Source organism: Leopardus geoffroyi, chromosome B1 (genome assembly GCF_018350155.1).
Source record: "Leopardus geoffroyi isolate Oge1 chromosome B1, O.geoffroyi_Oge1_pat1.0, whole genome shotgun sequence".
NCBI classification, from domain to species: domain Eukaryota; kingdom Metazoa; phylum Chordata; class Mammalia; order Carnivora; family Felidae; genus Leopardus; species Leopardus geoffroyi.
Genome location: NC_059327.1, coordinates 194,107,134 through 194,395,491, shown reverse-complemented (window position 1 = coordinate 194,395,491; position 288,358 = coordinate 194,107,134). Strand labels below are relative to the sequence as shown.

The following is a 288,358-nucleotide window of genomic DNA, read 5'->3' as shown; positions in this document are numbered from 1 at the left end:
ATAAGGAAGAGAACGCAAACACAGAATCCGTGACTCTTCAGATTCCATCTGGTCATTGCACCCAGCTCAAAGTACAGACTTTCGAGTTATGCGAGGCGCTTGTCAAAAGTCCGGATCTGCCATTTCTCAATCCAGTGGTCTATAAATTAAAAGGAGAGGGATCTCTATCACCCAAAAAGACAGGTCTCCTCCATCATGCTCGCCCTCTCTCTCTCTCTCTGTCTCTCACACACACACACACACACACACACGTGCACACACACACACACACTCTACAAATGGAGTAACAGTGATGATAGAACTACAACAAAAAATGTCCCTTCAGAGAGATACCCAACAGCCATTGATGCCACATCTCGCCAGACAGACATAGGAAAAGGTTCAGGCTATGGGCCTAGCTCTGTTTTCTGGGGAGAGCTCCCTTGTCCGTTTTTCTCTGTGGCCATCAGTTCCTCCCTCTGGGAGTCTCCCCTTGCTACCCCCGAGCTGTGTATTGGGGAGCCAGCCCTCAGTACAGCCAACAGTTCACCTGCTGGAGGGAGCGGTTGTTTTTTCAGTCTTGAAAGATACTCTGAGTACCGGCTTATAGTTATTTCAGCGACAGAAAGTCCTCAAAAAAAATTCGTAGGTTCCTAAAAACCATGAAGTTTAGGTACTGTCTCTCTATTCCCTTTTATTTCTGTGTAGAGTTTAGCCATTTCCTTCCGGGGCTCATCTCATTCTCGAAATACCTTGCAAAATGCAGTCAATAGCAGCCAACACACACGGCGGGATGTTTTCCCCCCAGCCTCGCGTCCTAGAGCTGCGGGGTGACTCGCACAGATGGCTGTGCGCGTTATCCAGATGTCCGTTTCACCACATGTGTCTGTTGGGGCAAAACCTGGCACTTTACTCGTCCAGCCTCCGGTATCCATTTCCTTGCCACTCAGCTCCTGACGACCCGGCCAGTGACACCGAGCGTAGGTTTTTATTACGACAGCATCCTATGTCCATTACCAATTTTGGTATTGATCACAGAGACAACACTAGCCGCTGTGGTCAATCGCAGTGACTCACAATAGGTCCTGCCGAGTGACCCATACGTAGTGAGGTGCTTAGTTAACGGTCGTTGAGTAAATGCAGCATTATGTGTCTCTATACAATTAGGTTATTTAGCATATTTGTATTTAATCTTTCACAATTAAGCAAACAAATTCCTAAGGAAATTAAGTGCATATTCAAGGTCACAAAACTGGGAAATCATAGATCAAGGAACGGGACACTACTTGTACTCGTGCCTATAGACGTCTCTTCAGTAGTAGCCAGAGCGAAAATAGACTCGACATTTTTCTCTGCTTTCATAGGAAAGAAAATCTGAAACCTGACCGCTTCCCTGCAGTTGTAGGTCCTTTCTGTCTTTGCGCTCTTTCAGTCAGAGGTATTATCCTCTGTCTATGGCATAACAGTTCCTTTAGGTGAGTCAAAAAACACAGTGGAAAATAATCTATAGTTTTAAAATAATGAATGAGGTTTTTGTCCTGTAATTTGTTCATGTAAGTTTACACACTTAATAGCATACTTAATAGACTGCACCTGTGTCCGTATCTCTATTCTCCACCAAATGGTTTACTTATTTAACTAATGTTTGCTATATTCATCGAGGAGATTTTACTATACCATAACCATTCATTAAGTCTGGCAAGGGCACACATTGTCCTGTTTACCTGCATAAGCTTTGACATATCCCTCCCCAGTGCAAACCCAAATTGTCAAAACTGTTGAATGATCTGAACCCAAATGATACTTTATTCATGCAGCATGTATTTATGGAGGACTTATTATCTCTCGGGAACTGAGCGAGGCCTGCTTTAAGATATACTATAAATATTTTTTAAATCATCATTTTCAGCTGGCCACACTTTAAGTTGGCTATAATTTGAAATCACAAATGCTCAGGGTGTGTGTGTGTGTGTGTGTGTGTGTGTGTGCGTGCGCACGGGCGCGTGGGTGTTTCATGGCAGGTGGGGAAGGGTGGTGGCACTAGTAAAATCAGTCACACTGTATGTCACAAGACTTATATCCCCCTGCATGGACACACTCTGCAAAGTAAATATCCCTCCTGGAGTTTATGATTCACATTCAGGATGCAGGTTAAAATAAGCCCAATGCGAATGACATCATTTTAGGTATGTTCTCCCTTTTATGAAAACATCACATACACTAATTTTACATTTTCAAGCAGACAAATTAGGGAAGAATTGCGTGGAAATAATTGTGTTAGCAAACGTGACGTCTAAGCCTAATTTCACCAGGAGTAACCATTCTATAAGTTGAGACAGAAACTTCCTTATGTGCTTTTATGCATCCAGTGAAGCGATGCCATTTGGTCTCAAGGCACCGCTTGAAAAGGCAAAGCAGCTTCAAGCGCCACAGCGAGAAGAGCTATGGATAAAAGAGAGAAACAGAATTGCTCAGATACCTGAAACCTTTGCCTCTCGCTTGCCTCAGTCTGGAGTTTGCGGAAGAAATTCACCCACTCCCACTCCTGCCTAACGAGCGTATATATTAAGCTCTTTGAAATGTGAGTATTATGGGAAGGATCGCAGTTGCTTTAAATTATAGACGTTGGCAAGTGGCGGGGAGGAGCAGGAGGTTGTTTAAACTGAGAAAGACAGTTGCAAAACTTCATGCAACAGCATGAGCTCCAAGCTTCAAACACATTCTCGTGCTCAGAAGAGCACTTTATTTTTCACCGAGTTACTTTTTGTATTGTTTCAAAGCGGCTTCGAATAATATACACATATTCCTGCTTTCAATTTTTTAATGGTTTCTAAATTCATGGGACAACCAAAACAAGAAAGCCTCATGTCTTGGGGGAAATGTTGATAGCGGCAACGCCTAGAAAAGGTAAGCTCCTATTTTCATTGCACTTTTTCCCTTTTCCCCTCCTGTTTGGCCTTCGTCAAAAATATATACTGGAAGAACTTAAGACAGCTACTTGTAAAGAAGTGGGGAACTTGTAGAAAGTACGTCAACAAATGATAAATCAGAGGTTGGAAAACCTCAGCGATCATGCCTTCTCCTGCCTTCTATTCCGCTTGACCCAAACCTCTGTGAAATAGCTTTGACTATTTGAAAAAATGTCATTTCTCTCAGAAAATGTGCGCAGGTCCTCCGAATTTCCAGCCTGATGCACCCCACATTCACTAGTGGGGTGATGGGCTCATTTATTGCCCGGGTCAGAGGATCTGTGTTTTTTTGTCCGGTTGTATATAAGTCAACTTCCGGAACTGTGATCTTTCTATTAACTCAGAAACCATTCCCAGGGAAGATTTTAATATCTTTCCAAAAATTCTCTTAAGTGTGGTTACTATGACTTCTTATAAACTTGTTTTGCAGAATATGGTTTTAAAAGTTAAATAAATCACTTGGCTTTTCCTTTGTAACGACGCGAGAGGATGTTACAGCTATTATGTCCTGGGAGAAAAAAAGTCCAATTCCAAGTTTGTGCATTCCGGTTGTCGTTGACTGACAATGCTAGTGTCTGGGTAGGGTGGCTGTGCCTTTTTGACTGTGCCTCAGATACAGGTAGGGAGCAGAGAGACTCAGATATTCCTCGGTTTTCTATTGCATTGGTCCTACGGGAAGTATGCTGTGGTTTGAGGTAGAAAGGTGCAAAAATATGTGGTGTGTTATTCCTATTTCCCTGGGAAAGTCTCTGTTATCAGATGTCCCATCTTTCTGAGGCAGAATTCCAGGTGCAAAGAACTAGCTATCCACAGAGATCTAAGTCCAAATTCTTCCAGCAGGCTGCGATTTGAACAGAGCTGTGTGTTCGTTCCTCCACACATACATATGTACTCACAGGCGGAGGTTACAGAGCCCCGTGGGTTGGACCGAGCTGGAGGGGTCTGGGGCCTCTAGGCAAGCTCGGTCTACGCAACCCACTGGTACAGAAGCAGGACGGACATCCCCTCGGGCCTGGGTGAGAAGGCGAGGCTCTGCCCCGGGAAGCGTGCTTGGGTTGGGAAGGGTTCTACCTGCTTTGCTGGACCAGCTGCTGCCCTGTTTCTGGGATATTTTTTTTTTACTTCTGTGTCAAATTCTGATTATGTAAAGTGGATTATGGTGGCCTCCCCTACCTTTTGTGGTCTCAGTGAAAAGAAAGAGGTTAAGATCAAAAGAAAGACGTTGTGAGCAGAGAGACGGCAGCTAGATCATTGCAAGGTGGTCAAGGGAAACTGCCAGCTCCTTTCTCCATCCCCAGCTGTTAGTGGAGGGAGGGATCCGTGCCTGCCACCCTGCTGTCCTTCTCCCCGTGTCTTCCCGGCTCTCTCTTCCTCCTTCCATTTCTGTCCACACCGGCCATGCAATCTCAAGAGAGGGAGCAGCGGGTTGGACAAACAAGATTATTACCATCTCCTCCTCTCCACCAGTCCCAGGCCAGTTGGGGAAGCCCCCACCCTATTTGGAGGGGGGGGGTCTCCAGGACCCCACCCCATGACCTCATCACAGGCAGCCGGGGAGCTGGGATGGCCAGCAGTTGCATGGCGCCTGAGTGCACCCTGGGGAAGGGTGCGGCCCAGAAATGCGCAGTGTGGCATGACGTGGCTGCTGGGGAGTGGGGCGCGGACTTCCTATCATGGGCTCTCGTGGAGGCTGGCGGCATTTCTGGAAGCCAGGCCCGCCAGGCCCCACCTCTGGGCCTGAGAAGGCCCAAAGAAGACAAAAACAAAAAGGCAATTAGCGTTGCTAATGAAGCCCCAGGCCAGCTGACTCATCTGAGGCACAGCCACTGGGGGGCTTTGTAATGAAACCTGGACAACACCCTGGAAAGGACAGGTCAGGGTTGTCCCCAGAAGGACACTGATGAGAGGCCGAGGTGACCTAATCGTGCTCCTCACCTCGGAGACGCTGGGGAGAGGCAACATCTGCGAGGCACAGAGGGAGGACGCTGTTAACTAGTGAACTGCCAAGCAGCTCAGGAACCATGCTGTCCGAACCTGGGAAGGTTCGGAGCCAGACTCAGCCCAGGTTGGCAGCTACAATCACACCCCCAAGTCTGAAGAGCCCCAGGCTGAGGAATCAACCCCCCAGAGCAGCTGGGAAGATCATGATTCACTAAGCTCTGAGTGTCCACTCTGTGCCAGAAACTTTACCAAGGCTCTTTGAACATGGCCCTAGACAGACAGACCACACTTGGAGAACACAGAAGGGCTTTGCACATCAACCTGCTGACATCAAAGAAAGCTCCTCATAGAGTTGCATTTGAACTAGACCTTGGAGGAGGAGTAAAAGTTCAGGAGACAAGGGGGGCAAGCATGCAGGCAGAGGTCAGTGAGCAAAGCTGCAGAAGTGGAAAGTTCATGGCTCCTCCCGTGAACCAAGTAGCTTGGGAAGGCGAGGCTCTGTTTCCCAAAGTTCATCCCAAGGAACGACACGTTGATGGGCTGTTCATAAGAGGATAACCAAAAGCATTTCGTGGTCAGGCAAATCCAAGGATGTGGAAAGCCGTGCACCACAGTGGACCAGAACTCAGGTGCTGGGGTGACAAAGGTCTGATTCAAATCCCAGCCCTAACTCTTAACTGCCGTGAGAACTTGGACCATTCGAGCATCAGTTTCTTCATCTGTTAAGTGAGGATTATAATTACATCCATTCTCAAAGGGGCTAAGGCATTTGGAAGATTAAGTTAAAGAATTCAAAGGGATTCTCCTCATATAGGAGCTCAGTGAACGTTAGCTACTCTTGTTAGCTGTTAAGACCTGGTTTCTTTACTGCAGGACTTCACATACATTTCAGTTTCCTACTGCCCCCTCTGTCTTTCCTTGAGCAGGTCATTAGAATCTAATGTTTTCCATAAGAGACTCTTAAGGACTGAGAATAAACTGAGGGTTGATGGGGGGTGGGAGGGAGGGAGGGGAAAGTGGGTGATGGGCATGGGGGAGGGCACCTGTTGGGATGAGCACTGGGTGTTGTATGGAAACCAATTTGACAATAAATTTCATATTAACAAAAATAAAAAATAAAAAAATCAAGTTAAAAAAAAAGAATCTAATGTTTTCATTAGAACTTAAAACCATGTCCCCCCACCCCCACCCCGCAAGGCGTATTGCACAAAACATGGAATACGGAATGCCTGCTGGAAAATGGCGAGGCTGAGTTGATCCAGTTGGTTGAGGCCACCGGGCCTTCAAGAGCATGCATTCCCCGAGATTACTCTACCGGCCTCTTCACACACTGTCTTCCATGTTTGTGTGAAACAAAAGCCCCACAACTGGGATTCTCCTATCTAAAGAAATCGACTTTTTTTTTTTTAATATGGTCACCTTTTAGAGGGAAGAGAAAAGGGACATCCAAGAAAATTGTTGTCATACCCAAATGTTACACCTAAAAGGTCAGCTTTTGCCTGTGGTTTGAGGGTGTACCTCACAGGGGGCAACGCACAGGACACAAGCTAACCAAAACATGATCCCACCTTCAAGGAGTTACCGATCTCATGGGGACAATAACACGTGGGTTCCAATATCTAAAATGCAAAAGTATGGGGCGCCTGGGTGGCTCAGTCAGTTAAGCAGCTGACTTTGGCTCCGGTCATGATCTCACAGTTTGTGAGTTTGAGTCCCGAGTCAGGCTCTCTGCTGACAGCTCAAAGCCTGGAGCCAGCTTCGGATTCTGTGTGTGTGTCTCTCTCTGCCCCTCTCCCACTCACCTCTGTCGCTCTCTCTCTCTCGAAAATAAATAAACAAAAAATTTTGTAAACACAAAACTAGATTTACAAGAAGGACTATGGGAGCTCAAAGGGAGTGGGAGCTCACAGCAAAGGAGCCTTCAGCTCCCTGGAATAATCAAAGTAATGTGTAACATTCTTTGATGTTTACCATGTACAAGTGACTAGGCCTAGTACTCCACAGTATGACCGGCCCATGTGCCCTTCGTAAGGCTTCACGGTGGGTGTGGGCTTGTGGATCTCACAGATGAGAAAACGGAACCATAGAGAAATTCGGTAGCCTGCCTGAGATGTCCTAGGAAGTAAGGGGCAGAATACACTCTCAAACTCAGCCCCATCGAGGGCTCTGTATCCCTCACCCAGGGAAGACTCCTCAGAGGAGCTACTATGTAATTTGGCCTTGAAGGATGCATAGGGATTGGTGGGAGGGGTATTCCAGGCAGCAAGAATATTAGTAAAAGCATGAAAGAAGAAAGCATAGGGAACAGCAGGAAAGCCACCCTAGCAGAATAAAGTGTATGAATAGAGAGCTGGGGGGGATGAGCTCAAAAAAAGAAAAAAAGAAAAGAAAAGAAAGGGCAAGACTTTGTTGGAACGAGATCATAGAAAGCCTCGAACGCCAAACCACAAAGTTTAGATTTTTTTAATGGAGTAATCATTAGAAGTTTGTAAACAAGAAAGTAACTCCCTGGCAGTTCATTCGGATGATGATTTAAAACGATTAATCAGGGTCCAGAAGGGGCAGAGACTAAATCTCCAGTTAGGAAGCGGATATTTGTCCAGACAAGAGATAAGAGCAGCAGGGGGGTCACACGGCAGTTAAAGGGTGGAGATGCTCCTTGGGCCCAGTCCCCTTAAACTGTTTACACCACGGCCTTGACCATCCTAGTGGACTTTCTGAATAGCAGCCTCAAGGACTTGTTAAATCCGGATTCAAGCCCGTAAAATGTGAGGGAGTGGAGGATGGAAGGGACAGGAGGAGCTGATTGACCTCCGAGGGCCTTCTGATACCTCAAACTCGATGGAGGTAGCCTGCCAAGCACTTTTATGAAAACCACTAACTGTATAGTTCCCTATTCAATCACCTTTCCGGACTGTTCTTTCATATCCAGCAGGCACATTTCCAAGAGAACTTGAGGGTGTGCAAAAGTTTGGCGAGTTCACAGCCGTGGCAATTACATAGTAGTGGTGTTGGCACGCAGTGATTGGGGGAGGGTGTATTTCAACGTATCCCTTTGGGAGGAACATTTATCCATCATCCTGGCCGTGTGCCTTCTGCAACATTCAGCTGTTTACCTCCGGTGACCGCGAAGTCCTGCATTTCATACGACGTCAGGACCTTGCGGGGCTCCAAATGGTAGTTACTCCTATAGGTGTCATGTGACCTCCTCCAGCTCCCAAAGAGGTGGTCAGCTTCCAGACAGTAGGAATTAATTCATCTTTGACTATCTGTTGCCTTACGGCCATGGCAGGTCTGACTCAGTTTACAAATGCATGTCTCCAAGAAGTGTCACATTTCCTTATTTTCTGATTTTCTTATTTTTAACTTATTATTTCAACTTATTATTTCAACTTATTTTCAACTTATTTTCTTATTTTCAACTTGAACCTGATCCTGAGTCCATGCCAGCAGGAACTTCAGTTTCTGAAGTTATCTGGCTCCTGTCCCCACAACCTCCAATACCAGGGTGGGCTTCCTTCACAGCAGTCATGCCCACTCTTATAAACTGCCTGTCTCTTAGATGTCTGTGGATTCTGCTTTCCAAATGGAGATCACCATCCAGTCCAGGGACCTGGTGTCTGAGCAATCCTGGGCCACCCAGAGCGAGCGTTTCTGCTTCTCACAGATGTACCCATCCCCGGGCTCCCAGTCTCCAGGTCAGGGTGAGGATCCCGTCTCAAAGGTGCCCCAACTCCCCCTCTCCCAGCATATTCTCTTGGATTTGGACTTTCAGAAAATAAAGGAGCAGGCATTGTTGTCAAGAAATTTCCACCTCCTGCTCTGCACAATCTTGAAACAAGGACACACAAAGGACCAGACCACGTTCTTGGAGTAAGCTGGGGGTGGAGAACACAAATAAAGTTATTTTGTCACTCACCCTATAGGTGTTTAACAATCATCAGTGAAATGCACGCCCCAGTAACCAACGAAGTGGTTCCTTCAAAGTTTGTCACCAGAGGAGGTATTATTATGATCCGCTTAAGAGAGCCTTTTTGTGAAGCACCTACCATGCACCAATGCTTTACATATACTGTGTCCATATCCCCATTTTTCAGATGAGGAGAAGTGAGCAGCTTACCTAAGATCCCACAAGCACACGGAGGTAGAGCAGGTATTTAAACTCAATTTGTGCCCATCTCCAAAACCCATACCCTGTCCACTCAGCCACATGGACTCCTGGAAAGGATTCCTATTTTCTGTCTGGCAGTCTAGAGGCCTGCTCTGGACAGGTGCTTTTTCTCACTAAAATTTGTTTTAAATGAAGATTATTTTTTCACCATGAACATAGTATGACTCCGCTCACTATAGTAATAATCCCATAGAACGATTTACTGCCCCAGCTCGTCATACACCTGTAGGCAGCGTGGAGTCAGACGTACTCCTGTCGGAAAGACGAGACCAGGGTAAGGTGGCTCGTCCAAGACCACAGAGGCAGAAGAGGGGTTAAACCCATGCTCGTCCGTCTCTACCTCCAAGTCAAGGAGAGGGAATTAGTCCTAATTAATGAAAGGCTAATTATAAAATAGCATTAAATATTTGCAGTTTAACAGACTTTTCATCTGCCAATAGCCATAGTTTATGCAGCCTCAGAACACATCCTACAGATGTAACCTAATGATATTTGAGAGCCATCAGTAAGACACCAGTTGGTGGCCTTGCCAATTGCTAACATCCTCAAAGCAGCTCATCCTCTGAGGTGGTAAATAATTTTTTTCAGTTCTTTTTTTTGCACCATTAATTTTTTTTTTTAGTAAAGACTCTTGATGAAGTGATTTTTATCCCATTTCACTCTAAAATCTAATTGGACATCACTGGAATCTTTGTCAAGGGATCCCTTGAACTTACTACCATCCTTTTATGTCAGGTGAATTTCTATCAATTTCTCGGATCATTAGCATCTCCTCTTTTCCTTCACAACAGAGACCATATCCGTCGGGATGGTCTTGGAGAGCCTTTGAAAATTTGTCTTTGGACCACCCTCCTTGTGCACATTCATCCCACCTGCCCCCCATATACCCAGGTTTACCAAATACTACAGACTGGTGGCTTAAACAGCAGGAATTTTTGTCTCACAGAGGCTGGAAGTCTGAGATCAAGGTATCAGTAGGTTTGGTTTTTTTCTGAGACCCCTCTGCTTGACTTGCAGAGGGCTGCTTTCTCCCTGTGTCCTCACCTGGTCTTTGTGCGGCCCTGGTATCTCTTTGTGTGCCTAAATTTGCTCCTCTTAGGAGGATACCAGTCGAATTAGATTAGGACCCCCTTCCCGGGCCTCCTTTTACCCTTATCACAGCCTTCATGGCCTTACCTCCAAACACAGTCACATTCTGATGTACTTCAACATGGAATTTCGGGGAGCCTCCGGTGAACCCAGAACAACCCAATGCCTGCACAGTGAAGTCCACAGTTTATCGGGCACCCCTTTTCTCTATGTGTCATATAGGTCTAAAGAATCTAGTCCAGGGGCACCTGGGTGGCTCAGTCGGTTAAGCATCTGACTTCGGCTCAGGTCATGGTCTAGCAGTCTGTGAGTTCGAGTCCCATGTAGGGCTCTGTGCTGACAGCTCAGAGCCTGGAGCCTGCTTCAGATTCTGTGTCTCCCTCGCTTTCTGCCCCTCCCCTACTCACACTCTGTCTGTGTCTCTCTCACAAATAAATAAACAAACGAAGAATCTAGTCCATTCCCTTGCCTTTGTGTGAATTACGCTGAATCCTATAAAATTGCTGACCTTCAACCCTTGCATACCTACCAACGTGGCACTTTTATATGATTCCAATATAATCTGGAAACTTAACAAAAACTTTCATTTCTTGATGATGGTTTTATGTGCCAGGCCCTTAAAATATCACACCAACTGTTGCTCGTGCCCCTGTTTGTCCCTGAGGCTGAGACAGAATGATATTCAGACTTTGAGAATGTATCCACAATACAGATCTCACCTCCAGCTTCAATGCCACCGGTAACAAAAAGCTCACACTTAATAAGGTCGCCCCTTCCAGCAAAACACCATTGGTCAGCAGGAAGTTCTTCTTTATTCTGCCTCAAATCTGGCCCTTATTAACGTCTCTCCATTAGTCCTTGTTCTGCCTTTTAGCAGTAGCAGGGAAATGTCCAGCTCTTTCTCTAGCATTTTAAATACTCGGAGGTGTCCCTCTGTGCCTTCCCACCCTCTCCCGGGTCTCCCTGCACTTACAGGGAGGGCTTTCCCCCTGGACACCATGGGGTTCACAGAGGATACCCGTGACCCTCTTGAAACAGACCTCCAGACCTGAACACCAGATTCCAGATAAGTTTCACATCTTGGGCTGACTCCATGTCAACTTCCTGGGATGGAAGGTGACTACTTGCAGTCCTGCACTGAGAAAGGATCTGAACTCACTCTAGGGTTAGCAGGAAAGACTGTAGAATGAAATCAATGAATTCTAAGGGAGAATCAGGGGCTTTCTAGAGTTGGTCCAACTACTACTCTGCATATTGCCTGACGGCCCCAATTGCAGGGAGACGAATTTACGCTCTCTGATTTAAACACTCTGTTTTCCTCAATGCTAAATTTTGCACCAGCTTTGCTAGTGAACCCATCTCATAAAAAGACCATCTAAAACGCTCAGATTCGTTTTTACACTTACTTGTCGCAAGGGCTATTTTGACCCGTGTTATGGTCTTGCTTCTCTTCACGGTTAACTAGAAAAAAAAAAAATGAAGAATCAGGAACTATGATCTCTGTGTGCCATTTTTAGCCCTAACCCTTCCTGGTTGCGCAAGTTATTTGAACTCTGAGCCTCTGTTTGTTCATCGTGGAAGATGGGAATAATATATTCCCATCCCACTGGACTCACTGGAAATATTCTAGTGAGATGTTAGAAAAGGTACGCACGCTGGAAGGCAATGCAAATTTTTGTTACTGTTAGGCGCCTGGTATTTCTGGCCAGCCAGTCAATCTTTCCCTCATCCTTCTTATCTTCTGGAACTTCTTCTCACCGGACAAACTGACAACTAATAGGGAATTAAAACAAAAGTGCAAGCAAGAGAAACTAATGCACACCCCCAACTCAGTAAATAGACTTGTATGTGAATGAAAGGAGTCAAGGGAAAGGACTTCAGCCGAGACGAAAGCGTTGCCATGATGCTGTCAAAACAGAGTGACAAATAAAATCCAGATTGGCTCTCTTGGGCTTGATGTGACCGGTCGAGGCCTCGGGTGTGTGGCTTGTGATGGTTTGTGCTCACCATTGGCTCACCTGGTTCGACATTGTGGTTCTAACACTTTTGCCTCCGAAAGAAATTACACCCACTTCTCAGTGTTCTCAGCAATACCTAGCAGAGCTCGACTCAATACATTAAGCCAAGGGCTACAGCTACCTATTGGACCTCACGGAAAGTGTGCATGAGTGAATACGCATGTGGCAGAGACCCTGGCGGCCTAGGACATCATGCTCCCCCTGAAGTGGGCAGACACCCCCCACTCTAGTGGGCTGTGTCCATGGGACAATGTGGCCTCACAGTGTCAGATCTTCAGATTTTTCAAGAAAATCCATACATTTGGATTTATATGTGAGATGTTCCTTTTTGAGAAACACTTGCCGGGGGTGCCTGGGTGGCTTGGTCGGTTAAGCATCAGACTTCAGCTCAGATCGTGATCTCACAGTTCGTGAGTTCGAGCCCTGCGTTCGGCTCTGAGCTGACAGCTCAGAGCCTGGAGCCTGCCTCGGATTCTGTGTCTGCCTCTCTCTCTGCCCTCCCCTGATCACACTCTCTCTCTCACTCTCTTTCTCTCAAAAATAAACATTTAAAAAACAAACAAACCCACACTTGCTAGGTTTTTGACCCTTAGAAATGGCAATTTCATATGGTGCAATTCACTATAATCTAGAGACAGAAACAAAGTTCCCATTTTCTTGTTGTGTGGGAAATCTCAAGAGCCTTCGCTCTTCCAAGAAATTTCCTAAATAAACATGTACACAGACATGCGCAACACTCATGGCAATACTTAAACGAGGGCACTTCCTGCCCAGAAGGTGCTCGTGTGGTAGGGCTTTCTGGAATCCTTTCCGCATCCTTAATAAGGCTGATACTGCTTACCATTTCTTACAAATGAGACCAAAGCCTCCCCATCGGTTAGCGGTGACACATCCGTACGTGAGCATATAATCCCCTGGCCAACAAAGCTTGGACCCTTGTGTCTTTTGGATCAGAGGAGGAAGTGTAAAACACAGGTCACCCCAGAAGTGGGCAGGTTGAGGTGAATGCTAATTCTCCTGGACTCTTGTGGTAACCGCCAATCTCCTACCCCTTGTATTCGTGCACTTGGGCCACTGTAACAGAATGATGCCACAGGCTGGGGACTTGGACAACAGAAATCTCTCTTCTCATAGTTCTGGAGGCTGGAAGTCCAAGAGCCAGGTCCCAGCAGGGCTGGTTTCTAGCAAAAACCCTCTTTTGCCTCACAGACACCAGCTTTCTTGCTGCGTCCTCACATGACAGAGAGAGAGAGATCTGTGTCTCCCCCTCTTATAAGGACACCAGTCCTATTGGATTAGGCGCCCACCTCCATAACCTTCTTTACCTTAATTACCTCCCTAAAGGTCTTGTCTCCAGGTACAGTCACATTGAAGGTTAGGGCTTCAACATACGAATGGCGGCAGACATCATTAAGGCCCTAACACCCCAAACCCTTTCCATGGACACTGCACCTTTTCTGCCATTTTGTTCATTGCCAGCCCGCACCCTCTGACCCCCACCTGCCTGCCTGCCTCACCCGGCCAGCTCCCTTTCCATCGCACACTTCTTTCAGACCACACTGTCTCTCTTTTCTCCCTTTCCCAACCTCCTTCCCCTTCCCTGTTCTCTGCCTATCTCTCCCTTCTTCTGCTTTTCTTGCCATCTTTCGCTGCCTTCTTGCCTTCTCTTTCTGCTTTTCTTGCCTTCTCTTTCACTGCGGCCGTCACCTTCTCCAAAATCCCATTCTCACCCCATTTTCTCCTCGCCCTCTTCTTCACACATCCCCTTCAAGCCTACGTTCCATGTTTGTGTGTGCACCCTCCATAACAGGGTGCCTAGCCCAGTACCTGCTAAACAACAGAAACCCCATAAATGTCAGTGTACCCCCCCCCCCAACACACACACAGGATTTGAGGCACGTTCAAAGAGAAGAGCGAATGAAGCGGTTTACGTGGAAATAGAAAATCAAAGCCATGAGAGGAAGGAGGGACAAAATGTGTGAACCACAAGGACCGATCTGGAGACTGTGATTGAGCGTGAAATTTCACTTCCTGGCAGCCGAACCCAATCTTTCCAGACTTCGAGCGACTCGTGCGTTCTCTGGTGTGCTCAGGGTGCGGACTGCAGAAACGGGGCCACCTCCCTTTCCATTGCCCTGAGCCCGTCGGGCCTTGGAACAACTGTCTTTCCCCACATGTCAGCTCACTTCTCAGGACTGGCTCTCCACAGCTGTGTTGTGTTAAAATCTCACTCACATCTTATTTAAATGTTGTTTTGTGGGGCGCCTGGGTGGCGCAGTCGGTTAAGCGTCCGACTTCAGCCAGGTCACGATCTCGCGGTCCGGGAGTTCGAGCCCCGCGTCAGGCTCTGGGCTGATGGCTCAGAGCCTGGAGCCTGTTTCCGATTCTGTGTCTCCCTCTCTCTCTGCCCCTCCCCCGTTCATGCTCTGTCTCTCTGTGTCCCAAAAATAAATAAACGTTAAAAAAAAAAAAGTTTAAAAAAAAATGTTGTTTTGTGCTGTAACACGTGAAAATCTTATCCTTAAGGCGATGGGTAGTTGAGGTTGCGGCTATGGTGTTGCTGGAGGGAATGTGCAATCTGTGGTGAATCAGAAAGCTTGCCAAGTGCAGGTTCAAAGGACACCTGGGTGGTTTGGGGAGAAAAAGATCAGAGAAAGCAGGGAGGGGAGAAAGGAGGAGGAAGAAAGAGAAAGGTTTCTCTGAGTCCTTCCAACATTCCCCTGAAAAACACTCATTTTCCTCATCTTTCTGATCCTGTGCTCTTTCCTCTCACCGTTACCTTCCCTCTGAGATCCGCAGAGAGACCCTGTCTCCACCTCAGGCCGCTCCCTCCCACCGAAAACCTAGTCCTTCATTTCCAACATGTTCTGCGGAACATAGAAAACGAACCATCAGGGGAGCCTGGGTGGCTCAGTCGGTTGAGCGTCCGACTTCGGCTCAGGTCCTGATCTCACATTTTGTGAGTTCGAGCCCCGCGTCGGGCTCTGTGCTGACAGCTCAGAGCCTGGAGCCTGCTTTGGATTCTGTGTGTCTCTCTCTCTGCCCCTCCCCCACTCATGCTCTCTCTCTCTCTCTCTCTCTCTGTCAAAAATAAATAAACATTAGAAAGAAAGAAGAAAGAAAGAAAGAAAGAAAGAAAGAAAGAAAGAAAGAAAGAAAGAAGACGAACCATCATCAATGAACTTTCTGCGTTGTTAGCGGCCCGGCCATTCTCCCAAACGGATCAGTGTCTGAGACTATCACTGCTCTATTAGATTCTGGACACACGTGTCAACAGGGCCATTGCCAAGCTGAAGACAGGTGGCTTGGGTGACCGGAAGAGGAGTGTGAAAAACAAAGAACACAGAGAAGGATTGTGGGGTCCCACCCTGCAGAAGGGCAAACCGGCAGGAGACACAAGACTGATTTCAGGTATTTGAATATCTCCCTCAGGAAGGATGTCTGAAGCAGTTCTTCAAGACTGGGCATCAATTACTTAGGATTCTTAATCCATAGAGGATTTGATCTGAGTTAAAAATAGCAGCTCTATCATTTTCTAGGCTTGTGTTCTGGGGCAACTAACTCTTCCCATGGCCATTTCCCTGCTGTAAAAAATGAGGAAAATAGTATCTTTCTCATCAAGGTTTCTGTGAGGATATAATATGGTACTCAATCGATCAGAGCTAAGATTAATATTCCTGATATCTCTGTTGAAATGCAATAGAAGAGAATGCATTAGATATACAGGGTTATTAAGTTGTTTGGATCATAAAGTATAAGATTTTCCCTTCCTTCCTTCCTTCCTTCCTTCCTTCCTTCCTCCCTCCCTCCTTCCCTCCCTCCTTTCCTCCTGCCCTCCCTCCCTTTCCTTCCTTCCTTCCTTCCTTCCTTCCTTCCTTCCTTCTTTCCTTCCTTCTTTCCTTCCTTCCTTCCTTCCTTCCTTCCTTTCTTCCTTCCTTCCTTCCTTCCTTCCTTCCTTCCTTCCTTCCTTCCCTATCTCTTTCAGAGATAGCTTTCTGACTAACCAGGAATTGCAGGTTTCCTTTAGCAACACTATAGCAACAATTCCAGCTATAAATTGCCTTACTCAAAAGACTGCATTGTAAACAGGATTCGAAAGAGACCCTGAAAGAGACTCAGAGGAAGTGTCTGGCAAGCAGGGGGGAAAGAGAGCTTTGCAATATTATATAAATAAAGGAGATGGAGAGTCTTAGCTGTGGTTCTCAACCTTACCTGCACCTTAATCATCGACAAGGGGGCTTTGAAAGATCCCGGCGCCCGGGCTGGACCCCAGACCATTACATAAGAACCTCTGGGGCTGAGATCCAGACGTAAATAATTTTTAAAGCCCCCCCCCCACCCCAGGGTGATTCTAATGTGCAGCCAAGATTCAGAACCGCTGTGTTAGAGGAAGCGGTGTCCAACAGACGGGGAAGCTGCAGAGTTGACAAGGTTATATGCTGTCCGTGCAGTGTCAGCACACTGGGAACTTTCTAAACTCTGGAGAGACTTTTCGGGAGAACTGCAGAAACAGAAAGCCTGCTGTACACGCAAGGAGAAAGAGCCTATTACAGGGGAGGCTCGGTCCTTCAACAAATGTGCTGGAACAGAGAAGGGAAGTGTGAGGACCAGAGCTTGAGGAGTTAGCAAAAGCAGAATACTTCCTTTTCGGCACATGGGAGACCCGAACATACTTGAGCCAGAGATGAGCCTACCATATCGTGTATGCTTGCAATTTAAATTTTGGAACGTAGCGAAAAAATATGTGCACCGATCCGGTCAATTTCATCTGGAAGATTTCAGGTTCATCGCAGACCAAGTGTGCCCCGCAGCTTTACACCTCACGACTTGTTTTGTTTTAACTGTCACTTGTTACATTTTCCGTTGTGGGTCAAACATGTCACTGGAGGCTCACAGCCTCCCTGAAGCCTCACAACCCTGTAGAGTGCTGCCATTTTACCGATGAGGAAATGCCTCAGGTGAGGAAATGAGACCCAGAGAGGGTCGGTGGTTTGCCCAGAGTCGGTGGGTGGCAAAACCAGGCTTCAAACCTGGATCTGTAGGACCCCCCAAGTCCCCTGGGTCTTCTCGCCCTGCCGTGGCACCACCGGATAAAACACAGGTTCAATCCTTGGAGAGCTAGCTGCGTGCTTCCATCGAAATCCACACAATGGCAACGACGACCTGAAAGGTAACGTCCCAGCACCGGGGCCTCTGAAAGAAAATAATTTTTTAAGAGTGAAAAATGTACCAGAGGCTGCAGCACCTACTCTATAGATTGCGGAGGGCCTGGGCAAGAGAGGGGCGGGCACGAGGTCAGTGGCATCATTGACGTGGGTGTCCAGGGAGGTAGTGGGGGAGCAGTCAGAACGGGGATCGCCCACAACTGACACTGATCTGCAAATGCAGCGTCTTGAGCTCAGGTGCGATGGCATTCAGACAAAAATGGCCACGCTCAACACTGCTCCTCTCTGCCATCTGCCTAGTTCCCTGGACGTGCAGTGCTTGCTGGCCTCTGCCTGCCGGAGCACGCGACACATGTCGGCTCACTTGGCTGCCTTCGCTTGCGGAAACTAAATCTCCGCATCCCTCGATTACCCCTGAAAACTGACTAGTGTTTATTTGCAAGCAGTACTTTCCTTCAGTTCGTCCAGGTGTATGTGGTCCAGAGGGCTGCTTTGATTTCCGGAATATTCGCTTAGAGGAGAATGAAATCTAATAACATATATAATATTAGCTCCAAATAGCCACGTGATCTGTGTCAAAGAGATGATTTCCACTTGGGCCAGCATCTGTACATATTATTATTACCTATCCCTTGCGCCCCGACGGAGGACCGAGCAAGACATTGCTTTCCCTTCCAATCAAAAAGCCTGGAAACTGCTGATGCAGTGTCTGCATGAAAGAGCCAGTGACATTTTGTGTTGCCTTTTTAAAAAATGTTTTAATATAACCGTATTTTAAGAGAAACTGGCCAGCAAGTTCACTCCAGGACAAGTTTTGGATTCTTTGCGAATCAAGTTGGGTAAGACCATAACAGAGACTGTTTGGTTTGGACAGAAAAACTGCCAACATGCCCATAAAAGGGAGAACTGGCTGGGCATTTTTCTTTCGGCTCTCATTTTCAGATTTTCTTCAAAAGTGAGTCTAAGAAAAATTTGGGAGAAGCCGTGCGATATACCCATAAAACACAAAACACCTCAAATAGAGCTTGTGTCTCAGACCGAACCAGTTTAGGGATTTTGTGGTGATTGAGAACAACATTCCTGTCTCCAATATCCCTAACTGATTATAGAAGTCATCAGAATAAAGGAAAGATGGGCATTGGCTGAGCGTCCACCGTGCGTCTGATATGTGCCCTATGTCCTAACTGTTAGACAAGCATGATCTCATTCAGTCTTTCCGGTCACCCCCTCAGTTAGTATTATTCCCATTTACCAAGAAGAAAAAGAAGCTGAGTTATGAGCTCCAGAATGAAACTATTTGTCCAAAATGTGTTTGAACCAACGAATGTATGAATCTTAGAAGATGAATATATGAGTATATATATACACATATATATTCATCTTCTAAGATTCATACATTCGTTGGTATATGAATCTCTTAGAAGATTCATATATATATATATATATATATATAGTGAATATATATGGTGTATATACGTATATATGGTGACTTTATATATATGTGTGTGTGTGTGTGTATATATGTAGAGAGAGAGAGAGAGTGAATACACACACATATTATATAATGAATCTATAGGTCCTGTATCAATTCTAATCCTTGGAAATCAGAAGCTCATGTTTTGTGTGTCCAAAGCTTCAGTCGAGGTACATCCCAGTATTTGTGGATCTCCTTGAAGAAGCACCACGAGCCCCTCCTCCTCCACAGCTGTTTTCTGGAAGGCTGGTTGTGTGCACTTAACCCTCATCAAAACCCACCTTCCAACTGGGGAAAATGAGGCTCAGAAGTCCCAAACTGCAAAGGAGAGGAGGCTGGACAGGGTCTTGAAGGAATGATGGGACCCACGTGTCCAGTGGAAAAACGGCAGAAAAGGCTTGCATATGGAATCCATGGGGAAGGCCAAGGAGCCCTACACAGATCAGAGAAAAAATGTTCTGGAAGGAAAGTAGTGAGATAAAAGTTGGATAAGATTTGGATGGGGTCAAACCAGGAAAAACTCAATACAGGAGAGTTAATGCTGACTTTGTTCTCAACGAACTGGGGAACCCATCAGAGGCTTTTGAGTGAGGGGGGCATGTGGGATGCAGAATTTTAGGATTAGCCTGGCCCTGGTGTGAAGAGGGATGGAAAGTGGAGAGGCCAGAGGGAGAACTTTCCTCAGAAGGATTCCATGACACTCTCAAGGCCAAGGCTCTGCATGGCATTTGGGCTCTGCTGTGTCCTATTCTGGATGAAGAAGACATCCTTATGGACTCCTGTCGAATGGGCTCAACCCTGTGGCCTTTGATATGGCCATGCCGTCCTGACAGTGCAGGAATTCCAGGAACTCTTCCAGCCCCACCCGCTAATGGAGGAGGCCCCATATACTCATGTTGACCTTAGAAAGCAGGAAGACAAGATAAGCTTGTCTCCTAAAGAATTTGGGGGGGAAAAATGTGGTTGTCTCCTAAAGAATTTTTCCCAACGCTCTAGGACCCAAATTTAAAGTACGGGCCCCAAAGCAAAAAATGTCAGAATGCGAAGAGCTCACTTGAACTTTGTTAATACTTAGAGGACCGTGTCCCAGAGAGACACTGCTTCCTCACTCCACCCCAGCTCACGTATGCAGGCACAACACCGCTAGATTTTTGCTTTTGTCGGAGCAACGTCCAGAGACTGATGCATTAGGAATATCCAGGTGAGGCCTCGCTTTGGGGCAGGTGATGGGTCCGTGCTGTTTACAGGTTGTAAAAATTCAGGAAGACTGAGTGGGGAAAGGGGCTGGAAAGCTAGGATTGAATATCTAAGTCCGCTTTGCCAGAAGACCTTGGGCAAATTCATTCAGCTGCAGAATAGCAATAAACACATGAGGATGAGATTAAGGAATGTAAGTGACGGCATCATAGCAGAAGGAAGGAGCTAACACAGCAGTGAGCCGGGTCCTAAATAAATACCTGTGGGGTCAGGCAGATCGAATGAATGTTGCAACCCTGTGAATACCTGAGAAACTAGAATCTACTGCCCCATCCAAAGAAGGCAGCCCTGGGGACCACTCGATTTACTTTCTGATTTTGAAATAATAGCAGCTGATTCACATCATCAGTTAAACCTAAGACAAAACAGCAGATTGGGGAGCCTGGGTGGCTTAGTCGGTTGAGCATCTTACTTAGGCTCAAGTCATGATCTCCCAGTTCATGAGTTCAAGCCCCGCATTGGGCTCTCACTGCTGTCAGCCCAGAGCCTGCTTAGGATCCTCTGTCCCTCTCTCTCTGCCTCTTGCACCCCCCCTCAAAATAAATAAAGAAACACTTAAAAAAATAATCCATCAGTCTTTTAAAACACATACAGTCAAGGGGTGCCTGGATGGCTCAGTCAGTTAAGCATCCAACTCTTGGTTTCAGTTCAGGTCATGACCTTACGGTTTGTGGGTTCAAGCCCCACATTGGGCTCTTCATGGTCAGTGCAGAGCCTGCTTGGGATTCTCTCTCTCTCCCTCTCTCTGCCCCTCCCTCATTCACGCTGTCTCTGTGTCTCTCAAAATAAATATAAACTTTTAAAAAAAGTCAGAATAAAACACATACAGTTAATTCTTGCAATTTACAGTAGTTACATTCTATGCAAAGTCATTCCAAAGACTGAATTAGCAAGTCCTGAACCCCTGCTCCTGGGGAAAACACAGGGGTAGGGTCTTGCCAGCTTCTAGTCACAGTGTTTTCAGCAGTAGATCAATATACAACTTTGTTTTACATGTGTTTCTGTTTAAAGGTACTTTATTTAATGTGTATTGTTGGTTCATTAATGTTGAACCCATGGCCAGAAGCACCGTAACTCATGACTGAATGAAGCTTATCTTACTTTCTCCATAAGGCATCTCACAGCCCTCTTGTGCTTAGGAACGTGAGAAGGAACTTTTATGTTTGGGGCCCATTTGAACAGCAAAATCACCACCAAAAAAAAAGAAACCAAAAACCAGAAAAACCTAAAAGTGTCCAAAATGTGGCACTAAACAGACAGCTGAAAGGATACTTGTTTATAGCATGAGGGACTAAAAGAGGAAGGTAATACATCGCCTTGTTTGACCCCAGCTGGAAACACGCCCACCAAGGCACTCAAATCTTTGCTGCTCTGTGCATATCTGCAAATGACCATGAAAGCATCGTTGAGTATTGATTTGCAGTCACCAATAAATTTCAGCAAGTAGGCGAATTTACCAACACAAAGCCTGAGACCGTATCTAAAACTCCATTCACACACTTATATACGAGATGTAACATTTACCCTTCAAGTTAGCCTATCAGAGCTCTGGTCAATTCCTACCAACTCAGTGTATATCTAAGACCCGCAAGAATGTAGCCCAGAGGACACGATGGTTGTCCAAAAACAAAAACAAAAGTTTCATTGTGAAGTCAGATTTTTTTTTTCTAGAAAGGGCAGAGGCCCAAAATGGAGTTATGCCTGAGACAGCTTTCCAAGATACTACAACAGCCTCTTGCACATTTTAGCATTAAATGATAGAAAATCTTCTTCCTATTGAATCAGACTCTCTTTCTGGAATTTTTCTGAATTGATCCTACTTCTGTCATTGGGAACTGCTCAGAATAAGGCCAGCCCTCCTTCCACGCGGTGGTCTCTCAAATATTTGAAGACTCTACCAGTTCCGTCTTCCAAGACAGCGATTTCCCATGTTAGACACCCTCATCCTTCATAATTTCCTCATTTCTGCTGTCTTTGTGATTTTCTTGCAACATGCTCTAATCTGTCAGCAATAAACTGCTATCACCCACTTACTTAGGCGCTAGAATAAAATGAGTAGCCTCGAATTCTGCCTAAAGGACAGTTAACTTAAACAACCTTACTGGGGGGTAATTTGGCAATGTATACCGAATTCCTTAAAATAAGCATATCCTTCTATGTCTTAAAATTCATTCTAAGGAAATACTGAGATTTACTCATGAGGATGTTTATTACAGGTGATTTACAATCCCACCATGTGGAAACAATCTAAACACCCAAGAATAAAACAACATTAAAGAAATTAGGGTACATCCATATAGCCACTAAATACTACGTAGCCATGAAGGAGACACTGAGCAAATCTACATAGACTCACACAGGTATTTATATAATCGTAATAGTAAAGAAGATTATAAAAGAGTGGGCACAGTTTGATTACATTTTTATTAAAGCATTCATCTACATTCCCAGGGGTAAAGAAAAACACTCCCTAGAGGTTAACACAGGCTCTTGAAGGTTTAATTTCAAGTGTTTCCCTCCTTCCTTATCTATTTTTTCTACAATAAGCTACGGCATTCATAATAAAGGAAAGCAGCTCTGATTAGTGTATAAAAAGATTAAAATTAAAACAACTCTGGGGTTCCCTATTGCTTTCAGGAAAAAGTCCGACCACCCTGGCTTGCGACATGGGGCCTTTTATGATCTCAACTCTTGGGGTTCATCCCCTAACAAGCCGCACACACAACATATTCCACTTTGGCCAATATGAACCATCTAAAATTCACCCCATTTGTTAAGTCTCTTTTCCACCTTACACCTTCTGTTTGAGACATCCTCTAGGTTTCAAAACTGGTTTGGGGAGATTGTCTAAAATTATACTACTCATGAATGGCAAAACCAGTCCAGGCTGCCTGCCTCTGGAACCCATGGTGTCTCCCCATGATCCAAATGAAAAACTGGGACAAGTCAAGGTGATATTTTTCTAACTATCTCTGCACCATATTTAATGTCAGCATAGGCAAACACTTAGACTGTTTATGACCTTATCTGAGGGAGAGAAAAAGCCATGAAATCTAGTTCTTTCCATTGTCATATAGACAGAAAGTCAAAATGATTCCAGAAATGTGTTTTTACCTTCTGAGAAGAATGATCCAGGGTATTTGGAGCAATATTTTAGCCAGACATTAAAGCCCAGTTTGCAAACATATGCCCTATGTAGTCAGATTTCACTAATATGGTCTACTTTGACTTCTTTGTCTGTTTCATTATAAGAATTTAATATTGAGTTTCAAAATCCAAATGGCATAAATACATTCCAGATGTCTTCCCAAATCCCTAAATCTCGCACTAGAATGAGGAGAGACACAGCTACATATGAGTAGGTGGCTCCATTTTAATTCACTGAAAAAATGAAGAGAGCAGTTGGTCAGAGTTTCTTTCATGAAAAAACACATGAGGGGCGCCTGGGTGGCGCAGTCGGTTGAGCGTCCGACTTCAGCCAGGTCACGATCTCGCGGTCCGTGAGTTCGAGCCCCGCGTCGGGCTCTGGGCTGATGGCTCAGAGACTGGAGCCTGTTTCCGATTCTGTGTCTCCCTCTCTCTCTGCCCCTCCCCCGTTCATGCTCTGTCTCTCTCTGTCCCAAAAATAAATAAACGTTGAAAACAAAAATTAAAAAAAAAAAAAAAAAAACAAAACAAAAAACAAAAACACATGAACTCTTTTGAGTTTCTTGAGGACCTGAGCCTTCAAGATTTACAGCCCAGCTGTTTGACATATGTTCTGCCTTATTTCTCCCCCTCGACGGGTGAAACAGCATCATCGCAACCTAGGGCTCCAGGACAGAGCTGTCTCAATTCCAATTCAACTGGGTGACTTTGAGCGAGTCATTTAACCACTGTATTCCTAAGTTTACTCGTCTGCAAAATGGGGATAACCACGGTACCTACCTTGTAGGCTTGTTGTGAAGACGAGTGAGTTTATAATCGGGCATGTTTAGCACAGTGCAAGCCATACAGCTAAACGTTTGCACTCACTGTCCCCTAACAGGTGTGTGTATGAGAAGCTGAGTGATGTCTTCAGTGGCTAGAAAATTCCTTTCTCTTCTTCCCGTCTTGACAAATAGGGCTAAGTCTCCTGAACCTTGGATTAGGAAGACTCCCATCTTTTCCTCTGTGAGTGACCACCAACCAAACTTCAGATCCCAGACCCCTCCCTGAAGCCTGGCCCCGGGCCCACACGTGCACTACCTGAGTCCACATTCCTGATCTCAGTGCCCAGGTCATACCATCCCACCGATTTTGCATCCGGGCAACTCACTCACAAAAACGTAAAAGCTCTGTCCTCAGAGGATTTGTGGAGGGAAATTCACTCACGTCTCCAGTGAATTAAAGGTCATATGTGTAAAACACCGAAGGATCATAATTAGTGCTCCAAAATGCTAGTTTTCTTCCCTCATTTTCCTTCCGCCATTAAGGATTGGTACTGATGTTTGCAAGAAACACTTAATCACACCCATAAAAAACCTTCACCGCTAACCTTCAAGAGACCGTTTACAGTCCGTATATCCCTCGGCATCTCCGTTTCCACACTTGCCATATCTTTTCACCTGTCAATAGCGATGAAAGCCTGTGTGACATTTTGATGTTTACAGGTCCCATACGTACGTCACCTTATTTAACTCCTCCTATCAACTCTCTAAGTGGGTTGTATTATTACTGTTGTTGCTATTGCTGCTGCTGCTGTTGTCATAATTCTGCATGCTGGGGAATGAAAGCCTCAACAAACGGAAAGACTTGCCCCAAATTATGCAACTGATCAGCGACTCCATAAGGATTTGAACCTGGATTCTCTGCCCTACCATTCTGTGCTTTTTTCCTACCAAACTCCACTGCTAGAGTTACAGGATTCAAGAGTGAAAACCTCATTAATTCTGTGCTGTATCTCTTCCACTGGATGTCCTTTATTTAGGTGATGCTTTTGATTTTTCTGTTTCCTCTGATGTTGCTACGGCTTGGCAAGCTCGAGCTCGGCAGTCTCGTGGCTAGGTCGGAGTTGTTTCTGCAGGCTATCATGGCTGTGTGCTAGATGGTTGGTTTAAAAAAACAAAAAGACATGTTTAATTGGTGTTTTCTTTCGGGCAGCATTGTGTTATACTGTGGCCAAACAATGCCTCATCTAGAAAGAAAAAAATGAACGATTCCAGAAAGTTTGTTCAGAAAGAAGCCAAATCTTTTGCAACAATGAGGCATTATACACAAATCTGAAAGTACTTCAGATTGAGAAGATGATGGAAATGTGGTGTAGAGCTGTATCAGTTAGGGAATGTGCTTGACTTCATGCAACAGAAACCCAGCTTCTGTGACCCGGCCCAACGGGGGTTATGTCTCTCATCTACAATGAAGTTAGTTTGGAGCTACGCAGTCAAGGGTTCGTATGATGGCTTCAATGTCATCAGACCCAGGTTCCTTTCTGCTCTTATGTTCTGATATGTGACTGTGTTTGCCATGATCACAAGATGTCTATATTAATGTCATGACTGCATTCTTGGTGAATGGCAAAATACAAAGAACAAGAACTGAACAGGTGACACCAGCTGTCTTTCTCCTTCAAGAGGCTTTCCCAGCAACCTCTTCCATCAATCTCTGCTCACATATTCTGGCCCCGACTGGGGGTGCCACATGGCTTTCCCTAGCCACAGAGAGTCTGGGAAGGGGGGCATTACGTGGTCACATTGCCTCCTCAAACAAAAAATCTGTTAGTACAAACAAAGGGCAAGATCGACATTGGGAAGCAACTAACAGAGACTTTCAAGACAACTACCATTCACTGAGGGCCTGCAGTGTGTCAGGCACAAACTAAGACAAAGCTAAGAAAGAAATAACCCTAGGCGAGCCTGGGTGGCTCAGCCGGTTAAGCGTCCGACCTCAGGTCAGGTCATGATCTCACAGTTCGTGAGTTCGAGCCCCATTTCAGGCTCTGTGCTGACAGCTCAGAGCCTGGAGCCTGCTTTGGATTCTGTGCCTCCCTCTCTCTGCCCTTCCCCTGCTCACACTCTCTATCTCTCTCTCAAAAATAAAGAAACATTAAAAAATTTTAAAAAGAAAGAAAGAAAGAACACTATCCTTGGGGTACCTGGATGGCTCAGTCGGTTAAGCATCCAACTTCGACTCACATCATGACCTCATGGTTCGTGGATTCTAGCCCCACATCGCTGGAGCCTGCTTCAGGTTCTGTGTCTCCCTCTCTCTCTACCCCTCCCCCACTCGCTCTCTCTCTCTCTCTCTCTCTCTCTCTTTCTCAAAAATGAATAAACATTAAAATTTTTTTTAAAAACATATAACACTATCCTTGCCTTAGACATACAGAAAATGATATCCACAGAGATATAAAGTGTGAAATGAGAGGCACTGTTCTCAGAAGATTGCTATGTGAATTTTTCCCATGTAACAATGCCTGGCACTGAGTAGACACTCAAAAATGGTTTCAAATGTTTCGCTTCTCTCTGTCCTCTCTCTCCGTTGAAATTAGAGATGCAGTGCCAGCTTTCACTTGGAATGCCTTTATATTTGCATTGTCTAATTAATCTTATTATGATCTAACTATGGCTACTGTTCTGGCCTGTGCACCCATATACCCCAACCTTTGGCAAACATAGCATTGCTGACTCTATTAGATCACGTCAAATCTTTCCTACTTGATATGTTCTCTCTTTTTGATTGACTCTCCAGAACTGTGATGACACTGTTTTACTTTTCATTTCATCAGCTAAGGCATAAACAGTCTTTGGCTTGGTGCCTTATCAGTCTCTTCGTGTAGGGACTCAGTGATATCCATTGAATGTATGAATCTAGGCTTCATCAATTACCAGTTGCATGGTCTTGGGCGTGTTTCATAACCTGCCATGAGCGAGAAAAAAAAATCAATGTTTTTTGTTGTTACAAACCACTGAGATTTGGGAGTAGTATTATAGCTGCAATAACTGATTATTAGATTCCTCTACAGGGGGAAGGGAATTCGTGGGAAAGAAATGATCAGTAGATAATACCAACGGGATTTACTACAGAATAGTATCCACACGATAAGAAGACACATTGTTTTTCTAGCATTCATTACAATCAATGGGCAGTCTTGAATTATAATAATTTCACACATAATAAAGGCTAAAAAAAAATGACACACAAACTTCCCCAAATCATACTGAGGTTTTTAGAGCATATATAGATTATCAACGGGGAAAAGAAATGTTTTCTGGGCAAGCACCATTCTGCTGCATCACTGGGCAAGCACATGAGATGCCAGAGATTAAGAAAACACTCTGAATGCTTATCTCGCTGACACAGCCGCGTTTTCAGGGTGTTAGGTTTAAGTTACGGGAAACAAATTAAACAATCTCTCTGTACAGAGTAGAACGGGTAAAGGATTTCTCTTTCGTAGAGGCAAAAATTGCATCTTTTGATTGTCAGTGAAAACCAAAGCTGGAGTAAATTTAGAAATCTGACATATGATCGCCTGGAACTTTATCCTTGCTAAAATGTAAATACACACCAGGGTACAATGGGGTTTTCCATCTCGTTTGGCATTCTCGTGTATTTGACTTCTTTTCATGAAACAGCCAGTGACACAGGGATTTGGGGAGCAATAAGCAGGTGTTTGGCACCATATGTAAGTTTATACGTAGGGTGTGAGTCACAATTTAGTACTTTTCAAGGCATTTGTCAAATAGCAAAGGATAGCTCTCAAGAGATTGCTTTTTATTTTTCAAGAAGCATGAAGAACTGGAAATGTATTTGTGTACCTTGGAATCAAACCGACCCGGATCTGATTTCCAGGTCTCTTATCTAATAAATGTACAACATTAGGCACACTACTTATCACCACTGAGGTGTTTTTTTTTCCTCATCTGTAAAATGGGGGAAATAATACTTAGTTGAACCAAGTGATCCTGCCATATTTTCAGTCAACAGAAGTGGAATGTTAGCAGTTTCATACGGTTCTACTGTCTCGCGGAACTGAGTTCAGAAAAGACCAAGCCCATATATGTCTGCTAGTCACAACGCCTTTGTTTCATGTGACAGACACCCTACTCAAGATAGCTTGAGAAAAAAGGGAATACATTAGCTTATGTATTTGGTCAGTTTAGAAACAAGGTTGGCTTCATGCATGGCACAATCCAGGGGTTCAGATGATGCTTTGGATCCCCTTCTCTCTCTCTCATTCTCTCTCTCTCTCTCTCTCTCTCTCTCTCTCTCCCCCTTCTCTCCCTCTCTCTCCCTCTTTCCCTCTTCTTCTCTCTCTCCTTCTCTCTCTCCTTCTCTTCCTCTCTCCTTCTTTCTCTCCCATCCCACTTTCTTCTGTGTCTGTTGACTTTGTTATACACGGTGGACAGGATCGCCAATGATAGTCTTTAGGAGAAGCAAAAGGGACTTCTCTCTCCCAAGGGCTGTCTCTCTTCAGTTACACTCTCACCTCTACCAGTCATTGTTTTCGGATGTTTCAGGTGGCTTGCCATGCTTGACCCAGCCTAGTTAACTTTTTCACTCCAAGGGAGGTAGTGCTAGCCCAATTAGAACCACATAAGATAAGGAAGGAGTTAACCAAAGAATATTGGGGCACCAGGTAGGCAGGGAAAAAGAGATATCCATTACATTGTGTGCAACACTTAACAGATGCACCGAAATTAGCTAAAGCATTTTCTATACAATATCCAAAGGACATGAGAGGTAATATTTACCCAAAGATAAGGTTTCACCCAAAGACACAGTGACCAACTTTTTTCAATTTGCCCAGGACTTTTCTGGTTTAACACTGTAAGCCTCATGCCCTGGAAAACTCCTTAGCCCCAAGCAAACCATCTTAGTTTGTCTGGACGATCAGGTTTTACACTGAAAGTCCCACATCTGGGGAACCCCCTAAGTCCCAGGCAAACCAAGATAGCTGGTCACCCTGTCCAAACATGGCACTTGTAAGTGTAAATGTTAGCTGCATTTGAACTCTTAGTAAGTGAGCTTATAAGGTGCTGCATCTGTAGAAGAATGATGTAGTATGGTACATCCAAAACAGCAGCTGGTCTTATGGGAAAAATGCTTATCATGCCTGTTTGATCTAGAGTTGTAGGATCTGCCCCTTTGCTTTTCTTCCCCCTCTGCCTTCTTTGTTTTCCTTTCATTGTGTCTTTCTTTCTCCTTTTTTTTCTACCCCTCACCCCCCTGCCTTTCTTTCCTTCCTTCTTGCCTTCCTACTAACCTTCCTTCCTTCCCTCTCTTATTTTCCTCTTTCTCTTTTACTTTCTTTTCTGGTGACATGTTGACCTTTCAAATTGCATATGGCTTAGATTATGTTTCAAATCTTCAAAGGAGCTCTTATGCATTGTTTGACTGAGATAAACTGGCCACCGTACATTCATTTATCCCAGATAATGCCCCAAATAAGTGGAAAGATCATTGCTGATTAAGACGAGCAACATATGGGTGATTACTAGGAGTTTGCTGAGAAAGCACATTCACGATGTTGAGCATGAAAAATGAAATAATTAGGATGGGGAGCAGAAAAGACAGTGATGGTTGTGAAATGAGGAATCGGGAGACTGGAAGAATTTGAGATTGAGTTCCTTCAAGGGACATTTTGGTTTAAGTGTTTACATAGAGGTCACATCTCCTACCAATGGAAATTGCTAAGATTTGGAAGCTCTTTCTTCCTTTGAATCAATATTATCATTAATTAAGCAATGTAAACCAGGAAATCCTTCCTGGTTACAAACTATGCTTTGAAGCCAGGCTTGCATTTGAGTGTTTTCAATCAAAATCTTAGAATAAAATTGGAAAGAAAGCAATTTCTCATCTTCAAAGGAGAGCTATCCGTGGGGAAAACAGTCCTCTGAATTATACTTCAGAGAATGATGAGAATTTTGTTGCCCTTATTGAAGTGCTGCAGTTTTAAAGAAATAACTACACTTTGGAGACAAATCCAAATGCTCCCTTATAGCAAGGTTCCACCCACAATTCAAGGTCATTGACTTAGGACTTCCACGAAATGTGGGTTTTTCACATATTAGTACTCACATTATTGTCATAATTTTTGTCATTGCATGGTACCACCTGTGCCATTTATTTACCTAACATCTTGCTGCAAATTTACTTTTTAATTAGATAGACTAAGCCAATGCACCCAATGCAGCCAATGCAGCTTATTAGGGCTCATGAATACCCTTTGTGGGAAGAATAGTATTGTCACTCAGAAGAAAAGCACTATACTATGGATGCGTTGAGTAAAGCCTGGGAGACTCACCACCTGGTTCTCAGCTTGGTTCTACCTTCTGGTGGCCTTGAAATTTGGGATTAATTTCAATTTTCTACTCATATAGTTGTAAGGATTAATTGGTTGTAAAAATTGAGGAACAATGTTAGCACATAACAAATGTTAGCTAAGATTCTTTTCTTAGTCCATTAGTGAAGAGAGAGATTTGCATAGTCCTGTAGTGCAGAAGAGACACTTTTGGGAGGAAATGTGTCATAGCTAGGAAGGGACAAAGGACACATCATCATCTTTGTTTCTAAACTGATTTCCCCCAGACCAGGTTTTTATCACTTGTGGCTTGAATAATCAAGAAGGGAAAACAAGATTTTGTGAATCTGTCCACACAAGTTGAGCCTATTAAGGGCCCAAGTGAGAAAAAAAGCCCAGAGTTAGGGAGAGGATAGGATGCCCTTCCTCTAAAGAAAAACCAACATCATTTTGCTGTTAACAAGGATTTTAGCTGATTTTTTTTAACATTCTAGCCTCTGATTATTTTTAGTGTTTAGGTTATTTTTCATGTGTTTATGTTTTGTCTGGCAACCATATTGAATGTATATTCTTTCTAATAGGCTTTTAAAATTTGCATGCATTGTTTGGGTGTGCAACTGTGGTATCTTTCAATAATGATACATTTGCTTCTTCTAATCCAATTCCTGTACCTCTTATTTTTTGTTTCTTGTCTTATCACATATAAATTATTTTACCACTATTTAGGAATGATTAAACTAGTATTGCATTCTTGGATACACTATGGTAAGGATGATCTTGAGAATGTAGCAACTGAAGCCCAAGAAATAGCTAAAAATATGTTGCAATAATTTGAATGTATTGTGACAATGCCATGGACAAAGACAATGGGTAAAAGAGCATACAGAAAAAAAAATCACTGAGTCATATGTTAATTGAATAAATGAAGGAACATAATGGAATGTAAGAATCAAAGCCTGACTGTAAGGCTTCAAGTGTGTAATGACACCAGAAGATTAGCATTCATATCAGTCAGGAATCAGAAAAATAAAAATCACTCTAGGTAGGGATTGAACATGAGAAATCAAAGCCTTAAACAACCATCAAAAGAACTATAGAGAATCTACGCATAAGATTAAATTGCACTGAACTTTACAACATACAAATGAACCCATGCAAAACTAGTGAAATCTAAATATGTTCTACAATCTACTTAATAGTATTGTACTTATGCCAACTTCTAGTTTTGATATATTACAGTGATAAAAGATGTCATTATTGAGGGGAGCTAGTTTTTGTTTTATTTGGTTTTTATGCAACTTTTTTTTTGCAACCTCCTAGGAGTATGCCATTGTTTCTAAATTAAAAAAAAAAAGGCTGTGGAACCAATATTTGGAGAAGAGACCATGATGTTTTTCTGGAAACTCAGAAGTGCAGGGTTGCTGGAAAACCACACTAGACTATGTGATTCCAGGATCTCACTCAGAAGCTCCTACAAACTTTGCATCATTTGAGTGTCCTCACTCTGACTGCGACTGCCACCAGAGGGTGTCCCCTCATTCATTTCTGCCTTTGACATCCCTGTGATGCCCTCATTGGCTGTTTCTAAGCAGGGAAACTGACCGAAAAAGTTTTGAGGAAATTTAGTTTCAGGTGTCGAGTCCCTGAAATATAAGAGAGAGTAGAAAGATCCAGGGATAATGCTGAGTTAAAAACCTGTATCCCAGCTCACTGACGTTTAATAAATACTAGAAATTTATAATCTAGTCTTTGAAAAGGGGATTTGAAGAAGGAAATTAGTCAAATCTTTCAGTTTATGAATGAAGAAAATTCATAAATAATTTCATTTCCCAGCATAGAGTCTCGGTCTCTCTGCCAAGCTATCTTCATCCAAAAGAATTTCTAATAAGCAAATTTTTATAACATTTTTACAGTTTATAAAACAATTTCACATGGACTCTGTCATTGGCCCACCAAACACAGATGAGAAACAGATAATAATGAAAACACTTAATACCTATCTGGAACTTTCACTAATGTTATCACATTTCCTTGCAACACACTGACAAAACCGTCTTCCTTGTAATTCTCTAACATAGCACGTTGTCTTTCCATATCTTTGCACATGTGGCTTCTATTGCTGAGAATGTCTTTCCTGGTACAAATTCCTGCTTGGCAAGTCCTATACCGCCTCATGCCTTGTTGCATCGGGATCTCTCTTTCGTCTCTTTCCTGAAAGAGACCGAGGCTAGAGCAGTGTGAATAGGCAGCCCCCACCGTGCAGAGGGCCAGACTGTGCTGCCCTTACAGGAATCCGAGGGTTGACCAGAAGGCTGGCAGGTGTGACCCAAGGTTCGTTCCTCAGCTATTGTTTCTTATTCCAAGAACCTCACTCTTGATGAGCCAAATCTAGTTTCCTTGTGCAAAACAGCAAGGAGAAAAATGAATTTGGTGATAACAGAGGGCTTAACACTAGTGGTCTAATGGTTGGAGATATTTCAGTGAACCAGACATCCCTGCCCACAGTGAAACCTACAAACCAGTGAGGAAGACAAGCATTATGCAATTATCTTAAAAATATACAACTCCTCAACTACTATAGCTATGAAGTAACATTTGTAAAGGTGTACAAAAAGGAAACAATAATGAAGGGGAAAGATAGGAGAGTATAAGGGAGAGCTAGAGCAGGTACAGGGCAAGTCAAAGAAAGCTTCCCTGAGGTAAGGACACCAGTTGAGTTCAAACTGATGAGAAGGATTTATCAACACAGAGGAGTCTGGGAGGAAAGCAGGAAGAGAAAAAGAACGTTCTGGGCAGACTCCCGACAGCTGTCAGCCTAAATTCAGTGGGGAGTCCCTAAAGAAAACCACAGAGTTCCCCTTCACCCCCTCCCCTTCTCACCGGGTAACACCTCCCTGACGTGAGGCAGCTGAGCTCAGTGTTAGCAGGAAGGAAACATAGAGCTTTGTGGCTCAGAGCCCAGGAGAAAAGAGGGGATGGAGGCAGATTGTGTCATGAAAAGAACATGGTGCTGGTCATCACAATTTACATGTGGACACTGCCACTTACTAGATTTGTGACCTTGGAAAAGTCACTACCAGCCTCTGAAAATTGTTACGAGGATTCAATGAGAAAAGAAACAAGTGGGGCCTTATACCCAGTGAGTGCTCCGTAATGTTAGCTTAATGTTCTCACTTTCTCCAGGTCTGCTCTGGACTCAACTGTGTCCCTTCAAAGTTCGTAGGTTGAAGCCCTGACATGTAGGGCAATGAGACTGTATCTGCAGATAAGAGTCTTTAGGAGGTAATTAAGGTTAAATGAGCTATAGGGGTGGGGCCCTGCTCCACATGGACCGTGGCCTTATAAGAAGAGGGAGAGAGGGAGAGAGGGAGAGATGGAGGGAGGGAGGGAGGGAGGGAGAGTCCTCCCACTCTCCATCATGTGGGGATACAGTGAGAGGCAGCTGTACACAAGCTAGGGAAAGGGCTCTCACCAGAACCTGACCATGCTGACACCCCATCTCAGACTTCCAGCCTCCAGAACCATGAGAAAGTTCATTTCTGTTGCTTAAGCTCCCTGTCTATGGCGGTTCGTTATGGCGGCCCAAAAACTGCTCTTAGAGATGACGGAGTGCAAATCTTAACTGCAATGACATTCGCAGAATGAATTTATGAAAGGGCAAAGGAAGGGAATGGGATAACTAAACAGGACTGGGGGTTTGAGCATTTTCATCAGTGAGGCTGGTCTCGATCCATTTGCTGTCTGGCCGTGAATACTTGGATGTACAAGTACATCCTGTGTCCAGGATGCACGCAGCCTCACATGTGTCAAAACTCTACAGATGGTTTCCTGTGTGGTTGAGGAAAACGTTTTCTCCTTCTTTTCATTCTTACTGTTGCATGAGAGATGGAAGGACACATAAACTCTAAGAAAGAAAGAAGATCAGTAGTGGCCAGACCGGGGATACAAGCGCCAAGAGATGGCATAATAAGGAAAGAAAGGCAAAGTATGCTCCTTAAAAGGAGAAGGAAACAAGTCCAAGAACCCAGGATAGAGGACGTGGCATCATCCTATCAACAGAGCTTTCTGTGCGAAATGCTATTCGGGATGCTGGAAAATACTTCCTCACAATTTCAAAGCCTGCAAGTGTTGATAAGCACGACCTCCATGCAGAATGCATTTGATCTTCCCACCGCAAAATGAGGCAAGCCCGGCAGGACAGGGATTATGTCTCCAGGGAGGAAATTGTGGTTTGTAATGCTTCAATGAAGTTCCCTTGGCTGATGAGTGTTAGAGGCAGTAGCCAAGCCTTGATTTTCTGATTCCAGACCCAGTGTCCTTTCTGTGGCAAATGTCCAAACATGCTCTACCTTTGCATCTGATCTTGACCTGGTTTTCCAAGGTCAAAAGTTTTCTCCGTGTCCTGTCTTCTTCCTTGACCCAAGGAAATTCTCTGCCCCAACAAGTCAGATGGCTTGTTGGATGACTTCTTCCAGAACAGAAAATAACCCTGAATGGACTATGAGAACAGAAAGGGACAAGAGAAGCACGTAGATTGGGCCCTACTGACAAAATCCCATCGTGGGGTGTAATTGGTCTCCGCCTTGATGAAGTTCTCCCTCAGTGATCCCGATACTGCGAGGCCACACAAACACAACCATTATTCTGACTCCCACTTTGCAGCCCTGAGAACTGAGATTCATGACACGCCTTCTAAAGATCAAGAGCCAGATGCCAAATTTTTGTCTGTCTCGACCTCCCTATAGGGGACAGAGCTCTGGTGTGACAGTCAGGAGGCTCTTGGGGTCCAGTCCTCCCACTCATACCCCGTGCACTCCTGGTCAAGGCTTGTAAACCCTGGGTTTCATTTCCTTCCACTGTGAAATGAAGGGACTGGAGGGCACGGTCTCTGAGAACGTTCTCTGAAGTGGCTGGTAAGAAAGCAATCACAAATATTGAAACAAAATATGGTCCAGATTCTACATGCTGGTTCCCAGATATGATTCAGGGAGGGAGCCAACAGATAGAGGAGGCTTATTTTTGCTGGTGAGGTCGACAGATACTTCTTTCGAGCTCGATCAAACAGGAGGTCTGTGCAGGCCACAGCGTCATTGCACGTCATGGGGCTTGCGTGCTCCCTCTCTCCCAGCCACTGCTCGAAGCCCAGGAGAACGTTTTTGAAACCAATCAGGAAATTACTTATCAATCTGCAGCCCCGCAGAGCTATCAGGCTCCTCGCTGCCAAAGGGAAGGGGATTTCGAGTTAAAGCTCCACATCTGCGTGCACTAGAATTCAAAGACTCCAGCTGTTGGAAGGTCTTGCGAGCAACGTAAGTAAACAGCCCTCTCTCCCGATCGAAGTGAACTTCTTCAGGCTTTTCTTCTCCCACAGATGAGTCTTTTGGCTAGCGCTGGTGTTGAGCTGTTCTCTCTCTGTCCATCTATGAGGTTTGGGGGTGTTTACTGACTGGGGCTTACTCAATGAACCGTCTCCTCTGGGGGTTGCTTCTGCTGAACAGGAGAGAGAAAGCGAAAGTCGTCAGAATCGGCTTGGCTTGGGAAGGGTTAGTTCTGAAAAGAGCCTTTGACTTGGCAGTTACTCTCCTTAGTGGCTATAGATCCATAGTCAAGAGGAGCAAGAGGCTGACACTTGCGGGATCCTCACCCGGAAACACGGAATTGTCATCGAGTGCCTACATCTGTCATCCGTGCCTACATAATTCAAATTGAAGGGCTTTCCTTCATTCTGATACACCGCAGGAGTTTGCTCGAGGAAAGGGAAACATACAAGCTAATAGTGTCTGGTGGAGATTTCCCTGTAGTAGTATAAACCTTGTGCTCGATGTCGTTTGGGTTGAGGGTGCTGATTTATTTACTGTTTATTTTATTAAACAAATGTGCTCGACATTTTACATTGCTGTGGGGAGGATAAGGCGTTCATTGCAATACACGAGCGCGAACTGTGTTGGTAAAACTATGGGCTTGTGTTAAGAGTAATTATGAGACGGGATTGCCTAGTTTCGTACATAACACATTGTACTAGAGCATATTTCTTTCAAAGCTTTTTTGAAATGTTTATTTTTGAGAGAGAGAGAGAGAGCGCTGGGGAGGGGCAGAGAGAGAGGAGGACAGAGGATCCAAAGTGGGCTCTGCATCGACAGCAGAAAGCCTGATGCAGGGCTCAAACTCATGAACCATGAGATCGTGAGATCACTATTAGGAGATCATGACCTGAGCCGAAGTCAGACGCTTAACCGACTGAGCCACCCAGGCGCCCCACTTTTAAAGATTTTTTTAAATCAAATTGTGGTTAAGGACTGGGAAGTAATTGCTAGAGGACAGCTCATGTAAAGGAAATAGCTCTGTTTTGATCAACATTCGCTCTCTGACACCCTGCAGCTTCCCCAGGACCTTGTCCTTTTCCAGGGTCTCTCATCAAGAACCCTACGGCTGCAGGGAACTCGCGTCCCAAGGTCTCAGACTCTGTCCCCCCATCAGACTACGCATCTGTCAATATGTCTTGATTCCTACTTTGCATAATAAAGCCTGGCATCTGCATCTTGGTTCTCCTACTCCCTGGAAAGCTCTCCTAAGCACAAGAACAACTGGCCTTAACTCTCCTGGATATCTGACTCCCTTTCTTTCCCTTTGAATACCTTTGCTTCACAGTTTGATGTCCTGTGAGGACGAGACCGCTTGTTCCTCATATGCTAATTAACTCCTCTGTGCCTTGATGGCAGTGCATGCGTAAGGCATGTCAGAGGGCCAGGAGGCTCCGGATGGAAAGGGATGTATAACAGCCTATTTCCTGTGTAGACACCCCCTGGAGCAACTTTTAGTCTGAGGTGATCTCTAACCTTTCACTTTTACTTAGTACATATTACGTGCTTGATGTGCTAAAAGCAATAAAAACAAAAGCTGAGACGATGCTCCCCTTCTAGAACTAATGTGTTTGTAGTCTGTGGAGCCCAAGCCAGCTTTTGTTTTCATGGCAATAATTAAATAAATCTGGGCACTAGCTGTTGGACATGTGGGGTGCAATGGATCATAAAATGGAGGGATACGTGTTTGGAATGTGAAAGGAAATTATCCACATATTGGGAAACATTTACTGGGCATTCGCCATGCATTTGGCCCTCTGCTCACCGTGTCGCGTGATGTCTTTGGAGCAGGCAACTCGCTGGTTAGGAGTAGCGGCTCTGCAACCACAGCACCCGGGGACACGTCCCAGAGTGGCCTCTGCATGGTCACTTCACTCCTCTGTGCCTCAGTTTCCTGAGTATGAAATATGGGTAAAAACCTTGGGGGCTCATGGGAGGGTTGAGAGTTAATGTAAGCAAAGTGCTATTTGGGTTTCTCTGTAGGAGAAACTGAGGCTAAGGCTAGCTAAGTAACTCGCCCATGGCGGTGATGGCCGGCAGGGTTGGGATTTGGAGGTAAATGATCTGGCTGCATCGTAGTGGAGAAAGTCCACGTTTAGAACCAGCATCTGCTTTCCTTGCTTCCCTCGTGCTGTTGGGTTCTTTGGGGTGTCTCCTTGCCAGGCCCTCACAATGCCTCCTGGGGGCATGTGACTGACCACCGCCCGCGAAGATTTCAGACCAGGAAACAAGCTCAAGACGCGAGACAACTCGCCCCTAGGTCACACACTGAGAAATTACCAGAGCTAGGAGCTAAGCACGGTCTTTCAAATCCCCACTCCCACTTTCAAATCCCCTCTCCCACTCTTTTCAGGACCCCACGCTCTTGATGAGGCCAAGTCCATACTGCCCCCTGCAGGGGAGAGTGAGCTAGTGGAAGAAGCCAGTGCTGCATATCAGTGAAGGCCTCGTGGGTAACTGGCCCGCGGACCTCATTAATTAAGGGCCCCTTGGTCAGTAACTCTCCAGAGGATTTGGATGTGCATCAGAGTCAGACAATCACATTCCTCAGCCTGTTTTGTAATCTGGGAAAGAATGAATATTGCCATATCCACCTGAAGAAGGTGAAAACTTGTGCTAAGTACAAGAGATTGGGCCTTTTCCCCATTCAAATTTTTTGGATTACCCTGTGCTCAGAATCAACCTTATTCCAGAGTTAGTTACGGTCTTGTTTATATCCCGATGCTTTCTTCAACTTCTGGCATGCGTCACCTGCTTCCAAGCCCTGTGACCACCTGAACTTGTTGTCATCAACACTTTTGGCTGCATCAGCAGAGGGGCAGTTTTCCTTCCTTTGTAGGCCTTTTATTATAAATCAGTACAGCTCCGTGGAATTCATCACCACCTTAGAACAAAGTGAGCTGCTGTCTGTATAGCATGAGAAATTTGCTCAATAAACTTAACACAGAGAAATCAGCGACTTGAAGCATTTACTGTGCTGAATAAAATACAATGAGATCGATTTCTCTGAAGACTACTTCAGCACAGATAAATGCAAGCCAAACGTTCTCAAAACATGTTCTCAAAACATGTGCTAGGATCTTTAGCTGCCTCGGAAAGAGGTCACAGAGGGCGTGGTGGAACAGGAACCACTGATGCTGGGAATAATTTCCGGTGGTGGCAAATGTCAGAATTAGAAGGGAAACGGCCGTGGTTGTGAACTCTGGCTTGATCACTTTCTAACTGCAAGACTCCAAGTATGTCACTTACCTCTCAGGTTTATGTAACAGACATAACCAAGCCCGCATGGCACCTAGCATAATAGGAGCCCGGCCAACAGGGGTATTCCTTTTCTCCTTAGCTCTGGTCCATTCAGTCTCCAGATATTTACTGAGCACCTACAATGTGCTATGCACTATTCTAGATAGACCTGTGAAGCGAGAGCCAAAGTCTCTACCTTCATACCTCTAGAGGGGGCAAAAATAGAATCATAAACCAGAATGTAACTTCAGAGACCGGAAAATGCTATGGAGAGAAAATAAAGTATAGTAATGAGATAGTGTGACTAGCAGTAAATCCATGGAGCTTCTTTTAGGCCTGAAAATCTGTTTTGTCATTTCCTTTCCTCATCGTAACATCATATGACATGAGTAATTGCATGAAAAGAAGGAGAGAAAAATCTCTGAACCAAACTATACTACATTCATTCTTTCATTCCATCTTCTGCACTTTTTTTCAAACTGTTCTTTGTCATCAATGATAAATGAGTAGGTCTTAAGTGAATGAAGATTAATTAATTATTCTTCTTAAAAAGTTCAAATCATCACAATTCCTAGGGATTACATTGTTGGAGAGGAGAAGAACCACCGCATGGCAGATTTTAGGGATGATTTGTGCCGCTTCACAATGACTTCATGTGTGGCTGCAAGTCTGAAATTGTACATATGTTAGTGCAGCCAACATGCAAAGCTGCCAGACGTCGGCCGATCCAACGTTCTATTAGCCAAGAGTCATGTGTATGGCTTTGAAAAACAATCCACGGTCTGAAATGTTTCCTTTCTTAAAATGGTGCAGCAAACCTCACTTGGGTCTGAGACAGCGTCTCTCCGTAGCGAAGGTCACAGTGTAGATAACTTGTACCGGAGGAGTCTTTGTCTTTCAATCAGCCAACTATTTGTGGCCAGAGTATACTTGGCCGTAACAATCTGGATGATTGTCTCATTACTCCATTATGCCTTTATCACCATCGTGTAAACCCCAATTAAGGGTCCACAACTTAGAACGAAAATCTTGTGTTCATGGCAACACAAACCGTGCAGGCCAATGTTTCCGATTTTCAAATATAGCACTGATATTTTTTTTTTGCTTAATTTATAGAAATGTGATCTCTCCAAATTGCAAACACATTTTTAGAAACTGTTTTGGGAAAACCAGGTCCAAAGTTAAAATCCAAGGACTGAAAACTAAGAGCGAAGAAGAAGGGACTAGGACATTGACAAGTTAATTAACCGGTCATGGAGAGTGTTGTGGGGCAATTCTCCGGTCATGGGGAGTGTTGTGGGGATGCTTCTCAGGACTCCAAAGCAATCTCACCCAGAGAATGGTGGTGAGCTGCTGTCCAGAGGCAAGAGTAGGAGAAAGAGGCTACTGTTATACATGCACTTTTATGACAGATACCATTCTCAGCATTTTATGTATATTAGCTCCTCATCAAGACCCTAGTGTGGCTACTATTTGCTTATTCTACAGATGGGGGGCTGAAGCTTGGTGCAGTTAAGTAACAAGAAAGTTCAGCACCAGCTAGGAAATGGCAGGACAACCTTAATCCAGGACTGCCCAGCCGCACACCCCACTCTACTGCCCTGCTGGAGAGAGATAAAGTGTTCTCCCATCCCACGCGATACACATTCTATGTAAGTAAAGGAAGGATGTACTGCACGTTTTTAAATGTTGGAATGGCCTTCTGAGGGAAGAGGCTGAGGAATCGTCTCTTCTTTGGAGGTCTATTAGACCCAGATTGCTTATCATACACGTCTGGTATGACTTCAGTGTGGTCCTTTCCCAAGGTGAAAAGAAAGACAAAATGATTGCTCAAGGTTCTTTCTAGTTTTCCTGACCAAAGGCCAACTCTACACCCATGCAAGGCAAAATGGTGGTGACATGTCAAGCCTGGTCACCCCGCTCTCCCTGCCCAACTCCATGCCGAGTGCTTTGGCTGAAGTGATGTCCAGGCTTCCTGGAAAAAACACAGTCAGTCAGATCACAGGCTCTGCTGGCCATTTTCCCACAACCAGGGAGGAGACCCAACTCTGTTCCAGTTCGTGCCCAACCAAAGGAACACCATTCCAGGGAATCTATTATCTAATTTGGTGGTTGTACTTCCAGTGTTTCAGAAATGCAAATTGGGACCAAACCAGCATAAAAATGGAACACAGTTAGAAAATAGGAATGTCTTCTAAAATTCTGGTTACCAAGTGCATCAGTTTGGATTGCATTTATCTGTGAGCATCAGAAAATCTGGGTCCTTTCACATGTAAGGGGTTTATTTTTCTCACATAACAAGAAGCTGAAAGGTAGATAATCCAAGGACGATGTGGCTATTTAAAGGTGCCATCAGGAAGCCACATTCCTTCTGTCTCCCTGCTTCACTAGTGTTGGTTAGCAAATGGTTTTCATCCTCATGGTGGCAAGACAGCTGCTGTACCGCTAGGTATTGAGTTCATATTCTGGGCAGGAAGGGAAAAACCTTCTTGTCAAACTTTGCCCCTTTAATTGGAAAAGGAAACCCTCTTCCAGGACTTCCCATGTACTTGTGCACCCCTCACAGCAAGACGATCTGGAAATTTGTGTATTGTTTGTGTATTCTGTCTTTCATGTAGAAAAAGTCGGGGGGGAACGGATTGGGGTGGGTTTTGCGAGAGTCAAACCTACAGTATTTGTCAAAATATTCCACAAATTCCTGTTTATGAAAGCAATGAATTTGGAATTTGATACATAAATAAGAACTATATTACATAAACATTTGTTAGTTGCACCTATTTTGATACTTAATTGTGAACATAAAAGTATTTTTAAAACAAGTGATAAGGGGCAGGTAGGGACAGGATTCTATCCAAAGTACCACAGAGGAGGAGGAAGAAATGGGTGTGGGTGTCAGATCAAGGTCTGCATTCTGCCTCATACCTAACTAGGTGTGGGATATCTGCAGGCCGTCATTTATTTATATTTAAACTAGGGGTAATAGTAACTACCCACAGAATTACTTTAGAATTTAATAAGATATATAAGTTTATAAAGAATATACCTTATAAAGAGCCTGGCACATAATAAGCATTCAAGAAATGATAGTTCTAAGGGTGCCTGGGTGGCTCAGTTGGTTAAGCGTCCGACTTTGACTCAGGTCATGATCTCACAGTTCCTGAGTTCAAGTGCCACATCAGGCTCTGTGCTGACAGCTCAGAGCCTGGAGCCTGCTTCAGGTTCTATGACTCCCTCTCTCTCTGCCCCTCCCCCGCTCATGTTCTGTCTCTCTCTCTGTGTCTCTCAAAAGTTAAAAAAAAAAGATAAAACGTCAAGAAATGATAGTTTTCTCTTGCTTTGCACCTTTTATTCAGCAAGTGCGTAAACCTTCATGAGCTGACAGTTGAAAAATCAACTCTTTGATTGCAAGAAATGAGGACAAATCCACCGAATGGTGTGTAGCCTTGTTCTATCTGAACACGCCAAGATTCTTTCATTTTGGGTTTCATCACATTATCTTAGCAAACCAGACAAAAATGTCCAAGTGATTGTGTTTTCTAAACTGCATCATACACTTCAAAGTGCCATCTGCTTGTAACTTGTTACAAAACAGAGTCAACAGAGCCATTTGTTGACATCTGAAAAAGTGACCAGTGTTTGTTATCAAGGGACATCATTCCTAGAATTTGTGCAATTTGTTCTGTGGTGTTGGGATATGAAGGAAAGCCTGCACAGAAACTCTCAGCTGTTTCAATACATTTTCCTCATTTTAATCCACGGACCCAGGTCTTAAATCGTGTTGCTTTCCGTTTTAATTATCTCTCCATGTCCCTCCAAACTTTGCAGTCAAAGGTGGAGATTTAAGGCTTATCACCTCACAGTCGTCATTGCAAAATTAAAAAGAGGAAATGAAACAAACCAAAAAATGTCCACAGCTTTGCCAAGTCTAAATCTATCCATCAGCCAAAATCTCATTTCTGCACTACGATCAGGTTAAAAAAAAAAAAAAAAATGATGGGGCGCCTGGGTGGCGCAGTCGGTTAAGCGTCCGACTTCAGCCAGGTCACGATCTCGCGGTCCGTGAGTTCGAGTCCCGCGTCCGGCTCTGGGCTGATGGCTCAGAGCCTGGAGCCTGTTTCCGATTCTGTGTCTCCCTCTCTCTCTGCCCCTCCCCCGTTCATGCTCTGTCTCTCTCTGTCCCAAAAATAAATAAAACGTTGAAAAAAAATTAAAAAAAAAAAAAAATGATAGAAAGCAATTCAAAGTCATCGGCTCCTGTTCACACATGAGCGGACCATTTAAAGTGACCTTTAGCAAGCCATTTATTGTCTCTGTCCTTACCCAGAAAAGTTAATGAACATACCCGTCCCTCCCATCCCACTCATTTGATATGAAGACCACTGAGCTAATGCATTAGAAGTGGCATTCAAAATAAAATGATGCACTCAATCCCGTTTTGGTGTTTCCTGTCTCTTGCAGCACCGTTTGTAGCACACTGTCGTGCAAGAATTGCATGACCTTCTCGGGCTCTCCTCTAATTTCTCACCATATTTTTGCAGCCACGCTTTCTTAACAAAAGGCCACTGCTCCTCTGTCATTCTCTCTTCCATACCTAAGTCTGAATTTAGCCAGTTCAACCACCTTTTTCCTGACCCGAACGAAGCCAAATTCATTTCATGCTCCTTGAATGTACACTTATTTATTGGACCGAAAGTGATCCAAACAGGCAAAAATCCCTGCCCTCCTTGAGATTGCATTTCCATCCTCTGGCCTCACCAGCCTAGATATACTGATAAGGACACCTCAGAGTCACCCATCCAATGTCATGCTCTCTCCTCTCGCTGAGATCCCTCCCCAAGTTGTTTCTACGCTGTGCTCACATGTGTTCATGAATTTCTGTGCAGCAGTCACCATAAATCATGGTCCAAATCATAGTCTTTAATGGGGTCCATCTTGAGAATGGCAACATTCAAATGATAGATGCAATCTCTTGTTTTCCCGAAGTTGATGATCCTCATGCAGCCAGAGTGTTGCTAAGTTCTGGGCAGAGATGGAGAGAAAGCCTCTTTCCCATGGTGAGTCACCTGGCTCCAAAATAGTTTTGCTTGTACCCAAAGACTCAAATTTTTACTGGAAATGTCTTCCTGAAAAGTTTCCCTGGAAACATTTCTTTCAACATCTGACATTAACAACTCTCTCCATAAAGCCTTAAAACTAGTCACTGGGCAGGGAAGAGAAACAATTTATACTCTCTACTGTCTGTATCTATCCCCCACCATTCAGATACGCGTGCATACACATCCCCACACCTCTCACCCTTAATGGCCAATATCTAACTTCTAGTTGGCCTTAGGTAGAATACTTTAAAAACCAATGAAATCTAGGCAGTCTAACTAAACAGCTGCCCCTTCAAATGAGTATAGTTTGGAAATAGTTATTCCCAACTGCTATGAAGCACAGAATGGCCAGGCACGCCTGAATGCCTTCAGATAGTGGCTTGTGAAGCACCCTTGGAAAAAGCTGATTTGCTTTCTTCACTCTTTATTGGTCCTGTAAGTTGCCTTTAACCTACCAGATCTACTTTCCTTGGAAGAACAGAGAAGTAGAGTGGTTAGAAATAGTTAGAGCTAAGTTCAAATTATTTCAGGGTGAGAAAGACGAACGTTTGTACAGACTGAGAGCAGTCGGCCAGTGGTGAAGTCGAAGATACCGGAAAATGACAGAAGGTTACTGAGCCAGGTAATCTAGGAGAGAAAAGAGGTAGGTTGAAACAGTCCCCAGGGGGAGGGCTTGGTTTTGAATAAGCATGGGTCCTGCCTCACACCAGTGTCCATTAAGACCGGCAGGAAGCTGGGTGGCTCAGTCAGGTAAGCGTCCGACTTCAGCCCAAGCCATGATCTCGCGGTTTGTGAGTTCGAGCCCCACGTTGGTCTCTGTGCTGACAGCTCAGAGCCTGGAGCCTGCTTCAGATTCTGCGTCTCCCTCTTTCTCTGCCCCTCCCCCACTTGCACTCTGTCTCTCTCTCTCTCTCTCACAAATAAATACACATGAAAAAAAAAAAAAAAAAAAAAGACCAGCGGGAAGCAAATGAGAATGGATGGGAATGTGGATAAATTAGGTATGGTAGAAACATTGAGAGGATCCAGGTCATGCTCTCTGTTTTTCGCTAGGATGTTGGAAATAAGATCATTGCTTAAGATAAAGACAGCAAACTGATTAAATGTGTACTGCAAGTACCCAGCCCAGTTCTTGTCATAGGGAAGCACTAGAAACAAATTATATTTACTTCTTTCCCCCTTGACAGATTGAAATCTATAGCAAATGTTTATCTCCAAAAGACATCATATAAAAATAGCCACCATGACACCAGTCATATATTTTGCATTTTAACTGAAACACATGAGCCTTCCTGAAACTTTTATTTTAAACTCTGAACTATAATGACCTCTCTAAACTCATCTCAGCTTTGAAAATAACTTGGCTCAAGTGCAGACTGTCAGAGAAGGCCTCTGACCACACATATTCTCTTTCTGTGACCCATGAGCCTGGAGAATGTTCTGGAACCTTGCCAGCAAAGAGGTGTGTGGAGGAAGAAAGCTGAACTCTTGGAGCTTTTGATTCCAGTGCTGTAAAAATGGTTCCAGACATGACAAATGAGAGGGAGATAATCTAAAACATGGACCATTTTCATGTTTGCCCTTTGAAGATTTTAATAAGCATCAGCTTTCTTGGGGCAAATCGGGTTCTCAGCTTCCAAATGTTTCAGATTTAGACTGTCTTCCTTTGATTACTTGAAATCCTACGGGTCATTTTGGGGAGGTTTCATGCTCAGACTCGAGGGCAGCTGGCAGACAGACATGCAGGTAGTGGCCTCTCAGAGGAGAAGATGTTCTTCTTCCCCTCGATACCACCCTCGCCGGCAATGGGGTGGGGAGGAGCATGGATGTGGATGGACCAGGTCCAGATTTAGCCAGGTTTCAAGGTTCCCAAGGGAAGAACTCTCTTATGGGAACAAGGGCTAGGAGTTTGAGATTTCTAGAACACTGGTTTTCTCAATCTCTCTCTCTCTCTCTTTCTCTCCTCTCTTGTAAGTAAGTACTGGTCTCTTTGGCTTGTCCATTAAGAATCCTTGTTACCTACAAGACTGGTAGAGTCATAGGGAGCCAGGATTAAGTATCCACAGAGTGTCTGAAACTATTCTAGACACTCAGGGCAGGGCTGCGATCAAAACAAATGAACTCTCTCCTCTAGGTCTTACAGGCCACTTGAGGAGTATACAGACAAAGACAACAAAATATGTGAAAACAATGAAGAGGGAAGTGGGTAAGAGAGAGATGTGCTGCTTTAGAAAGGTGGGTCAGGCAATAGCCAAAGTAGGAAAAGAGCCCAAATGTCCATTGACAGATGAATGGATAAAAAAGATGTGGTGTGTGTGTGTGTGTGTGTATGTAATGGAATATTACTCAGTGATCAAGAATGAAATCTTGCCATTTGCAACAATGTGCATGGAAGTAGAAGGTACCATGCTAAGCGAAATTAGTCAGAGAAAGACAAATATCATACGACTTCACTCATGTAGAATTTAAGATACAAAACAGATGAATATAAGGGAAGAGAAGCAAAAAAAAAATGGAGGGGGGACATAAGAGACTCTTAAATATAGAGACAAACTGAGGGTTGCTGGAGGCATTGTAGGTAGGAGAATGCGCTAAATTGGAGAGGTTCATTAAGGAAGACACTTGTTGGGATGAACACTGGGGGTTAGGTGTCAGGGTTGAATCACTGGAATCTACTCCTGAAATCATTATTGCACTATATGCTAATGGATTGGATGTAAATTAAAAATAAATAATAAATAAATAAATAAAATGAACCTGCAGGAAGAAAGAAAGGAAGAAAGAAAGAAAGAAAGAAAGAAAGAAGAAAGAAAGAAAGGTGGGTCGGGAAAGGCTGGGGCCACAGAAAGCCAACATTTGAGCAGAGACTGGAAGGTAGCAGAATGAGTCACGCCAGCATCTGGGTGAAGATCATTATGGGCTGAGGAGTAACAAGTTGGAGGGAAGGTATGATTGATGGTGCTTGGTTCCTTCCAGACATAGGAGGATGCCAGGTAGCTGGAATGAAGTGCATGAGGAGGGATGTGAGGTCAGAAGGGAATGAGGATCGAGCCCATCTAAGACCTCGCAAGAGCCTTGAGATTTACCTCCAGGGATGCAGGAAGCTATGGCAGGGCTTTGAGCACGAGAGTGACTGACAGGCTTTGATTTAAGTTCTAAGACCAATCTAAGGCTGCTGCTTGGAAAATGGACCGTTGGGTAGATTGTAGCATCCCTGCTCCAGCTCTCAGCAACCTCGCCAGACTTATTGTTATTTCAACAATAGCAGGCTCACTTGATAAAGAATTCACAGACCAAAATAAAAAGGACGTGCATGAAAAGCCTGACAACGGTCCACCTCACAGCTTCTATTTTACGTTGCCTTGTTCTGTTTGAGGGTAGACCAACCCCATCAAAGCATGGTAAAACAATGCAATTAATTTGATTAAGGACATTTCTATTTGTGACATTTTACTTTACCAGCCAGAAAGCTCAAATGCCAGACTGCTTTGTTCAAAACTAGACCCAAAAGCCAAATAAAAACTGTCTGTTGCCTTTGTTTTCCCTGGACCTGTCTTCCCTGGCAATCAGAGTGATATCTCCCAGAATGCAAGAAGGATGTTTGCATCCCAGCCCCGCTCACCAGGGTCCTGGGGTCCTACTTGAGCACGTGTGACCAAAGCTCTAGCTGTAACCAGATGTTCCTTTGATGGGCCTTATCTCTTGTGCACAGGACTTTTTAGGGGGCTGGGAGTGGGGGACCGGGCTGATACAGAAACTAGCTAACTGAAGACTTAGATATGAGGAGACATGGATCCCAATCAAATACTGTTTATCATCATTCGTGGCCTTTATTTCATTGTCTCATCAATAAATTCATGTCCCTAATATGCAGCAGCTGCTGTTCCAGATGCTCAGGGCTCAGCGACAAAAGGACAAACAAGAATACCTGCCTTCGTGGAGCTTACATTTCATGGGGGAAGATAGATGATACCGAAATAAATCAAAAGCATAGTATGTTCTAGAATAATACATGCAATGGGCTTTAAAAAGAACACACAAAGAAGAGGGTATGGAATGGCTGGATTTGTAGTTTTGAGAAGAGCGGTCGGAGAGGCCTCAGTGGGAAAATGAAATGTGAGTATAGCCCTGAAGTGGTGATACAGCAAGATGATGACAGATACAGATACAGATACAGGTGTAGTTATAGGTATAAATAGACGCAGGTGTAGGTGTAGATATACATACATGTGTACACACACACATACACAAACACATGTAGATGTACATTACCTACACATATACAGACACCTAGGTGTTGAGGATATAGAAACAGGTATAGATATGGACAAACCTCTGAGGGAAAGTTTTCTGGGTGGGAAGAACAGTGCGTGCAAATATTTTACCTTGCGTTGTTCTGTCTGGGGGCAGACTCACCCCGTCAATGCACAGTGGCAGGAATATGTTGAGGAGCAGCTCAGAGACAGTGTGGCTGGAGCAAAGGAAAGAAAGGTAGACTATAAGGTCACACGGTGGGGAGGGGCAGGGCATCAAAGGCTTGTGACTTATTCTAAGCCTTTACTTTTTAGTCTGACTAAGAAGGAAAGCCATGAGAGGGGTTGCACGGGAGTGCTCTGCCTGTTGAGCGCCTTCTCCAAGGGCGGGAGCAAAAGACCAGGTGGAAATGGTTGCAATGACTCAGGCAGGAGATAATGGTGAAAAAGGGACAAGAGTGACAGCAGTGGAGACGGTGAGGAAGGGTGAGATGCTTGAGACAGCGCTCAAGGAGAAGCACAATGAGTTGTCTCTAATGTCGGATTCATGGAAAAGAGGAGCATCAAGGGGAATCCAAGGTATTTGGTCCGAGTATCAAAAAAAAGAAAAAAATTGTTACTGATTGGAGCTCGAGGCTGGCGATATTGGGTTCATGTTTCCCTGAGACACCCATATGTAGATGTCTAGTCGGTGAGTCTGGAGTTCGGGAGGAAGGTCTAAGCTGCAAGTAGATGTTTCAAGCCATGTGATTAGATGGGATAACTAAGGGGAAGAGGATCAGTACAGATAAAGAAGGGATCTGAGGATTGAGCCTGGGCTTCCAACATTTACAGATTAGGAAGAGGATAGGAATCCAGGAAAGGAGGCAGTGAAAAGGAAAAGGAATAAGAGGAGAACCAAGAGACAGTGGTTTCTTGTGGACACGCGAAGGGAAGAAGTAGGAGTGATAGTTCAGGTACTGAGAGGACTAGGAAGTGACCGCTGCGGTAGACTCATGGGAGTGGTTGATGGCTTTGAACAGGTTGCTTGTACTGGAGCAGTGGGAAGGAAGATGGAAGCCAGGTGGGGCAGGTCTGAGAGACAGTGTTAGGGGCTGGGGATGAAACTCCAGGGAGGGAGTAGAGAGACTTCATTCAAGGACTTTGCTATAAAAGGGAGCAGCAAGGTGCATAGGGGCACTTGTACCCCAATGTCTATAGCAGCACTCTCAACAATAGCCAAATTATGGAAAGAGCCTAAATGTCCATCAACTGATGAATGGATACAGAAACTGTGGTTTATATACGCAATGGAATACTACGCGGCAATGAGAAAGAATGAAATGTGGCCCTTTGTAGCAACGTGGATGGAACTGGAGAGTGTTATGCTAAGTGAAATAAGTCATACAGAGAAAGACAGATACCATATGTTTTCACTCTTATGTGGATCCTGAGAAACTTAACAGAAGTCCATGGGGAAGTGGAAGAAAAAAAAAAAAGAGGTTAGAGAGGGAGAGAGCCAAAGCATAAGAGACTCTTAAAAACTGAGAATAAGCTGAGGGTCGATGGGGGGTGGGAGGGAGGGGAGGGTGGGTGAGGGGTATTGAGGAGGGCACCCTTTGGGATGAGCACTGGGTGTTGTATGGAAACCAATGTGACAATAAATTTCATATTAAAAAATAAATAAATAAATAAATAAATAAATAATAAAAGGGAGCAGCGAAATGAGGCACTGTCTTGAGAGAGAAGCCTTTGGAAAAGGTAACATATTAGTGCTGTATATAGTATATGTAGCAATACAGATCAGTACCCAAACATAATTTACTTTATATGCATTGTTTCTACACATTATTTCATTACTATATATGTATATGCAGCTACATATATAACTTCCACATTTACATATATAATATGTATATATGTAATCTCTAGATATACATTATTACACAACTAGAGAGAGAGAGAGTGAGTGATAGATAGAAGTGAAGAAATGACCTTCAGAGTGTGCAGGACACAGAAGAGACTTGCTGGGGTGATGTCATTGAGAAGACAAGAGGGGGAAGGGAGAGTGGATGAGATCCAGGGCACAGGAGGTAGGTTGACCTGGGATAGAGGCACAAACAACAATAAGAGAGTGGCAGAGCATACCCACTTGATACAATACAAAAGGGGGTATCAGTGTGGTGGTGGGAACTTCTAGGTCTTCTCCTCTATTTTCTGAATAAAATGGGAAATAAGGTCATTCATTGAGGATAACCACAGAGGAGGAGGTGTCAAAGATTTAAAAAGAGAAGACAGGTATGCAATAATTATAAAGGAGAGTGGGATGGTTAATCAAATGAGAAAATTGAGTATCACTGATGGGCAGCATTAATCAAGGACGCTTCTGAGGTGAGCAATCACATTTGGAGACACAGGGCAGTCAGCCTGGTGGTGCGTTTTTCTCTAGTGCTTCTAGCCAAAGTGGTGGTTTAGCTAAATAAGGTTCAATAAAGCAAAAGAGAGGCCAAGGAGTCAAAGGTTTATTGCTGAGGGTAATTGTCATAGAATCTAAACAGGGTAAGGAAGGAGGTGAGGACTTGGATAGGGTAAAGAATAAAAATGGCAGCATCCAAGTCAAATTAAGCAGTGGTTGAATTTGGGATACTGACTGGAGTCCCAGAAAAGAAGCATCAGTAGGACAATGGGAAGCATGAAGCTTGGTTTATGAAGATCCCGCAGTTATAGGTAGTTACAAGCTCTCCGTACCAGCATGTGAGTAAGAGGCTGAGATTGGGTGGGAGATGAGACCACTGGAAGGAAAGAAGTCAAGGAACTGTGAGCCAGAGTATGTGACAGGTTTTCTAAGGAAACACTGAAATCACCTAGAATCAGGACAATAGTGTTGAAGAGAGTGACGGACAGAGGCCAGGAGCTGAGACCTCCAAGATATGATGGCAGTGAAGTGAATTAGGAGATGATGTCAACCCGGAAGACCGGTGAACGTCATGGACTGATGACGTGAGACTCAACCCTGGAGGGATAGAAGGATGCAGGGAGATGAACCATCTAGAAATGGCAAGGAGGAACAGGTAGGTCCTATGCACATCAAGATCCAGCAGAATGACAACCGAAGGGTAAAGAACAGCCACTGCCTGAGTGTGCTACAGGGACAGAGATGTCTCTCAGGGGACAGCCAAGCTGCAGTCAGAACAAGAAGATGCGATAACATTCAGAAAGGAGGGTGAGGATACAGAGCACTTCACTGATGAGCAACCTTGAGTTCTGAGAGGCACCAGGGAAGGAAGGGGTGGGAGATGGGTCAGGAAGGGGTATATGGTGATGAGAACCCACAAGATGAGTGATGTCCTGGGGGTCCAGAAGGACATGAACTGGGATAAAGGGGGTGATAAGACTCCCCTGTGTCTCAAGGTAGAGAGTGGTGATCAGTCTGTAAGTGGCAGGGAGGACCAAGGTGGGGTCTACAGGAACCATGACAGGTTTATGGAACTTTGAAGATGGGAGAGTGAGGAGCCTTGTCTGAAGCACCCAGAAAGCTCTGGGGTGTTTTCCTTGCTCCCCGTAGAGATTTTCATGAACTCTCTTGTGGAGCCTGGGTGCATTGTTAATCCCGGATTCTAAAAAGTGAGAAGGTGGGAGGCCAGAAATGAGGTTGAGGTGGTCAGCGGGGACAGGTTATGGAGCACTGTGCACCATTTTAAAGACTTGGGCCTTCATCCAGCAGACCAGGGTTCTTAATCTTTGTGATGTGAAAGGAGCTCCTTGGAACTCTAAAGACTGTGGTCTTACCTCCACTCCTACATAGCCCTGCACACCCACTCTGCCTACCATTTCAGGGAGTTAAAGATTTGTCACTTGTGTTTGTCAGTGTTCAACCAGAGAACCAGAACCAGGAGGAGATAATATATAAAAATCAATGTATGGGAAGCAACTGGATTATGCAATTGTGAAGATTATCTGGAGAGTCTGAAATCTGTAGGGGAGACCTCTAGTTAGGACACAGTAGGACTTTTAGGCACGAGCAGATGCTGTAGTGTGTAGGTAGAATGCCTTCTTTATCAGGGAGGCCTCAAAGACCTTTTAATTAACTAAAGCATGCCCACCAGATTACTTAGAAAAATCTCCTTTACTTAAAGTCAACTGGTAATGGATTTTAATCACTTCTACAAGATACTTTCACACCAAAACCCAGATGAATGTTTAATGAAGAACTGGGGACTCAAGCCTAGCCAAGTTGATGCATAGAACTGACCATGACTTTAGTGTATTCCCTAAAATCTACAGATCCATGGCTGGGGGCTCCTTTTGTGAGCAATCAGGAATCTGTGAAGCAAGAGGAGGAAGGTGGTCCACCTTGCAGTTCAGAAAGATCAGATCTCTGTGGTTAAGTGGTAAAAATTCTTAGTAAAGAATTTGAGTAAACAGTACTAAAAATAAAATATGACTTTCTCCAGTGCAAATCCATGTGAACTATAGTTGGTCTCAGCGGGAAATCAAGCAAGTTGGAAACAACCCCAAAGAAAAGTTATTTCAAATTTCCCTGGATATCTCAAGAAAGGGAGTAAATGAGTCCAGTATGCAAGGATTTTTAAGTAATCGTTCAAAATTCTTAATAACTACCCCATCCTCCACTGAATTCGTGCTTAATGAATCAATAAATATTTATGGGAACCTAATCAGTGCTCAGCATTCCAATGAAAAAGGAAAAAAATAATTAGCCACAGTCCCCCTTTCCCTCTGCCAAGAAGCGGTCTACTTGGGTGGGGGGGGGGGTCTGTCAGTTAATACCCTTTCAACTGAAACTGACAGAACACCCAACTCAAGACACCTCAAAGCAAGAAATAGGGAGGGGATTTCTTAATGCATAGAACTAAAATCTGGAGTAGATTTTCTGGTTTCAGGTTCTGTTAGATCCAGTTACTCTAAGGAGATGCCCTGAACTCTGTCTGCCCACACTCTCTTGGTTCTGCTTTTCCCCAAGTTGACGTCATGGTTGATCAAGTCTCTCCTTGCCATGGTAGATGGGGTCACCAACAGCTACAGGCCTCTATCCTTGTAGCTCAGCAATCCCAGCAGAACAGTCCCAACATTGAATGGATGGATGAATGGTTGTGACCAGACTAACATCACACCCTGGAAAAGCTGGAGCATTGGGTAGGAAGACTTCATGTGAGCCACAAGTTCTGAGATGAGGAGTGGAAAAAAAAAAAAAAGTCCTCAGAGGAAAATCAAGAGTGTATTCCAGAAGATGTAACAGATGTTAGATAAACAACCAAGTCAAGGGCCTCTACAGGAACATCATCACAACTCAAGATCCAGAAACCAGTGCAAGTCAGAACAGAGCTGAGAATTCCGACAGGCTCGCTGTCCTAACCGCGAGGCTGTTTCCTTATCTCTAAAAGGCAGCTAATAACAATGCACGTACTATGTGAGACAAATACAAGCGTCATTAAAAGCCAAATGAGATATGTGCAAATACGCCTCATAAATAATAAACATCATATATTTAAAAAGACGTGATGAGAACTCGACTGCTGAGGTGAGGCTTGGTTTGTGCTGAAAAGGGGAAGCGGGAAGAAAGAGGACAAGCAGAAAGAAGTAGCACTCTTGGGGCAAAGTTACTCACAGGTAAAGAGATTTGTTCTGTTTTGCTGACGTATCGTTAGTCGACGTAGTTAACATAGTCTTAGTTTGTATTCAGAAGTCCCATCTGCGAGAATGATGTAAAATAATAGTAGTGAGAGATACGGACTCGTTCCTTACCGGCTGTGTGACTTTGGAAAAGTTTTTTAACCTCTCACTGTTTCCTCATTTGTAAAATGGCATAGTAACAGTACCCACCTCCTAGGATAATTGTGAGGATTACATGTGTTAATACTGGTAAAGTGTTGGGTGTAGACTAAGTGTTCTACAAATATTAACTCTTGTTACTGGTCCTCAGAACCACCTGGATTGCTAGGGTATTCGTATCCCCATTTTTCTACGTTAAAAAACTGATGCATAAGGGGCGCCTGGGCGGCTCAGTCAGTTGAGTGACCGACTTCGGCTCAGGTCATGATCTCACAGTTTGTGAGGTCGAACCCTGCTTCGGGCTCTGTGCTGACAGCTCAGAGCCTGGAGCCTGCTTCGGATTCTGTGTCTCCCTCTCTCTCTGCCCCTCCCCTGCTCATGCTCTGTTTCTCTCTCTGTCAAAAATAAATAAACATTTTAAAAAATTTTTTAAAAACCTGATGCATGAAACAATTTAGTAGATAAGGTAAGATCTGAACCCAGGTCTGACTGACTCTGAATTTCGTGCTCTTCCTGTTGCAACAAAGACTTCATAAATCTAGGCAGGCAGAGAGGGAGGTAAGGAGACAGAGGAGGGAAGGAGAGAAAAGCATTCATGAGCATCCAGATCCTTAACCTGAATTTACTCTAACAACAGTTAACCAAATATTCTAGAATATTCCTTTAGCTTTGGATTGAGTAATATTAATTTTTTTAATTTTTTTAACATGTATTTATTATTGAGAGACAGAGAGAGACAAAGCATGAGCAGGGGAGGGGCAGAGAGAGAGGTGGAGACACAGAATCCGAAGCAGGCACCAGGCTCTGAGCTGTCAGCACAGAGTCCGAAGCGGGGCTCGAACCCACGGACCGTGAGATCATGACCTGAACCGAAGTCGGACGCTCAACCGACTGAGCCACCCAGGCACCCCAGGATTGGGTGATATCAATTTAAACGGTTCTGTTAGAGAAAGTTTTGGCCAGCGCAAAAAGTGACAATTTGAGGAATGTGCCTCAGACACCAAGCTGAATGTAAGTGCACCTCTATCGAAATTCCCCAGCTCTCCATTCCTCCGGACTTGGAGAAACCCGACTCCATTTCCTGCCAGGGGGCTGAGATGGCACGTTCATCCACCTCGTGGTCCACACCTGTGCCCATCTACAACGCTCTCCCACACAGCGGCAGAGTGGACACAGCCATCATCACAGCCCCGCCGTACAGACAAGGAGAGACTGGCAGAGACATTTGCGAAGCAAACCTCAATCCAAGCGCTCTGCTCCTTCAGCTCCGTGCCTGGCATCTTTCCAGGGAGAGCGGCCCCAGCCCCAAGGCCTTGGCCCTGCTCCCCCTGCACAGCCCTGAGGCACAGCCTGGTCCATCCACGGCCTCTCCGGGAAACCCAGTCTCAGCCCTTCCTCAGCCCTTCCTCAGTGTTGAGTGATGCCAGAAGGTTCCCAGGAGCCTTCAGGCAGACCACAGTGTTTACAGAAAGAGGCTTTAGAGCCAGAAATTCCTTGGGGGTCCTCTTTGCTCTCCGTGGGCTTATTTCCTTCCCCCATCACCTAACAGTAAACAGCATAATTACCAACTAAAAAGAGCACCAACAGGTTTTGCAAGAGGGATTTGAGTGATAGGTAAGTGTAGGAGCAGTATAATCAGGAAAAGAGGTGCATGCCTAAACCTGGGAGTTTGCTATCCTACCCCCCCCCCACCCCCAAGAAGGAAGTAATCCTGACAATTGCAATAGAAGCCCAGAGAGAGACTGTGAGTCTGCCTGGAAAACAGTCCCCTAACTGAAAAACATCCGACAGTCATCCCTCAGGGCGGTCTGCACAACCCTTCCTTGCGGTCAGGACCTACGGTGCCTGGGCTGCAGGAGCTTAGAGAGCGGGCAGGAGCAGACCCTCCAGGGAGGCAAAAACACATTCTAGGACAGTGGTTCCCAGCCCTGGTCTTTCTCAGAACTGCCTAAGAGCAGGTTAAGAGGCAAACTCCTAGTCCTTAAACCTAAAGATCCTGATTCTGAGTGTGTGGGGTGGTGCCTGGACACGTGTGGTTCAAGACGATTCCCTGGAAATTTTGGGTTTCAAAGCCACCACTCCAGGGGCACCTGGGTGGCTCAGCCACTTAAGCATCCGACTTTGGCTTAGGTCATGACCTCGCGGTCTGTGAGTTCAAGTCCCGAGTCGGGCCCTATGCTGACAGCTCAGAGCCAGGAGCCTGCTTCAGAATCTGTGATTCCCTCTCGCTCTGCCCCTCCCCTCCCCTGCTCATTCTCTGTCTCTCTCTGTCTCTTAAAATATAAATAAATGTTTTTAAAAAATTTAAAAAAAACAAAAGCCACCACTCCAGTTAACTTCCTTGCTGTGTGATTTGGGCCAAGAGAGTTTACCTCCTGGAGGCTGTTTCCCTCCTCTTCCAGATGGTGGCTGTGAACAGCCAGGCAATGTGAGAGCACTGGCAACCCTCAGGGCTGTTCACAGTAAACACGCACCTGTTGAGGACCTGCTCCATCCTAAACATGGGGGACACAGTGAATGAACAAAACAGATACTCAGTATGCACTTGGACCTTCCAAACAATAAACGAAAACCACTCACTATCTCAAAGAATGACACAGCACTCAGGGAGAAAATAGAGCAGGGGTGGGGGCACAGGGCCACAGTGGGGAGAGTTATATAGTGGGTAAGAAAAGGTCAGAGGTGTGATGTTTGAGCAGGGCCCTGAAGGAGGTGAGGGCACAAGCCTAAGAAAGTCTAAACTATAAGCATTCCAGGCAGACAAACAGTCCTGTGCAAAGGCCCCGGAGTCAGAATATGTTTGGAATATTTGAGGAACAGTGAGGTATGTAAGACAGTGTGGCTGAGGAAGAGGTAATGACAGGAACTGAGATCAGAGAGAAACCCAAGGATAGAGAGCAGAGGGCCTCACCAGTGGCTGTAGTGAGCTCTCTAGAAATAGCAGTTAAGTCGGCACAAAATTGAAGACAGCCTAGATGTACATCAAGAGAAAAAGGCCTAAGTAAGTCATAGTCTATTCATACTACAGAACTCTGGCCGGAGGTGGGCACTCACCAAATATTGTTGAGTGAGCAAGCATGTTGCAGAAAAGAGATCTATTTGCAACTCATTTTTGAAAGAAATTTACCTCGATATGTGTTCCCGTCCACGCAGAATAAAGCAAGTGTGGAAAATGTGCACACAAATCGTTAGTAGGCATCTTTGAGGGTCGGGATTGAAAGGAGATTTATGGAGAGGGACCCTCACATTTACCTTCATCTCCTTCCATATCATGTTCATTTTTTTGCAACAAATATATTTATTTTATAATTTTCAAAAAATACGCAATATGTATCTGATCCAAATGGAATTGGCATCGACCCTTCATATTTCAGGGCTCACAGGTGAGACAGTGAGGAGTCTTATAGGTCGTGAGCCAAAAGCCTTGGCTCTGGCACTCTCTTACCCCAGGAACCAGACATCTGTCTCCAAGGGGATTCTAATGACTAACAACAATTTGAACACTTCGTTTGTTTCCCAAAAGGATTTGAGCAGGACTACCTCAAAATGCACCTGTGGAATTTTAACCCAGGGAGGTGACTGATAACACGGAGAGGCTGAGACAGTGCAAGATCTTTATTACGTCCATTTCCTGAGAGGAGAGATGTACCAGACCACAGGGGGAATCACCTAGCTTGGTTATAAGACAGAGCGAGAGAAAGAAAACCTTACACCCGAATCTAGGTTGTGTTTTCTACAAGAAAAGTAAGGCAGGTCAGGGTACACGAGATTGGCTAGTTTGAATAATTCCGGCAGGCTCTGGGGCATAGGAACTCTCCCCAGCTGTCAGAAAGCTAGCCCTGGGGTGATTTAGGGCAAGAGAAATATAGGCTTGGTATGTGAGAGTTTGATAAAAGGATTTGTTTTGGGGGTCTGGGCTCTGGATTGGATTTTGCTTTGGACTGTTATGTCACGCCCCCCAAGTGAGCCTTTTGCCATCTCTAAAAATTGGCTAGCCCTAGAAGGAAGCAGTCTCTCCCCGGGCAGTGAGGCCATAAGTGTCAGAGCATCGTGAATATCGAATTTAAGACAGCTAGTGAGTTTATTACTTGGTCCTGTTATGAATTAATGTCAAATAGATTCACAATCTAAGAAAACACAGAACAATGACCCACTGAAAAGAGGCCAGTGTCCTGGAACATAACTCAAGACATTCTCTGCCAGGAGGCATAGCCGGCTGTGGGTTGAGGGGGCCAAGGTAGGGGGAGGCAGGGCCAAGATTGGAGTATCAAGAGCAGGGCTAATAATTTAAATGACACTGAAAAGAGCAGCAGAAAATCCTAGAGCCTCCAATGTGCCGAGCAAATACACAGCATTCTTAATATATTACCTCTCATAACCCTTTGAAACAGGTGTGACCATCACATTTCACAGACAAGAAAACCAAGGCTCAGAGAGGCTAAGCGTCTCCCCCAAAGTCATCTGGCCAGTAAGTGGTGGAGGTGGGGTTTCCTCCTCAGTCCATATGATTCCAGATTTAAAGCCTGATTCCTCATGAATTTGGGCTTAAACCTGGGTAGATGCTGACCTTTAAGGAGATGAACTCTGGTGAGTCAGGAGGAAGGAGGAAGCAATGGGGGCTGTCAACACTAGTGTTCCCCAGTCAGGGCGCGGCCGCAGGACAATTCCAAGAAGAGCTGCCAAGCAAGAAATTTAGCATAACCGAAACTTTCACAAGGATCCCAGGGCAGATGTCATTCCGAGCGCAGCCAGGCGGCAGGAAAGGGTGCGGACGACTGCTTGAGGGCACCTGGCTGTGAAGACGCGGCCACCTGTCCCGCATCCTGGGCCGCCTTAGTCCAGATCCCCGCAGAGGTGGCCTGAGCCAGTGCCAGTCGGGTTTGACAATAAGACTGGGCCGAGGGGCCGACTGTGGATGGGAGGGGAGCAGTGCCTCTAAGTGGGAGGGCCAGGGGGCAGACAGTGACTGGCACAGAGGACCATGCATGCAGCAAGGCAGGAGAGGTCCCATCCAAGGTCAAGTGAATCAACACAGGTGCAACTGACGCTTCTGCGAGCTTCCCATGTTGTGATCTGGGAAGAGTTGAGCACATCTCTCTGTTTTTTTTTAATGTGTGTTAATTTTATTTTTGAGAGAGAGAGAGAGAGAGAGAGATAGCACAGGCCAAAATGGGGGAAGGGCAGAAAGAGAGGGGCACAGAAGTAGGTTCCAGGCTCCAAGCTGTCAGCACAGAGCCCTGTGCAGGGCTGGAACTCACAAACCGTGAGATCATGACCCAAGCTGAAGTCAGACGCTTAATCTACTGAGCCACCCGGGCACCCCTGAGCAGATCTCTCATACTGGATCTGTATTCACGGAGCGCCAACCATGTGTGTGACACGGGGAATCATACTTGGTTTTCCCAAAAGTGAACCCTAAGACAAAGACTTGGGGGCAGGTTGGTTTTTTTTTTTGTGCATAAAGCAAAAAAGTGGGAGAAGGAAGAAAAGCGAGAGTAAAGCAAAAAGGAGGGGTATTATCGAAAGGATCAGCGCTGGAGGCAGCTGCAATTCCGTCCCTCTGGGGATCCCGAGGAGCTGTGTAAAACACACTTCACCATCATCTCATCAAAGATAGGGAAGCTGAGCTTTTATCCACCAACCCACGTCCCTCACGGGTTGAGGGTCACCCCTGGGGCTTTCCATCTCCAGCACTTCCTGGCAGGTCACAGGCTCCAGTAACTCCAGAGAAATCCCCCAGACTGGGAAGCAAAGGGCCAGGGGAGGCGGCTGTCCGCGTGGATGGGGACTTCCCACCGCAGATGCACGCAAGCAGGCTCAGAGGTGAGTCGAGGCCACGGAGCAGGATCACAACGGTTTCTGACCCCGCAGAGCCCTCACGGACTCTGTACTTCCATCCCGAACTGGGTGCCGTAACAGCCACCCCAGCTCGGCAACCATCCAGGCCTATGCTCAGGAATCCTCCATCTGGTTGGGAACCCCCGAACCAAGCTCCCCAGCTGAAGGCAGACATTCCTTTCCCCAAACGTCCTCTGTGAGCCTCCCTCCCTAGGCGACGGTCGGCTTCTTCTGGCAGCCGAGTATCACGAGCAGATCCATAGACAGTGGTTAAGCTCACGCGCTCCGACTCACACTGGGCTTGAAGACAGTAAGTCATGGCCCTTATCTTCAAGGGGCTCGCGGTTCGAAGCCCAAGAACATCGCAAAATCTTCTAGGCTGTAAACGCTCCCGAGTCTTTAAGGCTTAGAAACGCGCTTTCTGAGAAATGAAAACAAGCAATGTTCTTTGGGATCAACTTCACTCTAGCTCCTAAATTAAACAGACGACACCTAATATCCCACCTAAGACTGCCCCGCCCACAGCCAGGGAAATCCCCCTCCTGGTGCTGATAACTACTGAGTTCTACTTCCAAGAATCCCCAAACCATCCAAACGCTTTTGAAGGTGCCAGACACACAGTGGGGTAGCCACCCCACCCCAGCTCCTACCCCCATGCAGAGCACATCCTAAACCAACACAGGAGCTCTTCTACAAATCTGGTCTTTATTGCTTTTTCCTCCACCTTGGCTACTGTCGGTGATCTACGTATTCATTCATTAATTCACCCACTCAGCCAACAATTTCTTGGGTACCAGTCATGGGTCAGATGCTATATTCTGTTCCAGCAATGCCAATAAAAATGAGGCATGGCCATAGGTAACAAGGAGCTTAATAGACCATAAAGAGGATAACTATTTTACACTTCCATACCCAGCTGAAAACTTAGAGCACTTGGGGTACCCAAGAGTTCTAATGAACCTCAGCTAGAATCTGTTTCCCAAAACCTACCAGCAAAGCCAGTGATTTTAGACTCGTTCTCAACATCCAGTACTGGTCTGCCATCAGGGGCCCAGCTCTTTCATTTGACATCTAAATATCTTGATCAGATCCAAGCCTGTCCTCCGATACTGACCCTCACAGCTCTGGGCTTCTAACACTTGCCCAGGCTCAGGTTTCCTCTGAGCGGTCACCCCCTACTCAGACTTCAGGGCTGAGCTGAGGCACCCTTTTCTCCAAAGGCCTTCCATGACCATCCACCCTGAGGTAGCTGTCTGCTTCCAGTGCCCATCTCCTGAGGCGCTGGAGGTGATGGTTAAACACGTGCACCTGAGGTCACACTGCCTTCAGTGTCTGCTCAAACTCTGCTGCTCGGTGACGTGGGCCTATTCCTTCGTACCTCTGTGCCTCAGTTTCCTTGTCTCTAGAGTGGGGATAGTGATGCGGCTATATGTAGAGCTGATGCACAGATTTCATGAGACGGCCCATGTACAGTTGCACATGGTAAGCACTCAGTGCTAGCTACTGTAATCTCAGAATACACGCAACATCTGATTTTAATTGTTACCTTAATTTGACGGTCACCTCCTGATGTATGTCTCGCATAACAGTAAGCAACTGTATATGCGTTAAGTACATGAATAAACGCATCGATAGGCCACTTGCAAAATTAGCAAAGTACTTTCAAGTAAGAGGTACTGAGTGCCCACTGGGGACCAGGCACTGCTCCAGGGGTTTTCCCGCATATGAGCTCATCAGCTCTCCCAATATTCCTGTGGGATTAAAAAATCCACTGCTATTATAGCATTTTTGCCGATGAGAAAATAAGCTCAGAAATTGGATGCCATTTCTCTGGGGCCATGCCATTAAAGAATGACCAGGCCGGGATGTAAGCCTGGATGGTCTGGTTCTGGAGAAGAGATGTCACTATAGAACTAATGTGCAGGCAACAGACAAAACCAGAGCCAAGATATCTTCAATTGTCTCTTGGTCCCAGTGGTAATTCAGAGATGCAAGGTTTTATTTTTCAGAAATATCTAGGATTGTACGTACATCTTTTAATTACAGAGAGAACAAATAACTTGACCGAAAAAAAAGAGAGAAACATTTACAGATTATAAATTGCAAAAAGACCCGAAGGCAGCAGCTCCCGTGGTTCTCTGGCTCGTTAGGGGATACACGGTCAGCATAACCAATCAGAAATCAAACCGGTTTGTTCAGAGGTAGTAACTGAGGCTGTTAACAGCAATACGTCTGGGCAAAAGAAGGTGTAGAAAAGGAAGCAAAGAGAAACAAAGCCAAACAAGGTGAGGTTCCACTGTTGCATTTCCCTGTGAAGGCAAGCAATCTGAAACCTTCTGCAATAAGAGGCCTTAACTTCGCAGATTCTACAAAATTTCCCCTCCAACGTACAAGGAAGTCATTGAAGCTAGCCAGTGCCCTGGACGGGTGATGAATGGTCTGCTCTGATATACACCTTGCAGCCTGCCCTCCCCACCTCCTCAATGCCCAGGCTCCCTAATGGTTGATACAGAAACTGTTGGCTTTTCTTGTCCTGTATTGGTCAAAGACCATGCGGGAGAAACAAAAAATCCCAAACTTCAGTGACTTAAAACAGCAAAAGCTTCTGTATTCTCTATTGTTATTTTTGCCCCCTACTGTTGCTGCTACAACACGGTTATTGCCACATGCTCAACATGAGATAACCGGTAGGAACTTAGAGAACTCACCAACCTTACGGTCTTCCTATACCACTATCATGGCACAGAGCTTCACAGTCCATCATGGAAAGGGAAGAAAGAAGGTAGGTGGTTCATGTTACTTCCACTCGCATTTTGCTGTTCAAGCAATTCATCTGGCTTTAAGGGGTGATGAAGGGTATACCTCAAAAGAGGATAGAACTAGAAATTCTGGTGGGCATCAGTGGTGTGCACCTCACACAGGGTAAGTCAGAGTAGCCCTACAAATATCTACCTTCACATTGCTGATAGCTAGAGGGAAGGGAGTGGCAAATAAATGAGGAGGAAGCAGGAAGGCTCGCCATGTTTATTGTCTAGGATGCCTCTGGTTGGGAGAGCCTGTTTGGCATCAAATGGGATGAATTGGACTGGGTGGGACAACTCTGGAGTCACAACGTTCCCTGCTTCCTAAGCCACACTGATCCCCTGGTGACCAGTCTGAGGGACACATTTCACTGAAGCAGTTTGAATAGGAAGGCAGAGACCACAAAGTAATTTGGTTAACCACACCCCCCCAGGCCCCCTCCACACTGTGTTGTTGATCAACATTTGGATGCACCTCCTCATGTTTGAGTGATACCAAGAAAGACACCAGGCAGCAAGGACCCCAGTATGAGTATTACAAGAGGGGGAAAATAGGAAGAAAAAACTAAATGCTGAAGGCAGATTTAAAAAATACACAGCATAAATGATCTATGCCAGAGAACAGAAACATTAGTTCTCTTCAGTATTAAATCACTCTCAACATAGTTTTTCAAAGAAAAAAAAAAAGTTCAAAGAAGGACTAGAAGTCATCAAAAAAGAAATAAGAAGAAAACCAGTTGCAAAGTGACCTGGCAGCACTCAGGAAATAAATGGAAGCTAAAAATAAAGCAATTATAGAGATGAAAGTCAACTTAGAAGAAACCGAAAATAGATAAATACCATGGAAAGCACAGGCCACGCTTAAGAAATCACATGAAATGAAATAGAAAGTAACAGAGATCAAAATGATTGCAGACAAGACCATTCAAACTGAAGAAAAAGCCAGGCTCACATCCTCAAACTGGTATTCTGAACAGAAAAAAAGCAAGGGAACAGGAAAAAAAAAAAAAAAAAAAAAAAACCTTAAAGACAATTCAGAAAAGCTTCTTGAAGTAAAATAAAGCTAGGCATCTCTAGATTTAAAGGACATACCGTATCCCAGGAAAAATAAGCAAAATTAGAAGCATCAGGACAGTACTGTGAGATAACTGAAATTTAGGGGACGTGCGGAGAACAGAATCACGTGATTCCTTCCAACAGCCACTGCCAACATGCAACAGGGAAACATCAACAAGTTCGAAGGGACAAAAGGGGGACCCGAGAGTTTTCTACTCAGCCAAACAGTGCCGTTACTATAAAAGAAACCAACGTTCCCAAACATGCAAGAATTCAAGGACTACAGTAACAAAGCATTTCCTAAAAAATATTTGATGATGGGGGTGTCCGGGTGGCTCAGTCGGTTAAGCATCTGAGTTTACTTCAGGTCACGATCTCGTGGTTCGTGAGTTCGAGCCCAGCATCGAGCTCTGTGCTGACAGCTGGAAGCCTGGAACCTACTTTGGATTCTGTGTCTCCTTCGCTCTTCGCCCCTCCCCCGCTCATGCTCTATCTCTCTCAAAAATAAAAAATAAACGTTAAAAAAAATTTTTTTTAAATATTTAATGATGAAATCCAGCATCCAAAGGCCCGAATCAAAATTAAACACCCAGCAATGGAGAAGCCACCCTAAAGCACAACAGTGAGCTCCAGATGGATTTAAATACAGAACCAAAGCTAAACAACCCTAGGAGTGAGCTGACAGAACAGAACACAAATGTTGCAATTCCAGGCAATCCAAAAATAATAATGTAACTAACAAAAATCAGGGAGGCCAGGGGTGGAAAGGAAAAGGAAGTGCATAAAATCCCCTTTTCATGGCACAAAGTAATGACCTATCATGTAAGGTTGATAGAAACTTTCAGTTTTTAGAAAGTGAAATCATGCCAAACTCTTCATACCTTTTTTTAATAATTATCTCTTAAACTTAGAAATGTCTTTTAGTTTTTAGAAAGTGAAATCATGCCAAACGCTTCATACTTTTTTTTTTTAATAATTATCTCTTAACCTTAGAAATGTCTTTTAGGAGTTAATATCTCCTGTTATGAACAAATATTTATGGGGAGTTCAACAATTCCTTCAGTTTGATTCTACTTTCTTTTCCTCCTGGTAAATTCCACTGACTCAGGTTTAATACTTTTTATAAAAATAGCATGCGTAGTATGAATCTACTTTTGTAAAACTGTATCTACCAAGGCTTCTGGCTAAATATGTGCCTAGGGAGAAGTTCGGGACAATGTTCGATAATGTTGGCAAAATGGTTTCTAAGAGGTGTAAGTTTTGCTTCACTCTTTTTTTCTTCGTCTTTTCTCTAAATCTGAGATGTGTGTGTGTGTGTGTGTGTGTGTGTGTGTGTGTGTTTTAAGTTTACGTATATATTTTTGAGAAAGAGGGAGAGTGGGAGAGAGAATCCCAAGCAGGCTCTGCCCTCTCAACACAGCCCGACACAGAGCTCGAGCCCCTGAACCATGAGATCATGACCTGAGCCGAAACCAAGAGTCGGACTCTTAACCGACTGAGTCACCCGGGTGCCCCGGAAATTCTTAGAATATTTGTAATAAGCAGCTACATGTCCACAAATAGTACCACCGTCTCAGGCAAGTAAGTGGCCCTGCCACCTCCCTGGACCGTCGCTGAGCACCATGCTTCCCCACTGCCCCCCCCCAGACCCCAGCCCAGCCAAGCCGGGTGCTCCCTCTGCCCAGGGAGAATGAATCTGGCCTGCGTAGCTCTTCTGTCCCCACCGTCATAAGCAATGCATGTAGCCTGTGCTTCTCATTCAGACACCGAGTGTTGGTCTCATCCTGTCCCATCCTCTTACCCTAGTGCTGTGCTGGTTTCCTAGAATCGCATAACAAACGACCACAGACGTGGTGCTTAAAGCAACAGAAATGGATTCTCTCTCTGTTCTGGAGGCCGGAAGTGCAAAATCAAGGTTTGGCCTTGATTTGGTTCTTCTTGGAGACCCTGAGGTAGAATCCCTTCTATGCTTCTGTCCCAGCTGCTGGTGGCTGCCCCGACCTCCGGGCTCTGTGGCTTGCAGACGCATCGCGGCAGCCTCTGCCTTCACATCAGCTTCGCTGTGTCTTCTCCCCGAGTCTCCTCTTCTAAGGACATGTTGGATTTCGGGCCCACCCTAATCCAGACAATCTCATCCCCTCAAAATCCTTAACTTAATTACATCTGCAAAAAAATATATATTTTTTCCAAATAAAGTCACCCTCACAGATTTTGGGTGAACCTGTCTTTTGGGGGTCAACATTCAATCCTCTGTTAATGCTTTCCGACTGGTGTTAAAACCAAAACTGTGTGTTTCCTCCTCCGGGTGGTTCAGGGAAGCCGCCAGCGGCCCTCTAGACAGGGCCCAAGGATCCCTAAAAATCACAGGTTTTAGAACCAGGTAAATATCCAACAACAAGTTCTTTTTGTCCATTTACTGAGCTTTAGGACTTTGGGGAAATGACTTGACTTTTCTGGGTCTTGATTTTCATCAGGAAAATCATGTGTAGTCTGCAAAGCCTGGTGAAGATTAATTTTGGATTAGAGATCATTTTTTATAAAATACTTCATAATATGCCTAGAGTAGAGTAGGTGCTTATCATGCTCCTGTTATAAATTAATTGTATTTTAAAAGGATTATGCCAGGGAGACCACACCCTTCAGTAATTTCATCAGGGAACAGGAATATCTCAAACTCAGAGGCATTTGCATGCATCAGTGACCAGCATCACTGAAATAGCGTGCTTCCTGATCTCAGATGTGCACTTAGGACTTTAAAATGGCAGTCGGATGGGGCGCCTGCGTGGCTCGGTCGGTTAAGCGTCTGACTTCGGCTCAGGTCACGATCTCGCGGTCCGGGAGTTCGAGCCCCGCGTCAGGCTCTGGGCTGATGGCTCAGAGCCTGGAGCCTGTTTCTGATTCTGTGTCTCCCTCTCTCTCTGCCCCTCCCCCGTTCATGCTCTGTCTCTCTCTGTCGCAAAAAAAATAAACGTTAAAAAAAAAAAATTAAAATGGCAGTCAGAACCAGCCTGGCTGGAGTAAGGGTGTCGTGTGACCCTTAATGAGGACTAAATAGTCTGAGAGAGAAAGCAAGCCTCCAGCATGGCTCCTCTCTCAGGTAAAGGATGTCTGCACAGAACGGTAGAAAGCGTCTTTACATCACGTCGCAATTTAATAGCACGTCTGTAACGTCGAGATCATGAGCTCGAATCCACAAGCACAAGTTTCCCAAGTTAGGTTTGGCGATTGTTTCAATTTTAACACACCATGACTTACTCAAAACTTTAACGATTTGCGTAAGATTCTGTGGAATTACTAATGGAGTTGGTTTTACTTCGCCAAGGTGATAAATGTATCAGTTAGGAAGGCTTTGGCTACAGTCAACAGGGTACCTAAGGAACAGCAGCTTCAACTGGTGGGGGAGTTTCCTCTTTCCCATAAACAAAAAAGTCAGGGGGTTGCTGGCATTCATGGTTCAGCAGGTCATTCAAGCCATCAGAGATCAGGCTGTTTCTCTCTTCCCACCTTGTCCTCCTTAACGTTGTTATCTTTCCTTCTCATGCTTGTCGTCAAATGAGAACGAGATGGCTCTGTGCTTGAGACATCACCTCCGTTCTAGTCACAGGCAGAGGAGGAGGTGGGGATGTGCCAATTGTGTCGTCTTGTGGGGAAAGCAGAAGCCTTTCCAGAATTCTCCAGGCAGTGTTTTCTTATACCTGATTGGCTAGAATTGTGTCACATGCTTCCCAAGGCTACCTGCAAAGGAGGCTGGGAGGGAGCCCTATGTCGGCACCTGACAAAAATCAGAATTCTGGTAGCAAAGATAGAGGGGGTTGCATTTTGGATGTACCTTATTTGATAATTTTTAAAAAGTATTTCCATTTAAGGTATCTGTTTGCAGGTCAGAAAATGAGAAACTGTAATTGTGTAATGCTCTGAAATATTTCTTAAAAAGCTATAAATAAAATCGACTAAATAAAAAGATAGAGGATGGATATCGATTTTTTTTTAATTATAATTACTGAAGTAGGGTTGACATGCAATCTTACATTAGTTTCAGGTGCACAGCATAGTGATCCCACAATTCCTGGATATTGATTTAATAACAGAATCTGCCACAAGGAGAAACCTGGAAGGCTCCGGCAATGAAAACTCAGAAAACCATGTTCCTTCCTCCTGGCCAATATCTGTTCAGGCGTTATCACTCTCCCTCCTGAGCGTTTATCATCTGGATAAAAATTGTGGTTTAGGATAAAATTTGAGCCGAGTGATCTTTTTAAAATGAAAACCAGGGGGGCCCGGGTGGCTCAGTCAGTTACATGTCTGACTCTTAATTTCAGCTCAGGTCATGATCTCATGGTTGGTGAGTTCGAGCCCCACGTAGGGCTCTGCACTGATGATGCAGAGCCTGCTTGGGATTCTCTTTCTCTCTCTCTCTCTCTCTCTCTCTCTCTCTCTCTCTCTCTGCCCCTCCCTCCCTCAGCCTCTCTCTCAAAATAAATAAATAAACTTAAAAAAATAAAATTCTAAAGAAAAAAAAGAAAACCAGATCATGCTCCTCTCCCACTGCCTTCAAATAAACTGAACATCAAATAAAATTTAACCTCCTCCCCATGGCCTCTAAGACCAGCAGTGTAGCCCCTGTCCCGCCCCTCAGGGCTTGTCTCCCAAGCCCTCACCCTCTGTCTCTCCTGCTGTCCTGGGAACAGCCCGATTGTTCCTGCGCTGGCCTCCTTAGCGTGGCTACTCCTCTACAAGGGGCTGCTGGTCCCCTGCCCCAGTCACAGGCCACACCTTTGCCCCATCCAGATCTCTGCCCATGAGTGGTTTCCCCAGAGAAACTTCCTCTGAGCCCCTCCTGGAGACTCCCCATCCTCCTACTTGCTTTCTTGTCCTCCTACCATGTATGGCTATTTGAAACCACCCCTGCCTGTGTTTCCTGGCTTGAGGTCTGCCTACCCCTCTCCAATGCCGCTCCCCGAAGGCACGGCCACTTTCTGTCTCATTTGCCCTCTTTCCCAGCTACTGGATCAACACTTTGCACATCGGAAGGTCTCAGTAGGTCTCTCTTGAATGAGCAAGGATATGGACCAGAGTTAAGAACACAAACATCAAATATCCAAGCAGAACAAGCAATGGCGAAGCAAGTTCGGGGTAACAGGCTGAGAGTAGAAATGCACGGAGGGCTACAGGGTTATACACTGGAGAGGAGGAAAGGAAGAGAGCATACGCTCACTGCCCTCAAAGGAGCACACAGGCTCCCCCAGGAACCCATGCATGCCCAGGCAGTGCACCCACGTGCACGGACAGTACCCACAGATGCCCAGATGGTAATCACCCGTGCCCAGACCGTGCCCACACGTGCACAGCAGGGCACATGCGTGCACAGACAGTACAGGGGAATCTGCAAAGGGAAGTAAGAGAAAAAGAGGGTGTGGGCCCTGTATGACAGCTGCCAGCTTCAGACTTCCAAATTGGAGAATGGTGCACACAGATTTTGCTAGAGGGATGTGTATAATTGCAATGTTATTGGCAAAAGCAGAAATTGAAACCACTAAGCCATTCAACAATAGGAATTAGTTAAGACAGTTTCAATACATCCATATAATACAGTTTAAAAATTACAATCCAGAATTAGATTTTATAATATGGAAATGTGAGTACATATAGAGTAAATGACAATATGATTCCAAAGAAAGTAATGTATAGAATGGTTTTAGAAGGAAGAGAGGAAGAGAATGTGTATCTTTCCAGATGTAGATCCCAAAATGATAACAAGGTTATTTCTGGGTGGTCTGATGATTACAGCTGATTTCTATTTTCTTCCTTTTGTTTATCCATATAACCTAATTTTTCTATGATTAACGTGTACTAATTATGTAATCTTTTTCCACTTTGGAACAACTGAATTAGGAATCATGTTTTAAATCCCATCTCAACAGTACGATCAAAACATCAGATATCAGATGGGTTTTTTTTTTTTTCTTGAGCAGGAGAACAGGCTGCTGTTAAATACTATTCCAGGCACACGGAAATGTTTAAGAGGTTCAGCGGGGCATGGGGACAAGCCCCTGGATGGCCGCACCAATGGTACACCATGAGGAGGCATAGGTGTCTTTTCACTTGACAGCCAGTGACACCATATGAACCCAGGGAAGGGCCACCACCGGCAGAATTCCTCTTATGGTTGTGCCTCACCAAACTCACTTTAACTTCAGAACGTGCAAATTAGGCATTACTCTCCCATTTTACAGATGAGGATCCTGAAGTTCAAGGAGGCTCAGTGAACCATCCAATATCCTCCAGAGAGCAAAAGTTAGACCCACTTGGCCTGTCCCCAAAGACCATGTTTGTTTCCTTACATCACAGTCAATCCTCATACCTACTGTCAGCCTCAAGTCATACAAGTGGAAGACAACTAGCCAGCAGTTAACCCGGTGGACAGCAAACATTTCTTTCTGTTGTTATTCTGGAACCATTGATTTGAATAAAAGTTTAATCAGAGGCAGAATCAGATAGGACACTAAATGCAACATGGTGTCTTGGATTGGATCCTGGAAAAGGCAAAGAGCATTATGGGAAAAGCTGGTGAAATCTAAACAGTCTGGAGTTTAATCCTAAAAAGATAGATAGATAGATAGATAGATAGATAGATAGATAGATAGATATTAGATAGATAAATAGATAGATAGATGTCAGATAGATAGATTGATAGATGTTAGATAGATAGATGTCAGATAGATAGATGTCAGATAGATAGATACATGTCAGATAGATGTTAGAAGATAGATAGATAGATAGATAGATAGATAGATAGATAAGAGAGAGTTGCTCTTACTGAATAATGAGCTGTGGCAGGTAGGGGAGGGCTAGCCTACTGAGATAGAAACCTGCCTACTCAGTCCTCCACCTCAGTCCCAAAGAATGCTCTAGGTTTCCTGGGGGAGACTTTGGATACCCTTGAGCTAGTCCAATCAGCTTACCTTATAGATGAAGAAATTAAAGGCTGACAATCATAATAACTTGACAAGACATTTCAGCTCGACATGGCAGAGCAGACTAGACCCCAAGTTATAGACTAAATGTTGTATCCCCACTAAAATCCACCTGTTGAAGCTTTTACCTGCCAATATGAAGGTATTAGAGGTGGGTCTTTTGGAGGTAAGAAGGTTGAGATGAGGTCATGAGAGTGAGGCTCCCATGATGGGACTAGTGTCATTATAAGGAGAGGAAGAGAGACCGGAGCTCTCTCCCCATCATGTGAAGTTGTGACAAGAATTGGCCGTCTGTAAGCCAGGAAGAGGTTCTTACCAGGAACTGAACTGGCCTGCACCTTGATCTTGGACTTCTGCCAAGAAGTCCTGCCTCCAGGACGTTCTGCCTCCAGAACGTGAAAAATAAAAGTCTGTAAAACCAAGAAAAGTTGAACCTGTTTTCTCAAACACCTATATTCCCGCGAGGCTCTATGAACTGAAATAGTTGACATATGCAGCATGAATTTGCTATTTTTTATTGAATTGTATAACTGTATCACTGGAGCAGTGGTCCTCGGCCCCAGACCCTGCATCCAAATTATCTGGGATGCTTGTTAAAAGTCCAGCCTCCGGGGCAAACTTAGGAGATTTTAGATCATTAAAACTTGAGAATGGGTCCCCAAGACCGGGGCAAACTTAGGAGATTCTAGATCATTAAAACTTGAGAATGGGTCCCCAAGACCTATATTTATTAGTGTTCTCCCTTTACAATGGTCTTCTCAAGGAAGACAAACTGGGGAATGACAGGTGGATATAGAAGACTTATTTTCACTGTATACGCTTTTTATTATATGGACTTTTCAAACACCATGGTGTCCTGCCTATTTAAAACTAAACTACACTTAACAACTCTCCATGCACAGCCATGGTAGGGAGTGATTAATCTAGGGAGAGACACTGTTGGGTCCCTGAAAAACAGAGCATTATACCAAATCAGCTGGAGGGTCTCTGGGCAGCCTCGTAAGCTAGCGTCCTGTCTGAGGTAACGAGCTGTGGCACCCGACAGCCCAAAGTCTGAACCTGCTTCTGCCCCAACCAATTAGCGTTCACTTTTCTGAGCATCTTTTCTGTTAAGTCCCTACAATCGAACCTACTTCACAGACGCGTGAGGATGAATGGAAACGATAAACTTAAAGCACCCAGCACAGAGCCTGGCACATAGCAGACCTCTGTAAATGATAGATTTTCTTTCTTTTCTCCAGAGCCCCTGAGCTGGAATGGAGGTTACTGATCTAATCAGAACTGAATTGTTTTGGAGAGCAAAACTTTTCTTTGTTTCCTGAAGCCCAATCAGCCGACTTAGAGCAAGAAAGCTGATGTGTTAGAATGGTCTCTGCATGCCCTGCTAAGTGCTAATAGCCAAGATTTCTCACCACGGGGTTCCTGCAATCAGCCCTAATCTAGGAAATGAGAACCCCTTGTGCATTTTCATTTGGCTTGAAAATGTGTGCATTCATGATTTTCTTGCACATCTTCCACGCTGTCGTGAAGCTCTGGTTTATTGCTTTATACTTTTTTAGCTAATTTTTTTCCTTAAATATGTAAATAGCTATATCACTAAATGTTTGGAAAATAGGAGAAAAAAATTCACAATTCCATTGCGTGAACACAAGAGATGTTGGTGTTTTGTTATATTTTCTGCTAGGCTATTGATGTGTGAGTTAGAATCATCATAAGCATTTTATTCACACCAAACACCATTTTGTCTCAATTTTTCTCCTATCAGGACATTGCAAATATTTTCCCTATAATGACAAGGTCATTATAGCCACACTTTCAACCAGCTACAAAATATTCCACTGAGTGACTAGACCACAATATATTTAATAGTCCCTCTATTGTCTAACATTTCCGTTTATTCCATTTTTTTTTGTCGTTTTTAATAATGCTGCAATGAGAATTTTTGTATGTAGATATTTCTACTGAATTAAAAACTATTTCCTTAAGCTAAATTCACACAAGTGGTAAGTCTTCTGTTTTTCAAATATGAAATCACATTAGAGAACAGTATTATCCTAACTGGATTAACTCAGAAAAATAACGATTTCATGTGAACAAACTCTTTCTCTGGTCTTCAGAATTATCAGGGGAGTGACTTTTTTGCGTAGCAGAAACAAGCACCCCATGATCTACCAGAGATGAACAGAACTGCAAAAAGTTCACAGGGCCACATTTTATTTGGCTGTTACAGCTGCAACATGAGTTTTGAATTTCAAGCAGGAGACAACGCAGAGCTTTGAGGAGCATAAGTGCTGTCACCCCGTTTGAATCTCACTGTCCGCATGTGAGCAGAAAGGGAAAGAAACTGCCCTTGGCCTCACTAAAAAAAAAAAAAAAAGTCCATGGAAATGAACACATACACTAAAACAATCCTTGGACACTGCTCAACAGCTATCTGGTGAGCTCCTACCAACACCTGGATGCCAGTGTTCTAATCATTCTCCACTATTCCGGAAAAACAGGAATTCACTTCAGTAAGAACTTGTTTCTATTAATAACAACTTCTATTTTTTGAGCACTTACCACGTGCCAATGTACTAATTATATCCATAATGTATGTTAGCTTTCAGCCCATTTTATAGAAGGCACACTGAGGCACAGAGACTGGAGTTTTCTCAAGATCACAGTTAGATGGTGGAGTGGGCTGCAAGCCTAGGTATGCTGGCTTTAGAAATCATTATGTGGAGCAGCCCAGAGACCCCTACTCTCATGTAGGGTCTCAGGCAGGGTCTCCTGGTTTCACCTGTATTTGTTTCCTAGTGCTACTCAGATGACCACAAATTTGGTGGCTTTAATCAGCATAGTTCTTACCCTACAGCTCTGGAGGTGAGAAATCTGAAAGGGTTCACAGGGGGGGTGCCTAGGTGGCTCGTCTGTTAAGCACCTGACTTCGGCTCAGGTCATGATCTCGTAGTTCATGGGTTCAAGCCCCACGTCAGGCTCTGTGCTGAGAGCTCAGAGCCTGGAGCCTGCTTCGGATTCTGTGTCTTCCTCTGTCTCCCTGCCCCACCTGCACTTGTTCTTTCTTGTGCGCGCTCTCTCTCTCTGTCTCTCAAAAATAACTAAAAAAATTTTTTTTAATTTTAATTAAAAATAAAATAAAAGGGTTCACAGGGCTGTGTGCCTCTCGGAGGCTCTAGGGGAGAAGCGGTTCCCTTGCCTTTTCTTTTCTAGAGGCTATGTTCTTTGTTGATTTCCCCACCTTCAGAGCCATCAGATGGCAGCTCCTTCTCTCACTGTTTCCCTCCAGTTCCATCCTTACATCACCTTCTCTCTGTAACACCGACCCTCCTGCTTCCCTCTAGTAAGGACCCTTGATTTGTCGTCAGGGGTTGCACCCGGATAATGCAGGATGCTCTCCCTCTCGCAAGACTCATAACTTCATCACATCTGCGAGGCCCCTTTGCCAAGTAAGGTAGCATATTAACAGGTGCTGGGGGTTAGGATGTGGACGTCTTTGGGTGGCCATTACTCAGTTTACCACACCTGAGAAGTAACTAAAGCTAAAAGACAGCTCGGAAAACCACAAGTGTACCTGCAGAGCTATTTTCTTGCAGACGATACACGAAGGAAAAGCTGTCAGGCTTAGAATCTCAGGGATCCTGGCAGAACCGGCCATCAAGATGGAGACAGCATTAAAAGAATATGTGTCAACCCTTCTGTTTCTGAGCAGCTGATATGATCCACATCCTTCACTTAATCCATTTCATCATCATAACACAACTGACAGGGAGTTTCTTTGTCCCCAACACAGAGCTGAGAGGCTCAGATTAGTTATGTAACCATCCCGACGTCACACAGCTAGCAACACTGGTGGGCACCAGGCTTATGGTTAGGACCCAGGTGACTATGACGCCAAAGCCCAGGTACCCACCCTGCCCAGGCAACTGGTGACAACACTGATCAAAACGAACCACACCAGCCATGTGCACAGAACCCCTCCACTACCAACCCCTGAATAGCATTTAGCACTGATTTCCTTATTCATTTGCTTGTCCACATGTTTGTTATCTATCTCTCCTCATAGGTAAGAATCCTGCCTGTTGCTGATTGGGGTCACCCGGGCTCTGAGAACAGGCCAGGCACATAGTAGACACTAAATAACTGTTTATGTAACAAACGAATAACACTTCTTTGACCTGGAGATAACCAATGTGAGCAAACTCAACCACTTACAACGAGGATGAGATACTGAAAAGTAACAAACACCCCAAAAAGTCTTTGGAACAGCCAAAGCAAACATCTCTGAAGTCCAAGTTAATGCACTATCTCTTTAGAAAACCCCTTGAGACCCAATCCGAAGCCCGTGTTCTCTTTCTGGAAAGTGATTTCTAACTAATTTGTTGAGCTCTTTATTACTCTACTTCCTGCTAAAAGGGATATGCTTCAGTGACTGTTAAAATTAAAAAGGAAGATTGTCCATCTAAAGTATATGATCTGAGGGGGCAAGGTAACCACACATTAATATTATAGAATTCAAGAGCTACATCAGTGAAGTTACAACCTCTGCTGGTGGAGACGAGGATTCAGAGGAACAGATTCATGACATTTCCCAAATTGACCAGTTGCAAAGCCCCAACCCCAACACTGCTATGCCCCTCTGTCAGCCCCTCTGTCTAAATATACATAACTAGATGGAACAACCTAGACAGAGAGAGATCATGTTCTTTCATGCAGACAGGACCCTGACATTATGGTCATATGCACTTAATCATTTTTAAATTTTGATCCTGCGTGTAAATATAATACCATTACTTTTTTGATTCACACTTTGGCCTCAAATATACCTCCTTCATGGCAACGGTTCACCTCTTATCTAGTTCTCTCTCTTCCTCAGAGTGCTATAAGCTTTTTTGTGGCAGATAATTGGCTAAATAATCTTTGAATCTCTAACCTTGGTGAGAGATTGTTGGATGTTGGATGAATGAGTCTTTTATCATAAAAATAGTGTATGATCATTAAGAATTTCAGAAAATAGAGAAGGGTGGAGAACAACCAACATAGTCCATGATTGTGAAAAAGCAGGAAACATTTTGTGATATTTTTCTGTTTTTTTTTTTTTTAATGTAGACTGGTTTTTCTTTATTTATATTTTGCTCTTTACAAAATCCTATACCTACTTTTCTAGGTTGGGACTTTTTCACTGAATATTACAACATAAGCATTGCCCAGTGCCATCTCAAAGTTCTGAAGCTTGATGAAAGATATAGAATGCTCTAACACGTCTCTTGAGGGCACTAATTTTATGCCATTGGGCACATTATCAACTTCAACTCTGGTGTAATACAAAGAGAATTCATCCCATGTCACAGCTATAATTCAGGCTTCATTTCCCCAACTCAACCAGAAACTCCTTTTGTTACCTTTTACTATCTGTGACCTAAATGGAGGTGCACCCATTTCTTCCCAGCTTGGTAAGCATCAACAGCCATCTGAATCTATCCCTAAAACCATCCAGCTGGAGCCTTTTGGCAAAACCCCGTGTAGGGCACTCTCGTTCTAGTTCTGTTCTATTGGGATTTTTTCTATTAAAATAAATGTTTTCATGAACTCACAAATGTGTTAGTCATAACCATCACAGAGTTCCAGTTGATGATTAAAAAACAAACTAGGTTTGGGAAAAAATTCAAGATGCCTTCCATACTCCAAATTTGTTCCCAGTCAACAGAGAACAGGGGCCAATGCCTTGAAACCAACATATTTTTATGAAACCAAACATCATAAAACATGAGTGAGCGTACCCTTACATCACTCAGACCACTAAGATTAATAGACACGCTGAAAGCTTTTGCTTCACACTTGCTCAACTGAACAAATACATCTTCTCACAAAACCAATCCAAAATCTTGGCCATTCCCAGATGTCTAAAATCCAAGACGCTTTGCTCTCAAATTCCTCAATGAGAAAGTGTAGAAGAAGAGAATTTGGGACTTTAATCAAATGTTTAAATCTAGCACCAGGAAGAGAAGGAACTAAAATTGTACATTGAAGAAGGAAGGGAAAGGAAAGGAAAGGAAAGGAAAGGAAAGGAAAGGAAAGGAAAGGAAAGGAAAGGGAAGGAAAGGGATGGGAAGGGAAGGGAAGGGAAAGGAAGGGAAGGGAAAGAAAGGAAACAAAAGGAAAGGAAAGGAAAGGAAAGGAAAGGAAAGGAAAGGAAAGAAGGAAGGAGGGAGGGAGGGAGAGGGAAAATAGAGGAGGAAAAGAAAACACACTGAGATAAATATCCACAAATAATCTCTTACATTATCAATGTTTTATTTCTATGAGAGAAAAGACATTTCTTCTATCTGTACATGATCCTGTCCATTGGGTGGGTAGATTCAGTTTGTTTTGTTTTGATGTAGCATTCATTTGTTCACTTTTTAAAAGCAGAAGGGATATGCTTATTGGCTCTCATGGAAATGTGGAAACCACAACAGAAATGAAAGTTAAAACTAAAAATTACTCATAACCCCTCCACAAAGCAATAAAGCCACATTAGCATTTTGGTATTGAGGCTTCTCATCTTCGTGATACATATATTATTTTTTTAAGCCAAAATGAATGTTCCAACACCGGAGACACTATTTGGCAGCCTATTTTTTCCCCTTAATTAACATATAATAAATATTTGCCTTTGTCATTAAATGTTCCTGTAGAACATACATTTTAGTGGCTGCAAAATAGTCCTTTTGTTGACGTCCCATTGACTTAACTAATCTATAACTGTAGAAGAAATAATTTATAACCAAAAAAGACCATCATTATACATATAGCTTTGCCTACATTCTTAAAAATTTTCTTCAAATTAAACCATAAAAGTGTTGAGACAAAGGGTGGCGTAATTTTCAGACTCTTCGTATGTATTTGTCAACATGAATTTTGCAGCTCTAAAAGGTTGTACCACTTTGTATTTGTACAGCCTAGGAACATGCCTGCCCCCGAGCTGGTTTGAATTCTGTGTATCTTTGCCAAACCGTTTGGCCATTAAAAACTGTTTTGTTTTGCTACCATTTGTTTATTTATTAAACAAGTGCTTATCCAGCAACTTCTATGTACAGGCTCTGTTCTTGGGTGGGAGGCATTGCAATGAACACAGGCTCTGGCACAGACAGGGTTGGAATCCCAGCTGTCTCGTTCCCTCTGTGACCTTGGGCAGGTTCCTCACCTGAGCCTCCATTTTCTCAGCTACAAAATGGAGGCAAACACAACCCATCCAAGTGGTGATTCTAGAAGTTAGACACATGGACATGTGCACAGTGGTGCAGCCCAGGCGGAGTCCTGGGGCCTCTCAGTAAGTATTAATGCTTGGACTCCATCGCCCTGCAAGCCTGTGCAGCTACTCTGTTGATGCACCCACTCTTCCCATGACATTTGATGGAGCCTCCACTGGGAAGCTTCAGCCCTCCGCCCACTGTGCTCTGTGTCTCAGACAATGTCTCCATCTGAGGGAAGAGAGACTAATTATGGGAAGCTGATACTTATAGTTTGTCAGATCTCACATTGACATTGCATTCATTTTAAGATGGGAACTGTGGCCACACACACGGCATCTGAATCTAATGACCTTGAAGTCTCTCCTTTTATGTTAAAGTCAGAGGCTTTAGTGGATGGAGAATTAGGCTGAAACTTGGCCAACTCCGCCTTCATGCTGAGCTACGGCACTCTGATTTGCCTTAGCTCCCCTTCTCTATATGGAAGCATTCCACCATTAACACAAATAATGTTAGGATTTTACATTTCAGATCTTTTATAAGGAAATAAAAAATTTATTTATCTTTACAGAAAATAAAAAGTTGTAGGTTTAGCTAAGGCTCCATCCTGACCCTTTCCTTACTCTTCAGTTAACCACTAGCCTGGAGCTAGTACATTGCATTTCTATGCATTATTTTTTACGGAGGTGAAACTTAACATGGTATAAAATTCACCATCTTAAAGTAAACAATTCGTGGCATTCAGCGCATTACACTAGCACAGCCACCAGCTCTAGCAAGCTCCAAAACGTTTTCTTCTTGCCAAAAGAAAGCCCCTGTAACCGTTAAGCAGTCACTTTCCATTTCTTACGCCCCCACCTCCAACCCTTGGCAACTACCAATCTGTTCCTGTCACTACAGACTTACCTATTCTAGATCTTTCATACAAAGGGACACATATAAAATGTGGCTTTTTGTGTCTGGCTTCCCTCACTTAGAATAATGTTGTCAAGGTTCTTCCATGTTGTGACATGTACCCATACTTCATTCCTTTTTCGTAGCTCAACAATATTCCGTTGTATGTCTACACTGTCTAAGTCGGGTTGAGTTCCATGTACACCTACTTTCTGCCTGCTGCATTGGGCCAGCATTTCTCACTTGGTGATGATCCGAGCAAGAGCCCTGCTTCCCTAATGTGTAAGCCTGGTGGATGGTGTGGGCAGGAAGGCCGCTGGGTGATCCTGCGCATGGTCTTTGGCACCAAAAAACGTGGATTCAAGCCACGCTTTAACGCATCATAATTACGTGAGTGTGATAAAGGCAACCGGCCCTTCATGCCTTTGTTTCCTCTTCTATAAAATGGGGATGAAATATTAACCACTTCATTTGGGGTTGCTGAGTGTAGCACACAAAACAGTGCACAGTGACTCTGTGTGGTGCCTGGCACACAGGGAAGTGACCAATTCAACACATTTTCAAATCATTGATCAAGTACCTGCCATGTGGCAGGTACTGTTCTAAGTGGTAGGAGTGCAACAGTGGACACAACAATGAACAATAGGTAACTCGCCGTCCAGAGAAAGCAGACAAGATAAAGTGAAAACCATCACCAGTGTGATAACAGGCTGGGGGGCTATAGGCCAGAGAGAGGGTGCTCCAGAGCTAGCTAGTGTTGACAAGGTCAGAGGGGCTCCCACAGGACACGATGTCTGATCCATCAAGACTTAAACAAAAGTACGTTTAAAATCTCTCCCTTCCTCTCTGTATCCCCTGCCCCCACGGTGCCCAACTGGCTGCATCAGTCTCCCGGTTGGTCATTCATCTCCCCTCCCTAGCCCTCTCTCATCCACTGTCCACACCACAGCCAGAGAATCATTATAAGAATAACAAAGATGACAGTTTCCCCCACTTGGTGGCTCCTATGATACAATCTAAACTCTTCAAGCCCTGAAGTCATTTGATCTCATCTATTTCTCTGACTGCCTCTGTTATAGGCCACTTTGCCCTTTTAAAGCCCCAACCCACTCTCCTTTCATTGCTAGAATTCCCAACGCCCTCTCCTGCCTCAGAACCTTCACGTAGGCTTTTCTCCCTTCCTGGAGGACTCCACTCCTGTCTTCACCAAGCTAAGTCATCCTCAGGAATCTCTTTAAATGTCCCGTCCTTAGTGTGGCCTTCCTTGACCCCTAGAACTAAAGTAGTCTCTGAAGCCCTCGAGACCTGGCCAGACCAGGGGCAACTCTGGTGTCCTGATAGAGCTGTCCTTTCAGGGGGACAACAAGACGACTTCAACCCAGGCATTGTGTCTCATCACCTATATCCCATCTGCCAAGGTCGGCTGAGCACCCACTATGCACCCAGCATGGCTCTAGTTCTGTGAAATTACAAATGACCAGGGCTTAACCCCTGGCAGGAGCTGTGTAGGGAATTTGGGACCACCCAGCCCAGAGACGGTACAATTGTCAATACCACTGAGGAACAAGGTTCAATGTCCTCTCCACAAAACATACTGCTATGATCAAGCATCAGTAGAGGTCAGCTTTGCTGGCCTTTAAAGTTACTTCCAAATCAAAGATTCTGTGACCCTGTCTGTGTTCCAGGGACTGAGGATGCCTAACTGTTGGGGAGTTCACATTCCCCTAGATTTTGTTTTCATACAGGAATAGGGTAGTGTAAATTCACACAACCTTTTGGAAAGCAGTTTGGCAGCATGTACCAAGAGAGACATAAAACATCCAAATCTTTTGACCCAGTAATTCCATTTCTGGGAATCTATCCCAAGGAAATAATCCTAAATAGGGGTAAAGGCTTATACACAAAAGTTTTCAATGTAATCTCATTTATAACAGGAAAAAATGGAAATAGCTTAATTGTCCAATCACAAGGGGAAAGAGATTAAATAAATTATGGTACAACTACTTGATGAATATTGTTTGGCCATTAATGGTTCCAAAGAATAACAGAGGAGAAATGCTTATTATATAATATTAGGTTAAAGAAAAAGTAAGCTGGTGATCTAGCAAGCCCACTTCTGGGTATATACCCAAAGGAGAAGAAAGCAGGATGTAGAAGAGATATCTTCACTACACTACTTATTGCTATATTATTCACCATAACCATGATATGGAAACCGCCTAAGTGCCCATTACCAGTTGAATGGACAAAGATGTGGTATATATCATAGAATATTATTCAGCCATGAGAAAGAAGGAAATCCTGTCATTTGTGACAACATTATAGTAAGTGAGATAAGTCAGGCAGAGAAAAACAAATACTATATGTTATCACTTATATGTAGATTCTTAAAAAGCTAACTATGGCTACAATGGCAATCATATTATAATACAAACATATATCAAATCAACGTGTTTTACACCTCAAATTTGCACAATGTTGGGTGCCAGATATATTTCAATTACAAAGAAAGAAAGAAAAAGCAAGCAGCAACAGTGACAGATAATATTACACATCTCTGCACAAAAGGTCTATGCACATGCGCGCACACACACACAGAACAAAAAATAACAGAAGAATAAGCTAAAATGGTAACAGTGGTTATTTGAAAAATAGAACTGTAGTTTCGTTACTTTTATTTTTCCACCTTTTCCTCTTCTACAAGTTTTTTTTAAGTTTTTAAGGTTTTATATTTTATTTATTTATTTATTTGTTTGTTTGTTTGTTTGTTTATTTATTTTTGAGAGAGAAAGAGACAGAGTGCAAATGGGGGAGGGGTAGAGAGAGAGACAGAGGGAGACACAGAATCCGAAGCAGGCTCCAAGCTCTGAGCTGTCAGCACAGAGCCCGATGCAGGGCCCGAACTCACTGTGAGACCGTGACCTGAGCCAAACTGCGACACTTAACCGACTGAGCCACCCAGGAGCCCCTACAAGTTTTCTTTAATGAGCACATATGTAAAATAAAATATGGGTAATTCTGTATGACAGTTACACTCAGCATCCAGAGCATAGAAAATAAATTCTGAGGTTAAATAGAATACATGTATTTTGATGAAAACTTTGCAAATTATGAATAGGAAACCTATTAGAAGGAAATCACACACACACGCAAACACGCACTCACACGGCCAAACAAAAAATGAAAAAACCAAGCCTGTCACCGGTTCTATTACAAACATGATCCATGGTTGGATGGTATTCTTACCTTTCCTTGCTCAAGGGTGCTGTCTACCATAGCCCTTCATTCTTGCTTTCCTCAATCCTTCTTGACATGGCAGTCCAAGAGACCTTTTCTTCTTTAAATGTTTATTTTTGAGGGAGGGGAGGGGGTAGTAGAGAGAGGGAGGGGCAGAGAGAGGGAGACAGATAATCCCAAGCAGGCTCCATGCTGGCAGCGCAGAACCCATCACAGGGCTTGAACTGATGAACTATGAGATCATGACCTGAGCCGAAGTCTGACACTTAACTGACTTAGGCACCCAGGTGCCCCTAAGAGACCTTTGTAAACTGTATGTATGGTCCTGTCACTCCCAATCCTACTCTTCACTAGATCCACAATGGCCTTTCCATTCCTGTGATCAGCCTCTGCTCCCTCTCTGCCTGTATTTCTCACCGGTGTCTTTTCACACTCTTCTGCTCCCCGCCAACTTTCTCCTAGTTTCTCCAAGGTATCCTGTGCTGTCCCAGTGCCAGGCTTTTCCTCAAGCTGTTAGCTCTGCTTGGAAAGCTTACTCTACCCCAGCTCACACCTATTTTTCCAGATACCTGACATCAGCTTTCAAGTCTTAAGAAATTGCTTAGAAGTTATTTCCTTGCGCAGTTTTTCTAACCACATACATGAGGTTATTCCAAAAACCCAGATCTAGAGCCCAGAAGGGGTTCCACCAAAGAAATGCATTTCCCAGCACCAGCAAGAAGGTAAATTCTAAATATTTTAAAAGAATATTTTAAAAATATTTTTTTTTAAATTTAAAAAAAAGAAGGAAGGTCTCTGACTTAAAATTGCTTCTCCTTTCATCAACAGAAACCAACATTTCTTGCGTAGCACGAATGCCCATCAATGAGATGCATTACTTCATTAATCTTAACAAGCATCCCTGGTTTGAGCAGTTTTCGATTTTTAATTTATGGAAGAGAAAAGTAAGGTTTAGACAGGCTATGCAAATTGCCCAAGGGCACATGGTGGGGCAAAGAAGACTTTAACTTTCAAAGCCAGTGGTCTTACTCTGCCTGCTGCCACAAAGAAATGTCAGTGGGAAGAGAGAAGATGGGGAGAGTCCTGCTAATTTAGACTGTGGTAACATTCCATTTATTTTGTCTTTTCTTTGCCAAAACCACTCTCCTCAGCTTTCTTCCCAAGCACACTATGAGTCACCATTGGATTTCCATCCACTGGGATGGAGTCAGTGAGAATGTTGTTTTGGCTGGCAGGGTCTGTATGTGCAAGTGTTACCACCTGCTGCTAAATCTTTGTCTCTGTTGGGTCTATTGTCACTCTGGACTCTGAGACTGGCTCATGTCCACTGGTTTCCTCCAAGAATGCCCCAAATGTTTTCAGCAAGAAGAAAAACAGAGAACAAGGGTCTTCCTTATCTGGGTAGACATTTAGTAACACCCGGGAGTTGGAATACAACTGAGATGCCCCAAAAGAAGCGAGTTTAGGGGTTTTCAATAAATGTGAGCTATTGTATTATTATCACCACCATCATCACTCTTTTTCTGCCTAGATAATGTCACACAGAGACTCTCAACGGCCTCAGGATAGAGAGGCTTCATCAGTAAATGGCCATGTTGCCTCTGGCCTCCCTGCAACCAACATGGGCCTTTGGATGCTTTTCAGGTGCGAACAAAGTGGACACAGAGAACAGAGGACAGATAGTTCATCAAAGAACACAGCCCAAGCTGCAAGAGTCAGAGCAGTGGGGCTAATGCCAGCAATATTAACAAATGTCCATTGTTTGGGTTCACTTTTGTAGCACGCAAGAGCTTGGACGTGAAGGCACAAAACTGCAAGGCCAGAGAGAGCAGGTCAGAGACTGTTGCAAGAGGTCGGGGGAGAGACAAGGAACAGGAGAGCTCCTCACATGGCTGTTGAAACATACTGGTCAGTGGTTACCTCCAGAAGCCAATCAGCATTGAATACTCTGACATCTAATTGGCATTAGTCATTAACCCGTCAGTATATGCTGCACCTCTACATTCTAGCCCTTGGCTGCATGGGGGTAGCACAAAGATGAGTAAGACAGGGCCCTTGCCCCATATGAGCACATTATAAGGTGTGTATTCTTATACCTGAGTCTGTATCAGTCATAACTCACGTGCAGAAGCCTGAATTCCCCTTGGAGATTGCAAACCCGTTAAAAGGAGGCATTGGCTTTTCACATTTACTGGGGTCCCTCTTCCCTTCCAGAACTCCAGACAAATTGAGAAATAAAGCAAAAGATGATGGGCATCCACATTGTGGAAATAAGTGAAGATTAACCAGATGAGAGCAAGGAAAGACTATGTACTCTGAACTTGCTATAGCAAGGGAGTCGGTCACCATCACTTGCTTTTTGGCAGAGATTCAAAGAAAGGCAGAGGGGCAGGAAAGCTTTCTAGTAGAAAAAAATGGGAGGCTTCAGGCATTGCCTGACTGGAGGCTGTCGGTGTGGGGAACAGGAGGGTTTTGGAGTCCAGCTCTGCCCCTTACCAGCAAGGCTAGTGAGCCATGGCCATCTCCACGGCTGCAAAGACAATCTTCCCCTAACCTCCGTCCCCTTGCCCACCATGAGGAAGTCCAAGCAGCTACCTCACTGGCTCGTGGTAAAGAATAAACAAGAAGTACATGTAAAGTGCTTAGGACAGTGCCTCACCACAATAAACGCTTGATGAATGGTAACTATTTTTTTTATTTTTCATCATTCAAAGATGCGGCATCTCAGAAACAACCTTAAGTGTCCATCGATGGACGAATGGATAGAGAAAATGTGGTATGTATATACAGTGGAAAATTATTCAGCCATAAAAAAGAAGGAAATCCTGCCCTTTGCCACAACATGGATGGGCATGATGTCAAGTGAAATAAGTCAGACGGAGAGAGACAGGTGCCGTATGATCTCACTTACATGTGGAATCTAATGTGAGCACCGGGTGGCTCAGTTGGTGGAGCTGGACTTCGGCTCAGGTCATGAGCTTGCTGTTGGTGAGTTCGAGCCCTACATCAGACTCTGTGCTGTCAGCCTATCCACGCAGAGCCTGCTTTGGATCTTCTGTCCCCTCTCACTGCCCCTCCCTCACTTGTGCTCTTCCAAAATTAAATAAATATTACAAAAAAAAAAAAACAACTCCTACTATAAACATCAGATTGGTGGTTTCCCAGGCTGGGAGTAAGGTTGGGTGGGTGGCATGGGTGTAGGAGGCCAAGGGGTGCAAACTTTCAGTTATAAAATAAATAAGTCCCAGGGGTGTCATGTACAGCATGGTGACTAGAGCGCACACTGCCTCGCAGACCTAAAAGTTGCGAAGAGAATAAATCTTAAAAGTTCTCAGCACGTGAAAAAAATCATTTGTAACTAAGGGTGGTAAGGGATGCCAACTAGACTGTGTGACCACTTCACAATATGTACATCTACTGAATCACCACGCTGTGCACCTGAAACTAATATAATGTCATACGTGGACCATATCTCAATGTTGTTTTTAAAAAGAACACACACACACATACACACACACAAAGATACAGCGTCTCTCACATGCCTGATAGGTCTCAAGAAAGTGTTCAAATTGAAGTCCGCCTAGCCCAGAGGCATAGAGGTAGTGAAGCAAACACACTGAGATGGGCTGTCCACCTGGAGGTCATGCCCAAGTTCCCCCCTGGCCCCTCTGGTCCGACTGCCCCACGGTGGGGATGGAAGCCGCTGTGCCCAGCCTTGCAGAGACCTGCTCCAGGGCAGACGCACCCCATTCTACACCGGTGGGTTGACTCTTAAGTCTCCAAAGCAACTCATCACCCCGTTGGCCTTCACATTCCGACATTCTTTGATTACCTTTGAAAAACAGCACCAGCTCTCTAGTGTCTCTTCAACAATCTCAGGACGGTTTGACAGGTTGTGTTAGTGACAGCTGAACACTGGAGCACCCAGCACCAGCACCAGTCATCCTGGATGTGCTGTGTGTGGTCTTCCATCCCAGGGTCCCCCCCCCCCAACCATCATAGGGTCAGGCCTTCCATGAACCCGCCTCTGCTTGGAATTTTTGCAACAAGTCATGGGAGAGCTTCCCGTGCACTTTGAAAACTTCGCTGAAGAAGCTTGACAGCCCCATAAAATTATATTTCAGAACTTCACGGCACAATATGGCAGTCTGTGAGTAAAGTGCTTTCCAGACATTTTTGACTTATCTAAAGTATGCTCATTTTTTGCTTAAAGAGGCCTCAAGGGACGATGGAGCTGCAGGGTGTCAATCGCTCTGTCACTTATTATCCAAGATGATAAAAATTGCTAGGTTTTCTGAACTAGTTATGGAATAAATATAATGGGTGGAGTTTGCTTCACAACACACAAAATGCAGGGAATGGGGGAGAGGGGGAAGGGACCTTAAGTGAACGGGGCACCGGGGACACAATATTATTCCCCTTGCGTAACTTGCTGCGGGATGCTGGGTGCAGGGGACCTCATTGTATATGAAATTTTCTGCAATTTTTAAACATTTTCTTATGATTTACAATACAAGAAGTGATATTTTGAACATAAGGGGGGGATCAAGTATTATGGCCTGGGATAGTACTGTTTGTTAATTCTCAATTTATCCACGATGACGGATATTTATATATATAAAGAGTTTTGCAGTGTCTCCTCCATGTGAAGTCAGGAATGAGGGCTTGATGACAGGCCATGCTGTGTGAGGAGTGACTCCTGGAAGTGATACAGGAATGCAAGTTCTAACATCGTGTGTTATTGTGACCTTTGGGCAGTCACTTCTCCCTGCATCTGTTTTCTGGTCTATAAAATGGGAAAATCAGGCTGTTGCCCTCTGGGGGTTCTTCCTTCCCTGATGGCATGAAATTCTTGCTGGAATGTGAGCTCCGTGCACATCAGGATCCTGTCTTCCTCTTTCAACTCCTATCCCCCCGGGGCCAGGGACACCACCTGGCACACAGAAGGAGTCAATAACATTTGTTCGTTCAATGAGTGAGTGAACTGCCTTATTTTTAAACATGCAAACTACTTTTCTCACAAGAGCACACTTCTTTCCCTACAGTGAAAGCAGACTGAGTTCATAAATCACACTGAACTGGCAGCTGGGTGGCTCAGTCGGTTGAGCACCTGACTTGATTTCGGCTCAGGCCATGATCTTACAGTTTGTGAGTTCAAGCCCTGCATCAGGCTCTGCACTGACAATGTGGAGCCTGCTTGGGATTCTCTCTCTCTCTCTCTCTGTCTCTCTCTCTCTCTCTCTCTTTCTCTCTCTCAATAAATAAATAAATAAATAAATAAGCTTTAAAAAAAGAAAAGAAAGAAAGAAACTACACTGAGTCTTTATGGCTTGTTGAACTCACCTTGAAAAGCCCAGAAAGTGCCAATAGGCATCTCCTTAATATATACCATCCTCATTGTTGTAACCTATCAGGGCTAAAGGAAAGTTGACAGCCTGACCCATAAAACCTTGCCCATAGTCCTTCAAGGGTTCCTACCACTCCCTAGGACAAAGCCCAGAACCTTCCATGGGCAGCAGAGCCATCCCCCTTCCAGGCTCATGCTCTCCTTTGTTCTTTCTCAATGGCCTTCTTCTACCCCAGGACCTTTGCACATGGCAATCCCTGCACACGGAAGTGTTTTCTCACCTCTCTTCCTGGCTATTGTCTGCTCCTGCTTCATATTTCAGGTCAGATGCCCTCCCTGATCCATACTCTCGGCTATGTCTCCTGCTACACACACCTGTAACACCCTTCACCTTTCCTTCAGAATGGTTTCCAGAGTTTACTGAACTTATCAAATTACCTCATCTGTCCTTAATATGATATAATTCCAAAACAACTTCATACTTCTCCCATCACTTCTTCCAATCAAATGTGTTTGGATCTTCCCTGTGCTTTCATGTCACTACAGGCAAATTCATTAACTTTCCGGTCACTTTCAGTTACATGACCCAGTTTCATTATTTAATTGTGACTCATTTTCAGATATTAAAAAGACCAATCTAAAGAATAACTTTCATCTCACATCCAAAACGCAGTTTGTTCCCTTTCTGTGCCTTCAGTTCAGGATATACTACGGGTTTTCCGCTTTTCCTCCATCTCCTACCCCTACTTCTGCTTCACACATGCCTAGAGTCAGACCACAGGGTAAGAGAATTAGAAAAACATGATCAAAGTATTTTGAGATATCACCTCATGCCAGTCAGTCTGCCTAAAATGAACAAATAGGAAACTATAGATTCTGGCAGGGATGTGGAGAAACGGGAACGCTGTTGCACTGTTGGTGGGAATGCAAACTGGTGCAGCCGTTCTGGAAAACAGTGTGGAGGTTCCTCAAAAAATTAAAAATAGATCTCCCCCATGACCCAGCAATAGCACTGCTAGGAATTTACCCGAGGGATACAGAAGTGCTGATGCATAGGGGCACTTGTACTCCAATGTTTATAGCAGCACTTTCAACAATAGCCAAACTATGGAAAGAGCCTAAATGTCCATCAGCTGATGAATGGATAAAGAAATTGTGGTTTATATTCACAATAGAATACTACTTGGCAATGAGAAAGAATGAAGTATGGCCTTTTGTAGCAACATGGATGGAACTGGAGAGTGTTGTGCTAAGTGAAATAAGTCATACAGAGAAAGACAGATACCATATGTTTTCACTCTTATGTGGATCCTGAGAAACTTAACAGAAGTCCATGGGGGAGCGGAAGAAAAAAAAAAAAGAGGTTAGAGAGGGAGAGAGCCAAAGCATAAGAGACTCTTAAAAACTGAGAACAAACTGAGGGTCGATGGGGGGTGGGAGGGAGGGGAGGGTGGGTGATGGGTATTGAGGAGGGCACCTTTTGGGATGAGCACTGGGTGTTGTGTAGAAACCAATTTGACAATACATTTCATATTTGAAAAAAAAAAACAAAGTATTTTTACTCAATACGTGCTATTTGCATGGTTCTCTCCTGGCACACATGGCTGTGCCCCAAGTCTTCAAATGCCAGCTCTCTCTAGTTGAACATATTCCCAGGGCCGGTAGAAGCTTTCTGAAAGACCTCCATAGTATAGCGTTCCCTGAATGGACGAATCACTCCTTGGTTGGTATTTTGCATTGCCCTGCGCCAGCCTCAGGTTCTGTATGTAGCTGCTGGCTTCTTACTGGCTTCCTCACCCTAGAAGGACTCTATCCTGGCTTAAGGTCCCATCTAATGGCCAACCCCACCTGCATCCTCAGCACCATCTGCCTCTTGAGAAGGCAAGGAGAAGCTCTTTGCCTCTCCAATGGCTACCCCTCTACTGGCCTCTTCTCTGATGGCCTTCTGCCTTTACAGAACTAGAATTCTCTGGTTTCTATGATCACATAAGACATCAAGCTCCAGGGGTGGGCCAAGCTCCCCCACAACTTGTTTATCACATGTCTCTGATCCCACGAAAGCTGCAAAGCTTTCAGTTTCACAGTTTAGCTAAACATCCAACTGGAGAATAAATAGCTTCTTTCTTGCAGGCACCTTTCCCATTATCAGTGATCCTTTGGGATCCTCGCCACTTGGTTGGAAAGTTGGTGTCACTCTTCTCTTACCTCCCTTATCGGAAAGGAGGGGAGAGCTCCTCAGCACTTCCTTATCAGCTATTATCTCCCTACCTTGAAGGCTGTCTTCAACCATTAATCATTTTTGAACTTCTGGTTTTCTCTTAAGTGCACTGAAAGTGGATGCTGGTCCAGCTATTTTTGGCAAGTCTTAAGTGGATGTGTGGGAACCGATTGCCCATTTATTCCCTACTTTGGGTCCTCATCTGAAACTCCAAGATGATAAGTCATCCTGTTAAACATAGTTCTGTGAGTATTTGATGAATGTCTGTCTTTTCCAGTAGACTTTTCCTCTATAAGGGCTCTGTGTTTACTCTCCCTTGAATACCAAGACCAAGCATTCAATGTCTAGCATATAGTAACAGCTCAATAAATATGTGATGAGGTAATCAGGGGCACCTGGGTGGCTCAGTTGGTTGAGCGTCCGGCCTCAGCTCAGGTCATGATCTCACTGTTTGTGAGTTTGAGCTCTGTGTTGGGCTCTGTGCTGACAGCTCAGACCCAGGAGCCTGCTTCGGATTCTGTGCCTCCCTCTCTCTCTGCCCCTCCCCCACTCGTGCTCTGTCTCTCTTTCTGCCTCTCAAAAATAAATATTTTTAAAAAATTTTTTTAAATAAATATGTGATGAGGTAATGAATAGAAAAACAATATGAAAGAAGAAGACCAGATTTGTATCATTAAAACACTCTGGTTTAGAAGGACTAACAGACAGAGCATCATTTGAACAATAGAAGATCAGGCAAAGATTCCCAAAACCTGGCTATCCATCAGAATTACTCATGGAGCTGTTGAAGAATATAAATGCTTAGATCTGATCTGCTGGTATGCTGATTCAATAGATCTCATTGAGAATCCATGAGCTAAGATGCATAAGAGAGATCTAAATAATGTGCCAGGAGAGCTCCCGGGAAGGAGAGGCTGTACCTGATGGGGAGAATCAGGGAAACTTTCTGGAGCATCAAGGAGACTTTCTGGACAAAGCAATGCATAAGGATGAAAAATGTGAGCAGGTGAAGAAAGAGGCATGGGGAAGACATGGTTATCAGGAACTTGTAAGCCAGAGAAGATGAAATAAGCAAGGCACTGTGACTAGAAAGAGATTAGATTCTGGACAGAATCTAGTGCTTTGGGGAGGAGGAGTCAAATGGTCATTCCACCTGATTGAAAGCTCTTTGGATGCAGAAACCTGACCTAAAGTTAGCAATACCCAGGGAGGTATATGGTGTAATGTGGTTGGGTGAGCCAACTGTGGATTAGACTGCCTACATTCTTCATCTATAAAAGGAGGAGGATTAAATTATTCACCTCAAGAGGTTATCATGAAGATTAAAAGAAGTATTGATGTAATGTCTTAGTCTGTAAGTGCTCGTTATATATCAGCTAGAACTTTTTTTAAATAATTCTAGTACCTAACAAAATAGCCAGTTCTGCAAATATCTTCCCAACGTTGCATTTAGTCAAGGTCAGGTTGGTGGCTTGAAATAGGCTGTGATGGGAAGTTTGTTGTTTTGTTGTTGTTGTTGTTGTTGTTGTTGTTGTTGTTGTTTTAAATCACTAATCATCAAGGAAATGCAAATCAAAACCATAATGAGATACCACCTTGTACCTGTCAGAATGGCTAACATCAAAAAGACAGGAAGTAACAAGTGTTGGCAAGGATTTGGAGAAAAAGGAACGCTCGTTCATTGTTGGTAAAAATGTGAATTGGTTAAGCCACTGTGGAAAACAGTATGGAGGTTCTTAAAAAAATTAAAAATACCACATGATCCCATCATTCCACCACTGGGTATCTAACCAAAGAATATGAAAATGCTAATTCAGAAAAATATAGGCACCCTCACCGTGGGAGTGTTTATACACCGAGGAAATTGGCAAAACTACAAACTTGAACCCTTTCTTTGAGATCTGAACCAACACATTGTTAGATGCTCTGTGGATATTGATTGGATTGGTCTAGATTGAACAGACTTCAGTTGAAAAGTGAGTCAAGGATACAGGAAAACAAAAGCACAAGCTGAGAGGAAAAACTTCTCTGCATAGGCAAGGCAGAGGAAGACCTTGGCCTTGGAATGACTGACAGGAAAAAACTGAATATGATTTTTTTACTCTAAGCTAATGAAATAAGCTTCAGCATATTATTTTACCCATCACTTTCACCATTGTCTCTAAAATAAGCATCAGAAAATCTGAGTGAAATAGTCACTGACAAGCTGTAGCCCCATCAGAGCTCTGAATGCTCTAGGAGAAAATTTCAAAGGCTAGTTCTCTCTGGAAAGATGTCCGAGAAGATACAGTTAATAAGGAGTTATCTGAGATGAAAAATAATTTTAAAAATCTAATATTGCAAAACAGAAAAATGCATGATACCTCAATAATACAAGAAACTTTATCATCAAATATTAAAGAGAAATTAAGGAAGTTGCAAATGACACAGGAAAGAGAATATAAATGCCCGTAAATTGTATCAACACTTGGCCAAGAGAAGGCAGTAACACAAAAATACATCTGTCTGTTTTGGAAGTCAACAAACCACTTCTAAGTTCTTTAATAGAGATTGTGCTATTTCATAGAATGAGTGAGAAAAGCCCTTTAAGAAGTCATTACTTTATATAAATAAATTAACACATCAAACAGCTAAAACACCTGAAATTAAGCTTGTAAGGACGGATATTCTAGTTCAGCCTCTTACAACACTTCAGTGTCAGAAGTGGGGAGATTCCTTCAAGTCAGATAGTCAAGGCCATCTTACACATAAAAGTGTTATGGTGTGACATTATATTGGTACTGAGCTAATGGAAGCATTTAGCCCCAGGGACCTGCTTTGCCTGTTCAAGTTCAATACGGTCATGCGGTTTTTCAATATGGTCATACGGTTTTATTTCAATGAATTGCTAGGATCCCATTTACTTTTATTCGCACATGTACTACTCAAGACCTAAATACTCGCCTCCATGAGCAACCTCAGAATTCTAGGGGCTTGCTTGCTTCAAAAGTGGTCATCCCAACTTCCAACCTACTTCCAAGGAAGATGTACAAAACAAAACCTTTAATTGTCCGCCCCATCCCCCCACCGTTGATTTAGCTGTCACCAATTTGTGACATTGTTGAACACTAGTCACACACATTCCAGCAGATGCTTGTCCATTTGTGGGAGATACTGTTGCTGACCCCAATAGTACCCCCTTCCTAAGTTTCAGTGTAATGATCCTTTTAATTCACCACTATGTGTTTAACCACTATCCCCCAAATGATATCTGCTCTGACAGAATGACTGAAAGCAGACCAATTCGCAGCCTCATTCATACACTGTACCAAAGCTGCCACCCCAAAATCCTTTAGACCTTTTGGCCCAGATTCCCACTTACCTCCTGGTCGATTCCATTCTGTAATCCACCGTGTCCTTTCTTGGGGTGTCCTTTCTGGATGACAGGATTTGGACCAGGCCAACCCTGTAGACCATGACTAACTTCCCTGAAGTTGCATCATGGAGAGGAATTGGACCCTTGGTTCCTTCCTTCTAGAAGACCATGGATGCTTTAAGCAAATAATCTCAACACCTCTCCAGCCAAAAATTCCTAAGAGGAAAAAGCCTTCATTGAGCTACTATCAAGTACCTCCTTGTATGCACAGCACTAGAAGAGTCACTTGAGTGACTTCTCTCAGTAACTGTCTCCTTAACTATACTTGTATCTCTACCCATATGTATAGAAGTGGCATTTTTTACAAATTCCATCTCATCAGCCACAACACATTGTTAGGGGATATTAAGAACTGTGAGAAAGCTTAGAAATAATGAAGGATGCCATTTTATTTTGAGGAGGAGAAGACAAACCTAGGGACTCCATCTGATTAAGACCATACTCGATAAAATGACGGTAATCAGGGAAGGAAGGGGATAAAATCTGATGGTGTTAAGGGTACTAACTTGTAACGAGTGGTTAATAAACCTTAGAGCTCTAAGGCACAATTTGATGAATATAGATAATATTATTGTACTATAATTATATAATTTGATAACAACCATATTACAATATTTAAGTATACCAAAGAACACCATACACCTTAAACTTACACAATGCTGTATGCAAAATTGACCAATTTTTAAAAACCCTGCTCTAATTAGGCAGAAAATAACTGTCTCACTTCTGTGCCCAAGGCATGGTTTTTACTACCCTATGATAGCATTCATATTTTGGACAGCCAACAAATCCAAAAGACCATTTTCCTCCAGATGGGAGGGTGGACAGCTAGGGTAAAATGAAGATCATCAAGGTGGGGATCCCATCCATCTTCTTGGTCAAACTTAGCATCAGTGTTCACTTTGATAACTTTGAAAATACTTCTTCCAATTAGCGTTCTCAACGGCTTGAGAGGAATGGTGGGGAAAGCAGGATAAAAACAAGATTTTTCCGACACTGAATTTCCATAAATGACGTCATGAATTATATATTGCTGTTGCTAAGGAGATGTAAGAAGTATGTATCAGAAGGAAACAAAGAAACTGATTACACCAAAGATGAGCAGTCACAGGCTTTGGAGAACCATTCTGCTTTTTGAGTTGTTATGATCAATTCTCTATAGTAACAAAGACATATCAGTCTTCTAAAAATGCCCAATCATTTATCCATTCAGCAGAAAACAGAGAAAAGATCAGTGCAGTGCTCATAACCCTCTTCCATTTCGGAGCACATAGGATGCGGGGCCCTTTTCCTGCCACGTTGACCAAGAATATTTACCACCTCTCCCTGTTTAGTCCACGAGACACCACCCAATTTCCAGAATTTGAAGATTCTACCTTGAAAATTCTCAACTAGGAAATGACTCTCTTCTCTAAGTTAACAACTAATTTCCAGTCAGTGAGTAATTTTTTTCCTGAAACTTCCACTCAGTGGAAAACAAATTAAGAGGGAAAAACTTAAGTAAACAACTCTGCAAAAGAGGCCACGACATACAGAGGTGGAGACACCTCTAAACTCACCAGTCAAAGAAAGCAGGAGCTTCAGGTTTATCTCAAACAAAACCATAATTTTGACCAGCCCCTGATTGAGCCTCACCCCATGAATGACTTCCAGGACCTCTGGCTTTTTGGGACTAAAGGAGAAAATTATTTTTAGCACAACTATTTGGAAACCTCTGAGAACTTGGATCTCTTTTTCTGTCTGGTACCAAAGCAAGTTTTTCGCTGAAGCTCTCATGAAAGATCCTCAGTCTCTTGTGGATTTAGAATCCTGGAGCAAGCCACCAACCCAGAGAAAGGTATGGTGTTTCCTTTTTTTTTTTTTTTTTTTTTTAGAACTTTGGCAAATGTAGATGCAGTGGCCCATTTCACGATGGTAGCTTTGGAGTTTATTAAACAGACAGCTCTGTAAGAAAAATCCATGAAACTGAAGACCTGAGTTCAAATCTCTGGTCTGACAGTAGTTTTGTGGCCATAGACAAGTTACCTGACTTCTTGAGACATCAGTTCCCTGTCCAATCGACCACAAGGGGTTCCTTTGGAAAGATGATACGGACTTAACATTGCTCTGTAGGCTACAAAATCTTTGCCAGCTCTCAGAATATTTTACTCTTATGCCATCATACCACTTTACATAAAGCAGTCGAAGCTTTATCAGTCATGAGCTGTTGATATAACTAAATGTTGAGGAATACATGCTTTCTTCATTCAGCCTTCACTGAGCCTCTCCAGTCTTGGTCCTAAATGTTAGCGATACAGAGTTTATATTTCGGTGGAGAAAAGCAAGGAGATAGACAGTCCTAACACAGCGTAGTTGTGAGGTGCTGCACGCCGCATAGTGACAGGATAAGGGAAGGTTTTCCATGGCTAACAGGAGAGGCACTTCTGAGGAGGAAAACTGGAGCCCCAAAGACAGAGATGAGGAACCAACATAACAGAAGCTTCTGGTATATGAACACCTAAGTTCTCTACCCTGTCTTGCTCACTCCTAGGGTCACTCCTAGGGCAGCTAGGGAAGGAAAGAACCTACTATTGCGAAATGTCTTCCTCTGGGGGCCAAGGATATGTCACGTTTTGGCCACGCCTGGTTACCTATCTTTTCCCTAATGATTTCCAGGCAAAATACATTCTCAAGTCAAACTAGTAATCGAGTCAGCCCTTTGTCATGAAGTGATGTGACAGTTTCCCTCCCATGATATGGGGGAAAACTCGAGTGTTTGGAGACAGGAAGAGCTCAGTTCAAATCCTGCCTGTGCCATTTTTATGGCTGTGTGGACTTGGGTCCTCAGAGTCTCAATTATCTTGTTTGTAAAATCGAGATAATATCACCTACTGCATACGAGTGGTTTAGGGATGAAGTAAATGCTGTTTTAAAACACCCAGCACAGGGGGCCTGGGTGGCTCGGTTGGTCAAGTGTCTGACTCTTGATTTTGGCTCGAGTCATGATCTCACAGTTCATGAGCTCAAGCCCCACATCAGGCTTTGCACTAATGGCATGGAACCTGCTTGGGATTCTCTCTCTCCTTTCTCTCTGCCCCTCTCCTCTTCATGCTCTCTGTCTTTCTCTCTCTCTCTCTCTCAAAATAAAAAAAAAAAAAACATAAATAAATAAAAAATAAATAAATAAATAAATAAAGCACAGTAATAAAAATGCTAGTATGTTCCCTGCATTCCAACTCATCTGAGCTTTTTTTTTTCACTTAGTGTTTTTTCTGTTATGGTAAAATATACATAACATAAAACTTACAATTTTTAAGTATACAGCTCTGTGGCAGCAAGGATACTTACATTGTTGTACAACCATCACACCATCATCTATCTCCAGAACTTTTTGAGACTTTGAACTCATTAAATATAAACCCCCACCCCACTCTCCAGCTGCTGGCAAGCACCATTTGACCTTCCATGTCTACAATTTTGACTATTCCAGATACGTCATGTAGGTAAAATCATGCAATGTTTGTCCTTTTGTGACTGGCTTATTTCACTTAACATAAAGTTTTCAAGATTCCTCCATGTTGTAGAATGGGTCAAAATTCCCTTTTAATGGTCGAATAAGATTCCATTGTATGTAGGTACTATATTGTGTTTATCCATTCATCCGCTAATTCACCTTTTTGCTGTTATGAATAATGCTATGATGAGAATGGGTGTGCAAATATCTGAGTCTCTGCTTTCAGTGCCTTTACGTATATACCCAGAAGTGGAATTGCTGGATCATATGATAATTCTAGGTTAATTTTTTGAGGAATTAACTTACCGTTTTGCACAGCTGTTGCGCCATTTTACATTCTACCAAGTATGTTTTTTCCAGGTTTACTGAGATATAATGGACATATAACATTGTGTAAGTTTAAGGTATGCAATGTAAAAGTTTGATACATATATGTATTGTGAAATGATTATGGCAATAAGTTAGTTAACACATCCATCACCACACATGATTATCATTTTTCGTGTGCACTAAGAACATGCAGTAACATCTCTTCTCTTAGCGACTTTCAAGCATGCAAGAGAGTATTATTAACTACAGACACCATGCTGCACATTAGATCCCCAAAACTTATTCAGCTTGTAACTGAAAGTTTGTATATTTTGACCACCATCTCCCCATTTTCCCCACCCTCCAGCCCTGGGCAACCACCATTCCACTCTCTGTTTCTATGAGTTCAGTGTTTTAGATTCCACATATAAGTTAGATCGTACGGTGTTTGTCTTTCTCTGACTTCTTTCACCTAGTACATTGCTTTCAAAGTTCATCCGTGATGTCACAAGTGACAGGATTTCCTTCTCTTTATGGCTGAATAATATTTCATTGTATATATACCACATTTTCTTTATCATTCATTTGCTAGTGGTTATTTAGGTTGCTTCCATGTCTGGATTATTGTGAATAATGCTGCAATGAACGTGGGAATATAGATAGCTCTTTGATATCCTATTTTCTTTTCTTTTGGATATATACGCAGGGGTGGGAGACCACTGCCAAGGATCTTTTACTCTGTGTTCTTTTCTAGAGGTTTTCCAGTTTCAAGTCTTATATTTAAGTCTTTAATCCATTTTTAGTTGATTTTTCAAGTGGTATAAACTAGTGATCCAATTTCATTCTTCTGCATACAAATACACAGCTGCCCAACACCATTTTATTGAAGAGACTATTCTTTCCCCAGAAAGTATTCTTGGCTTCCTTCTCAAATATTAGTTGACTGTATATACACGGGTTTTTTTAATAAGTAAAAACATGCTATTTACGAAGAGATCTCAACCAGTGGACACATTTTCTAAAAGTTCAATTTTTGCAGTGATTTATTCAGTATTTCTCCAAGTACTTTCATGATGAGTTTAGCAAGAACAAAGGGTTGTATCACTAAAAATCTTAGAACACACTACATGCTACATTCCTGCCTTACACATTCAAAACACATTTTTGACATAAAGAGTGTGAAATCTATAGTACCGTAAAGTAAATAAAAGTTTCAAAAACTGAAAACCTGTTACTTTATAATCCCTACAGAAAAATAGGATACATTAGCATCCCAAGACAGATCTGCACAAGATTAACAATATTTCCAGAGCTTTGATTTTCTCACTCCAAAGGAGCGTGATGTGGGAAAAAATACATTTTAGCACATATTCTACATAAATTTGCATATTCAGTGTAATTCTTCAAAATACTTTGTATGAGGCATGACTGCAAATGTGTATGAGGTTTCTTTTTGTAGTTTTGAAAATGATCTAAAATTGGAGTATAGTATACATTGAGTTGTATACTTTAAATTGGTCCAATTTATGGTGTGTAAATTAAATCTCAATAAATCTGTTAAAACATATTATAATGTTTATAAAACCATGACCCGCATAGTGCAGTCCCAGCCAAAATAATCAAATCCACTGCAACCCAGTGGGACAGTGGGCAAAGGATAGATTATTCAATATAAGGTGCTGAAAATATACAGCTGGATCCCTACCTCACACTTTTTATCAGAAACATTCTAATGGGTCAAAGATTAAATGTGAACAAATGAAACAACAAAGAAACTGAAAGTGGGAGAATTTTTTTTTTAATATCGTGGAGTGAGGAAGGCCTTTTAAATGGAATAAATTGAACTTCAAAAATGTTTTTATAATAAAAATTTTTTTTAAATTCATGAACAAAATACAAAGGCAAACTGGGGGAAGCTATTTTCTGCTCATATCATAAACTATGTACACACACACACACACACACACACACACAGTGACTTATTTTACTGTTGCTTACACAACAATGAAAATATCCCAAATATCCATCAGTAGGAGACTGGTTAAATGTAACACAACCATATAGTGGATATTCTATAGTCACTAAAAAAAGGATGAGGCAACTCTACCTACTGATAACAGAAAATCTCTTAGCTACCTGAAAAAGCAAGATACAGGAAGTTGCATATTTTTTGCCAAAGTGGAGAAGAAGACACACAAGAAACTGGCAACAATGATTGCCTCTAGAGAGGAGGACTGTATGTCTGGAAGACTGGGAGGAAGGGAGCGATTTACTTCTCATTGCATACCCTTTTTTAATTTTATAAATGTGCATGTTCTATCTGTACCAAAAAAAAAGTAATTATTTAAAATATTTCTAAATACTTAGACTATGCAAAATTGAAACAACTGAAGTCTTTTGTTTGTATTTTTAAACACTGTGAGAGGGACCCACAGACCCCTTGAATATTTAAGTTCTTTTTTCTCTTTCCCTTACAATATTCTCATATTCCATTCTCCCATGTTTTTCATTTAGTTTTTCATAAAACACATACCTCACCCCGCCAAAAAAAAAAAAAAAAAAAGAACTTCTCTGTCCACAGCGTGAGTTTTTTATGCCAAACACTGTTCTAGATGGTTGTAGAAATCAATGACTAAGACAAAGATCCCTGCTGTATGCCCTCATCCCTTACATTCCATCAGATGGAGATATACCATATTTTTAAATCATAATAAAGGTAATAATAATCTAGTGAGTTAGAAGATGGTGGGTACAAAGAATAGAAAACAATAGAGCAGAATGAGGGGGGTGGAGGTATGAGATGGCAGATGGCAATGTTAAATACAGTGTAAGAATTGGCTTCAGGGAGATGTTGGCATTTGAGCAAAGACTCAAAGAGGGAGGTGAGTGAGTGAGACATGTAGACAACTTGGGGAAGAGAAGACAGAGGGAAGAGACAGCATGAAGGCCCTAAGGCAGAACATTCCTGGTGTCTTTGGGAGACACCAAGGCATCCTGAGAGACTGGAGCTGGAGAGAGGGAGAGCGAGTAGCGGAGGATGAAGTTAGGGAAGTAAGGAGGGTGGGTGCCCAATCCAGTAGACCCTTGAACCATGTACCATGAGACTTTTGGCTTTTAAGTAAAGTGAGGAAACATGGCAGGGTGATGCCACAGTAGTTTTCTATTATAACCCACACCCCTTTGTCATCCTAATAAACTGAGTCCCAAGACTCAAGTGGCCAGTTACCACCACTCTGTCATTATGTGTCAGGCAGCACAACACATTGTTCCTCAATTCTGATGAGGACTCTTAATAGATAATCATTTTGAGAGCCTTTCAAAAATTCTAATTGGGGATACTTCCAGCATTTAGACTACCATACAGACAATATTCTAATGCATTTGTCAATGAAAGGCAAACCATTTGTTCAATGAATGCATCTGTTCCAATTGTATTAAGTTTTTACCTCCTTTGAGCACCTTTTTGCCTGGCTATTGGAAATATTAATATCCTTTCTTCCAAGCACATGTTTAGAATTTATGCTTCTTATATTCACCATAACCTGGACCCTTACCCCAAGCTTCTTTGTAGACTGATCCCTGACTATTGGCGTGTTTGTGTTTTCAGCTTCTCCATCATAATGTCTGAGAAGCCACTGCCCACAGTGCCTTCTCTCCAAGTAATTTCAAGTTCATCTTAGAACCAAGTCCTGGTCTCAGCTATAGGATGCCATCCCACGTCTCTTTAAACATTTAAACTTTTATGAGTATCTCCTATGAACATGTTCTATTCTTTCAAATTCTTTCTCAAAGCCTCCTCTCATCCATTTTTTACACAAAAAAAGCTAGCAATTTCATCATCACAGTTTTGTTTTAACTGTGGCAGGGGTATGGATAGAATGTTCTTTCATTTTCTATCATCTGGGACACCTTTGAAAAGGTATCTTTATCAGATCCACCGGGCTTTTCAGAAAGTACCTTCATCCCAGTTGAGCAATGGAATCAGTAATGTTGAATTTGTGATCTATTATAAGCAGACAGTGCACAGCAAAAATGTTCTCCTGGATGTGGGGGAGGGAGAACGGTGGGGAGAGACACTGGTGACGTGGAGATTTGGTGAAGGATACAGGGCCTATATCTGGGTAGGTTGCTTCAGTTTCTCACTAATAAGATTTCTAGGAATAGACTTATTTTGAATCACATGTGCACGCTGTGTTTTTCTCAATTTGTCATTCCTATGCTCTGGCAAATTTCTAGGTCTAATTCCAAGATGTTGCAATTTCCCCATGGGTATCATAAAACTGGTACAGTGCACCTGGTTAATTTTCTGATGTGGCTGTAAGAAAGCAAGGAAGCCCCATCCGATTGCTTTTTTTACATTTCATGATTATTTCCTTTGGGCGGGTACATGCCAGGCATATACGTCAAGCGATGTTGAGATTTCTTATTAAAGCACAGGTCCAGCTACCCCAAAACTATTCATTTGCACTGCCCTAAAACCACGTGCATACATTCTCCCATCCAAGAAGCTGCTAATCCTAGGGACCGTTTAGCCTAGAAAGTCAGGTGTCCCAGCCCATATGGCCCACCCCTCAGTTTATATGCCAAACGTCATGCTAATAAATGATCCGTCATTCTCAGGATCCTGTTTGTGGAGGGAAAAAACCAAGTCCTATTAGACCACAACTAAAGAGACCTGTTGTCTGCCTCCCTAGGCACATGTGACACCATGCATGGTTTAATTTCACTCAGCTCTTTAATTGAGCCCTGGTGCTAACAGCTTAATGGTTCACCAGGGCATTGTATTCTGCAGATTTTAAATTAAAGTTTGAGCCCCCCCCCCCCCTTAGGACACGCACAGTACTCCAATTAACACTAATTGGTTTTACACATGATTATCAAGTGAAAAACATGGTTTTCCTGAAAATGCCACTTCTTTTCTCCTGCTTAAAAAAACCCACAAATTCTAAGAAAATGACCATGGATGCATGCCAAGACCAGATATAAGGATGCCTAGCATAGTGTTTATATTGGCAGAAAACTGGAAGGAAATATCTACAATGGAGAATTGTGTACACAAAGAATAGTACAGAAAATGCAACTTTTTTTAATGTTAACAATAATTTTTGACATGGGAGGATGTTCATGATGTATTGTAAAGGGCAAAAAAAGTTGGAGACATACAGGAGGGGCATAATATCATTTTCCTCCACAGCATACACAGAAAGACCGGAAGGATGTCTGTATCAAAATGTAAAGAATAATTATCTCTAGTGGTGGGAATATTGTTGATGTTTATCTTATTCGTTTGCATTTCTAATTTTCTAAAAATAATGCATTATTTCTGCAAGAAGAAACCATCATTTTTCAAAGTCCATCATCGAGCCTACAGGAAAAAAAATGCCACAAGTGGCTTTATTTTGAATTTTTTTTAACCCTTCATCTCCACCAACCCTTGTGTGGGACACTGAGAACCCTCTGTCAGTAATGTGTTAATAGTTTCCAACGGAATTACGAGAGGTAACTGAGGTTTTATACATGCGTGGAGAGGCGAGCGCTGAAGTACGCGGTTGCCAATGCCCGCCCTCATGTTCATTTATGCCAAAACTACCACCTGAGAGGGTGGATTTATGTCCCTGTGTTTCTTTTCCAGAGCCAAAGATGTTTATCTTGCTCTATGTTACAAGTTTTGCCATTTGTGCCAGTGGACAGCCTCGGGGTAATCAGTTCAAAGGAGAGAGCTACTCCCCAAGATATATCTGTAGCATCCCTGGCTTACCTGGACCTCCGGGACCCCCTGGAGCGAATGGTTCCCCGGGGCCCCATGGTCGGATCGGCCTTCCAGGACGAGATGGTAGAGACGGCAGGAAAGGAGAGAAAGGTGAAAAGGGGGCTGCAGGTAATGAACAATGAAGTGCCATGAAACACCCCTGTTCACCCACCCACCCTCCCCCCGCCTTAAACCGCTTCCTTTCTCTGTTGCCTTTTCTAATGGGAATTGCTCCTGAAATCCCTTCTCTATTTCACCTTCCTTAATCATAATAATGTGTTGAGCCCTTACTATGCTTTAGATACCGCTCTGAACTCTTTACCTACACCTTATTTTATGGCAATGACAACTCTTTCGGTTATCCCATTTTACAGATGAGAACACAGAGCAATAACATGGTTAAATTAATTACTGAAGACGGAAGTTCACTGCTAGTGACCGGCAGAGCTGGACTCAAACACTGATGATGCCCGTGGCCACAGGGCTGTTATAGCTAGCAGGCAATGGCTGGGTGTGCGAGGGCATGGATGGATAGACAGACAGATGGACAAGGAAGAGAAATGGACAGACGAAGCAGAGGCAGGAATTAGGAGCCAAAAGCACAGATGCCATCCTGACCTGTACTAAATATCCTGAGCAAAGCTGCATAAAGGACTTCTAGATTTTATTTTTCACAGATGAAATGGCAATAGCACTGTTTAGCCCACCTTTCATAGCTCATCTCTTTCCCTCCTGTCCTGTCCCAGCTAGAAAAGTACATTCGTATCACTCTTAACAGCAACACAATTGCTCCCTACTACTTCAGGAATGTTTACTTTTTTCCCCCCCACAAATAAATTGGCCCAGGAAGATTGCCAGACTCTGCAATCCTTCAGAGTAAACTGAATTGAAATTCTAGAGAAGCTGGGTTAACTCTAAAAGAGGAAGCGATTTGGCATCAATCTTTAAAAACAAGTTTCCGAGTGTAAAGGCTAGGACAAAAGACAGGAAGAGAAAAGTCAATTAGTCTAAGAAACATGTCTCTATCTAGTCATTGCCCCTGATTTACTGGTGTTACGTGAAATAGCAGCATAATATACATGCAAGTTACTGGATAATAATTCATTTCTGAACTTGTCCTGCAGAAAATACTTGGAAAATCAGTAGCTACCGAATGTGTGACTATTGTTCAATATTAGATTAAAAACCTTTAGGTAAAGGTTCAACATCAGATAAAGTACCTTTAATTTGGAGCTTACATCTTAATCTATGGTGACACCTATGACTACAACTTACCGCTGTGTCATGATCACGAATAGCCTTGAAATACTGTAATAATAACAGGACCGTCGCTACATATGACCAACCCTTTTAGTTTCTTTACTGTGTCTGGAAGCAATAATGTAGTGCTTCCACAAGCATGTATTGGAGTCAGTCTGATTGAGGCTTAGATCTCAGCTCCTTCAGTTACTAACTTAGTATCCTTGGACCAATAACCACTTCGAGCCTCAGTTTCCTCATTTGTAGATTGGGAGTAGTAAGGGTGATTGTGACAGTTAATAATACAATAATACACGGAAAACACTCAGTAGGGTAACTGCCATCTGGTAAACACTCAGTAAATGTTAGTTCTTATTACATATCACACAGTGATCTGCAAACATGAGTCATAGCTAACTTGCTGAATATCCAAACTCATGTAATAAACTCGAAATGGGTGCTCAGTTTCATTAAGTAGTTCTGATATCATTTAAAAATACACATGTGGAGAGGTGCCTGGCTGGCTCACTTGGTGGAGCGTGAGACTCTTGATCTCAGGGTTGTGAGTTTGAGCCCCACATTGGGTGTAAAGATTACTTAAAAAATAAAATCTTTAAAAATATAAGTATGTAGAGGGGCGCCTGGGTGGCTCAGTCAGTTGGGCATCCGACTCCGGCTCAGGTCATGATCTCACGGTTCGTGAGTTTGAGCCCCGCGTCGGGCTCGGTGCTGACCACTCAGAGCCTGGAGCCTGCTTCCGATTCTGCGTCTCCTTCTCTCTCTGCCCCTCCCCCACTTGTGCTCTGTCTCTCAAAAATAAATAAATGTAAAAAAAACATTTTTAAATATAAAAGTATGTGGATATGCATTCAGATTAAATTGAGTGTTCATAATTATTACGAGGTTAACCATATGAGGCCAGCTACACCTCCGTATTCATGGGTACACCCAAGCATTGTCCTTCAACAAGCTTTTTGTGTACCTGTTGTTATCCAGTATTATTCCAGACCAGTGTTTTTCAACCTCTATCCTAATGATATTTCAGGCCAAATAATTATTTACTGTGGGATGGCTATCCTATGCATTAGAGGACATTTAGCAGCATCCGACTAGCTGCCAGTGGCACCCCCACCAACTGTGACAACAAAAATGTCTCCAGACATTGCCAACTATCCCTTGGTGGGCAGTGTAAAATTGTCCCTGGTTGATATTACTGTTCTAGACAAGAAGAACACAAACATGAATAAGACATTGCCTTGATAAACATTTGGGTGTGGAAAGCCAATATAGAAACATATAATTACAATATTCATCATCATCATCATCATCATCATCATTATCATAGCCATTTATTAAGAACTTACTACATCGGGAATTTTACATTTAATACTTAATGTTTATCATAAGCCTATTAGAAACCATTATAATCAGCAATAATTGTGTTACAATGGAAAAATTGAGATTTGGAAATAAAATGACTTTGCGAACCTGAGATTATTTAAATCCAATATGCACACATACGCACATAAGGATTTAGAACATCTAAGAAAGGTAGGAATGCCTTTGTGATCAATGAAGAAAAACACACCTTATTTACAAACAACAGTAACAGAGCCCGGGTGTTTTGGGGATAGGCTGTTAATGCATCTGAAACTGGGCACACCATGGCTAGTAGTCTTTGATTCTTCTTTCCCCTTTAATGACACCACAAATGTCTTCTCCTTCATGTGCCCTTGGTAAACATCCCCACCACATCCACCCCAACCAAGCACAAGCAGAATCAAGCATATTTTTGCTCAACTTCTCTACCTTAAATTACAAATACAGAGCTTATCATACTGAATTAGAAAATTTCTATTAAAAATATGTCTCCTTCACTGGTCTATAATAATTACTGTTGTAGCAGAATAGTAGCATTTAATTTAATCTGAATGCACATCCATATAAATATCTTCAGAGAGCACTGGAATCACCTCATGAAACCAATCACTCTAGTTTCTTATATGGCTTTGGATATTCATGAACTTAGCTATGACCCATATTTGCAGATCACAGTGTAATATGTAGTAACAGCTAACTTGAGGGTGAAATAGGTGTCATTCATGCCCATGTCCCACTCAGTCCCTAGCATAGTGCCTAGCATGTAGTAGATGATCAATCAATATTACACAGTTTAGATGTATGTATGCATGCATACACAAACCCTGGGATGGATGGATGGATGGATGGATGGATGGATGGATGGATGGGAGAAAAAAATAACACCGAAGAAGAAATCTTTGTAAGCCTATTTCATGGAGAACTAAGAAATCCTTTCTCTCCAAGTGTTAGTACCTAAACATAGACTAACCAGTACTCCATAATTCTCCCTCTACGTAAGCATATGTCTAACTAAATAGGAAGAGGGAGACTGATTTATCCCTTCTTTCCATTATTCATTAATTGGCCATTAGCACAGGTGAAAACCCTTCATGCAAATAGGAAGAATTACTTCAAGCTACTACAGCTCATCTCTGATTATCTAATTCAATAACTATAGAAACCCAAACACTGAGATGGTAAAGATCTGTCCATGGCTAGCATTGTAAAATTGCATTTGTGGTTTTGTCTCAAAGAATTTTCAATAGGATGAGGCCTTAAGCAACCTAGTCCAACACCTTTATTTCAAGGACTGAGAAACAAGTCAGAGAGATGAAGCCCCTTCTTCAAATTCATGTAATGAATCCATGGATGAACTAAAGTTTGCTGGTCTGCTGAGCCACTGTTGACTGCTTTTCTCACTAGGTTTGGAGTGGATTTAAATCCAGTTCTTCATATTGAAGCATTTGAAACACAGACAAGTGACTTGCCCAAAGTCATAGAGACAGGAGGATTGGAGTACTTAATGAAATTTAATAGTCAAAATTGTTGCTGATGCCAAAAAGTTTTTCTATTACACATCAAAGGTCACTCATGACCTTCATTCATGAAGACAGCAAAAGTTAAGCTCCTATTGAAGATAAGAATAACAATTTAGAATTTGTGGTCCTTGATTCAAAAGTAAATTTAACATAAAATTGTATTCATATTTTATTTCTACCAGAAAGAAGCAAACATTGAAAGATCACACTATTATGGCCTTATTTCAAGAAATCAATACCAGAGTATATTCTGGCTGGGACCAGGGGAATTTCAACTTCACAACAAAAGCCATCTAGAGCTTTAGGACAGTTCTGTGATCAGTAACGATACTGATCCCAGTCACCAAAAAAAGGGGTTTTGTTCATTATTAAAATCTTTGGTGCATCATAAATTGTTAAACAACCTCTTTCCAAAACTATTAAAACAAAATACTGGATGTTTTTAGAGTAAAGCATTCATTCTAAAATTTTCATTATCCAGAACATTTCATGCCTAAATTTGCCAAACTGAAAATTAATTAAACTCATATACTGGTGTGCATGTAATTTTCAAGTAAAAGGTACCAAAGCACTATCAAGATAAAAATGTTCAACTTAATAAAGTTCCTGAAAGCAAATACATAGTTAAGAGTGAAAGTACACAGTATATCCGTAATATATTTTCCCTGACTACAAAAGTCCTTCATGAATTTCCTATAATTTGGATATTTTTGAGGGTGTATCATTATACAAGCACTATCTATGGAACGGATTTGACCATAAAAATTAAATGACATTTTTATGCTATTAAGTCACTGTTATTATATATACGGTTTAAAAATTAAATAGACGTTGCTTATCCCTTTCAACCGATGATCACAAGTTCTCTGCATTTAGCCTTTGGTTGATCTGTAGATGTAAAGATTTGGACAAACAGAAAATATTTCACTGTGGTGATTTTGAATTTGTTGAAATCCTTTCACAGATATTATGTCTTTTCTATATATAAGGAGACCCAGAGAAATTAAGGGACTTGCCTAAAATGATACAACCATTTAGCTGCAGAGCCAAACAGAATTTAGGATTCTTGATTCCAGCCCCAAAGGTAAGAGGCACTTTGATGGAGGGGAAGCATCATTACACTAAGACTTGGATTCCAGTCCTAGCTTGCTACAGAAGCCAGTTTCTCCACCTCTCTGGGATTCGATTTTCTCCTCCAAAAAAGAGCTACTGCATAGCGGTGGCATCACTATTCTTCAGTTATTGTAGCATATTGAACCCTCACTATGTGGCAGGTGCTCTTTATACTCGAGCTGCTGCCCTGGGGAGATGCTCAGGCTCCAGAGTCAGGCAGGCATGAGTTCAGATCACAGATCCTTCACGTACTAGCTTTGTTCCCTTGAGCAAACCAACTTCTCTGTAGCTCAGTCTCCCCATCTGCAATGGAAGTAATAATTCCTAACTCATAAAGTTGTTGCAAGTCCTAAAGAAGACAATGCCTGTCAATAAAATGCTGTCCCTGGTACATAGTAAATGTTGAATAAATATGACCTCATCTGATTTTGATTATTTTATTATTAAAACTAATAGAAGTAGGGCGGGACATGAGACTAAATAACCTCTAAGGATTCATCTGGCTCTGTCTGCTCCCATGACCCCACTCTGGAAAACATCATTATGCTCAATTGAATTTCTCCTGTGGTGACAAATACTGTATGTGACTGATTTAGTTGCAGATGATCCATCACCAAAATAGCACTTAAATGATTTTTCATATACTCAGGAAAATTCACCTGAAATTCTGATGAAAATCTTCTATTTCTATTTTAATGCATCAGTGATTATTTTTAAGAGATGCATCAGTATTTAGTAGTGTCCTATTGAAAGTTGGCTGGAGAGACAAATTTAGGGTGTGCTGGCACTGTGTGGACATGCTGTTTGTGACTGTATATCTAGAGGAACTATTAAATAAACTGTAAACTCTTTTTAAAGGTTTGAGAGGTAAGACTGGACCACTGGGCCTTGCTGGAGAGAAGGGGGACCAAGGAGAGACTGGGAAGAAAGGACCCATTGGACCAGAGGGAGAAAAAGGAGAAGTAGGTCCAGCTGGGCCTCCTGGAGCAAAGGGGGACAGAGGAGAGCAAGGGGATCCAGGGTTGCCTGGAGTTTGCAGATGTGGAAGCATCGTGCTCAAATCCGCCTTTTCTGTTGGCATCACAACCAGCTACCCAGAAGAAAGGCTACCGATTATATTTAACAAGGTCCTCTTCAATGAGGGAGAGCACTACAATCCTGCAACAGGCAAGTTCATCTGTGCCTTCCCAGGGATCTATTACTTTTCTTATGATATCACATTGGCGAATAAGCATCTGGCAATCGGGCTGGTGCACAACGGGCAGTACCGGATAAAGACCTTTGACGCCAACACTGGGAACCATGATGTGGCTTCGGGGTCCACGGTCATCTATCTGCAGCCAGAAGATGAAGTCTGGCTGGAGATCTTCTTCACCGACCAGAACGGCCTCTTCTCAGACCCGGGTTGGGCAGACAGCTTGTTCTCCGGATTTCTCCTGTATGTTGACACAGATTATCTAGATTCCATATCAGAAGACGACGAGCTGTGATCAGGACTGCCATCCTGAATGTTCCAAGATTTTTGTGGCAGACACTTTGACTTAATCTGGGGCCTTGGAAGGTGGAGGAAGCAGCAATGAGATCCAAAGAGACTCCCACTCAGATTCCAAAGCATTTACAGAAAATTCTAGCAGAATCTATTAAAACAAGATGAACCACCAAATGGTTGAAACCACACCAAGATGAATTATATGAAACAATAACCCCAGATAAGAATCCTCCTGAAAGCAATGTTCATAAATATTTAAGCAAATTAAAGACAATGTTAACAAATTTCTGTTAAACTCCCTGAGTGATAAAATCAGCTGGCAATGATATTGTCTCATTAAATCTTCATAAAATTACACTTTTGCTTGTTATTTAAGAGAATCATCACACCCCAGAGTCTTTAACAGTTCTCAAAAGTCAAAAACTAAAGGTAAGAGATACTAAGTGACTGCAAGTAAGCGAAAGTGATAACTTTCCTTTTTTTGTTGTTATGCGTTCCTTCGTGCTCATATCTGTATTCACTTAACAGCTCTTAAATACGCCTATGTGAGCCAGACACTGAGGCGCTAGGTCAGATCTGATCATGAGTTTGGACAAAAGCTGTGCCTTCATTCGGCTGGTGTGTGAGGAGCATGCTGTCACAATTCAGGGAGATGAGCACCTGACCAACAGACTGACTCCAAGCTGGACATACATGGGAGCCGCTCTTCCTGGGGACGGGGGCCAGAGAAGGTTTCACACGTGGAAAAACACTAACCATGCTAAGTTGTGTGTGTTTAAGGAAGTGGGAGGGATACAAAGGAAACAAGGAATTCTGCAGCTGCATTTACCCCATCCCATCCTCGAAACACCACTGGTATTCGCAATCAGAAAAGGGTGGAAAACCCAGAGATAAAGGGGACCTGGGAAGGGTAATGGAAATGAAGAGAAACAAGTTACTGAGATCAGCCAAGAGGTCATTCTCCTAAATTTGTTTAGCTTGATGGTTTCCAAGACAATTATTATTCCTCTTAGCTTGCACACGAGTGAGGACACTACTTTACATTGGTGGGAAGCATTATTTCTCATGGATTTCCGAGGTATTGAATCCAAATAAAAGTGAAGCGTATGTGCACTGATTTATAGTGAAACAGAGGCAGTGAACAGGAGGAGGAGGGAAAGAGACCAGACGTCTGAGCAGATAACTGTCGCTTCCAAGCCTCATGGCCCCTGCAGTCCCGCTGTCCCTGGGGGACATGATTCCACATGATTTTTCATGATTTCTACTGACAGTGATAGGATTCCCTTACTCTCTTTTTGGTGGCTTCTTTTTTTAATGTTTATTTATTTATTTTTGAGAGAGAGCAAGGTGGGGAGGGGCAGAGAGAGAGGGAGAGAGAGAATCCCAAGCAGACTCTGTGCTATCAGCACAGAGTCTGATGAGGGATTCAAACCCACAAACCATGAGATCATGACCTGAGCCAAAATCAAGAGCCAACGCTTAACTGACTGAGTCACCCAGGCTTTTTGGTGGCTTCTAATTTTTCTTCCATGCTTTCTCTCTTTGCTCACTCACTCAGTAAACGTTTGTAATGCCTCCTATGTGTGAGTCACCGAACTGGGTTCTGTGAAGGTAGAGGAATACCAAGGTAAATATGTCACAGCCCCCTGCCACCACATGTCTAAGGATACAAGAAAGGAAATGACATGTGTACACATACACAAAATACCAAAAATTCTAGAAACGAACGGGCTAAAGTATGCTAAGTTCTAAACTGGACATAGAGACCAATGGTCTGGAAGAAAAACTGAGGGGGGCAGGTGTAAAATTAAGCGGTGAGAGAGGAGGCCTGGGGAAAATCTCCTCCACCCTCTGGTCTTTCAGTGGTAGGTGGGACTTGGAATAGCCAAAGTGGGGACAGCAGTGACAACGGGGACAAAGCATGAAAGTGAGAACAGAGACCCAGAAGAGCCTCAAATGCCAGTGTGACGATTGGGGACTTCATTTATGAGGAACCCTGGAGCCCCTGTGTGCCCCAGAGCTGGGCGCTGCCCTTATCAGCAAGGACATTTGCCGTGATCAAGCAGCTGTGCACAAGGAAATGCTCGCTTCTGTCATCTCCAGACCTATCTCCCACCATCCTCTTCCGCCTGCCTTGCTTTGCCCACTTGTTGGTCTCCATCTGAGTCAGGACACAGGTCTGGAAGGCTAAGGGCAATGAAAGTATACAAAGAAGAGAAAGCAAAGGTCGTTTGAGGTAGTCACCTGCCTCTAGATAACAGCTTAACCTGGAAGGCCAGTCTACAGAGGGTAAACCCAGCCAAGAGCAGAAGCTGATCTGGGGATCATGAAACTATGGGCCCTTTGAAGACAGTGGGATGTGCTGGAAAAACTGGCAATGGAGGAGTTATTGCAGACAGTCGTGAGCTACAAGGTTGTTGTGTAATTGAGAACTTTTGCTGATCATGATCCATTAATGCATTCATTTTTTTTCTGGACGTTGTTTACTTATCTTTTAAATGTTTCTTTCATTACAAAGCCTATTTTGAGTAGCTTTCTTAAACGCATGTTTCTTCAGCTGGTTCTAGGCCCAGAGATGAACTTTATTTTGAAATATCTGGTGGGATGGTGATGGGGATCAGAGAGCTTAAGTAGGAAGCAAAAGGGTATTTTGGTTTTAAAAGGAAAAACTCCTTAAGCAAACATGGCTGTCTTTTATTCCGTAAAAAAAAAAAAAAAAAACAGATACAACATATCCACATTTGTGGGTATTTGTGTAAAGAAAATAGAAGACAGATTTTGGTTTAAAAAATTCTGATTTTTTAGATTCCAATCATTCTTCGTAAGGGCTGACTTGTGATGAATTTGTGTCAAGAGAGATTTATTGACTATATAACATCTTGTTTCAGAAGGATTTAGAGTCACTTGCAAAGACGGATACAACACAGAAAGAATGCATTAGTCAGAATCAGGTGAGAGGAAAGGAGCAAAACAAAACAAACAAAAAAAAAACAAACGAAAACAGCAACAACAAGTGAGACCTACACAAACCTGTGTGGTGAGCTTGAGTGTGCCTGTGTAACATGCTTTTGGGACACATGTGTTTCTTTGTACCTGTGCCTGCTAAAGGGCATTCCCAGGTCACTTATCATTGTGAATGATGTTGTTTGTGGTGAAAAACGAAAGATTCTATAAACTCTAAATATACTTCTTCCCTGCCACTCTGTGAAAAAAAGATCATGGACATAAAAACATTTTGGAAACTGACTAACGTGTTGTTTGATACCTTCTTCCCTCTTGCCTTCTGTACCTCCATTTCCAGCCGGCGACATCCATACCCACCCTGTCACCAGTGTCACACCTAAGGGCATTCCAGATGTCATTCTTCCCCTCCCCACCGAATTTTTTCAGTATGAAATTCTTGATGGTTCTAACTCTTACATGTACATTTCTGAATCCTTGCATCTTTCCATCCCCAAAGCCAAGGTTTCCTTCATATGCTATCATGACTTCCCTAGACTAGTAAAAAACAACTTCCTAACTGACCCTTTGCCTCCAGCCGCAACCCTTCAATCCATTCTCCACAAATACAAATATGATCACGTCAACCCACAACTTACAGACCAACAATGGCCCTCCAATCCCTGCAGTATGAAAGGGGCCTTGAACTTTTGGAGGCTTTGCTATCTGGTACACATTCCATACCACTTTTCTGACATTCATACATAATTTCCTTCTGAAGGACCATCCTTCACATGCTAAGTCTTTGAGCTTCTAAATGGAATTGACCCCTGCACCATGTTAAATCACTGGTCTGATCAATCAGAGCATAACATTCCACTCACCAAAATAATTGGCCCTGGTGACTCAATCAGAGACTATGAGATTTTACTGGGACTTCTTTCCTGTTGGACTTGAGTCTGTGAGCCTCTATGAGCCATCTTACCATTACAGAGTATAATACCATTTGAGACAGAATCACCCACAGATGAAGTCGAGTTGCAGATAAAAGGAGTCACCATAGAAATACTAGGCATGCCTATAGCCCATCTTCCTTTGGACTTTTCAGTTATGGTAGCCATTAAAGGCCATTTTTACCAAGCACTTTTGAGGTGGGTACTTAATCACTTGCAAAAGATATCTTACCTAATATTAATACAAACACCCTTTAGCAAGGCACATTAGACCCTTTGGGATTCAGCCTCTGCTTGCTTTTATGGTCACATCGCCAAAAGTCACCACATGCAACCTATAATCCAAGCAAATACAAGATACCTGCCATTCTAGGACACCTTGTTCTTATGTGCCTCAGGGCCTTTACACACACTGTTTCATTTGCTCATAATGCCATTGCTGTCCTTGTCTGCCTGCTTAGCTCACCTTTCAAGACTCAGCTAGAAAAGTTACTTCCTTTTCTCTAGTATGCCTCTTCCCCTATGCCCAAGGGGAATCATCGCGGACCTCACACATCTTCCTTATGATCTGGGAACTAGTGCAGAGTTACAATAGCCACAGTGAACGTTTAGCACTATTCAAATGCTTTACATATATTAGCTCACTTGCTCCTCACAGCAGTTATTCTCTCGTTTTACAGATGAGGAAATGAGAGGCAGAAAAGATAAGAAATGTGTTAAGTAAATAGCGTCACAGTAGACCCAGGCAGTGGAGCACCAGAATCCACTCTTAATCACCATGCTGGGTCCTTCTCCTATTACACACTCATTCCGCAATCATGCCATCATTGCACTGCCCATATTTCTCTACATTTGGCTATCTCTCCTATTCATCTTTATACTCAAGGACGGCACACAATGCTGACCTTAATATGTACTCGATTAAAAAAATGTGATGGACTGATCAGTGCCAAGTTCTTTTTAGCCTCAATTTCTACATAGATCATTGCACTGGGGGAGGAGTGACCCGTTCCTCCCTCCTCTCTCATTGATGCTTGTAAACATCATCTTCTTTCTATTTCAGCTGGAAGCTAAGCCCATCACAGTCAAGACTGGCTCCCCCATGGTCAAAATATGCGGTGTGGCTAGAGCAGACAGCTCTGCAAACTCTAGGGAGACAAAGCTATTCTAACTTCCCTTGTTCTGCACAAGGAGCAAAGATGGACCCAGGGACAGGTGCCGAGTCAGTGAGTCTGGTTTAGTTCTCCCAAGGAGAACTCAGGCAATCTTTTACAACACCATGTTCATCGTTATGCTTACAAAAGTCAGGCGGCCTGAACTCCTATCGGTTTTCCTCACAAGACAGTCCTCATAGTAACCACACACACACACACACACACACACACACACACACACACACAGATTAATCCTCACAGAAGCCAGGAACAAGCAAGCAAGACTACACTTTGCACACACCTCATGTGCCCCTCAATACAGTTCGTACTCAAGCCTGAGACATGCCAGATACATTGGGTAACTGATGAGTCCTTTGGAGAAAAACATTTAGCCCACACACAATTTTCAATGAGGAGTGTTTCAGTGCTATACCAGGGTTTCCAGAGGTACACTGATAGTTCCTTCTCCTTTCGTTCTACAACAGGATTTCTAGCCTTAGCAATAGTGACATCTAGAACCAGATCATTCCTTGGTCCACAGGTCTTTCTTGTGCATAGTAGGACACGTAGCAGCATCCTCGGCCTCTACCCAGTAGGTGCCAATAGCACGCCCTCCAGTCACGGCAACCAATGGTTTCTACAGACACTACCCGATGCTCCCTAAGTGGCAAAACTGTCCCCAGCTGCGAACCATTTCTGTACAATCTGGTCACGGTGACAGATTCTCCTCGGTCCCCACAATCCACCTGTTTGCCAACAGCCATTTTCCAGTTGATCCTTTCTTTTTACAGACACAAAACCACATGGCCAGTCACCATGTCAAGTAAGATATTTTTTTCCTTTCCAAGGGATCTACCAGTTGAAGAGTACCCTATCCTCAAAGGCACACAAAAGCAGCAAGAAACTATGCCCTCATCCCAGTTCCATCTTGCTGTGACCAGAATATTTCTTTTGTGTTTTGTCTGAGATACAAAAATCACAAAGTCTCCAATTTCCGGGAATATATTCCAAGAAAATAATTAATAATGAGTGCAAGGGTCTAATTACAGAGAAAGCCTTACAGCAAAGTTTATAACACAGAAAACCGGGAAATAGACTAAGTGATAATAGAATATTAATACATCGATCCAACAGAATATATAGAGTGCAATTAAAAGTGATGAGAATGGAATTTCATCGGCACCAGATTCATGAAATATAAACAGAACGAAGAGATTACTGAAAAGTATTTCAGTGCTTATCCTACTTTTAAAATGTTTTTGCATATATGCATAGAAAAACTGGATAAAAATAAGTAATTAATGGGGATTTTTTAATTTCTACCCTTTGATCTTTATTCTTCCCTTTTATAATAAACATATTTTACTTATTTTACATAAAACATTTTAAAACTACTTTTTTCATTAATTTATTTTGAGAAATAGAGAGTGAGTGGGGCGGGGGGGAAAGAGAGAGAGAGAGAGAGAGAGAGAGAGAGAGAATCCCAAGCAGGCTTCACGCTGTCATTGCAGAGCCCAACATGGAGCTCAGTCTCACGAACTGTGAGGTCATGACCCAAGCCAAAACCAAGAGCTGGATGTTTAACTGACTGAGCCACCCAGGCGCCCTGCATTTTTATGTAATTTCTTAGGTAGGGTAGTTGCACACTATTATGCTCCCAAAGGATTGCAGAGAAAAGTTTAAGGAGAGAGAGAAAAAAAATAAATAACCCTAAAACTGTAGGTGAAGTGTGAAACAAATTCACCCTTTAAGTTTTCTGGTTGCATACCTGGATGTCTATTCCAGAGGATTCTTTAAAGCAGGAATAAAACTAAATAATCCTAGTTTATATATTTTTTAAATGATCCCACCCTAATTTGAACAGGGAAGGAAATGAGTCTTGAATTGACATCATTTTATTGAGTTTTTATTAGTCCGGAACTGTAAACCCAATGGATTAGCCACAGCATGAAGTCATTCCGAATCAATGCATCTGTCGGATGGCAAAGGCATTTATGAGCAGCAAGATGAAGAAGACCAAGCCCATGGCTTCACTCCGGTGCCATCATGGAGGTGGCAGAACGTATTGACATTTTTATCGCCTTGCCCGATCTAGTCAAAATTCCAAGAAATGATCTGAAAGCACTGGAAGTAGAAAAAATCATAAACTCTATGGGGCTGCATGGATGCCCTTACATTACAAAAGTGCTATTTTTTACAAGATTGTTTGTGAGATGCTGCCTTGGCTAAAATAAGCAACAGGAAGAAGCAGTCTCTGTAATCTATCCCTACCACAGCTTCAGATAACATTCCTGGCACTGCACCGCATCCCTGTTGTTACTGAAATTACTCCAGAACAATGAAAGGGAGTTGCAAGGATTTTCTACAGAAAACACCCAGGTCTCACTATATTCACGACGAAAAATCAAAGCACAGTTGCCTGAGGCCTTCCAGGTGGTCAGCCTATTGGCAAAAAATAATTAGATAGTTGATAGGTGAGATGGTCAGGATCCAGAATACATATTCATCGCTATACCAAGATACATAAACACACATACACACACACATGCACAAAGTCCTTACCCACTTGACTCCCCCTAGGCATAAGATTAAATTTAAGATGTCCAATCAAATTTGAATTTCAGGTAGCCCAACAAATCATTATAGAGTGTAAAGATGTCCCCAATATTTAACTGAGTGCCTTGTATTTTTATTTGCTAAGTCTGGCAACTCTACTCCCCTAGAATTTACCTGCAAAGGCATAATGTGAATCCAAATGACCTTCAGAAGAGCTGTGCACATAGTTTTTCATAATAAGAAAAAGCAGCTTTTCTTATGAGGAGGGATTCTTAGCTTCTCAAAAGGGCTTCAAAACTAAATGTGACTGAATCAGAAAGACACAAGAAGAGCCAGGCGGAAAGTCAGAAGATGTAAGTTCTAGCCCCAGCAATAATGGTAAGCAGCTTTGTGTGACTTTTACCTAAATCCAGTAAGTGTATTTCCACATTAGATCCACGGTGTACAATATGTGGCTGCCTTTCTTTCTCTGAACTCATGCAGACATTGCTAATCGATCTCAGCATTCCTTCCCACTGTGCACATGGGCAGCCTCAGGATCCTCCTCAACCAAATCTTCCAGCGGCCATCATTCATCATCCACTGACTAGAGTCTACCCTTGAGGTGAAATTGCTCGTCTTTCTGAACTAAGTGAGCCTTAGGTTTCCCTTCCGGCTCTAATGAAAGTTTAGAATTCTCTGCAATTCCAATTCAACGCTAAAAAGCAAGACCCTACCTAGTTTCACACCCTCAATTAAAAGCAAAACATGACAATTGTTTTTGAAGTAGAATTCTTTCAAATTCAGAGTGGGAGTAATGGACACAGGAGTCCTGCTTTGATTGGACCTTATGGGAGCTGGATGGCTCCAATGGTCCTTCAGAAGCTCAGTGGAGGACATGGCAGGTCCTGACTCAGTAATGCCTTTGACACCTCTTCACGTTTTCACATCTTTCTGCACACCATGGGCTTTTCATACTACTAACTGGCTTCCTCTCCCTCTATATATCTTTTCTACCTCGTGAGTTCTGCCTTCTCACAATTCCAACCTCTCCTAGCTTCTTGTAGTACCATGCTAGTTCATGACATTTTTTTTTTGTTTCAGCTCCAATAGCTCAATCTGCCTGATTCTCTCTTATTTGCCCCAGACTGCGGGTCTCAAGGCTTAGCTGGTTCCTGTCTGCCAAGGGGCCAGTCTAGAGATTGGCTGCTAGCTCAGTCAGCACCCGTCGTTCCTGTCAGCTAGGACTGTAAATACCTGGTATAAAACATGGTTGCCTGGGTGAAAGTTCATCAGCAGGGGATGTTGGGGGGTCAGGGAGTTTGTTCCGTTATTTTTTTTTTCAAAAGGCGGTGATGGGTACCAAGATGTCTAGTTCATAATTTTACAGGGTCTTTTCAGGGACCAAATATGATACTGTATGTGAAAAGTGACTGTTTTAGCTGGTTTCCCCCCAAAGCAGAACCTGAGGCAAAAATTGGAGTGTAAGTAGCTCATTTCAGAGGTGCAGGAAACACTGACAGGAAGGTGGGGACACAGAGGCAAGTGATGTGTGTGTTACTAAGCCAACTGCCACAGTAGTTGTCTGAAGCTTATCTCAAGGGGAAGCTGGGAGAAATGGGATAAAACACACATCCCAGAGTGAGCTCACCCTAAAAGTGAAGAAGCTCGAGCATTTAAAGACCAACTCCCAAGAGTTGTTGGTTGAGGACTACTCGCCAGCACTTGGGGCATGCACTGGTGCTTCAGCAGAGTGACTTTCCAGCGTTCTGGAAAAGGGCTTCCAGCATAGACATGCAGGTAAGACATTCAGAAATCTACCAGAGCATCCTGAATCTGCTAAAGTCCAAGGAATATGGGAGAGGCATGGACATCCATTTGCTATAGCACTTTGTCAACTCTCAAATAAATGTCAACTCTATGAGGGCAGGGATATAGTGCCTGGCACATAGCAGATGCTCAAATTTGTGGGATAAGTGAGTAAATGGATGAATAAATGAATGGTAGAAAGTTCTATATAAATGAATGGGATTTTTTAATGTTTAGTTATATTGGAGAGAGCGAGAGAGAGAGAGTCTCTGTGTGTGCATGAGCGAGAGAGGCAGAGAATGACTGAGAGAATCAGAGCAGGCTCCAGGCTCTGAGCTGTCAGCACAGAGCCTGACACAGGGCTCGAACCCATGGGCCGTGAGATCATGACCTAAGCCAAAGTCTGACGCTCAACCGACTGAGCCACCCAGGCACCCCAAATGGAGTTACCAAAGTCCGACATTCAACCAACTGAGCTACCCAGGCATCCCAAGTGGAATTATTATTATTGGGGTAATGTCACAGATCTTTCGTATTTGTTTTTTTTTTCTTTATGCCAGGGAAGTAGAGATATAATGGGGAAAGACAAAGAGGAGCAGTTAGTGAGACAAAGGACCACTAGCTAGGACCAAACAAAGCCTGTGTTTTAATAACAACTTTTTTTTGTACCACCACCATGACTTGAACAAAGCAGAAGAAACATTTTTCTCTGACATACTCCTCAATTGTACCTTAAGGACTTCTACTATTTGTCCTTGTACTCATGTTAGTTTGCTTTCAGCTTTATGAAATGACGATGAATAGAAGAGGACTATATTTGTCTTCTTTCCCTACTCCTATGTCCCCAAGAACAACCCTGAGCCCTGCTCTTGCTTAAACCCCACAACAGCCATTTCACAAACAAGACAGCCATAATACGCATTGTGAGGAGACAATACAAACCCACCTCCATTGATAGGACTTGAAACCAGCTTCTGTTCAATCCTGCTTTTCTGTGACAGAGCTGAACCAACCAAGAGACACTCTCAAAAGCCACGAAAGAACCAAAACACTGGTTTTCCTACCAATAGCATGAAACCAAATAGTACAATTTGGATATGAGGCAGAAACAAACTTCCCAATGGTTGCCTCTAGGTCGAGACATTGGGGACCATTTGCTCTGAAGATCAGAAACTTATCCATTCAGCTTCAGTGAGGACCAAAGTCTACCTTGCTCCCAGTCAAGTTCATAGAACCCCAGATGGGCCACACCTGCAAGTGGCCCTTTGCACACAGTCTGCTTCCAGGAGTCCCACAAAGGCCAGTGAGTTCTAGACTCTTGCCATCTCCACTCAGAGAAACTACCCCTCTTCCCTCCCTCCATGGGAAGGAGTCATTGAAAGATAGAGACAAGTCGCTGGCAGTTCTAAGCCAATAAGTGAGTAGAAGTTCCTATTTTTCAGGGTGGCAGAAACTCAGGAAGAGGAAAACAACGATGCCTCCCCATGCCACATCTAAGAGAGAAGAGCCGATCTGAAAACCTATTTCCCTTTCAATTCTCAGTGACCGGACAGGACCAAGCCCACCATTGGACAAGCTGACGGGCCTGCTCTACAGAAGCATCCCTTTCAATTATTCTTTCATTCTATCACACAAATATCGACGCCTTTGGGTCTGTGCAGAAACCATGCTTCAGTAACTAGAGCTGTACTTTCTGTTCATCTCAACTCTCACTCTGAGATTGTTGGTAAACTCAGCGGGGAGTACTCAGCAAAAGGAGTCAAGACCGAGGCTCCAATATGTCAAAAGGAAAACTGTTTCTTTGGGGATATTTCTTCCTTCTCAAAGCAAGGTAAGAACATAGTAATTTTGCTTCTCCTTCGAGGTTTACTTTGATGGCTGAATGGAATGAGGCCAGTCTGCTTTTTAAGGTACTGACCTCTAGTGGCCAGAAATGATAACTACTCTGCTAGAGAACAAACTAGGATTTTACAAAGCCAACTGTGAGCATGGAGGGGCTTTGAAGATCATCTTTCTCTGCCCACTTCATGTTATGGAAGAGGAAACAGAGATCCACAAGAGACGAAGAACTTGTCAGTGGTCACTAAGATGGAACTGAAGCCAAGGTCTGTCTCCTTCTGTTCATCTCTTCTCACTGCTTCGCACACCTTTCAAAGCTACTCTTCCACATGTGCTGCACTTAACAAATAGAGTGGCAGTGACAATACTTCAGTTCCAGACACTCCTCTGTGACTGACCACAAACCTGGCTGGATGCCTGTGTATGGAGGCTTCAACCCCCACAAGATGGCAAACACCTAGAAGGTAAGGATTTTTCCCTAATCATTTTTGAATGTCTAGCCCGTTTCTCTACACCTGCCACGTGGCAAATACATAATAAATGTCGGATGGATGGATGGATGGATGGACAGGTGGAAAGACACATTTTAACTTGAAATTGTGAATCAACTAAAACCATAAGCTACTGTCCTTTTATCCTATTAGCAAATGGCAGATCCAAAGTTTGAGGCCAGAAGTTCAGTCTGATGCTAAAAGCCACCGTCTCAACCACTTGCCCCAAGGACCCCTGCTACTAATGATGATGGCCTTCCTGAATTTCACATAAGCAGCCTTACTGGCTCTTGAGTCAAGACAGTTGATTCAAGATGAGATGGTGTTTTTCAGACTCTCAGTCATACGTTTTTGTCCTCAAATAATGACCCAGTGAAAACTTCCTTTCATGTGTTAGTTTATTCCTTCAATCGTTCAGCATATATTTATTGAGTGTCTACTGTGTCCCGAGAATTTCCTTGACTAATGAGATCCCAGTAGGAAAGAGAAGCAAGTGCTAGTGGTAAGATTTGGGAGGACAAAGAAAGACGGAAGGCTTGTAAATGACAGCAAATCCTTCTCCAGTGTCAGTGGAGATGTGAGTTAGGAGACAGGACTGAAGAATTCTAGCCTATAGCAGTACCTCAAAGAATGTGTAAGTAAACCTCAGGATCCTTCTGTACAATAACTCAGTCAGTAGTGAAGGGTAGAATATTCATATAGTAAGTGGCAAACCCAAGTCTCCCTCCCCCAACTGTTGTTGTTCCTAAAATTTACTCGCCTTTTGAGGATTCTAAGATTCTCCACTGATACCATCCTTCGGGCTCCTACAATTCTTCTCCCTTTCCCTACCCTTCTGTCCCAAGCATGGATATAAACCCTTTCTGTAATTTCCCACAGCATAGATGAGACTATGTTGGAACACATAAAAGATTTTAATAGTCTCCCCAAAAGAGAGAGGAATTGTAGCAGAGTTACTGAAAGCTGGCAACTAGATATGATGGCACTTGGGACCCTGAGGCCACCCTCATGAGGCTGGCCAGGCTCCCATTGGATCGCTCCACTGTCCAGCCCTGTTGGGCAGCATATGGCAGTGTCCATCTTTCCCAGCTGCCTTGTAAAATTCCTCAAGTATGTCAAATCTCCTTAGAGGCCAAGCCCAAGAGAGCGGAATGGTGCCCAGTGACAAGTGTTCTTTTGCCCTGAGCTCCAAATTCCATCCTTCTAATAGTGAGAACACAGGCAGCTACCAATTTACAGATGGCTCTTACTCCAGAAATCTATTTGCTAGACAGTTATTTGGAATCTGCCATGCATTTCCCACAGCATCAACAGTGATCAAAATCAGAGGCAAGTACAAGAAAATTCTATCTATACCCTGGTCCATTTAAGGATGTTAGAAACAAAGCTTCCCAGTTTGACAGAAGTGAGGAAGTGAGTTTAGATGCTCCTGGATACCCACTATATCAGTGTATCATCTGCACCAGCGCAAGAACTCAAATCCTCCCCCTGTCCCCGGCCCTCAAGAAATCTGCACCAAAGGGCAGAGCACAGTTGTCTATACAGAGAGCTATGGCTGCAGACAGCAAAAACATGAAAATTCTTGACCTGGAATCAATAGAAATGTCATTCCTAAATTAAGTCTAGCAAACTGTCTACGCTTCCTAAGTATATTTAGCATTTGGTGCATTTGAAAGAAATACATTGCAATTTGTGGCATCACAGGGCATGAGAAAATAATAGATGGATGGGTGCCCAGAGAATATTTTTATTGAGATATTGTCAGCAGTTCCAGAAGGTGTCCTTGGATAAGATCTCGTTGCAGTGAAGGGTCTTCTAAGCAACTCTTCTGGATTTTACAAATGTAAGACACCACCCCCTGGGAAATGGGGGTACAACGGGATTTTCTACTACCTGAAGGACTCTTCCCTTTCTCAATGCCCCTTGTAGTCCTTGAACAAATTTGCAAAGCGGCAAGGAACTCCACGGGGACAAAAGGTATTTAGGCACTCGACTCTTTCCTGCTGAATTTCAACAGCATGAAAACCTCTCTGATCAACGTGGATGGTCCTAATTGAGTTGATCGGTTAGAAGGGATACTTGGCACCCTGGAGGGCAATTCAACAAGAAGAAAAGGGGTTTGGGGAGTGGAGACAGTGGTTCAAATCAGAACTCAGGGGACTGGGGGGAGGGGAGGAAGGAGTGAGTGTAATTGCTGGTTTAGGTGTAGCTTGTGACTGAGGTCTTAAACCTCTCCAGATGCTGGGAACAGTGGGAAGCTAATTGATATAACCATATTGGAGAAACCAGGGTCCTATTGGCCTTGGGGCCAATGTTTTTATGGAGAAGGGGGCTGTCCTGTGCTTTGAAAGATGCTTAGCAAGATCCCTGGCCTCTACGCACTAGATGCTAGAGGTAGGTTCCCTATATTGTGACAACCAAACATGTTCCCAAATTTTGCCAAATGTCCCCTAGAAGGACAAATTCAACAGTGGTTGAAAAGCAATGGTATAGACTAAAAAGTAAAACCATGAACTCCTTTTTAAAAATTTTTTAATGTTTTTATTTATTTTTGAGACAGAGACAGAATATGAATGGGGAAGGATCAGAGAGAGAGGGAGACACAGAATCTGAAACAGGACCAGACTCTGAGTTGTCAGCACAGAGCCTGACGCGGGGCTCAAACTCACAGACTGTGAGTTCATGACCTGAGCTGAAGTCGGATGCCTAACCGACTGAGCCACCCAGGCGCCCCGTAAAACCATGAACTCTTAAATGTGAGGAATCTGGTATGACTATTTGGACTAGTGGACACATCAATGCATCTGAGGGCAAAAGCGTTCAGCCCTCTTGGAGCCATTTACTGCAATAACGAGCTGGACTCCTCTATTCTCTCTCCTTTGGCATTTGGATACAGGACTACCCCTTGAATGGAGTAAGCCATTGTTCGAGATTTATGAACACTTCTAAGTGAAAATGAAGCTTCCGGGGAGGCACTAGTCTTTGAGCAACTAGTTAGAAAATGAAAGCATTTTGTGATAATATTTATACCCTAAGCTGGTGAAGCAGGTTGTAGCAGTGCGATGCTTTTAAAGGAAGTAGCTGAAGAGAAGAGAATATAAAAATTGTAACAAAATAACCTTTTCAACAAGAAAAATATCAGAATATGAGAATTCACAATTCCTACTAAGAGTAGCAGCTTCCTCTGATATGTAAGAGAGTATCCAATTATTTCAAATTATGACATGAGTCTCCAGATAAAATGAATCTTCTAGCATTTTATTCTTGATAGCTTAGACAGCTCTCTTAGGAAGGGAGAATGTTTTGAAAAGAAGCAAATGAGAAGAAAGCCGTTGCAATTCGAAACAGGCTGAAAATCATAGCCCTGGAAGAAGAAAATTAAATGCTTTAATATCTACAAAATAAAAATAAGCTACAGAACCAATATATCTGAGTCAATAAATGTTTCTCTCCACTTACTATAGAAACAAGAGGTTCAGATTTGCTGGAGTTTAAGCCATATTTCAAGGGGAGATGTATATAATTCAGTGAATTGGAAAATATAAATCAAATGTTGAAGAGCATGGTTTTGTATAATTTATGATTCAAAGGTGATTCTTTAGCTTCCAAGTTGAGCTTTGTTTTAGCAATATGTTTTCCCTTGTGACAGATTTTTTTTTTCCTGGAGAAAGTATCAACTACAATCAAAAATATTATAAAATTCCCAGAACCGAGTAAGAATGACTCATTCATCTAAAGGCTGAACTTGTGTTCCACCTGTTCAGGTCTGAAAAGCATAGTTTAACCCTTATTGACCTAAATAATGGGCCATTTTGATTTTAGTGTCCTAATCTCCCAAAGAGGGTTCCAATGCACCATGCTTTAGTGGTATACCCTTTCAGGCATTGAATACATTTGCTTATTATTTGTGTTTTAGGTATATAAGTAAAAATTATACGCCTCAGAGCCCTAAGTAAAAAAAATAATGACCATATTTCATTTGTTCATTCATTCATTTGTTCATCTATTTAAAGACGTGGCTGCTACAATTACTTGTGCTGCATAACAAATGACCCCAACTGCAGTGGCTTAAAACAATCATTTTATTACGCACGTGGATTCTGAAGGTCAGCAATTTGAACAGAGCACAGGTGATTGATTCATTGATCTCTACTCTAATCTGCTGCCTCCACTGAGAAAAGCCGAACCCTAGAGGTGACATGATGTCTAGGGGTTGGAAACATCCAAAGGCTTGTGACACACGTCTGGGGCCTTGGCCAGGCTGACGCAAAGACTAAAACTTCCAAATAGAGTGTGTACCTTTCCATGTGGCCGGGCTCCCTCACAGTGTGGTGGCTTCAGGGTAGTCAAACTTATATGGCAGCTCAAGGCCGGAAACATGAAAGGTCTAGCAAGCAACATAGAAACCTCATTGTTTCTGTGACTCAGCCTCAAGAATCAGCCAGCAAGTCAGTATCACCTCCACAATACTTGATCGTCAATGAGGTTATAAGTCCGCTCAGATACAAAGAAAAGGAAAATAAACTTCATCTCTCAATGGGAAGAATGTGAAAGAATTTGAAGGTTTTGTTTTATTTTTTTTTAAGGTTTATTCATTTTTCTGACATAGAGAGAGAGACAGAGCATGAGGTGGGAGGGGCAGAGAGAGAGGGAGACACAGAATCCGAAGCAGGCTCCAGGCTCCGAGCAGTCAGCACAGAGCCCTACAGGGGGCTTGAACTCACGAACTGCGAGATCATGACCTGAGCTTAAGTTGGATGCTTAACTGACTGAGCCACCCAGGCACCCCTTGGAAGTTTTGTTTTAAAACAACCAGGAAGAGGTGCCTGGGTGACTCAGTCGGTTAAGTGTCCAACTTCAGCTCAGGTGGTGATCTCACAGTTCATGGGTTTGAACGCTGAGTCAGGCTCTGTGCTGACAGCTCAGAGCCTGGAGACCACTTTGGATTCTGTGTCTCCCTTTCTCTCTGCCCCTCCCCCGCTCATGCTCTGTGCCCCTCTCTCTCTCTCAAAAATAAACATTAAAAAAATTTTTTAGGGGCGCCTGGGTGGCGCAGTCGGTTAAGCCTCCGACTTCAGCCAGGTCACGATCTCGCGGTCCGTGAGTTCGAGCCCCGCGTCAGGCTCTGGGCTGATGGCTCAGAGCCTGGAGCCTGTTTCCGATTCTGTGTCTCCCTCTCTCTCTGCCCCTCCCCCGTTCATGCTCTGTCTCTCTCTGTCCCAAAAATAAATAAACGTTGAAAAAAAAATTAAAAAAAAAATGTTAAACAACCACAAGGGCATACCAACATAGAGCATGGGGTTTTTATTATTCAAAATAATTTTTAAAAAGATACAACTACAGGTAAGTCACAGCTTAAAAATAATAAGGAATATTTTGAAAATCCTTATGCTAATCAATTTAAAAACAAAGAAAAGCGGGGCGCCTGGGTCATTCCGTCGGTTAAGCGTCCGACTTCGGCTCAGGTCATGATCTCACGGTTCGTGAGTTCGAGCCCCGCATCGGGCTCTGTGCTGAAAGCTTGGAGCCTGAAGCCTGCTTCAGATTCTGTGACTCCCTCTCTCTACCCCTCCCCCGGTCGCACTCTGTCTCTGTCTCTCTCAAAAATAAATAAAACGTTAAAAAAAATTTAAAAAAAGAAAAGAACAATTTCCTAAAAGTATACAATTCTAAAACTGAAAGAATTAGAAATTTAAAGCTTGAATAGGCTTATAAGCAACAAAGAAGTAGAATCAGCAGTCACAAACTGAGCTACAACCACCCCCTACCCTCCACAAATAACGTTATTCTCCAAAGAAGATCCATGATTAGCCAACAAACCCAATGGATTACAGAGCTCAACATCACTACTCATAGGGAAATGCAAATTAAAACCACAGTATGATGCCACTTTATACCTACTGGAATGACTGTCAATCAAAAGCGTGGAAAATGACAAGTGTTGGCAAGGATGTGCAAAAATTAGAACCCTCGCACATGAGTGGTGGAGTGTAAAATGGCTCAGCCACTGTGGAAAACAATGGCAGTCCCTTAAAAAGGTAAACCTAGAATTACCCAACAATTCCACTCCTAAGAATCTACCTAAAAGAATTGAAAGCAGGGACGCAGCAGACACTTGTATGTGACTGTTCGTTGCAACATTATGCACTCTCACGGAAAGATGGAAACAACCCAAGTGCCCATCAGCAGATAAATGCAGAAGTTAACCGCGAGTAGCTCTGCAAAGGAATATTAATTCAGCTTGAAAAAGAAACCATGTGCTGGCACATGCTATGCCATGAATAACCTCGAAATCCTTATGCTAAGTGAAGTGAGCCAAACACAAAAGGACAATTGTTGTATGATTCCATTCATATGAAATAACTAGACTAGGCAAATTTATCAAGACAGAGAGTGGAGATTATACATTACCAGGGGCTGGGTTAGGTCTGGAGAGGGAGAAATACAGAGTTATTGTTTAATGGTTACAGAGTTTCTATTTTGGGGTGGTGAAAATATTTTGGAAACAGATAACGGTGACGGGACAGTTGCACTATGCTGTGAATATAATACACTAATTGTACTATATTAATTGTACATATTACTATATGTACTATATTAATTGTACACTAAAATATGTATTTGAAAGTTACTAAGAGAGTAGATCGTAAAAGTTCTCATTGCAAGAGGAGGCTCTTGGGTGGCTCAGTTGGTTGAGCATTGGACTCTTGATTTCGGCTCAGGTCATGAGCCCAGGGTCGTGGGATCAAGCCCAGCATGGGCTCTGCCCTGAGTGTGGAACCTGCTTAGGATTCTCTCTCTCTCCTTCTGCCCTTCCCCCGTTCTCTCTCAAGCTCTCTCTCTCTCAAAAAAAAAAAAAAATTCTCATTGCGGGGTGGGGGGTGGGGGGGAATTGTAACTATGTGAGGTGATGGATGGCAACTAGATTTATTGTGATCATTTTGCAATATATACAGTATCGAATTATTACGTTGCACATCTAAAACTAATACAATGTCATATGTGAAATATATCTGAATAAAACTGGGGAAAATGGTTAGAACCACAAATTTGATGTTGTATTTTAACACAAAAACAAAAAAATCTCATCAGATCCAAACAGTTTTAGAGACAAGTTTACAACAGATCATGTGTGCATGTGTGCATGTGTGTGTGTGTTTGTGTGTGTGTGTGTGTGTGTGTGTGTGTGTGAGAGAGAGAGAGAGAGAGAGAGAGAGAGAGAAACAGAGACAGAGAGGCAGAGGGAGAGAAAGAGAGAGAGGGACACAGAGATTAGTCTGCTTTTTTGAGATTCATATATCCCTTTATCTAAATTAAAGCAAGGACAATACAAGAAAGGAAAAACAGAAGTACAATTTCACTGATGAACACAAAGGCAAAAATAAAATCCAAATAGTGGTAACTAAATCCAAGAATTAATTTTTTAACACAAAGGCAAAAATAAGATCCAAATAAGCGGTAACTAAATCCAAGAATTAATTTTGTAATTATCTTGACCCAGTTTCGCGTATCCCAGAAATGCAAGAAAAACTTGGCATTAAAAAGCCTGTTAATGTGGGGCGCCTAAGTGGCTTAGTCGGTTGGGCATCCAACTTTGGCTCCGGTCATGAGCTCACAGCTCATAAGTTCGAGCCCCATGTTGGGTTCTGGGCCGACAGCTCAGAGCCTGCAGCCTGCTTCGGATTCTGTGTCCTCCTCTCTCTCTGCCCCTCCCCTGCTTGTTCGCTCTCTCCCTCTTGCTCCCTCAGAAATAAACATTAAAAAAATTTTTTTCAGAAAAAAGAAGCCTGTTAATGTAATTCACATCAAAAAAAGGAAAGAAGAAAAATCATATTTGATTACCTCAAAAGTTGCAGGAATAAAATCATGATATGTGATTCAACATTTGTTCTTGATTAAAAACTCTAGCTAGCTCAGACCACTTTACCTAAAAGAGATTTTTGCATTTTGATTTAAAACAAATCTGCTATATTCATTTATTTTGCTTCTATAAGAAACTTTGTAAAAAATGATGTTTTTGAATTATGCTTTTTAATAATTTCAGCACATCCTGACATATATAATTCTTATGCACTGGTTTAGTTTAGTCAAATATTAAAATATCAGAGAAGTCACAATCAGAAGGTAAATTAGCTCAAGGGTGGTGAACAGATCCTATCTCTTATCATAGTTGATCACTTCAAATAGATGATCTCGTACAATAAACATCTCGTACAATAAACATGGACTGAACTGTGTCTCCCCCCAAGATCTCGCATGTTGGTGCCCTAATCCTTGATGTGACAGTATTTGGAGATAGGGATTTGAGGAGGTCACTAGGGTTAAGTGAGGTCATAAAGATGGGGTCCTAATCTGGTAGGATCAGTGGTCTTATAAGAAGAGGAAGAGAGTTATCTCTCTCTCAATCTGAATGCACCAAGGAAAAGCCATGTGAAGACACAGATACAAGGTGCCCATCTACAAGACAGGAAGAGAGCTCTCACCAGAAATTAATCCACTGGCACCTTGGTCTTGGGTTTCCCAGATTATAGACTGAGAAAATAAGTCTCTGTTGTGTCAGTCATCCAGTCTATGGTGTTTTGTGAAAACGGTCAGCCTGAGCTAATTAAAACAACATTCACGGGGCGCCTGGGTGGCGCAGTCGGTTAAGCGTCCGACTTCAGCCAGGTCACGATCTCGCGGTCCGTGAGTTCGAGCCCCGCGTCAGGCTCTGGGCTGATGGCTCAGAGCCTGGAGCCTGTTTCCGATTCTGTGTCTCCCTCTCTCTCTGCCCCTCCCCCGTTCATGCTCTGTCTCTCTCTGTCCCAAAAATAAATAAACGTTGAAAAAAAAAATTTTTTTAAAACAACATTCACATTTTTTTGTGTGTTTAGTAAGATGTACAGAATTTACTATATGCCAAGATTTGACAAATAGTAACTTATTAAAGCCTCATAACAACCCTCCGGAGCAGTTACTGTCATTAACCTCATTTTGCAGAGGAGGAAACTGAAGCCTAGAAAGGTTAAAGAAGTTGACCGAGATCCCTCTTTTCAGATCCAGCACTTGTCTCTGTCCTCCCTGCTTTCCCCCTGGGGCTCACGGGACACGGGGGCCTCTTCAGTGCCCCTCCGTGTCTCCCAACTACTCTTCTAATTTCCATCTCGCATGCCACACTTTCATTTTCTAAATCTCTCTTCTACACCATTAATTCTCTTTCCAGCTCTGTCACAGGTAGTTTGACCCATCCTTTGCTTAAAAAAAAAAAAATCATGACTTTCAGGGCACCTGGGTGGCTCAGGTGGTTAAGTGTCCAACTTCGGCCCAGGTCATGATCTCACGGTTCGTGAGTTCGAGCCCGTCCAGCTCTGTGCTGACAGCTCAGAGCCTGAAGCCTGCTTCGGATTGTGTCTCCCTCTCTCTCTGAAACTCTCCTGCTTGCACTCTCTGTCTCTCTCTGTCTCTCAAAAATAAACATTAAAAAATAATATTAAAAATAAATAAATAAAATGAGGGGCACCTGGGTGGCTCAGTTGGTTGAGCATCCGACTTCAGCTCAGGTCATGATCTCACTGTTTGTGAGTTTGAGCCCCACATCTGGCTCTCTGCTGACAGCCCAGAGCCTGGAGGCTGCTTCAGATTCTGTGTCTCCCTCTCTCTCTCTGTTCCTCCCCTGCTCATGCTCTGTCTCTCTCTCACAAATAAATAAACATTAAAAAATTAAAATTGGGGCGCCTGGGTGGCCCAGTCGGTTAAGCGGCCGACTTCAGCTCAGGTCATGATCTCGCGGTTTGTGAGTTCGAGTCCCGCGTTGGGCTCTGTGCTGACAGCTCAGAGCCTGGAGCCTGCTTCAGATCCTGTGTCTCCCTCTCCCTCTGCCTCTCCCTTGCTCACGTTCTGACTCTCTCTGTCTTTAAATTAGAAATAAACATTAAAAAAAAGTTTTAATTAAAATAAATAATAAATACATACAACGAAATTAAAAAATCGTGACTTTATCAATCATTTCTAAGAGCTCTAGCTGATGCTTTTTCACAATTGCCTCATCTGTTTGATAGTATCTGACTCTTCTTTCATATTTTCAAAGCATCCCTATAAACTCTTCTATGATCATTGCTTTTTTAATATTCTCCATCTGATGGTTGTATGATCAGAAGCTCTTCCATATCTAATTGTGCCCTCTGATTGTCTTCAGACTTGTGATTATTTCCTGTTGTGTTGGCTAACTTTGGATTGTGAGCTCATCTTCAACAAGGTTTATCCACAGCTTTCCTGAACTAAGTACTTGAAGATATAATCCTCCAGGAAAGTTCTGTATCTGCCTTTGCCCAGCACCCCATGGGATACAGTAGCTTGAGATTACCTTTTTTTTTTTTCAATGTTTATTCATTTTTGGGACAGAGAGAGGCAGAGCATGAATGGGGGAGGGGCAGAGAGAGAGGGAGACACAGAATCGGAAACAGGCTCCAGGCTCTGAGCCATCAGCCCAGAGCCTGACGCGGGGCTCGAACTCACGGACCGCGAGATCGTGACCTGGCTGAAGTCGGACGCTTAACCGACTGCGCCACCCAGGCGCCCCTGAGATTACCTTTTAAAATTTGTGATGTAGGGGGTGCCTAGGTAGCTCAGTAGATTAAGCGTCCAACTCTCGGTTTCAGCTCAGGTCATGCTCTTGTAGCTTCATCAGTTTGAGCCCCACGTCAGGTTCTGTGCTCACGGTGCAGAGCCTACTTGGGGTTCTTTTTCTTCTCCCTCTCTTTCTGTCTCTCCCTGACTCATGCTGTCTCTGTCTCTCTAAACAAATAAATCAACTTAAAAAATTCTTTTAAAATTTTTCACTCAGGAGACTCCTAAACAATATAGATAGCACAAATAAATCCAACGGTATAGTGCAAGCCAATAGTTATGAATTCTCTGAAGAATATTTTTCCCACCACAACTGAAGCACAAACTGAGGAGTTTTGTTGTCTCCTTGTGCCATTATTAGATACTAGATAGTATATTTTAACCTAAAGATTTACTCTTTCACCTCTGAGAGTTTTTCTTTTATTATTTCTTTGTTAATTCTATCTACTCATTTTCTCGGTTCTCTCTTTCTATAACTACAAGTGTGTTATTTCTTAACCTGACATCCCCTCATTTTCTCCATAATGCTTTTTTTCAAGGGCAATATGCTAGTTTTTCACTGGAGGATCCAGAAATGTCAATATCTGGGGTCTGTTCTTTGTAACCAGAAAATAATTTTCCATGTTTTCTAGATTGGTGCTGCTGGAGGTGACACAAGGAGAGCCAAAGGTTACTTCAGTTCTGTGAGAAGGAAAGGACCTTGCCTCCTCTCCATTTCCTGCCCAGTTTTCAGCCCTGAGACACACCCACCTTCTGCTGTACCTGGGAACTTGTGGCCAGAGTGTCTCTGGCTCAACTTCCCTTGAGGAGTAGCTTCCAATCCCCTTTGGGGGGTGGGGGGACAGAACAGGGGGAGTAAGGAGGATGAGCATATTTCCAGGCTGCCAGGAGTAAGGGAGGGTCCTGAGGATCTAACTCCTCTATGCACAGCTGTTCACATCTTCGTGAATTTTCAGCCCCACTTGCCTTGGTATCTGACTAGATTCGTTTGCAGGGGAGGCCGTAACAAAGTACCACATACACGGTGAGAAATGCATTGTCTCACTATTGTGGAGACTAGAGGTAAGAAATCAGGTGTTACAAAATAAACAGGGGTGCCCGGGTGGCTCACTTGGCTGAGCATCCGACTCTTGGTTTTGGCTCAGGTTGTGATCTCATGATTCATAACATCAAGCCCCATGTCACCCTCAGCACCCTGACAGTGTGGTGCCTGCTTGGAATTCTCTGTCCCTCACTCTGCCCTTCCCCCACTCATGTTTGCTCTCTCTCCCTCTCAAAGAAGTAAGTCAACAAAAATAAATAAATAAGTAAATGTTAAAAAATAAACAAAATAATATAATATAAAATATAAAGGAAATCAGGTATTGGCAGGATCTGTTTCTTCTGAGGGCTGTGAGGGAGAGTCTGTTCCGGTCCTCTCTCCCAGCTTCTGGGGGCTGCAGTCCTCCCTTAGCTTGTAGATGTTGCTCTCCCTGGGTCTTCACATCATCTTTCCCGTGTGCATGTCTGTCTCTGTCCCCAAATATCCCCTTTTTATAAGGACACAGTCATATTGGATTAGGGTCCACCCTAATGACCTCTTTTTAAATTGATTGCGTCTGTAAGGACCTCTCTCCAAATAAGGTCACATTCAGAGGCCCTGGGGGCTAGGGCTCCAACATACCTTCTTTTGGAGGGACAGGATTCAACCCCCACCCTCCTGAACCTAGTCCTGACCCTCTCTGGAATTCTGTAGAATGGATGGGCTCATTTCTCCTCCCCCCACACACAGATACACATGCAAAGACACACACACACACACACACACACACACACACACACACAGGATACACAGATGGATACATTTATACACACACACACACCAGAAAGGTTGGAGTGTGGCTTTCCTTGGTCTATCCATTCCATTTCTCTTCCATGTGCTTTGCCACTTCTCCCATGACCTTTGCTTTTTTTTAAGCCAATACCATTTATATCCTCTTTGAGCAATCTCAGTGGGATTCCGAAAATACGCAAAGATTAATCCTGGACATCCAGCCTCCACATTTAACTGGAAAACACTCACCGCTGCCCAGCAGCACCGCCCAGAACCTTGGCTGCAAATAAGTCAGGTGCACCGCCCACTCATGGTGACCTTTGGTGATTCTAAACCTCCCGCATCTGAGCATCGCCTGTCTCTTGCCAGAAATGCCCAGTGACCCCGATGACATAAGGGAGGGCGTGCTTCCTAAAGCCCCCCCACCTGACTTCTGATCAGCTGCCCCCAGCTGGTCCTGTCTGTGCTGGGCTCCTCTGTTCCCCCAGCATGTCCGTGCTCCGCTACTGGAAGTCACCTGTCACTTTAAAAGAAAAAAAAAAAAAAAGCCGGAGTGACCTCCCTTAGGAACGTGTTGCTAAGCGGGTGTTTTTGCTCCCAGAGCTTCAGCCTCCCAGGGAGCAGCCCTGGGTCCGCCCCAACGCTCAGCCTTTCCCTTTGGACTCTTTCAGAAGATTCGACAGCAAGACTCCGTCTCTCCCCACTTTCCTTTCATCCCAGGAAGCGGAATCTGCAAAGCACTTTGTAAAGTTGCTTAAGGTAACCAGTTCTTCCCGGGGAGCAGGGCTGCAGCAAGGGCGTCCTGCCCTCGTGACCCCGGCTTGGAGCTCAACCCCTCAGTCCCCCCTTAGCCGATTTCATGAATTGTGAGTGTAGGGGTTCTCACCACTAAGATTTACGTTTTACTTTCTGGAATTGAAATCATAGAGCGTCAGTTGGGCTGCTTTGATTTGAGCGGCTGTCTGAGGTCTGGCTCTCAGGGCCGCCGGGTGGAATCCCTCCCACAGGGTTGCTCGGCTTCCGTCCTGGGACTTTCCTGCCATCCTGTCGCATTCCTGTCTCCCAGAAACATTTGCTGCGGGTTGTGTCTCTGAGTGTCTCAGTTCACGTTGGTCCAAGGGGCAAAGTGCCACTCATTTCAGGCTTCGTTTTTCTTGGCATTAGGCAGAGGAAGAGTCATTACAGACAAAGGGATGAGGATCACTGCTCCAAGAGACCACAAGAAAATCTGCGGGCTGGTATTTACACTTACAGTTTGCCTCCGTTGCAAAGAGGCACTATGGAAAGCTAATAAGGTCTCGTGGGAAGTGCACGCCTGTTATTGGATTTTCATATAACCTCTTCTGCAAATAAATTCGGCTCCAGAATGAAATCTGTCTCTTAGAGCTCGTGTAGAGTCATTCGCTCACACGTTTATCGAGCACGAACAAGGTGCCAAGCAACGGGCTGAAGTTCAGAGCAAGCAGAAATGCATTAGACCAGCTCAGAAGCACAGAGTCTGTGCAGAAGACAGCCCTATAAACGGAGGCTAGCAGTACAAGGAGCTAAGTACCGTAAGATATTTATAAAAGTGTCGAACGTGCTTGAAACACAACAGATGACTCCCAGAAAGGGCCTGGGATCACTTAGTTCATCACGTGAACGCACTGGGCATATACCACAGAGCGCAGCTCAAGTGTGGCATTTATATGCACTCTGCCAGGGTGACACGTGTTACATCGAGCCGATTGAATGATTCCATAAAGCTATCTGTCACCAACCTCAGACAAAGGGAAGCTGTGGCTGGAATGCTTTGTAGACTCAGATAATGAATTTAGAAGCAGTGTGTGTGGCACCTGCCAGGGGTCCAGGCTCCAACCCTAATAGGGTAGGGCAGAAAAAGCTAAGCACCATACGCAGGGAGGAAATACCCATGGGCGTGAGGGCAGGGGAGGGCTTCAGAAGCACCACAAATGGAAACAGAAAGGAAACTCCCCTGGGCCCAGCTGGGGGAAGGGAAAGAGGGGACCTTGGGTTTTGGAGCCAGGAGGTTGAAGGTGGGAACCACAAATGGTAATGGGGGACTTGAATGTCACCTCAGGTCTTTCTTGTGATTCCCCTTCTGTCCCCTAAGCTCTTTTTCCATCCCCACTCCTTTTTCACTTTCCTTCTCTAACATCACCTTTTCTTAAAAGCCATACCGATATCGAGAGCCTGGTCCATGCTAGGCATTTTACCATACAGTCTATCATTTAGCCCTTATACGATAATCTTGGAGGTAGGAATTTTGCAAATTTACAGGTGAAGAAATGTATCTCAGAGAGGCAAAGGCATTTGCCCAAGATCACACAGCTGACAAGTAGAGCTGGAATTGGGACCCAGGTTCATTTAATTTTTCACAAAGGTCTCACTATTTCTATACACCCGTGTTTGCACTGTTTTGGAATAGGACACTCACATTGTGTTAATTTTTTTTAAGCAGCCCAAGGTCAGATGCAGTGCATCTCTTATAACACACCTTCATCCTTTTGCCTACATCCTGTAGAACTTGTCACATGGTCCTCTGGATAGGGCTCTGATGCACTCAGCACCCTCAGAGACAGTCCATTTGTTTGGACAAAGGTCTCAGCAGTACCTTCCTAGAAAACTGTCTTTGGTTTTCTGCACGAAGTTAGATAAATCATTGACCTAAAGTAGCCACAGCCCTGTCTCACTGGGGCAATACTCCACAGCTTTCAATTGTACATATTTCCAGAAGACTGAACTAGCGTAGATTGGTTCCTGATATGATCACAAAACAGGGATCAATGGCGAGACAGAGAGGTAGAGGGGCATGGGGAAGACTGTGGAATCACCAAGTCTTGGGGTCAAATTCTGAATGTGACATTTAATAACTATAACCTTGGACAAATCGTGTATCCTGCCGGAGGTTAACCTCAAAGGAAACCTTGGTCCCTCAGAGGTGAATTGAGGCACGAGGAACTGAACTCGAAGTGTTGTTGTAAGGTCTGGTGGTACCTTGCATCTAGACATAGCACAAAATAAGTCTGCGGTAAATCATGGCTCTTATTTGGATGTTGCCAATAGGAATATATTAACAAGTGCTCAATGCATTTGGTGATGACAAGCTACATATTAAAGTCGAACAGTATTGATTTATCTTCTCTTAGGAACCGTGCTCATGAAAAAATAAATTTTGATGTCATTTGATTTCCTTAGAAACTCATTCAAAGGTAATGATCAGGAAAGAATGAGGAGAAAAAAATCAACTCTGTTACATTTTTCATTCTTACTTCTATTTACTTCATATATGACTTTTTTTTTTACTTATTGAGGAAGAATCTTTCTTTCCTAAAATACATCAGTTATTTTTTTTTTCCAGCTCATAATTACCGGGGTTGTTTACTAGAGAGTTTTCGTGTCCTTGGGCATTTCATTCTTATTCTCTGCCCCTCATTCCTTCTAGATCACCTCCTCGTCCTTTTATTTTCTGAACTGCTGACATCAGTTTCCTTCCTCCATTTCTGGTAGCCTGTGAGGAGGTCTGGAGAGGAGACAACAGATTTCCAGATGCTTTGTTTCCCTTTAATATGCTAATTCCCCATCAGGGTCACTGCAACCTTGAACACCTCAGATGAGCTGCTTAAATGACAAGGCCTTCAGATTCCAGGATATTAGGAAGGGCTTATGACTTGTCAGCCCTGGTGTTTCTCCCCACGCCTTCTCTCCTTTGATCTTCTCAGCAGCCCAGAGAGGACAATGAAGATTTAAAGGGCTCCAGAATGGGGACATGGAAGTCACAGCCAATAAGTACTGATTTAGTCATTCATTTGAAACACATTTTTTTAATGTCTCCTAGGCTCTGGAGGTAAACAATGAGCAAATGTCCCTGCCCTCTCATAGCTTATATTCTAACAGGGATGGGCAGCCAATAGCAAATAAGTACATATGTCGGCTGGTGACAAGTACTATGGAAAAAAGAAATCATCATGAGATAGTTAGAGAATTCCAGGAAGGTGAGGGAAGCAGATTACCATTGTATTATGAGTGTTCTGGGAAGACTTCTCTGAAGGGTCTCTGTAGGGCCTTCAAGGAATTAAAAGAAACAGAGAGCCTTGCAGTTATCTTGGGCAAGAGAGGTCCCGGCAGAGGGAACAGCAAGTGCAAAGGCCCTGAGACCAGAGGATTTAAGTGCAGATCATGGAGCGCCTTGTAAGCAATGGAAAGGGTTTCGGATTTTACTCTGTTGGGAAAAAGAAGTCATTGGATTTTGAGTGCAGAAATGACATGACTGCGCTTGAATTTTAAACAATTCACTCTCTTCAGTGTAAAGAACAACCTGTGGGTGAGCAAGGTGAGAAGCAGAGAAGTTAGGAGGGTCTTGCAAGAAGCCATGCGAGAGACAATGGTGCCTGACCGGGTGATAACAGTGGAGGTGGATAGAGGAGGTTGGATTCTCCATATAATTTGAAGGCAAAGCCGGCAGGATTTCCATGGATTGCACGTCATGTGTCATGTGAAAGTCAGAGCGGAGTCAGGAATGACACAATATGGCGTATGTCTGAGGTTTCTGGCCTCAGACAAATGAGATCTGTTTATTGCAACAAGGAAGGTTGCAGGACAAGCAGATCAGGGGGCGATGACAAGGAGCTTCATCTGGGGCATGTTAAGCCAAGTGAAGGTATCCATCAAGCACCTGGATATTTGAGTCTGGAGCTCTGGGGAGGTGTGCAGGCCCTGAGTGCAAGTGTGGGGGGTACCAGTAGACGGATGGCATTTAAAGCCAAGCGACGGGGTAAGACCACCAATGGGATGGGTACGGGTAACGCAGACCCCACCGTGTGGTGATTAAGAAGATGGAGACAGGGGCGCCTGGGTGGCGCAGTCGGTTAAGCGTCCGACTTCAGCCAGGTCACGATCTCGCGGTTCGTGAGTTCGAGCCCCGCGTCGGGCTCTGGGCTGATGGCTCAGAGCCTGGAGCCTGTTTCCGATTCTATGTCTCCCTCTCTCTCTGCCCCTCCCCCGTTCATGCTCTGTCTCTCTCTGTCCCAAAAATAAATAAACGTTGAAAAAAAAATTAAAAAAAAAAAAAAAAAAAAAAGAAGATGGAGACAGACCAGCTTAGGAGTCTGAGAGGGGGTAGAGATGATAAACCAAGAAAGAACATATCCCAGAAGCCAAGTGAAGAAACTGTTTCAGGAAAAATCAGGTGATGGGCCACTTTCATTACTGACCCACTGAGAGTCAAATAAGATGAGCACTGAGGAATGGTCATTCGATGTGGTGACGCAGAGTCACTGGGACCCTGACAGGAGCAGGTTCAGGGGCTGCTGGGCCCAGCAAACCTATCCAGGAAGAGAAGGTGTGAGGAACTTTCCTGTAGAAGGTTGAAAAATTGAACACTAGCTAGAAAGAGAAATGGAGTCCAGAGACAGCCCTTTTAAAGAAGGGGCCAATCACAGCACTTTGTTCATGGAAGGAAATGAGCCAATAGAGCAGGAAGAAGTGATTATCCAGGGGAAAGGGGAAATTGTCAGCTCAAGGTCGTGGAGGAGGAATGTGCTGGGGCCTAGTGCACAGGCTGAGGTCCCAGCCTAGATGGGAGCAGAGGCAGGCAGCGTACAAGTGGAGGCAGAAGATGTAACCTGACTCCGTGGGTGGGGGAGGGGCAGGGGATGGACCCCCCCACCGCCACCCCACCCCATCCCCCCACCCCCCCACCCCACCCCCCCACCCCCCCACCCCACCCCCATCATCTCTCTGTTCAGTGAAATGAGAACCAAGGCCAAGGGGAGAGAGTGAGGAGGGGGTGGGAAGGTGGAGGTTTGAGGGGAGAGGAGAGGCTATGAACTGGACTCCTCTGACTCCAAGGGCAGAATTTCCTCACTCCCACCTGCTGCCCAGTGGCACCAGGTTCATTGCTGGGCTCATTGCCAGGCCCATGGGGCCAGAAGGGTCTGGCATCCTTCCTTTTCCTCTGGGGCTCATCTCCACCAATCTGGGTCTGCAAGCACATATTCCTTGGGAATGGACCGTCTGCTCTAACACAGAGGTCAGCCTCATAGACATCGGTAGTAAGAAAGATGTTTCACTGATTTTCAAAGGCCTGACTTCTTTGTTTTGTTTTGTTTTGATTCCCTGTCCAGGAGCAGACACTGCAGCCAAAATGAATCCCAAGGAAGAAAAAGTGAAAATAATCACAGAGGTAAGCGGTTGCTTAGATGTCCCCTGAAGGTGTGGCTGTGTGTGCATTGCACTTATGTCACACGTCTTTGTGAGGAAGGAAGTTAGGCCAGCAACAGGCCTTTATTGCACGCCTACTGAATGCAGAGGGCGCTATGTCAGGCACGCGGTGGAGACGGGGCCTGATGGCGTAAGAAACGCGTCCCTGCAGACATTCCAGGGGCTCACCTCTACACGAATGCTCTGAAGCTGCCCGGTCACCATTTCGTGACACACAGCTGTTCGGAGTGACCACCTGCTACTGAGTCAGCTCTGCGGCAGCACATTGATTTGTAGAAAACTTCAGGCTGAAGGAACCAGTTGTAGATCATAACCACCAGTAAAATCCTGTCTCGTGGAGTCCTGCCATTTCTAACTCATCGTGTACAAACCATCATTAAACACTATCAACAACAGAGAAGGGAGCCCGTCTCCTACTTGGAGACCGTAGACCTCAGAACAGAGGAGAAAGTCTCTCAACCGCAGCTTCTCTCCTGTCTGCAGGGCCCGCTGACTTGAGACCATAGAGGCCGAAACGGAGAAGACACGCTGTTTTCTAAAGCCTGAAGGAACCACATTACCCAGCTACAACCACACAGGTTAACTTTAAGCAAGATATCAAGTACCTTCAAACCACATAAATGTACATCCTCTTATTCACGCAACGAATATTTATTGTGTCGCTGGTCCCTGGGGATACCGCAGCAAAACAAAAACCCTGTGCCCTCAGGGAGTTTCCGTTCTACCTAATTTGAGGTCCTACTGGATAGTTTTCCACTGATAGAGAATCAAAACATTATTGGAAAGGAAAATAAACTAAAACAAAACAAAACAAAACAAAACAAAACAAAGCAATTAAAAAGGCCTAGATTTGGGGCGCCTGGGTGGTGCAGTCGGTTAAGCGTCCAACTTCAGCCAGGTCACGATCTCCGTGAGTTCGAGCCCCGCGTCAGGCTATGGGCTGATGGCTCAGAGCCTGGAGCCTGTTTCCAGTTCTGTGTCTCCCTCTCTCTCTGCCCCTCCCCCGTTCATGCTTTGTCTCTCTCTGTCCCAAAAATAAATAAACGTTGAAAAAAAAAAAAATTAAAAAAAAAAAAAAAAAGGCCTAGATTTCCTCACAAATCCATTCTAGCCAGTGAGAACTTAGACATGAGCTAAGGACCACACTTGCACACCTCAATGTTAGCAACATTTTATAATCTAAGTTGGTGAACCCCTAAGCTAAGAATACTCCCTACCTGGGGACCCTGAATCAGGAGGCCCAGTGAGGATGGGGCTTTCACCCAGAGGATGAATCAGAGATCTCAGGTCCCTTGGACAAAAGACAAGCCCAAGCTATGCCCATTGGCTGGTCAGGACGTGGGTTCCCTCCACCAACCAAAGTTCTCATCTTCTCCAACCTCCACGGCCAAGGGCAGGATGTGCAGTTGGAGGCTGACTCAGCAACCTGCTTGACATTTCTTTGAAATCTTAAATCTTATCATTAAAATCCATCCTTTGTGTTCCAAGTTTATTTCAGTATTAAAAAAATAAAATAAAATCCCAATTTCACTTTGAACACCTTTCTAATGAACTCGGTGTAACAGGGAGAGGTTCCAGGTTTACCTTGCAATTCTTCTACGCCCAGAGGTGGTGCCCCAGTTTGCAGAGGTCTAGGACCAGAGAAGTTTGCAGCTTGAACACTTGAGAGCATTCAGCTCTAACATCTTCTCACCAAAACTTTAGAAAGCGTCATGAGGAAAAAGAAAAAGAAAAAGTTTGCACTGTGAAAGAATTTCTGTTTTCAAGAAAACCCACGAACTTTGTCTTTGAATTGAGACTTCGTGACGATTTAACATATATCCTTATTATTCTGTACCTGAGACTGAGGCTGGGGGCAGAGGAACCCGGCCCTTGAAACCCCTGGTTTGATTCCCATGTCATCCTGTGCTGGGGTCCTCTGTCTGGCCACACCAGCTGTCCTGGCAGGGTCCCTTGTTTTTGGCCTTCATTAGATTGTGAGTTTTGAGGGCAGCAAGAATCTGTGTGTCCCCAGGGCCAGAAGCACGGCAGATGTTGTAGGGGTGAGCGATGGAGGCTCCCAGATCATCTCATCTATGATGTTTCCATTTGGATACATAAAAAAAAAAAAAAAAAAAAAAATGGATACAACTTTTCAAGACCATGTCTGCTTTGAGAAGAGTAGAGGCTGGTAGCTGCTTAGACCATGTCAACTGTCCCTTTGCCCATACTCAACTTTAGGGGTGGGGGCAGGATGGTGATTTTAATTTGAATACGTAAAATGCACCCCTCTTCCTCTCTTACCGCCATTCCCCAGCTTACACACAGACTCAGTGACCACTCTTCCATTTACATTTTTACAAAGGAGTTCGATGAAAATGATGAGGATACAGGTGTGGGAAGCCAGAAGAAGACCTCAAAGATGGCAAGACAGAAAAGGAAGAAACGGGTATGTGGTGCTGGGGACCCTGTGTCTGCCTGTGCATTGGCCTGCCAATTGACAAGGTGTGGGCACCCTCAGGGGACCACACATCCTCCCCGGGGCACCCTGGAAAAGGTGCAGGGGGAAGGTGCAGGGGGAAGGTGCAGGGTGTGGGACCTGTGTGGGGCCTTAAGGGTGACCCTCACAGGGACGCTGTGGTCAGTACCCCGGGCATTTTCCCTCTGAGGTTTCTCCCATCTCCTGAGAGAAGCCCAGAAAAGAGGGACAGAGGCTTTTTACTGTTGTCCTCAAAGGCCATGAACTGAGGCCGGCGATAGATGGCAGTGCAGGATTACTAATCATGGGGCGCTCCCCCTTTCTCCAATTCCAAGCCCGAGCTCAGCTTCGGTCTAAACCAGAGCGCCCGCCCCCCCCCCCCCCCATCCAGCTCTCCTCAGAAGTGACCCTCCTCGGCTGAGAGCATCCCCCTGCAAGGCCAGCCTTCTCAAGGTAAATAACTGTCCCCCAACGGCCAGGAGCCCCTCTCCTCTGAGGAGGAGAGGCAGGGAAGATCTCTTTGGAGGGGCAACTTGCTTGGAAGCATCGAGATGCCAGCAGGGGAGGGAAGGAAGGGAGCGCCATTTTGAGCCAGCACCCACGTGATGGGGCTGCCTGGAGAGGGTGGCTGGGACGTGAGGAGGTGTGGACGCGGGGAAGGCACCGAGGTAGCCGCAGTCGGGGGACAAGCCCCCTCTCTGTGCCCCACCGCACTCCGGTGGGGCCAGCTGGGCCGAGGGGTGGCCTCTGTTTGCGCAGCTCGGATGGAGCAGCCGGGGGAGGAGGGGGGCGGCCAGCCACGTGGCCAGTCTCTCTGGCCACTCGGGGAGCTTTGACCCCTTCCTGCAGGGTCCCCCAGAGGCTCTGCAGCCAGGGCAGGCGACCCAGAGTACCGCCGGGATGGGTACACGTCCTTAGCTACTGGGCCACAGGCACAGGAGAGAGAGAGGCAGGGACTGGGAGGGGGGAGCATGGTACCTGGCACTGCCCTCCTAGGCACAGGCTCCTGGATGTAACCCGTGCAGGAGCCCAGACTGCAGACCTTGGAGCAGGAGAGGTTTGGGGGGTGTTGGAAGAAATCCAGAGTACCGTCGCTTAACCCCAGCGGCACCTCAGAATGGAATTTGGGAGATTTTTTTTTTCCGGTCGGTGCCTGGGGTCCACCCCAGGCCATTTATTTGAATCACAATGCCCGTGCTTTGCACCGTGGCCGATACAAAGTAGCATCTCGTGCACCCGCTGTCTTCAACTCCCTTGTTCTACAGATGAAGAAGGAAGGAAGCGAGGAAGTTAAATAACTTGCCCCGAGTCCCTCAGTTCATCTGAGTTCAGAGGCAAGCCTTTGTCTGGCCCCAAAGGCCATCTCTCAGCCTTGGCCTCCACTGTCATCTCTGCTCACTGGCCTGTCCTCTGACAGCCTGGGGAAGGAGCCATAGGCTGTCGTTTGCCCTGAATTTCCCGAAGACACTTTGGCAGCTGTTTCCAAAAGATTTGGGGTTGGGATCACATAGTTTTGGCCGTGGCTTTCCTGCTCCCCCTTTCCACCCAATTTCTGCAAAGGTCTGCACATTATTCATAGAAATAGTGGAAGTATTTATTTTATTTGGGGATGCCTCAGTAATTTAACGAGAACCTTCTTAGACGAACTCAAGGTTGGCACCCCTTTTCTGACAGGTGACAGCACCACGGTTATCTAGATATGAATAGTACTAAGGCTTGTCCCCTCACTGAGTGACCCACCTCATCCCCAGATAAGATCTGTGTCAACCCAAGCCCTGGGGGTAACAACCTCTGCCCCTCTGCCCACAGCTGCCCGCCGCTGGCCCCGAGGAAATGGTGTCTGAAAATCCCCACCTAGGCAACCAGCCGGAGCCCCTGCAGGAAGATTCTGACACTCGCCCCCTGAGCATGACCACCCGTCGAGGCCCCCGGAGTAAGTGTCCCCCAGTTCAGTTCAGCCAGTGTTTATTGCCTATTGTCATCAGCACAGAGCAATATGGGATTTTTAATGGGTAATGTTTTTCATACATGGCTACCACCCCTCCCCCACTGCACCCCAACTCTGTGGGTACTCTCCTAGGTTAGCATCTGTCTAGGAGACAGGACACATAGTTTCAGGACGTACTTCTCTAAGCATATATGTTTGGAAGTGTCACTTGAAATAAAAATGGCACAGGTGAGGGCACCTCGGTGGCTCAGTCGGTTAAGCACCGACTCTTGATTTCGGCTCAGGTCATGATCTCGCTTGTGGTTCATGAGATCGAGCCCCACGTCGGGCTCTCTGCTGATAGCAGGGAAGCTGCTTGGGATTCTCTCTCTCCCTCTCTCTACCTGTCCCCTGCATTTTCTCTCTTTCTTTCTCTCTCTCTCAAAATCAATAAAGAAACATTTTTAAAAAATAGTACAGGTGATCAAATTCGTAGAAATTCAAGGTAGGGTGAAATGGTTAGGAAGCCATCCAAATCCAAAAAGTGCAAATCCAAAAAGTGTGGCTTGAATTCCCCCTTCCAAGAACCTCCACTATCATGGACAATCATTAGTTATCCGCTCATTGTAGGAAAAAGGATCACCCTTTACTTGTTGCTTTTCATGAAAAGTGGATTAGACAAGAGAAAAAGGTGTGTTACACTTTTCAGTTGTTAAGCAATCATTACACAATTGTCACCCCGTTTCCCTACAGCAGGGCTGGGGCATAAAGTAACTATTGGAAACCAGAAGGCTTTGGAAGCAAGCTCATCCCAAGTCCAACCTTAAGAAAAATGTGGTTCCCATCAAAGAGCGATGATATCATAGGACTGTTACAAATTAGTAAAACAGAACCAAACTTTACCCCATATAGTTACTTCTTTATGTGACTGCTCAAAAGTATTCTTTATGAAAGATTACAACTTGTCTTAGCTCTGGCTGCCATAACAAAATACCATAGACCGGGTGGTTCAAACAAGAGACATCCATGTTCTCATAATTCTGGAAGCTGGAAGGTGAAGATCAAAGTGCCAGAGCAGTGGGTTTCCAGTGAGACCTCTCTGCCTGCCTTACAGGTGGCTGCCATCTCCCTGTGTGCTCACTCGGGTGTCCCTGCTTGTAAGGACATCAATCCTATCATATCAGGGTCCCACTGTGTGACTTCGTCTAACTTTTATTACCTCCTCAGAGGCCCTCTCCCCAAATAGTCACAGTGGGCATTAGGGCTTCAACATATAAATTGTGTGGAGACACAATTCAGTCCATAGCACAGCTATTGAATATTTAAATAGTTACTTTTTTAAGATTATGTTTTATTTGGGGAGAGAAAGAGAGAGAGAAAGAGAGCACACACGGTCAAGTGGGAGAGGGGCAGAGAGACAGGGAGAGAGAGAATCCCAAGCAGGCTTGGGGCTGTCATGGCAGAGCCTGACGTGGGCTCAGTCCCCTGAACTGTGAGGTCATGACCTGACCAAAATCAAGAGTCAGAAGCATAACCGACTGAGCCACTCAAGTCCCCCTCAAATAGTTATTTTTAAATCAAGGGAAAAAGTGTCAGAGGGGTTGGCCAATAATAAGACTCTTACCAAAAAGTCAATTCTTTCCTTATTCCTAAAATGAGGAAAATACTATTTATGATCACCATGGGAGTGATGTGAGGATGAAATCAAAAAAGGGTGTAGAAGTATTTTAAATAGTATGTACTGTTATAAATATTCAAATAGTAGACACTAGTATATTACATAGATAAACACACAGTGACGAAGGGGTTTTTTACAAGGCGAGAAAAGACTTTTGGAGTTTGCATTGGTCCAAAGTGAAATATAAACAAAACCCATGATTTCTGATTTGGAGAAGAGGAGAACAATAGAACAATAGAGAGCTAGGATCCGCCTGCCTCAACGAGGTCATGACTAGCGGGTAGCTGGATGTCCCTGGATAGAGCTACAACTATTGCTAATTTCGCAGCACTGGTGGGCCAAGGGGCAAAGAAGACACCCCTAGGACTGAGGTGGGGGCATCTGGTGGATAAGAAGCCTGTGGGGCCAGGCATCAGTCAGAAATGAGAGGCCAAGACCAGCAGAAAGCTAGCCATGTGGTCGAGAGAGCCGAATGGATTTCATCCATGATGCCGATGCACAGTAGGGCGAAAGACAGATGAGGGACAGGGGAAGACGAAGAGCTCTGAGAAACCCGGCAAGGGGTCTAGGCTGAGACAGAGCAATGGAGGAGCTCAGGCTGAAGGGTGTGTGGGAGTCTAGAGGTAGCACTGCTGAAAGAGGATTCCGGACAGACGGCTTGGAAACCCACAAATGTGGGCAGAAAACGGTGTGTCCTGAGCAAGGTGCAGGCAGCCGTGCCTGGGAAGTTGCACACCTTTGCCATTTGTTAGAAGTCTGGCCCTAGGGGCTGCCTGGGAGGCTCAGTTGGTTAAGTGTCCAACTCCTGATTCTGGCTCAGGTCATGATCTCACAGTGCTAGGGTTCGTGGGTTCAAGCCCCGTGTCGGGCTCTGTGCTGACAGTGCAGAGCCTGCTTAGGATTCTCTCTTTCTCCTTCTCTCTCTGCCCTTCCTCTGCTCACACACTCTCTCTCCCTCAAAATAAATACACATTAAAAAAAAAAAAAAAACCTTCTGTATATCACTTTCCCACTCAGAAATCTGTGATAAGCATCGCATAAAATCCACACTCTTTCTTTGTTCTGGGTTCCAAGACCCTATGCACTCTGGCCCCTTCCAGTTGTTTCTCCTTTTCTCCCATCTCCCCACCTGGGTGACCGCTTACTGACCCCTGAAAGCCTCGTGACCACCTGAGCACTCCCAGGCTCTGGTGCCCACCCGAGGAAAGCTCCCCAACCATGTCTTCAATAAGCTTGTGGCAGGAAGGCAGGAGAGCTGTAACAATAAAGACCATGGTCTTGGGGGTGCCCAGGTGGCTCAGTCGGTTAAGTGTCTGTCTCTTGGTTTCAGCTCACGTCAGGATCTTATAGTTCATGAGTTCGAGCCCCACTGACAACGTGGAGCCTCCTTAGGATTCTGTCTCTCTCCCTCTCTCTCTGCTCCTCCTCTGCTTGTCCTCTTTCTCAAAATAACTAAATAAACTTTAAACAAACAAAAAGCCCATGGTCTTTGGGGTCAGACAAGTGTGGGTACCAGTCTCTCTACCTGTCCCTTTCCTACCCTCTTGGGCAATTTCCTCCATCTCCCTAAACTTCAGTTTCTTTATTTGCAAAACAGGAACAAGAAGAGAATGCCTTAATACCTCCCCAGAGTTTATATTCCAGTTGGGGGTGAAAGGGAAAAGGAGAAAATGAAATAGACATGATGAGTATAGAGTATGGCCAGGGGTAGGGGTGCTACAAAGATAAAGAATAAGCTGGATGGGACGCCTCAGGGATGAGAGGGAGGGTTGCTATTGTATCATCATGGGAAGGCCTCTCCAGCAAGACCATCTTTGAGCCTGGAGCAAATGGGAGACCCCTGAGAAAAGTGCTCTTAACGCAAGAGTGTGTTCGGTATGTTTTAGGACCAGCAAGGAAGCCAGAGTGGCTGACAGAGTGAGCAGAGAGTACAAGTGGGAAATGAGAGGAGAAGGGAGGTGCCTCGGGGCCCCTACACTTTCAGTCTGAGTGCAATGAGGGACAGGGGAGGGTGTGCTCAGACTTAAGGGTGCAGGCTGCTGTACTAAGGAATTGACTCTGGAAGGTGCAAGAACAGAACAGAGAACCAGGTGAAGAGCAGAGACAACATCCAAGTGGGCAGTGGGGGGGGGGGTACTGGGACCAAGTAGTGGAAGAGGTGGAAAGAAAGTGGGACTTGGGGCATCTGGAGGGTAGAGACAATGGGGTTCATGGCTGGACTGAACAGGAGCTTTGAAAGCAGGAAGGACGACGTCAGCTTTTTAACTTGAGCAAGTGGGAAAATGCAGTTGCCATTTACAGAGAGAGGAAGATGGCAGAAAGAATGGGTTTGGGGTAAAATGAGGAAAAGACAGAGTTTGCCGGATGTCCAGGTGGAGGTGGATGTAGGGGTCTGGAGGTCAGGGGAGGCTTGGGGGCAGGAGAAGCTTTTGCTGACCATCTGTCTAAAAGACCACTTTCCTGAGGCCCCGGGGGGCTCAGACGGTTGAGTATCCGACTGTTGGTATCGGCTCAGGTCATGATCTCACAGTTCATGGGTTTGAGCCCCACGTCTGGCTCTGAGCTGGCATCGTGGAGCCTGCTTGGGATTCTCCCTCCCTCTCTCCCTCTCTCCCTGCCACTCTCCTGCTCGAGCTGTCTCTGTCTTTCTCTAAATAGATAGATGATAGATAGATAGATAGATAGATAGATAGATAGACAGATAAAACTTTAAAAAAATTTTTTTTAAAAAGAGCACTTTCTGGGGCACCTGGGTGGCTCAGTCAGTTAAGCATCCGACTTCAGCTCAGGTCATGATCTCACGGTTTATGGGTTCAAGCCCTGCGTTGGGCTTTGTGCTGACAGCTCAGAGCCTGGAGCCTGCTTCAGATTCTGTGTCTCCCTCTCTCTATCCCTCCCCGCCTCAAAAAATAAATAAAACATTAAAAATTGAAAAAAAAATAGCACTTTCTCACCTCGTCACCTATTCTGTCCTTCCCAGGGTTCTGTTTTCCCCTAGAGCACGCACCCGCCCCCAGCATGTTCCAAGCAACTGTTTGCGAACTGCCCCTGAGAGCAGGACTTCGTCTTCTTCATTCATGACTGAACCCAACCCCAGTGCCCAGAGCGATACTTGGGGCAGGATTGGGGCCCGGTGACATTTATGGAACAACTGTGCCCAGCAGTGTAAGAACGAGCACCTCAGACAGGGTCCTACCCTCTCAGGTGTTGTCGGCTTGTGGGAGAACTAGCTGATTAAGGACATGAGAGTAAAACTACAGAGGCCTGATGGTAAGAAAGCACCTTCCCCGCCACCCCGTCGTCCTTGCTGGGCGAGGCTGGAGGCACAGGGACGGGGTGCTCTCCGCTCTACAGTGAGACCGGGTAGGCCGACTGCTCTTTGGAGACAGGAGTGTTTATCACCCAGGCACATTTCTTCCTCGACCCCTTTTATGATTTTTTTCCCAGCAAAACGGGAAGTACAAATGTATTCCCTCTGCTCACAACTCTTTAGCCCATCTACTCGGGCTTTATGCGTCTGGTTATCAAAATAGCTTTTTGATATTCTCAAGGTAAATCAAGTATCACCAAGGCAAGCGCCACATCTTTAAGATCCTAAACATAATACCCTTGGGGGCCTGTATTTTTCATTAGGAAAATTCAAATGTGCACAGAATTAAATAGCATTCAGTGAAATAGGGGGCCTGGCTGGTTCAGAGGAGCATGTGACTCCAGATCTCAGGGTTGAGTTTGAGCCCCACGTTGGATGTACAGCTTACTTAAAAATAATAATAATAATAATCCAGTGAACCTCATATGCCCAGCACCATATTCAAGAATTAACAAGATTTTGCCACATTTAGGGATCCTTTTTCTTGTTTTGTTTTGGGTTTTTTGCCTTCGAGATATCTATATGTGTGTTTAATTGTGGCAAAAATACACATAACACAAAATTTGCCATCTTAATCATTTTTTTAATGTTTATTCATTTTTTTTTTTTTTTTGAGAGAAAGACAGAGCGGGAGCAGGGGAGGGGCAGAAAGAGAGGGAGACACAGAATCTGAAGCAGGCTCCAGGCTCTGAGCTGTCAGCACAGAGCCCCACGCAGGGCTCGAACCCATGAACTGCGAGATCATGACCTGAGACGAAGTCTGACGTTCAGCGGACTGAACCACCCAGGCACCCCACCATCTTAATCATTTTTAAATGCACACTTCAGTAGAGCTAACTGTATTCACATAGCTGTGCACCAGATCCCTGGAACTATTTCATCTTGCAAAACTGAACCTCTGCGCCTAATTTTTTAAAGTTTATTTTTTTATTTTGAGTAGGGGCGCAGAGGGAGGACAGAGAGAATCCCAAGCAGGCTCTGCGCTTCGGGGCTTGAACTCATGAACCATGAAATGATTGGCTGAGCTGAAGTCAAGAGTTGGATGCTTAACCAACTGAGGCACCCAGGGCCCCCAAAGCTCTTTACCTATTAAACAGTAACTCCCCACTTCCCCTGCCTTCGTCCCTTGGCACCCTCCATTCTTCTTTCTATTACAATGAATTTGACGATTTTAGGTACCTCAGATCAGTAAAATCATACAGTATTTGTGTTTGTGACTGGCTTATTTCACTTAGCGTTTATGTCTTTAAGGTCCATCCTTATTATAGCATGTGACAGGAATCTGTTCCTTTTTAAGGCTGAATAATATTTCAGTGCATGTATGTGTTGCATTTTGCTGATACATTCATCCTTCATGGACATTTGGATTGCTTCTACCTCTTCTTGGCTATTGTGAATAATGTTGCTGTCAACACGAATGTGCAAATATATCTTCAAGATTCTGCTTTCAATTCTTTTGAAAGAAGCACGAAGCACGGAGTGAAAATGCCACTTCAGATGGTAGGTCCATGCTTCGTTTTTGAGGAACCGGCATACGTTTCGCGTAGCGGGTGCATCATTTTATATTCCCACCCACACTGCACCAAGTTTCCAGTTTCTCCACATCCTTGTCAACATTCGTTATCTGCCGCTTGCATTGTTTCTACACGGGCCATCTTCATGGATGGGAGCTGACACCTCACTGTGGTTGTGATTTGCATTATTCTGATGATTAGTGATGTTGAGCATCTTTTCATGTGCTTGTTGACCTTGTGTATATCATGCTTGGAGAAATGTCTATCCTTTTCCACTTTCAAATCAAGTTCTTTGTTTTGGGTGCTGTTGAGTTATGGGTGTTCTTCACGTATTCTGTATAATAAACCCTTTATTGGATACATGGTTTGCTGATATTTTCTCCCATTGATTGTGTCCTTTGACACACAAGAGTTTTTCAGTGTGAGGTAGTCCTGTTTCTCTGTTTTTGCCTTTCTTGGTTGTGCTTTTAGTGACATATCTAACAAATCAACGCCAAATTCAATGTCATGAATTATTTCTTCTATGTTTTCTTCTAGGAGTTTTATAATTTTGGGTCTTACATGTAGGTCTTTAATCCATTGGATTGCATTTTTATATGATGTAAGGTAAGGGCCCAAGTTCATTCTTTTGCGTATGAATTGCCAGTTTCCCAACACCATTTGTTGAAGAGACTGTTCTTTCCCTATTAAGTGACTTCACACCCCTGTTGAAGACCATATGCGCAAAGATTTATTTCTGGGTTCTCTATCTCTTCCATTGGTCTGTATGTCTTGTTTATGCAACACCATGCTGTTTTGATCATTGTAGCTTTGCGATATGTTTTGAAATCAGGAAGTGTGAGAATGCCAATGCTTTTTCAAAATCATTTTGGGTATTTCAGGGTCCTTTAATATTCCATATGTATTAAGGATGAATTTCTTTCTTTCTGTGAAAAATGTCAGTCAGATTTTGATAGGGATTGCATTAAATCTCTAGATCACCTTGGGTGGTACTGACATTTTAACAGTGTTAAGTTTTCCAATACATGAACGTGAGATGTCTTTTCATTTATTTGTGTCTTTAATTTCTTTCAGCAATGTTTGGCAGCTCTCGGTGCACAAGTCTTTTGCCTCCTTGGTGAAGCTTCTTCCTAAATATTTTATTCTTTGTCATGGTATTCTAAATGGAATTGTTCTCTTAATTTCCTTTTTAAATTTTTTTGTTGTTAGTGGATGGAAACACAGCTGAGTTTTTCATGTCGATGTTATATCCTGCAACTTGGCTGAACAGTTCTTTTGTGTATAATCTGTAGAGTTTTCTGAGTGTAAGACCACGTCATCTGCAAGCGCAGATAGTTTTCTATTTTCCTTTCCAATTTAGGATGCCTTTGTAGCTTTTTTCTTGCACTGTTAATGTGTCTGGGCTGCTGTAACAGATGCCACCGACTGGGTGGCTCATAAAGAACAGAAATTTATTTCCCACAGTTCTGGAGGCTGAGAAGTTCAAGATCAATGACCTGGCAGATTTAGTACATGGTAAGGAGGGCCCACTTCCTGATTCACAGATGGCTGTCCTCCTGCCCTGAGGAATGGTAGAAGGCACAAGGGAGCTCTCTGGGATCTCTTTTGTAAGGGCACTAATCCCATTCATGAGAGTGGAACCCTCATGACCTAATTACCTCCCAAAGGCCCCAATTCCAAATGCCATCGCACTGGGGGTTAGGTTACAATATCAGAATTTGGGGAGGACACAAACATTCAGTCTGTGGCACTTGCCTCACTGCTCTGGCTGGGGATTCCAGTACTACATTGAATCAGAGCGGTGAAAGGAGGCATCCTTGTCTCGCTCCCAATCTTAAGAGGAAAAGTTTTCAGTTGTTCACCACTGAACACGATGTTAGTTGTGGGCTCTCATATATGCCCTTCACTATGTTGAGGTAGTTCCCTTCTATCTCTATTCTGTTGAATGTTTTTATCATAAAATGATGTTGAATTTTGTCAAATGCTTTTTCTGCATCAGTTGAGAGGATCATGTGTTTTTTGTCCTTGGTTCTGTTACCAAGGTGTATCCTATTGATTGATTTTTATATGTCGAAACATCCTGGCAACACCCCCAAACTGGGCTGGGCTAATACTCTGTGTAAATGGATCATCAAAGCTATCTCTCATGACCCATTTATAAATACTGTTTACATTTCCCTAGGTGAAACCTCAGATTCAGTGGGTTCCTTAGCCCCAACAGGGCAGTTTATGTTAGCGCTATGGGACTTTTTAAGCTCACATGATTCCATTTTACTTTTTTCCCTTAGCACTTAGTGGTTTGCCTGAGGCATCCCCACACCAAGATAGATAGGTAGGTGATAGGAGGGTAGGTAGGTAAGTAGGTAGGTAGATAGACAGATAGATAGGCAGGCAGACAGATGATAAATTTGACAGTCTTGAACTCTTGAGAGCTTAAGCTCATGTTCTGAGCCACTTAGCAAGCTTTCTGATAAGATTTCTACCAAGATTCCTCATTCTTCTTCCTTGCCCACATCCCATTATGTCGCCAAGATATTAAAAGAGATAAATGTTTCCATTCAGCACACCTTCCTTGAAACCTACAGGAGCTGAAATCAGACTCCCTACTACTCGTTACGACTTTCAACCACGGGACCTTGAGCGATAACCTCATCTTCCCAAACCAAAGGAACCTCATTTATAAAATGGGGATAATCAAAGTCTTGACATTATGCAGCAGTTATGACAGTGAAATCAAATGATATACAGAACGCGCCTACGGAGGGTCTGGTGCACACGTAGTTGTCTCCTCCAGCTGAAAGAAGAACTCGTTGCCAAATAACTAACAAAAATAATTACCTTTCTTGAGTGCGAGGACAGGGCAGGCACGGCGACATTATTTCTCAGACATTGTTTTATCGGCGAGGAAACTGAGTTCGGAGAGAAGCACCAGCTAGAGGGTAAGAGGAGCCAGGATTTCAAGTCCAGTCCATAGACTTGTGTGCTCTTCACGGCCACACTACAGCATCACTTGACACCCCAAGTCCCAAGCCTGACTGGTCTTTAAGGCTAAGGGTTTCCAGCTGCCCACGGAAGGTGCAGTAGCAATCCTGCAATCAGCACTGTCAGCCGTGGCCCCCAGGCCCCCAGGGGACTCTTCATACGGGGCATAGAGCCAGCATAGAGCCTTCACAAGACTGCCACTCTGGCTGTGCCTCTTCTCCCCCCCCCCCCCCCCCGCCAAAGAGTGTCATTCAGGTGAACCACCTACATTACTCTCCCTACCTAAACTAACCCCTTCTCTATTCGGGGTTTTTGTTTATTTGTTTCTCTTACCCTGGCTGCTTACCTTTCAAAACTCAATATACACACCACCTCCTTTAGAAAGTTTCCCCCATGCCCCAGTGTGGGCTGAGTAGAGCTTCTCTGTACTTCATGGCTCCTGCACACATGTGAGTGTCTGAGGTCATCTTTCTTTTTGTTTGTTTGTTTGTTAACATTTATTTATCTATTTTGAGGGAGAAGGAGAGATCACTGGGAAGGGGCAGAGAGAGAGAATCCCAAGCAGGCTCTGCCCTGTCAGCACAGAGCCTGACGTGGAGCTCGATCTCACAAACCATGGAATCATGACCTGAACTGAAATCAGGAGTCACATGCTTACCCGACCGAGCCATCTGGGCGCCCCCTGAAGTCATCTTTTTATTACTTCCCCTCTCCACTGGACTAGAAATTCTTGAAGGTAGGGACTGACTTTCAGCTCTGCTTAGCACAAGGCCCGTATCCAGATGGCACTCAACAATGCTTACTGAGTGAACAGATGTCTCAACCTGGCCTCTCTGCTTTTTGCTCAAGGCCACGTTCGGGGCTCACACGTGCTGACTTACCACCCCTACCACGCCCACCACATCCTCCGTAACCAGGTCTGCTCTCCTGGATCCAGATCTTTGACTCCTTTGGGCATTTACTTCCTAAACCTCTCTTGGGTCTGGCCTCCCCCTTGCTGGTAGCAGCCCAGCTCCTCACCTTGAACTGCAACCCTCTCTACACTATAGCACTCCTACAGGCCTCCAGGTGTTGTGAAAGTCAGACTGTATTCGGATACTCAGATACCAGCCCACGGATTATATGGCCTCTCCAGGGCACCAAGCACGTGCTCAGAGGTGCCCCTGATTAACAGCAGTATAAATCATGCAGTGAAAGCTTTGGCTCCTAATCTGCTATTCAAACATACATATAGTCATGACATTCCAAATAAAGAAAGCATTTCACTGAGCAGGCACTAGTTCCAAATCAAATAAACATCTAGAAAAAAAGGACACACATTTCCTCCAAGATTCCAACTTATACCATCTCTTAAGGGACTAACTATCAAATGTTAAGTAGTGTCTTACGAACATAAATTTCTTCATTACTGACATCTGTTTTCCATTCATTCGTGTTGGTTTCTCTGATTAAAGCATCATTTCAGAGCCAACTTCTCAGTACTGGTTGAAAAGAAAGTAGGGAATCTGGCGAAATCTGATGCAAACTTAAGGAAATAGATCATTCATTTTAGGCATACTTTTTAAAAGCCATCCAGCCCTGGAGAGACTGACCCAGGAAAGAAATGTTACAAAGTACAGTATGGGGCACAGAGGAGACCCGCCCAAAAGATCTGGGTCTTGGCAGCTACCTTGGAGTCTAGCAGCTGGAGAAGCAAAAGAACATTCTAGTCAGAGCAGGCATGCTGGGGAATGTTCCGGCCAAAAAGTTCGCCAACGCTGGCGTTTGCTACCTCACCCGGTACGGAGGGGACTAAATTAACATATTAAAACAAGAATGAATAAATAATACATTGTTTCCATAATTTTTTCCTGGATTTTATGATGTTTGAGATCTTTAAAAAAAAAAAACTTTCTGGGTTGAGGAGACTGTAGCCAATTCTTAGAGGTGGCAAAGGGCTCAGAGTGGAGTGTGCCTTTGATATGTTCACTAACCAACCCAGAGCTCACCATTTTCTGGTGGGTACAACCCCAGGAAGCAATATTCCTCTGCCTGCATCATCCCAGGGCCAGGCACCAGGCAACTAACTAGAGATAGTAGCTGAGAGCCCCCCAGAATAATTCAATCTAGCCAGCTCTAAACTGCTAACGCCACCTTGCCTTTTTCCAGTAATTCCAGTAAAGACCGTAGCCTAAGGTCTCACATTGCTCCTGTCTTCGCCTCCTGACCACCCTGCTGTCATTCCATGTGGCCCTGCATGGCGTGCCATGCCTCCTGATTCTAGAACTCGGGGGGTGTGATGAATTTGTTTCCTGAGCCTCTCCTGGGTCTCCCGTGGCCACACCTCACTGACCATCTCAAGGAAGAGTACGACAGATACAAAAAAAAAAAAAAAAAAAACACAGAATCATCGTTATTAGCTATCAGGAAAGGCATTTTCCAAAAGACTCCTTGAGAGCGACCCTGCTCCAAAGTCATCTACCCCTATTTTTGTCTCTAGTGTTGAACCTACTCCAATCTGACTCACATTCCCACTCGCCACGGGCGTTGCTCTCGTTGAGGTGGCCAGTGAATTGCCCATTTGCCCAATTCACTGGTCAGTTCCCAGTCTTCATCTTCCTGACCTTCAGCAGCATTCGGTGGAGTTCACTGCTGCCTCCTCCTTTTGCTCTTTGCTGCCAGCAACCTGCTCTTCTGATTTTACTTCTCCCTCACCGGCTCTACCTCTCGTCTCCTTGCTGGTTCTTCCACCCCCAACCTCTAAATGTTGGAGCACCCAGACTCAGTGCCTGGCCCTTTTTCCTGCATCAACACTCATCCTCTTGTTCATCTCAAGACTTGAAATTCTAACATATACATATCACGTGTGTAACTGACCACTCCCAAATGTATATCCCCAGCCTAGGGCTCTTTCAGACTACATGGGCAGACTTCTACCCAATGTCCACGTGCACCTGTCCAATGAGACAACTCACATTTTTAATAGCTTTATTGAAGTTTAGTGTGCATATCGTCACATTCACCCGCTGTCAGGATACCATTCAATGATTGTCAGGAAATGTATAGATTTGGACAACCATCACCACAGTCCAGTTTTAGAATGCGTCATCACCCCGGGAAGTTCCTGTGTGCCTATTTACAGTTAATCCTGACTCCCACCCCAGCCCTAGGCAAACATTGGTTTGTTTTATCTCCCTATAAATATGGCTTTTCCAGACATTTCCTGTAAACAGAATCATACAGTTTGCAGTGTTTTGTGTCTGGCGTCTTTCACTTAGCACAATGTTTTTTGAGATTCAGAAATGTTGTAGCATCTATCCATGTTTCATCCCTTTTTCATGCTGAGTTCTTTTCCATCACACAGATACACCACATTTTACTTATTCAACCACCTGTTGGTGGACATTTGGATTATTTCCAGTTTGGGGCTCTTACGAATAATGCTGCTAAGAACATTTGCAACATGTCTTTGCATGGATGTATGTTTTCATTCCTTTTGATAAGTAGTAGAATTTCTGGGTCATATGATACATTTATATTTAACTTTTAAGAAACTACCAATCGGTTTTACAAAACGGCTTTGTCAATTTACTCTCCCACCGACAGTTTATGAGAGTTGCCAACACATGGTATCATCAGTCTTTAATTATAGTCTTTATAAGGTGTATAAAGGCATTGCAGTGTGCTTTTAACTTGTATTTCCCCAGTGATTAATGATAGTATTTTTTCATTAGTAGCCATTTTTGTATCATCTTAGTAAAATGTTTATTTAAATTTTTGCTCATTATTAACCAGATTCTTTGTCTCACTGTGAGGTTGTAAGAGTTCTCTGTATATTCTGGGATACACGTACTTTGTCAATACATAATCCACAGATATTTTCTCCAAGTAACTATCTTATCTTTTTATTTTATTTTCTTCTTTTTTTTGAGAGAGAGAGACAGAGCATGCTGAGCAGAGGAGAAGGGCAGAGGGAGGGAGAGAGAGAATCTTAAGCAGGCCCCATGCTCAGTATGGAGCCAGATGCGGGGCTCTATCCCACGACCCTGGGATCACGACCTGAGCCGAAATCAAGAGTCGGACACTCAACCGACAGAGCCACCCAAGCGCTTCTCTTTTCATTTTCTTCATCATGTCTTTTGAAGTCAAGTGTATCACTTTTTTTCTCTCATGGATTGTGCATTGGGGATTATATCTAAAAATTATTTGCCTAACCCAAGGTCATGACATTTTTCTCCTGTTTTCTTCTAGAAGTTTTATGCTTTTAGCTCTTACCTTTAGCGAGGTCTGTGATCTCTCCTGAGACAACTCAGATTTTACTCCACTGAAGCTGAGCTCCCAATCTCCTCCTCCAAGCCCTTTGTCCTACAGTCTTCCCCATCTCACTAAACACACATTTCATTCTTCCATGGCTTGGGTCACCCTTAACCCCTGTCTTCATCTGCCCCCATCGATATGTCCCCATAAGTCCTGTTTACTCTACCTTCAGAATAGACCAAAAACACCTAAAGTACGCCTATTTCCCACCTTATCCACCACTCCAATGCGGATCCAAGCCACCTCCAACTCCCAACTGGAGTATCGCACGGCATCTCAGCTGATGCCCTGGCTTCTGTTCTCCCCCAGCAGCCAGAATGGTCTTGGGAAAATAAGGTCATCCCACTCCTCTGCTCCAGCCCCCCAGTGGTTCTTACCTGACTCAGAGTTTAAGCCAAAGTTTGTAGGATGACCTACAGAGTTTGTTTCCACCTTATCTCTACGACCTGATACCCTGGGATTCCATCTCCCACCCTTACGTTTCCCCTTTCGGCTCTGGTCCTACATCAGGCATGGCCCTGTCTCAGAGTGTTTGTACCAGATATGACTTATAACTAAAATGCCCATCCCCCCAGTCATCCACGTGACTTGATCCCTCATTTCCTTTACCTGCTCCAATGTCACCGTGAAGCCCGTTAGGGGTACCTGGGTGGCTCGGTCAGTTAAGAAGCCCTTGCTTGGCCACTCCACTTAAACTGCACTACACCCCTCCCTTCTAGCCTTCTTTCGCCCTGATCAGTTTTACTTGTTTTCATACCACCTATTACCATCAGACGTACTAGATATACGGCCTGTTTGTGGTCTCCCTTCCCTGCCAGAAAATTCACTCCATGAAGATGAGGATTTGTTTGTTCTCTTCACCGTTCTATCCTTCATGTCCCATACACATAATAGGTGCCCAATGCATATTTGTCAGCTGAATCCTTGAAAACTGGAGGAGATTCTCTAGTCTAGCGTGTCCAAAATTGGGTTTGTAGAATACTAGTATCCTGACAGAGATTAATGCCTGCAAAAATACGCCAAGTTCAGAAGCTTTACATGTTATTTTCCCTCTTGGAAGTTCACAAAGCTTGTTCTGAGGCCACTCAGTTGCCCTGGCACCTCTCACACAGTCCCTGACCCCCCTGAATGAGGTTCACATTTTTTCTGCTCTGCCCAAGGCAATGTGGAAGTCTCATCCGTAGGCAGAATTTTCATGGCAAACCATATCTATGAAGCCACGTTTCAGAATCTCAGCCCTGTCTGAAGCCCCCTTGCCTTATCCCACCACCATGATGATGTTGGAGCACAGGGACAGAAGGCAGGGCTGGCCAGGCTCAGTCCTGCCCACGCTGATGATCCCCGTCTCAGTCAGCTCCAGCTGCTCTAATGAAATAGCACAGACTGGTGACTCAACCAACAGACATTTATTTCTCACAGTTCTGGAGGCTGGGAAGCCCAAGATCAAAGCTCAGGATCATTCAGTTCCTGGTAAGAGCTCCCTTCCTGGCTAGTAGATGGCCGTCTTCTCACTGTGTCCTCACATGGTGGAGACACAGAGAGCCATAGTTCTGGGCTTTCTTTTCTTAGAAGGACACTAATCCCATCTTGGGAGACCTACCCTCATGACCTCACCTAATCCTAATTACCCTCCCACAGGCTTCACCTCCAGATACCATCACATGGGGGTGAGGGCTTCAACATATGAATTCTGGGGAGACAAAAGCATTCAGTCCAAAACAATCCCCAAGCCTGGGAAGTGTGCTGACACAAAGAGATGTGGGAGGGAGCAAGGGGCAGAGCCTCAGTCCTGGGGTCCCAGCACCCCGGAGTCAGAAGGAGACATCCACCAGGATAAAGGCCCCACGTTTTCAGTTAACACGAAATGGAAATGTTAAGGAGGCTGTGAAATAAAGAAGCAGAAAAGAAGAAAGTGACTGCAGAAATCCCTCCAGACCCCTCAGCAAATGTGAACTATCAGCAGCTCTGAGGCTCAAAACACAGGGCACAGCCCGCTGTTCTCAGCCTGTTTGGACTTTCATTTTATGTAGTTAAATTTTCACAACCGCTACTCCTTTGTTTGATAAAAATTAGAAGGAAATAGAAGAAAATAATCACCCACATTCTTTCACCCTAGTGACAACCACCATTAACCTGAGGCCCTTTCTTTGTGCCGGGTTTCTTCTGTGTGACAGCTGAAGACACACTATGTTCACAGAGGGCTGACAGTGGCTGGAAAGACCCTCCATTTTCCTACATCCATATGAAGGTGGTTAGAGTCGATGACAGTCCAAATGATTGTCCAACTCATCACGTTTTTTCCTCTCAAGCCTTGGGGATATTACCTCTGCTCCCCTCCAATTTTTCCTGCCAAGGTCAGCTGGCTTCTGTGCCGATGCTCTCCCAACCCCCCAGCTCCATATTTACATTCTATCCAGGAATATTATAACAGCGGGAGGAGATTATTTGGGGAAAAGGTAAGGCAGGCCAGTGGCACGTGGGTGGCTCAGTTGGTTAAGCGTCTGATCTCGGCTCAGGTCATGATCTCGGGGTTCGTGAGTTCTAGCCCCAGTTCAGGCTCTGTGCTGACAGCTCAGAGCCTGGACCCTGATTCAGATTCTGTGTCTTCGCCTCTCTCTGACCCTCCCCCACTCGCTCTCTCTTTCTCTCCCTCTCAAAAATAAATGAACATTAAAAAAAAAAAAAAAAAAGGGCAGGGCAGGCCATGTTTTCCCAACCCTTTTGTCCACTGTCCCAATAAAAATTATGCTGTATGTAAGTTGCCATTAAAAAGAATTCTGTCATATTTTAAATACTTTATTGATGACACAGATAGATAAATAGTAATACAATATAAATATAATAATATAAATATTAATGTCTTAAAATAAAAATGTTATATCACTGTTAAAGAATCTATATGGCACAGTGATTTGATGACCACTGTAATCTCCTTCAAAAACCAAAAACAAGCCCTGAACAGTTGGAAATCTGACACCATTCCCCTTTCTTCTTAAGCTCCTTCATTCCAACCCTCCCCCCCCAAGAATTTTAAGTAACCTATTTCTATACTGAATTTTTTTTTAATTTTTTAATGCTTATTTATTTTTGAGAGAGACAGAGACAGAGCACAATTGGGAGAGGGGCAGAGAGAGAGACACACACAGAATCTGAAGCAGGCTCCAGGCTCTGAGCTGTCAGCACAGAGCCTGATGCAGGGCTCAAACCCACAAGCTGTGAGATCATCACCTGAGCCTAAGTCGGACGCTCAACCAACTGAGCCACCCAGGCGCCCCTAACAAACTGAATTTTTTATTGTGCTATTATTACAGTTATCAATGGTACACAACTGACAAAAACATAAACATACTACAGGATTTGGTAAATCTTTATTAATCATAACAAGTGAAACAAATCCATAAAAACCTTTAGAAAGCATGTTCTTTAACTAGCGAGGGAAGTTGGAAGAGGGAGGTCACGAAACAGGCATCATCACCATGCTCACATATTCTACGTAATCCATGTGAGTCCAGATAATACCAATTCAAATCCAAACCAAAAACACCCCATTTCTGATTTTATGTCCTCAGAAAGTCCTGGGGTACCCCATGGTAGACAGAGAGTTCAGGTCTCAGTTGGTTAAGAGTCCGACTTCGGCTCAGGTCATGATCTCACAATTCATGAGTTCAAGCCCTGCGTTGGGCTCTGTGCTGACAGCACAGAGCCTAGAGCCTGCTTTGGATTCTCTGTATCCCTCCCTCTCTGCCCCTCCCCATTTGTGCTCTCTCTCTGTCTCTCTCTCAAAAATAAACATTAAAAAAAAAAAAAAAAGAAATAGCACCTTATAGAGGAAATCTGTATTTCATACCCATTGACATTATGTATAGAAGTTTAACAGGATGCTTATTCTCATTATTCGTGAGCTCTTGCCTCCAAATCAAGTCTTTAATGATTTTTTAAAACTTATTTTCATCATCCTCTTCTTATTCCATGCCATGGAGACTTTATTTACGCCAGGTTTGCTCGGCTGTGTCAAAGAGCCTCTGTACGTACGTGTGAGATCACACCCTTCCTCAGCCTTGGCCAGTCTGTTCTTCTCCCCCGGGCAGGAAAAATAGACACTTGGGACCACATAGCAGATCAGTAATGTAGTGGAGTAACTGACAATAAATTAGGGGGAAAAAAATGTCTTACGAGGGTTATTGCAGTTCTAGTTGCTTAAAGAAACACTGCTTCATTCTACCACGATAAAAATGAAAGCACCAAATCTCTACCGGTTCTTAAGTCAAAGGGGGTGGATGAGTCCACATGGTTTTCCATGAATATCACATTCTTCGTGTTATCTGGAGAAAACGGTTATCACATCAGGTTTCATCCAAATGAGGATTACGTTCATTTTGTTTGTATAATCTCCCTCATGCCCCCGTGCTTCCTTTATATGTTTTTCCTCACTGGTTTAGTGCTGCACGGTGCGGGTACAAAGGTCCTCAACTCCATACTTGCCCTCAAGTGGGCACATTCTAGCTGGGAAAAAGACACCTCCCCAGCTAGTTGTGCAGATCAGAATCGAGAATCTCTATACCCTTGAAATGTCTTTCACTATCGCGAACTCTAAAATATCCAGCAAGAACTGCTTTTTACCATTTTAAAATCTTTCACAGTTTTTAAAAGTAATCCTAGAGGGGTGCCTGAGTGGCTCAGTCAGTTAAGCCTCTGGCTCTTGATTTTTGGCTCAGGTCATGATCTAGAGGTTTGTGAGTTCGAGCCGCACATCAGGCTCCACGCTGACAATGGGTGGAATCTGCTTGGGATTCTCTCTCTCTCTCAAAATAAAGAAATAAACTTAAAAAAATATTTAAAAAAGGTAATCCTAGAGAAACCATTTCATTTTTTTTTATTCAGATGAGATAATGTTTAATAAAATATATTGTCTCTCTTTTAAACACTAATTCATAAAATTATTCTAGTGAATTAGGTGGTAGCTATTTTAAGTAAACTTGAAAAACTGGATTTTTTTTAAGGAGGGGAAGTAAATGAATAAGGTGCGTCTTCATGTTTTTCTTTAAATTTTTTTAACGTTTATTTTTGACAGAGAGAGAGAGAGAGAGAGAGAGCATGAGCGGGGGAGAGGCAGAGAGAGAGAGGGAGACACAGAATCCGAAGCAGGCTCCAGGCTCTGAGCTGTCACCACAGAGCCCGACATGAGGCTCAAACTCACAGACTGCGAGATCATGACCTGAGCCGAAGTCAGACGCTCAACCGACTGAGCCACCCAGGCGCCCCCATTTTCATGTTTAAAAACACTTATTATTGACTATTAAAGGACTTCTCTCTGGAGCAGAAGCAAGGTGGGTGGCCAGGCAGACAACAGGACTGGCAAGAACCAGTCAGGAAGCCCGCCTTTGTCCCATCAGGGAACCACACACACTCTGTGACACCTGCCATGTGCCTGCCCTGCGTGGCTGGGGACCATGGAACCTGAGGAGGAAACGGGTATTAACCGAATAATCACACAAATGTGTGAGTTCACAGTGTGGCCAATGCCATACAGGAAAGGTCTCGGGACCCTCAGTACATGTAACAGTGCATGTGATCGGCCATGTTTACGTGATCTTCAAAATGGAAAATAGTGGCTTGATGATTTTTTAAGCGAGTGAAAAAAGAACGTCAAGGGCCATCTCTTTTTTTATTATTATTATTTTTAAATTTTTATTTATTTTTGAGAGACAGAGAGACAGAGTGAGAGGTGGGGAGGAGCAGAGAGAGAGGGAGACACAGACTCTGAAGCAGGCCCCAGGCTCTGAGCTGTCTGTCAGCACAGAGTCCGACGCGGGGCTTGAACCCAGGAACCGCGAGACCACGACCTGAGCCAAAGTCAGACACTTAACTGACTGAATCACCCAGGTGCCCCTACATATATCTAATAATATGTTTGAAATACATGCTGTGTCTATGATTTAGCCTAGGGCCATGGCTTGGGTCTCTAGAAGGGTTTCTCCGATTGAAGTTATCAGCACTGTTGGAAAGCTGAACCCCGAACTCATTGGCCATCCATTCACCTAAGAGCCTGTTTCTCATTCAACAGATTGGAAAGGCTCTTCCCAATGGTAACTGAATTGGTGTGCCTGTGCCTGGAATAGTTGAGTGTCATTCCTTTTATTCTTTGTTAAGTCGATGTGGCATTGCTGGCAGGACCGAGGTTTTCTGTCTCAGTCGCAAAGAAGCCAAGACATGTACTTATTACGTCAAATGGACGGCTGTCAGCATTATCTCATCTTTGCTTATGAGAAGTTCTAAATTTGCAAAATAAAATTACATTCTCCTGTTATTTTTTTAATCTAATCTTCCTGTTGGAAAAAAAAAGGGAAAAAAATGTTGTTTAAAGTAATTTTTCTGTATTTTTTTAGGCTTACCTCCAATTCCTTCAGCTTCCAGAACGGGCTTTGCAGAATTTTCCATGAGGGAACGCATGAGGGAGAAACTGCAGGCTGCCAGGGTGAGAAAAACCACATGAATATTTTGTTCCGTGCTGATTGCAGCTCTCCAGGTCTTGTCTAGAATGCTGCGTTTGCTCAAAACTGCGTGCGTTTGAATGCCGTTAAATTTGTTTTTCATGTTTTAAATATTAATGTAGTATTTAACATTGGCACAGGTGGAAAATTATGCTTAAGAAGAATTTAATGTCCTTTTTCTTAACCATTTCATTCGCTCTTATCTCTTAAAGAAGCGCAGCGTGTAGTTTTTAGGAACTGTCTGCCATCGAGATGGCGTCGGTGACACCACGCAGCAGTAATTTTCTGTCTGCCTTTTTAGTCCAAAGCAGAAAGCACGCTGCTGCAGGAAATCCCCACCCCTCGGCCCAGGCGCTTACAGAGTCCCGGTGAGAAAGAACTGGAGACCGAATTTGGCGCGGAGGTGAGAAACGGGACTTCTCTACTTTGTGATCAAAGACAGTGAGGCGGAGGACGACATTGCCAGCACAAGTTTCTAGAACAGAGCTATGCACAGAGGAGGCATTCAGTGCTGATTAGTAGTCATCGTAGCTACTGTTTGTAGAGTCCCACTCAATGCCAAGTGTTTTGCCAGGTCTTTTTCTCATGTTACCATGTCATGATCCCAGCTCCCCTAGGGGGGTGGGTTCTGTTCTTCATTCACACGTGACCCATGAGCACACTGAGGTTCGAAGCACCTGCCATCCCCAGGTAACAGGGCAGACGTGTGGAGGAGTCGGGATCGGATTCTGGTTCTTTCTCATTCCCAGGCTGTCTCGTGGGTCAGCATTGCTGGATCTGGGGATTTTCTGGGAAGCAGAGAGAGATAGGTGTGCAGGGGGAAAGTAGGGTGGACTGGTGGTGGCCTTGAATGCCACACTGAAGAGCTTCGATCGTTTTCTACAAGCCATGGTAAGCAGTCGGACATAGGATGGGGAGGTGGTTTGAATGCACAGGAGTGATTTTCGTTTGAATCTGAGGGGCTGAGGGGCATCTCCATGTGTGCTCCTCTGTCTAGAGATACATACAGAGGAAAGACCGGGCCTGGAGAAACAGGTTTAGGACACATTTCTACTGCAGTGAGTTTTGAAGTTTGGGGAGGCCTTTGTTTCCTGACAGAAGACTGAATGAGGAGGGTCTTGACCTTTGGCCCATGAGGAGGACAGAAAGCAGTACAAGATAGAAAGTCTTGTCAGAAGGAGATAAAGGATTGGGGCGCCTGGGTGGCTCAGCCAGTTGGGCCTCTGACTTCAGCTCAGCCCATGATCTTGCGGTTCGTGGGTTCGAGCTTCGTGTCGGGCTCTGTGTGACAGCTCAGAGCCTGGAGCCTGCTTCGGAGTCTCCTTTTGTCTCTGCCCCTCCCCTGTTTGCATTCTGTCTCTCTCTCTCTCTCTCAAAAATAAATAAACATAAAAAAAATAAAATAAAAGAAGTAGATGAAAGACAAGCCTGTAAGAGGGTGGAAGAAGGAAGGAAAGAGCAGAGCCAATGGCTCCGTGAAGTGTTTGCAGATCTAGTCCAACTGTTTGTTGTTGATGATGACGATTTGGGTTGTTTTTCACTATTGGAGACAGCACAGGCATGAAGGAATTTCTGTGGAAAGATCACTGATTGCTTAGAGGATGGCTTCTCTTTTTCTGTAATGAGATGTAATAAAATTTTGTCACATTCATCCCAAACAAGCCAAAGATCGCATGACTACAAGGAAAGTTACAGCACATGTGACGTGGCCCATGGTTCCTCAGTGGGAATACTCCGTGGGTCCGATGAAATGGCTTTATGATAGTTTATTACTCCACTCTGCTGAGAAGACATTTATTTTTCTTTGATTCCAATTATTTTCTTCATTGTAAGAGCCATAATTCTGAAATATTGGCAAATAAAGAAAAACTACCTAAAATCCCATCAGCTTGACACAAGCACTTTAGTTACGTGGGTAGGTGTGTGAATCCCAGCGTCTGGTCAGATGGGCTACATGATAGCAGGGTCTGGTCTCTTATATCTGAGCTTACCTACACTTCCTGATTGATAGTCATGTCACAAAATCATGGCAGTTCTCACTTGTGCATGGGCCATGAATATGATATCCCAAATAAAGCTTCAAGTTGTAGAAGTAAAAATATACTCCCTTGGCTTATAGAGTATTTATTGCTTTTGTGGGCAGGACCTTGACTTATATCCATTATATTCTATATCCCCTAAGAGTATGGATTTGAGGTGTTGGAAGAGGTCATCAAAAAGACGTGACCGCTGGTTGACCCGCGAGCTGGACCCAGGCAATTGGAGGCTTCTCACTCCCTCCCCAGTCATGGAAATGTGTGTTCCACCTGCCTTCCCCACTCCCAGAAGCTGTCCCTGGGGTACAGCCTTGAGACAGAAATGTGGTGTTGGCCATCTGTCTGGTATACTCGACTGAATCCAGTTAGGACCTCTGTACAGACTTCTAAGATTTGGCAGACAGGCGTGGGGGTCTCCTTCTCTTGCAGGCATGCCTCACAATTTCCCTTGCTGATTAAAACTGCCACCTACCAATCTAGAATGGTTTGCTTCTGTCTTTAGTCTCTTCCTCTGCCCACATGGCCAATTTGCAAAGCAACATACAAGGCAAATATCAACTGCCTTCTCTTTTAATTTTTTTTTCAGAAAAGTCATCTTTTTAAAACATTTTAAGGGGCGCCTGGGTGGCGCAGTCAGTTAAGCGTCCGACTTCAGCCAGGTCACGATCTCGAGGTCCGTGAGTTCAAGCCCCGCGTCGGGCTCTGGGCTGATGGCTCAGAGCCTGGAGCCTGTTTCCGATTCTGTGTCTCCCTCTCTCTCTGCCCCTCCCCCGTTCATGCTCTGTCTCTCTCTGTCCCAAAAATAAATAAACGTCGAAAAAAAAAATTTAAAACATTTTAAGAAATAAATATTTCTGAAATGGAAATGATAGGCAAGGAAAGGAGAAATTGAGCAGGAAAGAGAAGAGATAAGATGTTGTAACTTCAGGGGCACCTGGGTGGCTCAGTCGGTTGGGCATCCGACTTCGGCTCAGGTCATGATCTCATGGTCCGTGGGTTCGAGCCCCATGTCGGGCTCTGTGCTGACAGCTCAGAGCCTGGAGCCTGCTTCGGATTCTGTGTCTCCCTCTCTCTCTGCCCCTTCCCCGCTCACACTCTGTCTCTGTCTCTCTCAAAAATAAACATAAAAAAAAAAAAAGATGTTGTAACTTCTGACACAACATGGCCTTGAGGGCCTAGAGGTCACTTCCAAGAGCGGGACAGGGTTAACCCTCTTAGTCTTCACTTAGCTGATCCAGGAGCTCCCAGATCTTGGCTGTAACTCATCTTCCAGTCCATTAGCTTTAAAAAAAAAAAAAACAAAACCTCCCTTTGTTTTTTCCTCCTTGATGATCCCGAGTTGTCAAAGTGAATTTGGGTGAATGAGGTGGAAATGGCATGTAAAATTGCTTTTAGCACAGCCCTGGAACCATAACAATACTGGATGGTTTTAGGGCTCCCCCCCAAAAAAAAAAAAAGTCTTGGTAAAGAAAAATCAGTTCTCAGGCACAGTGAATGAGATAAACACGCATGTTTACCTTAGCCAATTACAAAGAAGAAGGAAAGGCATCAGGCTTGTAAATTTTGGCCTAGAAAATGAAATCGCTTCAATATTCAGTTTCATTTTTACATTTCTTTAGATTCAGGTTACTCACGATGGTGCCTTTTGAAAGTCTGATTCGGCCAGCAGAGACTGTATAACTTTTCAAAGAGAAGAGTAAGCCTAGGTGGGCAGTAACTGGGGGGGGGGTACAGAGCTCAGCTCATGGCTCAGAGACCTCCACGCATGGCAGCTCTCCCTGACGGGACCAGCTGACCTGGCAGGAATGAGTAACTCCTTTTCCTGTGAAATTGAGACAAACAGGCCGGACTCCACAGTTTTTTGGGTTGTTTTTTTTTTTTTTTTTTCTGACTCTTCCAATGTTGGACTTCAATACCATGGATGAGGGTTCAAACAGCCAAGTTACATTAACAGTTGATTCAGCGGCCTTTTTTTCAGACCTGATCTCAGGTTTTTAACAGAACATCTCTCAGGCATATTTCTTGATGTGTATGTACCTCAACCCAGAAGGAATATCCAAAAGTGGTCCATTTATATCCTATTGAGCAAAGGAGAGAGACCAGATGCTGGACCTTAGCTGCCCAGCGTTAAAATGTTGGCAACCTCACTCACAAGCTGTGTGACCTTGGACATGTAATTTACCTACCCTCTGGACCCCACTTCCCACCTCTGTAAAAGGTGATACTACTAGAACCTAATTCTTGGTATTGTTTTGAGGATTCAATGGACTCAGACATGTTAACGCTGTTTTCAACACTGTCTGGCACATGGGGAGCCCTTTCTATGTAAGAGTTAGCTATCGTTAGAGACTGTAGAGTAAGAGAGAAAAGGAGAAAACTGTTGGGAATACTTTGGTCGGTAATCCGAATTCACCAACACCTACCTCTGTTCATTCTCTTTAGCGTTTCTTTTTATTTTGTGTGAGAACAAAGCAAAACACAAATGTCTAAAAACACGTGAATACTAAAGTGAAAATAGCAGAACATTTGAATATTTGGCCTCCGCTAGAGATGACCAGAATTATTCCTTCATTTGCGGGCCTGGTTCACTGTCCCAAGACCTGATTCTTTGATGTAGTCTATGTGTTGCCCAGCCAGCATCTACAACAGACGCCTTCCTGGCCGGTGTCCAATTCGCCCTGACAACACAACGTTACCATGGATGGCAATAGCCCAACCTAGAAGAGCCCAGTGGGGATCACAGACATTAACGGACAATGTGGAGACAAGGTGGTTAAATTCCGTGCTGGAAAACATTTGGAGCCCGCAGAAAGGGCACTTAACTCCAGCCATGAGGTTAGGTTATATAAAATTTGAGTTCTCTCAATTTAAGCAGTGGTTTCTTACCCATGACTCCAAAAGCACCTGCAGCAAAAGAATAAATAGACACACTGGGCTTCACCAAAATTAAAAACGTTTGTGCTTCAAAGGGCATCATCAAGAAAGAGAAAAGACAACACAGAGTGGGAGAAATTATTTGCAAATCAGGTATTGCATTTAGTATCTTGACTAATACGAAGCATATACAAAAATTTCAGGTGTCTACAAGACAATCCAGATTAGGATGTCTTTTAGGGAATCAAAAATGTTGAATGGTAGTTTAGAAGAGAAGATTAGGGCTTGAACTACTATATTTTGTATTTGTGCTATGGTAAAAGTAATGGGACTTAAGATTGTCCTGTTCAAATTACAAGAGGCCTATAGAGCCTTCGTAGAGGACGCAATAAATCCAAAGGTGACAAAAAATGCCAGCTGGATGCATGGACTATGTGGTGATCGGCACTCAGTATTTGCTGCCTTGAAGTTGAATGTACTTTATTACTTTAAGATTATATAAATGTGTTATAGGTAACAGTTCTTTAAAATTTAATTCCACCCACTCAGTCATTTTAAGTACATTTAATGACCTTAAATGTACTAATATAATTTTTTATTTTTTTACTGTACCAATATAAATATCATTTTAGATTTGATAAAAGTTACATAACAGACTTTTATATCAAGTGTCTATACACTGTGATAAAACCACCACTTTGGCAAATGAAGCACGCCAATGAAATTATATTGTGTGAATGTGATATCCTCTGAGCCAGGAAAGTACAGGAAGAGATGGGAAGGAACAAAACGCATAAAACACTAAACTGCTGGTATGCACATATTGGGCTACCTGGAATTTAACCTACTGATTTTATTTTCTAAACCACCAGTGTTAGACTTTCTGTCGGGTCTCATGTTTTATTCACACCATTTCTCACAGATCTCCGAAAGCTAAGGCTTGCCTATTCAGAACCAATCTGCCCCCTCTCCCAGCGGTTGACCTCTTGGCTTATTTTCCATCTTTTCAAACCCAGCAGTCTGTCCCATGAGCTGTAGAAGGTGGCAGATTCTGAGGCAGACAGGGACAGAAAGGCGTCTTCAACAGCACATGAAAAAGGCTTAGCCCCATTTCGGGAGAGGATCAGACTTGACAGAGCTTTGGAAATCCCCCCGACCAAGCCCTGGAATCGGCTCTTTATTCTACTCTAATATTTTAAAATCATTTGTCCTTACACTGAATAACATTCATCTGCTTCTTTCCTCATCAAAACAACATTTCAAATTCTGGAATTTACCAAGACCAACAACTCCATACTTTGCATTGTACCGTGGGATTTACTCTCCAGTGCAGCTTCAACTTTTATATGGTTGAGTTGGTACATAACTGTTGAATCTAACTTAATACTGCGAAATGAGAAAACAAAGGAAAAACGTAGAATTTTACACAAATGGGAATGGCATATATTCTCTTGATACTATAGTAAATTATACCCAACTGATATCTCGTTGTTTTTTTAAAGCTTTTTATTTTTTTAATTTTTTTGTTTTTTTATTTTTTTAACGTTTATTTATTTTGGAGACAGAGAGAGACAGAGCATGAACAGGGGAGGGGCAGAGAGAGAGGGAGACACAGAATCTGAAACAGGCTCCAGGCTCTGAGCTGTCAGCACAGAGCCCGACGCGGGGCTCGAACTCACGGACCATGAGATCATGACCTGAGCCGAAGCCGGATGCTTAACCGACCAAGCCACCCAGGTGCCCCTTTTTAATTATTTTTTTAATGTTTATTTTGGGGAGAGGCAGAGACAGAAGGAGACACAGAATCACAAGCAGGCTCCAGGCTCTGCACTGTCAGCACAGAGGCCAACACGGGTCTCGAACCCACGAACAGCGAGATCATGGCCTGAGCCCAAGTCAGACGCTCAACCAACTGAGCCACCCAGGTGCCCCGACCGACACCTCGTTTTTATTCTGGTCATGCTGGACATCTAGCTGTACCTGGGTGAAATTTCATAGCACCCTGTTTTATTGCACTCAAGGATCTCAAGCTCTCGTCACCGGCCTGTGGAGACCCGCCCAGCCATTCTGAGACTTTCACAAAACTGGAAGGGCCAGGAGCCTGGGGCAACTCTTGCACACTGGGAACAGAAGCCATGAGACAAGGATCCACTCTTCCATGTCCTAGGCAGGCAATTCTGAGAAGCACAGTCCTCAGCGGGGCTCCAGTGAGATAGAGCCCACTCGGTAACCAGCTCAGTAACATTCGCCAGAATTGGCTTTTCCTCCTGTTTCATTCTCCCCAGTTCCCAACTCCTGTTCTTTGGTACCACTTTTCAAAATAAGCCACAAAAATCAGGCACAAAAGACCCTTGCATCAGGCTCTAATTTCTGGCAGACTAAAATAAAACTTTTATAGCCACACGATGTACATACAAGCTAGGAAGATAAAAGACACGTAAGAAGAAAATTAAGAATGTGACACTAAGACCCACCGTTATTGAGCCGTAACTAGGGGCATATTTTAGGTGCATGGCCTTATTTGATGCTCAAAGCAGGTGGCCTAAGCTGTTAAGTGATGGAGTTGGGATTCAGGGCTAGGCAGTCAGACTCCAGAGTCCATGGTTTGATTACTAAGCTATACAAAGCAGCACCTGATGTGCCTCAGACAATAAGATTCTAGAAAAGAGTAGTCTGAGAAAGGAAGTAGCTTTGCATGGTCTGGAAAAACAGGCAGGACTTGAGAAGCATGGGTGGAGGGGCCCCAGTATGGGTGTACTATATTCCACTCGCCCTAACTAAAGTCATTCCATGCTGTGACACAAGTCTCAGCACAGATAATAATCTGCAGGTAGAATAGTGTGTCCCTTCTTACTATGAATATCTACATATGCTACTAGAATGGCTTAGAGTCGCTCCAAAGGAAGGGTTGGCATTTGGATTGTGCTGGGTGGGAAAGAAGGAATCCTCAGGTTCTAGGAGGAGTGGATTAGAAGCAGAAATGAGGACAAAGTGAGGCCGGCCCTGGTGGATTGGCCTGATCAGAGGACAAAGGGAGCCCCTATAATGAGAATTAGCACATTGAGCTATCAGAGGCAGAACTCGTTTCCAGTGGGAAGGGCCCCTCCAGGGGCTCGCAAGGACAGGCCTCGTGTCCTGGAGGCTGTTGGTCAGATACGGTCACTTTCAGACATTATTGATGCTTTCCTTCATAGACTATTTGGAAATGGTCCTCTATGAACTACGTTATCTATTGATCTGCAGAAGAAATAGCATTTGTCATGTTAGGGCCTAGTGAGTATAAAACTCTATCTTTGTTGAGTCTTGAGAGAGACAGAAGTAAGAAAATATTCAGCAACCTTAACCTTCAAATATATTTGACATTTGTAAGCATTTCATACCTTGGGAATGGTGGTCTACACCAATGGTCTGAGGTTTCCCCTTTGAGAGTTCATGTTTATTTTAGAACATGTTTAGTTTCTTGATTTAAGTGTTCTGTCTATCCTATTTTCCACTCCTATAGCCAGGGGAGGAGGCACAAAAGACTCAACAAGAAGATGATTCCCAAAGTCGCTCGAGAGTAAAGTTTCGTGATTCTGTACGAAAAATCAAGACTAAACCCCCGGTGAGAAAGCCTGTCTTTTTAAATCATGCATGCTTTAAATCATGTGTTTTGTTGGTCTGTTTGTATTTTTCAAATATATCCAATGAGAGATGTCCATATATATAGCCCGACACTTATTACCGTGGAGTATGCAAGAGAAAAGCATGAGAACTGATTCTTACTTTTAAAATGCTTAAATCTAGGGGCGCTTGGGGGGCTCAGTCGGTGAAGCATCTGACTCCTGATCTTGGCTCAGGCCATGATCTCACAGTTCGTGAGTTCAAGCCCCAAATCGGGCTCTGTGCTGACACCGCAGAGCCGGCTTGGGATTTCTCTCTCTCTCTCTCTCTCTCCCTCCCTCTGTCTGCCCCTCCCCTGCTCACATGCATTCTCTCTATCTCTCTCTCAAAAACAAATAAACTGTAAAAAATAATAAATAAATAAGTAAGTAAATAAATAAATAAATAAATAAATGCTTGAATCTAGCAGGAGAGATTAGAATACTGCCTGACTGGATGAAGAGGAGTACAGGGCAGGGTAGGAAATGTTAGCAGGAAGATTATTTGTTCAGCTCTGCAGTTGTACCAGCTTTCTTTATGGGGAAAAAAGGGGGTAGGAACTCAGGAGGAATCAAAACCGAAAAAGCACATTAAAAAAAAAAAAAAAGTTAACAAACCCCTGAATTGCTCCTAATTAAACAAAACTATCTCAACAGTGGCCTATAAAATAGTGAATCTACTTGTTTCTTTCTTTTTTTTTTTTTTTTGGCATCTTAATCATCTTTTCAAAAGCTTTTACTGCTGCAAATAAGATATTGATATGCTTATTAGAATGTTCGCTAGTTTATTAAAGAAAAGTAACTCGTGAAAGTATTAGAGGAAGCCACCAACTGCCTGCTGCACTTGTTAAAGTTTGTGACGGGTCATCTCGGACCTTCGACAAAGGTAACACGTTTGGGATGCCTCCAATGTGCCCGGTACCATTAGCATCAAGCCGCGGTGAACCGTCCGGCACTCACCTCGGCTTACGCAATCTGAAGTTCTATTACTCGCTGTTTCTCCATAGGTCCCACCTGGCTTCCCTTCTGCCGAAGAAGCCTATAACTTCTTCACTTTCAACTTTGATCCTGAACCGGAGGAATCAGAGGAAAAACCAAAAGCAAAAAATAGAGATGGAACTACCCAAGAGGAGGAGGAAGGAGAGGAAGAAGAGCCACCTGTGCAGGGAATCCACAAAACGGTATTTAATATTACGACGGTTATGAGGAGAGGGATGATGATGATGTTACTGACCACAATGGTGACACTGGTGATGGTGATGACATCTTCGCCAGGGAGTGGCTGAGGACAGACTTGTCACCACCACGCAGCTCATCCATGTCTTCATTGAAAGCAATGGGGATACGACATTGCCGTTACTTTCTTTAGCCGCTGATTTTACCCCACGGTTTGGGTAATAAGGACCTTGATTAAATCTGTCCATTTCTCTCTGGTGGAAAAAGAGAAAAGCCCAACCATGTGGCTTGCAGGTTCTTGTTGCTAGATCCACACAGTGTTAGTATTCATTTCATATGCAAATTGTTCACCTCTCCAAGGCACATGACGCCTGCTCTCTCTTCCCACAACCGTACAGGTGATCAGTTTTTTATGCCCCGTTCCACACCCGAGCTACAACTCAGATTCTATCACCGTGGGAGGTATATGTGAGGTGAAAGAAAACACACCATTAAAAAAAAAAATGGACAAAGGACTCGAATAGACATCTCTCCAAAGAAGATCTACAGATGGGCAATAAGTACATGAAAATATGTTTAACGTCACTAATCATTAGGGAACTGCAAATCTAAACCACAACGAGATACCATTTTACACAAATTAGAATGGCTATTATTTTTAAAAAATGAAAAGAACAAGTGTGGACAAGGATGTTAAGAAACTAGACCCTTGTGCATTGCTGATGGTGACGTGAAATGGAGCAGCTGCTGTGAAAACAGCCTGGTTATTCCTCAAAAATTTAAACATGGAATAATAAGGTCCCACAGTTCCACTTCTGGGTTTAGACCCAAAAGAATAGGAAGCAGGCACTCAAACAGATACTTGGACACTTATGCTGATAGAGGCATTGCTCACAATAGCCAAAAGGTGAAGGCAACCCAAGTGTCCATCAACAGATGAATGGATGAACAAACTGTGGTGTAGACATACAATGGAAAAGTCTTCAGCATTAAAACGGAAAGAAATTCAGCGTACCTGGTTGGCTCAGTCAGTAGAATGTGTGACTCTTGATCTCACAGTCGTGAGTTTGAGCATGATGTTGGACATAAGGAAGGAAGGAAGGAAGGAAGGAAGGAAGGAAGGAAGGAAGAAAAGGGAGGGAGGGAAGAAGGAAGGAAGGAAGCAGGGAAGGAAGGAAGGAAGGAAGGAAGGAAGAAAAGGAAGGAAGGAAGGAAGGAAGGAAGGAAGAAAAGGAAGGAAGGAAGAAAAGGAAGGAAGGAAGGAAGGAAGGAAGAAAAGGAAGGAAGGAAGGAAGGAAGGAAGGAAGGAAGGAAGGAAGGAAGGAAGAAAAGGGAGAAGAAAGAAAGAAAGAAAGAAAGAAAGAAAGAAAGAAAGAAAGAAAAAGGAAGGAAGGAAGGAAGGAAGGAAGGAAGGAAGGAAGGAAGGAAGGAAGGAAGGAAGGAAAAGATTTGGAGGCACCTGGATGGTTTAGTGATTTAAGTGTTTGACTTCAGCCCAGGTCATGATCTCACAGTTCATGAGTTCGAGCCCCGCGTTGGGCTCTGTGCTAACAAAGCAGAGTCTGCTTCAGATCCTCTGTCTCCCTCTCTCTCTGCTCCTCCCTGCCCCCTCTCATAAATAAACAAACATTCAAAAAAAAGATTTAGTTTTTTAACAAAAAGATTTGGATATGCCAATTATATCTCAATAAAACTAAAAAAAAAATTTTAATATGAAATTTATTGCTAAATTGGTTTCCATACAACACCCAGTGCTAATCCCAACAAGTGCCCTCCTCAATACCCCTCACCCACCCTCCCATCCCTCCCATCCCCCATCAACTCTCAGTTTGTTCTCAGTTTTAAGAGTCTCTTATTGTTTGGCTCACTCCCTCTCTAACCTCTTTTTTTCTTTTCCTTCCCCTCCCTCATGGTCTTCTGTTAAGTTTCTCAGGATCCACATAAGACAGAAACCGTATCTGTCTTTCTCTGTATGACTTATTTCACTTAGCATAACACTCTCCAGTTCCATCCACGTTGCTACAAAGGGCCAGATTTCATTCTTTCTCATTGCCATGTAGTATTCCATTGTGTATAGAAACCACAATTTCTTTATCCATTCATCAGTTGATGGACATTTAGGCTCTTTCCATAATTTGGCTATTGTTGAAAGTGCTGCTATAAACATTGGGGTATAAGTGCCCCTATGCATCAGCACTCCTGTATCCCTTGGGTAAATTCCTAGCAGTGCTATTGCTGGGTCATAGGGTAGATCTATTTTTAATTTTTTGAGGCACCTCCACACTGTTTTCCAGAGTGGCTGCACCAGTTTACATTCCCACCAACAGTGCAAGAGGGTTCCGTTTTTTCTCCACATCCTCTCCAGCATCTATAGTCTCCTGATTTGTTCATTTTGGCCACTCTGACTGGCATGAGGTGATATCTCACTGTGGTTTTGATTTGTATTTCCCTGAGGAGGAGCGACGTTGAGCATCTTTTCATGTGCCTGTTGGCCATCTGGATGCCTTCTTTGGGCAAGTGTCTATTCATGTTTTCTGCCCATTTCTTCACTGGATTATTTGTTTTTCAGTTGTGAAGTTTGGTGAGCTCTTTATAGATTTTGGATACTAGCCCTTTGTCTGATATGTCATTTGCAAATATCTTTTCCCATTCTGTTGGTTGCCTTTTAGTTTTGTTTTAAAAAGGAAATTCTATTTTTAAAAAGGAAACCCTGATAGATACAGAAAAAAACATTTGAGAAAATTCCATTTTTTTGGGTGGGGAGGGGAGACATTATAAAGCCTTTTTAATAAATACATACATACATACATACATACATAAAAAGTTTTAAAAAGGAAATCCTAACAGATACAGGAAAAACATTTGACAAAATTCCTTTGGGGTGGGGGGACATTCTAAAACCTTTACTTAGCATCAGGTAGATTATTTCATTATAACACTTAACTTCAAGACAGCAATTTTTTTTTCTTTTTCTTTTTTTTTATTTTTATTTTTTTATTTTTTTTATTTTTTTCAATATATGAAGTTTATTGTCAAATTGGTTTCCATACAACACCCAGTGCTCATCCCAAAAGGTGCCCTCCTCAATACCCATCACCCACCCTCCCCTCCCTCCCACCCCCCATCAACCCTCAGTTTGTTCTCAGTTTTTAACAGTCTCTTATGCTTTGGCTGTCTCCCACTCTAACCTCTTTTTTTTTTCCTTCCCCTCCCCCATGGGTTTCTGTTAAGTTTCTCAGGATCCACATAAGAGTGAAACCATATGGTATCTGTCTTTCTCTGTATGGCTTATTTCACTTAGCATAACACTCTCCAGTTCCATCCACGTTGCTACAAAGGGCCAGATTTCATTCTTTCTCATTGCCACGTAGTACTCCATTATGTATAGAAACCACAATTTCTTTATCCATTCATCAGTTGATGGACATTTAGGCTCTTTCCATAATTTGGCTATTGTTGAGAGTGCTGCTATAAACATTGGGGTACAAGTGACCCTATGCATCAGTACTCCTGTATCCCTTGGGTAAATTCCTAGCAGTGTTACTGCTGGGTCATCAGGTAGATCTATTTTTAATTTTTTGAGGAACCTCCACAGTGTTTTCCAGAGTGGCTGCACCAGTTTGCATTCCCACCAACAGTGCAAGAGGGTTCCGTTTTTTCTCCACATCCTCTCCAGCATCTATAGTCTCCTGATTTGTTCATTTTGGCCACTCTGACTGGCGTGAGGTGATATCTGAGTGTGGTTTTGATTTGTATTTCCCTGAGGAGGAGCGACGTTGAGCATCTTTTCATGTGCCTGTTGGCCATCTGGATGTCTTCTTTGGGCAAGTGTCTATTCATGTTTTCTGCCCGTTTCTTCACTGGATTATTTGTTTCTCAGTTGTGGAGTTTGGTGGGCTCTTTATAGATTTTGGATACTAGCCCTTTGTCTGATATGTCATTTGCAAATATCTTTTCCCATTCTGTTGGTTGCCTTTTAGTTTTGTTTTAAAAAGGAAATTCTATTTTTAAAAAGGAAACCCTGATAGATACAGAAAAAAACATTTGAGAAAATTCCATTTTTTTGGGTGGGGAGGGGAGACATTATAAAGCCTTTTTAATAAATAAATAAATACATACATACATACATAAAAATTTTTAAAAAGGAAATCCTAGGGGCGCCTGGGTGGCTTGGTCGGTTAAGCGTCCGACTTCGGCTCAGGTCATGATCTCAGGGTCTGTGAGTTCGAGCCCCACGTCAGGCTCTGTGCTGACAGCTCAGAGCCTGGAGCCTGTTTTAGATTCTGTGTTTCCCTCTCTCTCTGCCCCTCCCCTGTTCATGCTCTGTCTCTCTCTGTCTCAAAAATAAATAAACGTTTAAAAAAAATTTAAAAATAAATAAATAAATAAAAAGGAAATCCTAACAGATACAAGAAAAACATTTGACAAAATTCCTTTGGGGTGGGGGTACATTCTAAAACCTTTATTTAGCATCAGGTAGATTATTTCATTATAACACTTGTTAACTTCAAGACAGCAATTAAAATAATTTAGTGGCAGCTATCTAAAGACCCTTGGAGCAAGATGTCTGCCTACCGTTGGGTGGAAAAGTACCGTAAGATTAACATCCTCCAATAAAGCAGCAAAGCCATACAGTAAGTCTCCATACACATTTTAAGTATATGGGTGCCTTGCAGACTTGAAATGCACATATAGTTTGGTACTTAATATCTGATACATGAGTGCAACTTAATGTCTCTGGTGGCATTTGCCGCAAAAGTTGAAGCGTTTAGAAATGTTTGTCGATGGGGCGCCTGGGTGGCTCAGTCGGTTAAGCGGCCGACTTCAGCTCAGGTCACCATCTCGCGGTCCGTGAGTTCGAGCCCCGCGTCGGGCTCTGGGCTGATGGCTCAGAGCCTGGAGCCTGCTTCCGATTCTGTGTCTCCCTCTCTCTCTGCCCCTCCCCCATTCATGCTCTGTCTCTCTCTGTCTCAAAAATAAATAAAACGTTAAAAAAAATTTTTTTTTTAAAAAGAAATGTTTGTCGTTATGTAATGATGGTGATTAGAATCTATTTCTAGGGCATTTTGATGAATTGCTACATTTCATACAAATTTTTAATTCAAACACCTTTTAATTCTAAGGACCTTGATTACAGAAAATTGTAAGAGTAAATTTAGAGCACGAGGTACCTTTTCCAGTTGAATTCTTTGGAATTTCCAAATCAGGAGCACCTATTCTGATTATTCTGGTGTGTTTTTTGTTTTTGTTTTTGTTTCTTTTTGAAAGTGGGAAGGAGTAAAATTGAGAGGATTAGTATGAAGGAAAGCTGTCTTTTTTTTTTTTTTGGAGGGAAATAGCTTTTATTTAGAATAATTTTATATTTCCAAAAGAATTACAGAAATGTTACTCAGTTTCCATACACCCTTCACCCAGCTTCCCCAAATATAAACAAATTACTGCCATAAACTATTAAAACCAGGAGATTAATATTGATAAAAATACCTTAATCTACAAACCTCATTCAAATTTTCACATTTGTCTTTTTGTGGTCCAGGATCCTATGTTGCTTTGAGGCTTCATATCTCCTTGGTCTCCACCCATCTGGGAAAGTTCCTCAGTCTGTCTTTATCCTTCTTGACGTTGACAAGTTTCAAGAATACTAGCTGGTTATTTTAAATAAGTCTCTCAACTTGAGTTTGTCTGGTATTTTCTCATGATTTAGACTCAAATTACACGTTAAGAAAAATATTTATTTATTTATTTATTTATTTATTTATTTATTTATTATTTGATTTACTTTTATTTTTTAGATTTACATCCAAATTAGTTAGCATATAGTGCAACAATGATTTCAGGAGTAGATTCCTTACTACCCCTTACCCATTTAGCCCATCCCCCCTCCCACAACCCCTCCAGTAACCCTTAGTTTGTTCTCCATATTTATGAATCTTTTCTGTTTTGTCCCCCTCCCTGTTTTTATATTATTTTTGTTTCCCTTCCCTTATGTTCATCTGCTTTGTCTCTTAAAGTCCTCATATAATTTTTGTCTTTCTCTGACTGACTAATTTCACTTAGCATAATACCCTCCAGTTCCATCCATGTAGTTGCAAATGGCAAGATTTCATTCTTATTGATTGCTGAGTTATACTCCGTTGTATATATATACCACATCTTCTTTATCCATTCATCCATCGATGGACATTTAGGCTCTAGGAAAGCTGTCTTTTTAACATAGTCTTTGCAAAATGGCATAATCCTCTCTACATTTGAGTGCATAAACATTGTATAGAAGAGGTCTAAACACTTCAAAGTTACATCTAAAACATTCATGATAAAAACTCATAAATTAAGCATAGAAGGAATGTACCTCAATGTAATAAAGGCCATCTATGACAAGCCCTCAGCTAACATCATACTCAATGGTGAAAAGTTGAAAGCTTTTCCTCTAAGATGAGGAGCAAGATGATGCTGCCCACTCTTACCTTTCCTATTCAACATAGTACTAGAAGGCTAGCTAGAGCCATCAGGCAAGAAAAAGAAATAAAAAGTATCCAAATTGGAAAAAAAAAAGTAAAATTGTCTCTACTTGCAGATGCTATGATTTTTTTTCTTAATTTTTTTAATGTTTATTTATTTTTGAAGAAAAGAGAGATAGAGCATGAGCAAGGGAGGGGCAGAGAGAGAGAGGGAGACACAGAATCTGAAATGGGCTCCAGGCTCTGAGCTGTCAGCACAAAGCCCAATGTGGGGCTTGAACTCACGACCCGCAAGATCATGACCTGAATTGAAGTTGGAAGCTTAACCGACTGAGCCACCCAGGCGCCCTACAGACGTAATCCTGACGACTCAACCAAAAAATTGGTAGACCTAATCAATGAATTTAGTGAAGTTGCAACATACAAAGTTAACATACAAAAATCAGTAGTGTTTCTTTACAGTAGCCATAAGTTTCCTGAAAAAGAAATAAAGAAATTGATCCCATTTACAATAGTATCAAGAACACTAAAACACTTAGGAATAAATTTAACTAAGCAAGTGAAAGACCTGTACTCTGAAAAGTATGACAGTGATGAAAGGAATCAAAGACACAAACAAATGTAAAGCTATCACATATTCATGGATTGGGAGAGTTAATATTATTAAAATGCGACTACTACCAAAAGCCATCTGTAGATTCAATACAATCTCTAGAAAGGTTTCAATGACACTTGCTACAGAAGTAGAAAAAAACACTCCTAAAGTTTATGTGGAGCCACAAAAGATGCAAAAAGCCAAAGTAATCCTGAGAAGGAAGAACAAAACAGGAGGCATCACTCTTTGATTTCAAGCCATATTATAAAGCTTATAGTCATCAAAACAGCATGGTACTGACGTTAAAAACAGACAAATAGGTCAATGGAACAGAATGGACAGTACAGAAATAAACCCAAGCATATATGGTCAACTAATATTTGACAAGGGAGAGATGCCTGGGTGGCTCAGTCTGTTGAGCATCAGACTTTGAGTCAGGTCATGATCTCACAGTTTGTGGGATCGAGCCCCATGTCAGGCTGTGTGCTGACAGCTCGAAGCCTGGAGCCTGCTTTGGATTCTGTGTCTCCTTCTTTCTCTCCCTTCCCCCACTCATGCTGTCTTTCTCTCTCTCAAAAATAAACAAACATTGAAAACAAAATTTTTTTTTTAATTTGACAAGGGAGCCAAGAATACTCAGTGAAGAAAAGACAGTCTCTTCAATAAATGGTGCTAGGATAATTAGATATTCACATGTAAAAGAATGAAAGTGGACCCATATCTCAAAATGGATTAAAGGCTTAAATGTAAGACCCAAAACCACGAAACTCCTAGGAAAAAAAAAAAATACAAAAAAAGCTCCTTGACATGGGGGCTGATAGTGAGTTTTTGGAAATGATACCAAAACACAAGCAACAGAATCAAAATGGAATTTTTTACGTAGGCTTACAGAAGCTTGTTCCATACTAATTGGTTTACAAATCAGTATTCAGCTTGTTCTGACTCTGGATGTCTCTGGAGGTTGCAGACGAGGCCAAGAACGCAATCGTTTGGAAGCTTGACTAAGCAGGAGGGTTTGCTCCCAAGGTGGTTTATTCTTCTGCCCGGCAAGAGCTGCTGGCGGGAAGCCTCAGTTCAGAGGCTCCCCACAAAGCTGCTTGAGTGTCCTCATGACACGACAGCAGATTTCCCCCAAAGCACGTATCCGGGAGGAAACAAGGAGGAAGCCACGGTGCCCTTTCCTGACCTAGAGCCAGAAGCTACATACCTATACTCGTAATCCTGCTCTTGGAAGGAAGTCATTGAGTGCAGCCCCCCCAGAACGGGAGGAGAACCAGGGTCCGCTTCTGGAAGGCAGGACTGGCAACAGATTTGTAGGCTTCTGAAATCATGACACTTCTCTCCAAAAGCCACCTCTCCTCTCTTTTGCGTGTTTCTCCCCTGGAATCGACGTGTTCCTAAAACTGCCCTTTGAAATCGTGTGCAGGGTGAGGCCCCGTCCCCGTACTCCATGCGCGCTCTTGTCTGCTCAGACCCTTCCTCAGTATTTTTATGCTCAAGGTGGATTTAGTCTTTCTGGCAGAGGTTGTGGATTATTTGTAGCTCTCCTTTTCTGTCTTCTCTGCCGTATTTCTCAGTCTGTCTCTGCTCACCGCGAAGCAGAAGAGGGGCACAAGCGAGAAACGTCACACACTGAAATTAGGGCACTTTTTTCTTTTTTTACTTTTTTGACGATTTTGGAATTCTCTGTCTTCAAGTCGCGCTGAGAGCTTGGTCACCACGTACATTCACTTCCCCTTCTCATTGTTGTGTATATTTGGGAAGAAATATTAAGAGGCAGGTAACCAGGCAACCACCTGTGCAAATCTCCACGGGATTTTAAAAGATGTTGCTTAGGGGGCGCCTGGGTGGCTCAGTCAGTTAAGCATCCTACTTCAGCTCAGGTCATGATCTCACGGCTTGGGGGTTCAAGCCCCATGTCGGGCTCTGTGCTGGCAGTTGGAACCTGCTTTAGATTCTGTGTCTCCCTCTCTGTCTGCTTCTCTGCCCCTCCCCTGCATTATCTTTAAATTATTTATCTTTAAATAAACATTTTTAAAGATATTGTTCATTAATGGGCACCAGACTTCAATTTAAAAAAAGAAAAGTGGGGGAGAAAGAGAAGAAGGAGAAAAGTAAGGTGGAGAAGGAGAGGAGGAAGAAAGAAAAGGAGAAAAAATTTGGAAAATACACAAACAAAATTAATATGCTTCAGCAAACATTTGTGATTACAGACCCAGTACTTAGAATTTTTATGAATTCTAAGTCCGATAATTCTCACAAAACCCTAAGAGGTAAGCTCTGTTAAATATCGCCATCTGATGGGTGAGAAAAACAAGGATTAGAACAGTAGGTAAGGTCGGGCGTCTGAGTGGCTCAGTCGGTTAAGCTTCAGCTCAGGCCATGATCTCATGGTTCATGGATTCGAGCCCCGCGTGGGGCTCTGTGCTGACAGCCCGGAGCCTGGAGCCTGCTTTGGATTCTGTGTCTCTGTCTTTCCCTGCCCCTCCCTCACTCATGGTCTGTCTCTCTTTTTTTGTCCCTCTCTCTCTCTAAAATAAATAAACATTAAAAAATTTTTTTAAAAAAAAGAGCGATAGGTAAGCTCCCCAAAGGCAGGCAGGCAGTGCAGGGAGCTGGGAGGCAAAACCCAGTAGCCTGAGCGGAGTGTGGACACAGCTGTCCATGTCGTGTCCTGGGGTCCGTGCCGGTCGGAAGGTTAACATACTACATAACTTCTGGGCCCAAGTACTTTAAGTAAATGTGGAAGAATGCATGCCATCAGAGGAGGCCAGAATTGTTGAGATTTCAGTAGCTTTGCCCAGCACATGTCTTCTGTCTTCAGCCCATTCTGATTTTGACATTTCCCAAGTACGTGGAGTAGTGAAAGACAAAAAACCCACCTGTTAAATATGAAAGGCCAGGCAGCTTTAGGCCTTCATTTAAAAAAAAAAAAGATAAACAGGGCGCCTGGGTGGCTCAGTGGATTGAGCGTCCGACCTCAGCTCAGGTCATGATCTCACAGTTCTTGGGTTCAAACCCCACATCGAACTCTGTGCTGTCAATGCAGAACCTGCTTCAGATCCTCTGTTCCCCTCTCTCTGCCTCTCCCCAACTCACACGTGCCGTCTCTCTCTCTCTCTCAAAAATAAATTAACATTTAAAAAATAAATTTAAAAAAAGGTACACAAAAAAATTTTTTAATTTAAAAAAGTAAACGGGGGTGCCTGGGTGGCTCAGTCCGTTGAGCATCCGACTTCGGCTCAGGTCATGATCTCGCAGTTCATGAGTTCAAGCCCTGTGTCAGACTCTGTGCTGACAGCTCAGAGCCTGGAGCCTACTTCCGATTCTGTGTCTTCCTCTCTCTCTGCCCCTCCCCCTTGCTTGTGCTCGTTCTCTCCCTCGCTCTCTCTCAAAAATAAATAAATAGACATTTAAAAAGATAAACAAAAGGATGGGGCCCCTGGGTGGCTCTGTCGTTTAGCCGGCCAACTTTGGCTCAGGTCATGATCTCACGGTTGGTGAGTTCGAGCCCTGCATTGGGCTCTGTGCTGACAACTTGGAGCCTAGACCCTGCTTTGGAATCTGTGACTCCCCCCTCTCTCTCTATCCCCTCCCCAGCTCATACTCTGTCTCTGTCTCTCAAAAAATAAATAAACGTTAAAAAAAATTTTTTAAAGATAAACAAAAGGAAAAGGTAACTTTATTATAAGATACATTGTTTGATGAGTTTAATGTCATTATTATTTTTCTGAGTAAACTAGTAATCTTAGCGGATCTTTTTCCATCTGTTTAATCCGCTGCAGGATGAACAATTGCTGATTAGTGCTACAGAGGCCGAGGCTTTTCTGTGGGGCTTAGATCACGCAGCTGCGGATTTTGTGGCAGTCAGACCTGCAGATTATGAAAGCGCCCACGTCCGACTACAGATGGAAAAAGAACTCCTGTTCGTGCCCAGCAGGCTGACAGGTACCTGCTCTTTTTGCCTTCTTGCTCAGCATGGGCATCTTCGTTTTCCTTCAGATGAAATATGGCTGGTGTCTGAGGATGCCCAATTTCTAACCTGAGTTAGTAATCAGCCCCTGGGGCCCCTGGGGCCCCTGGATGGCTCGGTCCGTTAAGCATCCGACTCTGGGTTTCGGCTCAGGTCATGATCTCACAGTTTCGTAGCTTGGAGCCCCACATTGGGCTCCAAGCTGACAGCAGAGAGCCTGCCTGGGATTCTCTGTCTCCCTCTCTCTCTCTCTCTCTCTCTCCCTCTCTCTCTCTCTGCCCCTCCCCCACTTGCACTATCTCTGTCTCTCTCAAAATAAAAAAATAAACTTTAAAAACAAAAAGAAGAAATGCCTTCAGGTGAAACTAAAATAAAGAACATGAGAAAATGCCCATTGAACAAACGCTCACTGATAGACCAGCAAAAGAAATACCAGGATGTTGTGGGGGTCCCCGCATCAAATCAGCAACCTGTGCTGGGGACGGAGAACATGTGAGACTCTGAGATTCTGAGATTCGGGCTGTGAGAAGGAAACTCTCTCTGCTTCATCCTCTACCCACTCAACCTTTCTAGAACACTTCTGTGACCAGACATGTGTGGGTTTCTTCCCACACTGACCAACTCTCCAACACCAGCCGGATATCCTATAGCTTACTACCTGCCTGGGGCTAACGCAGACCCCACAAATAAGGGCTCGGCCCCACAAGACTACTGTCTACCTCAGACACCAGCCTCAAGTAGTGGGTCCCCATGTTACCCACACTTCTGCTCGATTTCGCCACAAATTGGGGGCTCCATGACCCCCTCCTCAGGTTTGATCATTTGCTGTAACAGTGCATAGTAGTCAGAGAAATACTTCTACGTGCTGGTTGATCATGTAAGAAAGGATTTGAGAGAGCACCCACGTGAAGAGATTCACAGGGCAAGGCACGAGGGGAGGGACATGGAGCTTCCATGCACCTCTGCACATTCGCCAACCAGGCAGCTCTTCAGACCCCTTCACTTAGGACTTCTATGGAGGCTTCCTACGTAGACACGATCATTGTAGACCAAATCACTGCCATTAATGAAATCACTGCCATTAAGTCCCTCTCCTCTCCCAGAGGTGGGATGGAGGGCACGATTGCTGAAAGTCCCAACCTTCTACTCACAAGCCTGCCCACCAGACCAGCCTGAGACTCTCCAGGAGCCCCCAGCCACCAGGCATGTCACTGTCATGCAAAAGGATGTTATCACGTGAGCGATTCTGAGGGAGCTGCAAAGCAGGTTGGCTGAGGTTCCTCACCTCAGGGAGGTGGAGGTCGGGAATGGTTAAGGGTGCTAGAGTCAGGACCACTGGATTAACTCCTAGTGACTGCCCCTGGCTGAGTTTCTGGCCTGGGCTTCCCTTTGCTCTTTTCTCACCTGGAATTTTCTTTCCTCCTGAGAGTGCCTGAGGGACCTCCCCAGTTACTTAACTGGTAGTTCACACTTAAAATGGCAGGGCGGGGGTGCCTAGGTGGCGCAGTCGTTTGAGCGTCCCACTGCGGCTCAGATCATGATTTCGCAGTTCGTGAGTTCAAGCCTCACGTCAGGCTCTGTGCTGACAGCTCGGAGCCTGAAGCCTGCTTCGGATTCTGTCTGTCTGTCTGTCTCTCTCTCTCTCTCTGCCCCTCCACTGCTTGTGCTTTCCCTCTCTCTCACAAAAATAAGTAGATAAATATTTTTTAAAAATTAAAATGGCATGGCACAAAAACAGACACTCAGATCAATGGAACCCAGAAATGGACCCACAAACATATGACCAACTAATCTTTGACAAAGCAGGAAAGAATATCCAATGGAATAAAGACAGTCTCTTTAGCAAGTGATGCTGGGAAAACTGGACAGTGACATGCAGAAGAATGAACTGGGACCACTTTTTTACACCCTACAGAAAAATAAACTCAAAATTGATAAAAGACCTCAATGTAAGACAGGAAGCCGTCAAAATCCTCAAGAAGAAAGCAGGAAAAAAACCTCTTTGACCTGGGCCACAGCAACTCCTTACTCACTCAACATGTCTCCAGAGGCAAGGGGAAAAAAAGTAAAAATGAACTACAGGGATCTCATCCCCAAAATAAAAAGCTTCTACACAGCGAAGGAAACAATCAGCAAAACTAAAAGGCAACTGACAGAATGGGAGAAGAAATTTGCAAATGACATATCAGATAAAGGATTAGTATCCAAAATCTATAAAGAACTTATCAAACTCAACACCCAGAAAACAATCCAGTGAAGAAATGGGCAAAAGACATGAATAGACACTTCTCCCAAGAAGACATCCAGATGGCCAACCAACACATGAAAAAATGCTCAACATCATTCATCATCAGGGAAATACAAATCAAAACCACAATGAGATACCACCTCATACCTGTCAGAATGGCTAACATTAACAACTCAGGCAACAATAGATGTTGGCGAGGATGCGGAGAAAGAGGATCTCTTTTGCATTGTTGGTGGGAATGCAAGCTGGTGCAGCCACTCTGGAAAACAGTATGGAGGTTCCTCAAAAAACTAAAAATAGAACTATCCTATGACCCAGCAATAGCACTACTAGGCATTTATGCAAGGGATACTGGTGGGCTGTTTCGAAGGGGCACGTGCACCCCCATGTTTATAGCAGCACTATCGACAGTAGCCAAAGTATGGAAAGAGCCCAAATGTCCATCGATGGATGAGTGGATAAAGAAGATGTGGTATATATGTACAATGGAGTATTACTCAGCAATCAAAAAGGATGAAATCTTGCCATTTGCAACTACGTGGATGGAACTGGAGGGTATTATGTTAAGCGAAATTAGTCAGAGAAAGACAAATATATGACTTTACTCATATGATGACTTTAAGAGACAAAACAGATGAACATAAGGGAAGGGAAGCAAAAATATAAAAACAGGGAGGGGGACAAAACAGAAGAGACTCAAAAATATGGAGAACAAACAGAGGGTTACTAGAGGGTTGTGGGAGGGATGGGCTAAATGGGTAAGAGGCATTAAGGAATCTACTCCTGAAAACGTTGCACTATATGCTAACTAACTTGGATGTAAATTTTAAAAATAAAAAAATAAATTTAATTTAATTTAAATAAAATAAAATAAATTAATTAAAATAAAGAAAAGAAAAGAAAAGAAAAGAAAAGAAAAGAAAAGAAAAGTCAGGGTGGTTTGAGAACCTCTTGAGACTGAAAAGGGGGTCCTGCACTTACCTTACCTGGAAGCTAGATTTCTTTTCAGTTGTCATGTTCTGAGTTCCAATTAAAAGCCCAGCCAAAGATAATTTGTTGTTTAATTTTGATAGTTAATTTTGAATCACGTGTGTTCAATGTATTTGTTGGACACGGCGCAGGGTGGGGGTAGGGGGGTGTGCTGCCTGGGTGGCTCAGTCGGTTAAGCGATCGACTTTGGCTCGGGTCATGATCTCACGGTTCGTGAGTTTGAGCCTGGCGTCTAGCTCTGTGCTGACAGCTTAGAGCCTGGATCCTGCTTCGGGTTCTGTGTCTCTGTCTCTGTTCCTCCTCCGCCTGCACTGTCTCTCTCTCTCTCTCTCAAATAAAGATTTAAAAAATAATAATAATAAGCAGAAGGGAAACGTGCCCAAAGCTGACACCTTTGCCATAATAGTAACGGTGAATGCATCCTGTGCTCTCCCGCCAACAGGCACCTTTCTAAGCACTTGCTATGTATCCACAAATCTGCTCCCACACCAGGGCTAGAGAAGTCATCTCTTTCATTTTACAGATGAAAAAGCAGAAGCCCAGAGAAGTTAGGGAACTAGTCCAAGACCTTGAATCTAGTGATGTGAGGGAGGCAGGTTTCTGAGCGGGGTGGCCAGCTGCAGAGGCCACACGTCTGGCACAATGCGTCCTGATGCCCTTTGGGGGAGTGGAGAAATGCATTTGCAGCAACCTCAGCCAAGGAGGAACTTCCTCACCTGTGTCTGTGTGCAGAGGACTCTCACTTCCAGGCCTGTCACTGGAGCCCCCTGGGTTGGGAGTGGAGGTTTCACCCCAGGGGCCCGCTCAGACAAGGGGTGGGGGGGTTGCTCGTGGAAGAGGCCTAAGCTGTCCCGGCTGCACGGGGGTCCTGCTCTGAGCGGGGATCCAATCACAGATCCTTCTCCCACTCGCGCTGGCCCACGGGGGGGCCCTGTGAGGAGGTGACCCTGGCCTAGCCAACAGGAGTCGGGGAGCCACACAGCCCCAGCTCCTCCTCCGCAAGGTATGACCATGAGCGAGCTCCTCTATTCCGGGGTGCCTCGCCTGAAGTCAGCAGGAAATGAGGCGCTCCTATGACATGACCCTGGACGTTTAGTTTTCCTTTGAGCACTGAGGAAATGACATGAGTGAATTACCTGTGCTGTGACCAGCACATAGCAGGAGATCAGAAATAATAGTAATTTCTGTTACTGGTGCTGTCGTTCTTGTCACTGTTTGGAGAACGGTTGCCAAAGTCGAGTGTGTTAGCCAATGTCAAGGCTTCTACTTACACGTATTTTTAATCTCTTCCTTCCCTGATCTAATTCTGTAAGTATGATCATGCGTACACAACATATAGGCACATGCAGGGTGGGCGAGTGCTCAAAAACGTTCCCTTGAAAAGAGTTGAAGACCCCTGGGATTAGTGATGGGCCCCCGTCTAGCCATGAGAGGGGTGGGGAGCGGAAAAAAAGGTTACAACAGTGGTTTGCCCCAGGTTTTCTAAAGGCTCCGAGGTAGGTTCTTCCAGAACCACTGGCATTGATTGCTTTTTTGCGGGGGAGTTTGGGAAGCAGAGTATCCAAATGGCCACACACAGGAGAATTGGCAGATTCGAGGATTTGGCGAGGTTTAGAGTGAGGTAATTATAAGCAAAAGTGATTCTCCACCTTTCCTCTTAGCTCCCAAATTGGCTCCGGGCCCTCACAAATCCACCATCTTTTCTCATTTCTCCTCTGGCCTACTCTGCCCAAGCAGGCCCAGGGATCTTTCTAGAACTGAGAATCTGCTCGGTCACTCCCCAGGTAGAGCTTTCGGTGACCCACCCCCCTGGCCAGAACCCACTGCTGCTGGTGGCCTGAGAGGCCCTCCCTCCACCCTACTGCCCTGCACTGCTCACCACCCACTCAGTGCCCACCCTGTGTTCCTCCCCCTCCCCTGTTCCCTGGGACACTCACACCCCCAGGTCCCCATCCCCAGCTCCTTCCTTCTCAACCCTCAAGTGCAAATGCATCGCCTCCGGAGAAAATCCTCCCTTGCTGCTCTGTTTCAAGTTTGTCTCCTTTTTTAAACTTCTTAACTTACAAAGCATTTTCTCATACTTTACCTCATTTCATTCTCCCAAGAACCTTGTGAGTAGATACTCTCATCCCTTTTGTACGGAAGGAAAGAGTTCAAAGAAGGGCCCGGCCCTGGTTCTTTCCACCAGTGAGCGATGAAGCAGGTCCTCTGATTTGAATACCGCCATCCCCGTGCTTTGTCACACTGGTGAGTTAGGCGTGGACTTATTTCACGATTCTGCAACATGATATCACGGGTGAACACATTCCTCTTTTCCCTGGTTCTGCTTCTAGAAGTTAACATGGAGCATTTGCGGCTTCTAAGAATCTAAATGAAATCTCCAGTGGTTGTTTGAAGTCACCAAATTGCAGCTGCAAATGTTTAGGCTGGCACCAACGTTGCTTTTATTTGCTTCTGACCTATCTAGTGCCTACGTATAAAAAGCTTCCCGAGAACGTACAGCCCAGATATCTGGAAGATGAAGGCCTGTACATCGGCACAAGACCGGACGTGCCTCGCACCTGTCAGAACATCATGGAGAACAGGTTGCTGACACAGGAACCTGTAAGCACGCAGCCAGTGTCCCCCCACCCCCCCATCCTCCCTGTCCCCCTGTGGGCAACTCTTGGAGCTGCTTCTTCCTGTGGGGACAGTCACATCATGCTCATTTCCTCCTGCCTGTAGACAGTTGTTCAATATTTTTATTTGTCTCTCAGTACGTTTGGCGATCCTCAAACCGCACAACCTCTCCCCCCGCTTAAAACCCATCTAACGTTGGCTGGCCTCGGGATTCTCCTGCTGAGTCAGATGTCCACAACCCTCACACAATTCACAGAAATGTTTAATCATCCACGGATAAAAGGTTCTCCGTTGTTTTGCTCCTATGGTTTTTTCCTTCAATTTTTCATGCATAGAAAATACATTTTTTCTGAAGCACCCCTGTAAGCTTTTTGTTAACGCTTTTTTGGAGGGGAGTGAGGACTATATCTTAATTGTGGGGGGTGTTAGTGACGACTCAGTTGCTAATGGAAACGAGGCTTTTATTTTTTTTATTTAAAAATTTTTTTATGTTTATTTTTGAGAGAGACAGAGAAAGAGAAAGTGTGTGAGCAGGGGAGGGAGGGGCAGAGAGAGAGGAAGACACAGAATCCGAAGCAGGATCCAGGCTCTGAGGTGTCAGCACAGAGCCTGACGCGGGGCCTGAACTCACAGACTGTGAGATCATGACCTGAGCCAAAGTTGACACTGAACCAACCGAGCCACCCAGGCGCCCCAGAAACGAGGCTTTTAAAGATCTATTGGGACAGGGGAAGGTGCATGAAATGTGTGTGTCGACCCAGAATTTTCTTGCAAGTGTTGTTTCTTTTGTAAACCATTTTCTGTCCAGTTAGAAGAAGACGTTGGGACGTCTGGGTGGCTCAGTCAGGTAGGCGTCCAACTTTGGCTCAGGTCATGATCTCACAGTCTGTGGGTTTGAGCCCTGTGTCGGGGTCTGTGCTGACAGCTCAGAGCCTGGAGCCTGCTTCGGATTCTGTGTCCCCCTCTCTCTCTGCCCCTCCTCCGTTCTCTCTTTCTCTTTCTCTCTCAAAAATAAATAAACATTTTTTTTTTAATTTAGAAAAAAAAAGAATAAAATGTTGTCCGTCCCTCTGCTTGACCTGCAGGGAAGAAGGTGGTTCGGAGACGATGGGCGAATCGTAGCACTGCCAAACCCCATCAAGCCATTTCCTTCAAGACCACCGGTGTTGACACAGGAGCAAGACTTCAGGGCAGAACTTGAAACATTGTATAAAAAGGTAAGCCCACCTCCCCTTTTTTTAAAAAGTTTATTTATTTGGAGAGAGAGAGAGGGGGGGCAAGCCCACGTGGGGGAGGGGCAAAGAGAGGGAGAGACAGAACCCCAAGCAGGTCAGCTCAGAGCCCAACGCGGGACTCGATCTCACGAATCCGTGAGATCACAACCTGGGTCGAGATAAGAGTCGGACTCTTAACCGACTGAGCCACCACCTCCCCATTTTTAATGCATGAAGGTGCTTGAAAGTGCTTTGTTCTTTGGATAGCCTGGAGTGCTAAGTTCATAACATTGTGCTTTGGTTGTTTAAGTTTCTCTACCTCACACATAAAGAACAAACAGCAGGCGTGTTATCTAAGAACAAGCCTGCTATGCTCACCTACTTTCTTCTCAAACAAGGAATGAGCTCCCAGGTAGGAATGGCTAAGTCAGTGACTTTATCTGCATATCCAGGTTAGCTGGCTTTATTTTTCTTCCTTTTTCTCTGCCATCTCACATACGCTGCAGGATTATTTCCCATTCATTGTCTCTTTATTATATAACTGGAGATTTTCTATCCTTGCAAATCCTTTCTACTGTGTTTTCTTAAGGCCAGGTAGCAAACAGCTTGACTTGAGTCCTGGCACTACATTCACAGGGCAAACTTGGCCCTTAATTTCTCTGGGTCACCATCTCTTCATCTGTAGGATGGACATAGTAACAGTATCTGCCTCTATGATGATTGTGCAGATTCGTTGAGACAGTACATTCGAGTGCTTGGATCAGAGCTCAGTAAGTGCTGGCTAGTGTTAAACAGAGTTGCCTGCCTACGTGTTTAATTATATTACTCTTGCTTTCCTGAACTGCTGAGCAAAGATCACCACCTTCAGAAACCCATGTAGTTTTGGGGCACCTGGTGGCTCGGTTGGTTGGGCGTCCGACTCTGGCTCGGGTCATGATCTCGCAGTCCATGAGTTCAAGCCCCACATCAGGCCCTGCACTGACAGCTCAGAGCCTGGAGCCTGCGTCAGAGTCTGTCTCCCTCTTTCTCTGCCCCTCCCCTGCTCGCACTCTGTCTCTCTTTCAAAATAAAATAAAAACATAAAAAAAATTAAAAAAAAAAAGAAACCCATGTAATTTTATGTTTGTAATATTTCACCGTGGATACAGTGAAACAGAATGAGGGGATTTGATGATATTCCGTAAAGGAAGACATGGGTGCGAGTCAGGGCATCTGAACTGCCCTACTAACAACTACTTCGTGACTTTGGGAGGGTCCCATTTCCTTAATTAAAAAATAGGAACAATAATAGTCCTCTCTACCTCAGAGGATCATTGTGAGTATTAAGATAATGTAGCTGTATGCCGTTTTAAAATTTTTTTAACATTTATTTATTTTTGAGAGAGCATGAGTGGGGGAAGGGCAGAGAGGGAGACACAGAATCTGAAGCAGGCTCCAGGTTCTGACCTGTCAGCAAAGAGCCCAATGCAGGGCTCAAACCCACGAGCTACAAGATCATAACTTGCCCCGAAGTCGGACGCTCAACACACTGAGCCATCCAGGCGCCCCTGCCCTTTATTTAAAATTACGAATTTCTGGGGCACCTGGGTGGCTCGTTCAGTTAAGCGTCTGACTCTTGATTTTGGCTCAGGTCATGATCTCAGTTTGTGAGTTCGAGCCCTGCGTTGAGCTCTGCACCGACAGCTGTGAGCCTGCTTGGGATTCTCTCTCTCCGTCTTTCTCTGCCCCGCTCCTCCTCTCTCTCTCGCTAAAAAAATAAATAAATCAACATTTTCTAAAAACAAAAACAAAATGTGAACTTCTATAAAATATTGTTGTTATTACAGACAAGTTTTAATGAGTGGCTACTTTGTGCCCAAATGTGATCATGGGAGTAGATTTGCAAAACAAGCACAAACCCAAGTCACTGTCCATGAGGGATTTGTCATCTGTTTGTTTCCACGCCAGGTCTGTGACCTAATTAGTGATTGAGATAGTCTTCCCCTTGGGCACATATCCAGCAATATGTCAGTCTCCCTTCACTGTTCCATCCATTTCAGCAGGACACATTGATATAATGAGACTCTATGGGTTACAATGAGAAAATAGAAGAGTAAATACCACAGAGGGTGGGGTATTAGGGGAGCCAATTAATCTTACCTGTCTGCTTTAGAAGTTGTCAGCTAGCTGGGAAGCTGGGAATGGCACGGGGTCAGAGAGGGATGCAGGCATCAGTCGCACTATGGGAACAGCCGGACAGCAGAATGCCATGGGAACCCAAGACCGGATGGGCTTCCTGTTCCATCTCCCATGAATTAGGTCCTCGCCTGGACACAAGCCTGGTGAGTTCACCATGGGGACGGCTGAGGAGAACCCACGAGGCCAGTAAGCAGGCTTTCGGGAAAGAGCTAAGAAGGGGCAGCAGAGAACCCAGACCAATGGCTCTTGAGCTCCAGCTGGCTCTCTAGTCACATTCTTCCTTCTCTCTGGGGAAGAAGCCATGAGGATGGACAGTGGGGAGACGCAAGGTGGCTTCTTCCCAATGCCTGTGAGACGGGAGATCTTCCCATCTCGTGTGCAGAAATGGGGAAATCGGGAAAGAGAATAGTTCCACTAAGAGGGGGTTGAGCATCCAGCATCACAGGAGCCAAAGAAGTTAGAGAAGGGAGAGATCCAAAGGGACTGGAGGCTCCCAAGGTCATTTCTTAGAGGGTCAGTCTCCCTTCACTCTTCCATCCATTTCAGCAAAGTTACATGGCAAAGTAGGAAGGATATGTTGGAGTGTGTGAGAAGGTGGCAGGAGGCTTTAAATTAGAGGGAGGAGATATTATACCCCCTCTCTGATCCCCCATTACACGTTACCTGCTAAGTTCGCTGTTGAATTGTATACCTCGTTCTTTTTTTGGAGTGTCATTGTGGAAACTTCCAGTGATTCAAAGCATCATGCATTTCTTTCTGGATTGGTATTTTCACAATTTTATTTACTGCCTAACTTTTGCCTTTTCCTACATTTATTCAGATCTGTCCAATGCCAAAACCCGTTCTTCCACTGTTCCATGTCACAGGCTTGGCTTTAAGAACAAACGTTAAATGCGTATGGTCTATATTTTTAGCCCTCTAGCCAAACATACCTTCCATCTGGGAGTTTTGACATGATGCAGGAGCAGAGAAGGAGATGAACGGGCAGAAATGGCTTCATTGACAGGTTATTAATGCATCTTCTCTCTCCTTCCCCCACTCCCCTGAAAGTGACTCAAGGGCAAAGATGGGGTTTTCTTCTTCTCTTAGCCCTAGCACTGAGCAGGAGGCTGGCACGCAGGGACACCTCAATCAAAGTACAAATTGAATATTATTAAAATGATTCAGCTGAGCTGAATATGTCTGGAAGAGACCCCCCTCCTTATTCCTCTCCTCAGCTGTCTCTCCTGCAGAACAGTGGCTTTCCTGGGGTCTGGCTTAACCCTGGCATCCAAGTGGTGGAAAACCAAGTCAGTGTGCCAACTGGGAATTGGCAATTCTGGGGGCCATTAATGGATCCTTGGTGAATTTATGCCTCAGAGCTCTTAGGCTCAATGCTGACCCAGCAGGACTGACCAAATGCATCCCCCATTAGTATTTCGTAAAAATGTAATATTCTACTGTTCCTAATTTAAGACCTCTGTTAGAGACCATTAAATATAGATTAATACTAGGGGTGCCTGGGTGGCTCAGTCCGTTGAGCATCTGACCCTGGATTTCGGCTCAGGTCAGGAACTCACAGTTTGTGAGATTGAGCCCTGTGTCAGGCTGTGCGCTGACAGTGTGGAGCCTGCTTGGGATTCTCTCCTCTCTCTCCCCCTCCCCTGCTTGCGTGCACTTGTGTGTGCAAGTTCGGACTCTCTCCCTCTCTCTCTCAAAATAAATAAGTAATGTAAAAAATAGATGAATACTCAATAAATAAATAAAATAGAGAAATACAAAAAGAGATCCGATATTGTGCAAAGAACAAAATTAAACTTCAAATGAGAAAGAATGCAATCGAATACCTCTTAAGAAGGAACTGTTCCAAAACTTCAAAAATAAAAATGCCAAGAGTGCATTGCACATATGGCATAAACAATATAAAATGCAGTTTGCCTAATCCTGATAGCAAAGTAGGGTTTGGGTTGTTGAAAGCATCCCAACAGCCTCCCTCCTCCTCCCTCCTTCCTCCCTCCTTCCTCCCTTCCTCACTTCCTCCCTCCCTCCCTTCCTCCCTTCCATCTTTGCTTCCTTCCCTCCTACCTTCCCTCTTTTATTTTTAATTTTTCCATCCTTAAGTGAAAGTCCACTATATTCTCAGTTGTCCTAAACTCAGGGAGTACAGAGGTAGCAACATTCAAACAAGGCCTTAGCGAGACTGCCCCTAGCATGGGGTATGGGTAAACAGAAATGTCACGTGTTAGAGATTCTGTGAGGGATGCCTGGCTGGCTCAGTTGGAGGAGTATGCAACTCTTGACCTCAGGGTTGTGAGCTTGAGCCCCATGTTGGCCACAGAGTTTACTTAAAAAAAATAAATAAGTAAAAGGTTCTGGGATTTGAAGTTGGCATGACATTCCTGAGGGACATTTGTGTAGGGGCCTCCCCTTTGCAAAACTGCTTACCGTTTTGAGGCCTTTACCGTGATTCCAACCTCCTTGTTAATTACCACTTGAGAAGATTAGCACTTTCCCCTCTACCATCGTCACCAATGTTTCCCAGAGCATTGGTCACCTACTAGGCTCTAATTCACCAACACTCTTTGGTTGCAAATGACAGAAGCTAATGCAAAACTAACTTAAGCAAAGGGAGAACTTGGTGGCCCACATAACTGGGAAGGATCTGGAGATAAATCAGAAAATGAAAGGAGGGGATTTAGGAACCAGGACCTCAGGGGCTGAGACCAGGGGCTCCATGATGGCAGTCTCACTGTCCACCTCTCTTTTCTCTGGTTCTCCTTGAATGTTGACTGGTAGCACTCCCTCTTATTGTAGGCAGGCCAGAATTCTCCATGTCTTAGGAGGCATGACCCTTGATAATCTAAGCGTAACAACTCTAAGGGAAAGGGTCTTATCTTTTCCTCCAAGATTCATATTATCAATACTAAGGACAAACTGGTCCGTTGTAAGTGGGACCTGTGACCCCCACCTCATGCCCAGAAGATGGGGATGAGAAAGCTTTCCAGGAAGACCAGAACAATGGCTACAGAATCTCCTGCAGGCTCTGGGCTGGATTCAGACTCTGTTCCTATTATTTCTCAGGGCAAATATAGAAACTTGTATGTTAATCCCACCAATGATTATTATTTTTCCGTACAACTTCTAAATTTCTTTCTCCATTGGCATTCATCTCCACACACACTGAGAACATTGGCAGATAATCCATTTGCATCACCCTTGATAGTTTTGGTTTTTGGTTTTCAAATGGAAAGGGAAGAATCAAATCAATTTCAAAATTAAAATACTATGCCCTACAAATATTGTTTATTCTTAGAAGAAATTGTTTCTGCTGTTTTCGGATAGTTCTCAGTATGTGGGAAAAGAAAAATATAGCCAAAAGGAAGACGTGGAACCAGGAGTCTTTCCCTTTAATAGGAAGAGAGTTGGGGTCTTTTGAGCAGTTAGCTCAGTGACTACCAGTAGTCTTAGAAGTTTTTTTTTTTTTTTTTATGTGGTTGAGCTGAGCCTAAGGCAGAGACCATCAGCAATCATTTGAACACGGGCTAATGGAGATTTGGGGAGGGACAAATGAAGTACAATGACTTAGGTCACACTTCAAGCAATGCTACCCACATACCAAGAAGAGTACAAGATGGAACCCGAAAGCCACACCTAAGTGATCTCATAACCCTGGAACCCTTTGGCAAGGGGAAGGACAAAACAAGAACCAGCAAGAGCAAAGCAATTAGAGATGAATTTTCTATTAGGTCTGTGGAATGATGTTTACTTGTACATGTCTTTGTGAAACAGAAATTTTTGTAATTAATCCCGGTGATCATAAGACACATATTGGCCACATGCAGATTAAAAACTTCTAAGACAAATGCAAGTTATAATTGAATACTTTCACCTGAACGAAAGAGAAAAGAATTATGCCTCTATTGGTGCAGTCTAAAGTGTAAGGACATTAATGATCAGAACCAGGGCTTTTATAAGGCACAAAATATGAACCCAACAGGCATGGTCTCCCCTCCCTATAAACCCAAATGGAGACTCAACTCAGCATATTCTGGAAGGTACTGAGATATAGTCAATCCATTCCTACCTAAGCCTACCATTTGTAAACACATCCTAATTTTATAAGAACATTTTTTTAAGTAAACTTCACTCCCAGTTTGGAGCCCAACATGGGGTTTGAACTCATGACCCTGAGATCAAGAGCTTAACCACCCAAGTGGCCCAAAAGGACACTTTTTTTTAAGCAAAAAAAAATCTGTCGATCTTCTCATCAGAGATTGACTAAATGTTATTTTATAGGAGAAAACTTGTTATGTTATTAAAATAAATAAGGATACAAAACATGAGTAGTCTACTAATCTGGGGAGGGGTGGGAAATATGAAATTGAATGGCTGAAAAGAAATAAACTCATATATTCTTTTTTTTTTTTTAATTTTTTTTTTCAACGTTTATTTATTTCTGGGACAGAGAGAGACAGAGCATGAACGGGGGAGGGGCAGAGAGAGAGGGAGACACAGAATCGGAAACAGGCTCCAGGCTCTGAGCCATCAGCCCAGAGCCCGACGCGGGGCTCGAACTCACGGACCGCGAGATCGTGACCTGGCTGAAGTCGGACGCTTAACCGACTGCGCCACCCAGGCGCCCCTAAACTCATATATTCTTACTTGTGGATCTTGGTGCACCTGTTGTCCCACTGCACATCACAGCATCATTATCCAATAAGTGCTTTAACTGTGGTCCCCCCACACTCTGCTCTCTTTGACAGGCGGTAAAATATGTCCACAGAAGTCAGCACATGATTGGGTCTGGAGACTCCCCGGGAAATTTCCAACTGGACATTGATATTTCAGGGTTAATCTTCACTCATCATCCCTGTTTCAGCCGCGAGCATGTTTTGGCAGCCAAGCTGGCCCAGTTATATGACCAGTACCTGGCAAGACACCAGAGAAACAAGGCAAAATTTCTTACTGACAAGGTACACTCTTCCATTCTTACTGTCGAATTGGTTCTTCTGATGAGCCCAAGCAACAAAGACACTTCCCTGCAGCAAACTTTCTTGTGCCTCTTTCACATGCTCCCTTGGCCTAGGATGTATGATAGAGTGTTCTACCTACAGGAAAAAGGAGGGATTTGGCAATGTACATTTAATGTGTGAAAATTCGGTGGCACACAGTTGGCTTAAAGAGAAAAGTTTGTGCAAACAGTGCAAGTAACCTGACCTCCCAGGAGCGGGCATTAAATGGAAGATATGTGGCTGTGTCTTGCTTGTGTGACCTCAGATGCTGAGACCGTTCATGGCTTGGGCACCTCTCTGTCCTTAGAGACATTCTCATTTTCACATGTACTTTCCCATAACATGGTACCCAAACACAAGTCAGTTGTTTCAAATGGTGCTCAAAGATATGGATCTCTGGCATTTACATGGGCTTTTCTTGCTTAATTTTGACCACGGGCAACTTTCCTCCCATGCCTTGGCTTCAAACCTACTGCCCAAATAAGAGGTAACTCCACCATACCTCCTTTTATGAGTCTATGATTTTATGATCGGTTCACAAAAATATCGCTATATGTCCAGGACCCAGAAAGGTCCGCTTTTAGCCTTGAAAGAAAGCTTATTTTTGAGACACACACATAAAAGTGACACTTGTAATGAGCAATTTGATTATCTGGGCTACAGAACAGGGATGGACATACACTGAAATAGGGGCTCCTGGGTGGCTCAGTCGGTTGAACATCTGACTTCGGCTCAGGTCATGATCTCATGGTTAGTGGGTTCAAGCCCCACGTTGGGTTCTTTGCTGACAGCTCAGAGCCTGGAGCCTGCTTCGGATTCTGTGTCTCCGTCTCTCTCTGCCCCTCCCCTGTTCACGCACTGTCTCTGTCTCTCTCAAATATAAATAAATATTAAAAATTTTTTAAAAAGAATAGAATAAATAGCTCTCTGTCAGAGTTCATCTTGGTGAACATGTGGGAACAGCTGGATGCCTGAACACCCATTCACAGACTTGTTGGCATCATTTTGCCCTGGAGAAGTGGGTGGTTTGGGGCATGTAATTTGCAGTAGGCAATAGAGTTTCTAACTCAAAACTTTTATCCATTTTTTTAAGCTCCAAGCTCTAAGAAATGCTGTCCAGACAGGACTTAACCCAGCAAAAACTCATAAGTCTCTTGATACGACCCAAAAAACTATCAATGAGTATAAATCTGAAATTCGGTGAGTGTAAGTCTGTCGTTATAACTTGTACTTTTTCTTCCCTTGTTAGATGCATTCTTGTTGAAAGCTTTTTTTTTTTTTCATTTTTTCTGAATGCACTGAATACATGAGACATTGAGCCAAATGAAATAATGAGATATATCCATCATATTAACCCCAAATTTGAAATCCAGTAAAAGAATGAGGATGTGGGTATTGTGACTCACACACTCCACTGATGTAAATGAACATTGCTACAGCCACCACTTTAGAGAGGAGCCCGACCACACGCTAGCAAAGTGTGGAAAGTGCCCACAAGCTGGGACGCAGAAATTCGGGATTTCATAGCATTGTTTACAAAAGTAAGGAACTAAGAATAACCCTATACCAGAACGAACACGTCTGGTATAGTCTTCCACTGAACATCTACACCACAGTTACACTGACTTAGATCTCTGTGTACCAATATGGATAAAACAACGTTGAATGAAAACATCCAGGTGTTAGGAGGAGACTCACCGTGTGATATGGCTCATGAACCCTAAAGAATACCCAACACAACGCTCGCCTGTTGTAGGCACACCCGTGTGTGGTACACTCGGACAGAAAAGACACAGGTGCCGGCTGCTTCCTCTAGGGAGGGAGAGAAGGGAATGAAACTCAAGAGGTCTTCACCTGTAACTATGACATTTTGGCCAAAAACAAATGGCCCTGAGTAAATATATCAAAATGTGAACAATGTCCCAATTCTATACGACATATATTTTTCTATTTGGGGGCATTTTTCATTATTAAAATTCAAAACTTAAAGCCTGATTGTTGCCAAACAAGAAGGAAATACAGAATGTAGAAGGTGACTGTCTTCTGGAGTCCCATCCCTCGGGGAAAATCATGATAACAGATTTCTGCTAGTTCCTCCACCTGTACATACACATGTATATACTCACGCACACATACACAGATGTGTTTATGTGTTTGTATTTTGTTTAAGGAACCATTGCATTTACCATCTCGCAACTTGTTTTCTATGCAAAATGCATCTCAGACCTTTTCTTATTGCGGGACATCTAGGTCCATATCCTTATTTAAAGGCTGACATTATATAGATGCTATGTCCCCTGTTGAGAGGCATTTGTACTGGTCCTATTTTTTAGGCTGAAACTGTGCTCTAATTGACATTCCTGTGTGTATATATATTTATGTACCTGTACATTTCCACGGGATAAATTCTTAGAACAGGAATTAATAAATCCAGGACTTTAAACGCATACTTTTCTTTTTACACCGAGCCTTCAGTTAGTTCTTCCAGCAAAGTGGAAATTAGTGACGTTGAGATACTGTCATTGTAAATGCATGAAGAGTATATTTTTTTTAACTTTTTTTTTTTTAACGTTTATTTATTTTTGGGACAGAGAGAGACAGAGCATGAACGGGGGAGGAGCAGAGAGAGAGGGAGACACAGAATCGAAAACAGGCTCCAGGCTCTGAGCCATCAGCCCAGAGCCCGACGCGGGGCTCGAACTCACGGACCGCGAGATCGTGACCTGGCTGAAGTCGGACGCTTAACCGACTGCGCCACCCAGGCGCCCCATGAAGAGTATATTTTAAAATAAAAATTCTTGGGGCACCTGGGTGGCTCGATCAGTTAGGCATTCGACTCTTGATTTCAGCTCAGGTCATGATTTCACGGTTAATGAGTTCTGCTTTGTCAGAGCCTACTTGGGATTCTCTCTCTCTCTCTCTGCCCCCCCCCTGCTCGCACTCTCTCTCCCTCTCAAAGTAAATAAACTTTAGAAAAATAAAATGAAATGAAAATTCTTATTTATGCTAAAACAAAAAAACCCAGCTGGCAGCCTCTTTGTGAAAATAATTTTTGTTTTCGCATACATTGGGTAAGAAAAGGGACAAAAAGCTGTTCTGAATACAGAAGTGGTTTTCTATGGACTTGTATTTATTAATCAGCATTTGGAAGCCGGCAGAATGGTGTGTAAGGTGCACAGACCGTGCCGGGGGCCCGTGGGTGGCAGAGCCAGTGTGGTCTTTCTGCTGCCCGTGGGGACGAACAGCTCTGCGGTTCAGCATTTCTGGCCCCGTGAAAGAGTGGGTTTTAGTCTTTTACTGATGTTTAACTATTGCTGAAACCTGTTCAAAGCAGACGGCCTGTTCCCCCATGTCCCCTCAAGCGGGCCCGTGTGTGGCTGCTGACCTGACCAGAGGCCGGGTGAGCCCCCGCCGGGCATCGGCCGAGTCAACAGCCAGCACAGCTCCACAGCGAGCATTTTCCATCATTTTCCATCTTCTTTTCTGTAAATGGCACCACGACCGCGTTGCTGGCCCTCTGAGCTGCAACCAGCTGGACGAGGAAGGAAGCACCTTGTGAGTGCAAGGCAGGGAGACATTGTATTTCACTCTCCCTACCGGCTCTTAACCCTCAGACCTACTCAGACTTGAACATGTAAAAATTCTGCCACCCTAGAGCCCCATCTGGTTACGGCTTTCTGTGTTTCCCTTCACAGTCAAACTTGTGGCAAACATGAACCAATCTTTCTGCTTGGCTCCCTCCCATCCCGTTCACTGGAGCCCGTCCTCATTCACCCACCTGCTTTTCCTCTGAGGCAATCTGGCCACGGTCCCTGGGGACCTCCGTCTTGCCAAGCCCCTCCTGCTACCTGGCCTCTTGACAGCGAGGGGCCTTGTCACCAGAGGGGCCTCTTGTGATGTATTTCTTCCCCTCCCCTCCCTAGGCCACCCTCTCTTGGATGTCTGCACCCCTCTCCTTCCACTTGTCCTTCCCACCATCCTGCCTCTATCATCCTTTTCTGCCCAGCTTCTAAATGTTCTAAGTCCCTCACATGGTTTTTCTTTTTCTTTTCTTTATTAATCTGCATTTCCTCCTGAGAGGAATCCAGTCCCGTGGTTGGAAAGATCATCCAGAGAGGCCAGTGAACTCCCAGAGTTTCACCTCAGGGCTGACACCCTCATCCACACTCCGGACCCCGTCTGCACCAAGTTTCAGAAAAGTGTTACCTGACTCCCCGGGCAAAACTGCCTTTGCCTTTTCCTCCAGAGCCCTGACCACAACTGGTCATTAAATATTCTTTTGTGATGCTTTGCTTCTGTAGCTCAGATGTCAAATTTTTCTTGCTAAGACTTCATTTTTAGCATTTCTGAGAAACTATTTTGTCAGGTACTAAAAAAGGAAATAGGAAATATGTCAGAAAGCCTCAACGTGTCCTAGAACTCAGTAAGATAATTTTATGCCGCAGTTTTTAAAAAGGAGGCCGGGGAGGTAGCAGCTAAGGGCACAAGAACACAGACCACTTGATAGTGACAGGTAACACTCGGCGGACCACTTACCAGATGTCGGGCACGGTTCTAGCATTAACACTCCTCTCAACAACCCTGTGAAGTAGATTCTGTGAGCACCCCTAGCTTACAGATGAGGCAGGGAGAAGTTAAGTTGTTTGCTAGGCCAGCTCACAGATGAGAGACCCAGGGTCTCAACCTACAGAGTGAGGTTCCAACACCTGTGCCCTTAACCACATGCTTCACTGCTTCCCAAGAAGCATGTTTCTTAGTTCATTGCTTTCTTGTTTCTGTGAGGTCTTCAGAGAATCCCAAATCTTGGCCACCCAACCACTAACTGGCTGTCGTCTTCCGCCATCTTCTTTTTCGGGAGCCAGCAGTTGAATGACTGGGAACCTAGACCTCTGTGCTTCTCTGTACCATCTCCACAGACTGGGTCATCACCAGTGCAACCTCCAGACTCAGGTCTTCCTTCTGGAGGTCAGGAGGTGCTAATTCATGAGACCCTGCCTCCGTGGTTTTCTACGGCACTCTCTTAGGTGAATCTCACCTTGTATGTTTTAGTCATTTATCTATGTATCTGATTCCTGAGCTAAGTGGTAAATTCCTTGAGGACAGAGACACTTCCAGTCTTAGACATTCTAAATCACCTAGAATGATACCTGCTACTTGCTCAAGAAAAGAAAAATTGTCTAGTTAACTAATTGATTAATAGCATAATAGAGTACATTTGGGTTCTGGATTTGACTATCATTCATAGAGAGGGCTGAAAGTAAGGGGTTGAATAATTCCCAAGCACTTTAAATAGTGGGAATAAAAATGAAAACATTTCCAACTGATGCCTCTTCAAATCAAGCTAAAAATGTTGTTAATCTAGTTAGCACTGAAAACTCACCAAGGCAGGCAGCGAGCAACATTAGAACTTGTGATTTGTGTTAACAAAGACAGATTTTAATGTTTGTTGTTAACGGGGACAGTAACATTTTCCTAGGTCTACAATAATTTAGTCCATGAGAACTGAGTTTACTGGGCCTCTTATTTTTATAACTTCAAAGGTGGCTGTTTGTTTAAGGGTACATAGTATTATTAATAACAAGTTCAGAAGGTGATTTAGTTTAACTGACTTCAGATTCACCTAGAGAAAACAAAATCAAATAACCTCTTGAAACAGATTGGCATCCTATTGTCTTCAAATTTCCACTCATATTTTTGGATTTCTAGTACTTAAGAAGTATTATAGGTATCAGATTAAATATCCAGTCGCTACAGCATTATTAGTTTCTTTTTTAATTTACACACCTACCTGAATAACTTTTTAATATATATCAACATGTTCAATCTTCTAGGCAAACAAGAAAACTGCGTGACGCTGAACAAGAAAAAGATCGAATGTTGCTTAAAACCATCATAAAAGTTTGGAAGGAGATGAAATCCCTTCGAGAATTTCAGAGGTTTACAAATACACCCTTGAAACTTGTTTTGAGAAAGTAAGCTTCTTTCAAAGATTGTTTTATTGAGAAAATGTGTAAAACATGGATACAGTTTGAAAAATAATTACAAATAGGAACACCTGGGTGGCTCAGTCAGTTGAGGGTCCAACTCTTGATTTCACCTCAGGTCATGGTCTCACCATCATGGGATCGAGCCCCGCGTTGGACTCTGTGCTGAGCGCTGAACGTGGAACCTGCTTAAGATTCTCTTTCTCCCTCTCCTTCTGCCCCTCCGCTGCTCACACCCTCATGCTCTCTCTCTTAAAAAAAAATTTTTTTTAATAAAGGATGACAAATAAATAACAATGTGACCACTCCCCAGGTAAAGAAATAGGACATTACATGCACCTGAGCAGCCCCTATGTTCTTAACCCCGCCTCCTTCCCCCTTCATCCCAGAAGTTACCATTTTCCAGACTTTTATGATTAGCATTTCCTTGTTTTTATTTCTAGGTTTTCCATCTACCTGTAATTCCTAAAAATATGTAGTTTAATATCACCTGTATTTGATGTATCCACAAATGAGAGTAGGTTGTATGTACTCTTTGTAGTGTGTTCTTTAATACTGCGTGAGATTCACTTACTTTATAGCTATAGTTGATTTGTTCATTTGCTTTATATTCATTATATGAATACAACAGAACTTGTTCACTCTACTGTTGATGGACATTTGAGTTGATTCCGTTTCTCGTCTATTACAAGACAGCACTTCTATAAGTACTTTATATGTGTCTTTTAAGGTACACGTGCCTAAGCTCTCCTGAAACATACCCAGAAGTGAAATTGTTGAGTCTTAGGAGATGCGCCTCTCTAATACTCACGTGCTGATTACACTTTTCCAGAGTGGTTGTGCCGATTTATACTTTGAGCGGTGTTCCTGTAGGTCCATATCACTCGTGCCATCGAGGTCACCTGGTCTTGTCAAACCTCACACTTTGCCAGTCCGATAGCATGGTTTAATTTCTAACTTCCCATTCATAAATTGTCCACTTTGATTTCCTCTGTCTGTTCAAGGCTTTTGTGGATTTTTGAACTGAACTGTTTGTATCTTTTGCATAATTGGTAGGAGTTTGACATCTATCCTGGACATGGTCCCTTTGTTGATGTGCATTGCAGATCCTCTTTCCTACTCTATACTTGTCTCCTTATTCCCTTCTGCTGCTTTTTCATGATAGAAATTCTTCATTTTACACAGATACAATACGTTCATCTTTTCTTTCATGATTGGTGCTTTTTGTATGCTGCTTTAGAAATTGTTCCCCTGAGTCAAGTAGATATTCTATTATATGGTCTCTATAATCTTTATAGTTTTATGTTTCTCATTCGTCTTTAGTCCGTTTGGAATAGATCTTTGTATATGGTGCGGAGAAAGTATGCTTTGATATCAGGTATGCTACCTAATCCACTAGACTTTGATACATGATTAAAAGTAGAGTCATCACAACAAAACCATATTCTGTATATTAATTAAAGAGTGTCTCTGCTGCTGGTTTTGGTCCCTTCCTGACTGTTTGTTGAAAGTAAGTGTTGTGCTGTACATCGACATGAAAAGTAAAAAATATGGGCAATTATCTGATACTTTACTTTGAAGAGAGTCATGCTTTAGCCAAAGATAGCTGCAAATTGTGATTTTTAGGGTTTCATAAATTTCATAAATTTCATAATTTTCATCAGACTCAGAAACCATCCTACAGTTCCTGGGACAAAGCAAGACCGTGCTTCATGAGGGCAGGGATCTGGTCGCCATTGGGTATCTGGTCCCAAACAGAGAAGCTGCCACTTGGTATTTGCTGAGTTAATATTAGCTGATGAAAGACAGATCCAAGTAGTCTGTCCCACAGAAACCACGGATGTCTCCCAGAAATTCCAGAGTTTCAGCTTCCGAATTCCATCTTCCAGGCTGCCCCTCCCACCCAGAAGCAGAACATAAATATTTACCTAATTGTTTTCTCCTTCTTTCCTTCAGTTTAAGATAAACTAAAATTTGTCACAAATTTACCCTTAATGTCCCCTCTAGGTGACACTTTTTGTGATACCTAACACCCCTTCCTCCTATAAGTAGCTGCCTCCTAAATTTTTTTGGAGTGCCCCTTTTTACACCCTTGATTCACCTAGCCACCTTATGATACGGCATAATTTTTTTTTCCTGCAAAAGCCATCGGATTTCATCTCGTTTATTTATGCCTCTATAGAACAGAGGGCAAGGCAAATGGTTCTCTATATGCCAGAGATGGAACATAATTTATGAGCCAGATTTTCTCCGATGTTTACAAATTTCCAGTGCCATTGTGTTTTCCGAGTGACTTCTTCAGCAGGATCCTAGGGCTCTAAGAACCTGTGCCTTAGGGGACTGCTAATTGCTAACCCACCAGACCCCACGTGTAAGTAAGCAAGCACGTGTACATAAGCAAACCTGAGTCAGCCTTAGGCACCTGAGTAAGTTTATCTGAAAGGGACAGGATCTTTAGGAATAGAACCCACAGGCCAGACTGCATTGATCGCTAAGCCCAGGCAATTTGCTGCAACAAGTCCAAAGTGCTGGGTGGGAGTTTTTGGTGTGACATGTCTGTCACCTCCTTCCGGGACAATCACACTGCTCGGTAACATACCACACTTGTTTAATCCCAGGTTGACTCAGCCACAGCACCTTTTTGGCAGGGGATCTCACAGAACTAATGTTCCACCAAGCACACTATGGGGAATGCTGCTTTGGGCTGGGCAGAGCTCCTGATAAAGTATCAGCAGAATCGTCAGAGAAGAACTCAAATTGTCAATCTAAAATCAGAACAGCAGTTTTGGGGGCTCGGTAGTAACATAATGAAATGGTTTCTCAGAGATTTGAAGCATGAATAAAATAAGTACAATGAAACTCTACTATTACCGGTCGGGAGTCTACAGGCACTGACTGTGTCATATTGCCATCTGGATCACTTAGCTCAGAGTGGCATTGTTGCTTGGCGGCAAATAGATTGGGCCCATATTCCAGCTCTTCCACTCACCAAATGTGTGTTCTTGGGCACGTTACTTAATCTCTCCGTGCCTCAGTCTCCTTGTGGGTAAAATGCAAATGATAGTAGTATCGGCCTCGCAGGGTGGTGAGCTAACATGCACAAAGCTTTCAGAGGAGGATCTGCCCCCCATATGGGTATTTGCTGTTATTATTACTCTCTTACTGAATTTCAAGAAATAACCAAGGTCCTGTAAATTATTTTAAAGGGAAAAGGTTGACCAGAAAGCAGACGAAGAAGCATACGAAGCAGAAATTCAAGCCGAAATAAGCGAGTTGTTGGAAGAACACATGGAAGAGCATGAGCAGAAGATGGAAGCGTACAGAGCCGCGTACCAGCAGTGGAAAGCCTGGAAGAAAGCCCAGGTTTGTCGAGTCACTTAGCCTTGAGCAGGGCTGACCTTGGGGACTGGAGGCGTCTGGGAGGCCACCACTTGAGGCCCAAGGAGGGAAACTGGACAGGAAGACTGGGGTCCCTTCTGGCTCTACCCATTGAATGTAGGGCAGTGATGCTTCTAGGCTTCCCCGGAAAATCATGTAACTTTGCATACATAATCCTGCAACGTTGAAGCCAAGACAGTAAGTTATAGATCGGGGGAATTGCAATGCCGGCCCATAAGACTTACTTTAATTTCAAGATGTGTCCTTGGCCTTTTGCCCAATATTAATGATCTCGTGAATAGCTAACATTTTTCAGCTCTTTCTGGGTCCCAGGCACTGTGCTAAGTGCTTTCCAAGCATTACCTCATTTCAGCAGCCCTGGGAAGAGTTTCCTATGATTGTCCCCATTTTGGAGATGAGAAAACTGAGGCACAGAGAGGTCAAGAGGTTTAGTAACTTGCCTGAGTGCCCACCACTGCTTGAGGTGGGGCTAGGTTTGCAGCCAAGTCTATCTGTCTGGTTCTGAAGACTGTGGTCTTGAGTGAAATTCCCAAATTACTATTTGACATTAGATTGCCTTTTGCCCAACAGAGGGCCAAGAAGAAGAAAAAGAAGCAAGCAGTCGAAGAGCATCCCGAAGAGGAGATGGGGGAGCCGTATCCTGAGGAGGATCTGGTGAAACCGGTCCCCCCGGAGCCCACTGATCGGGCCCTGATGGAGCACCAGGTGAGGGAGAGGGCAGCCCGGAGCAGGAGAAGGCCTGGGGAGCCGCTGCTGGTCCCGGAGCTGAGCCTGGCAGGGAGCGTCACACCCAACGAGCAGTGTCCCAGGTGAGCAGATGCTCAGTGTGTAAGTGGGGGTGACCTGTGATAGGCGTTCGTGGGTGGGCAGGCATGCGCTACATGGAAGGTATATCTCCTGACTGACACAGTTTGATCAGGAGAACCGTGAACTCTGTAAGCAAGTATCATATAGATTGAACTCTATGAAACTGAAGATGTGTGTCCGTATTTTGGTGATGTCGAATGGTTCCCCTACCTCAGGTGTCCCCACTGGTCACTCAGGAGTACACCAAGGGAGGCTGCCTGTAGGAGGCACTCTTCATAGCCACTGCCTTTGTGGCTTTTGATGTAGAGCCTTTATCTGTAACAGCAATGGGTCCTCTGTCCACTGACCTGGCACAGACACGCAGGTCTGTCACTGACCCTTGTTTTCACCTGCCCCAGAGGCCAGCTTCTCTCTTAGAAGGCCCCAGAAAGCCTCCCAGAGGAATTGTGGGTATCCCCTGTAGCCATCTGATGCCTGTTCTCCAGATTTACATAGAAATACATTTCTAGTCATTCATATGATGCCTAAGAGGGAACCAGTCAGAAGCCCCACTTTCTGCACGTACATCTATACACACAATAAATTCAGTCACCCTCAGACATAATTAGGATGTGGGGATTCATTAGGATGTCCGTTTAAGACTTCCTGCAGCCTCCTTAGTTTCAAACTTTTGTTAACGTACCAATAATGTGTTTTTTTAATTGTGGCTTTTTTCTTCCCAATTTCATAGCATTCAGATACTACATATAAATAAACTATTCCCCAGCAATGAATTCACTATTTTCAAGCCACAAATTGCATAACATATAATTTTATAATAAACATCCAAAATATGTGATTCCATGGGGGTTTTTTATTACATGTTTTTAAGAAAACATGTAATCGTGTTTGGGGGAAATTGGGGCTTGATTTGGCAATCTTTTGTCATGAGTCTCATTTTGACTGAGAATATACACCTCTGTCTTGAATTTCTCTGTTTTCACTGGGATTTGGGACTGTGACCCAAGTTACCCCAAGCCAATGACTATGATTGAGCTTCTCATCATGCCTTCACATAAGGGTGGCCATGCAGAAGAAGGTGCCTTAGGTCTGCTCGTAGCAGGAGGTTACTGGAATAAGCCATAAAACAACTCTGAGTAAAGTCTTTGGGTGTCTTGAATACTTCCTGAAATTTGGTGTTAAATTCCTTTATAGAAAAACAACAACAACAACAACATTGAAGTCATTTGAACAATTCCATATCTGGGATGGGCCTAAATTACAGAGATGTAAAAAGTTAAAACTACCACCATCCAGTTGAATGGATACAGGATTTCTATTTGGGATGCTGAAAATGTTCTGGAGAAGGATCATGCCAATGGTTGCACGTCAGGAATATATTTAATGCCACTGAGCTGATCACTCAAAAATAGTTAAAATGATAAGTGTTATGTTGTGTATGTCTCACTGAAATTTTTTTTTAAGTTTATTTATTTGGAGAGAGAGAGAGAGAGAGAGAGCACAAGAGGGTGAGGGGCAGAGAGAAGGAGAGACAGAATCCCAAGCAGACTCCACACCATCAACGCAGAGCCTGATGCGGGGATCGAACCCGCAAACTGCGAGATCATGACCTGAGCGAGATCCAGAGTCAGAGGCTTAACTGACCGCGTCACCCGGGCACCCCTCACTGCAATTTAGAAAAAGACTTTACCACCCAAAAACCCCTGAGTGCATTTTGATTTTATTTTATTTTTCTAAGCTTTCCCTGTTCCTACCAAACTTGAGTAGCTATTAACTTAACCAATAACTGGAGCTGTGGGTGGGCATCTCTACAAATATGCACAGTAAAATTAAAGACTGTTCTTGGAGGTTTTGATTTGTTTTTTAACTTCCTGGCTATAAAGGTGATATGCTTGCCAGGATACCTTTTTTTTGGAATTCAAAAAGCCTTTTTAAAAAAGGAACAGTTCTTAATCCCCTACATCCAGTGAGTACTCACTGTCAGAAAGTGTTAAGAAAAGCATGAATCCGGGAGAAGCGGATTTCACCTGTTACAATATGCTATTACGTGGTTTTTTTTTTTTTACTCTGAGTCAGTCTTTATTTTATTTTTTATTTATTTTTTTACTTGATCCAGCAATATAACTTTATTTTCATTTTTATTTAAATTCTAGTTAGTTAATATATAGTGTAATATTGGTTTCAGGAGTAGAATCCAGTGATTCGTCACTTATATATAACACCCAGTGCTCATCACAACAAGTGCCCTCCTTAGTGCCCATCGCCCATTTGGCCCATCCCCCCACCTCCGGTCATCAACCCTCAGTTTGTTCTCTATCGCTAAGAATCTCTTATGGTTTGTTTCCTTCTTTTTGTTTTCCTTCCCATATGTTCATCTGTTTTTTTCTTAAATTTCACATACGAATGAGATCATATGGTATTTGCTTTTCTCTGACTGATTTATTTTGCTTAGCATAATACACTCCGGCTCCATCCACGTCATTGCAGATGGCAAGACTTCATTTTTTTTTTAATTTTTTTAATGTTTATTTTTAAGAGAGAGAGAGAAAGAGACAGAGTGAGAATGGGGGAGGGGCAGAGAGAGAATGGGAGACACACGATCTGAATCAGGCTCCAGGCTCTGAGCTGTCAGCACAGAGCCCCATGCGGGGCTCAAACTCACAAACCGTGAGATCATGACCTGAGCCCAAGTCAGCCGCCTAACCGACTGAGCTACCCAGGCACCCCAAGATTTCATTTTTTTGATGGCTGGGCTGAGTAATATTCCATGGTATATATACGTACCACATCTACTTTATCCATTCATCAGTCAATGGACATATGGGCTTTTTCCATAATTTGGCTATTATTGAAAAAGCTGCTATAAACATTGGGGTGCATGTACCCCTTTGAATCTGTATTTTTGTATCCTTTGAATAAACAATTAGTAATGCAATTGCTGGGTCATAGAGTAGTTCTATTTTTAACTTTTTTAGGAATTTTCACACTGTTTTCCACAGTGGCTGCACCAGTTTGCATTCCCAGCAACAGCCTAAGAGGGTTCCCCTTTCTCCACATCCTCGCCAACATCTGTTGTTTCCTGTGTTGTTGATTTTTATGCTATTACATTTTTAGGATAAAATATACCACCCAAATATAAATCACTACTATCCCTTATGGATTGAATTCACTCCAACTGCAAGGACTATGTTTCTGTTTAGTTAAAACTTCGGGGTGCAGGGGCACCTGGGTGGCTCAGTCAGTTGAGTGTCCAACTTCGGCTCAGGTCATGATCTCATGGTTCATGAGTTCGGGCCCCGCCTCGGGCTCTGTGCTGACAGCTCAGAGCCTGGAGCCTGCTTTGGATTCTGTGTCTCCCATCCTCTCTCTGCCCCTCCCCCACACGTGCTCTGTCTCTCTCTGCCTCTCAAAAAATAAAGAAAACTAATAAAAAAAATTAAAAACTAAAACAAAAACTTTGGGGTGCAAACATAGGGCTTCTTTGAAAACAATTAAAGACACTGTAATATGGTGGATGATGCTTGGACCACTGTTCTTCTGTACCCTGTGGCCTTTTGAGTGCCCGTTTCCTAGTCCGTATCAAATTTGTTATATGACGCTCCTTGAGACTTGTGGCTGATTTGGTGCAACGAGAGGTAACATGAGTGGCAGAGTCACCTCCAGGTGCCTTGTTCTGTTCAGTGCCCATTTGTCAGACACTCCAGTTTCCCCTGGTCAATGACTAACCCATCTGCGATTGGTCTCCTCTGGCAGGGTGGAGGTCTTGCGAAGGGAGGACGTCAAGAGACGCTCAATATATCTAAAGGTGATCTTCAACGACAAAGAAGTGTCCAGGACCGACAGTCGGCCCCTCGGGGCAGACTTCCGAGTTCACTTTGGACAGATTTTCAATCTGCAAATATTCAACTGGCCGGAGAGTTTGACACTGCAGGTATGCATTTTAATTACAGGCACTGTCCCAAGCATTGTTTTGGTGATCACAGGTACCAGATGGTTTTAAATCATCCATGGGCTACGCTGGTGTCCTGATAGATTTTCAAGGTGAACAGAAGGTCAGCCTCCCCTGGGGCGCGTCTGTCCTTCCAGTCTGGGCAGAAGGAGATCTGTTTCCCTGCTCACCTCCTGAAAATGCTGGCCACGGTGCCTCGGTGTGTACCTCAAGATGGAGAAGGGGGATGAGAGGTAGGGGCTCCCTGGCTTTTTCATCAGAGTACTTCAGTATCACGGTCTGCCTGGGTCCTAGCATGATATACCTCAGAAATCAATATTGCCATAATCACAGGTGGCTATAGGCTGTAAGATCCCCCCAAAATAAATCGCACCGCTAGCCTAAAATCCCACCATTAGCAATGTATTTATTTGGGTCTGTTTTAGTTTCCTAGGGCTGCCCCACCTAAGCCGCATAAACTTGGTGGCTTAAAACAACAGATGCTTATTTTTTCACAGCTCTGGAGGCCCTGAGGTCTGCAATCTAGGCTTCAGTAGGGCCATGCTCCCCGCAAAAGTTCTAAAGGTGAATCCTTCCTTGCCTCTTCCACTCCTGGTGGCCCTTGGAGTCCCTTGGTTTGTGGTAGCGTCACTACAGTCTCCATCTTCATGTGGTCATCTCATCGTCTCAACCTGTCCTTTTTTTTTTCTTTTTTTGTCTCTTACAAGGACATTCTCATTGGATTTAGGGCCAACGGTAATCCAGTATGAGCTCATCTAGATGTTTAACTAATTAATTATATCTGTAAGAACCCTATTTCCAAATAAGGTCACATTCTGTGGTTCCAGGTAGACAGCAGTTTTTAGAGGACAGTATTTAATCCACTGCGGTGTCCAAACTTGCTATTCTCATGGTGAATCCTTTCCTGTGATGCTAACAGAATTCTCTTTTATGAAAGTAATAAGCCTGTGAACTACAGTTGCAAATATGTGGCACACGTGCCTTTGCTTGCCATCCGCCACCCACACAGAAATCACTAGCCCTCACCCGCCATTTATGCAGAAATTTCTCATTCCCATCCACCACCCTGGCAAGAAATAACTACATGACCAGGTCCTTTTCCCCCACTGAGCCTGGATATAACTCCAGAATCCTTCTCAACACTGTACTCCAGGCAGTTACTACCTATTGGTTGTAATTGACATTGTCTATAATTACAATTACAGCTGTATCATTATTAAAATATTTAAATACTTCTGTACTGGATTCCCAAAATGCCACCCTGGCCACCTAGACCCTACTTCTAAGATCCCCTGGACCTTGCCACAGCGGACTAATTAAAGGGTGTGTGAATGAGGCTAATGCCTCCGGGACCTTGTTCTCCTGGATGGCTGACATCTCTTCTGATTGGTTAACACTTGGCCATGAATATTCTTTGGCATTTGGAATATCAACCACTAGCTAGATCTCAGTCAATAAAAACCTATTAAAACTGGTAGAGGAAGGGGAACCTGGGTGACTCAGTCAGTGGAGTGCACAACTTCGGCTCAGGTCATGGTCTTACGGTTCGTGGGGTTGAGCCCCACATCTGTCTTTGCGCCAACGGCGAAAGCCTGCTTGGGATTCTCTCTCCCTCTCTCTCTGCCCCTCCCCCACTCACACTCTGTCTCTCAAAAAAAAATAAATGTTAAAAAATTAAAAAAAAAAGAATAAAACTTGATGGAGAAAGTAAATAAACACAATCTCCAGAAGCCAACTTGATGCTTTGTGGTCACCTGCCTTCAGTAATGAGGGGATGCCGGAGGCCCCTATGTGAGTCCACAGAATAGGAAAAAGTTCATTTATTCAGAGTTTGCCCCCTCATTTGAGATCCATGTGACTCATCCCCCCCACCCCCTTCCTCCCTGCAGAGGAAAAGCTGACATGAGGAAGACCAAGATTAACGGGAGAAAGCAGATAGAGGGGCAGAGTGAAGCAAGGGAGGGCAGCATATGATAACGTGGCCAGTAGGAAGGAGAGGGAGCCCTGGAAGGGGACACCCCTCCTGAAAAGAGCACAGAAGACAGAGAGAAGGCCCTCCCCTCCCCGCAGGTGCCCATGAGAGATCAGATACCCCACCTCTGCCCTGGCAGCCTATGGAGGCTTCTCTGCTGGGCAGCCCTCCATTTTCAGAATTACCATAGAAGGAAAGACCCTTTCTTTCTTCCACCTCCATGAGTACCAGTGTCTCATTTCACATATATTCTGAAATGGGAGGGAAGCTTTCTATCCTCTCTCCTCTTTGCCATCTTGAGACATTAGCTGGCTCGGATGTTGCAATCAAAACAATTTTTTTCAAGTACTGTGAAAAAAGTAATTCTCTAAAATGTTATGAAATGGATTTTCTAAGTAAACAAGCAAATTTTTATCCTGGGGACACCAAGAATATATTCATAGGCAGTTAGCTTGGCCCTAAGAGCTGAATCATGTAATCTTTAAAAAATCACAAATTGGGGCCCTGGGTGGCTCAGTTGGTTAAGCGACTGACTTCGGTTCAGGTCATGATCTCACTGCTTGTGAGTCTGAGACCCACGTTGGGCTCTGTGTTGACAGCTCAGAGCCTGGAGCCTGCTTCGGATTCTGTGTCTCCCTCTCTCTCTGCCCCTCCCCCGCTCATGCTCTGTCTCTCTCAGTCTCTCAGAAATAAGTAAATGTTAAAAAAAATCACAAATTAAAAAAACTGGCTAAATTCCTAAACTATCCTCAGAGATTTGATAGCTGATCAAATCACATATCATAATGGCTCAATGGCATGATTTTTATGATTGAGTAGTGGTTCCAGATGAAATGAATTTAAGGACTATTGTATTTCAACTCTCTAGGAATAGAACAATGCCATTTGGAAATTTTCCACATAATTGCTATAAGTTTGAGATTAGAGAAGGTTCATGAATTACTGGTGGTTTTAAGAGGGTGAGAAAAAATTGCCTTGAATATATCTGTTTATGCCAGTGTTCTGGCATATCTGTTATGCCTGACTTGAGAGCCCAACGTATTTCAGAAAGAGTTCCGAGATTCTCAAAACTTTAATGCATTCGTTGGTGACCCAACAAACAAGCCATAAATGTTTGCTGCTTGAGTGACAGTCAACTGAGTGTCTAATCCCAAGCCAAGAGTGTGGTGCAGAACTCGAAGCCCTGGGCCGGAGGGGTGCCCATGGAGCTGCCTTAGGGAGCTTTATTATTATTTTTTTAATGTTTATTTATTTTTGAGAGAGAGAGAGACAGAGGCAGAGCACGAGCTGGGGGCGGAGTGAGGGAAGGCAGAGAGAGAGAGAGGGAGACACAGAATCCGAAGCAGGCTCCAGGCTCTGAGCTGTCAACACAAAGCCCCACGTGGGGTTCGAACTCACTAGCTGTGAGATCATGACCTGAGCTGAAGTCGGACGCCCAACTGACTGAGCCACCCAGGCGTCCCAAGGGGAGCTTTAAATCCAGCTGGGAGATGGAGGGAGAGAGCTACAGAGAAACAGGACCGGTTTAGTGCTGATGTCAAGGACGCTTGGTGGGATTTGATTGCAGGGTTTGATTGCGGGGAAGGAATTAATTAGAGCAACACAGCTGGACTTGGGACAGTACAAAGGAGTCGAGCCACAGCTGTCCCCAAGGGGTGGGTGAGGCTGGACTTCTCAGGACAGGGGAGAAGGCCCAGAGTCCCTCCAGAAAGGTCCTAAAAATCTCCGCAACTGAGATCTTTCCACAACAAATGTTTGGCCTTCCAAAAACATGAAATTCGATTTCGAAATAAAATAGTTTTGCGATGATCACCTTCATTTCTTTATCATTCACATCTGTATCTGTCGCTGTCCCCCCACCTCCCGAACCAACAACTATCATGTGGTTCTGCTGGGTGATGCTTACATCTTTTAGCATTATTATTTTTCCTTATGAATCAATCCTGTTGAGCTTTCATATTCTCGGCATGTGGACTGATTTAGGGGATTTTCCCTTTTAACTGAGCTGGCAGTTACTTGAGTTCCTTCCTACGTCCACTCCTGATTTCCGTGGCCCGTCCACAGAACCGAACTATCCGAGTGGGGAACACAGTCCTAGCCAGCTCACTTTTGTGGTTGTTATTGGTCCTTTGTAGACGTAAGTCCAAAACGGATATTTTTTTTTTACACACACATATTTATCTACTCAATTACATGGAGCCAGGCCGCCGAGAGCAGGTAGAAAGGACAGTGACGTCTGTGGTGGGACAGCGTGCATGGGGCAAGCAAAGTAAGGTCATCTACGTGTAAGAGGATGTGGGTTTGGATGGGACAGGAGCCCGCAAACATGGAGAAGATCTCTGGGAAATAACACTTACTGATTATCTACCCCAAGACCAGCTTCTTCACATACGCTATCTGATGTTACCCGAAAGAAAACCACAGGTACTATTATTCTCCCCGTGAGCTTCCAAGATCCTGAGTAACTACATCACCAAGCAGGTCAGGAGACAGAAGAGAATTCAAACCCGGGACTGTTTGACTCTAAATTGTACTCTCATTTCACCATTTTAATTGGGGATAATGGTAACAAAGAGCCAAGTCTCAAATCTGACCTATCTCCGCGCTCTGAGAGCCACTTCCGGGGGGAGAAGTCTCAGAAAACAGCCTCAGGCATCACTGCATATTGAGTTGTGTGGATATTTAGTAATATCTAGTATAATGGTTACTGAGCAATTACAATATGCCAAGCACCTTCTGTGTCCAGACTCAGTCCTCACGACAGTCGCACAGGAACTGTATCATTGTCCCCGTCATCCCGAAATGCGGAGCACTTAAGTATACCTGCCCTAAGGTCACGCAGCCAGAAAGCGGCAGGGCCAGGGCCCGGGCCCAGCGCCCAGACCCGCTCTCATGTCGACCTCAGCAGGCCGCACGCACCAGCAGCTTGTACGTTCCATCCACCAAGCGTCTTGTTGCAGAGACATTGCACAAGGCTTGGCGGAAAACAGGAGTCCCTGGTCCCTGGCATGGCGATTAGACTGCAGTGGGGAAATGGCAAGAGGAGCTGGTGACTAAGGTCCAGTGGGGCAGGAGGAGAAAAAAAATGAAGTTACCAAAAGAGGGCTTCCCTCCCAGAGGCTTGGCAGAGAAGGGGAGGAGGGAAACGAATCAGGGATTGGAGAGGGATGGTGGTTTACTTTAGGGTGTAGTTGGTTTCAGCATGTTTGTTAGTCGTGGGAAAAGCAACCAGTGCGGAAAAGACTGGTGACTTTGAAAATAAAAAAGAAAGTGGTGGGGAGAGGGACCAGACCCTGAATCTGGGTCAAGACTTGACAGGAAGTTCTTTTGGGGCGGGCATGATGACACAGGGGAGGTGGGTGGGGGGCAGAGCTGTGAAGGGGCCCACATCAGATGCCCCCAACCTTTTCAGCGAAGGAAGGGAGTCTGTGGTCACAAGACTAGGAAGGGTTTGATGCGACCCTGAGGGAAATGGGGACATCGACCATGAGGTGACTAACACACGTGAACATCACAAGCAGCCAAGCTTGAAAGGCAGCCACTTGTACCAGATCCAGCACTATCAAATGCAAGATGGGAAGCTGTTCTGCTTTGTTCTGTTCTGTTTTAAAAGCAGAGAATCATGATTTAAAATCATGCAATATAAATGGAATGTTGGTTTTTTTTTTTTTATCTATATGTATGTCTCTACATTTCTAAGGTTCATCTTCTCTGTACAATTCTAAATACCATTAGCAGGTAAATCTTCCCCAGATTGTTGAGTTAAAGCAAACAGTATTCCAAATAGAAGTAATAATAATTGCATACATCATCCCAAGTTGGACAAACATATGAACAAAACAAAACAGAGAGAACAGAAACAAACCCTTAAATACAGAGAACAAAATGGTGGTTTCCAGAAGGGAGAAGAATGAGGAGATAGAAGAAATAGGCAGAGGGCATTAACATGTATAAACCTCCAGGGGCGCCTGGGTGGCTCAATTGGTTAAGCATCTGACTTCAGCTCAGGTCATGATCTCACGGTTTCGTGAGTTCAGGCCCCACATCAGGCTCTATGCTGACAGCGTAGTGCCTGCTTGGGATAATCTCTCTCCCTCCCTCTCTCTGCCCCCTCCTCACTCATACACTCTTTCTCTCTCTCTCTCTCTCTCAAAAATAAATAATAAATAAATTTAAAAAAAAGAATTGCAAGGAAAAATACTTTAAAAAATGTACAAACCTCCAGTTATAAAATAAATAAGTCATGGGAATGAAAAATACAACATAGTCAATAATATTGTAATAACATTGTGTGATGGCAGATGGTGACTCCTGCTACCATGGTGGGCATTATGTAAGGTATAGAATTGTCAGATGACTGGGAATGCAAACTGGTGCAGCCACTCTGGAAAACAGTGTGGAGGTTCCTCAAAAAACTAAAAATAGAACTACCCTACGACCCAGCAATTGCACTACTAGGCATTTATCCAAGGGATACAGGTGTGGTATTTTGAAGGGGCACATGCACCCCCATGTTTATAGCAGCCCTTTCAACAATAGCCAAAGTATGGAAAGAGCCTAAATGTCCATCGACGGATGAATAGATAAAGAAGATGTGGTATATATATATATATATATATATATATATATATATATATATATAATGGAGTATTCCTTGCCAATCAAAAAGAATGAAATCTTGCCATTTGCAACTACATGGATGGAACTGGAGGGTATTATGCTAAGTGAAATTAGTCAGTCAGAGAAAGACAAAAATCATATGACTTCACTCATATGAGGACTTTAAGAGACAAAACAGATGAACATAAAGGAAGGGAAGCAAAAATATAAAAACAGGGAGGCGGACAAAACAGAAGAGACTCTTAAATATGGAGAACAGAGAGTTACTGAAGGGGTTGTGGGAGGGGGGCTGGGCTATATGGGTATATGGGTAAGGGGCATTAAGGAATCTACTCCTGAAAACATTGTTGCACTACATGCTAACTAACTTGGATGTAAATTTTTTAAAAAATTAATTAAAAAAAAAGAATTGTCAGATCACTAGGTTGTACACCCACCTGCAGCTAATATAGCATTGTATGTTAATTAAAGTTCAATAATACATTTTTTAAAGTTTATTTATTTTAAGAGAGAGAGAGGGGCACCTGGGTGGCTCAGTCGGTCGAGTGTCCGACTTCAGATCAGGTCATGATCTCACAGCCCATGAGTTCGAGCCCCACGTTGGGCTCTGTGCTGACAGCTCAGGACCTGGAGCCTGCTTCGGATTCTGTGTCTCCTTGTCTCTCTGCCCTTAACCCACTCACATTCTGTCTCTGTCTCTGTCAAAAATAAATAAACATTAAAAAAAAATTTAAGAGAGAGAGAGAGAGAGAGAGCATGTGTGAATGGGGGAGGGGCAGGGAGTGAGGGAGAGAGAGAGAATCCCAAGCAGGCTCTGGGCGGACAGCACATTAGCGGGGCTCGATGTGACAACCCTGGGATCATGACCTGAGCGGAAATCAAGAGTTGGACACGTAACCAACTGAGCCACCCCCAATAATACATTTTTTAAAAAACATAATCTCGAGTTGGTAGCCGTGGATGTAATCTCTATTCTGAATTCATTGCTGCCCTGCATTACACAACAGAAAAATTTTTGAACACCTGAATGTAAGTCAATTATATTTCCTGTCATGTTTTTCCATAACATTCCACTTTCAGACACACACACACAAGCACTCATTTTGCTCAGAGCAGTGTTTGTCAAGCAGAGGTGACTTTGGCACCCCAGGGACATGTGGCCATGTCTGGAGACATTTTAATTCTATCAAGCGGGGAGCTGGTGGCACCTCTAACGGGAGGAGGCCAGGGATTCTGGGGAACATCCCACACTGTACGGGACAGCTCACCACAGTGAGGAATTGCCAGCAGTGCCGAGGTTGGCACCCTGACTTAGGAAAAAACAAAATCAAACTTAATTATACAGACAGCTGCTTACAAACACCAAACCCAGGGTGCCCATTTTCTGATTTTTTGAAAATAGCATTGCACCCGAGCATTAAGTAGAACTGATGCCACCTGGAAAGAGCAGGGTGAAAAGTGTGGAAAGATTGTGAGTGTTTTTTTGGCTTGGTAAGATGGAATCCATTTTTTCTTATTTAAAAAAAAAGTGGGGGGGGGGGGGCCTGGGTGGCTCAGTCAGTTGAGCCCTGCATCCGGCTCTGTGCTAACAGCTCAGAGCCTGGAGCCTGTTTCAGATTCTGTGTCTCCCTCTCTCTCTCTGCTCCTCCCCCGCTCGTGCTCTGTCTCTCTCTCTCAAAAATAAATAAAACATTAAGAAATTTTTTTTAAAAAAAGCAAAAACGTTCAGGGGCACCTGGGTGGCTCAGTCAGTTAAGTGCCTGACTGTTGATTTTGGCTCAAGTCATGATCTCACGGTTCATGAGTTCGAGCCCCACATCAGGCTCCACTCTGACGGTGCAGAGTCTAGTTGGAATTCTCCGTCTCCCTCCCTCCCTGCCCCTCCCTCTTTTGTGTGCATGCATGTGAGCGCTCTCTCTGCAAATAAACAAATTTTTTTAAAAAGTTGATAATTACATTCTGAAACGGTAGTCCCGGGTAGCAAAGCCTCTATTTCCCCTAGAGTTCATAATTGCCTCCGTCCTACAGACTCAACACCAAGAGTCCCCATTTACTTCCTGTCCTCACATTAAACAGGAATGTGTTTCCAGAGACCGGGAATAAGGATGCTTCTGCTGTCATCCACAGAAATGCCCTTTCTACAATAACTGCATGTTTTATGGGTCATTACAAAACAGGGTGGCCAGCAGGGCACACCCACAAGGAATAAAAACCAAAACAGAAAAGCTCAGAAGCAACTCTTGTGGTCCTTCCATAATAACTTATTTGATGAATTATGAAAGTCTTACAGGGATGTTTTTGTAAAGCCATTGGAGCCACATAATATAGAAACTTTCCCTTAGCTGTGCCAGCAAATCACACACTTACTTAACTGCACTGAGTGTTGGAGCATTTGGAATTCTGAAGAAGTGGAAAGTAAGAGAGTCGCAAGGTCAGAGACACAGGTTGAAGCAAATATTAAACTAAATACTGCAGTCATGTCACTTTCTGAAGCGTTTTACTGTCGTAAATGGTATTTTCTGACTACTTATCCTTTCTACTCCCTCAACTTGGAGTAATATCAGGACTTCGTTAACTCCTGATTTTTTAAAAACATTTTAGCCTTAATGTATTTCACTTTTCACCTCCTTGCCTTTGGGGATATAGATGATTTCATTACAAATATGGAATATGCCATAAAAGTCCTATAAATCCCCAGCAACTTATTGTCTCCTTTGAAAAACATTAAAGTATCTTGAAGGGACAGATCTTACCAGTTTAAGTTTAAGTAAGAAATTCTTATGTCATAAACTTTACTAAAATCAGTTGACCAGCGAGATTTAACAAGATGCTTGAGAAGTGTAATTATGTTTGTGAAAGAGCTTTGTAAACCATAAAGTACTATAAAAATGCAGGTGCTCATTGTCAATCGTATGCCCAGAGGAAGAAGAATAAATACTCATTGAGCTCATAAGTAGGGAAGAGACTTTTCATCCATGTCAGCTAAACTTCAGCACCGCCTTTCTAGGGAGCCTTAAATAACATCTTTGTTTTACAATGAAAGCAAAAAGCGGGGAAGGCCATGCTCAAGGTCACGAAGCTACTGTCAATGTCAGGATTCAGACCCAGATCTGTTGGAACACAACGCTACCCTGTCCTGTCCACCACACTGCCCTCTGCAGGCTGCGAGAGGAGTGACAGTCAGGTGTGGAGTAAATTAAGACTGAGAAAATCTGAGAGCCATACTACACCCGGGTCTACCAGCTGTTCAGAGAAGAAAACCATTTCATTCCATGGATTTATCATGTAATGCTTTGTTTCTGGGGGCCCCTGGCTGGCTCCGTCGGTGAAGCATGCAACTCTTGATCTCGAGGTCCTGAGTTTGAACCCCACATTGGGCAAAGAGTTTACTTAATAATAATAATAACAATAACAATAATAATAATAAGGGCGCCTGGATGGCTCAGTCGGTTAAGCGTCCGACTTCAGCTTGGTCATGATCTCATGGTTCATGAGTTTGGGCCCTGCATCAGGCTCTGGGCTGACAGCTCAGACCCTGCAGCCTGCTTTGGATTCTGTGTCTCCCTCTCTCTCTGCCCCTCTCCCACTCATGCTCTGTCTCTCTCTGTCTCTCAAAAATAAATAAAATGTTAAAATAATAATAATAATAATAATAATGCCTTACTTCTATTTAGAGTTAGCATGCTCCCTTCTAAATACATTAACTCCCAAATGGAAGGTACTGGACATTCCAAGAGAAATCAGGCAAGACCCCTATCCTCAGGAATCTCCACATCCAGTAAGACATATAATGCATAAACAAGGAATTTCGATAGAGTGGATAAGTGTTTCTGTAGGCAAAACACAGGGTAGGGCGGCGGCACATAAGTGGGTGTCAGTGGGCCGGTGGCCACTCCCCGCATGTCTCACTTGGTGCGCAGTACACGTGGGCACCTTACAGAGAGTTAAAGCACCCGCACTGAAGTGAGCGGGGCATACCTTTCTTGCGGAGACAGCCAACCTCTTGAGAGTTCCGAGCAACCAAGAATTCTGAGACAGGAATAGTTCAGTCTTGTGATCACAGTTGCACACGCTGAGGTGATGCTTTAAGCTCTGATTATAGACCTTGTCTTTATGATACTTCATTTTGTGTTTGATTTTTTTTTTTAATATTTATTCATTTTTGAGAGAGAGAGAGAGAGAGAGAGAGAAACAGAGTACAAGTGGGGAAGGGTATGAGAGACAGGGAGAACACCAAAGCAGGCCCAGTCTCTGAGCTGTCAGCACAGAGCCTGACGCGGGGCTCGAACCCACAGACCACGAGATCATGACCTGAGCCAAAGTCGGACGCTCACCTGACTAAGCCACCCAGGCATCCCCTCATTCAGATTTTAAATACTCTTTCAATCATTGTTTCTCACCAATTTGTCTAAACTTTACTATATATAATATATATAATATGGTATATATATTATATATTATATATTATATATTAATATATAATAATATATATTAATATGTATAACATAAACTTTAATATATTTTCTGGTTATGGTTTTGGTTGTAAAAGAATTCTTAGGGGCGCCTGGGTGACGCAGTCGGTTAAGCGTCCGACTTCAGCCAGGTCACGATCTCGAGGTCCGTGAGTTCGAGCCCCGCGTAGGCTCTGGGCTGATGGCTCAGAGCCTGGAGCCTGTTTCCGATTCTGTGTCTCCCTCTCTCTCTGCCCCTCCCCCGTTCATACTCTGTCTCTCTCTGTCCCAAAAATAAATAAATGTTGAAAAAAAATTAAAAAAAAAAATTCTTAATTATTTGATCACCTTTCTGACTGTCCCTGGCCCATAAGGAAAATATAGCAAAACAAGGTATGAGTTTTGCAGTGAAACAGTTGTGGATTCAAATTCCAGCTTTTTGAATTACTACATGAGTGGCTAGGGGAGTTTCTCCTCTTGGAGCTTCAAATCCATCATCCAGAATTGTTGGGTCTGTTAGCTTGCTTAATCTTCACCACAAACCGTCCTTCATAGGAATGTGCTAAAGATTGAAGAAAATACCAGGTCCAAAATCCATACCGGGATTCGTACAAACAGATGTCTCAAAGTTTTGGCAAAGAACAAAAAGTTTCTAAAAGGAAAGAAAACCTAACATTTTCTCAAGCTGAAACTTGATTCTAGTAAGTCCATAATTTAATAGGTCAACCAAGGTCTCCTGTGCAAGAAAAACAATCTGTAATATTGAGCTCTGTAATATTACAAATCCACAGGCTCTTATGCAAGGTTGAGACAAGCAATAAATGGCACCCCTTTTCCCATTAGACCTCTAAACCAATAAAAATGCAGAGAAAAAGTGGTTTTTTGAAACGTATAAAAAGGGAGAAGGGTCATCTATAAGTTAATAGAGCCTTGAGGGACTTATCAATCAGTTGCACTGTATAGAATATATTTTGATCCTGATTCAAACGAAGTTTTACAGTAATTTTTTGAAACTCTGAAGGAAATTTGAAACTTACTAATATTTGACATTACTAAGAAACTATTGTGATAATAGTATTATAACTATGCTTTTTGATATCATTATCTTTTAGAGACACATATTGAAATATTTACAGATGAAATGATGTCTGGGTTCCAAATATTGGTGGAGATGGAAGGGATGAGAGTATAGATGAAACCAGATTAGTCAGTCATAAGCTAATGGTATTTGAAGCCAGGTGATGGTTTAGGCTCATGGTATATTATTCCTTTGGGTTTTATGTTTGACATTTTCCATAAAAGATTTTTTTTAATTTTTTTATGTTTATTTATTTTTGAGAGAGACAGACAGAATGTGATCAGGGGAGGGGGAGAGAGAGAGGGAGACACAGGACCCAAAGCAGGCTCCAGGCTCTGAGCTATCAGCACAGAGTCCGATGCAGGGCTCAAATGTGAAATCATGACCTGAGCCGAAGTTGGACACCCAAGCGACTGACCCACCCAGGCGCCCCTATAAAAGATATTTTTAAAAGAGACCAAAACATCATCTTTTTACTAATAAAGATGAATTTGGAGAATGTGGCTTACTCATGGGCTTCCTGCTTGCCCTGAATTAGGTGAACTTGGCCACTCCACACAGGTAAGTTCTGACTCTCACAGGTCTCTTAGGGCACCCAGCCTGCTAGAAGAGCTCACAGCAGGGACGCCTGGGTGGCTCAGATGGTTACGCTTCCAACCTTGGCTCAGGCCATGATCTCACGGTGTGTGAGTTCAAGCCCTGAATCAGGCTGTCTGTTGTTAGCACAGAGCCAGCTTCAGATCTTCTGTCTCCCTCTCTCTCTCTCTCTGCCCCTCCCTTGCTTTCTCCTCTCTCTCTCTCTCTCTCTCTCTCTCTCAAAAGTAAACATTTTTTTTATTTTAATGAAAAAAAAAGAATAGCTCACAGTGGTATTAAGTCTGGGGTCCTGAGTTCAGTTCGTATGTAGTGTTTGTCTTTGTCTTTGCCCCAGTAGACCCTCCAAGCTCAGTCAGCCATGTGGCGAATTCAAGCTGGTGGATACCAGGGAGATGGGGCCAGGATGGCAGCCTGGCACAAAATCATCCTCATCTTCATCCTCGGAAAGAATTCGTATCATACGCCTTGTAAGGGGAGGGGGTGAGCGGAGGGGGTCCAGAGGGTCCATAGTGTCACCTCTGTGCATTCCATCAGTAAGTGGGGAGTCTATTGCACAAGTCTATTGCAATAGCGGGACTCTATTGCACAAGAAGAAAAATATGAAGATCTAATTAGTAAAAGTGAAAGGAGTGGAATCGGCATTTTAGAGAAACGTGTACCAGCCACAGGGACCTCTCGGAAGGAAAGAATAAAACAGGAAAGAAGCCAGCAGAACTGTGGGTATCTTGTCATCTTCTTCCACAAAAGAGAAACGACCCAAGGATACAAGAGAAACTTGATCCAATGGCACAAAGGCTCCTCTTGAAGCTGCATTGTACATTCATAATCAATGGTTGCCTTGACATTGGATTCTTAGTCTCATAGTGACGGCATTACAATAGACACGCCACAGTAACTAGAGCCACCGTTGGTCTAGTTTGCTTCTGCTTGGGAGAAGGTCTGAGAAGGAGCTGGTACGGTTTCAGCAGCTAACAAATAAAATGAGCTCTTGAAGGGAAGAATCTGAAAGATGTACTAAACAGTAGATTTGAACCTGATACTCTAGAGTACATCTAGGTATGATACTTCTCCTGTTGACCTTGAAGTTGGTGTAAATAATAAATCATCTGGTGGCATGTCTGCTTTATCTCACCCAATCCACCTGATGGCATCACTTTCTGAAATAACATAAGCCAGGAAAAGGAAGGAGCCCATTCCCCCAGATAACCTGAGTATCAGTTTGAAATGGAAACAATTGTGGTAGACTGCTACTTTGATTAACCCCTCTCCCTACCCCTCTCTCTCTCTACTTTCTTGTCTGGAAAGTAGGCCAGACAAGAGGACAGGATGTCAACAACTCGGCCACAAATACGGTGCAATTTAGTCTCCATGGGAACCATAACACAACTCAGCTTTTCCACTCAGAAATGGGTGTTCTGGGCTAGAACAGTGATTGACAGATAAATGGACTAAACTCTAGGAGTGAGCACACTCTTACTATTTTTATTTGTCTGTTTCTCTTCCTCGATGTCAGGTATACGAAACAGTTGGACACAGTGGCACCACTTTGCTGGCAGAAGTGTTTCTGCCTATTCCTGAAACGACCATTGTCACTGGAAGGGCTCCCATTGAAGAAGTGGAGTTTAGCAGTAACCAGCACGTGACCCTGGACCACGAGGGTGTTGGAAGCGGTACGGAAAGCTCATTGTCCTCAGTGGCTCACGGTTTTACTGTCAGATTTGAACATAACTTTTTTGTTTCGTTTTCAAACAACCAGGTAACTATAAAACTGCTTTCAGAAATTCAAATTAAAATGATGATATACAATTTTTTGCAGTCATTTTTTATACCGTTGGTGGCCAATAAATTCATAAAACTATGCAAGTATAAAGTAGTTCGACAATGTGAATCAGGACCTTTAAAATGCCTTTGATACCTTAATTTCTTCTTCTAGGAATCTTTTCTTAGAAAATAATTTGAAGTGAGGACAAAGTTTTGTGTATATAAGATATATATCCGGGTATTATTTATAAGGCTGAAAAGGTTTTAAAAACTTAAATATTATAATAGGGAGATTATTAGTTAATATTCTCTCTATTATCCCCTATAATTGTAATTACATATACAATGGACCTTCTCACTCTGTCTACCATGTTTCTTAACCTCTCTAATGTATTTGCTTATCTTTTTCTTTCACTGCTGTTATTCTGTGACACTTCTTTAAATCTGTCTTCCAAGTCATGAATTCACTCTTTGGCTGTGTCTAATCATTGAAACTCATCACTGAGTTTTTCATTTTAATTATTGGATTGTTCACCTCCAGCAATTCTATTTTGTTCTTTTCCAATCTGTCTGGCCAGTTCTGATAATGTTTGTCCTTTCCTCAGACTCTCAACCATTTCGTTGTTTTATTCCTTCATTACTTCATTTATTTTTAAAAACATATTACAAATACTTTTTTAACGTTCTGTAGCTGATCATTTCAGTACCTATCTGCTTATTGGTCTGATTCTGTTGCTTCTTATTCATGGTGGCTTGTTTCTTCGTGTGTCTCGTGATTTTTTATTGTGAGCACATATTTGAAAATTTATCTGCAAGAATTCTTTGGGGCTCAAATCCAATCATCAACCTAAAAGTCTGGAGACCTAGGGGTGTCTGGGTGGCTCAGCTGGTTAAGCGTCTGACTTCGGCTCAGGTCATAAACTCACAGTTTGTGAGTTCAAGTCCAGCGTCAGGCTCTGTGCTGACAGCTCAGAGCCTGCAGACTGCTGTGGCTTCTGTGTCTCCCTCTCTCTCTGCGCCTTCCCAGCTCATGCTCTGTCTTTCTGTCTCACTCTCAAGAATAAATAAACATTAAAAAAAATTTTTTAAATAAAATAAAAGTCTGGGACCTAGGCTTTAGTTCCCATTCTCACGCTGATAAGCTCTGTGACCCTAGTAATTATGTAATCTCTTTAAATATCTTCTTCATTCATAAAATGAATCTAAGGATACCCCCTTTAATGTCTTTTGGGGTTATTTTGAAGATTAAAGTGGATGTTCAATATAGAGGAAAGATCTCTGAAAAAAACACAAAGGTGCTATTACAGTGTAATAGTGGTATTATTTTGTGCTAATAATATTAACTGTAAGTCCAGGGCATGAAGGCACTATTTGTTTTTAATGTTTATTTATTTATTGTTGAGAAAGAGAGGGAGCACAAGTGAGGGAGGGGCAGAGAGAGAGAGAGAGAGAGAGAGAGAGAGAGAGAGAATCTGGAGTAGGTTACAGGCTCTGAGCTGTCAGCACAGAGCCTGATGTGGGGTTCAAACCCACGAACTGTGAGATCATGACCTGAGCCAAAGTTGGACGCTCAACTGACTGAGCCACCCAGGCACCCCTAAGTCACTATTTTTAGTGCTTGAAAATCTTTTCTTCTTTTATTTGATTAAACAAACTTCCCCGAGGCTTTTTATCATTAATTTCCAATGGGTAGAAGCCAAATCGGTAAGTGAGGCTTACTGTTGCCGCAGTAGCTTAGGAATAGCTAACGTTCGTTGAGTGGTCCAAGCACTAAGTGATCTGCATGTAAGACCCCACTTAACACAAGGCTCCTTATTCGGGTGCACTCCCTCCCTAGGGCACTTGACTTGTTCCTTCTGCCACGAATGTTCTTTCCCAAGAAATCGTCTCACTTCCTTACTTTCTTCTAGCGTTTACTCAAAAGTCCCCTCTTGTGGAGCCCCTCCCTACCACCCCATCTAAAAGTTCAGCCCTTTCCCACCCACCCCCAAATACACATTGTCTGTATACACTCCCTAATTTATGGTTTCTCTTCACACTTCTCACTCTCTAACAAGCCATACATTCCTCCCATTTCTCTTATTTACTGCCTGTCTCCCCTGCTGGAATAGCAACTCCTTGAGAACAGGGATTCTCGTCAGTTTTGTGTCTTTACTGCCATCTGCAGCGCCTAGAATAGTCCCTGGAGCAAAGCAGAAGCTCAAATTAGTATCCACTGGATGAGTGAATAAATGGATGTCTTCACAGGAATCTTTTTTAGGAGGTATTATTATTATCCCTATTTTATGTATAAAGAAACTAAGGCTCCGAGAAGTTAGGTCATCTGTCTGTGGTCACACAGCTGTTAAGCGGCAGAACCAGAATATGCACCCAATGGTCCCACTCCAAAGTGCCTCATTCATTGTCACCTCTACACCCTGCTGTCAGAGAGAGAACCAAGAGGCCTATTCTGCACATCATTGCCTGAAGAATTTCAGTGCTGCTGCTGTGAATTATGTGTTCTGTCCTGCCAGCCCTATCCTCTCTGTTCCATTCGTCTACTGTCTGCTTTCTCACCAAGACTGGGCTCGCTCCCTTTTCCTAAACAGCGTCTGTGTAATCTGGTGTCTCCCTAGGAATGCCCTTCTCATTTGAAGCCGATGGTAGCAATCAACTGATTCTCATGACCTCGGGGAAAGTGTCCAACAGCGTGGCATGGGCCATTGGAGAAAATGGGATCCCTTTGATTCCTCCACTGTCACAGCAGAACATTGGATTTAGAAGGTGATGTGTGTCTATAATAAATCGATGAGTAATGTGTTTGCATTAATGATATCCGGGGGGGAGGGGGGGCGGGCGGGAAGCTTGCAATATCACATTCTTTCTCCTTTTTCTCATGTGCTAGTAATTTCATGATTTTTTATGGTACTTGAGGTAAAGACTAAAATATTAATAGCCTAATAAATATTAGATGTTTAGCAGTGCCAGAAACAGCAAAAAGCATTTTGCCTTGTTTAATCTCTCTGGTAACTCTGAAGTATTCTTTTCTTCATTCTTCATTCTTCAAGTATTCTTTTTCTTCATTTTATAGACGGGGGGAAATGCAGAGCCTGTGATTGCGTATAGGTGGTCCTCAGTGTGAATGATGATTGTTATAGAATCTTCTGATTATAAAAAGGCCCCTATTGTCAGTTCTTTCCCTTGATTGCTAGATCCTTAGGCACTCTGTACCTCACCTATTTACCCCTAGGCAGGCCCCACCTCCTTGTGGTTGGTCCCTGTCCAGGCAGCCTGGACTATGGGGGCCAGGTGGCCTGGGTTCGAGTCTGGCTTCTGTCCTGCCCCAACAGATGGGTCTTGAGTTCATCTTTAACCATTCTGGGCCTCCGTTGCCTCCACCAGCAAATACAAGGACTTGGGGCACCTGGGTGGCTCAGTTGGTTGAGTATGAGACTTGGACTCAGGTCATGATCTCGAGGTTTGTGAGTTCAAGCCCTGCATCGGGCTCTCTGCTCTCAGTGTGGAGCCCACTTTCAGATCTTCTGACCCCCCCTCTCTCTGCCCCTCACCTGTTGTGCTCCCACTCTCAAAAATAATAAGCACTTAAAAATAATAATAATAATAAATAAAAGGACTTATCCTGATCATCAAGAAGACAGATTGTAAGTCACAGACTGTCATTTTCGACATGAGGGGAAACAGAGCGGGCCAGGCTCCGCTCCCTTTCTGCCTTCTCCGTCCCGATTCCGATGTCCCTGTGACGAGAGCAAGGAACATCTGGTCAGCACCTCCTCAGTCAGGAGATGGGCGGTTACGTCCAGTGGAGGCCTCGAGCCTCGGCATTCTGTCCTCATTCCACTGAGTTCCACACCCGGGACAAAAGCTCCCACTCTCAGGAGAGGAGGTAAAACACAATGTGAGCGGCAAGAGACACAGCTCCATTAACAAAGCCCTGACGCAAAGGTGCTGAGAGCGCTGGCCTCCTGGGAATTCAGTCGTGTCCCAATCCATTGTGCATCCGTTTTTTCCTCTTGTGTTTTGGCCTCAGCTACGAGGGGTCCCCAGGTGAGTGGGAAGTGAGGGTCTCAGGGCACCCTGAACCGAATGCACAGGCTCCTTCTCACTGGCCCGGATCCAGGGACTCGGGACACTTCTACGCCCTGGGCAGGGTTGTAGGGATACTTCTTTTTCTTTTTTTGGTTTTATTGAGATATAACTGACACATGGCATGAGTTCAAGGTGTACCATGTAATGATTTGATAAGTGGATATATTGTGAAATAATCACAGTAAGTCTACCTTACATCGATCACCACACGTAGCTGCAAGTTGTGCTTTCCTTGCCGTGAGAACTTTTAAGATCTGCTCTCTTAGCAGTCTGTAAATGTGCAGTGAAGTTCTGTTAACTGTGCATCAGATCTCTGGAACGTCTTTATCGTATAACGAGAACTTTGGACTTTTTGACCGCCTTTGGCCACCGCCTCTCCCGCCCCACCTCTGGCCACCACCAACCCGTTCTCTGTTTCTACAAGTTTTGTTTTGGTTTTGGGTTTTGGGTTTTGGTTTTGATTCCAGATATAAGTGAGATCCCACCTTATTTGCCTCGCTCTGTCTGACTTATCTCGAGGACAATGCCCTCGAGCTCCGTCCATGTTGTTGCAAATGGCCGGATTCCTCCTTTTTTATGGTGAGTGACATACCACATTTTCTTTATCCACTCACCCACTGAGGGGCACTTCAGTTGTTTTTATGTCTTGGCTCTCATAAATCATGTTGTAATAATCATGGGGGTGCAGACACCCCTTTAGGACAGCGATTTTGTGTCCTTCAGGTGTATGCTCAGAAGTGGAATTGCTGAATCATATGGCAGGTCTACTTTTAATTTCTTGAGGAGCCTCCGGACTGTTTTCCAGTGTTCGCACCAATTTACATTCCCACCAACAGTGCACGGGGGTTCCCTTTTCTCCACATCCTCGCCAACACTTACTATTTCTTATGTTCTTTATTTTAGCCATTCTAACAGGTGCGAGGTGATATCTCACTGTGGTTTTGATTTGCATTTCCCTGATGACAAGTGAGGTTGAGCATCTTTTCACGTGTCTATTGGCCATCTGGATGTCCTCTTTGGAGAAACGTCTATTGTGGTCCTCTGCCCGTGTTTTAATTAGATTATTTGCGTTATTGCTACTGAGTTATGAGTTCCATATATGCTTGAAACATTAATCCCTTATCAGATGTGTGGTGTGCAAGTATTTTCTTCTACCATTCACTCTTCTCTATTGTCCCTGAAACGTGTATTTTTTAATGTTTATTTATTTATTTTTTTTTTTTTTTGAGACAGAGACAGAGTGAGCAGGGGGGGGGAAGAGAGAGAGAATCCCAAGCAGGCTCCACACTGTCAGCACAGAGCCCGATGTGGGGCTTCAACTCTTGAGTCATGAGATCGTGACCTGAGCCAAAATCAAGAGTCAGACGCTTAACCGACCGAGCCACCCAGGCACCCCCCAAAACAGATTTAATAGCAGTCATCGAGCAAAGAAAAACGGCAAAACTCCTTCCTTATGATCAGATTTTCTCCCTTAGACATAACAGCCTCCTTAGGCAGTGCTGTCCCTGGGATTTTGCAGGCCTGAGGCAAAGTGCTCTGTGAAAAAGCCCATCTCACGGCATTAACTTCTTTTCCAGTGCTTTGAAGAGAGCAGATGCCATCTCGTCCATTGGCACATCGGGACTGACAGACTTGAAAAAGTTGGCCAAGTGGGCAGCAGAGTCCAAGCTCGACCCGAATGACCCCAACAATGCCCCTTTGATGCAGCTAATCTCGGTAACGTGGCACCATCGTGCACACACTGCATTTCTCCACTTGCTGTGCCCATAATAGACACGGCTCGACCCTTTACACGCATTTTCTTTCGCACTGTGTTCTCCAGTGCGATAGTGTTTAAGAACACGAGTGCCGGGTTGAATGACAGGTTTAAAGGCCGGCTTTGCCCCTGCCTGGCTGTGTGATCAGGGCGAGCACTCACGCTTCTAAGCACTGTGACACCCTCGCAGTGTGGCCATGACGACGTGCAACGCCTCATCTCAACAGTTAGCGGGGCACACAATCGGTGTGCAACAAATATTAGCTGTTGTTACGGTGTTGCTGTTCCTCTTACCACTAACCTCTGTAAAACCCTAACGAAAGGCCTTGTTTGGCCCCTCCCCTGGAAAGGCACCTGAGTATGGGTGCTCAGAGTCACCTGCTTGAGGTCACACGGCCGGTAAGGACGTGGATCCAAGACCATTTCAGAGCGCGTGCCCGTTCATCACACCTGGTGGGGCCTTTTAAGAAATGGTGGTTTTGTTCGTTTATTTTCCCATTTGATGATTAATTAGATTATCGTTTAGATTTCTTTTAAGTATGTATGAGATAAATTGCTTGCGTCTATCATAACATTAGAAATTCTTTCTTCAGTGAGTTTATAAATAAAATGGAACATTAGTCAGTAAATGATTCTCCTTGGTAGCAGATACAATTGTTTTTGCTCCCAAGTTCATAATTCCCACAAAAATATAATAAACGAGTAGATGATCCGGAAAGTGACCACAGCAACACGTTCTGTAATCATGTTCACTAGTGGGAGTTCATCAGCAGGGTAACTGTAACCAGGATAACATTTTTATTTCTGTCATTTTCATTTCTGTCCTAGACTTTCCAAGGTAAGTCTCAAAGCAAGCTTGGGTTTATTCTGACGTTCGCCTTTATAAGTTTTCCTTCCAACTCAATGATACTTCTTAGTGTGACTGAGAGAAGTATTAGGAAGAATAGATCACCTTACCTAGAGCATAGTCTGTTCCATAAAGAGGTTTCAAATCACATTTCGATTACCATGTTTAAATCAGCAACAATATAGTATAAATGTCACCTTTGTTTTTTTTTTTTTCTTTTTAACTATTTGTCTTCGTGTAGAAGGACAAAACACAGGGACAGCCTTCCAGACCTGTCTCTTTCTTGTTTCAATTTTTTTTTTCAATATTTGTTTATAGTTGAGAGAGAGTGCAAGCCGGGGAGGGGCAGAGAGAGAGGGGAGAGGGGGACAAAGGACCTGAAGCAGGCTCCAGGCTCCACACTGACAGCAGTGAGCCCAGTGTGGGGCTCGAACTCAGAAACCGCAAGATCATGACCTGATGATCTGGCATCAGCCACAGTCCAATGCTCGACCAACTGAGCCACCCAGGTGCCCCAGGACCTCTTTTTATGGATTTTCACAGCAGGATCACCTCGCCCACTGCAAAGCCCTGGCGAATCTCTCCTCCCTGGCTTTCCTTCTGTGAGGAGGAGATTCCCACTGGCAGAGCACCCAGCAGAGGGGCAAGCAGATGCCCGGGAGAGTGTAGCCTCACCCGCTCAGCCTCCCAGCGGTACCCTGAGACCATCCTTTCCGAGCCGGTGTAGGGGGCAGCGGGGACTGGCGCCCAGATCTGTCTTTACTCGGTGACCAGGGCCACGAGGTGCCGTTTGGAGACAGCATGACTGTGGAGCCGGTGATCAGCCAACTGATTTGAACTGACCAGCCAATTCTGGGGCCTTTATCTACATGTGCGCCTACGTATATTTGAAAAATCACATTTTGTTAAATATATCTTTAAAGTTATATTAAGTTATATATAACATATTTTAAATTCACGTATTAGATTTTATGGTAACACTGTATATACACAACCTTATTTCCTGCAGGCACCTAGTAATACACTGATATAACTCTCCCATTTTTCACTCTGTATATTTACATAACACCTATGGGGGGAGCATGCGTACCCAAAAAAATGAACTTTATGATTTTTTTTTTTTTTTTTTGGAAAAATGAGTTGCGGTACTTTTTATAGCCAGGACATGAATATAATGGCACCTGCCTCGTGACTATTAGATTTCAACATATGTTGTCCTTAAATGCGGGATGTTTCAAGTCTCCCCGTCTAAGACTCTTTTTTTTTTTAATTTAATTTAATTTTTTTTTTAATATATGAAATTTATTGTCAAATTGGTTTCCATACAACACCCAGTGCTCATCCCAAAAGGTGCCCTCCTCAATACCCATCACCCACCCTCCCCTCCCTCCCACCCCCCATCAACTCTCAGTTTGTTCTCAGTTTTTAACAGTCTCTTATGCTTTGGCTCTCTCCCACTCTAACCTCTTTTTTTTTTTCCATCCCCTCCTCCATGGGTTTCTGTTAAGTTTCTCAGGATCCACATAAGAGTGAAACCATATGCTATCTGTCTTTCTCTATATGGCTTATTTCACTTAGCATCACACTCTCCAGTTCCATCCACGTTGCTACAAAAGGCCATATGTCATTTTTTCTCATTGCCACGTAGTATTCCATTGTATATATAAACCACAATTTCTTTATCCATTCATCAGTTGATGGACATTTAGGCTCTTTCCATAATTTGGCTATTGTTGAGAGTGCTGCTATAAACATTGGGGTACAAGTGTCCCTATGCATCAGTACTCCTGTATCCCTTGGATAAATTCCTAGCAGTGCTATTGCTGGGTCATAGGGTAGGTCTATTTTTAATTTTCTGAGGAACCTCCACACTGCTTTCCAGAGCGGCTGCACCAATTTGCATTCCCACCAACAGTGCAAGAGGGTTCCCGTTTCTCCACATCCTCTCCAGCATCTATAGTCTCCTGATTTGTTCATTTTGGCCACTCTGACTGGCGTGAGGTGATATCTGAGTGTGGTTCTGATTTGTATTTCCCTGCTAAGGAGCGACGTTGAACATCTTTTCATGTGCCTGTTGGCCATCCGGATGTCTTCTTTAGAGAAGTGTCTATTCATGTTTTCTGCCCATTTCTTCACGGGATTATTTGTTTTTTGGGTGTGGAGTTTGGTGAGCTCTTTATAGATTTTGGATACTAGCCCTTTGTCTGATATGTCATTTGCAAATATCTTTTCCCATTCCGTTGGTTGCCTTTTAGTTTTGTTGGTTGTTTCCTTTGCTGTGCAGAAGCTTTTTATCTTCATAAGGTCCCAGTAATTCACTTTTGCTTTTAATTCCCTTGCCTTTGGGGATGTGTCGAGTAAGAGATTGCTATGGCTTAGGTCAGAGAGGTCTTTTCCTGCTTTCTCCTCTAAGGTTTTGATGGTTTCCTGTCTCACATTCAGGTCCTTTATCCATTTTGAGTTTATTTTTGTGAATGGTGTGAGAAAGTGGTCTAGTTTCAACCTTCTGCATGTTGCTGTCCAGTTCTCCCAGCACCATTTGTTAAAGAGACTGTCTTTTTTCCATTGGATGTTCTTTCCTGCTTTGTCAAAGATGAGTTGGCCATACGTTTGTGGGTCTAGTTCTGGGGTTTCTATTCTATTCCATTGGTCTATGTGTCTGTTTTTGTGCCAATACCATGCTGTATTGATGATGACAGCTTTGTAGTAGAGGCTAAAGTCTGGGATTGTGATGCCTCCTGCTTTGGTCTTCTTCTTCAAAATTACTTTGGCTATTCGGGGCCTTTTGTGGTTCCATATGAATTTTAGGATTGCTTGTTCTAGTTTCGAGAAGAATGCTGGTGCAATTTTGATTGGGATTGCATTGAATGTGTAGATAGCTTTGGGTAGTATTGACATTTTGACAATATTTATTCTTCCAATCCATGAGCAGGGAATGTCTTTCCATTTCTTTAAATCTTCTTCAATTACCTTCATAAGTTTTCTATAGTTTTCAGCATACAGATCTTTTACATCTTTGGTTAGATTTATTCCTAGGTATTTTATGCTTCTTGGTGCAATTGTGAATGGGATCAGTTTCTTTATTTGTCTTTCTGTTGCTTCATTGTTAGTGTATAAGAATGCAACTGATTTCTGTACATTGATTTTGTATCCTGCAACTTTGCTGAATTCATGTATCAGTTCTAGCAGACTTTTGGTGGAGCTAAGACTCTTAAACTTCCATTCCCAAACCGAGAGCTCGGTGCTGCGTTTCTTGAGATGCAATCTGCCTGCCATCCAAAGCTGTGCCTCTTCTGTTTTCCATAGGTTGCTACTAGCGGTGAATCCTACGTCCCTGATTTCTTTCGACTGGAACAGCTGCAGCAAGAATTTAACTTTGTTTCAGATGAGGAGTTAAATAGATCCAAACGATTCCGGCTTCTTTGTCTTAGAAGCCAAGAGGTGCCAGAATTCCGAAATTACAAGCAAATTCCAGCATATGACCGGGAAATTATGGAAAAGGTATTCCAGGTAAGAAATTGCCATGGAGGAGTTAATACAGCAATAGAATATGTCTGTGCCATTTGGCTTGTACTATGATGAGTGTATCTTCTTGCTGTTGTGTTCTCCGTAGCGATGTTGGTTTCTCGTTTTGAATGCTTCACATAACTTTTCCATTATTTTTTTTTACACTTAATGTTTAAGTAGTCTCTTTGCCCAATATAAGGACATATAAACTAAGAGACATTAGAATTGTAAGTCTGAAAAGTATCTTACGTGTTAATATGGGAAATTATCCTGCCACGTTATAACTGTCAGTAATTCAATGCCATTTTAATCCATTAAATATTTAGGAAGCCCGGTAAACACTGCGGGGGGGGGGGGTTGGGGGGAGCCCTGGGGTCTCAGGGGGGCGGGGCGGCACGGAGGCGGGGCTGGGCACAGGCTTGGCTGTGGAGGGGTCCCTGGCAGGTGGGAAGCCTTTGAGGAACTACAGGTGAAAGGCCAGTGTAGGCCGGACAGGCCAGTGAAAGCCTGACGGGCAAGTTAATGTTTGCTAAGGTAAATGGGGAGTCATTAGAAATGGAGCCCAGTATGATTTTTTATGCAGAAATTATAGAAACTATTGGAGAATATTTTTGATGACTTGGTTCTTCTTTGTATTAGTTGGGACTCGTGATGGTAAGTGATCAAAAGCCAATTGAAGCTACCTTGGTCACCGAGAAAGTTTATTAGATGATGAAATGCCAAAATGGGTTAAATATCTAAGGGGGCGTGAATGGCAGGAGTTCACGTGTGCCTCAAGGACACCCGGATGCAGAACCTGAACACTCACCAGGACGCAGTTCCGTCCTGCCTGGGCTTCTCTTGGTCCTCGTTGTGGGCAGATTCTCTACTTGGCTGCATGGTCACTGGCATCATCCAAGCTCACATCTAGTGGCTTCAGCCAGCAGAGAGAGAGGTGTCCTCTTGTCCCAAGCTTAAAAGGAACAGCTGGCTTGAGTTGCCCAGGTTGAGTTAGGAGCGACCCTGGATATTGAGCTGTGGCCAGAGGACTAAAGCAGAACATGGCAGCTCCCCGGCCCCCCAGAAATTTTATTGACAGAGCAAAGCACAGCAGCCTAAGACAGAGCTAACCCACCCACCACTCTCCTCCAGGGAGGCAACCCAAATCAGCTGCAGCCAGAGGCTACTTACTATTTTTGCCATTGCTCTACTTAAAACAGAAAAGACAAAAATGTAAGCAGACGCTTCGGCTAAGTTGCTTGGGTGAACTGAGCTTTGGAGTCTCTCTGTTATCTCTGTATCTCTGTGTCTTCCTACATGAACATCCTGAGTTGTAATTGCTCTACAGAATTATCTTCTACTTCTAAGGCAGTTCAACCAACTGATTCCAAAACCGGCATACTGCGTCCAAGATCAATTGTGAAACCAATTGTGAAGAGGAAGGTGGAAGACACATTTAGAACCATAATTTATTACTTAAACCACATGGGATAAATTCTCTCGTCTCAAGAAGGGCATGGTGGGGAGGGGTACTAGTACTTTAAAATCATAAAACTATTCCTTTTTCATCTTAGGACTATGAGAAACGGTTACGAGACAGAAATGTAATTGAAACCAAGGACCACATAGATCCCCATAGGGCCATGGTAGCCAAGTACCTCCAACAGGTAAGGAAAATCATTTTATAGAGTCCCCACCGGGGGAACATAGCCAGCACCCTAGGACTGGGGAGAGAGTGGTCTTTATTCTTCCAAGTTATCTATGGGATACTTAACTGTCATTTATTTGCTCATAATTACAGATAAGAAATTAATTTGAACACGTGAAACACTAGGATGTATCTCAGCTTATTATCAGTGGTTATCTTACGTGGAGTATGAGTACAGGGGACACAATTTCTAAGTCGTGATTTTTCTCATATTTGAATATTTGCATCATATCACCTTTGTAATGAAAAAGTTTTATGAGCCACGTACTAACTGCCCTAATGCACTAAAAACTTGAAATACCCGTTTGCCCTTCCTTCGTTTAGTAAATGTAACTTGTAGGAAATGCTACAGCCACTACACTATGTTTTTCCCATCCAGTTGATCTACCCTGCAGCTCCTTATAAAAACAACTTAAGACATTTCAGAGGCCCTCTATCTGAAGAATAATTAGAGGGGCGTCTGGGTGGCTCGGTTGAGCGTATGACTCTTGATTTCGGTTCGGGTCATGATCTCATGGTTCATGGGTTCGAGCTCTGCTTTGGGCTCTGCGCTGACAGCACAGAGCCTGCTTGGGATTCTCTCCCCCTCTTTCTCTGCCCCGTTTGCACTCTCTCTTTCAAAATAAATAAACTTAAAAAAAAAATAAAGAATAATTAGAAAGTAAACCAGTCTAAGGGTGCCTGAGTGGCTCAGTCAGTTAAGCATCCGACTCCTGGTTTCAGCTCAGGTCACGATCCCAAGGCCGTGGGATCAAGCTCCACGTCTGGCTCCATGCTGAGTGTGGAGCCTGCTTGGGATTCTCCCTCTCTGTCTCCCTCACTCTCTCTCTCCCCTCCGCTGCCCCTCCCCCTGCTTGCACTCTCTCTCTAAAAACAAATTAAAAAAAAAAAAATCAATCAATCAATCTGAATAGAGGAAGAACTCCAGAATCTGAAATGTGTGTGCTTCAAGATCGGTCCTATTTTTTGCAATTATTCATTCATTCTGAAAAATTCCACTGTCATCCACCAGGAAATTTCCCAGGTCCCAAGAACAGAGCAGTGAACAACACAGAAACCCCTGTGCCTTAGGGAGCTTACACTAACAAGCAAAGCAGGGTGATTTAGAGGGGAAGAGACCAGCACTGGGGAGGAAAGTGCAAGTGTGCTGGGACAACCGAGGTGACATCGGGTGAACACTCAAAGGGGTTTAGGGAGTGACCTGTGAAGTCTATGTGACAGGAACATTTTAAATAAAATACACGTTTGTCCTCAGGTTAGAGAATCAGTGATCAATCGTTTCCTAATTGCAAAACACCATTTTCTTCTTTCGGATTTGATAGTAGAAGAAGAAGTTCCCAATATCAGGTAAAAGCAAACAAATCTTTCGTTTCTTATAAGAATTATTTTTATTGTATTATATGAAAATTTTCACGTAAATAGAGAATTCTTATCCTTGCATGGTATGCGCTTGGGCCCCCAGTATTGCTGGGAACCAGTAAAACGTGATCGATGCCTCATGGTTACCTTAGTTGGGGGGGGTTTGTTAAGTCGCATGAGATGCTCTCCATCATTGCCCAGTAGACACCATCTCACCTCCCAAGTCCACTTCACAGCCTTTGCCAGTTCCTTGCTGCCATCAGACCACGTCTGACGGCATTGCCCTCCCGCCCACGCTCCTGCCCTCCACCTCCCCTCGTCACACTGCCCCTCACTCCCCCACACTAGACAGAGGGGGTGGCCGGGAACGAGCACTGCAGCCCCAGGTCGGGGGCTGGGGGGAGGCAGAGAGCTGCTGTGTGTTTGGTGAGGGGACAGGGGCAACAGGGAAAATGGAGATTTACATAGAAGTTGGGGATTGACTGCATTTGCTTGATTGATTTCCCTATTACTTAGAATAATCCTTACATGTTCTCAACTCAAAGTGGAAGCATAAAAGATGAAAAATAACTTTCTATACTGGTGGTCTTGTGTACCCCACTAACTTCCTGACCCTTTCTGTGATTAAATCTCTTGGTCTCCTAAAAAGGTGATTTCCTATCATGCACTTCGTCTCCACCACCAAGCTGGGAAGGAGACAAAAAATGTCTATGCATGGCAGTCCCTTTCTTGGACTTGGCCTCCGTCCATGTACAGAAGGAAGGGCTGTACCCACACAAATTCATGCAAACCCTCCCTCTTCGTTCCAGGCCCAGAGTCCAGTCACGGTATTTTTTCAGTCATGAAACTTACACTTTAGAATAGATGATGCTATTTCTTGCTGTTTTTCCATTTCATTTCTTTCTTTTTTCTTTTTCTGCTTTACTTTCTGCATTAAGTTCTGAAGGCTCAGGGTATGTTCTTTCTTCTTTTAATTTTGGTTTGTTCTTAGTGTTAAACTAAGATGTTTCTATATTTAATGGTCCCAGCCGCCAAGATGTTCCCATGCTGACTCCTGGGAGGGCAGCCAAGTGTCCTGAGAAAAGGGGAGGAGTTTCGACAAAGGGAAGGGATGTGCCACGTTAGGACCCCCTGGCAAAGGTGTCCCTCTGAGGTCCCCAAGTTTGGGTTAGGTGGGTGTCCTGGCAGACTGATTAATAAGACAGGTTTCAGTGGCAAGAACATGAACCTTGAGGGCATTATGCTAAGTGAGATAAATCAGCGAAAGACAAATACTGTATGATCTCACTTCTATGTGGAATCTAAAGAAGCCAAACTCCTAAACACAGAGTAGAACGGTGGTTACCAGTGGCTAGGGGTTGGGAGAATCGGGGAGATGTTGCTGGAGGCTTACAGACTCGCAGCTGGTAGATAAAAAAGCTCCGGAGATCTCAGGCACAGCAGGTGAATATAGTCAGTACTGTATCGTAAACTTCAAAGTTACTAAGTGTCTAGATCTTAATTGTTCTCCCCACAAAAAAGAAATGATAATTATGTGACGTTCTAGAGGTGTTAGCTAACACCACGGTGGCAGTCATATCCCAGTATCTAAATGTATCTATGCCTGGAATTTAGTCGTTCGTTCTATGTCAACTATATCTCAGTAAAAATAAATTAACAACACTAAAATGTAGATAACAAGTCACACACAGAAAAAGTTTTACGGTATCACTGTCCTCACACTCTCTTTTTTTTTTTTTTTTTTTTTTTGGATGGGGGAAAGACAGCTATTTTTCATACCTTTACATTATGTTAACATGTGATGGGTCTGCTCTTGTTTTAAGTGAGTTAGAGATAAATATATGTAAGCATTTTTAAAAGAGGAAGAAGCTGGCTGTTTAGTCAGAGTGACCAGAGTTGGAACCCCAGTTCTCCCCCTGGGAGCCTTCAGCAAATCCTGTCACCTCCCAGACACCTGTCACCTGTCACCTCCCAGAAGCCTCCAGTTACTTCATATGAGAACTGGGGTAAAGGTTCTACTTGTCAGGATTAGAAATATTCTGCGTATGGCACCTCGCACTCTGCTTGATCATAGAAGGTGCTGGTAAACAGCAGTTGCTCTGTGAGACAGCAGATCCTGGGAACAAGCAGGAGCCCCTCGGGAGCCATCCCCCCACCCAACTCCAAGGCTGGCATGTGTCCCTTGGAAAGAGGCCGCTGGTCAACCAGGGGAGGCAGAGAAGCGAGAGCCGGCTCTGTGCAGCTGGCCTTGTCCCTGGCGCTGGGCACGGTAATGTCAGCTTGCGGATACAAAGTCACCTCTGTGCTTCTGTTCAGCCTCCGGGCCGGCATAGAATTACCTGCTTCGTGGCCCTTTCTCCCACCACGATTCCCCGACAGTGCTTGTGTCCTCCCGGAAGTGTTTACGGGATTCTGCCTCAGTGAGAGGGAAGGGATGAGGGGGCTCCTCCTGCCCTTCCCCTTCCACTGCCATCGTGTCACGGTCATCTTCCCAGCAGCCACCATTTTAGGGCATCCAGCAAGTGCTAGACCAGGGCAGGGGTGCTCTGCATACACCCCCTCACTTTATCCTCTCTGCAACCCCAGAAGGGAGGTATGATTATCCCCATTTTACATGACGAAACAGAGACGTAAAGAGGTGAGGAAATTTGCCCAAGGTCAAAGAGCAGACCCAGGAGTCCCCCCGGGAAGTGCCCTGGGGCTCAGGAGAGGGAGCACCCCTTCCTACCGTGTGGCTGGGCCCCTGGGGCAAGGAGAGCAGGAGAGCACCTGCACAGTTGAGGGGGAGGGACCCGGGAGGAGCAAGGCAGGGCACGAGGCGGGAGGGGCCCGAGCACACTTTTCTTCCTCTGATCGGTAGCAGCTGAAATCCGTCTTAGTGATCCACCCCAGAGGCTCTCCCCAGTCTCGGGAGAATTCCTTGGCGATTTCCACCCTCCTTAAACAGACAAAAGAGTTTTTCAGGGGCCTTTGAGGGACCTAGGGGGAGAGTTTGGGAAGCTGTCTCACAACTTTCCAGATCTTTCTTTTCCTTAGAGTCCTAATCCTGTTCTGTAATCATTAGCATTTTGGGGCTAAGCCTTTTCAAGCTGGCAGAACAAAAGCGACCACTGAGGCCAAGGAGAAAAGGCCGGAAGAAGGTGACGGCCCAGAACCTGTCCGATGGAGACATAAAGGTGCTGGTGAACATTATCCGGGCTTATGACATTCCTGTGAGGAAGCCGACAGCAAGGTGAGAGCCGTCCAGACAGCCCTGGGATGGAGAGGACAGGGTCCCCGCCGAGTGGTTCACTTCTCTATAGCACGTCCGCTCCCACCTTTAACGCAGTCACTGTTCTGTCCAGGGATGGGGGGAGGTCTTCCGGAAGCCAAAGCCCTGTCGGTTGCAAGTCATAGACCAACTCAGTCAATTTAGGCTCAAGAGGGGATTTATTGTGTCTCAAAGAACTCAAGGTTAAGAGGCACAGCTGGGGGTGCCTGGGTGGCTCAGTCTGTTAAGCGTCCGACTTCAGCTCAGGTCATGATCTCAGTCTGTAAGTTTGAGCCCCGCATCAGACTCTGCGCTGACAGCTCAGAGCCTGGAGCCTGCTTCGGATTCTGTGTCTCGTTCTCTCTCTGCCCCTCCCCTGCTCATACTCTGTCTCCCTCTGTCTCAAAAATAAATAAAAACATTGAAAGAAATTTTTTTTTAAAAAGAGACACAGTGGACCGTAAAGATTGGGGTGGCTCTTCTGAGGCCCCGTGGTCTCTGTTGCTCACTTCCTTCTGTGGGTTTGCTTTATTCTTCTCCCTGTGAGGGAAGCCATCCATTCAGCCAGGGTACCGTCCACAAGCATCAGCTTCTCAGGAGAGAAGCTGAGGGTTCTAACTTGTGTCAGGTGTTGACCCATGGTCTAATCACCTATATAACCAGAGAGGCAGGGTCCCCAGGCCCAGCCCTGAAGGTGGGGAACAGTTCTCAGAGAAGCGGGTGTGAGCAGGGCAGATACCCGAAAGGTGTTATGTCCTAGGTTCTGAACATACACCCCCTGAGCATAAAAATGTGACTTCCCCTTAATCTGCTCTGAGAAGTGAGGGATGCCTGCTGTGTTCCACGACACTGGGGCACAGGGCGACCCCTCAACCAGAGTAAGGTGAGCCTGAGTTTCTTATCCCCTTAGAGAACAGAGATGAGCAAGAGTTAAAGAAAGAAAGAGTGGCTCCGGAGCTCAGGGGGTTAGAGCACTGGTCTCGTGAAGTAAGAAGGAGCCAGAATTAAAACTTGGATCTGCCGATGCACCTGCCAGTGTAAGGAGGGAGGCTGCGCTTTCTTGCCCATTCGTCGGGTTCCAGACATTACGCTAAGCCTCTTTCGTGTGTATTATGTCACTTGCTTCTCGCTACGATTGCTGTCTCCATTTTAAGACAGGGCAAATGTCTGGGTGGCTTGTCCAGGGTCATCGAGCTCGGTCTGATCCACAGAAGAACACCGTTCTGGCCTGTGGCATTTTCTTTCCTCCCCAGGGTCTTCCCGTGAAATTGATCCCCCATCCAGTCTTTTGCCCTATTGTTTTACTAAGCCTTCCACCCGTCACAGAACATCTGACGTCACCCACTGTTCCCAGCATTTGGTCACTAGTAAGTGTACATTCAAGCTCTTGAATCTCTGAGGAGCCACAGCCCAACCCCTTCACCTTGATTATGTCACAGCTCAACCGTGGGGAGTAAAGCTGTCTTTTAAAATAACGTACAGGTGTTTCTCTTATCTTTGTCTCTACAGAATTTTTTTTTTTTTAATTTTCTTAAGTTTCTTTATCTGAGAGAAAGAGAGAGAAGGCAGGGGAGAGGCAGCACAGAGCCTGACACGGGGGCTTGAACTCAGAAACCGTGAGATCGTGACCCGAGCCGGAACCAAGAGTCAGACACATAACTGACTGAGCCACCCAGGCGCCCCTCTACAGAATACCTTTTAAGTGTTAAACCATTTCATTCAAATTACAAGGAAGCTTAGTTGATCCTCTGTGCTCTACACTTCAGTGTAGGCTCATCCAGACAGCTCAGACATCAACTCATGCATTAAGCCCACCTGAATCTTGACCCTCTACCCTTGCATCCAACTGAATAGGATTTTTTCTTCTTCATCCCCCTCTCTGTACTCTGATGGCTCGCGCCCATCCCGATGGGCTAATGTGTATCCCACTGTATTGTGATTATTTCTTTACGCGTCTACCGGCCATTTTAGTTGGGGCTGCAGTGTGTCTGATTTGTCTTTGCAGCTCCAGAGTCCAACACAGGGCCTAAAATACATTGGGCACTTCACAGATGTTTCTGTAATGCTGTAATCGATGGTGTTCCAGAAAGAAAAAGGGTTTCTCTGGCAGGTGTTGTGTTAAATAGTCTACTCTTATTGTCTCATGGTTTGTCTGAAACTTTTATCTGGGAAAAGGTTAGACAGTTTGGTAGAAAGAGACAATTTCTACTTTGCCTGGTAATGAATATGTAATACTTGGTAAGTCATAAACTTCAGTACAAATATGCAGGTGCGTTGTTAGGATGAGGGGAGTGGTGGCTGGGAGAGACCCTCTGGAGGTGACCTTCGTTTCTTTTTGTTAAGAATCCCAAAAGGGATAGGGCGCCTGGGTGGCTCAGTCGGTTAAGCGCCAGACTTCGGCTCAGGTCACGACCTCACAGTTCGTGGGTTCGAGCCCTGTGTCGGGCTCTGTGCTGACAACTCGGAGCCTGGAGCCTGCTTCAGATTCTGTGTCCCCCTCTCTCTCTGCCCCTTCTTGGCTCACACTCTGTCTCTGTCTCTCAAAAGTAAATAAACATTAAAAAAAAAGAATCCCCAAAGGGAAAGAGGGCAAGACCCATAGATCCTAACTCTAGCTAGGAATCTCTGAGCGTCTCTTTCCCAGAGAGGCATGGCAGGGCCTGGAGAGAGGGTCTTACTGAGGATAGGTAGCTCGAGGTTACTGGAGAGCACAGGGTCACAGAGAATGCAGTGGGAGAGGAACTGGATGAGATGGGGCAGACTGGCCAGGTTGCTGAAGATTCGGCCACTCAGTTCCCAGAGGAACTGAGGCTCTCTCTTGTTGGGGGACAGATTCCTCATGAGGGCACCCCCTAGGAGAGGAGTGGGTGGAGAGGACCCTTTTCTCCGTTCTGGCCAAACATGCAGGCCTAGTGGTGGAAGAAGCTTTCTGAGGTGTCAACAAACTTAAGAAAATGTCTGTCACCAGAGCCATATGTCTTCGGAGAAGCCACCTTGCTGAGTATCTCATTAGACCTTTCTTGTCATTAATTTCTGTCATACATTTTCCGTCCTAGCAAATTCCAGCAGCCATCAAGGTCTTCAAGGACTTTCAGCGAAAAGCATGCTGCCTCCCCAACCACACACAGCCCGACCCACAGTGCTGACTACCCCCTCGGCCAGGTGAAATACCTCAGTTCTGGGTTTCTGCTTAGAAGCTTGCCCCTTAATAATTGCCTACAAACTTTATCATCTCTTTTCCGCTTCATTTTCTTTGGAAACATACTCTTTGGTAAACATATTCTACCTCTGCTAAGAACAAATTAATTCAGCTAATTGTTCTAGACTCTCATGATCCGCTCTTGTGTTTAAGGTTTTAGTACGTCCTTTTGTAGAAGTTTCTTTTCAACGAACGATTTGCCACACAACTACAGCTGAAGGACCAAACCCCAGCTGGAATGAAGAACTTGAACTTCCATTTAGGTGAGCATATTTTCTTCTTTAGGGAACTATAGGATATTTTGAAGAAATGTGAGTACAATGGGGCCCCGGGGGGAAAAGGCCACAGTGAAAGGTTCTACAGGAGCCTGACACTGAGTCCCATTCTGTTGCTCTTGTACCACAGGGGACTCCGACCAAGACTCAAATGGGAAAATGTCCAACTTTTGAAACTCGGGTTCATTGTTGGGACACGCCCATGCCTCTCCAGGCTCTGGCTTTTTGTAGCCCTAAGTTTCCCATTCCCTTGACCCCATGGCCCCTACACTGCTTTTCCTTTGTTCCTTGTCTCCCTGACTCTGGAAGCTTCAAATAACCTCTCTAGTCTGGCACTCCCTATTTTCCATAATTATGCTTTCTTCCTCGCCAGAAATAACACATAGGGATTTAAAACTTTAAATGATTTTAGATATTTAAAAGACTCCTCATTTCAGACCTTGACGCTTCCTTAGAAATTACCATTCTACTTTTACAGCAATCAAAACCCACAGGTGGAAGTACCTTAGAGACAGAGCAAGGCTTAGCGCCAGTTCGGTCAGAAGAGAGGGACACGCACCACTATTATGCATAGAAGAAGCATAAAGAATGAGAAAACGTAAAGGCAAAATGCTTGACAAAATACGCGCAGTGGCCCGGTCTTGGGCCGTGCCACAGAGCAGCCAGCTTGGGCCAGGCCCGGACTCAGAGCAGCGACAGTACAGGAGAGGAACCTCGTGCCTGCACTGCGTTTGGTTATCTGTGGGGAAAGTGAGTGGGACGCAGGGACCATTCAACCAGCCATATGACACTAGGAGGTCTATGACTGGGGAATGGTCTGCCGGAGAAGCATCTTCTACAGCCCAGTTGCTTAGGAAATCTGCATCCCGGCACGGGTGCCAGCTGGAGACTTTGCACGTAGCCTGTCCCCCGAGCCAATCCAGCTGTGGCCAGCTGGCTCCTGGCAGAGCTCACCACGCAGGTTGGGGGGATGACGGGAGACTCGACGGGACAAGCCAGCAGATGGGGGGGGCAGGGGGCGGTATCTCTCTGCATGGGGCCTCTAGTCTAGTGCCCCTTCCACTCGAGTATAGGGATTATGTTATCGCATCCCAGGATAAAGAGAAATATTCGAGGTGAAATCACGGCTTTTAATCCTCATATCTATGCTCATATTTGGGTATTTTTCACACTGTGAGATCTGAGTGCTCATTGCTTCCGTTTTGCCCATGTTCATAGTCCCGGGTCACGTGTCCCCATTTGCAGGGCCCCCAATGGAGACTACAGCACAAGCAGTTTGCAGTCAGTGAAAGATGACGTGTTCATTAACATTTTTGATGAAGTGCTCTATGATGTCCTGGAGGTGAGTTCACAGTGTTGAGGAGGACGTCTGCACTCATTTTCATGCCCTCCACTCATTGTAAGTCCCTAACTCATTTCCCGTCTCTGTGGCGTTTGAAATGTTTGAAACTTGACATGTATAAACGGAAAAGGGAGGGAGGGAACTAGCTTTCTTATTTTCAGCTGAGTGTCCGCTACCTTCCAGAAATTGCACTGGGTGCCTAGCATACATGGTCTTAATTCTAGAATAACTTTGTGAAGTAGACTGTTAAATCTCCAATATAGCGGGGCGCCTGGGTGGCTCAGTTGGTTAAGTTATCGATTCTTGATCTCAGCTCCGGTCTTGATCTCAGGGTCTTGAGTTCAAGCCCCACAGTGGGCTGTGTGCTGGGCGTGAAGCCTACTTTAAAAAAAAATTAGTAATGGGGAAACTGAGGTTCAGAAGGGCTAAGTGACATCGTGAGGGTCACTAAACGATTAAGTGACTGAAGCAGAATGTGACTTAGGACTGCCTAACCTAGCTCACGTAGTTTCAGCTAAACCCCCGCTACCTTCATGTGGCCACGTTATTCAAATGTGAGGCTGAAGTTCTTAAACAATTACTGCCTCCCACCTTCCTTCAGGATGACCGTGAAAGAGGAAGTGGAATCCACACCCGTATTGAGAGACACTGGTTGGGATGCGTGAAGATTCCATTTAGCACGATATATTTCCAAGCCAAGGTAAGCACCTAAAGCCAGAATTCCATGGGAGTGGGGAATGGCTGTGTCCATTTTTCCTATTACGGCTTTCTTGGCAGGTCTGTGCCCTCCACACTGAGGGAGCCTATATGCAAGTCGTTGTCAGAAAGATAAAAAGCCGTTGATCTTCTGTCGTATTTGTGTGGCTTATTAAACATCGATCTCCCTTGGAGGTAGTAGTTAATGTAGGGCTGTTCCAATCTGAGAATTTTTCTGTCATTTAAATAGAAGTGAGGCAGAAGGTGGGACAAAGTGGAAACTTGTCAAAATGACAAAAGTGGAGTGGATGGACGCCAGAAATGAACTTGAAGGGAACAAGCAGGACAGTGATAGTCCATTGAATCAAGTGCATTCTATTAATGTTTCTAGAGTCCTCGCTATTTCAAACATGAAAAATGGTTAGCACAATCTCATTCAGCTGAGACACTCTTCTTCAGAGTCTAATGATTTTGCTTAAGGGGACCCATTAGGTTAACAACTCTTGAATGATTTAGTAGCTCCAATCTGGGACAGTGAAAGATTCTGAAATGGCTTTAATATCCTGGTATTAAATCCATGGCAACAGGAGGCTTTGAGCCACAAGACTGTAGCTAATCTCACTCGGCGACAGAGGGAACGGTTTAATTCCACACGTGGCGACCACACAGAGCAAGTGTCGCCTGGGCCACACAATCTCCAGCAAGCCTGGGGCTTGGATGGGTTGGGATCTCCAAGATAATTGGAATTGCAGTTCTCCCCCTAGACAAAGGGACAGTCTACAGGTGACGCTTCAGTGATGTGCTGGCCAAAATATTTTCGTGTCCCTCTTTGAATAGATTTTAAATGGAAACAAAAAAATTAAGAGCGCATCAGTTTGTAAACCCAAGTGCCATGTTATCCGGCAATGCTGAATTTCACACCTGGAAGGGTACTCGGAGGTAACTGCTCCAAATCCCTTCTGGATAAATGAATCTCCTTTACTGCATTCTGGTAATATCTATACTCTGTTTGAGTGCCCCTAGAAACGGGGAACTCACGACTTCATGAGGCAACTTGCTCTCTTTGCCATAGCTCTCTGTTACAGATTTCTTCCCTGAACTGTGCCATAATCTGTGCATCCCTATCCGTAGGTCCTGGTTTGGAGCTACACATAACAAGTAGAATCCTGACTCACTAATAATAGTAGGAATAACTATACTTGTCACATATTACATGCCATTACCTGCTAGTCTGTATGTCACCTCATTTAATCTCACAACAACCCAGTAGGCTTTACTGTCGCCATTTTACAGATGACGAAACAAGCCTCGCGAGGTGAAGTCACTACTCAAATCCCAAAGCTTACAGGATTCACTTTTACCAACTTCCCACAATGCTCACATTGCTTATCCCTGGGGAATGACATTGGTAGAGGGAGAGAGAATGATTCAATGTTTGGGTTTATCCATTTCAATGTTACTTCTGAGAGTGATGTTATTACATTTGTCATTTAAGTTTTCTCTGACTCCAAAGCTCGTACCCTTACGTGTACCTGCAGGGGACATTTGGCAGTATCTGGAGACATGACTGGTTGTCACAGCTAGCGGGGGAGCCATTGCCATCTTGTCCGTGGAGGTCAGGGATGCTGCCAACCCCCCACGATGCAAGGACAGCCCCCCCCACAGTCAGGCCCCAAATATCAACTGTGCCCAGATTGAGAAACCCTGTCTGAAGTCCTTGCACCAATTATTTGGAGATAGTGCCCGTTGCTTCCTGGGTCATCAGATGTGCTCCATTCTTTCAGGTGCACTTTGTATGGCTTGTTTTTGTATCCTTGTCCCTGTACTCTCTCACCTGCCTGGGTGCAGGATTCAGGGGAAAGCGCCGACGTAAGGAGGAAAATAAACAACAGCTCACTTAATTCCTCGCTGGAAGGCATAGTCACTGAAAGTTGAATTTCTTTCTCTATTTCTCCTGAGACATAAATGCCGCTAAAGACTGAAATGAAAACCGGATTCTCCGTAAGTCGGTGAATTTCAAGTTCCAGCCCTGAATAGTTGTGTAGCCCTAGACAGTCTTTAATAAACTTATTGTTGGGCTGGCTAGGCCAAAATGGAAAGTCCTGTCTTTTGGAACCTCCACAGAAGCCGGGTCAATTTACGTTGAGTGGCTTGTAATGCATGAAGCCCACATGTATCGAGCACCTGCTGAGTACACAAAGCGCTGCTCTACGTCGGGAAAGGGTGATAGAATCGTGGGTGAACTATAATCCTATTCATGGAGAGAAGTCTGGTATCTGGAGCAAAGTGATAGATGTGCATACAACTATAAGGTCTGCAGAATGTGCCATGGTAATAGCAGAAGAAACAAACTCGATGTGAGGCTGCTAGTGATTACAAAATAATTCACAAAGGAGATAACATCTGGCCTGCGCCTAGAAAATAGAATTAATACTCTGAAAGGGGGGATGAAAAGCTGGGGCATTCCAGAAAAAGGGAATGGCTTCTGGCCAACGCTTACTGAGCACTGAGCATACGCCAGGCATTTTTCTTAGTATTTTACATCTACTCATTCCGCACACGTAACCACCCTACAAATGGGTACTATTATTGTCTCTATAAATGCACAAGCTGGGACACTTGGAGTGTAATCCAGGATTGGAACCCAGGTGACATACTGTCACATCAACCTGAGTAGCTGGTACGTGCTCTGCTGAACTGGGAAGAGGCAGGGATGTAGAGAGAGCTCAGGGCGACATGCCCAGAAGGATGGGGTGAGCCTCGAATGCCAGTCTGAGCAGTCTTTGTTGGATTCATCGGACAGCGAGGAGTTGACACTTGCCTTTGAACTTGGGTTGGAAAATCACCAGGGTGTTTACCAAGTCATATGTTGTTCACAGATTGATGGGACATTTAAAATAGACATTCCCCCCGTTCTCCTGGGCTACAGCAAGGAACGGAGCATGATTATCGAGCGGGGTTTTGACTCCGTGCGAAGCCTGAGTGAAGGCTCCTACATCACCCTGTTCATCACCATGGAGCCTCAGCTGGTTCCCGGGGAGTCGGTTCGAGAAAAGGTAACCCTGCTTCCACTTTAGAATCGCGTGTCTGATGTTCATGAGACACGAGGAATGCTTGCTATAGTTTTATAAACACAGAAGCCATGGCCCAAGCAAAGGTCTCCTTGCCAAAGTTTCCGTTCACTACCCTTTCGGTCTGGACAAAATGAGGGGAGATTGTGGATTCGTGTTTCCATTGAGCTGATCATTAGATTGATCAACAACTTAAAATTTCAGGCAACTATAACACATGCTCCAGGTGTAGAAGAATTTTCTTAAAGGAAGAAAAAAAGCAGACTACTCTTTTATCTTGACATTTATTGGCAAGCGTGCCGAAATACATTTCCACGTCTGACCTCACATCCCTGGTTGTCCTGTGTGTTGAATCAATTTATAGCATCGTAAGGCTAGGCGACCTTCAGGGGTCACCTCATTTCAGTGCCTTCAGATACTGTAGAGCACAAATACTCTAATTCTGGATGGCTCTAGAGCAAAGAGTTTCCAGAACTTCCATTTGTTAGCAACTATTTACCAACCCTCATAGCTGGGAGACACTTTCTTAATATAACTTGCTTCTGCAGCACTGATGTGCACTGTCCTCATTGGTTTGGGGAGAAAGTTACTGATCATGACCTCTTAATACCATAATACAATAACCACCACCACCACCATCATGTACTGAGTTTTTACTCTGTCCTCGGCCCCGTGTCGGATAGTTGACACACATTCTCTCTTAATACTCACAACTGTAGTGTATGGTGGGGTCTCGGATTGAGACATGAGGAAAGTGAGGCTCAACCCTCCAAATTCACCCAGGCAGGAAATGCATTTATCAATTAAATGTCTGTCTGACTCAAAATCATATATATTCAACAAATATTTACTGCTGATGTGACAAGCATTTTTCAGGTACTGGGAATACAGCAGCCTAGAAAAGCAGATAAAAATTCCACAGAGCTCACGTTCATGTGTAAGCCCAACATGTTCCCTCCTAAACTAACCTGCATGGATTCTCATGATGATTCTTTCGTTTATCCGTTGTAATCAATGCTCACATGGAGAATGGGGAAATGAGCACATTCCTCTGTTTCTTTTTCAGCACTACAGTCTGGTTCGCAGAGACACATACTATTACTATTCCCCTTTGCAAGGATTATTGGAAAAATAAATCTACGGAAATTCAAATTAATCTTACATGCTAGCCTCTGTCACTAAAGCTGTGACAAATATGGTCTCTAGAAAACATGCCAGATAGGAATGCAAGCTGGTACAGCCACTCTGGAAAACAGTGTGGAGGTTCCTCAGAAAATTTAAAGTAGAACTACCCTACGACCCAGCAATTGCACTACTAGGTATTTATCCATGGGGTACAGGTATGCTGTTTTGAAGGGACACATGCACCCCCATGTTTATAGCAGCACTATCAATAATAGCCAAAGTATGGAAAGAGCCCAAATGTCCATCGATGGATGAATGGGTAAAGATGTGGTACATATGTACAATGGAGTATTACTCAGCAATCAAAAAGGATGAAATCTTGCCATTTGCAACTACATGGATGGAACCGGAGGGTATTTTGCTAAGCTAAATTAGAGAAAGACAAATATCATATGACTTCACTCATATGAGGACTTTAACAGACAAAACAGATGAACACAAGGAAAGGGAAATAAAAATAATATAAAAAACAGGGAGGGGGACAATGCATAAGAGACTCATAAATATGGAGAACAAACAGAGGGTTACTGGAGGGGGTGTGTAAGGGGGGATGGGCTAAATGGGTAAGGGGCACTAAGGAATCTACTCCTGAAATCGTTGCACTATATGTTAATTTGGATTTAAATGTTTTTAATTAAATTTAAAAAAAAGAAAGAAAACATGCCAGAATATATGCATTTCAAAATATTTCTAGGAAGTGAAGCGTATATTCTGGATAGTTTTCTTTATGTGTAAACTCAAGATAAAAGCCAACAAGCATGTTTACACAGAAAAATGCTCCCAGACAAAAGATGATTTTGCTATTTCCATGTATTCTTAACAGAGGAAAAAGCACCCCATCTGGAGGTGAGCTTCCAAAACCCGGGAAAGCAGTCTGTCTGTGACTGTGGCTGAGAGGCTGAAAACCAGAGGCTTCTTAGCACCCGACGCCCTTTCGGGGCACTAACCCCCCTATCACGGTTCTGAGCTCCGAGACATGACGCCCTCCCTGAGTCCCGCAACCTTCCCGCCTCCGGCCAGGTAACGAGGCTGTCTGCTGCTGCCTTCAGTGGCATTTCACTGCCCCTCTGTGGCTGTGCGGAGCATTTCTCTTATGCCTCTGAAATGAGGGCTTAAGAATCCCCGTTGGAGGACAGGTTCTTTGCTGCTATTTGATAAGGAAGGTATGTGGACTGATGCCCCCTGATGTCCTAAACACACAGTGGCGGAAAACACTACTCAGTGATTTCCTCTGCAGATTATTCGGGAACACCTGAAGATAATAGAGGCCAGAACCTTGAATTGTTTTTCCACTTGCCAGCAACTTCCAGGGATTAGGAGACTGGAGTCTCCCCTCCGTCATCCCATAGGGAACCGTTCCATAGGAGTTCTTAGAGGGATTTACTCATGGAATTTTCTTAAGATGCAGTAGCAACTCCTCAAACTCCTACTGTAACTACTTTACATTGTCTTGATAAAAGTTAAGTTTTTAAAAGTAGATTTTTCTGTTAATAAAGTCTTCCTCTCATTTCTTTCTCCTTTCTTGCCTCTGATAGATGAGTGACGTACTTAAAAAGGTATACCAAGCGTTTTGTTTTACATGTGTTGGTCAGTAGTTCTAAGGCTTCTAATTAGCTGCTTTTTGTCTGCTGCCACTTTGTGGAAGCTGCTGGATGCTAGTGTATGTGTGGTCCCTTGGCAACGAACCACAGATGTCTGAAGTTCCGTGAAGAATGTCCAGCCTTGTCTTTCGGCCTGTTTCATTTGGTCAGAAAGATTCTTATTTAGCCTGGAATGTAGGAAAAGTCATGGGTGTGAATGTCACCTCCATGCTGGGCACTATCTCCAGTTTCCAAGCCTATGAAATCCATGAGATGCTTCTTGCCAAGACGGCTGCAGCCCTGACGGTGACTTGTCATGGGTGGAGCTGTCTCAGTGTGGCTATTCAAGAGGATAACCACGCTTAAGTTTCAGTAAACACTGACACGAACCTACAGGTCAAAAAAATAGAGCCAGTCAAGAAACTTCCAGGTTTCATTTTGAATCAAATAGTGAATTTGTCAGTTAGTCCTTGATTTGTTTCATAATAAACCAACCCAAATTCTTTTGGCACTGAGCTTTCCCTTGGTACTTCTTAGATCACTAATAAAATGGCATACTCCTCCTTAAATCATTGTTTTGCTCCATTAAATGGCATCCTGGTGGCCGAAGCAAGTATCAATGACCATTAAGAGATACTTATTTAAATGTTTACCTCGTGTATGCTCTGTGCAGAGAGGAACACAAAATGATTCAAACACGGGCCCTGCTCTCACAAAGCACTAACTACATAGTCAAAACACACACAGCACGTCCAGCTCCAAGTGGTAGAAAAAGGTTTCGGGGCGCCTGGATGTCTCTGTCGGTTAAGCGTCCAACTTTGGCTCAGGTCATGATCTCGAGGTCCGTGGGTTCGAGCCCCACGTCTGACAGCTGCCTGTGCTGACAGCTCAGAGCCTGGAGCCTGCTTTGGATTCTGTGTCTCCCTCTCTCTCTGCCCCTCCCCCGCTCACACTATTTGTCTGTCTCTCTCAAAAACAAATAAACATTAAAAAAATTTTTTTTCAAAGAAAAGAAAAAGGTTTTGACACAGTTTTTTAAACTGGGAAGGCCAATAATCAGTACTGATTCCAGGTTTCTGTTGCTCTTTCTGGGCAATGCTTATTTGGCCTCTTAAGTATTCCTCTAGCACCTGTGTATTTAGAATCTCTGGGCAAGTATCTTAAGTACCGGATTGCTTATTAATGCATTCCTCTAGACTAGAAGTTGCTTGAGGGTACTGGTTCATATTCATTTATCCACAGTGCCTGGAACCTTTTAGATTCTCAGCAAATATTTTCCAAATAGTTGGGTGAGTAAGTAAATGAATGAGTTTAAAACAAACCGAGTTGAATTCCACTGGGTGCTTTGTTTCATACCACCCTTGTTTCGTAATTTTTCATCTTTGTAAAGTTACAATGATTTCTGGCATGACAATTCCGTCCTAGGAGTCTGTGACACGCCCATGCCAAAGTCTCAGAAGCTCGCCTTTTTCATTTGTTTATATATCCATCATAACCATACATTGGGCAGCTCCCACTATGCTCAGTGGTAGGTGGTACCAGATCAATCTGAGTCAGATGTTCGGATTTGGATGTCGGGGACACCCCGTGAGAGTATATAGGAGGCATCTGGAAACATCTCCATCCTACATCCTACCTAACCCCCACAACCACTACCCCAATTTTTCGGGATACAGAAATCAAATTAGAAATTGGAGCCACAGTCTAGCTCCAGTGTAACAGAAATGAAGAATAATTAGGATAGCCTAGATTCTATCTCAAGTCAGAAAAAAGTCACGGGTTGTCTTCCCATTCATTCACTCGACAATATTTGTTACACGCCTCCTATAGGTATTATGTGCCAGGTAGTATCCTTGGTACTGGAGATAAAAAAAAAATAAGATCGAGGGGCACCTGGGTGGCTTAGTCGGTTAAGCGTCCAACTTCAGCTCAGGTCACAATCTTGCAGTTTGTGGGTTCGAGCTGCACGTTGGGCTCTGTGCAGACATCTCGGAACCTGGAGCCTGCTTCAGATTGTGTGTCTCCCTCTCTCTCTGCCCTCCCATGCTCATGCTCTGCCTCTCTCTGTCTCTCAGTAATAAATAAACATAAAAAAATTAAAAAAAAAATAAGATAGAAACAAAATCTTTGACTTCAAGAATCTTATTCTATGGGGGAGACAGAGTAAACATATCAGTGGTTTTGAATGCTAATAATAATAATAATAATAATAATAATAAAGCAGAGTAAGAGAAGGATAGCTGAGTGCATTTCCATTCTCAAAACAAACAGATTTTCAAGCACTGCCTAGAATCTAAATCCTACTTAAAAATTAACTTTCCTAATAAAATTTTATTTGAGTTTGTCCTGAAACACTGCAGAATATAAGCAACCGTGCATATGTTTTTATACTAAGCAACAGAAATCTTGCAAAAACATTTAAATATCTGCTTTTGGCAAACTATTTTTTAGTAATCGCTTTAGGGGAAAATTTACAACATGTGTCTAAGGCAACTAGAATTTGTTCTGTTTCATCTGCTTTAAGTTACTACTAAAAGTCTGGGAATTGGGGCACCCGGCTGCCTCAGCCTAAGGAGTATGCAACTCCAGACCTCAGGGTTGTGAGTCTGAGCCCCACGTTGGGTGCAGAGATTACTTAAAAATAAAATCTTTAAAAGTCTGGGAATTGGTAGCTCATCTTGGATCAGAGAACCACTTAAGATAAATATGATACACTTGATGCTAGTTCTGCTTCTTTTTTTCCCTGAGACCCATTACTATTCTGTATTACATTCATTATGGATTTAACATTTTTTAACACATCAGTATATATCTGTCGATTTGTTGTGCGTTTAACATGAGTTGCTCGAGCTTTGCATTTGAGACGTTCGATTACTGAGCCCCTCTCCCCTCTAAAACCAATGTCAAAATACATATAAAGCTACTGCTTGTTCTCATCAATCAGAATTAGTACATCAGTTTACATTTTATAGGCTGTTCTAGTTTTCGTAGGGCTGCTTGCCTGTTGACTACTTTCTTTCAGTCCTGTTCAATATATTTTAAGTATTTAATGAATCCATCTTATTTTTAGATTATAAATATAATTAAATAAAGCCCTAGGGACACCAGGGCATGACGATATTGTAAGGGGTCACATAATCGTAGTTCCTGAAGCATACATGTAGTTCCTGTTAACCGTAAGATCTCAACAAATCCTACTGTTGTCTCCCGTAATCATATGTAAACTCCATGGAGTCTTTGTTTGTGAAGTTTGATTCTCAGGAAGATGAGAAATTGCTACAAGCAACGGAGAAGTTTCAAGCTGAATGTGCCTTAAAGTTTCCACATCGTCAATGCCTCACGACAGTGACTGACATAAGTGGAAAAACCGTCTTTATCACTCGTTACCTCAAGCCATTAAACCCTCCACAGGAGCTCTTGGAGGCCTGCCCCAACAACCCACAAGCAACGGCAGTGAGTATTCCATGGCCAATTAGGGCTGCTGCTAAAAATATGTTAAATTTTCAATATATTGCCCTATAACGACCATATTTTATAATACTTAAGATAGTCACTCTATCGAGATCATCAGTGGTGAAAGAAATGATTAACACTTTTTTTTATTACTATGAAGCTCACTTTCTGTAGAAAAGTCTGAAGGTACCAGAGAGGGTAATAATCCTTAGTTCATTCTTTCAGTGAACAATTGTGGGTGCCTCCTGTATCCCGGGCACTATACTGAGTGCCGGAAATTAACCTTTGGAAGATGCTTTACACTTTTGCAACGTCTTCATTACGTGTCCTCCGTCACTTTGTTGGGATTTGAACCTAGGCCTCTGACTTCCGAACTCATGCACTTTCTACTATAGCAAGATAACTTTTCAGTGTTGTACTTAATATTATAGGCATCATTGAATTCAAATTAAGCAAACGTTATCTCCAAGATTTGAGGATGTACAGCACGTAAGCCGGGACCACAGAGCACATCCAAGCTGGGCCACTAAGTACACACGCGCATCTCTGCCTGTTAAACATTCTTTTTTTTTTTTTTCCAAATTTTTATTTAAATTCTAGTTAGTTAATATATAGTGCAATATTGGTTTCAGGAGTAGAATTTAGTGATTCATCACTTACATACAACACCCAGGGCTCATCCCAACCAGTGCCCCCCTTAGTGCCCATCACCCATCTAGCCCATCTTCCATGCACCTCCCCTCCAGCAACCCTCAGTTTGTTCTCTGTAGTTAAGAGTCTCTTATGGTTTATTTCCCTCTGTTTTTATCTTGTTTTTCCTTCTCTTCCCCTATGTTCATCTGTTTTGTTTCTTAAATGCCACATATGAATGAAATCACATGGTATTTATCTCTGACTTCTTTCGTTTAGCATAATACACTCTAGCTCCGGCCACAGCATTGCAAGTGGCAAGATTTCATTCTGTTTGATGGCTGAGTAATATTCCATTGTGTATATTTCCCACACCTTCTTTATCCATTCATCGGTCGATAGACATTTGGGCTCTTTCCACAGTCTGGCTATTGTTGATAGTGCTGCTATTAAAATCAGGATGCATGTACCCCTTCGATTCTGTACTTTTGTGTATCCTTTGGGTAAATACTAATAGTGCAACTGCTGGGTTGTAGGGTAGTTCTATTTTTAACTTTTTAAGAAACCAACTATATGGTTTTCCAGAGTGACTGCACCAATTTGCATTCCCACCGACAGTGTGAGAAGGTTCCCCTTTCTCCACATCCTCACCAACATCTGTTGTTTCCTGAGTTGTTAATTTTAGCCATTCTGACAGGTGTGGGGTGGTATCTGTATTTCCCTGATGATGAGTGATGTTGAGCATCTTTTCTTGTGCCTCTTGTGCCTGTTAGCCATCTGTATGTCTTCTTTGGAAAAATGTCTATTCATGCCTTCTGCCTATTTCTTAATTGGATTATTTTCAACAGGCATTTTAACAGAATGATTATTCACCATTCTTAAGTGAATACTGTAACCCAGAACTATCTTTAGAGAGTAGATAGTATAGGGAGTAGTTGCTGCTAATAAGTCATTAACATGATAATTTAGCAACAGGTGATGGTGTATCTTTTTGCAGATATAGATATATCAAAAACAAACAAACAAAACACCTGTGTTCCACATTTCCTTTACCTTTTTTATTAATCAATTTGTATTAAAAACCATAATAGGGACTTCCTTCTATTCCTTCTAGTAAAAGAGAAAAAAATTTCTCCCAGGAGAGAACATAGAGGAGTGACGAAGAAAATATTTAAACCATTTTTAAAATCATGGCTGACATAGAAATAAGGTGAGGGGGAAAGTCAGAGCCAGGAAACAACAAAGCAGATTCCACACGGGTGAGAGCCTGGAATAGTGTTTGCTCTGAGGTTGTCAGATAATTCCTAATGTCTGGACCTGGGCTTTAGCAAGCCACAGGGCGATCAGGGAAAGAGGTAGTGCCAGGTATGGTGCCAGGGCAGGGAGGAGGGTCAAACTAGACACTCGGGTGCAGAGCTGGGACTCTTGACAGGTAATGTCAATGATGAGTAAGCCAGGAAATACCCTGCTTTGCAGAAGGAATCCTGCCTGTTTCAGCCTTGACTCTGGATGGAAGAGAAACAAGATAAGTCTCCCCAAGGAATTCCCAATAACCAAGTTGTCTTTTTTCACACCAGCAACTAAAATTCACACTACCTGTGTGACCAAACAAAACTTCAGCTGAAAATATAATTGAAAGTATTTCCCTGTTGGTAATGCCCCTAAACCCCTGTCAGAAGGAAACACAAATCTTTCTAGAAGAATGCTCTTTAAACTCAGCCTTAAAGAGAAAAAAAAAGAAGTTCCAAAGTTCCAAACAACACAAACATATAAAAGATCATTGAAGAAGAAATAAGTCACCATGAAGAGTGACCATAAGAGTTAGCAAACACAACAAACTACAGAATTGGGCCACAAAGACTGCAGATATTAGAATTATTAGACTCGGCCTATAAAATAGATATGTTTAATAAGTTTAAGAAATCTAAGCAATTGAGGGTCACCTGGGTGGCTCAGTCAATTGGACGTCCGACTTCAGCTCAGGTCATGATCTTGTGGTTCATAGGTTCGAGCTCTGTGTTGGGCTCTGTGCTGACAGCTTGGAGCCTGGAGCCTGCTTCGGATTCTGTGTGTGTCTCTCTCTCTCTGTCTCTGCCGCTCTCCCTCTCATGCTCTGTCTCTCTCAAAAATAAATAGTAATCATTAAAAAAATGTTTAATAAATCTAGGGAATTGAAAATGAAACAAAAGAAAAATAGGCAGATTGCAAAAATATTGCATAGTACTTACAGAAATATAAAATAATTAAAAATAGAAAGTGAACAAACAGCTTAAGCAGAACATTAAGTACAGTTAAATACAGACTTAAGTTACATACAGGTAAGTACAGAGAGTTAGTGAGCTGGAATTTACATGCAAAGAAATTACTTGGAATATAGCACAGAGATAGCCAAAAAACAGAAGATGAAAAGGAAAGGTTAAGAGACATGGAAGATGGAGGGAGGAACACCAAATCACATATGAAAGGAGAAAAGCAATGTTCAAAGAGAGCTGAGAATGTGTTAAGATCTGATGAAAGACAACGATCCTCTGATGCAGGAAGCCCAATATACCCTACACAGGATAAAATGAAATTAAAATCTAGGCATATTACAGGGAACTACAAAGATGATCTTAAAGCAGCTAGAGACAAAACAGATTTTCTACAAAAGAACAACGATCCAACCAATCAACTTCTCAGCTGCACAAATGAAGTCAGAGAAGGAATAATATCTTCAAAAGGCTGAAAGAAAATAGCCATTGAACTAGTAATTTATATCCAGTGAAACTGTCTTTCACACAAACATTGGGATAATTTACAACCCAAAGAGTCTCACTTAAGGAATTTCTAAAAAATAGCCTTCAAAGAGAAGGAAGGCTCTCAGAAAATCCTAGGTGCGACACTAAACAGTAGATAAAGAAAATGGGAAACTTGTGAGTAAATGGAGACAGGCATTGTCTTCATATCAGTAATAACAGAAGTGAGGGTGAAAAGTAGTGACAAAACAAAAACCCTGGAAAAAACTGTGTATATGTCAGGACAGGATTGATGAGGATATTTTAATGCACTTGTATTTCCCAAGAGGAGAGTCAAGGTATTTATTAACTTTTAGAGTTTAAGTTAAATATTCACATTGAAATTCCTAGATTAATCACTTAAAAGAATAAAAGAACGTATGTATAACTTGCAAAATTAACAGGAGATAAAATAATGAAATGGGGGTGAAGAAAGTGGGGAGGGAGGAAAAAAAAGAAACATAGAAAAAAGTATGAGAAATAAAAAGCACAGAATAAGGTGGTTAACATGGCCGAAATGTTTACCAGTAATCACAATCAGAGCAGAGATTAAACTTTCTGATTAAAAGACAAACAAAGACTGTCCGGGTGCCTGGGTGGCTCAGTCAGTTCAGGTCTGACTTTGGCTCAGGTCATGATCTCACAGTTCGTGGGTCTGAGCTCCACATCGGGCCCACCGCTGTCCGCTCAGAGCCTGGAGCCTTCTTCCGATTCTGTGTGTCCCCCTCTCTCTGTCCCTCCCCTGCTTACAGTATGTCTCTGTCTCTCAAAAGTAAATAAAACCTTTAAAAAGATTTAAAAAAAAAAAAAAAAAAAGACAAAGACTTGTCAAACTAGGTGTTTAAAACCATTTATAGTGGAACTTGATAAACTGATTCTAATATTTATATGGCAGTGCAAAGGGTCAAAGTAGCTTAGACATCTGGAGGAGCAAGAAGGTGTCGGTGGGAAGACTTGCCACACCATATACCCAGACTACTTACAAGACCATAGTAATTAAAGTAAAATGTATTGACACACAGATAACAGAAAAATGGAAAAGAATAAAAAGTCCACTCAAATACGACCCACTCAAACCTGACACATGACAAAGCTGGCATTGGAAATTACTAAGGAAAAGACTGACTATTACATAAATTTCACTGGGATCATTGATTTTTACATATGGGGAAAATAAAAATAGACTCCTACTTCACAGCATTCAAGGGCAGATAGATTGAGTACTTAAATATGGAAGCATTTTTTTTTTTAAGTTGATTTATTTACTTTACGAGAAGGCAGGGGAGGAGCAGACAGAGAGGGAGAGAGAATCCCAAGTAGGCTCCCCACTGTCAGCCTAGAGTCCGATGTGGGGCTCAATCTCATGAACTGTGAGATCATGACCTGAGCCTAGACCAAGAGTTGGAGGCTTAACCAACTGAGGCACCCAGGTGTCCCTAAATATGAAGGCATTTTTTATCTGTATGACTTGAGGTAGAATTTCTTAAATAAGATAGAAAAAGGCACAAGCTATAAAGAAAAAGAAAAATACATGTGGCCATATTGAAAGTGCGAACTTAGGGGCACAAGGGTGGCTCAGTGGGTTGGGAGTCTGACTCTTGGTTTCGGCTCAGGTCATGATCTCACGGTTCTTAAAACTGAGTCCCTCCACCGGCTCTGAGCTGACAACAAGCAGCCTGCTTGGGATTCTCTCTCTCCCTCTCTCTCTGCCCCTCTCCTGCTTGCTCTTTCTCTCTCTCTCTCTCTCTCAAAACTGAGTAAATAAACTTAAAAAAAAAAAGGTGAGAACTTGGGTTTATCAAAAGACACCACAAAGGAAATGAAAAGCCACAAATAAGGTGTTTACAACATATATAATAGCCAAAGGAATACCAACTAGAATATATTTTTAAAAACACCTGCAAATCAGTAACAAAACGTGCGGAATACTGAAATAGAAACTCACGGTGGGACTTGTCCCGCCAGCCAGGGGCCGTTTCCCCTAGTTATAGCCAGTTGGGCTGGTGATGAGATGGAGGGTAGGAATGTCTTTTATTCTTTGAGTTCACAGAAGACACAAGAGGCTTCAGACGGGGCCTGAAGGATTGGGCCAAACCTCGCGTCTACCACCAGAGCCCTCTTCCAAGCAGACACGTCCAAGGCCCGGCTACCTCCCAGCCCGTTCAATGGACTGCTGTCACAGTGCACACGGGGGCCGTGCCGGCCACCGCCGCCAGCAGAGCGAGCCCTTCCCCCAAAGGCTGGTGCCTGGTGCGGGGCCCGCGGGCCCGCAGCACCGCCGCACCCCTCCCCCACCCGTGCGTACCGGGAGCGAAGACAGAGACCTGGAGGTTCGTAGGTTTTCCAAAGGAAAAGAGAGCGGCGTTCCTAACCAGGCAAACCCTCACCAAGCAGGTAGCTTGCTGGGTTTGGAACAGGCTGAGAAGAAAAGTAGTGGGACAGCCCTTTGGAGAAAGCCATTCTTCCAGGGCCATTCTCCTAGGGCCCCTGCATCTCTTGAGCTCGGCAGGGTTGCTCACCCTCTCTGGTCTCGTTCTTGGCAGGATTCCTTGTTAGAAGTTTTATTTATGTTTTGTGCACCTCAGCTGAGCACGTGAATGAAAGAGTGGCAATTGGAAAAGCCGCGCTTTCTTCATAGCCTGTGGATCTCCTTACAAAGAAACTAGGGGGTTGTGACCCGACCGGCCTACCAACCTACTACGGTGAGATTCATTTGGGAGAAACCAGCTGTAACTGTTTAAAAATCACTGTTTCACTCTGTTAATTCAACAAGGATAGGAATGGCTGTGCCAAAACAAGTTTTCTCCTTTAAAACCAACAAAAAAGAGGGGCATCTGGGTGGCTCAGTCGGTTGAATGTCCGACTTCAGCTCAGGTCATGATCTGGAAGTTCCTGAGTTGGAGCCCGAGGCTGCCTCAGATTCTGTGTCTCACCCTCTCTCCGCCCCTCCCCCACTCGCACTCTGTCTCTCCCTCTCTCAAAAATAAAGATTAAAATTAAACAAAAAAAATTCAGAGAAGTGTAAACTTGAAAGGCCAAGTAAGCATATGAAAAAGATGTTCAACCTGCTTAGAAGTTGCATGAATAGGAGCTATAACTACAATGATGCCCTGATCTTTGTTTCTAAATACGATTATCCTCTAAAAAGCTCCTTAGAGAAGTGGCTGCTTTTTGGACTGGGCTAGAGAAAATACAAGATGATTGTAGAAAGTCTTTCTAGGGGTGCCTGGGTGGCTCAGTTGGTTGAGCCTCCAACTTCGGCTCGGTCATGATCTTGAGGTCTGTGAGTTCAAGCCCTGCGTCGGGCTCTGTGCTGACAGCTCAGAGCCTGGAGCCTGTTTCGGATTCTGTGTCTCCCTCTTTCTTGCCCCTCCCCCGCTCATGCTCTCTCTCTCTCTCTCTCTCTCTGTCTCTCTCTGTCAAAAATAAACATAAAAAAAAATTAAAAAAAAAAAAAGTCTTCCTATACCATCAAGTAAGGAAGTGCAGGAAAAAAAAAAGAGCATTTCAAAGAGACCTAGGAGCCAGTGTCTTCATCTGTAAAAGGATATTAACAGTGACCTCCTTCCTAGGATGCTTGGAGAGGGTGAAATGAGTGTTAACACAACACCTAGCTTGGTAAGCACTTAGCCCTCACTTCATTCCGCACACATCAATTTTGTAATATATAGAACTCTTACAAGAAAATGAGGTCGAATATCTAGGTATCTATTTTATCAGAAATTAATTTTTTCAAACAGGAACTGTTTAATTATTTTTTTGCTTAAACAGGAACTGGTGGCCCGATATGTGTCATTGATTCCTTTCTTGCCTGACACTGTTTCATTTGCTGGCATCTGTGACCTGTGGAGCACATCTGACGTAAGTAGTTCTCCCTCACAGATTTACCAGTTTGAGCTGACTTCACTGAATATTGGCCAAAGGCTCGTATAATTTTAAATTGCAACATTCATTAGTCCTTATAAAAATCCATTTGGTCATCTGTTTGGCAGGATGAGCTAAATTCTGAAGTATTTTGTCTTTCTGGTTCAATTTGCCCAAGTTCAGAAATTACGAAAAACTTTTGTTATTTGTACAAATAATAATAAAAAGTACTTCAGATATCTTAATACTGATTTGGCCTCCCAGTATTATCTCAGCAATATCCCAGCTTTATTCATTAAAAGAAAAAAAAATCAAAATGACACTCTGTATTACATTTGGAAATTACATACTCCACAACTGATGGGCTTTATGGCATACCGTGTCATTACTGATTCAGTATGTATTTCCTGGTCACACACCACATATCACACACTGTACTAAACTGTGGCTATGAGCAAAATAATCATGGCCTCTGCCCTCCTGGAATTTACAATCCATGTATGTTATGTTACATCCAAATGGCTCCTAGGTAGTAGGACACAAACACATACCTTATCACAGGTATTCTGCTTCTGGATCTCATGTGGTGCTGTGTTTGCATAAAATTAAACTATGTTATACAACTCCCGTTAAGGATAGCTCTAAACCAAAGAAATTTAAGCACATCTTATTATTTTTGTTGAAATTTAAGTACACTTTAAATTTTTGCTCCCCAGTCTATTTTGGCAACATAATGTTGACAATATTAGAGGTAACATTTCCGTAACCTCAAGACACCTAAAGAAAATATGCAAAGGACAGAATAATTCGTGTGCTGTAGAGCCAGACTGGCTTTACCGCTTCCTAAGTATTACCTCACCTGTGTTTCCATTTCCTCATCTATAAAACTGGAAGATGAGTACTTCCCTCAAGGGTTTATTCTAGGATGAAATGAGTTAATGCATGCAATATGCTTAAAATAATTTGGGGGCAGGGAAAGGGGAGATATGAGTAAGCAGAGCACAAATGATTTTTAGGGCAGTGAAAATTCTGTGATACTCTAATGATGGGTACAGGTCATTACACATTTGTCAAAACCCATAGAATGTACCACACCAAGAGTGAACCCTACTGTAAGCTGTGGACTTTGGGTAATTAATTATGACATGTCACTGTAGGTTTCTCCATTATTAACACTCAGACCACTCTGTAGGTAGATGTTGATAGTGTGTAGAAACAGAGGTAGATGGAACATTTCTTCTTCCCGACTTTGCCGTGAACCTAAAACTGCTCTAAAAATAGTATTTAAAAACATATTCAACACACAGGGAGCTATTATCTATAAATTCAAAATGAAGAGTAAAACTTTGAAATTTGTCTCCCCTACTCATGGTGTTGATTCTAGGAATCCATGGAATCGATGTCAGAGAAAATACCATGTCCGATAGAAGTGTTCTGTTTTTCTTTAATTTTTTTTTAATGTGTATTTATTTTTGAGAGAGACAGAGCATGAGCAGGGGAGAGGCAGAGAGAGAGGGAGACCCAGAACCCGAAGTACACTCCAGGCTCCGAGCTGTCAGCACAGAGCCGGACGCGGGGCTCGAACTCACAAACCGTGAGACCATGACCTGAGCTGAAGTTGGACGCTCAACCGACTGAGCCACCCAGTCGCCACTGTGTTTTTCTTTTTTAATGATTTAAAACATAGTATCAAAATCTGGAAACAGATTTTTAAAATAGGTCCATTTATACTGTAAGGCACTAATTTTAACAGTGACTTTTGAAAAATCCTGTATGTCCAATCCAGAATGAAGCAGTCAATGTACACAGTGTAATTTTTCTTTTCTTCCTGTCAGCAATTTCTTGATCTCCTGGCAGGAGACGAAGAGGAGCATGCGGTTTTACTATGTAATTATTTTCTCTCCCTGGGTAAAAAGGCCTGGCTGGTGATGGGCAGTGCTATTCCTGAGGTAAGACCACACAGGCTGGCTCCTACAGAGGAGTGTAGCTGTCTAACATGGCTGTTATGTTCCAGAAAATGAACAGTACTAATTTGCATAGCGATCCTTCGAGCTGCAAGGCAAGTGGCCCAGAGATTCCATTATGGGCAGAGAGAACCAGTGATTAGACATGAAATCGTTTTTTCAGTGGCACTTGGACTCGGATCGGTGCTTCAGATCAGGGGCTTTTTTTTGGCAAATCTGAACCGTTGACCACTCAAAGGCCCCACCTGACTCTGTCCTTGTAGTATGAGCCCACACCTGCCCATGTTGCTAAGAATTCTGATTCCCTTAGTGATCTAGTGTTAGATCACTAGTGGCAAGGTGAGAGATCTCCCTTCTCATGCCCACTGCTTCCTCAGGCACCTGCTACTAAGCAGCAGATACAGCAGAACAGAGCAGACAACCTCAGCAGCAAAGGAAAGAATGTTAGCAGCTATCTTTTGATATCATTATTGTTCATTTTATTAGACTGGAGACAGCAAACGATTAGAATTTGTTTCCCCAGCCCACAGCAAATATCCCCCAGTTTGGGGTGCGTTTGGGGTAGTTGGGGGTACGAGTTTAGAAAATTCACGTGAATTGAAGCAGTGTATCCAAAGAGTGTATCAAAAAGAGGCCACAGGGCTCTAGGACTCCTCGGGAATTAAGTAGCACGAGTTGCCACTAGGCAGGTAGGATCACATCCGAAAAACGGATGCATTCTCCACCATCATCTTCCAGAGAGCCTGGTAAAAGGAAGAGAACACTAGGCTAGGAAGTCACAAGACCCGAGTTCCAGGCTCTGCCTATTCCTCATGAGCTGTGTGGCTCTAAGCGAGTCAGTTCACAACTCTGAGCTTTTAAGGAAACTAGGATAATTTTTACCCTGTCTTCCCCAGAAGGCTGTCGTGAGCAGCAAAGCAAATCCATACAGGAGCAGTAAATGAATAAATGTTCGCTATGAGAATTAAAAAAAAAAAAAAAAATCCAGTAAGACTCAAGTATTCTGAGTAAAAAGTTGAAGTACTTCTTCAGACTCAACCCCCAAACCCACCCACCCCCTAGGTGTGTTCACTGTTAACAGTTTGGTATGTTTTTCAAAACATCTTCTATGCATTTACATAATTATAAAAGTGTATCAAGTACTAGTTAATGTAGTACTCAGGCATAATCGTTCGCCTTCTCAATACTTAATCAGTTATCCCTGTTTGGTCTATTACAAGGCAGCAGCAGATACGTGCATTTTGCAAAAAGGAACATTTGATTTCTTAAATCCAGTGCAACCTAGAACTTCAAACTAGTTTCCACCATTAGCCATTAATTTTAGAAATTAGGGGTCCAACTAAAATAACGAATTATGTGTGCAAACTAATCTTGACTTCAATTGCATAATTAGTTGGAAGTTGTTTTAATGACTATTTTCCTTCAGGGTCCAACTGCCTATGTTCTAACTCGGGAGCAAAGTCACTATTTAATATGGAATCCCTGCAGTGGACATTTTTATGGACAATTCGATACATTCTGTCCCTTAAAAAGTGTGGGCTGTTTAATAGGTCCCGATAATGTAAGTATTACCATTGGATGGCTTTTTTTTTTTAATTGACCTGATTTACTATTTTATGTATCAAAAAAATTTATATAATCATATACATATACCAGTTAAATGTAGTATCAAGCACAGTGGCAACAATAACTTTTAGTTGAATTAGTCGCCTGATCAGCTGAGAATGAGGGTAAGGAAAATATATAGAACTTAGATGCAGAGGACCTGAGTTTGTGTCCTGGCTCTGTCCTCAGTGTGTTTTGAGAGCTAAGTGAGGCAAATCTACCACCTGGGAAAACTGGGTCCCTCCCTTCCATCCTTCTTCCTTTTTCTTCCCCCGCCCCTTTCCTCCTTCCCTTCCCCTTTTAAAGACAGATTCCCAGGACCACCAGGTGATTCTGGTTACACCCAGTTTTGGAGGCACACTTAATTACGAAGGGTACTGTAGAAGACTGGTTAAAAACAGGAGTTACGAGGTCCGAGTACCAGAGTTTAAACTTCAGTGTCATCACTTACTAGCTGTGTGAGCTTGGGAAAGTTTCTTATGTCATACAGCCTCAGCTCCTTCACTGGAGGTAACAATGGTGTTGTAAGCTGCAGACGAGATGATCAATGCAAAGCAGCTAACAAACAGGGACAACTGTTTACTAGCTGCTGTTATTCTTTTTATCATCATTCTCTACCTTAGTGGTCTCTGAACTTTAGGCATCTGTCAGAAAAATCATTTGAGCATGCATCCCCAATGTGTATTTTGTACTGAAGTACCATTAACATAGTGTTATATTAGCTTCCGGTGTACAATACGATGATTCAATAATTTTATAGATTACTCGGTACTCACCTTAAGAAATGTGCTCTTGATTGCCTTTATCTATTTCACCCATTCCCCCAACCCACCTCCCTCCAGCAACCACCAGTTAGTTCTCTGTGTTTAAGAGTCTGGGGTTTTTTGTTTTGTTTTGGTTTGGTTTGTTTGTCTTTTTGACTTACCTTAAATTCCACATACGCTTAAAGTCATATGTTATTTTTCTCTGTTTGACTTATCTTAGTATCATACCCTCTAGGTCCATCCAATTATCACAAATGACAAGATCTCATTCTTTTCTATGGCTCAGTAATATTCCATTATATATGTATGTACCATATCTTCTTTATCCATTCAGTCTATCAGTGGACACTTGGGTTCTTTCCTTATCTTGGCTATTGTAAATAGTGCTACAATAAGTAAAAGAGGTGAATATATCTTTTCAAATTGTTTTCGTTTTCTTTGGGGAAATACCCAGTACCGGAATTACCGGCTCACACGGTAATTCCTTTTCCCCCACATCCTTGTCAACACTTGTTCTTTCCTGTCTTTTTGCTTTAGTCATTCTGACAGGGGTAAGGTGATATCCGTGCTTCGTTTTTTTTTAATGTTCAAATAGCGTTTCATGAAACACAAATGCACTATATTTATAGAAGATATTTTTTACTTTAGAAACATTTTTATTATTTCAAGTATTTAGTTAACATACAGTGTGATATTAGTTTCTTGTATACAATATAGTGATTCAACACTTCCCTACATCACCTTGTGTTCATCACAAGTGCACTCCTTAATGCCTATCACCTGTTTCACCCATCCCCCACCCACCTACCGTCTGGTAGTCATCAGTTTGTTCTCTACAATTAAGAATTTGTCGGGGCGCCTGGGTGGCGCAGTCGGTTAAGCGTCCGACTTCAGCCAGGTCACGATCTCGCGGTCCGTGAGTTCGAGCCCCGCGTCGGGCTCTGGGCTGATGGCTCAGAGCCTGGAGCCTGTTTCCCATTCTGTGTCTCCCTCTCTCTCTGCCCCTCCCCCGTTCATGCTCTGTCTCTCTCTGTCCCAAAAATAAATAAACGTTGAAAAAAAAAAAAATTTAAAGAATTTGTCTCTCGATTTGTCTCTTAATTTTTTCCCTTTGCTGGTTTTGTTTCTTAAACTCCACATATGAGTGAAACCATGTGGTATTTGTCTTTCTCTGACCATATATACTCTCTAGCTCCACTCACGTCATAGCAAATGGCAAGGTTTATGGCTGAGTACTATTCTATTGTACATATATACTTCTTTATCCATTCATCTATCGATGCACACTTGGGCTGCTTCCATAATCTGGCTATTGTAAATAATGCTATAATAAACTTAGGGGTACATATATCTTTTTGAATTAGTGTTTTCATATTCTTTGGGTTAATACCCTGTAGTGGAATTACTGGATATGGCAATTCTTTTTAATTTCTTGAGAAGTCTCCATACAGTCATACAGTGGTTGCACCACTTTGCCTTCCCACCAAGAGTGCACAAGGATTCCTTTTGCTCCACATCTTTGTCAACACTTGTTTCTTAGATTTTTGATTTGAGTCATTCTGACAGGTGTGAGGTGCTATCTCATCATGGTTTTTGATTTGCATTTCCCTGATGACTAGTGATACTGGAAGTCTTTCCAAATGTTTGTTGGCCATCTGTAGATCTTCTCTGGAAAAATGTTCATGTCTTCTGTCCATTTTTTAATTGGATTACTTGGGGTTTTGTTTTGTTTTCTGGTGCTGAGTCATATAAGTTCTTTCTTTATGTATTTTGGATACTTACCCTTTCTCGATATGTCATTTGCAAATATCTTCTCTCATTCTATAGGTTGTCCTTTAGTTTTGTTGTTTCCTATGCTGCACGGGTTTTGTTTTTTTATTTTTTATTTATTTATTTTTTTTATGTAGTCTCAGTATTTTATTTTTGCCTTTGTTTCCCTTCTCTTGGGAGACATATCTAGAAAAATGTGGCTACAGCCAATTTCAGAGAAATTACTACTGGTTCTCTCTTCTAGGATTCTTGTGGTTTCAGGTCTCATATTTAGACCTCCAACCTATTTTGAGTTTTTTTTCTGTGTGTGTGGTGTAAGAAAGTGGGCCAGTTCATTCTTTTGCATGTCTTCCCAACACCATTTGTTTTTCCCCTTGCATATTCTTGCCTCCTTTTAGAAGATTGACTATATAAGCATGGGTTTATTTCTGGGCTCTCTATTCTATTGATCTGTGTGTCCATTTTTGTGCCAATACCATACTGCTTTACTACAACTTTGTAGTATTTCTTGATATCTGGGATTGTGATACCTCCAGTTTTGTTCTTCTTTTTCAAGATTGCTTTGTCTATTTGGGGTCTTTTGTGGTCCCATACATATTTGGGATTTGTTCTAGTTCTATGAAAAATGCTTTGGTATTTTGATAGGGATTGCATTAAATCTGTAGATTGCTTTGGCTAGTATGAACATTTTAACAATATTTGTTCTTCCCTCTATGACCAGGGAATATTTTTCCATTTGTTTGTGTCAATTTCTTTTGTCAATGTTTAATAGTTTTCAGAGTACAGGTCTTTCACCTCCTTAGTGAAGTTTATTCCTACATATTTTATTATTTTTAGTACAATTGTAAATAGGATTATTTTCTTAATTTCTTTCTGCTATTTCATTATTAGTGTATAGAACTGTAACAGATTTATTTATATTAATTTTCTATCCTGCAACTTTACTGAATTCATTTATCAGTTCTAGGAGTTTTTTGGTAGAATCTTTAGGATTTTCTTTATACAGCATTATGTTATCTGCAAATAGTGAAAGTTTTATTTCTTCCTTACCACTTTGGATGCCTTTTCTTTTTGTCTGATCGCTATGGCTAGGACTTCCAGTACTATGTTGAATAAAAGTGGTGAAAGTGAACATCTTTGCCTTGTTCCTGATGTTAGAAGAAAAGCTCTCAGTTTTTTCACCATTGAGTATCATGTGGGTTGTGGGTTTTTCATATATGGCTTTATTATGTTGAGGCATGTGCCCTCTAAATCTTTGTTGAGAGTTTTTATCACGAATGGATGTTGTACTTTGCCAAATGCTTTTTTTTCATCTGTTGAGATGATCATATGGTTTTTATCCTTTTTCTTGTTAATGTGATGTATTATGTTGATTAATTTGTGAATACTGAGCCACCCTTGCATCCTTAGAATAAATCCCACCTGATCATGGTGAATGACTTTCTAAATATATTTTTTATTTGGTTTGAGGATATTTTGTTGAGGATTTTTTGCATCAATGTTCATCAGAGCTACTGGCCTGTAGTTTTCTCTTTTTGTGGTGTCTTTGTCTGATTTTGGTATCAGGGTAATGCTGGCCTTGTAGAATGAATTTGGAAGCTTTCTTTCCTCTTCTATTTTTTGGAATAGTTTTAAAAGAGTAGGTATTAACTCTTCTTTAAGTGTTTGGTAGAATTCACCTGTGAAGCCACCTGGTCCTAAACTTTTGTTAGTTTTTTGACTACTAATTCAATTTCATTGCTAGTAATTGGTATGTTCAAATTTTATATTTCTTCCTGATTTAGTTTTAAGTTACATATTTCTAGGATTTATCCATTTCTTCTCCATTTCTTCTAAGTTGTCCAGTTTGTTGGTATATAATTTTTCATAATATTCTCTTAAAATAATTACTAAATAAAAATAATATTAATATTCTCTTAAAATATTTACTAAATAAAAATAATTACTATGGTCAGTTGTTCTTTCTCTTCCTTCATTTCTGATTTTGAGTCCTTTTTTTTTTCCCCTTGATGGGTCTGGCTAAAGGTTTATCAATTGTTTGTTTACCTTTTCAAAGAACCACCTCCTGGTTTCTTTTTTCTTTTTTTTTTTTTTATCTTTTTCATTTATTTCTGCTCTGATCTTTATTATTTCCTTCCTTCTACTGGCTTTGGACTTTTTTGTTCTTCTCTTTCTAGCTTCTTTAGAAGCTAGCATAAAAATAACATACCATGGGGAAGCATGCTCAAATGATTTTTTCTGACAGATGCGTGAAGACTGAAAGGAAGGAATGGAAAAACATTTACCATACAAATGGAAATTAAAAGAAAGCTGGGGTAGTAGTATTTATATTGGACAAAATAGACTTTAAAGACTATAACAAGAGACAAAGAATGCTATATAATAATAAAGGGAATAGTCTAAGAAGAGGATATAACAGTTGTAAATATCTATGCAACCAAGATAGGAGCACCTTAATACATAAAGCAACTATTAACAGACATAAGGGGAAAAAAATTGACAGTAATACAATAATGGTAGGGGACTTTAACACCCCACTTATATCAATGGATAGATTATCCAGGCAGAAAATCAGCAAGGAAACAGTGGCTTTGAATGACACGTTAAACCAGGTGGACCTAACATATGTACAGAGCATTCCATCCAAAAACAACAGGATACACATTCTTTTTAGGTACACATGGAACTTTCTCCAGGATAGATGTGTTAGGCCACAAAACAAGTCTTAATGAATTCAAAAAGACTGAGATCATATGATGCATCTTTTCTGACCACAGTGGTTATGCAATTAGAAATCAATCACAAGAAAAAAAAATCTGGAAAAAAGACAAATACATACAGGCTAAATAAAATGTTACTAAACAAAGAATGGTTGAACCATGACATCAAAGAAGAAATTAAAGGGGCACCTGGGTGGCTCAGTTGGTTAAGTGTCCGACTTCAGCTCAGGTCATGATCTCGCAGTTTGTGAGTTCAAGCCCCATAATGGGCTCTGAGCCCATCATGTCAGCTGTGCTGACAGCTCAGAGCCTGGAACCTGCTTCAGAATCTGACTCCCTCTCTCTTTGCCCCTCCCCGACTCATGCTCTGTCTCAAAAAATAAATACACACTAAAAATATTTTTTAAAGGAAATTAAAAAATACATGGAGACATATGAAAATGACAAACAAAATCTTTGGGATGCAGTAAGAGCTATTCTAAGAGGCAAGTTTATAGCAATACAGGCCTACCTCAAGAAACAAGAAGCTCCATTACATTCACAGTACTATGATTTTTACAAATTGAGGGTTTGTGGCAACTCTTTGCCAGGCAAGTCAGTCAGTGCCATTTTCCAACAGCATTTGCTCGCTTTGTGTCTCTGTATCGTGTTTTGGTAATTCTTGCAATATTTCAAACTTTTTCATTATTATTATATTTGTTATGATGATCTGTGATCAATGATTATAATTTGCTGAAAGCCTAGATGATGGTTAGCATTTTTTAGCAATATTTTTAATTAAGATATATACATTGTTTCTTTAGGCATGATGCTATTGCACACTTAATAGACTACAGTATAGTGTAAACATGACATTCATATGCACTGGGAAACGAAAATACTCATTTGACTTACTTTATTGTGATATTCACTTTATCACAGTGGTCTGGAGCCAGACCCACAATATCTCAGAGGTGTGCTTGTACCATTGCGCCTCTTTCCTTTGCTTCCAAAATGATTCAATTACTAATTATATCCCCTGCTTCTACATTCTCAGTACATTCAGACTTTAACCCTTTTAATAATCTAGCTCCTCTTCCCCTGACTCTGAGAAGCACCATTGTTTTGCTAATGGATAAATAAATCCAATGGTTTATTCTCATTCCTCATTCTCCTCTCCTTTTCTATGGCACATGACATGACTAATACCCTTTTCATGAAAAGAACACTTCCCCCTCCTTGGTTTACAGATAAAGGACTGTTTGGTTTTCATTTTCTCTGCAAGTTTCTTAGTTTTCTTTCACTGGCTCTTTTTACCCCTTAAAAGTAGATGTTCCTGAAGATTCTATATTTAGATTTCTTACAGTACCATACCTATCATTATTAATTGCAGCTCTATCTAGGTTACCCTGGCAGAGAAGTTATAATCCTGTCACTAGCCCCAAAATCTTTGGATCCTGAATTTTCAACTGACTTCCAGACTCCTAACTGCTTTATCAAAATCTCAAACTTGGCACACCCAAAACTCCAATCTTTTCCCTCTTGTCTCCAAAACCAGCTCCTCCTCCTGGCTTCCCATTTCTATGGATGTCAATTACCCAGATTCACACTGCAGAATGGTCCTTGATTTTCTCTCTCCCTTACTTCCTCCCATTTCAATCCTATTAACAGATACCAAGTCATATAAGTTCTACCTGTTCTGTTTCCCAGGCCATGCCATTATTGCTTTACCCTGCGTTACTATAAATAAATAATCTCTCCAATTCAATCCATTATTTGGTACACTAATACCTGATTAAGTTTCTGAATATTCAGCTTCATCATTCTATGGCTTAAAAAGTACTTATCGGAAGTACCTCACTACATACAGATTTAAGAATAAAATTTTCTCCTTGTATTTCAAAGTCCTATATAATCTGACTTCAACTTTTCCAACACTACTTCCCACTACTCTTCTGCACATTCCCTACTCAACAGCAAAACTGTAATTATTAAAGACCCTGCCTTCTTAAAACAATTTCTTGAATTCCAAGTATCAAAGCCTCCTACATCACAGACTGCCACTTCTATCCTTTCCTGTTTTTTTTTTTTTTTAATTTCTCCAAATTTGAAAAAGCAGAAGCTCAAAGCAAGTTCGTCAAACATCTTTGCTATCTATACTTTCTCCCTAGGAACATATATATGCTAATGATCTCTAAATGTATCTCTAGCTCACCTAGCTCCCGGAACTTCAGACTGAAATATCCAACTGTCTCTTCAGCATCTTCATATAGATGTCAGATATCTCAAACGATGTGCCCAAACTTGAACTCCAATTTCCTTTTGCAGTCTGACTTCAATAAATAGCAATTCTTTGATGCAGTTACTTAGGCCAAAATCCTTGGAGTCACCTTTGGTTCCTCTTTCTCCCACAACCAATTCATTAGCAAATCCTATTGGCTTCATAGTATATCCAGAGTCTGACCATAGCTCACCAATTTCACTGCTTCTATGTTGGTCCACACTACTGTAGCTCTTACCTGGATTATTCGAAATAGCTTCCTAATGGGAAACTTCACTACTTGCCCTTATCCCCTTCAGTATAGTCTCAAAGCAACAGAGAATATTAGTGTTAGAATGGAAGGCAGACTATGTCACCCCCTCTGCTTAAAATACTCCAATGGCGTCCTTGCTCACTCTAAAAGCAAATACCTAAACCTTTAAACTAATCCACAAGGCTTCCCGTGACTTGACTGGCATTCCATCCCACCCGCTTCCATCCTCCACAGATCTCATCTCTTACTTGCTCTAGCTTGCTCACTCTTCCAAAGCTACCATCTTCCTTGCTGTTCCTCAACACATCGAGCAGGTTTTGCAGTTGCTATTTCCTCTGCATAGATGACCTTCCCCCTTACTGGATATCATCATAATATTGTCCCTCAATTCTTGCATTTCTGATCACATGTCATCTTTCCAGTGAGAATTTCCCTGCCCACCCTGAAACTCCACATCTCTTCCCGTGTCGTTTTCTCCACAGCCTTTGCACCGTTAGCTGTTGCCACAGTAAAAATAGTAAAAGCCCATCCCCAAACTAAATGTCTTCAGATAGCTATTCTCATCGATCTGTGGGTCAGCTGGGACAGCTGTGCTTCGTGTGTGTTTATTCTGGGACTTGGCAGTGACAATGACAGAAGCACAAGAAGGCAAGCAGGAACACACGGAACCCCTTAAGCTTAGATTCAGAAGTTACACAAGGGCACTTCCGTCCCATTCGGCTGGCCAAAAGTCAAGGAGCAGGAACATCTCAACAACCCTTTCAGTGGGAGGAGATGCAGACAAAGTAACATGGCAAAGAGTGTGAGTATAGGACGGGATGAAGAACTGAGGTCAATGAAACAAGCTGCGACATCATGTAACATCATCTGACAATCCCATATGTTTACTTATTTGTTCACACTATGTTCTCACTAGCTACTGCAAAAGGGTAGAAACTCCGATTCATTCACTACTTTGTTCCAAGTGACTGAAACTGAGCCTACACATGTAAGATACTTGATAAATATGTTGAATGGACAAATTTACCACTCATGCAGTCATTCAATATGCCTACTATATACCAGAAGCTATGCTATATGCTAAAGATAGTGAATAAAGCACATGGCAACAGTCCTTAAGACAACAAGGTACTATCTAGTGAGGAGGCAGGTGTAGGCCATTATTAACAATGATACTAATAATAAAAAATTAGCGAACAATTATTGAGCACCTATGTAACAGGCATTGTTCTAACAGGTATAGATAAATTAACTAATTTAATCTCCTCAACAATTTTATGAGGTGGGTACTATTACCCAGTTTTATAAAGGAGGAAAGAGAGGTACACAGAACTTAAATAAATCATCCAAGGTCGCACAGTTAGTAAATGTTGGAGCCAGAATTCAAATACAAATGGCCTGGTTCAGAACCAATATGCTGCATGCCTCAACAAGACAGGTGCTAGTCAGAGATGCTGTGGAAGCAAAGAGGTACACACCTAACTCAATTAGGAGGCTAGAAAAGCCAGCCTCTCCTAAAAAGTTTAAAGTTTCTGATCAGGAACTATCTTATTTTATCAACCTACAATCAACGTAAGGCGCACCTCAAGTTCAGATATAAAAAAATGTGAAAAAATGGCCAATGACAATTTTATGTCTGATTATAAAATGCACGCTGGTTTTACAAATCAAAATGTGCAAAAAATGTGTGTGTTCTCTTGCTGTCGGCTTCCTCTCTACACATGCGCACACACACTCACACACGTATGTATTTCTGCTGCCACATATGCTAAGTTAGTCTGGTCTTTTTTAGATTTGGTTTAATATTCAACGACATGACTCTCCACTACGGATAAATTTTGATGTCACCAAGCCCAAGCTATGGAAGTCTTTCTTTTCAAGAAATCTTCTATATCCTGGCCTTTCCAGTGTTCAGGTATAATTCTTCTAACAATGTAGGCTAAGAAAAGTGGGGGATTTTAAATCATTATACTGGGTAGCCAGGTATTTTTTGACGTTTAGTTCTATTTCTAGATATTCAGTTAAAAATAATGTTTCTCAAACTTATTTGAGCCCACTCACAATAAGAAATTACGACCATTATCGTGAACCAGTATATACAAATGTGGAAAAACAAATTTTGATATAATGAGCCTCAGGACATTAAAGTACCACAAAATATATTCTACTTAATTTTTTAAATGCTGGACTCAATTCACTAAATTAATCATCAGATTTCATGACTGCTATTAAAACATGAAGTCAGGGGCGCCTGGGTGGCGCAGTCGGTTGAGCGTCCGACTTCAGCCAGGTCACGATCTCGCGGTCCGTGAGTTCGAGCCCCGCGTCAGGCTCTGGGCTGATGGCTCAGAGCCTGGAGCCTGTTTCCGATTCTGTGTCTCCCTCTCTCTCTGCCCCTCCCCCGTTCATGCTCTCTCTCTGTCCCAAAAATAAATAAACGTTGAAAAAAAAAAACAAAAAACATGAAGTCATACCACAGGGCATGAGCCACTAGAGGCTCGTAAAGTTAATTTAGAGGGTCCTGGCTGTAGTAAGATTGTTACATAGTAAGCATGAAAATTGTTTACTAATACTTTTGTTACTACATGTTTATATGTGTGTGTGTATACGGAGTGTGCAGTATAAAATCTATTTTATACTGGTGATCCAGATTTTATAAGGTGATCCAGACCTTTCCAAAAAGTTTAAAAAACAGTGCTCTAGAGAAATTCTTCCATGTGTACAAGGTGACATATACAAGACTGTTTTCATAGAAAGATTCTAGCCTAAAAACTGGAGTTAGATGAGATAAAATACATATAGTACATAATGGAATCTTTTTTTTTTTTTAATTTTTTAACATTTATTTATTTGTGAGACAGAGAGAGACAGAGCATGGACGGGGGAGGGGCAGACAGAGAGGGAGACACAGAACCGGAAGCAGGCTCCAGGCTCCGAGCCATCAGCCCAGAGCCTGACGCGGGGCTCGAACTCACGGAACGTGAGATCGTGACCTGAGCTGAGGTCAGACGCTTAACCGACTGAGCCACCCAGGCGCCCCCATAATGGAATCTTTTATAGTAGTTACATGAATGAATCAATGTCAATAAATCTTATTAGCACTCTAAAAATATGTATGTTATTATCTCTAAAGGTAATGTTAAGGGAGGAAAGGCAAGCTGCATATTCACAGTGTAAAACTATTGCATAAATAGACTTGTCCAATCACTATGTTGTACACCTAAAACTCATGAACATTGTGTGTCAACTATACTTTAAAAAAAAAACTATTGCATAAAGTTTAGAAAATACCCAAACGAAAACAACACATTGTTTGGGGATACATAGATCTGTGATAAAATCATAAATACATTTTATTAACTTGCCTGTTTCTACCAGGTGTGATGTAAACACCAGGGGAGCAGGGATTTTTATTCATGGCTATATACCCATCACCTGAAAAAAATGCCTGGCTCACAGTAGTTGTATGTTGAACCAAAGTGCTAAAAAACAAATTCAGGTCCTGGTTACCTCTGTGATGAGAAAGGAGATGAAAATGAGAAAGAACCAAACCGCCATAATTTATTTGTGATATTGTACTTCAGGTGGGTCATGGGTACATTGGCATCCATTATACTATATCTGAAAGTCTGAGATTTCGTAACTTTTTAAAAAAGATTTAGAAAAGGATGTATAGCTATTCAAATTCAAGTTAAGTGTTTTTCTGGAATTTCTGAACTATTTCCTCTTTTATAGCCAGAAGAACTAATTTACCAGCGCACAGACAAAGCGGCCGCAGCTGAGCTACAAGACAGGTCATACAATACCCATAAATCCACATGCAATCTGTCACTAGGAGTGTAATCCCAAACTAAACAATTCTCAGCCTGGATCCATAATCTGAGCAGTTAAACTTTAGTTCATGTTTATAGACAGATACCAAATACAGATGTGATCTCTAAATGCCACAGCCCAAAGGGCGGATGGAACAAACAGAAGTGAGCTCCAGCGATGACAGGTAGTTTTCCAAAACTTTGCCTCAGATTAGAGTTCAGCATCATGTTGTTATGGTTCCTGTTCAGACATGTCATAATCCTCAACTTAAAATATGCCTCTTTTGTCCAATAGTGGCTTACTGAACTGCAGCTAGTTTATAAACCAAACACATGGGGAAGGCTGGTCTCTATGAGATTTAATTATATTAAGTCCCCATAATCCTCATAACCCTGTAAAACAAAACTTACTCTTCCAGTTTTGCAAATGTGGAAACCGAGGTTCAGAGAGGTCAGCATACTTGTTAAGTGTTAGAGGGGGCTTCTGTGCCCAGCCAGGTCTTTCTGATTTCAAAGCCTATGTGCTCTTTCTACTGTATCAAGCTGTGTAAAGAGCAGCATGTCAAACACACAAGAATAACGGTGACCCTTTTTAAGTTATTACGACTAGAAGACACCAATTTATTCTCAATTTCAAATCTATATAAAGCCTTACTGGAGACCCCCACCTAGAGCAACTAACTCCCCCCAAAAGTCTTTTTTGTTTCTTCTGATGGTTTCAGGATACTGTATTAATTAGACCCACATCATTTATTCTTCCAATACTGATGAAGTGTGTGGCAATTCACCCATACTCTCTTACTCGGGCCATCTTGAAACCCAGAATGAAAATATGTAGAATGTGCCAAACAAGAAGTGGATCCTACAGCTACTGAGCAGTGGGGAGCTGGCTGGTCCCCTAAATCTGTGTTTGGTTAGGGATACACAGGAGGCTTTAGAATTGACAGGGTTTTGACTCAAACCCAGCTCCCTTGCCATTGTCAACTCACTTATCCTACTTCAAACTGTCCCCAGGTAAGTAAAATCCACCCATAGAGTCACTGTTAGGATTCCTGTTTATTAACTTTTGAGAGAGAGACAGAGCATGAGCGGGACAGGGGCAGAGAGAGAGGGAGACACAGAATCCCAAGCAGGTACCAGGCTCCAGCTGTCAGCACAGAGCCCGATGTGGGTTTCGAACTCACGGATTGTGAAATCATGACCTGAACCGAAGTCAGATGCTTAACCAACTAAGCCACCAAGGTGCCCCCAAGTCACTGTTAGGATTAAATAAAAATTAAAAAAAAAAAAAAAAAAGAAAGAAAAAAAGCATTTTGCACAGTACCTGGTTAAAAAAAAAAAAAAAAAAAGGCTCAATAAATGGTAGCTATTTTCCTTTATTCTGTGTTTGAAACTTAATTTTTGATATCCTGCTTTATAGCTAATATGACAGGTACTGGATCCATAGGATATAAAGCTTAGCGAGGATGGCTTTTCTGAAAACAGTCTCGAGGCAATCTAGAAAAACAATACTCATCAACAGAAATCACAGCACAGGGTAAAGAATCAACATGCGGCATTAACAGCCCTACAGAGAGTTAATTAAGGCTGTCAACATAAATGCGCCTAGTGAATGACCATGTCACTGAATCCCCACCGCATACAAGCTGTACCTCTGCTGACAGAATCCAATCAGCAAAAGGTGGAGCTTCTTTTTTATAAACAGGATTGAAAAAATACTCAAAGAGAAAATCATGGACTGGCGGCCACGGCATCTGACCAGGTGGAACAGGTACTGCACCTCCGCGCTACGACACTTCCTGCCTCTGTTAGAGAGAAGCAGAGGAGAGGACGTGGAAGACGACCACAGAGGAGAGCTGCTCAAGCAGCTGGGAGACTACCGGGTAAGTGCAATGGCTCTAAACTGAGCCTGTGGACTGCATTTCAAATTGGAAATTGCTTGGTAATGGATTTTTGGAATCAAAATGCTGACTCTGCTCTCCAAAGCACATAGATGTAGCAGCATAGGCTAAAGGATGTAATTAAAAGTTCACATCTCAGTAATTAAGCTATTATTAAACAGCAAAATGCCTCTAGACACTGAAAACGCTAAGAGAGTAATGCAATGAAAAATACCTTAAATAAAATGCATTCAAAAGTCTTGAATTCAATTAAAATACCTGGCTAAATCCTATTAGGCTCAACTGTGCATAAAGGTGAAACCAACCAGGGGCGCCTGGGTGGCTCAGTCGATTAAATGTCCGACTTCAGCTCAGGTCATGATCTCACGGTCCGTGAGTTCAAGCCCCGCATCGGGCTCTGTGCTGACAGCTCAGAGCCTGCAGCCTGCTTCAGATTCTGTGTCTCCCTCTCTGCCCCTCCCCCACTTGTGCTCTCTCTCAAAATTAAATTTAAAAACGTTTAAGAAAATTTAAAAAAAAGGAAAATTCTCATTAATACGTGTGCCCTCCTGCCTGTCAGTAGTGCTGTGTTCACATCCTATAGCCAGATAATAAAACCTAGAAAGCAGTCTCAAACTAAGACAGTAAGCCTTGTTGGCTGAACAGCGTGACGTCAAGTTGGACATTTAATTCTATTCATGGACTACAACCAGGTTTTCAGCGAGGCTGTCTTCAAGGAACAAAACACGTAATTCAGTCTTGGGCAATGAAAAGAATTCACTGACTTATTTAAGTCACAGTATCAGAGTGCACCAGTCTTCTTGAAGTCTTTCCACCCTGCCCTCCACCGCACAGCGGTGTTGGGCTCGCTGTTTTCATGGTATCCAATAGCAGAACAGCTCCAGGGCAGGACTCACATCTGCACACACACTGTGCAGAGCAGGCGAGAGCATCTGTGTGCCATTATTCTTATCCAGTTTCCTGAGACTCACTTTGACAGATCGGTGTGGCCACAGGGAAAGAGTGTTGATTAGCTGAATCCAGGTCCCTGGAAATACATGGGTTACCACACAAACTCAGGGCTATCAGGCAGAGGGAAAGAAGTGGAGGGTGGCTGGGTGCTAACAGCTGTCTTATACACCAGTATACTAGCAACTAAACAAAAGAGCCATCTGGCCCCTCTCCATTTTCTGTATTGCTAATATATAGTTGAATAGAAGAGCAGAACTAAACAAGTGACTTTGAGATGCAGAAGAAGACAAGAGAATTAAGAATTGCATATGTTTACAGGAAGAAAAAATACAATGAAATCTTCAAGCTTCACTAATGACTACAAATCTTGGTTGTGTTTTTTCCTTCAGTTCTCTGGATTTCCCCTTCACATGCCCTATTCTGAACTGAAGCCTTTAATTGAAGCAGTATATAGCACTGGAGTACATAATATTGATGTTCCTAATGTTGAATTTGCTTTAGCTGTATATATCCACCCATACCCCAAAAATGTTTTGTCTGTTTGGATCTATGTTGCCTCTCTCATACGCAACAGGTAACTTTTTTCATCGTATACTTTTTATATCATGTAGAAACTATTTCCTAGGACAATAATCTTAAGTGATATTGATCACATCAGAAGGAAAAAATTATTTGTAAATAATGAAATAAAATGATCGTTTTCAAAATAAGTGTTTTTATTTAGTAGTCTGTCTTGCCTTCTGCCACCCTGACCCTCAATTCAACTCAGGCTACCCACAGTTCCCCTCACACTAATAGGCTTCCTACCTATGCCACTGTGCTTACCTTCCACTTGGAAAGCCCTTCCTCTTTGCCTGTCCAGCAGAATACCATTACACTTTTAAGATCCAGCAAAACAACACAACTTTTCTGGGGGAAAGAGGAAAAACTTTGCAATACGGAGTTTTTATGTTTAATGCCAAATACCTTAAGACCTTATCCTACAGAAATACTGAGCAAACGTGCACAAGTACACAAATGTGCACACACACACACACACACACACTCCTACTGAAGCAATATAGTATTTTAGGGGGGAAAAAAGAAATATACTTAAACATGCACCAAAAGGGAAGCCATTTAAGAAATTAAGACATGGCTATGGACCGAACATTTGTGATCCCACAAAATTCCTGTCTTGAAACCCAAATCCCACTATGTAATGGTATTTGGAGATAGGTCCTCTGGGAGGTTATGAGAGTGGAGGCTCTGTGTTGGGATGAACACCATCATGAGAGAGGAGAGAGTCTGCTTCCTTTCTTTAGACCATGTGTGGATACAATGAGAAGAGGGCGGTCTGCACACCAGAAAAACAGCCCTTACCAGAAACCAGATCTGCCAGCACCGTAACTAACCCTGGACTTCCCAGCCTCCAGATATGTGAGAAATAAATGTTGTTTAAGCCACCCACCACTGTTATAACAACCCAAACAGACTAAGACAGACACAGACACTACTATAGTAAGCCATTAAAAGGATTAAAGGTAGGGGTGCCTGGGTGGCTTAGTCTGTGAAGCATCAGACTTCGGCTCAGGTCACGACCTCCCAGTTCACGAGTTGAAGCTCTGCATCAGGCTCTCTGCTGTCAGCACAGAGCCCACTTCAGATCCTTGGTCTCCCTCTCTCTCTGCCCCGGCCCCGCTTACACTCTCTCTCTCTCAAAAATAAACATTAAGGGGCAACGTGGTGGCTCAGCTGGTTGAGCATCTGACTTCAGCTATCTGACTTTGGCTCAGGTCAGGATCTCGCATTCTGGGAGTTCGAGCCCCACGTGGGGTTTGCGCTGACAGCTCAGAGCCTGGAGACTGCTTCGGGTTCTGTCTCCCTCTCTATCCCTCCCCAGCTTGTGCACATGCACTCTCTCTCTAAAACTAAATAAACTTTAAAAAATTTTTAACAAAAATTAAAAACATTTAAAAAAAATTTTTAAAGGTATTAAATGTATGTGCTAACATGGAAAGATGTACACAAAACAGAAATACATAAAGCAGGATTTCTCAGCAGAAGCACTACTGACATTCTGGGCCAAGAAGTGTGTGGCTGCGGAGGGCTGACCTGTTCATCAGAGGATGTTTAGCAGCACCCCTGACCCCTCCCCACTAGATGCCAGTTGCATCCCTTCTTGCCAACTCTGCCAAGATGTGACAACCAAACATGTTTCCAGATGTTGTGTAATGTCCTCTGTGGGATAAACTGCCTCCAGTTGAGAACCAATGATTAGCTGGAATCACTTAAAAATAAATAAATAAATAAAAATAAAGAGGGACCAATTAAGGAAAAATTTTCACCTTTTGCTTTACTCCCTTATGCCTTCCTCTATCAAATTATATCACAATTATGTATTTACAGGCCCCTGATAACTATGAACTCTTAAGGGAGAGTTCAAAGACTGACCCCTAACGGTCATTACCAGGGTAATCCACAGACAAGTTAACCCCTCTGCTACTTGTTTTCCCCATAAGATCAAAATGATCACATGACTTACTTCGTTGCACTGTTTAAACAAGTCAGTATATTGGGGCGCCTGGGTGGCGCAGTCGGTTAAGCGTCCGACTTCAGCCAGGTCACGATCTCGCGGTCTGTGAGTTCGAGCCCCGCGTCGGGCTCTGGGCTGATGGCTCAGAGCCTGGAGCCTGTTTCCGATTCTGTGTCTCCCTCTCTCTCTGCCCCTCCCCCGTTCATGCTCTGTCTCTCTCTGTCCCAAAAATAAATAAACGTTGAAAAAAAAAAAAAATTTTAAACAAGTCAGTATATGTAAGTATAGGTACTTAGAACACCACCCAGCACTGACTGAGCACCTGATGTCAGGCACCCCAAGGCATTTTACATTAACTTGTATTTTATTCTAAGAATGAACAGTCCCCATAATTCGTGAAATCAATTACAAAACCCAAGGTAAATGTAAAACAAGTATATATAGTGTTTCATCAAATACTAAATAAGTATCCCCTGAAGTTAATGTATAAAAATTAGATACAACTTATCTATTGTTATCTATTGTTAAGATATAACTTGTCTATTTCCCCATGCAACTAAAGGAGAGGTAGAGTAGGAAAACAGTGAGTCTCCATATAACAATGTGCTGACACACCGAAGTCCATTTACTCCAAGACTGCCAAGGCCTATTTAATGGTTTGCTACTATCAAGAAGCACAGGACAAAGGGAGACACCTCAATTACCTGGTACCCCTGAGGAAATTAGCCGCTCAAATTAATTAACTGAAAAGGATAACATTTAAGTCAAGTTCTGAAACAATGAATCATGATTTTTTCCCTTAAGTGTTATCAAAATTTCTCCTCCCCAAAAAGTATACTGTTCTGTGGTTACATGGAGGATAAACTTTACTCATCACTCGATTACTCAGGGCCAGGAGTCCAGATGAGTAATTTTACTTACGATTCATGTAAATACAGACAAGATGCAGTTGGGGTTGGATGGACTCACTCCAGAAGAATTCTCGTAGTTTGTTTTACTGAAATGGTCCCTGATGGGAACTGCTCAAATCAGGTTTATTAAACACTTAAGGAAATAAAAATACAGGAACTACAAGAGAATCAACCTTACAAAATAAAATTTCAGATCCTGTAAGTGCTAAGCTCAGATTTCCTTTCAAGCTAAGGGAATCAAGAAGTCACTTCTTTGTGCTTAGGCCAGACTTTTAAAGGAGGTGACTAGGTGCCACGGAACCACCTAAGAGGTACAAGCTCAAACAAGGAAGATGGT

General features: G+C 43.4%; 2 protein-coding genes and 1 long non-coding RNA gene across 19 annotated transcripts; 2 read left to right on the top strand and 1 right to left on the bottom strand.

The window, feature by feature from the left end:
* Positions 1 to 2,385: 2,385 nt before the first annotated feature.
* C1QTNF7 (C1q and TNF related 7) lies at positions 2,386 to 109,701 on the top strand. 4 transcript variants are annotated; one of them, XM_045474514.1, is made up of 3 exons: positions 2,386 to 2,560; positions 102,489 to 102,734; positions 108,716 to 109,701. In XM_045474514.1, exons 2-3 carry the CDS (start codon positions 102,497 to 102,499, stop codon positions 109,345 to 109,347), a joined length of 870 nt encoding a protein of 289 aa, XP_045330470.1. In that variant the 5' UTR covers positions 2,386 to 2,560; positions 102,489 to 102,496; the 3' UTR covers positions 109,348 to 109,701. The 4 variants fall into 4 exon arrangements, with proteins under 4 accessions (XP_045330470.1, XP_045330467.1, XP_045330468.1 ...); XM_045474511.1 differs by lacking the exon at positions 2,386 to 2,560 and adding an exon at positions 2,604 to 2,886; XM_045474512.1 differs by lacking the exon at positions 2,386 to 2,560 and adding an exon at positions 35,063 to 35,633.
* On the bottom strand, positions 7,337 to 12,561 carry LOC123596158. Its single transcript, XR_006711564.1, has 2 exons — positions 11,556 to 12,561; positions 7,337 to 8,767 (listed from the first exon to the last, which is right to left on the bottom strand). It is a non-coding gene; the product is annotated as an uncharacterized LOC123596158 (long non-coding RNA).
* A 24,328-nt stretch (positions 109,702 to 134,029) lies between the features above and the next one.
* Positions 134,030 to 285,321, top strand: CC2D2A (coiled-coil and C2 domain containing 2A). Of its 14 annotated transcripts, XM_045474496.1 has the most exons (39): positions 134,036 to 134,244; positions 139,611 to 139,669; positions 142,052 to 142,135; positions 143,975 to 144,098; positions 164,319 to 164,407; positions 164,725 to 164,826; positions 172,836 to 172,937; positions 173,982 to 174,155; positions 184,989 to 185,151; positions 190,882 to 191,018; positions 192,119 to 192,250; positions 199,168 to 199,377; positions 200,510 to 200,616; positions 205,248 to 205,388; positions 208,607 to 208,763; positions 209,370 to 209,608; positions 213,360 to 213,537; positions 227,787 to 227,943; positions 230,650 to 230,797; positions 233,698 to 233,836; positions 238,030 to 238,233; positions 239,784 to 239,876; positions 241,173 to 241,264; positions 242,215 to 242,229; positions 244,341 to 244,508; positions 247,583 to 247,688; positions 247,879 to 247,988; positions 249,246 to 249,342; positions 249,944 to 250,042; positions 252,918 to 253,094; positions 255,830 to 255,850; positions 259,124 to 259,327; positions 266,503 to 266,592; positions 268,431 to 268,544; positions 269,986 to 270,120; positions 279,724 to 279,846; positions 281,667 to 281,725; positions 283,449 to 283,626; positions 284,985 to 285,321. In XM_045474496.1, the coding sequence occupies exons 2-39, from the start codon at positions 139,631 to 139,633 to the stop codon at positions 285,171 to 285,173; spliced, it is 4,896 nt and encodes a 1,631-aa protein (XP_045330452.1). In that variant the 5' UTR covers positions 134,036 to 134,244; positions 139,611 to 139,630; the 3' UTR covers positions 285,174 to 285,321. The 14 variants fall into 14 exon arrangements, with proteins under 14 accessions (XP_045330466.1, XP_045330462.1, XP_045330464.1 ...); XM_045474497.1 differs by lacking the exon at positions 242,215 to 242,229 and having other exon boundaries at positions 134,037 to 134,244; XM_045474498.1 differs by lacking the exon at positions 255,830 to 255,850 and having other exon boundaries at positions 134,037 to 134,244.
* Positions 285,322 to 288,358: the final 3,037 nt, after the last annotated feature.

What these genes read in the sequence shown, in the direction of transcription:
- C1QTNF7 (XM_045474511.1), top strand. Translation starts at nt 2,859, where the DNA reads ATGTTGATAGCGGCAACGCCTAGAAAAG. An exon ending in AGCGGCAACGCCTAGAAAAG is followed by an intron (nt 2,887 to 102,488) that starts GTAAGCTCCTAT and finishes TTTCTTTTCCAG; the next exon opens with AGCCAAAGATGTTTATCTTG. An exon ending in AGGTGAAAAGGGGGCTGCAG is followed by an intron (nt 102,735 to 108,715) that starts GTAATGAACAAT and finishes CTCTTTTTAAAG; the next exon opens with GTTTGAGAGGTAAGACTGGA.
- CC2D2A (XM_045474496.1), top strand. Translation starts at nt 139,631, where the DNA reads ATGAATCCCAAGGAAGAAAAAGTGAAAATAATCACAGAG. An exon ending in CACCCGTCGAGGCCCCCGGA is followed by an intron (nt 144,099 to 164,318) that starts GTAAGTGTCCCC and finishes GTATTTTTTTAG; the next exon opens with GCTTACCTCCAATTCCTTCA. An exon ending in AGACCGAATTTGGCGCGGAG is followed by an intron (nt 164,827 to 172,835) that starts GTGAGAAACGGG and finishes CCACTCCTATAG; the next exon opens with CCAGGGGAGGAGGCACAAAA.